Source organism: Pituophis catenifer, unplaced genomic scaffold (assembly GCF_029215685.1).
Source record: "Pituophis catenifer annectens isolate HBS135680 unplaced genomic scaffold, rPitCat1.0.hap2 SCAF_3, whole genome shotgun sequence".
In the NCBI taxonomy this organism is placed as follows: Eukaryota; Metazoa; Chordata; class Lepidosauria; order Squamata; family Colubridae; genus Pituophis; species Pituophis catenifer.
In genome coordinates, this window is record NW_027256883.1 from 180,007,420 (window position 1) to 180,250,050 (window position 242,631).

The 242,631-nt window shown below is 38.5% G+C and overlaps 3 protein-coding genes across 4 annotated transcripts; 2 read left to right on the forward strand and 1 right to left on the reverse strand.

Moving 5' to 3' along the window:
• The first annotated feature begins 18,853 nt into the window (after window positions 1-18,853).
• Window positions 18,854-73,710, forward strand: LOC139314307 (receptor-type tyrosine-protein phosphatase V-like). Its single transcript, XM_070939893.1, has 37 exons — window positions 18,854-19,033; window positions 23,259-23,322; window positions 26,601-26,867; window positions 28,257-28,523; window positions 29,246-29,515; window positions 32,357-32,626; window positions 33,410-33,676; window positions 35,074-35,343; window positions 36,341-36,610; window positions 37,315-37,584; window positions 38,062-38,331; window positions 38,580-38,852; window positions 40,357-40,629; window positions 42,570-42,842; window positions 44,430-44,702; window positions 45,283-45,564; window positions 45,659-45,793; window positions 46,035-46,245; window positions 46,521-46,588; window positions 48,009-48,135; window positions 48,495-48,542; window positions 49,138-49,231; window positions 50,416-50,506; window positions 51,938-52,014; window positions 58,062-58,196; window positions 58,911-59,033; window positions 59,353-59,513; window positions 59,922-60,057; window positions 60,707-60,780; window positions 62,198-62,285; window positions 62,853-62,946; window positions 64,144-64,220; window positions 65,811-65,945; window positions 67,568-67,690; window positions 70,120-70,277; window positions 70,429-70,567; window positions 73,651-73,710. The coding sequence occupies exons 1-37, from the start codon at window positions 18,854-18,856 to the stop codon at window positions 73,708-73,710; spliced, it is 6,393 nt and encodes a 2,130-aa protein (XP_070795994.1).
• Window positions 73,711-89,200: 15,490 nt separating this feature from the next.
• On the forward strand, window positions 89,201-223,432 carry LGR6 (leucine rich repeat containing G protein-coupled receptor 6). Its single transcript, XM_070939894.1, has 16 exons — window positions 89,201-89,427; window positions 141,920-141,991; window positions 146,389-146,460; window positions 158,475-158,546; window positions 176,550-176,765; window positions 189,782-189,853; window positions 204,980-205,048; window positions 206,187-206,258; window positions 207,432-207,503; window positions 208,733-208,798; window positions 210,288-210,359; window positions 212,484-212,555; window positions 213,948-214,073; window positions 215,436-215,578; window positions 221,339-221,419; window positions 222,183-223,432. The coding sequence occupies exons 1-16, from the start codon at window positions 89,201-89,203 to the stop codon at window positions 223,430-223,432; spliced, it is 2,754 nt and encodes a 917-aa protein (XP_070795995.1).
• A 6,410-nt stretch (window positions 223,433-229,842) lies between these two features.
• Window positions 229,843-239,485, reverse strand: UBE2T (ubiquitin conjugating enzyme E2 T). Of its 2 annotated transcripts, none has more exons than XM_070939895.1 (7): window positions 239,344-239,485; window positions 237,851-237,963; window positions 234,413-234,482; window positions 233,824-233,929; window positions 232,709-232,807; window positions 232,254-232,337; window positions 229,843-229,971 (listed from the first exon to the last, which is right to left on the reverse strand). In XM_070939895.1, exons 2-7 carry the CDS (start codon window positions 237,957-237,959, stop codon window positions 229,843-229,845), a joined length of 597 nt encoding a protein of 198 aa, XP_070795996.1. In that variant the 5' UTR covers window positions 237,960-237,963; window positions 239,344-239,485. The 2 variants fall into 2 exon arrangements, with proteins under 2 accessions (XP_070795996.1, XP_070795997.1); XM_070939896.1 differs by lacking the exon at window positions 239,344-239,485 and adding an exon at window positions 238,933-238,976.
• Between the last annotated feature and the right edge of the window lie 3,146 nt (window positions 239,486-242,631).

Consider the following 242,631-nt stretch of genomic DNA (forward strand, 5'->3'; position numbering starts at 1 on the left):
TGTTTTATACTCATACCAGAGCTATTAGCAACTAAAGCCAGAAAGCTATTAAGATTAAGAATATAATTTCTTCCATGCTAAACAATGAGGAGGATGAAAAAGGAGAGCTTTCTACCACTGCTGCTGCTTGTTTTTTGTTTTCTTGCAGTTTAATTAATGATTTCCTGCTGAGTCAACAAATACAATATTTAATATATTTGGAAATGCTAATAAGTTTGCTTTAAATTCATCGGATGATATGCCACAAACTCACTGCTTGAAAGGGTTTAATAACAGTCCATTTGAAAAAGCATATACAAATTATGTTTACATCGCTACTTAAAATATTGGCTGAATACTGGATATTCTTGCATAAATATGTTGCAAACTCTCAGGCTATGGTGGCAATTCTTTATTATATATTTATCAACAAACAAATATAATATACTCCAATGTAATTTGTTGTCACATAGGATGAATTTATGTTTGGGACTTTTAAACATAAATGCTTTGCCTTCTTGTCTACAGTTTGGTTGTATAGTTTTTTTAAAAAAAAATCTATTTTTTTAAAAAAACTACAAACTACAGTGAGTGTTTTTGAAAACTTAGAACTGAACTTTTCCTGCAACAATGATTGGGATGTCAAAAAAAGTCAAAATGGCAGTTGCAACCAAATCACTAAGCTCCATCTCCTTCTTTATATATCTCACATATGACACATATTAAAATGGGTAAGGCATTGATTACATAGTTGCCATCTTGACTTTTTTGACACCCCCTGAAGAAAATCTCACAATAATCCTGGATTGTTTGTTCTTATTTATATACCTCCCAGAATCTGAATGATTGGGGTGGTCTAAATTGATCCCAATATATTTTCTATGCAGAATAAAACTGCTTCTCCTAACCTTACATTCTCGAAGCATATTGCACTACAACTCCCATTATCCCCTATCAGTATATACCTAAGGAAATTGCTGTGCAGTGATGAACCATCATACCCTGGACTAAGCGCAATTTTGCACTGCAGTCTAAGCTGCATGGACACTGATTTAAAAATGGGGTTTTTTTTCTGCAAATGAAATTGTATTGTTTGGATTAAAGTGTGAGAAGAATAAGGAGCATTATTTTTCACCAAAGTGATGATTCATGAAAAATTAAAAAACAAAGTGATGATTCATGAAAACTAAAAATAAGCTCTTGAAGAACCTCTTTTTTCTTTTGGGAATGCTGCATGGAGCATAAACCAGCACTTTAACATTGTGGGAATCTGCTCTCTAATCTCTTAGAATTTTTACTTTTAAGAAATAGCTGAGCATTTCTAATATTACTTAATGCATGAAACTTTGACTTCCTAATTATCTTAGTATTAAACAAATGAGTCACATTTAAACTGCCTGCTGGTTTGATTTGAAAAGAGCTTTATTCTAAAATTCAAATGCTGCAAGATAGAAACTGATTAGTTCACAATGTTCGTATACCATTAACCAACAGCACAATAATCAAATACAATGTGCACATACACTTATAGACTCAGATTCTTTCTAAGGGATGGAGGAAAAGAGAAACATAACCCCTCTTTGAGTTTGGATTATAATTACCAGTAACAGGAAGTGAAATTTGCATTATGGTTGAAAAAGATAGAAAGAGCAGAGGAGACGGAAAAGGAAGAGGCTGAAAAATGTTTGTTTTGTCTGCTGCTAGCCTTTGCACGCTCTTTGAGAAATAAACCTTTGCAAGACCTGTCTTGGGTCTTTTATTGTTCCTGGGATCATTTCTGAGTTTGGTCGATCAGAACAGAAGCTCCTTATTTCAGCTTGCTTTAAAGAGAAAAATCAAGGGAATGAATTTCAGGGTAGGAACTGCACAAATGTGGATTGCTTAGTGTGAATGTGTGGAATCAAACCAGAAGATTGAAGTCAAATGCAGTATTGGATCACTTGTACTTACTTGCATGGAAGCCAACCGCACAAAAGAGAAAATATATCTATGTATCTGGACCAGAAAAGAGACATTTAGAGATGAAGAGGGGAGATCAATGTAGAAGAAGTCTGCCAAACCACGAAAGTAATTTATACCTCAATATTTTCCTAGATTAGCAGAAAAGGGGCTCCCTTGGAAGGGCTATTAAAAACTTCTCCTCACAAGATGTTTAAGTTCTAACTGAACAGCAAATTCCCAGATGCCAAGTCTTGAAGAGCTTTATAGGTTAACACCAGCATTTTAAAGTATACCCAGAAACTAACTATCAACCAATGCAGAACACAGAATCCATTATGTATTACATATTCCCAGCACCAAGAGCCAGTAAATATACAGGTTGTCATATTCTGGACCTGTCATAGTTTCCAAGTAGTCTTTAAAGCAAACCCCATGGAAAGTGCACTGCAATAGACCAACCAGGAGGTAATGAGGGTGAGAGTTACATGAGACATGTCCTCATACTCCAGAAAATGTTGTAATTGGAGCATCAGCTAGAGCCAGGCAAATATTCTCCTTCTATACATGGCCTCCACTTGCAGTTCAAGTAGGAGCCATTATTTCTAGAAGGATTCTCAAATCAGGCGCCTCCTGCTTCATGGATGGCTTGCCCATTCAGAGGTATTAGCAAAGACACCCAATATACAAATAACATTTTTATCTTATTCAGCTTCATTTTTTTCTCTCCCATCAAAACTGCTTTGGGAGCTCTTCTAGAGGTAGTTGATTAGTTAAGAATTAACCCCACCTCCCATCCCCCACCTCCCCGGGCATTGACTCCCTCCTTCTCCATCTTATGACAATGATTTTATTTTGTTTGTATTGTCATTTTATTGGGTTGGAATATTTATACTTGACTAATCTAATATTTTTTATGCTGTAAGTCACCTAGAGTCACTCTGACATGAGATGGGTGGCAAATAAATTTAATAAATAAATAATCAAGATTGCTATAAGTTCCAAAACCCAAAATAGGATATTGATAACATCTCTCCTCCAGCTGGAAGTGATTATATGAAGTGGGTATCATCACCATACCAATGATACTTTCCCCCAAAGTATTAGATGAGCTCTCCTAAGAATTTCATACAAATGTTAAAGAACAGAGACAAGCCCCTATAGCAGGGGTCCACAATTCCCAGGCCACGGGCCACTACCGGGTTCAGAACTAGATAGTGGAAGTGGAGGACAAGTGCACATCCCCACTTGTGTGAACAGCGAGTGAGCACGTGGGCGCACACTCTCTTTCCGTGAGTAGTGTGTGTGTGTGTCTAATACTTGCGCAAATGGAGCTCCATGTGTCCGCTTGTCTGCTGCAAGGTGGAAAGGAGTTAACCTTGCATTCTCCACCATCACAAGCAAAAACTGTCCCGTGATGGAGGTAGCCCACTGCCAACAATGCCTCCAATCACCAGTAGATGGTCCTGTAAGATACCATGTTGATAATACTAAAAAAATATTTGTTTACTAATTTTACCTATTTCCCTTTATTATTTTTATAAACATCGTAAGGCAACAAACACATCTAATACTCCTTCCTCCTTTTATTTTCCCCACAACAGCCCTGTGAGGTGAGTTGGGCTGAGAAAGAGAGCACCTGGCTCAAAATCACATAGCCAGCTTTTGTGTCTGAGGCAGGACCAGAACTCACAGTCTCCTGGCTTTTAGCCTGATGCCTAAACCAGATCAGCCAAACTGTATAGATTGGCGTCCTCCCTAAAAATTTCGTGACCAACCTGAAGCAACTTTATCTCAATTTTTCCTTCTATTTTCACAGTGCATTTATAATGCTTTAAATATCTTGAAAATCAGTTATATTCTACCCTATTTATATTCTTCTATATCTGTACTGACATGCTAATATATGATGAACAGATTCTTAGAAAGTAGATCTGCTTGCCAGTGTTTCAGAAAGAAGGAATAAAAATAAAGGGTGAAAATATGCAGAAAAGTATATTTTGTCTAAACTTTAGAAGAAATGTCTTAAGGGGTAAAATCTTTCAACAGCAAAAGAGCTTAAAAGTGTGCTTTCAAACCAGAGACTACTTGTAAATGTGGTGGTTATATTTCAGCAATCAGTAATGGTGAGGGAAGAAGTGGGACTTCTTCCAAGTCTTGATATTTCCAAGTCTTCTAAAACCTCTCTGCAAAATCTTTACAAAACTAAATTTGCCTGTAAAACAAAGTCTGTTTTTACATCAACTTTTTGTAATCCCATCTTTGATTTTAGGCATGTATTCGAAGACCTTTCTGATCATCACAGGAACTATATGTCCACATGACCAAAGCACATATGCAGTGTCTTCCATGCTATTGTTCTCCAGTCACTCAGGCATTCTTAAATACTATATTATATCTTGTAGGAATACTTCACTTGCAAGTATTTTATTCTGGGTTTTCCAGGACTTCTTCCAGTTTTTCTTCATACCCATATCCATACAGACAGACACACACACACAAACACACGGAGGGAGGGAGGGAGGCAGAGAGAGAGAGAGACTAGAATAATTGCAATCTATTTTAATCAGTAATTTCAGGACTCTCCATTTAGAAGCACCCCAATTTGTGAATTGTTGATTAACCTAACCAAAGAACATTCAGACTGTTCACCTTTGGTTTTGAATGGCTGTAATAACCTTTGAACACTTATCACTAGAGGGCATCATTTCCCCAGATCTAACAGACCTATTTCTCTTTCTTGAGGACTACATTTTTTTTCCTACGCATTGTAGGGGGGAAAAACATAATCTTTCTATAATCTGACAGTATTGATTATGTTATATTTTCTGGTATTCTTTCACCACATTTTGGGCTATAAGTAAAACGTGTCTTGAATTGCTCATCAAATCTGGCTTATCTCAATGGCAGCTCCGACTGATCTCTTGGCAATCTCTCTTAGCTTTCATGTTCCGGAGCAATTCTTCAGCCTGTCTTGCAGATGCAAGAAAAATTCCTGATACCTATTTTATCTGTCAGACTCATTTTTAAATTTCAGTTCTGAGCAGAATCCAAAGCATGTTTCTGTATCAGCTTGTAACTTCTGCCATCCAAAAATTGCTATCCAATAGTAACTGAAGATTGGTGACTCTTAAATCTTGTGATCATTGTTATAGATTTACTTTGTCTTGGCTGATGATGCTTTCTGCTGTCTTTTGTCACCAAATAGTTTGCAACCTGAAATCCTCAGGGAAGGAGAGAGTTGAATAGGATACTGTTCTTTTTTAGTTGCTGGGCATCTGTATATTTTTGTGAATGCTATAGTTGTATACTTCTCTTGGCAGCCTTGACTCTCCCACTAGTCTGCTTCTTTGGATGGCACCTATTTATTTATTTATTTATTTATTTATTTATTTATATTTATATATTTATTTATATCTATCTATCTATCATCTATAGTTATCAGATTTATTGACCACCCATCTTATTAATCACAGGGTAACTCTGGGTGGCCAACAACACTTCTAGTATTACATTAGAATAGATAGATAGATAGATAGATAGATAGATAGATAGATAGATAGATAGATAGATATTTAGATGATAGACAGACAGACAGAAGATGGACAGACAGAGATAGGACATCAGTCACTTTTTAATCTGAACTAAAAAGTTGTGTACATTGTATACCTTATTATACAAAGATATAAATATTTCACATAAATATTCCACATATTTTTTTTTTTGCTGAGTTGAAAAATGGATTTGCATAATATTGCTTATCCCTAACTAATAGTATGGTAAGTATGTGTTTGTAATGTTTTGTTTAAAATCTGATCATTTATTCAGCAGACTCAATGTTGTTTACACTAGTGTTTCTCAACTTCAGGAACTTTAAGAAGCATGAACTTCAACTCCCAACATGCTGGCTGGGGGATTCTGGAAACTGAAGTCTACACATCTTGAAATCGCCAAGGCTGAGACAATATTAATCTACACTAATAGGCAGCAATTTTCTGTGGCCCCAACTATTCCCAACTCTAATCTGAAAAAGCTGGATAATGAATTTGGGATGCTCTGGTTGTAACAGATCTTGCTCTGACAGCTATTGGCAGAATGTAGTAAAATTACTCACTAAGTACCTATGGTGTTTCTTTTCTACTTAAGAGGGCCTCTGTTACATACTGTATAGGGCTGGGTTACCAGCTGCAACAGTACAATCTCAAATTCCAGGGACTCTGCTGCCCAAACTGCTTCCCTTGTCCAGTTAAAGAGATGATTGTTCCATGTTTATTTGCGAAACATATCTCCTCTGAAGGACAGCAAAGAGAAAAAGAGATATGAGGAGAGATCATCACACAATGATGGAGAAAAGGAAGAGACAGAGAAACAATTCTTAATAAAAATTATCAAGGAAGAGACAGGAAAATAGATCTTAATAAAAATGATTAAGGAAGAGACAGGGAAGGAGTTCTTAAATAAAATTATCAAAGTTTTTTTGACATTGAATTCTGGGGAAGACATGGCAAACTGAAGATGGTTTTGTAAAAAGCACAGCTGAAGAACTGTAGTGAAATGTACAGGCAGCAAAAAAGACAGCACTTTATAATTTCTTCCGCCTACAAGTGCTCCAGATAGTTGCTCCTTTGTAAGACAGCAGTCTCTGGGGGATTTAGAGCTTTGGAGAGACGAGGGAATAGTTCAACCCATGGTTGGTGCTTTTAAAAGGATATAGGGTTCATATACTGTACTTCTTTTTCTAATCAGTTTTGGAAATTACTTGTTACTTTTCAACTATTAGGAACCTTTGGATTGACAAGTTTTACAGCACTTGGTGTTTCCTGCAATCCATAGAAGTTTTAAGTACAAGTTTAAGAACTTATTTTTTTTTTTCCTGGAATAAACAGGAAAAGGGTGATTAAAACTTTGATTTTAGAAACTTACAGACTAAGGGTTCAGATAAATTTAAAATAAGATTTTGGAACTAATTATAAAGAATCCTTCCCATTGGAAAATACTTTGTTTTTGAATTTTTTTTTAAAGAATAAGACTTTAAAAACTGGACACAAGAGAGAATTAGAAGGTAGTAGGTTATGGTCTACTTTGTCAAATGCCTTACTGAAGTCCAAGTAAATTTTATTGACAGAATTCCTCTGGTCCATTAGTTTTATCACTTTGTCAAAGAATGCAATAAGATTATTCTGGCATGATCTGTTTTTGACAAACCCATGTTGGCTTTTGGTTATTACTTTGTTTGCTTTTAGGTGTTCACCAATTCATTGCTTGATTATCTTTTCCAGAATCTTCCTTGGTATTGAGGTCAGGCTGATGGGTCTGTAGTTTCCTGGATCTATTTTTTCCCTTTTTTGAATATGAGAACTACATCAGCTCTTTTCCAGTCCTCCCAGTGCTCCAGGACCTTTGAAAGATATAGTTCAGTGGTTCTGAGATTACATCTGCCAGTTCCTTCAGAACCTTGGGGTATAATCCATCTGGTCCTGGTGATTGAACTCCCTATTTTAACTTGTGTTCCTAATCTGTTTTTTGTGGTGCTGTTTTGATAGGCTGGACTGTTTTTTCCCTTTGTGTAAAGACAGATGCAAAAAAATGAGTTAAGTAGTTTTGCTTTCTCCCTGTTGCTTGTCATCTTCTTGCCACTTTCTCCCAATTGTTTCCTTGACTTTTTTCTTGTTTTTAACATATTGGAAGAAGCTTTTTTTGTTATTTTTTACTTTTGTCACAAGCCTTTGTTCGTTATGAGCCTTAACTTTCCTCACTTCATCTTTGCAGGCTCGGACTATTTGCTGATATTCTGCCTTAGTTATGTGCCCCTCTTTCCACTTTTATACTTGTCCTTTTTGTCATTCAATTTGTCAGAAAATTCTTTATGCAGCCATGCTGATTTCTTTTGAGAGCTGTTATTTTTCTTCTTCATTGGTATTGTACTAGACTGGGCTTTTATAATCTCACTTTTCAAAATTTCCCAAGCTTCTCAAGTTTGACTTTGTTCTTTTGCTTGTGCCTGCATAATGTTGAATTCCAATATTGCATGATCATTCCCCACCCCAAGGTTCCTGTAGATTCAACACCTTCTATCATTTCATCTCTGTTAGTGAGAGTAAATCCAATATGGCTGATCCCCTTGTTCCTTTCTCTACTTTTTGAGAAACAAAGTTATCTGCTAGGTTTGTCAGGAACCTGTTTGATCTTCCACTTGGTACAGAGTTTGTCTTCCAGTTGATGTCAGGATAGTTAAAATCCCCTATTACTATTGTGGCGTGCTTCCTACATACCTTAGTTAACTGACTAGCAAAAAGTTCATTTATTTCCTCTGTTTGGTTGGGTGGCCTATAATATACACCTATGACTAGTAGTGGGATTCAAATCTCGTCGCTATCAGTTTGCTTGTGGGTGTGCGCGTGAGCACTTGGGCACAATGCTTCTGTGCATGCAGAGAGATGTCTGGGCAGGTGGGTGGGGCCTCCCGCCACCACCGCTACCGGTTTGCCTGATCCAGGGTGAACCAGTAGCAACCCACCGCTGCCTATGACAATGTCATTTTCCCTCCTTTTACATTGGCCCAAATGCATTCCAGGCAGTTTTCATCATTGTTGAGTGCTATTTCTGTAGAGATGTAGTTATTTCTTATATATAATGCAACCTCACCTCCTCTTTTATTTGGTCTATTTCTTTTAAATAATTTAAATCCCTCTAGCTGTACATTCCATTTGTGGGTTTCATCCCACCAAGTATTATGATTGATTAAACTTGTAATGAACAAGAAAGTCATTTCTTTATAGAGAGCTTTTCTATTCTTTCTTTCTTTTGTGTTTTCTGTTTCTTCTTTTTTCCGGCACCTTTTATTTTTTATTTTTATAGTTTGCATTAGTTTTGATTGTTGTAAATTGTAATCATTATTAAAAATTACAGTTTAAAAAATTATAATCCGTGAAAACTGTGTCAGTTTTATGGCAGATCCAAAGCCAAGTGATATAATGGGAAAATTGAATAACCTCAAGGAACAAGAGAAACAGATGCTACCAAGACAACAGTCAGATAAAAGAAATTGGAGTTAAGGGCAGAATCGTAATCTAAGTAAGTGCCTTAGATAAAATCATCCCTAGTTCTCAAAAAGCCAAAGGGAGGGAGAAGGGAAAATATTTAAACATGCAAGATTCTGTTACTGTAATCTTATTGTAAATGTAGTATTATTTTGCTTGACTTTGGTTTGGCAAAGTCTAGTCTAAGGTTTGGCAAGAGACAAGACTGGCATGAATAGAAAGCAGCCTAGAATGGGAATTGAGGTGTTGAGACAAAGGCAGAATGAAGCCAGAAGGTGAAAGAAAATGCTTTCCACTCCATAGACATGTGGCTGGGAAGCAAAGCAGAAATACATGCCAGCAGGAGATGGTATAGAGCAGATCATTTTAGAGCAGGCTTTTGATTCCCCCGGTGCTTCCTCTCTTTTGGAGAGAAGTTTGGGACAAGCCCAAGCAAGCTATCCAAATGGCCAGCTGGGACTTGTTAGCTATGTTGTGCAACTGTAGAAGAGAGATGGGAGGCCAACAACACTCTTTGTACACTGTACGGCCAAAAAAGATTTTGCCGAGTGGATATTGGAATAAAGAGCAAAACAAGGTAGGTGCTCCCAAAATAGAAATTTCCAGGAAGAAATTTGTTCCAGTTTGGGGCTGAGTGGTGAGGAAAGAGAAAAATATAAATGGTGAATTAATGTTTGTCATAGGTGTAGCTCTTTAACCTCTGCCTATAGGTGTAGGGAGTGACATTATACCTGCATTCCTCCCTACTGTACTGGAAAATTACTTCTCCTTCTAGGATAGCTCATTTGGAAGTTATCTTGCAACGCTGCTGGAAAAAACATTTGGCATTTGGAATTCTTTTGATGCCTCCTTGGTTTGTGCATGTATTATAATGCATATGAGATTTTTTTGAATAAATATAGCCAATGTGGTTTCTAAATTTAAGGCTTAACATGTCTGAATAAACAACAATAGTTAAATGTTGTAGGGTGTATAGAGGAGGGCCTCGAAGGACGGCGGAAAGATCCATTACCAAGGCAACATCAGATAAACATGGCTTGAGCTCAGGCCAATAAAGTGGTTTTAGAAAAATGTCTCAGTCAGGCCCCTTTTAATTCAGACTTGCTTGCAAGATTTTGTTTCTGTAGCTGTTTTAATAAAAGTAGCTTTAGACCCACATGGTCTCCATGTCTTGTCTACCCTAAAGGGTTGATACAGGTGAACCCAAACCCTGAAAACTGTGATCTGTGAGGACTGGCATGAGGTAAGTTTACTTATCCTGCAGAGCTTCAGACGGGGAGATACTTGTCAGGAAAATGATTTTAAAAATGGAAACATAGTTTTCAGGTTCCAGCTTTCAAAAATGGAAACAAATGTGAAGGAAAACTACAGATTCCTGTTCTGTAGAGAAAGAGGGACAAAGTGCAAGTTTCTGCTGAGATAATTTAATATTCCTAGAATAGAAAACACAGAAGGAAAAAATGTATATACTTCTTCAACATGGCAACTTTCTGATGAATTTCCATCATTTCCAGCCAGCATAATTGGGGGGTGAGGAAAGAGAGAGAGATTGTGAGAAGAATGACTTGCTAGTTTTAGAACATTTCACCATTGGTGGGTTTTACAATCCTGTGGGCTTTGGCAGGAAATGGACTAAAGACTTTCTATAGGCTAACAGAATCCAAACTCTAATTGCAATGGCTGAACTTGGGCATGTGGTTCTGCACATTATCTGCCATTTGGCTTGGATAGAAACTTGATTCCAATGGAGCTGAGAACACAGGTCACAGCCAATAAGAGATTGATCTGGTATTCTCCAACCTCCTGAAAACTGGTATAACCTGTTCCACATATATAGAGCAGGTGCTGGCACTGAGAATCAAAAAAGATTGAGAAAAGCTAAATAGACTTGCTAACTTTTCTGTACTGATATAATGCTGGCTATTGCCTTGGGACAGGAATTAGGAGCGGTCAGTCTGACAAATGGTTTTTAAAAGTGGCGACTAATGCAAAATGCACAAGGTCACTGCATCTCTGATGTTAAAGAGGAAGAATCTCAGCAAATTTTCTTTTCTGAGTCATCATTAATTTTCTTGGCATTTGATCACCAGTCATTCTGGAGAATTTCAAAATGTAGAACTAATTTCCCCTTTTCTCTATTACATGCTGCTCTTCCCTTACTCTCTCTTGATAATTCTGACCAGGAAACATGAATCCAGCACATTTAGAGGTGACAAAATTTGGGAACATATCATGAATAACACCCTCCATATGTTCTCCAGTTCTAGCAAATATGCACTGTGCTCTTCTCCACATTCCTCCCCATCAAACAACTCACAACAGTTTCTGCAATGAAAATTTGCAGGTCCCTAAAAAAGATTGCAGGGTTCCAATTTCTCTGCCAATCTGCCTTCTGGCTGTTCTGTTTTTAATTACAGTATGTCTTCATACTATGTCTTCACCTCCCATTTCCAATCCACCCCTGTGCACATAGCCTAATCCCAGCAGTGGCTCCCACTGCTTGATGGAAAATGTGATGACTCAACAACCTTGTTGCAGCCAGCCTCTTGTTTGAGTCCAGCTCTATCTGATGTCAAAGGTTAAGGGTGCTAGTATTCTCATATTTTCTAATGAGTGGCTGAAGTGAAGGGATTTGGATGTGTTATGAATTAAACTTATTAACATGAGTTAGCAGGTGTAGTAATTCAACAAAGGTCAAGAGTTCAAGTATAGAGCAAGCATTTTGACAGTGTCTCCTTCCAAACGTAAAGACGGCAATATGTGGGTGAAATGAGAGCACATAGGCAAAATAATACAAAAAAGGAGGGAAGAGAGGGAAAAAATTGATGTGATACTGAAGTTTACATGGTCAGAGTTTTAAGATGGAAAGTGAGAGAAGACAGATGGAGAAATCAGCAGATTTTAAACACTTGCACATAGTATGGATTTTAGTATTTTTATGTTTTTCCCTGGAGTATATTGAAATACTACAGTATATTAATATATATGTATACTTCATGGTCTCCTTTGTTGCAGTTCAGATGTATTAATGTTCTTCTGCAAGGTGCTTTTTCCTCTTTTTTTTGTGGCACTAGATATTGCAATTAATCTTTCTGTCATTTTGATATTTGCTCAGATTGCAAGTCACTGACAATATTTCTCTCAAGACCTTCCTTTCCTCAATTAGAAAGCTTAATGACCAGTTCTTTATAATTTAAAATTATTCTTCTGACAATCCTCAGAAGCCTCACTCTTTATTTTTTAAGCTTTCTGCTAAACAGAGGCCATTTCATGAAATTCCATCATATCTGGATAAGCTACTTTAGATGATGAGTATTAAAATGGAAGAAGTCCAAGTTTTAGTGCTCAGTTGGCACACCAAACTGTTTCATTCAAATAATTCTGTAATACTCTGTAAGAAGCTTTGGTTATTTTAAAATTATTTGTAATTTGTTTGACATGATATGAATATTTCTTTTAGATATTTATATATAACAATTGACTTTTCAAAAATAAGTTGCTGCATTGGACAATATTTATTGCTGCAAAAATCTTGCACTGTACAGCTCAGCTTTTTCCAGTGCAACGTCCTCCTGTTATGTTGTCATCCTCCTGGCAGTTATGGAAATTGAAATTCCAACACATTATACTCATAGTTAAAATTAAAAAAATTGACATCATCTGCACAGAATCCAATTTTGCTTTGTGTTCGTGGAACTAGGCTGGAGCATCTTGGAGTCCAACAGGTTCCCCTCTTTTTTCATAAGCACATGAAACCCTAAGAATAATTCTTATTCTGACTACACACTAGTTAATACTTCCTCCATTTTCCTCTACTCTTTTGCTAACAATGTCTTTTAAAAACCACCTTTGGTTCCTTCTACTTAGCTCTGCTGCAGTAAATATCTTATTATATACTATGCTGACTGAGATCTGCCTAGTTGAGGGATTAAAGCTGGCAGGAATTCCAGTTCCAAGAGAAATGCAAAGCCTGAGCTGGGTTCTTTGCAACCACAGACTCTTGGAAATCAGCCTTTCCAAACAGCTTCCCATCCGGAAGCCAGCTGGCTCCTCTTCTGCTTTGGCAAGAAGCTCCACCCCCTCCCCTTCCCTCACTTTTTCCCATTATCCAGCAGAAAAAGCCACCTAAACCCAATGCAAAGCCAGTCACAGCCTCCAGGTCCTTTGTCAATTGCCAGAGCTTCTTCTCACAAAGAGCATCCTTTTGAGATGTAGCCAAATAAATATAACCATGTGTGTGTGTGAAAGCCTAATAGAGATGAAATGGCTGTGTACTATTGATGCATAATATCTACCCAAATAATGGGAGCCCTTTCAAGATATATTCAGATATGGATTTATGTATGGTAGTTTTGCTATTATTAAGACCCAAGAACAGCATATGATTCATACAGTTTCTTTCTAAGCTGCTTGGCACCTGTCATCAACATGGAATCTTTCATATAGGTTTAAGTAAAAAATCTATAATATGAATTATTTATTTAAATATTTAATTTCTAGGCTATCAAAGTTCAAATTATTCTGAGAGTTTTCATGAAATTAAAAGAACAATTTCATAAAAGTAAGAATATCCATAGAACAAAGCCATCCTTTAAAAATGACAACACATGTAATTACACCTAGGACGCTGTTAATCAATGCTCATCCAAGAGGTGCTATAGTATATGGGCTTAATGAGCCCAACACTGCTTGTACTGCTGCATCTTGGACCATTTGTAGCTTCCAAGTGGGTCTTCAAGAAATCATGTAGAGCACATTGCAACAGTTTACGTTGCAAGGACTACAATACCCATTAAACATACCGGTATATAACATAATTATGGGAGATGCCCAACACCTTATAGGGTACCATTTTAGAAAAATTGCTTTTAGGTGTTATAAACCTTCCCCTTCTCTTGTGAGACTAATCCTTTTGTTTTCCAGAGAAGCTGTTTTGCTGTAGGCTTGTGCCCAGATAAAAGTAAATACTTGGAGCAAATATTTGAAGTTATTTTATTATCAAGTATGCCATTAGTCCATATAATTGAATACCTCTCTGAATCTAGAAAGTTCTTTCCCAACCCTTGACATCTGTTTTGCATCTGACAATTAATTTATGGAATTTATAATCCCATATTAGAAGTAATTCAGGCTTTGATAGCTTTGACTATTGAAAATATTTATATGCTATCAACCGTACTGCCTTTTGGCTCTGGTGGCTTTTATATTTAACTACTGGTAGTAAGTCTCTTCTCAATCATTCTAGAATGACATCAGAGATTCTGTTTCAGGTTCCCCCTTCCACCCAACAGTAGTGCATTATTATGGGCTGCATTTCCTGAGGAAATTTTAGTGACATGATTATAAAGTTATAGCCAGTCAAATTAAATTGTGGGAAAGTTGGGAAAGCAAATGAGGTTGTATAATGCTTTTATTTTGTAGTAATTAGTGTGAAAGAGTACAGCTGTTCTGCAATTGTTCCTCAATTGCAATGGATTTAAAAAGTATGTATAGAAGTACGATTATGTAATTGTTGCTGGCTCTATAGTAGTTTGCTGGCTTTAAAAAAAGTTTGATATTCAACCATCATCATCACCAAGTAAATGACGTTTTAAAAACTCTAACAGAGTTAATCATAATTTTTTGCCTTCAAATATAACATAGATGATCAATTTTGCTAGGTCAGACCAAAGTTCTACATCACTTCACATTCAGTGGTAAAAAATATGCCCTCAAACAAGACAGAATGCAATAGAACAATTCCACTCGTATTCTCCAGTAACTGACATTCAGAAGCATACTTCCTCTCATCCTGGAAGTGAGTTACAGCCATCATTTCTAGAAGCTATTTTATCCTCTCATCTTTTAAGGCCATCCTGATTAATAACTGTAATTATATCTTTTGTATGTGAACTCCATAATTTAACAAAATACCACGTGGGAAATCTGTTTATTTTTATTGGATCTGAAATTTCTACCTATGAGCTTGTAGATATTATTACCCTTAGGTTCTTCTAGTTTCCAGAAGATTCCTATGGACCATAGTTAGAAACAGAACACAGATTTAATAGAATATTAGCCTCTTCCAATAGAGCTCTCTATGGTTTTAAGGAAATTTCTACAATTCCATCAGGAACATTTGCATTTCTAAATAAGGTAGGCAATTCAGTTCCTCCTTTATTAAATAACCAAAATAATGGAAAGCAGACCAGTAATTCACAAAGGGACTGCTGCTGCTTCCTACTCAGTGCGGAATGTTTCTAAAAGCCATTACTGATTTAAAATAGCTCACTAAACCTGTAATTATTGCTCAGGCAAGTTGTCAGCCTATGGAACAAGCATAACATCAGAAGAGCAACTATGTGCAAGAAGCTGGTTGTCTTTTTTAACCAAGAGAATTACATTTTAACCAAGAAAATTACAAAGAATATGAATCTGCTTTGTTATGAGTTCAACCATTGTTCTGTTTATATTCTTTATAGATTGGATTTATACAAATGACTGATAAGAACTATAACTGTTGGGTTGCAGTCTGTAACTTGAAGGAAATTCCTGAAAATATGGGCACAGAAAGATCAGCTAGTGATTTCTGATTGTCAATTAGGATTTTAAAAAATTCACCTGGAAATTAACCTAAATTCCATCATTGGGAGGGGGGGAAAGCTGATTCCGTGGTGATTTGGAACAAACTCTTCATAACTTGAGCATAAACATTTAATAACCACCTCAGAATTTGCATGTTAAGCAGGTAATTATGTCTTGTAAGTAGAAGTAAGAGAGAAGTATGGTTTTAGGTCATATAATCTTAGCCTCATCAACCTTTAATGCCCTATTCCAACATAAGGACATTGTGAATCATCCATGATCACATTTGGGCATGCAGGTCTGAGTAGTTCCTTTAGCAAGGTAAACCCTAGGTCCTCCATTGCATTTCAAAGATTTCATCAATAAAACGACTTTTTATTTTGTTTATGACCGCAAACATAGCACCACTCAAATTGGGTAAATTTAATTCTCTTTGTTAAGCACACAACAGAGAGCAAGGGAGTCATCTAGAACATGTTCTATGCAGCCAACATTTTTGCCCATTGAAAGTTTCTTTTCCCTAGGGCAGAGGTCTTCAAACTGGGCAGCTTTAAGACTTGTGGACTTCAACTTCCAGAATTCTCCAGCCAGATATGCTGGCTGGAGAATTCTGGGAGTTGAAGTCCACAAGTCTTAAAGCTGCCCAATTTGAAGACCTCTGCCCTAGGTTGTTCTTATCTACAAGGGGATGACACAAGATATGTCAAGCCTACCGAGATGTAGTAAAATTTAAAGAAAACAATTCCAAACTATAGAGGGCAGATCCCATATCTTATTTCCAAATAAGATATTATTTTCCAAAAATATTCTTATTAGTCCTACTTGTTTTCAAAGCAGGATAGTTTCTTGCAAAATAGGTAATTCACTTCTGAGGGACCATCACCTCCTAAATCGTATTAATGTGTCTATTAATAATACTTATTATTGTGCTTCTGTCTCTTCATGTTGAGGCATATTAACGTATTTCTTCATCTCAGATTCTTTCCTGTCACAGAAGCTTTCTTTCCCATAAAATCTAATGCATAATGCATGCCTGGTAATCTCTCATTGTCCCAGGAAACTTTAAGGAATTAGATTTCAGTCAGGCATGAATGGAGAAACACACAGGTTCCTTGCAGGCATGTTCTCCACCTCTGGCAAGCAGACCTTCCCTTCCTCTGAACCAGAAGTATAACAGAGAGGTTTAAAACACTCCAGAAATACCTTGCAAAGACGAAATCAATGGAAAATGCTGGCATCAGTTGTCTGAGATCTGGAATCAGGCCTAGGACTGGAAAGATTATATATTCCTTTTTCTTGTCTGATTTCTGGCAATATTTCTGGGAGAAAATAACTACAGGTATTCCTCAATGTACAACCACAATTGAGCCCAAAATGTATGTTGCTAAGTGAGAGATTTGTTAAGTGAGTTTTGCCTCATTTTATGACTTTTCTTGCCACATTGGTTAATTGACTCACTGCAGTTGTTAAATGAGAAACACGGTTGTTAAGTGAATCTGGCTTCCCCACTGACTTTGCTTGTTAGAAGATCGCAAAAGGGAATTACAAGACTGTGGGACACTGCAACCGTCATAAATGGGAGTCAGTTGTCAAACATCTGAATGTAAATCATGTGACCATGGGGATGCTGCAACAGTCATAAGTGTGAAAAATGGTCATAAGTCACTTTTTTCAGTACCATTGTAATTTCGGTCACTAAGCGAACTGTTGTAAGCCAAGGATTACCTATAGTTGCCTCTTTTCCTGCTCTGTTTCTTCCTCTTAACTTGTATGTTTCTCTAGTTCCCACCCTTTATTTGGCCAGCCAAGATGGCACATCTACTTGAGGTGAGCAGCCTTTATCTGCAATCTTTCCCTGTCAGAAGGATTAGCTTCTCCAAGCTCTAACTGGTCCACTTACCTTTCCTCTACTGGGGAATGGCAGAGTGGAGTGGGTAGGCAATATCAGATCGTTGACACAATTTCCTATAATAGCAACTTCTTTCTGGGGTTCCCCAATTGCTTTCCAGGGATTAACAGGGCAGTTTGAACTACTATGAATTTAATGAATGCAGTTTATAACCATAGTGAGAGAAGAGATGGATATTACAGCTGGCTGACTGGGATGTTGAAACCCAGATTAGGAAAATCTCCTTTTATATAGAGTAAGAGTTTGTGGTGTACGCGTGTGTGCTTTCAGGCATTCTCTCAAGCAAACAAGTTGTGAAAGCTGATTATTAGTGTGCATGATTCAAAGCTTAGAACAACACATCTATACTAGGTGGATGCAATGTTGATTCATAAATTTCAAATTTTAGCAATGCTTACACTTTCCCAAAGCGTCTACCATAATTTGTTCATCTTTAAGATGTTGTATTTTTTTTAAAAAAAATTCTCAGCTTATCAAATTAAACATAAGCAAAAGCTTGTTCGAAGGGCAAAACTTGCCAGCAGGTTAACCTGACAGTGAAAACAGACTGGAAAGCCTTCAGTGACCTAATAATTCAGGTCCAGAAAATTACCCGTGGCTGCAAGTCGTCCAATGAAATTCTCCATTGGGTGGGGTGGGAAAAAAAACAACAAAACTACACGCACTGCAATTTACTTCCCACTTAGGTTTTGAGATATGAGCAGCTTTTTCTATTACAGGTTGCAGCTTAGGTTTGGCTATCCTCGAAACTCGGCTCAAAACGTGCTTTCCTTTCCACTTCGGCGTTTCCGGGAGAAGAGTCGAAGGCCTGGTGGCGGGTCAGGCTTCGTCCCTGAGGAGGGAGCGAGAGGAAGAGAAAAGGCGAGGAAGGAGCACATTTTACTCGGGCGCCACACCGGCAAGTCCCTCAGGAAGTGTTAGTTAAACGCACCACTCGGCCCTTGGGATTGCTCCGGCATTCGGCGTAAAAGAAGAACCGAGCCATCCATTCCACTCCCCCGCCTCCCCTCCCCAGAAATTCTCCTCCGCTTTCACCGCCTCGTTCTTTTACACCGGCTCCGAGCGACCAGGAGCCAAAGGCAGCCTCCCCGAGAGACTCACACCCAAAGACGACGCAGGCACGCCCACACCGAGGAACGCCGCCGCTGGCTAGGCTCACAGCCCTTCTTTCTCTCTCATTGACGGGAGCGCGCCGGCGCGCACGCAGAGAGAGGCGTATATAAGACCCAGGGAACAGCCGATCCTTCCCCCCCCCCCTCCACCCAAACCACCACCCGGAGAGAGAGAAGCGTTTCCGTGTCGGCTCAGACACGGATACTCGCCACTCGCGAGGAAGCCTTGCCCAAAACCCGCCGGTCTCAGGCAGCGGCTGTGCTGGCGGTCGCTGGCATCCTGCATGCCAAGGCTTTGAGGTCACCCTCGTATGCGCGAAGCCTGTTGCCGCAGAGGCAGCTACAGCTGGAGAACCTCCGGGGAAAGGGACCTGAGGGGTCCCGCGGTGCCTCTTCCTCTCGGGAGCTTGTCCGGGCACTCAATGCTGCTGCTGCTGCTGATAGTGGTCCTGCCCTTCCTTTGGGCCCCCGCACTGGCCCACGTCTGGGAGGTAAGCACATCCCTCATCGGGGGCTTTCTTCGCGGGAGCGGGTGGGCTTGGCGGGGCGGGGTGAGTAGCGGCAAGGAATTAATTTGTGACAAAACAAAACGAGACCAAACGAGAGATGCGTGCAGCATTAAGACGGTATTGACCTGGTTAAATGCGCGTGCAAATGCAACCGTTCGGTGTTAACGCAAGGCTGCGAAAAGAGACCGGGAGGCAGGCTGTAGTCAAGTTCCTGAACAAGCCTTCCCCAACGTGGTGCCCGCCAAAGAACTGAATGGCAGTATTAATCCAGTTGGTCCAGCTGCTGGACATTCTGTTGGGGGAGGGGCAGTGAGAACTGCAAACTGCAACCCACCATCCTCTAGAAATATCTAAGTTGCTGAAGGGAGCTGGTATAAAGTTCTGCGTTATCCTTGCTCACAATTTTCCTCAGAAAACTTGCTTTTCTTATTCAAAGATTCACAGGGCTGCTTTGGTATGGTTTGAATTGAAAACCAGGGTTTATAATTTCGCAGTGTGTGAACTCAGATATTTTGGTCAAAACTACGGTGAGCTGTCTGCTGAATTTTAGGAAGATACTACCAAGAGTTATATTATATTAACCCTTCTTACCTTCATCTGAGAATTTTCTTGCCACCTTGTGTGGCTTCCTTAATGTTTCTATCCAAAGTTGATAAACTGTAAACCATAGAGGCACAACTCTGTGACTTTGTTGCAAGAGAGGACTTCTCATGCTGTTTTCTTTTGGGGTAAACACCTTATGCAGAGTCCAAAAAAAGAGTAAGAAAAGAGAATACACTAATGAGATTAGAAAATAAAAGCAAGCATAAAAAACTAGGCTAGCACTATTTTCTTCCTGGGTACTTTTTTCTGTTTTTAGAAATTATCCTTGTTTCTACCACATCATATTTTATACAATGCTGTTTTTCTTTAAGCTGCTCTCCTTTCTGTTTCTGAAAATCTCAATACTTCATCCAATTGTCTCAATTTACTTACTTTATCTTCATATATTTGTTTTGCGATTCAGTCATAATTCCCACTCTATATTTATTTATTTATTTATTTATTTGTTTAAATTTCTATACCGCCCTTCTCCAAATAGGACTCAGGGCGGTGCACAGCCTAAGTAAAAACAAAGCATACAAAATTTAAAAAACAGTATTAAAATAATTAAATATTATTTAATTAAATATTAAATATGACTAAACCACTTCAATACTTTGTATTCAATCCATATTTACTTAGCATTCATCCTTGGTACTATTTCTTTTTATAATCTCCCATTCCTGCTCCATTTAACTATGTAGCTTTTAACACACCCAGTTCTCACTTCCATATATCAAAATAGGCAGAAGCACATGTTTAAACACAATTTTCACTTCTTTCAACAGATTCCTCATAACAAACCATTACTGCCTTTGTACCATTATTTGGGCATGTTAAAGTGTCTGCATTCATGTTCCTATGTTAAATGTCCTACCAAAGTACACAAATTCATCTGCTTGCTCTAGTTCACGGGTGTCAAACTCACAGCGTCAGGTTGCCATCATGTGACGTTTCATGACATTTTTTCCCTTTGCGGAGCTGAGGTGGGCATGGCCTGCATGTGACGCATTTGGCCCGTGGGCCGCCAATTTGACATCCCTGTTCTACTTTATACAATTAATATAGGACTTGCAATCATTTACTCCATTTTCCTTGTGACGTATGACTACTGTAAGTCTTTGATGCATTATTGTTCAAACCCATAATCCCTGGTGCATCATTCAATTTATCTAAACATTCTGTGCAAAATATTTACATTCTCAGTCAACAACATGCATTATCTACAGAAAAGTATCTATGCATTTACATCCTTAGCCAACATATTTCTATAGTCAACGTATGGATTTCTATTTTCTTATGCACTCACATGAGAACTTCATTCTTTAATATTTATTGAATATATTTATTTATAAATGTATTATTAATGTATTTATTATTTATAAATGTATTATTAATAATACATTTTATCCTTTTCATTCATAAATACTTTCACTTCCCTGCATGTATTTGTCATATCTTGTTCATACAATCAGGCCATCTTTATTAGGCTCCATGATATCCTTCCCTTTCTCTTACTTTAAGAAACATACAACTTTCCTTTCTCATACTTTTTATCATACATACCTCTTATATTCTAAGGAGCAATCTCCTATATGCAGTGGTCCTAATAATATGGCTCATAGATACTGACTTCTATCCCAATTGTGTTTTGGTCAATTAAGTTTTACCATAATTTTTAGTAAGATAGCATAAACTAGACCACCCATTTTATTCTGCCTATGCATCATGCAATATTCCTTGTTGGTAATGGTTAGGGCATAGTTGGCACAATTTGACCAGTAGGATATTATTGGAGCCAAGAATTAAATATATGTCTGTGGTGATTCTCAAACATCCGGATCATAGTTGTTCCAAAGACGCTTTTCAAGAGGCAACTGGACTTTCTTGTTTTTTTTTTTTCCTTGAAGACTTCTTGGATGAGAAGTGAAATGTCTTCAAGGGAAAACCCAAGGAAGTCCAGTTACCTTTTGAAAAGCACCTTTGGAATGACTAAATACAGAAATTGGTTATACATACCGGTATGGATAGTATCTGGGCTTCCTTATCATAGTTTAAAAGGAAAAGCAAATGCAGAAGGTTACAGATATTACTGGAAAAATGGGGAATGGGATGAGGGGTTGATTCTTTCTTTGCCATCCATTTTTTATTTAGAATTATGGTCTTTTCTCTTTTCCTTCCATTGGTAGCTTTCCCCCCAGATGATAGAAATAAAGAACAAGTGTAACAAGCCTTCCTACCATTATTTTCATACTTAAATTTCCACCATAAAAACTTAAAGGGGGTTGCATTTAATATCTGGCTTTGACCCTATGTTCTCTTACTCTCAGACAAAGCCTTTTCCTGGGCACCAAACAAATTTTATGTAAGGGGATCCCCACAGCTGTAGTGTAATAACTTGACCTTTGAAGCAAAGGAGTTCAAGTGAACAAACCTGAAGCACACTACAGAATAAAGCAAATTCAGTTCCTTTGATCAAGAAACAGTATCTACTGATGAGTTTGGTTTCCAGAAAACACAACTTGGATGCAGGTGATGAGACCTTGGCATTGTGTGCTCAGCTTAGCTATAGTCAAAACAATGATAACAGCTTTCTACTAAGAAGGAAGCAATATCTGTTTTTTAAATAGTTCTGTGATTATGGAGATGTTCAATAGAATTCTTTCTGATCAGCAAAGGGTAGGCTTTGAGAAGTTTCTGTTCAACCCAAAATATGAGGCAGGCATAATTCTGATAACTGCAAGCTGTGCTATAGTAATCTATGTGGTTTGAAAACCAAACCAGAATTTCACAGGCAAGTACAGACAAAAAGAAAAGAGTAGCTCTCATGCATAAATCTTGTGCAGTTTGGTATCACACATTTTTCCTCTTTGTTACATTTGTATTTATTTATGTTATTGTTTAGTCACTAAGTCATGTCTGACTCTATGTAAGCCCATGGGCCATAGTACACCAGGCCTTCCATCCTCCATTGTCTCCATTGAATTTGCCTAAATTCATGTTCCTTGATGACACCATCTAATCATCTTATCCTCTGCTGAGCCCCTTTTCCTTTTGCCTTCAATCTTTCCCAACATCAGGGTCTTTTCCAATGAGTCCTCTCTTCTCATTTGGTGGCCAAAGCATTTGAGCGTCAGCTTCAGTATCTATCCTCCCAAATAACAGTCAGGGTTGATTTCCTTTAGGATTGACTGATCCTTGATCTTCTTGCAGTCCAAGGGACTCTCAAGGGTCTTCTCCTACACCACAATTTGAAAGCATTATTTATTTATATCCCATCTTTATTATTTTTAGGCAGCAAACATATCCAGCACACCTTCCTCCTCCTATTTTCTGCAGTGCAAGTGGGACTTCAGAGTTCCATGGAGTTCTTCATAAGATATCCAGCCAGGAATTGGCAACATCTTACATTAGATACAGAAAAAAAATAATGATAGGGAAAAGATTTCATTAAGTTAGAAATTTCTCACTGCAATACAGATGCAATTTTGATAGTGTGGGGCTTCCTTCATCAAGAAGCCTTTGAAAATTGCTTATTGTTTGTACTTTATTCACTTTTGCCACTCTGAATCATGAAATTAAGTTAAAAAGTGAGAAAATAATCATATGTGTTCTAATCATACAGGATGACAGATGCAATCAAACAGAATGGCAAAAACCTTTAGATGGAGGAGCATCAAATGAGAAAGGTAAGGCCTTTTTACCCATTTCACTGTCAAGTGACTCAGAGCAGCTTTTTACCCATTATCACTGGGAATTGCCAGATAGAACATTTCAGGAATAATCACATTGTACCCTGGGCCATCAAAATTATAATGTGTCCACACGTTTTTAAAGCCACAGTAATTTCCCTGGAGACCGCTCCAAGGAAGAATGGGATAGAGATTGAAGGGAGTCAGCAAGGTATTTCTCGTCTTTCTTGCCTTAATTTCCCAGGGAGATGCGGAGAAAGGGCTTGACTTGGGGAATGTAAGATTTCCTCTCCTTCCACTCAGTTCAGCATCTGTGGAAACCTAAATTTGAAAAAAAAAATCCTTTTAAGTCAAAGATTCACAAACATTGTGGTTGAGAAATACACTAGACCATGGTTAACTGAACTATGGTTTACTGAATTAATCTGATTAGGCTTCAGTTTACACAACAAACTGAAGCCTAAAATAAATACAGAGGCTGGATTCACACAACATGCCAAAGTAAGCTATAGCTGTCTAATTTGAAATGTACTGTGTCATTCAGTAATAGTTAAAATGATTGTGGCATTAAATTACATCAAATTTCAAGTTTGTGCTTGTGGAATATATTTATGCCTGTTGGCCTATTCTTCATGTAAAAAAAATAATGTTCTGTTTTGCTTTGATTCATATAAAGTATTATGTCAACCTTTTTTATTGGATTCTTCAGAATTTGAGAGCATGTTATCAATAATCACAATAAATGTTTTCCACTATGGGTATGTCCGTTCAAAAAACTACAGTTGAGAAGGCTAGTCTGGGGATGTTCTGTATTATTTTAGGTTATTTTTATTTATTTTTCTGAGCAGGCTTCAAAAGCATTGGGCCTCAGTCACTCACAATTATATTCTAGAAATGCCTCTGGGGTCTTGGGGTGGAAGGGGGCAAAGGCTTTGTTGGAAATACAGGTTATGCTTAGAAGTTTGTGCTTTCCTTTGTAGTACTTTGTACTAATTAAGTTTTTTTAAAAAAATATTAGGTGAGGCATAAAAGATGGTGTCCATGCACATTGACATCATGTTGTACACCCATTGAGTCATTAAGTTCAGGAAGGGTTACAGATCTCAATGTCTGTTTTTTCAAAATACATTAAGCTAAAATTAAGTATATCATAATAGGATTTAGGGCAATCAACGGCTGTAACCAGTTTTCAGAGAATCTTCCAATCCTCAGGTTCAGCTTTTCTAGAAGCACTCTGTGCTGCCATGGATACTGCACTCAGCAAACTCTGGGTACCCTTTTCTCAACAAGCAAAAATGTATTTTGCTAGCACTAAGATGCCATGTTGCATATGTGTTCAAGAGGAGCAATAGCAGGCCATTAGTTTTAAAACTTGAGTTCATTCTTTTCCAATAGCAATGAAATCAAATACAGATTGTAGAGAGCTGACATTTTCTTGAGGTTTTTTTTGTCAGTGTTAATTAAATCAGGCCACATGCTTGCTCAACCATTAATTGTAGCATGCAGGAATCTCAAATAGGTCAGTTCAGCACATGCCACATACATAGCAATTACCAGAGGATAAGACTAGCATAGACTGTAAAACAGGTTTTGCAAGCAAACAGATTTGTACTTTTTTTATAATGTTAGGAACCAAATACAGTATTTCTGCTACAAAATAAACACTAAACTTTCTAATTATAAACTCTTAAAAGTATTTCTTACCATGGATTAGTAACAAAGTTCTTCCTTGAACTGTTAATAAAGCCACTCTATATGCTGGATTTTAATTACCTAAGATGCCCCCATATCTTTTTTTGCCCCCAGATTTAGTATAGCATAAACTGTCATTGATTAGAGCTCGCTAGTTCAGAGGTGTGAAATATTAATTTCAGTTATGAGATATATGTAGATATAAAAGTAGAAAATGCTGAACAGTAATAGTACGAGTGATGTTATAAGGCAGCAGTGTCGAACTCAAGGTCCGGGGGCCGGACCCATGCATGCAGGGGAGCTCCAGAAACCAGAAGAGCAGTTTCCCGGCATGCATATGCATGCTGGGAAGCTGAGCTTCCGGTTTCCGGCATTCACGCACGCATGAAGACCAGTATGCACACTGGAACGCAGAAGCTCAGCTTCCCAGCGTGCACATGCACACCAGGGAGCTGCTCTTCTGGTTTCTGGCACTCCCACATGCACGAAGACCAGCATGCATACTGGAAAGAAAAGCAACAAGCAACGGCTGGTGTGCCCAGAGAGATGGCTCTGCGTGCCATTTCTGGCACGCGTTCCATAGGTTCGCCATCACGGGTCTAGTATATTGCAGCAAGTGTGCTGACATGAGGATAAAGCCGGTATCCAGATTTGTTGAACATTTTAATTTTTGTGATTTTGTCTGTAAATGCACACGTTTTATCTGAGAGCTGTAGATGACAGGAAGTTACTTTTTCACTTTTTAAAATCTGTAGGAGGCCACACCTGGAAATGTGGAAACCTGTTTTACATTTCCTAATTTAAGAATGTGAATTTAAATGTATGTGCAGCATGAAAAGCCAGAATAAATGTGGCTCAGTTATGATGTTCATCTTTAGTCTTTTAATTATAGGCTAAGCTTTGCATCTATATTCAGATAGATATAGTGATCAGTCCATTTCTTGTATAAGAGGTCTGTCAATTACATGAACCTAGTATATGAACTACAGTTCAGACCTTGAACTGTAGTACATCATAACTGAGTTAGGAATTACGGTTGTATGTCATGATGGTTGTTAAACAGGTCACCATATGACTGGAGTATTTTTATAATCTTATTTGCAGTGATTGTTAAGTGATCATGGCAGTCATAAAGGGAACAGGATGGTTATTAAGTGAACATGGTGATCATGAAGCAAATTCATGGTCTGCAACGGGCATTTTTTTTGCCGGAAATCGGAAGTAAATACCAGTTTCCAGCAAAAACATTGTAAATTGTGAGATGCTGCAAACAGCCATATATGCAAGCTATGGTTGCCAAGCACTCAAAATGTGATCAGGGGTGGCTTCAAAACTTTGAGTCTGGGTCCTAAGTAGCTCTAAGGAGTTTCATCATAACTTTAAATTATATGTGCTGTAAATCAGGTTCATGTTGATACTGATATTGATGATGTCTTTGTGAAATTTCTCAAGTTCCTCAGTTCAACTGATTAAGTACCACTGGTATATGTCAGGTAGACAAGAAGCATTGGGAATAAAATTAAAAGCACCAAATGCTGGAAAGCAATACATTTGCTAACCACCATATGTTCTATCTTCTGCAGGATACCCATTGAATGTGACCATCAACAATTGGGGTTATTCAAATGCTCTCTTTCTAACCTGGGAATATCTCTTGGGAGGTGCCCAGAGCTTCTCATTAGCACTTTATGACTTGGACACAAATACTCTACTGCAAAATGGATCATCTACACTCAATACCACCAGCTTCAGCTTCCAAGGTTTGCTTCCTGGGACACAATATATGATTGAAATCACTGCATTGCTTGCATGTGCACAGAATTCCAGTAGAAGAATCACTGGGCAGACAGGTAAGAGAGAAGTTTATAGCTTGGAATCATTTTCAGCAAATTTGCATTTTGATCTATGGTGCTTGTCCTCTTCCACTTTGATTCATACATTCAATGTTTTGTCATGTTTTCAAGCCACAATGTCCAAAACTAATCTCACAAAATAAAACCATACAAGTTCTGGGCACATCCTTGCATGAATAGTAGTATCTAAGTCAACTGATAACAATATACTTTCTAGCAGATGGCCTAGAAAATTCATCACAGCTACTTAAACAGTAGTTCAAAACATCAAGATATACAGTATGTGAAAGGAAAGGTCATTATTCCATAATCCATTATCAGCTGTTACGTTTCATTAAAAAAATCTGAATTTGGAAGACAAAAATGATAGGTTGTTTTTGGGTTATAACACTGTTTTCATTAAGACCTCATTCTGTTTTTTAAATACTGCATTTCAAAACAGTTATATACATTGGAATAAATGTCACATTCAAGTTCATTTGTTTCTTTTTACTGCCTGTTACATGATTTTTCATGTAGGTAATAATGAACACATTCCTCCAAATCTGAATAGACTGGCATCTTATACAACAAAATACTAGTTGTTTTCTCTTTCTAGCCTGTAATTTGTATTTTCATGTGCATATGGAAATAAACAAAGGCACTCTGATATGTAGTCTATCCATGTGACTTGCACAGAAGACAGATGTAATTGTGTGATGATAATGCCAGAATCTGCAGTATGTTGGCAGCAATGTCAGCTCAGCATTATTTTGCAACAGGCTGTTCTTACTATGGCAGTGCCATAAGCACTGCAACATTCTGACATTGTCTTTGTGGACATAGGAACCTCAGTAGCCACTCATTGCAGAGGTAGTTTATAATTTTCTGTTGGCCCATCTGAAGTGGGTGATTATGTTCAACTATATACAACATTTTTTTTGCATAGAAAGGCTTTTCAGGTTTATTATAATCTTAGAAAGGTGGATGTGCTCATCAGCAGAAACCTGCTCGGTGGGTTTTTTTGGGGGGGGGGAATAAATCCTATTTTAGTACAATTCAGAACTTTCGTTGTCAAGAAAGTTTCAAGGAAGTGGCAACAAAATGGAGAATAAGCTGCCTATTTGCATATAGATTCCGTGCACGTGACTATTTGCATATAGGTTGAGAATTCCCTTGCCTAATAACGAATGCACCAAAAGAATCACCTTTCTCAATAATTATGCTTAAACTTTCATTGTCCACCTTTTTTATTTATTACCAAACTGCCAAGTCAACACTGCAGCAACATTTGGGAGTATGTTAACATGAGGGCTTCAGGTATGATCAGTGAAAATGTAACATCTTGGTATGGATGCCTTTTCTCATTGACAACTTTTTTTTTTTGAACTTGTGTTTTATTTTAAGAACCATTACCTGTGCGGGATGTTATCTTGAGTCATGAAAGTCCTTCAGTATTATTGGTCTCCTGGAGTGAACCCCCAGGTGGGAAAGATGTCTACCAGTTGGATCTCTACCACATAGATTCACAGGCTCTTGTCAAGAATGCAACCATTGCTAGAGGAACCACCACTTTCCGCTTTGAGAAGCTTTTACCGGGCAGTGAATACGCCCTCCGTATCACCACATGGGCTGGATATTACAAAGCAAGCACCAATTCACGAGGATGGACAGGTATTGGGAAATGGGTAGATTAACCAGTGGGCTAGAGAATAAAATCAATTATGTGCAAGTGAAAGTATTAGCAGAATCCATCCAGCTGTACCAATAGGCCCATGTCCCCTGATTGTTTATGTATGTTTCATAAATAGTTTGTGAGGTACAGATATAGAAAGTAAGTCAGCATTATTGAGCCAGACTTGATAAAACCATAAGAAGCTCCTGTAATAGACAAATATATATATCATCTTCAGGACAAAAGATGATATATCATCAAGACAGAATTTCTTTTCTTTTGAAGCAAAGCAGCACAGTTTGAAGTATATCTGAAAGATTTGAGTGCAGAACCCCTCCAAAAGTTATTTCAAATTATAATATTAAATGGTACAAGAGAGAAACAATTCCCTCTAATAAAATATAAGTGAAATATATTTCATTTCATTAATTTTAACAGTTTAGATGTTAACTTAATTAAGCCAACTTTCATATTTGTTCAAGTCAAACAAACCAGTCAAAGGCCATTTTGGCCTAGAAAAGGTATATGTCAGTAGGCTGAATTTTTTTAAATAAAAACCTTCCAGATTCAGGTAGTTTATGAACGTATTTATAAGGTAGTTGCAATTCCATGTTCCTAAGACTAATTTATCAGTGCAGGCTACTTGTTTCCGTAGATTTGTGAGAAAGATGGATTCCTCCTTAGAGTGATGACTCTCTCTGACTCTCTTTTGTGCCAACAGCTCCCAGTCCTCCCAAGGCTCTGACATTCCAGAACAACAATTCCAGCTCCAGTTTGACTGCCTCATGGACTTACTCAGAGGGAGCAGAATGGCTGTATTTCACTCTGCAGAACCTGCACACCCCTGCTGACAGCAGGACAGTGTCACTTAAGAGAGGCCTAACTAACTACACCTTCCAGCACTTGGAGCCTGGAACATCCTATTACCTGGAGGTTAAAGCTTTGTCTGGGCCTTACCTGGTTAAGGGTCCCAATATCACTGTTTATACATGTAAGTATGCAGCAATCCATTTGCTTACAATACTTGGAAGTGGGCAGACCCTATGAATCAGATGAATTTCAGAAGAGTTTCACAATTACCTGTGTGAGAATAGAGAGTTTCTGTTCTAAGAGGCCAAAAGCTTTATTTATTATTGCTTTATAAGGATAGCAAATACTCTCCGTATGAATAGATGGAATTTTTAAGGCTGGTTATAAAGAGAGACCTATGATGTTTGTTCTCTACCTATGTTTCCCTAGTGTAGGAGTTCCTCCAAAATTGTCCTTTTGAATAGGTAAACTATATATATTTTATTTATGTAGTCACAAGTTTAGAATTTTAAAAAGCTAACTGGATGTACTTTCACTCAACTTACCTACTGCAACTGATGCTTAATTTTTAAAGCAGGTGGTTCCTTCGGATCCCTTTGCCTAGCATTAAGCTGTCTCTGTGTTCTAATACTAATATTTTCTTCCAGAATTTGCAAACCCTGATATTTTGTTACTTTTTCTATTCATTTTTCATCAGTATGACTATCTCCTGGTGTTGCTAGATCTATGAACCACACTTTTCCCCCTTTTCAATAATTATTGTCTGGTATGTTGTGTTTCAGGTACTGTATCTGTATTTTTTCAATTAGTCTGTACTTTTTCACTTATTATTTGAAATTATTTGTGAATTCTTTCATAATTTTTTGTTTGCATTACTATTAATGGACATTGGAGCTGTCATCTTCTCAGCTGACATCTGGCAGTTTGTTTGAAGCTTCTGATAGCAAGGCAGTTGTCCTTATAGCTCTCAGCCTCACTGAAGAGAGAGAATTTGCTCCAAGGGGAAATTATTATTGTTACTGTTGTGACAGTTATTATTTGTTTTACTTTCTAGAATTCAGTTCTTTCTGGAAATCAACATGATACAAATTGAGTCTTTTATCCTCCTTTCACTCTTTATATTCAAAAGGACTGTGTTCTGTTCCTTCTTTGAAGTCTGTGTTTCCCCTACAGCCATTATATTTTTAATTAAAACTATATCACATTTTCCTGCATATTGGATTCATGTTCTAAATATATCCTTATCTATTTGAGCAATCCAGAGCAGTAAAGATCCATTCTGATTGAGTATTCAGTTGGATGTGGTCTGGAAAAATATGCCTGTTTTGATACTTCTATTTCCCATTATAGAGTCTATCATGCTAAGTAGATCTTAGTCTATTTTCAAGGATGAAACATAGAACCAGGAAGTATGTGAGCAGTTGAGAATTTGAAGAGTTATGATTGATTGAGTGATAGATCTTTAGAATGTTTATTTAAAAATAGTTTCTTCTTTGTGTGAAGTAGGGAGATGAATTGTGTGAAATAAAGGAGATGCATTCTACTCAAGAGTTGCCCTATTTAATGATCTCCAGATCTATTGAATTGAATGTGTTATCTAACCAAGTGTGATTGTAAACACAAGGAAATTGGTGCAGAAACTCTCGGTGTACATGCAAAGTAATAGAATAATGATAATCATAATACTAATAATGGGGAGTAAGAAAAATAATGATAAATAATTTACTACAGTCCTATTACATGGTATGTATACATAGACATTAGACAGCACTGTGAGAATTAGGTGTTCAGTAGATTGATGGCCCAAGAGAAAAAACTGTCCCTGAATCTAGTTGTTTTGGCCTGCAATGGCCTCTAGCACCATCCCAAGGGGAGGAGTTGAAACAATTTAGATCCAGGATATGAGGGATCTGAAGATACCTTCTCAGCTCTCCTTCTGACTCAGCACAATATACAGGACTTTTATAGAAGGCAGGCTAATTGTAGTTGTTCTTTTTGTAGTCTTAAGTATCAGTTGAGTCTGTACCTGGCCTGTCTGAAAACAGACAGTTATAGAAGGACAAATGACAGAATCAATAATTTCTCTGTAAAACTGTATCAACTGTTCCTCAGACATTCTTGAGTTCACGCAGGAAGAATATTCTTTGTTGTGCCTTTTTAATGATGGTTTAATGTTAAGTGTCCATTTCAAGTTCTGGGAGATTAATAGAACCCAAAAATTTGAAGGATTCTGCTGCTATTGTGCTATTGAATATGTGCTATTCAATATATGTTCAATATATTGTGCTATTGAATATGGTAAGAGGTAGTAAAATAGAAGAGCTGCTTCTAAAATCCATTCTCACCTCTACAATTTTAAGCGTGTTCAGTTCCAGATTGTTACGGCTGCACCACAGGGCCAGTTGTTCAACTTCCTATCTATATGCAGACTCTTCACTGTCTCGAATGACTGTTGTATCATCTGCAAAATTCAGAACATTAACAGAAGGTTTTCTTGAGGTACAATCATTGGTATATAGGGAAGAGAGCAATGGAGAGAGCACACAGTCCTGAAAGGCACTTGTGCTCATTGCCTGGGGTACTAGATGTAATTTTCCCTAGCATCACCTGTTACTTCCTATCTGTCATAAAACTGATTAGCTGCCTACAAGTATGAGTAGGTACAGTGAGCTGGATCAATTTAGAGTAGAGAATTTCTGGAATGATGGTATTGAACATTGAGCTGAAGTCCATGCAAGGGACCAGTGCATAAATTCAAGGTGTTGCCAAATGTGGTGTAATGACATAATGACAGCATCATCTGCCAATCTATTGGCTCAGAAGGCAAACTGCAAGGGGTCTAACATATGACTTGTGTTAAAGTACAGCATATCTTTTATCAGTACCAACCATTGATTGTTTGACGGGATTAAGTAAATTATAACCCAATACGTCTCGAGGGTATCTAGCTGGGCATGAGCAATCAGAATAATTTCTAATTTATTTATTATGAATGTTGATTCTTCCTTTCATCTTTTAATAGACCCCCTGAAACCAGACAATGTAAATTTGATCAACTACGGCAGAGGTACTTTGAAAGCTTCATGGAACTCAGCAGCTGGTGAAAGAGAATCCTATCTGGTGATTCTGCAGAAAGGAGACAGCAACATTATAGTCAGAAATGTATCCGTGGGCGGGAACAGCACATACGTCATCTTTACTGACTTGGCTCCTGGAAGCCACTATACTGCTTGGGTTACAGCTATTGCTGGGCCCCATAAAGCAACAGCAAAAAGCATCTCTGCCTGGACTTGTAAGTAAGAGCTGAATTTCAGATCTTAGAGGGAAAAAATGGAGGGAGGATTTTTTTGCAAAGTAACCTCTAAAATACCTGCCTGCAAATGTTTGATTTGAGGGTGACACCGACAGAGAGAAGTAAAGATGCATTATCTTCCTTCCAGAGATTGTCCTCCAGGATTGTTGGGGGGGGGGGTTTGTACATTTGTATTTGGCTCCTGAGGGCAGCACTTAGGACATTGTGGAATGGGAGGCAAGAGTCAGCAAAAGCAGTGACATAAAGTGGCTTACCCAAGATACATAGACAGATATAAAAAATAATAAGAAATTCTTGAATTTTAAAAAAATAATGTTTGTTTATTGTAGAGAATATTCTACAGTTTTGTTGTGTTTTCACAATCAAAATGGAAAAAATGTGATCTTGATTTTTGGCAGTTAAAAGGAAAAGAAAGCGCAAGAGAGTGCAACCAAAGGTGATCCACCCCTGCTAGATTAGATTCCAATCAGTTGCTGTGATGATGGTGGACACAATGTGCCTCATAACCTCTGTCTAGTTTGAAATTACAATTCGGTATGGGACCAAATAATCTCCCCTGGATTATAGTAAGGAGAAGGAGAATGAACATGTGATTTGAATAGCAGGATGCCAGAACAACCATTATAGGCTATGTCAGGAGGCCCTTTTTTTGTTGTACTCTGCCATTCCTCAGATCATAGTTTCCCATCTTGGATTGTTCCAGGTCTTTTATAAGAAAGCCTGCACACAATATTCTGGGTTGTTGTTTTTTCTCCCTTTCAGCTCCCATGGCTCCATCTAGTGGGAATTTATTGAATCAAGGCAGTGCCTACATGCTTCAGGCTCATTGGCAAGAGGCAGCTGGGACTGGTTATGTGACAACGTTATATACCGTGAAGCCCCTCGTAATGTTGCAAAACAGTTCATTGCCTAAGGAGTCCTCCAGCCAACTTTATGAAGGGTTAAGACCAGGCACTCAATATGCCTTGGAGATCTGCACCGTTGCAGGCCCCCACACTTCTCTACCCCTGCATCTCAGCAATTGGACATGTGAGTGTCAGGAGAGCAATGTTGTTCCGTTATGTAGACAGGTTCCCAAAAGGGGCAAAAAAAGAACAAAAAAATGGGAGGGGGATACATCAGGGATGCAAAAAAATGCAGTTATCCAGTATCCTTTTTTATTGCAAAGTTTTGTGCATTCTGAACTTGGTTGTTTGCTTGCAGACATTCCTTTATCCAAACTAAGTAGCAACATTGAGGTTACCTACCTAGGTAATGAAATGAATATAGTATTGGTAGTTTAGCTTTACAGTCTTTCTTCCAAACAACATCAGAAAAATATTTATCTGTGTATATGTATCTACACCATAAAACTGTGTAACCTTGGCTTGAATAGGAAAGTTAAAATCAGCACAACTTCTCAACCTTAACCCTTATGCAAGAGCTTGCAACCATAACAGCCTTAATGTGAAAGGGTGGAAATTCTAAAAAAGAGCAATAGGACCACCAAAGGTACTGGGCATAGCTCATGGACAACTGTCCTGCTGATTAAGAGAAGCTTATCTTGTGCCTTTGCCTTTGAGAATGGAGCCTCTCTATTTAAAGCAAGCTACCATTTTACAAAACATGAGGGAGCTTCCCCCTGCCCCCAAGTGGGAAAGGCCAAAATATTTGGTGTTTCATTTTTTAAAGTAAAGATTGTGGGTGAGGCAAAAATAATGTCTCAACTCTTGCAGACAGTTCTCCTTCATCCCTTTAAATAGTCCAGAGTAAAATGTGCCCCTTGACTTCACTTTTCCTGAGAAAATTGTACATTTTTGTTCTAGCAATTATGATCTTTTCTAATATTGCAACACAAAAGCTGATTTGGTTTTTTTTTTTGTTTTGTTTTAATGAGCATAGGAGCCCACATAAGATTTGGGTTTGGCATTCCTTGCTGTACATGATTTCATGTTATAGAGGATGAAGAAAATGCATATAATTCTATAAGCATTATGCCTGAAAGACTTTAGGCATGGATTATTTCAGAAGTTATTGGCCTTCACTGGCTTTTAAGAAGAGACTGGACAGGCACTTGTCTGGAAAGGCATAGGGTCTCCTGCTTGAATGGGGCGGGGGGTCCTTTCCAACTTTTATTTTGTTATTAATTTTTAATTAGATAAATAAAGCATCTATAGGGAGAACATGCAACCATTAGCGGGTTGTTTTTATGCACAGTCTGTTCCAATGACAAGTAGGATCCAGCTGTTCAGAGCCTTGTGATTAAGACTTGCCTGAGAATCAACTAGTCTGGGTTTAAGATTCCATGTTTCCTTCAGGACAGATGTTGCTAGGCAACTGTCTAGGAAATTTCTAGACAACTGTCTAAGAAATAACTATAGTTAATTGTAAGTATTTGCTTATAGTGTATAACCTGTCTGATATTGGTTCCTTTCTCCTACCTTCAGATCCTTTGCCTCCAGAGCACCTGAAACTCAGCAATGATGGTCATAGAATGAGGTCGCTCTATGCTTCTTGGCAGAATCCCTTCAAAAGCGGAGGCGTCTATGTAGGAGCTCTTCTGGAAACCAAGTCCCAATTAGTGATAAAAAATTTGACTCTGGCAGAAGCTAATATCACCTTTGAAATGCTAATCCCAGGACGTCAGTATACTCTGAAGCTGGCAAGAGTGGCTGGACCATTTCAGTCTCATGTTCAAATAGTTAGTGACTGGACATGTGAGTATGCCACCATTCTCAGTAGTATGTGAACCAAGCATCCTTCTCCAATGTGACACTTTTCATCTATGTTCAACTACAGTCCCATCACCCCAACCCCCCCCCCATTTACCATACTGGGAGATGCAGTCCCACACATCAAATTATTGCAGCAGAGGATTTCTCCTGTTCTTGTTTGACTTTCAGTGAGTTATATATCCACAAGTAGAAAAGGTATTAGCAAACATAAACATCTCATTGCAAATAAAGGCAGGAAGAGGAAAAGCAGAGGTAGAAATGAGAGAATATTTGTGAGTTTGAATTTTGTAAGGACCTGGCCTGATTTTTGCTGAGGTAAGAGCTCGAGATGATTTAGAAAGGTAACAGTATTTCATCCAAATTCCACAGATTGCCCAAGATTTCAGATATCATATTTGAGTTTTGTATTTGCAATTTGTTCAAAAAGTAATTGTATCACCATAATTCATTTTAATAGATTAATTGTATCTTAATTCACATCAGTAGTTTACAATTAATAGTTTACAAAGCAAGTCCCAAAGGTGCTTTTTCAGGAGGCAACTGGATTTTCTGGATGGTGGGGAATGGAAGGATTTATATCATCCAGTCAGATCTGAAGACGATTCTTGAATGAAAAGCAAAAAGTCCAGAAAAGTCCAGTTGCCTCTCAAAAAAGCACCTTTGGGACAACCATGACTTGGATGACTGAGAATCTCCAGAGACGTTTACAAGGCAAGAATAAATCTAGGGTTCCTGTATCTGGATGAGTTTTTGTATCTCTTTTCTGTTATCTAGTGGTATCTGGATGTTTATAGCCCAGAAACAATATATTGATTAAATGACCTTTGTATATGTGATCTTTACTACTTTTATTGAGTGTTCCAAGATAAGTCACTTCTTTACTTAGAAATCTTTCCTTCCAAATAAACATCTGTTCATCACCTGAATTCGCCATCCTGGAATGGTACAGCTTAGTAGTAGATAAATCTCTTTCTTTCAGATCCTTTGGTGCCATCAGGAGTGATGCTGGCCAGTAGCAGGTGGGCCAGCAGCCTTTTTGCTTCTTGGGACCAGCCTCTAGGTGATAGAGACCAGTTCTTCCTGCGATTCTACAGTCTGGAACATCCTTTGCAGAGGAACATCACAATTGGGCCAAGCATGCTAAATTTTACATTTGAAGGTCTTCAACCTGGCAGTCAGTACTTACTGGAGGTTACAGCAATGGCAGGACCTTACCGAGCTTCATCTCAGGTGGTTTCTGCATGGACATGTGAGTATTCAATCTGTTTCTGCAAATAATGAGACTTTCCTGAACACACAGTTTTATTGCAGACTAACATCTCAGTAAGGCTAAGAAGGTGTAGTGTGATGTCGAAGCTACTCATGCATAAGCTGTTGCAATATCCTTGCTCTCATTTGACAAATTACAGTAATCTTTCATTTCCATTAATCTGCAAAAGGAATTTCGCATTTATCTTGTTACCGGGGGAGCATTTTTGGCGATGGAAAAAAATCATGAAATATTGTGACCTGGCCATCAAAACTACGTGATTATGGATGAAACATGGTATAGTGATACCCATTGTCATTGGGGCACTTGGTACCATGTCCAAGAATTTTATAAAATACATCAAGAAATTGCAACTTCCTGCAATAACACCAGCGGAACTGCAAAAAACTGCGCTAGGAGACTCTAGTTAGCTCATCCCTGCTCTACTGTCTTAGTTACCTGTCACTAACTTATGACCGGTATCTTCATGTTCATATGTTATATCATTAAGATAATATTTAATTCATATTATGAAAATCTGCTGGAATATATCCAGCTTTGCAAATCCTTGAAATGAAGAATGAATCCAAGATGTCACAGAGCTGGTGAATATGTTCTGTGAATCAGCTATTGTGAGGTTAATGCATCATGCCTGCCTTTTTCTAAAATCTGACTCTGATATGCCAACCTTTTTATCACTATAGATCCTCTATCTCTGGCAAATGTCAGTGTGAAAGGCAGCCAAAATCCCCAGCAACTGATTGTGAGCTGGATTGAATCAGGAAGAGGACGAGGATATTGGGTACAGCTCTATTCAGAGGAATCCCTGTCCATTATACAGAATGTGTCTGTACCACATGGAACCACACAGGTGACTTTGGATAATCTGGTGCCAGGGACTCGGTATCGTGTTGAAATTGTCTCCAGAGCTGGACCTCACTACATTTCTTCCCAAACAGCCGTTGGCTACACAGGTATAATGTAGGGCCCCTTCTGCCCCTTTTCCCATCCTGTTTATTCTGCCTGAAATAGGTTGGCACTGCAAATATTTTAAGAGATCTATCTCCAATTGCTAGTTTTGACAGAAGGAGCACAGCTGCTATTGTTTCTTATCAGTATCATATGTTGGTGAGTGAGATATTAAGAGCTAGATAATCATTCGTTCTGTATTTTCTCTCCCCTGCCTTTTGAGTTTGCACCAGACAATACTGAAAGAGGAATTGGCCTTTAGTTCCACTAAGTCAATAAATGAGACTTTTACCTTTTCTAGTGTTAATGTTCACATTCCATATTGTATTCATTCCTATCTAATACTTCCTTTTTCTTGCCCTATAATTATATCTTATTTATTCTAATGGGACAATAAAAAAAAAACCAATGAGACTTTGCACTTGTCTAATTATTTTTGTTCAGCAAACATTTTCTGATGTCACCTGTGCTGCTTCTTCTAGTGCCCCTGTTGCCACTTTCTCTGAAGGTGATCAGTCACAGTTCTTCAGTGTTATCTGTGCAATGGAAGCCCCCAGCTGGGCAGAGAGACGGTTATATGGTTTCTGTATCGAAAGAGGGATCTACAGATACCAGTAATCACATGTTTGTGGGGAAAACCAGCACCAATGTTACAATTGTGGGACTAGCCCCTGGGACCTGCTATCTGATTGCAGTGTGGTCACTGGCTGGACCCTACAGCTCTGCTTCCCGGAACAGCTCAGCTTGCACAGGTAAGTGTAATATCTTGATTATTGATCTCTGAATTTGTTAATAAGGTGCAGTGAATGAATTCTGATGCAAAAAGATTTCTTTAGCCTTAAGATTTCTCATATTGATGGATCCTAGATTGCATGGACTTGCCTACTCTTCAGTTCAGTCTTGTTCACATTGGAAGATAATGATTAAATTTTATAGTGTCACCATATATATTACTGTACCATGAAGAGAGTTTCTGACTGAAACTTCTTTCTGACTGTAGCTCCTGCTGCTCCTGTGAACCTGACTCTGAACAATATGGGCAATTCATCTGTGCTGTACACATCTTGGACTGAGCCTCCAGGAGGACGGGACCACTACAGGATGATTCTGTATAGCCTGGATCCTCCAGGCATGAAGAGAGTTCGTGTCATTGGCCCAGGTGTCCAGGATTTCCTTTGGACAGATTTGCCATCAGGAAGCCATTTTGCTGTGCAGGTTATTTCAGTGAAAGGACATGCTGAGGCCTCCTCCACCATTGCTGCTGAGTGGACATGTGAGTCTGACAGTCTAGGCTGTACTGTTACTCATAGATATGAGACTATAACATTATTTGAACAACTCTATTCTCAAGATCATTTTCTTTATCCAACTCTTCCTCAGTGTTTTTTCCATTTTCTTTATCCAACTCTTCCACAAGCTTGACCACTGATCATTAGGTCACATTTCCTTTCCTGAAGCCTACTAAATCAAACAATTGGATATATCCCCAAGTTGACAAAGTTTTTATTCTTCTTGATTGATTTGGTCCCTCTTCTGTATGTACTTAGAGGAAAGGAAATGTAGGTCTTAATAACAGGAAGTAATCTGTAAATGTGCTTGCTCCATTAGATTAAAAAATCCTATCAACATTGATATACATTAAATCCTCATGTGTATTCTGTCAGGGACAAGATAGGCAAGTTTACGTATTAACATATTGATGTGGCCAACACCCTTTCAACTGTTTGCAGTGATGGAAATAAGATGGCGATTTATTCACATAAAAAGGATATCTACAGCAGGTTCTTACTTCTTTCAGTTGTTAGGTTAATTTCACTTTCACTTTCTCAGCTTGGTGCCTTGTATTGGATTTCAACTCCCATAACCTTCAGCCAGCATGGTTGGTAAATATAAGTGTTGATGTTTAACAGATCTGGGAGATACCAGTTTGAGAAAAGCAGGGTGGTTTTCCTTTGGGAAAAAGGAAAATGAATTCTAAGAAGAAGAATGGATAAAGCTTAATGTATTTACAGTATGCGTTCAAAATTAAGTCTACCTGATTCAGCTTAAAGCTAGAGAGCTGCTGACAATAAAATAGTGAGTAGGAAGGTTCAGTGGTTTGATTTAATGTAGATCAACTTTCTGATGATGACTTTGACCAGTCTTATTATCAATAAACTGAACAAATTAATAGAATTTGTTAGGTTTATTGATAATTGAGTACAATAAGCAGAATTTACACCTATCCTTCTCAACTTTGTAGTTCTGCCCATTGTTCAAAACTCTCCTGTGTGCTCAGGATAAGAGTGCTAGTTATATTTGTTATTTGGTAGATATAAGGTATTGCTCTTGACTGCTGGTTTAAATCTTTATAATTTTGTGTTTTTTATCTTGTTTTGTAAACTTTTCTATTTTATGTGAAGTACAACTTATACATCTAATAAATATTTTTATTTATATACATACATAGAAACATAATTAGTAGTACTCAGGGGTGAAATTCAGCAGGTTCTGACAGGTTCTGGAGAACCAGTAGCGGAAATTTTGAGTAGTTCAGAGAATTGGCAAATACCACCTCTGGCTGGCCCCAGAGTGGGGTGGGAATGGAGATTTTGCAATATCCTTCCCACAGGAGTGGGGAGGGAATGGGGGTTTTGTAGTATCCTTCCCCTGGAGTGGGGTGGGAATGGAGATTTTGCAGTATCCTTCCCCTGCCACGCCCACAAACCATACCACGCCCACAAAGCCATGCCCACAGAACCAGTAGTAAATCAGATAAATTCTTAATTACTTTACAGCTCCACTGCCAGCTTCCTCTGTGCAAATCTGGAATGGAGGGCACCCAAACAGGCTGCATATGGCTTGGGCACCAGCTTCTGGAAGACTGGATGGCTATGAATTGAAACTGTACTACACAGGATCTAGCACTTTAGCAACACAAGCATATCTTGGAAGGGATTCCACTAATTTTACCTACTCAGGTCTGACACCTGGAATCAATTACTTATTTGAGATTCTCTCAAAGGCTGGACCTCATAGGACTTCGGCAGGGAATTTCAGTGCTTGGACAAGTGAGTAAATGATGACAAGATCATGCTCCTCTATTACTGCCATATATGATTCTAAAATACTGCCCCTTGTTATAATGATTGGCTTCTCATATGTGTAACTTCAGTTGTAGACAGTAGGGTTTGCCCAAAGCAATTTATACTCTTACATGATAATAAAATGAATTTACAAGATAAAATAAATAAGTCAATTAGACAAATAGCCACAACTTGGATTACCATTGTCCTCATCCTAATGATAAAATAAGTTATCCTAATATTTTCCCTTAGTTCATTCTTGAGTGTTTGATAATCTCTATACTCTTCAGAAATACCCAACTATAAATTTTTCTTCTAAGGCTGGTCATGTAAGCTTCCACTTCAGTAAACTCCCTCCCAAAAACATATTTCTTCCTCCACCATAATAAGTTACTAGATAAATAATGTAAAAAAATTCCTTCATCAGAGAAGAAATAGTTAAATCAGAGTCATCAAACAGCGTCATATATTCCAAACAAAGTAGAATTCTTATGAATAAAAGAAACCAGCACAAGTGAGTTCCTGTTTCTTATTTATTTATTTATTTATTTATTTATTTGTCATATTTCTATGCCGCCCACTCTCCGAGGACTCTGGGCGGCTTACACCAAAGACAGTATACTAAATAGCATATTGCCCCCAACAATCTGGGTCCTCATTTTACCCACCTTGAAAGGATGGAAGGCTGAGTCAAGCTTGAGCCGGTGAGATTTGATCCGCTGATCTGCTGAACTAGCAGTCAGCTGAAGTAGCTGCAGTACTGCACTCTAACCACTGCGCCACCTCGGCTCGTTCTTCAATTGCTCTTGTAATTTTGAAAATGATAAATCCCCTTACTACTTGTGATCCAGAACAAACACAGGGTTCAGAAACTGATTTAAAACATAGACCAAAATGTGTACATATGGCCAAGAAATTTTTAATTGAATAAACAAGTTTTGTTTGCAGTTTCATTCCAAGCAACGCAGTATGCTGTCATTTTGAAGCTAAGAAATACTGGTCCTGAATTTCATTTGAAATGGCTGACACTTCCCTCACTTAGGTCAAATCAGGAATAATATTGATCTCCATAGCTTGCATAGTTTCATAGGAAATTGTTTGCATCAGTAAATATTGGAATCAAGGAGGCCAAATATATCCAAGATTTAATTAAACCCAGTAGCAATTTTAATACAAAAGATTAGCATCTGCTCCCATATTAGTTCATGGTCCATTGACTAAATTGGTCAATTTAGAAATGGAGCCTCGAAACTCTGCTTGGTTTCAACTAGCAAATATCTGATCCTGTTCTTCTGGCAATGTGGGATATGATCCCAAAATAAGGCCTCAGGGGGACACACTCACTTCAAATAATGGCTGAATTATTATCCATTTTTCTAGGCACAAGGGAAATATTTAAATCTTGTTGTTCAGTCACTAAGTTGTGTCTGACTCTTCATGGACCATAGCATGCCAGGCCCCCCTGTCCTCCACTGCCTCCCAGAGTTTGCCCAAAATCCTGTTCATTGCGTCCATGACACTATCTAACCATCTCATCCTTTGCCGTCCCATTCTTTTGCCTTCAGCCTTTCCCAATAGGGTCTTTCCCAATGAAATTTAAATCTATTCCATCAATAATCATAGAACTTTACAATACAATCAATAATTAATTGCTGCATCTAAGAACAGGTGTTTGGAATCCATTAGTTCACTGGCAAATACATTTGACTTGTCCAAAAAAAATACTGTGTCTGAGTTTGTATCTGAGATCTGAGCTGCTGCTAACGTTATACTAGAAGGAAGATCTGACACTTAAGTAATAGTGTCAGTAATTCTTTGCTGGCAATATTCATCATGTAAAAGATATAAATTCATACTGATTTGTTTGTTAAATTAGTATCTCCTATTGATACACATAACTTCCATTTGACTTCTCTTCTGCCTAGGTCCTCTACCTCCTCGCATGGTGCTTCTGTCAAATAAAGGACATACGGACAAGCTGAGTGCTACCTGGAAACCTCCTGCAGGAGATCAAAGTGGCTATGTACTTACACTCTATAATGCTGCATTGGGCATTGTGGTAGCCAAGGTATCTGTAGAAAAGGACATTACTAATTTCACCTTTGGAAGCCTCATCCCAGGAAGTAAATACTTGCTGGAAGTTGCTTCCATAGCAGGGCCATATCGGATATCTTCAGGGAACACCAGTGACTGGACATGTGAGTCTGAGTTTCTTCATTGTCCACATATGGACATTTCCAGATAGGAACTTTAAACCAATTCAAAATCTACTTCAGAGCTCCTGAATCTCCAATGTCAGTTGTATCTGAAACTCAGTCAATTTATTACTGGCTTTGCTGTGGAATATTTCAAATTTTAGCAAAGCAGGGCTCCCCGCTGCCAAGCACCATGTCTTTATAATTTACAGGCATTCTTTCACCCTCCTCCCCTCCAATTCCTTCCTCACTGTCATCTGTACTCCATTTTGAAAGTGGAAGAAAGAAGACAATCAGCCCTAAAGTGCTTTTGAAGAATGAGGAATGGAAATCCTAATATGATGGAAGTGTCTTAACTCTTCTTGGCAATTTACATGGGTTCTAAATTTGGTCTAGTTTTCCTATTGACAAAGTCATTAGTTTCCCCACAGAAAATTGGTATTTAGTAGTGAGTGATTAGGACAAAGGAGGGATTTTTTTTTACTTTCTTTACCCATTTTAATTAGAAATTCTGTTCAAAATTGCTTGAGATATCAGGATGGAATAAGACAAAAGAGATAGACATGAATATATGAATGATGGACTCACAACATACCAACATGTATGATCCTGAAAGCCAAAATGATTGTCCATCTATGCTGTAATGATGGTTGATTATCAGCTGAAGTTAAATTCAGTTCTAGTAATTTATAGCATTGATATCAATCAATGAACCCAAAATGATTTGGAAAAATCTGTGCAGGCACTGAGTATCTCAGTCGTTTTTTTCTGGCTTCTGCACAAGATGGAGAGGAGAACTTTTTGAAAGAATAGCCCTAATCATTTCTGCAAAGAGAGATTTAAACTGAATAACATTTTTAAAGAATAGATTTAGATTTGTAAAAATAGATTTAATCAAACAGATTTTTGCTGAATGTAATATTGTCTAAAACAGCACCATGTCCCATTGTTTTTCATGAAATTCTCATTAAATTAAGTCAAAAGAACTGACTTAAGTCTTTAAAGATGGTGTGAACATGTTTGTAAAAAAAAAGGCCTGATATCTTAAAAATTGTAAAACATTTGTTTTAAAAATAGCAACAGCAATAACAATAGCACTTAGATTTATATACCGCTTCATAGTGCTTTACAGACCTCTCTAAGTGGTTTATAGAGTCAGCATCTTGCCCTCCAACAACCCGGGTCCTCATTTTTCTGACCACAGAAGGATGGAAGCTGAGTCAATCTAGAGTCGGTCAGAATCAAACTCCTGACAGTAAGCAGTGAGTTAGCCTGCAGTACTGCATTCTAACCACTACACCACCATGGCTCTTCCTTTAACCTATTGGACTGAATAGTTTCTGAACAGTCTTTCATGGACAAACTATTCTTGGGCAATGTTCCCGTTATAAGTTTGGAGATCATGCAGTTCAACTGAGTTTTGTGTGTAATTATAGAATAATGACTGTGCACCATGGCAGCCAGATCAATCTCTGTTACAAGCAAGTAGGAGATTATTCATTGTTCAGGGCTTCATTGTAGAATGTTACATCAGCATTATTATTTTTGCAGCTCATTCATTCTGTATTGCTTTTTTTTTTAATAAACCAGACCCATTGGTTCCCAGGAAGCTCTCTGTAAAGGCTGAGAAGGGAAACCCTGTATTGACTGTGGCTTGGGCAAAACCTGTCAGCAAACCTGAGCGCTGCCAGCTGCAGCTGTGGCATCCAGAAAATAGCACCTTGTTACAGCATCACACCTTGACTCAGTGGCAAGTCCGGCATATTTTTCAGGGACTAGTTCCAGGGAGAAATTATTCCATATCCCTCACCTGTGTTGCTGGACCATATAAGAACAGTTCTGAAATGATAGTAATGCCAATAGGTGGGTATGTGTTCATCTTTCCGGGACATTCATATTTCCATCTTCATCCCCAGACTTATCCTTTCACTTGGATTATCCTGATTACTGCTAGGACATCATAAAATTGGTTGAAGCTCAAGAAACAGAAGAGAACATTAGGCCAAATTGTCAACCATAATATGCTAAGTAATAAAATTCAAATCCATAAGAATTCAAGAGACACTTTCTTCATTCTATGCTTTGAAATAGAATGAAGAAAGTTTATCTGGCATTCGTATGGATATAAGAAGTTTCCATCAAATTGTGCAAGTATTGTAGAATCTTTTACAGCTGATCCAGATGGATCAGCATAAGAGTTTTAAGAAGCAAGGCTGTATATGTTCCAAATTCCAATGATCAGAATCAGGATTTTCATACATTTGTGGTACAAAGCATCTGTGATTTCAGTGGCTTTTTGTTTCCACTAAAGTTGTGAACAAAATAGTGTGAATTAGGCAGAATTTGTTCTATTCCATTTTTTCCTGTATTGCAAATATTTATTAACTGTCATAGAGACAGATAAATTTGAACTTGCTCAGTCGATTGTGTCCTGTCTCTCTAGAACCCAGTCATGTGAAGAACCTGCAATGTCTACCTGACACCACCAGTATGTTTCTAAACTGGACGATCATTGAGAATGACATTAAATCTTATGAGCTGACTGTGAATACATTTCCAAAGAGAATCCTCCAACAACCTATACTAGCTTTGGTTGTTTCCCAAACTAATATTACTCTGGTAGAGCTGACTACAAATACCTCCTATCAAATCCAAATTAATGCTGTTGGTAGGAATGACATAAAGGGTCCATCTGTGACAATAGTATGCAACACATCTGTGGAAGGTATTGATTTTAATCTCACCATTGATTGTACCAAGGGTTAGACTTTGTGCTGCATCTATCAGTTCCAAGCAACATTTCTTATTTTCTGCTGCAGTTCTTCCACCTCCTGTGAGAATGGATCTCCCACAGTTTGATGCCAGTTCCAGAATAATAATTTCTCCAGATATGTTTAGTGAAGAAAATGGTCTTATAGAGTATTATGGAATTGTAGTCACCACCAATGAGTCTTGTAAGTATCTACCTCTCTATGTGCTTTGCTTGGTAGGAGAGGTTTCCTAATTTACCTATGGCCTTAATCAGTGATGGGATTCAAGTAATTTAACAACCAGTTCTCTGCCCTAATGATTTCTTCCAACAACCAGTTTGCCAAACTGCTCAGAAAGTTAACAACCGGTTCTCCCGAAGTGGTGCGAACTGGCTGAATCCCACCACTGGCCTTAATGCTGCAATGCTTGTTTCTATCTTTCCAGTACTAAGGCCTACACAAGAAATCATTTCCCACACATGGTATGACCACTATTATGGGCAGGAAGACTCATATTTGGCTATGCTGCTGCCAAACCCATTTCATCTTAATGAGAGCACCAACCTCAAGGCTTGGCCAGTGTCTGTGGGTGGAGAAGATTGCAGCCACTCCCGAGCAACTTGCAATGGAAAGCTAAAAACAAATACACAGTACAGGTAGGAATGTAAAAAAAATCATGCTGTAAAATACTAGAGATTCATTTAAGTTTCATTAGTCATCACCTAGGAACCTTGAAGGAGTTTGCAACTAGCCTCTAGTATTTCCTTATTGAAAGTATTTAACAATCATAATAGTCCCATCCATCTAGATTTTTGTGAGAATAAAAGAATGGATATGAGAGAAGCATGGGGATAATATAAATGCAATAAATTACTGGAAGCGTAAGTCAGTAAATAGAATCATCAGAAGTTTTATTTCAATGTTCCTATAGGTTCAGCATTGCTGCATTTACTAGATACAGCCAGCACACTCCAAAAGTGTCCTTCACAGCATTCTCAGGTAAATTGTATTTTTGTTTAGATTCTGGATTAAATAGAGGTCTAGTTTCTATCTAATTTCATTAGGGTTTCTCCTCCCAAATATTCAAAGGAATATATTAAATTATCTCGTTAAATTACCAATTGTCCATTCCTTTGCATGTCAATCCAGAAATAAGTTTCCATTTTACTGCCATGTAGGACATAGAGTATCAGGTGCAAGTTATCAGGGATAGGAATTAAGTTCAAAGCACTAAAAGTTTATTATATGCTACCTATACACAATCTGATCTACTAATGGTCAAACCAAATTAGTGCTAGATAAGGGTGAACAGAATTCATGGGGTTGGACTTGGGTCTCTTGTGGGAGCGTAACAGTTCCAAAATGATGATGCATTTGACGCTACCCTCAGGTTCAGCCTACTCATGTCCTACATATAGAAGGGATCAGTGGTGGGATTCAGCCAGTTCTATCTGGATCGCACGAACTGGTAGCGGCGATTGTGGGAGGCTCCACCCACCCACCTGGACATAATGTGCGACTACTGCGCATTCGCAGAAGGCCATGTGCAGAGGTGGTGCGTGCGAGGAAAGCACGCACACTCACATTTGCAAACCGGTAGGGAAGGTAAATGAATCCCACCTCTGGAAGGGATGTACATTGGAGCTGCCATTAACCAAATAAGGCTTGCTTCCATCACTTCAACAGGACTTGCCCAGTCAGAGTCCAACTCCAAGTGAATCCAGGTGACTCTGCCAGATGCCTAAAATATTCCTCACAGCAGCTGTCCAGATGATTGTGTGGATCATCCCTCCAACATGGAATAATATATTTATTCTTGCTGGAGAGCTGCTAGGTGGCTTTCTGTGGGTGTGATAAGACTGGAGAAATAACTATGTTTTGCAGACCTGATACAATCCCCAATATGGGGCTCTTACTTGTCTTGAATGTTGTTGTAGGTATCTCTTCTGAACAGGCCTTGTAGGAACAATATTGCTGGAAAATCTTTTGGCTCTGTGGGCCACACAGTTCACTCAGTGACATTCCCAGACTACATCTGTGCATGTGCCATCACTTCTTCTCTGTACCCATCCTGTACCAAGTACGCATTGTTCAGTTCTCACAGTATCTTCCAGCATCCTGTCTTCCCATCCAATCAAACTATATCAGACTACTCCCTGTTGGTCTTTGACCATAATAATGGTTGATTGATTGTTTGATATCTGAATACTACTGTTATTCTATTCTACCATATGGGGCATGAAATTGTTCTTATGTCCAATCATTTGTCTTTCCTTATAGGACAGTACTGTAATCATAATGTTATGTTAGTGCTTTCTAATCAAATTATATTACAAATTATTTTGACAGTATTTTTTTTTCTGGGCCTGAGAAAAAATTACCTTATACAAATGTAATTTTTCCTTGTTTTGATATCTAGCAGCAGCTGCTTCAGCAGATACTGCAACTCTGCCTGCCCCAGTTGTAGCTGGAATCATTATGGGATTCCTTGTGACAGTCACAGCCATTTCTGTATGGGTTTATTGGAAACATTTAAGAACAAGAAGGTAATAAAATAAAACAATAAAATAAAATATAGCATTGTCTTCTTCGGAGTTGGGCATGGGAAGTGAGTGGAATTAGTATAAAAATGGTCCTGGCTTAGATATTTTAGATACTTGATTTAGCTAAATGTGCATGTTCTGTTCCATGATATATGAGATAGTTGAATGGCACCACAAGATAATAAATATGGCTCAACAAGAGTCTACCAAAATGCAGTTATGAACTGTTGCAGAAAGAAAGAAAAGACAAAGAAAGGGAGGGGGGAGGGAGGGGGGGAGGAGGGGGGAGAGAGAGATGAAGTACATTTAGAAAGACATACCTCCTCACCAAAACAATAGCAATGTCCCTGTTTTGATTTCAGAATAGAAAAGGGTAATATAGCTCAAGAAATGACTGTCTACAGTCTCAGGTAGGTGAAGCAATGCTCATCTTTCTATTCTCTTAAGCCAGATATTAGATGTGGTAGAATAGATACTCTCAATGTTCTTATGAAAGAAACAATTGTGACATTCTCAGAGCTCAGCTCATAGGTTTGATTTGCTATGAAAAATTATCTCCAGGTCAACTTCAGGAAGTAAGAAACAGCATTTGATTTTCTTTTGGTATCTTGTCCCACAAGAAGATTCTTAAACTATATCCTTAAAACAGGGATAAGCAATCAATACCTAACCATTCTTTTCTAGCATACGCAAAGCTTTGAGAAAACAGACGTATCATAAAAAATATAACTGGATATTGAAGTCCATAGCTGTAGTAAATTCCAAGTAAAATAACTTGTGAGCATCTAAGGAACTAAAACTCTGGCATTGCAATAAAATCCAGTTGATTTTGCCTCTATTGCATAACTAGTAGTGTATATGCTACCTTAGGACTTAACTAAAATAAATATGAATTCTATCTAGCTTATTGAATATGTTGGTTATGTCAGCCTTGTGACATCTAAGATATCTGCTTAGCACATGTCCTGTTTCATTGCTCTCTGAGCATGTTTTAATTCCTTGCAGGAATACCCATCGGCCAATCCCTCTGCAAAGTTTTAGACAATATTATGAGACAAGGACAGCAAACTCAAATAATGGGTTCTTTCAGGATTTTGAGGTAATGATTCTAGGTAAAATTCTATCCAGGCTTAACTATGGCCATAATTAAACAACAGCTTTATTCTTTTTAGCTTATATAATGTTAGAATGGAGGAGTTAACCAAACTGCATCTATCCACTGCGATTCTTCAATTTGACGCTCTCTAGATTATAGAGAAATAGCCCTTCTCTGTTAGCTTTTTAAAAGTCCATTAGAAGATGCTTATTACATCAGGCCATGGGCCAGTTGGCTTTACAGGCAAGGAATTCTAGAAATTGAAGTTCTAACATGTCTAAAAAATAGTAGATTGGAGAAGGCTGGTCCATTACAGGCAAGCCAGATAATTAATACAAGCTACTGCATGTATTAATCTATGTACGCTGTCTCCTTTCTTCTTGCTACTCATGGCTGGTAATTTAATCTGTAAGGAATGTCCTTTCTTTGACAGTCACTAACTCTGACACAATCTATTAATTGCACCCCAAAGAACACTGTATTTCATGGAGCCTATAATCATCAATATATTCTCTGTTATAAACAGTATACAGGGATGAAGGATTGAAATACAGTTGACTTCAGAAGAGTAACTGTAGAGAATTTTAGCAGTTTGAGGTTTACAAGAGATGAGCTATGGAGGGTGGATGCTTGTTCGTCTCTGATGGAGTCTTCGCTTTTTATAAACCAGCTCACCAAGAATATTCCTTCACGAACAAGTTTTGTCCTAAATGAGTACTGTAAATTACTTCTCTGTAGGTGGTAAGAATTGTGAAGAAAATATTCTATGATACAGTATCAAATAGCATATTTGTCTTTAAATTTAAACTCATTTTCCAGCTCTAGAACATACATTTTTAAACATTTAGCAGAGATTGTGGAAAAGATTGAATGCAGCTACTTTTTGCATTTGATCCTTTAGCTTTATACCTGGTCAGCTTTCAGTACCATGAGAAATATTTCTTTCAAATATATCTTAACAACTGCCTTTCCAAATTCATTCTACATCTTTAGAACTCTTGGACTGCAATTCCCATCATCCCAAGAAGCATGGATATTGGTCGTGCTAGCTTATGGGAATTGTAATTGAAGATATCTAAATGATGCTTTTTCAGATTGAAGCTTGGCTCAAAACAAACTGGGAGAAGGATTGTGAGATTATGTGACTATACTACAAAGGATCCCCCCCCTTTTTTTGCATTGTATAGGAGCTGAAAGAAGTTGGAAAGGAACAGTCAAAGACAGAAGCTGAAGTTCCAGCCAATGCCATCAAGAATCGATATCCTCATGTTCTACCATGTAAGATTACAACAGAATCATATTTTTAACATTTGTTTTTGTTTTTTTACAAGTTTTAAAATTACAAGTACAAAAAAACAAAACTGTAAACAAACTCTGAATAAGGCTGACAAAAGAACATAACACACAAAACAAGGAAAATAGAAAAAAAAAAGATTATGAAATATCTGAGCATATCACCTATATAGTAAATATTAATAATATAAGAAAATTTCAAATCAAAACAGAAAAAACATTGATGGTATACTATCATGAAATCTGTGCCAAAAGCAATATATTGCATCCATTTTTGTAGAAAAAAAATGCCTTTTTGAGAATGAATACATTACACATGTCTTGAATCAAATCCTTAATGCCTATAACAATAATGCATTTACATTTTCTACAAATAATTTGCTTAGTAGTTTTCCTACATTTCTCAAAAGCAAATTCTATATTTTTAAAACATAATTTAAGGTAACATTAACATCCTTTCCCCATGAATTTACACACACACACACACACACACACACACATACACACACACATACACACACCAAAATACTATTCCAAAAGGAAGACAGTAATTCATCAGAACCCTGAAATGTTTTACATTGCTAAATGTAAGAAAGAAAATCTGTCACCCATGCTTTCAAGTTTTCTTTGAAGTGTCCACTAACCTTAAAACATAATCGTAAAAACATAAGCATCCCTGTGGTCATGTGATCAACATTCGGATGCTTGGCAACTGCTTCATATTTATGACGGTTGCAAGTCCTGCAGTCACGTGATCATCTTCTGTGACCTTCTGACAAGCAAAGTCAATGAGGAAGCCAGATTCACTTAACAACCATATTGCTAATTTAACAATTTCAGAAATTCACTTAACAATTGTGGCAAGAAAAGTCATACAAAGGGGGAAAATTCACTTAACAAATGTTTCCCTTAACAACAGTAACGTTGGGCTCAATTGTGACTATAAGTTGAGGACTACCTGTATTTTGATGCTGCTCTTCAGTAAAAATCTGATTTTTTAAAAAAGAGACACAAGATCTTACAGTAGAAAATAGACTAGTTAGTGGTTTAAGGTATTGGACTAGGATTGAAGACATCTAGGTTAAGTCCATCTTCAGCCATAGAGGCTCCCCGGATGGAGGCTCACTGTCAGTCAGTGTCTCTCAGCCAACCCACTTCAAAGGGTTGCAGCTGTGGAAATTAGATATTGAGTAGATATTGCTTTAGGATCCTAGGGGAAAGAATATAGCTTGCATACATACATACGGCATTTCCAGATTTTGAACTTGGGTTTCATTGTTTTAATAACTTTATTGTGCTGGTTTTTATATATTTTCAGTTGTGCACATAAACCTGAAAAGAGCTATATTTCTGCAGCTATCTATAGTATATTGTGTAGCTCTTCTAAAACAACTCTTAATTCTGTTTTTATTACAGATGACTATTCTCGAGTCAAGCTGAGCCTGCTGGATGAACAACCCCATTCTGATTATATCAATGCCAACTTTGTGCCAGTGAGTTCCTGTACATTTTATTTTAGGAACATTATGTTAGCGTCCCTTTAATAAGAACTTCATGTGAAATTTTATAAATGAATGTAACCATTTATTATAGTTGGCTATCTGATAGAAAGCCCCAGGGAGTAGGATATACAACTAGTAATTGCATTAGAACTGAGTAGATTATATTTACAGAAGAAAATTGAGAGAGATATGGCTGACAAACAGTAGGACAGTAGAAAATTGGGAAGCAAAATCATATACAATACATTAAGACAACTGAGGTGCCCATAATGTGGTATATATAATATACCACATTATGGTATATAATGTGGTAGTATATAATAATGGCAATAAGCAAAGCATAAAAGAAAGGATTTAACTAAAATTAGAGGGCATACTTATCACATTGTCAGGTTCCCGGTGCTATCTTGAATAAACTTCATTCTCAAACGCAAACTCTAATGAATCACTTTTATTTTAAGAATAGCCGAGTCCGACATTCCTGATTTCATTTTGCAGCCAAACTGGCCCCTCCTTCCAACCCCCTCCTTTTCCGCTCTCCAACCCCAATGTCCCATTGGCCATCATGCAGATCCATCTCTACCTCCCGGCACGTTCTTTTCACAGGAATGTAGCCCCCATCTTCGTCTCCCAGGAAACACTATCTGTACATACAAAACTAGGTAAAAGTTCATCTTGTTATGTCAGCGCTGGAAGAGAGCCTAATTTGGAACGCTGACATACATACTGTATTTTTCGGACTATAAAATGCACTTTCCCCCCCCCCCCCCCGCCCAAAAGTGGGTGGAAATATCGGTGTGTCTTATAGAGCGAATATTGCAGCGGGGGGAGGGGGATTGGTGCAACATCGATCAGCTGTTCTAGGCTGTGGGGATTGGCGCCCCCCTTTCACAATGGTCTATGGGCCCCGGTGAACGGGCCATGGTGGCAGCAAATAGCTGCTGCGATCCCCGCCGCTTAGAACAACTGATTGGTGGTATTCCGGGAGGCTGATCCAACCACCAATCAGCTGCTTCGCAGTGAAGGCTCCAGCGTTCCCTGGCGGCGGCAGCAGCTCAGCTCAGTTGACCAGTGGTGGGCACAATGGTGCGGAGCCCTGATGAGCCACGTGCTGGGGCTGTGATAATGTGCTGAAGCTGATCAGACTGTTTGCTGCAAGGATGCTAGCCAGATGAATACCGGATGGATGCTGGGAGGCAGAGGCAGATTTTTTCCCCCTTGTTTTCCTCCTCTAAAGCTAATGTGCGTCTTATAGTCTGGAGCGTCTTATAGTCCAAAAAATATGGTAGTTCAAAACTAGTTAGTTTTATTCTAATTCTTATTACATCCCTGTTGTTGAATACCTCTATCCTTTATAGTTATAGAACATCCAGCATTTCGCTTCAGTAAGATAAATAGAAAGATTATACCAAGCCTAACAAGGCAAAATAAAAGAAAGGGAGGCTAGAAAAGGAAGATAAAGTTTTGGGTGCCAGATATTCTGTTCATAATTTGCTGAGAAGGCAGCTCCAGATATAAACATTCTTTCCTGGATAGATTTTTCTCCTTAATTTGACCTTAAGTTAAAAAAAAAAAGTTTGAAGATTAAATACAATCTTAAATATGACATCTACTGGCTTTCTAACAAAGAAAGATTCTCATGTTTGAGCTTTTAAGTAACAAATGAATGCTTACATTTTTCTTATCTTTTTTTTTTATTTAAAAGTGTAAAGCTTCTGTTGTAAGAGGGATGGGGGTGATGTGACATCACAGCACCCAGGCAATAAGAATCATGTAAAATCAACTTTTTCTTAAACATGCGGAAATTGGATTTTTCCACCAAAGGTTGATCCCGGAGAAGAATAGGTGTGTTTGGATTTAATGCAGCAAGGGCTCTCCTGGAGCAGCCCTGTTGCTCTAAACATGTTACTTCTCTCTTCTTTTTCTTGCTAATTACAGCTGTATGTTAAAAAGCTTGGATGTATCCTCATGCCTCTCTGGTGATCTATCCAGGTAAAGGCTACCCTCCCCCCCGCCCCCCCGCCCCACATTTATGTGTGTGCATGCAGTAATTTATATTTGCATGCACATGCCTGTCTAGTTATACATGGACAGTGTGTTTATTTGCACAGCAGTCATGTTTGCATGCCTGTGTTAGAATAACTGTGCTTAACTTGCACATTACCTTTTTCATGTAGGATCAAATTTCCTTAGCAGAAGTAAAGCTGTATCTCCTTTACATTCTGCTTTGGCTTAAAGCAATCGGCTAGGAGATGAAAATGACCCTGTCATCTCCTACAGATCCTTGGTCTTCCCTGTCCACCCAAGCAATTCTTATGCTTCACTATTCTAGGCAGTGGGAGGCATGGTAGAAATAACAAAAAAAAAAAAACAAAAAACCAAAACCCCATATTATTGTCCATGCAATTTTACATTCCTGGCCATCAGACTTTAGACCAGCGTTTCTTCACCTCAGCAACTTTAAGATATATGAGCTTCAATTCCTTCTGGGGAATTCTGGGAGTTGAAGTCCATTCATCTTAAAGTTGTTAAAATTAAACAAAAAATTATCCAGCATAACTAGAGGTGAGATGAGATGGAAAGGAATGGAAGACTAACAAATCAGATTATGCAATTGTATGGTACTTCTATTTGAATGTGTGGTTGAATCATCTTAGTTTTAATGTAAGGTATAAAGCAGATAGAATAATGAGACCTGGGACTGCAGAGGGATGAATTAATGGCATGATGGTTTTTCATTCCCTGAAAACAGCCGTGGAACAAAGGGGAGTTTGGTTAGGAGTGAGAGAGGAACAATACATTGACTTAACAATTTTCTACATTGGACATAGAGCATCGCGTAGTGATGCTTCATAGTGCTTTATAGCCCTCTCTAAGCAGTTTACAGAGTCAGCATATTGCCCCCAACAATCTAGGTCCTCATTTTACTGACCTCGGAAGGATGGAAGGCTGAGTCAATCTTGAGCCGCTCAGAATTGAACTCCTGGAATGAGCAGTGAGTTAGCCTGCAGTACTGCATTCTAACCACTACGCCACCACAGCTCTTACTTCCCTTTGCTGGACTAAGATTAGATCTGATGCTCATTCTGTGGGAGGGTTTGGCTTGATCTCCTACCCTTTGAGAAGGTAGGGAATATGAAGAGAAATGACAACTATAGACAGTGAGCTGAAATGGATGATCTGAATGTCCAGTCTCTGCTACAGAAAATGAACTTTCATTGTAAGTCTACAGTGGTGGTAGGACATGTTAAGTATCCCTACAGGTGGGATCATACATCTAGAGAGTAACTATATATCTTCTACTTGCTAGAGACTATTTTCTGCAGAACTTTCCAGCCATTTGGGCAGGAAGATTCTGCCTTCTGATACTTCCTAAGTGGCATAGATGTCCAGAACTTTATGCCAATGTATTTCATCACTTCTAGAACTTGAAGCACCACTTGACAGCTTTTCATTGAGATCTACCAGCATTTCTGGGATCTTTGAACTTTGTCAATGTCTCTTAGTAGATCTGTTAGTCATACAGTAATCACTCTGGGTAAGAATGGGACATTATTCAGATTAGCAACTACCATAAAAATGAAGGTGTGCCTAGATTATTTGACCCTGCCTGACCTATCTTTGCTCTGGAGGATGAGTTGACACAGCTGTTTGGCCCCTAGCAAAGATGGATGCAACAAAGGAGGCTCTTATGGCTGAGGCCAAAGTCTTGTGCATTGTCACTAAAACAAAATCCCTTGAGCGGTTCCCCAGGGGTTTGGAGATGTGCTCCATATCTTTACTGTCTGTCCCAAAACCAGACTGTCATAGAAATTACTGGAGGGGTCTTGAGAAGGTCTAGAGTGCCTATGGAGAATGCCACCCTAGAATCTCTATCCTCTCAAGGATTTTATTAAAGATCATGAGAAATAGAAAACGTGATGTTAGCTACTGAGAATGAAACTGCCAAAGCGGGAATTCATAGTTTTAATGTTAGGGAGAACCTTTAGTCAAGATAGGCAATCCATTGATTTGCAAAAAGGGGAAATTAAACTTAGACCATAGTCTGGAACATATGGGTTGATTTCTTTGTACTTTCATATGTGGCTTCATACATAAATAAACTAATAAAATTTGTGAGCTTTCTGCCACAAGTTAGTTATACTAGTTCCTATATAATGTAATATTTGGAGAGTTGAGATTTTCAACTTTATCTCTGGCAGTTCCATGAGGAAGGAGTTGGGAAGGAGGGTATTGCATAGTTTTCAAAATAGTAAGGATGGTTTGCTTTTTGGAGGAAAAAAACTGTAGGATTTAGCAAAAGGTTGGTTTCCTTCCCACTCAGGGACAACTCCCTTCCTCCTCATCCAGTGTCCTGGAGGAAGGTAACTGATTAACATGCAATATAAAATAGTTAGAGTGTTTCTCCTTTATTTTGATGGCCTGGGTTCAAAACTTTGAGGCGAAGGTCTCCAGATGAAAGGGGGGTATAGAACAGGGGAAGACAGTGTTTAATAAATAAGCTATGGCTTTGGGTGAAGTATCCTGGGGTCAGCAACCAAAGTCATTTGAGAGGTCCTCCAGTATAATCCCAGTGAACAGCCCATGAAACTGTTGACATTTTGCACTTGATCTTGATCTTCAGGGAATAACAGCAAAATAAGAAGGGAAGAAAGGAAATGTTTAGATCAGGGGTGTCAGACTCTATTTTGTTGAGGGCCACATCAGGGTTGTGTTTGATCTCGGGGAGCCAGGGTACGGATGGCCAGGATGGGCATGGCCAGCTCAACGTCACTCATGTCAGGAGCCTGTGGTAGCCCGAGCGCTCTGCCAGAGAAAGTGGGCTCCCAAGCTCTGTTTTCGGCTGCGACGGCCTCCTGCAACTCTCTGCCAGCCAGTGAAAACGGAGCTCAAGAGGGCTGCACGTGGCCCCCATGAGCTCTGTTTTTGGCTGTGACGGCCTCCTGCAACCCTCTGCCAGCAAAAATGGAGCTCCATTTTTGGCTGCGACAGCCTCCAGAGGCATCGTGGGCCAGTCCTTTCGCTGTTTCTAGGGCAGCCCTGCGGGCCAGATCTAAGCACCCCCCAGGCCAGATCTAGCCCCCAGGCCTTGAGTTTAACACCCCTGGTCTAGATTAAGTCTGTTCTGAAACTGACATGTTGTGGAGGAAGGACTGTGCTGTCCCCTCTTTCAGGAAGCAATGTGAAATCTAGTCCAAGTCTGCCTCCTGCCTTAGGATGACCCAGTTCCATGCACTTATGCATACATAACTAGGGACATATGTAGATTCCTGTCATGGTTGGATAGAAAAAAAATCCTTTAGCAGAATTTTAATAGATAGGTTGTACTAAAGGTTGAACCTGCTCTACTCTGTTCTACTATAGGTTCAGAGTTCCTTCAGCTAAAGCATCCTGTAGTTCTGGGAAACTCCAGTGATAGAAGTTACAAAGAAATTGATTAATAAATGTGGAGCACCTTCTTCTCCAAATAACATTGAATTAGTTCCATTCAGTTTATCTTGCCAGTCAATCATTCTTTCATCATGGGAACTAATATTAGAAAGGATCATTTTCCCTTTCTTCAGTATCTCTCTACTTGCCATACTGTACATTAAATCATTTTTATAGAATATGGCATATGAAGGAATGATGGATTTTGAGCTTTTTAGTTGTGTTGCTCCTCGATTGTTAAATATTTTAAAAGAATGTTCAGTAATTGTCGATTAATTGGAAAGTTGATTCTTTAGGACTAGGATTTTAAAGAATTAGGAAGTCAATTATAAAACCTCAGTTAGAAGATCATTTGAATGGGGCTGATTACATCAACATTCTACTTAAGAATTTAAAAGACTTCCTATGCATAATGCACAAAAATTTAATAGAGAGTGAGATATATCAAATATTCGCTAGTTCATATCCATATTTACATTAAGATTTAAAGTTACAATGGGAGAGAAAGAGAGTCTTCTTCAAAATGAGAAGGAAGATTGATTTCTAATGTTTCTGCCTCCGATAAAAATACTCAGTTTTATTATTGAAATCTCTTTCTGTTGTTGCAGGGTTATAGCTCCCCACAGGAATTCATTGCTACCCAGGGGCCTTTGAAAAAAACTCTGGATGATTTTTGGAGATTGGTATGGGAGCAGAACATCTGTACTATTGTGATGTTGACAGTGGGCATGGAGAATGGACGGGTAGGTCTACAGAGGAAATTATTATTCCTCACTTTGACACATCAATTCTTCTAAATAATGAGTGGTCCTGAATAAATATGAGGGCGAGAGACTTATTTTCATGAATATTGTCAGAACCCTGTTTTTCTAGAGCTAGCGGAAGGTTAGACTAGAAATTGTATGCAGATACTTAACATATTCCTAAGATTTCTGTTGGATTGTAACTTTGTGAAATTATGATATTAAGTTAGTTGGGTGAGCAAATTATTTCAACAGACATGTGTTGTAGAAAAAGCATTTGTTTGAATTACTGTATATTGGTATTATATACTGCAGCCTGTCACAAAGTATTTTGGGATTTACAGGTAGATTTCTCAGCAATATGTGGTAGATGAGCAAGAGTTTTCATTGCCAAGTTATTTACTTTTGTGGTCTTATATTTCATTTTCTGTCTCTGTAATTCTGACCAGTAAAATATGCATATAATTGATCTATTAATGTCTCAGATGAAGATTTGTGTTAATTGCAGTGTGTTTCATGAGGTGCAACAGGTTGCTGACTCTGATCTCTCATACCCTATTTTCCATCTGTTTTTAATTGGTGGAATAATCTGCCTCCTACTTTGTGGTATATACATTACACAAAGCATCTTGAGCCAATATGCTTTAGTGTTGGCATGACTATTTTTTACTAACATTGTTTAAACCATTCTTTCTTCTAAACTTTTGAAAATAGGTATTATGTGAATACTACTGGCCAACAGACATCTCTCCTGTCTCTTCTGGAGAAATTAGCATTCATCTGCTTGCTCAGAATTTTGCTGATGAGTGGACAACACGGGAATTTAAACTGCAGCATGTAAGTGGGAGCCCTGCAAAGTACTCCCAAATCTTCCCAAATCAAAACAGCAAATAGGTTCCGTTAATCATTGTGCTGTGATATTGATACTTAGTAGTAGGGCCTCTTCCTGGATCAGCTTTCTTCATTGCAATAGTTGAAATCCACCAAAATTATCTCACATAGTACCAGGGCAAGGCTCTATCACCTGCAATTTTAACAGTAGGACTTAGTCTGTGATACAACATGTGAATTCTGCCAGACTGTTATTCTCTTTGTTGGCCCAGACCATTACCTGATCTCTTGTCATAGACATTGACATAGTCCTTTCCTATTACAGAAAGCACTAAATATGGAACGAAGATTGAGTCACTTACACTATACAGCATGGCCTAATCATGGTATCCCTGAGTCTACCATCTCCATGATTGCTTTCATAGAGCTGGTACGAGCACATATGCAGAGTGTAAATGAATGTGGACCTATCCTGGTACATGGTAGGTAAGTTGCAATCAACCCACATGAATGTTCATTTTTTAAAAAGAATATTTCAGTTAAAAACAAGAACTAAATTTCCAAAATCTCCCTCAAAGTCATTCTTGTTCAATAAAGAGATGTGTCTCTTTACTTATTGATCCTCAGCTCCCAGAAATGTTAAGTATAGCTCTTGGCTATGAAAATACTGCCCATGCTTTAAAAAAAAAGGAATGCTTTTTAACTATGGTGACAAGAAAGTCTCAATTATAAGAACTGTGTTACATCTTCCTCGTCTTCTGAAGGAACAGGAGTTACTTCTTGTCCAATTCCCTTGTATGTTGGATTTTGAAAGAATGGAGGTGAGAATGGGTAAAATGAACAAAAACGTGAAACTTTTCACTGAGAGAATCCCTGCTTTCCCTTCTATTGCAGTGCAGGAGTGGGCCGCACAGGCACCTTCATTGCCCTTGATCGGCTCCTACAGCAGTTAAAGCATGAGAAGCTGGTTGATATCTTCAATACCGTTTACAGTCTTCGAATGAATCGGCATTGTATGATAGAGACGCTGGTGAGAAAACCTGGACCTCTCTCTTAGATCTGCAACTATCCAATTATTTAAGGATACGAGAAAGTTTTTCCCTTCCCATGAAATATTTGTCACCAGTGGAGACAGTGAAATTATAGTGGAAAGGAATCCTTCATTATGAAGAGGAACTTAAAATCTCTGTAATGAGAACTGATGGTTACCAAGCTAAAATAGATGAAATAATTATTACACTGGAATGAATAGACTATGACCCACATAGATGGGGCTAAAGATCAATTGCAAAACTGTGTCCCATCAATTTTCAGCAGGAATCTAATGGAAATATTGTTAGAGATCAGAGACATGTTCCAGATGTTATAAGAAGCAGGTATTTCAAAGTGAAGGCTCAGTAGGAAATTGTGCTACATAGAAAATGTGAGAAGATATAGTTTGGGAGATCCTATTAAATCTAGAGATCATTCACAGTATCACCAACTGGATTACAGTATTTCAAACTTGTCCTGCTTATCCTTGTCTCCTAATTAAATCCCCAGGGTTAAACGTTTCTGTAGTTTTGATAATCCACACAGGGGATAAAAAAACCTCTCAGTTTTGCACCTCAGTAGCATTAGATGTAGCATTTCTATTTCAAAATGTGCTGTGTAGATAAACCATATGTTCTGCTTCCCAGGGGCAATACATTTTCCTGCATAGCTGCATCCTAGAGAAGATCTCTGAAGATCCGCTCATTGGCCTGTCAGAGATGTAAGTTTCTATCCACACCTGCAATCCTTGTTAGGTTCCCCATCATATCTAGCATTCTTAGCCTAATAGTGCTTGCCCTACAAAAATTATCAATAAACTTTTCTGTGTCTTATCTTGAAGTAGATTGAAGCACTCTATTGTGCCCGATCAGAGCTTGTACAAACATAAGGCTAAGGGGAACAAATCTAGGGACTTTTATTTCACATTGAGAAGGACCTTTGGAAATCAGATGTCCATGCAACATACTTACAGCAACCATTTTTTTCTTGCCCTGCATTACACTAACATCAGCTTCCTTTCAGTACAATTATAGAATTATCCACTTTTGGGATATTTTGGGACTATTGGGGGTGAATCTTTGCCCCCCACAGAGAGGGCTCGCAATCTGGGTGTCCTCCTGGACGCACGGCTGTCTTTAGAAGAGCATATGACAGCCGTGGCCAGGGGGGCCTTTTATCAGGTTCACCTGATTCGCCAGTTGCAGCACTTTCTGGACCGGGATGCCCTGCGCACAGTCACTCACGCCCTTGTTACCTCCCGGTTGGACTATTGTAATGCTCTCTACATGGGGCTCCCCTTGAAGAGCATTTGGAGGCTCCAACTGGTCCAGAATGCGGCCACGCGGGTGGTTATGGGTGCAACCCGTTGCGCCCACGTGACACCCCTCCTGTGCGAGCTGCACTGGCTCCCAGTGGCCTTCCGGGTGCGATTCAAGGTGTTGGTCACCACCTTTAAAGCGCTCCATGGCACAGGACCCGGGTACCTTCGAGACCGTCTTCTGCCACCAATAGCCACCCACCGGCCAGTCTGCTCCCACAGAGAGGGTCTCCTCAGGGTGCCATTGGCCAAGTCATGTCGGGTGGCGACACCCAGGGAGAGGGCCTTCTCTGTGGGAGCCCCAGCCCTGTGGAATGAACTGCCCCCAGAAATTCGTAAGATTTCTGACCTCCGGGTATTTCGCTGCGCACTCAAGACCCTGTTGTTCCGCCAGGCTGGGTTAGCAACAAAATTTTAAATTGGATGTTTTAAATTTTTGGGGTTTTAAATTAAGCCAAATTTATTTAATATTTTTAAATTATTTTAAATTGATGTTTATTCTGTTTTTAAATAGGCTGTACACTGCCCTGAGTCCTTTGGGAGAAGGGCGGTATAGAAATAAAATTATTATTATTATTATTATTATTATTATTATTATTATTATTATTATTATTATTATTATTATTATTATTATTATTTTATTCTTAATCTTCATTCGTACTTTGCCCAGCATACTAATGTCTGCTCTTCTTACCTATACGGTAATATCAACCAACAGTAACGGGTCTTTATAGGTGCTGATTTTTCTGTGTAAAATTGTCAGCTGATGTTAAATTACTGCAATCAGCAGCTAAATAAATTCATTTATTGTCTTTTCAAGCTCCCATCCAGTCTCTCTCAAAAGTTTTGTTCAGCACCATGCAAAAAACTCTTCTCAGTCCAATGCTGGCTTCCTAAAGGAATATGAGGTAAGATTTTGGCATAAGAATGTTGACATTAGGAAAATTCTTCCTGTGTATAAATCCATAGCAGAGGCCCAAGTTCAGTAACAACATGACTAGATAGGGCTGAGAAGTATCCTTTCTTAAGTCCTTAGAACTCCAGTTAATCAGTTTCAAAAGTACTGGGTTAAATAAAACCTCAGCATATAATGCAGTTTTCTATATTTACTTTCCTATGTTGTTCCATGTATTCAAGTAGAGTTTCAAGTAGAGTTTTTTTCCCTCAACAGCTTTCGTTTAAAACCTAAGGTGTGGAATGAATGTAAGCTGCACATTCCAATCAATATGGCCTTTATTATTGATGTTGTTCTTCATTATAAATTATAGGCTGCCCAATTCTCAGTGACTTACAGACCTTATCCATTTGGCTGTATGTTTGGAAAGACTGTGGAGCATAGTTATTGTATTGATCCTTCCCACACCCACAGGGACAAGATTTTGCCAAGCTCTTTGTGAATGAAAAGTATGTCAATTAAGACAGAACTAACAATTTTCCAGTCTTAAGTTTTCCTTTTCTACTGTATTTGTCTTCAGCAGATGCTCTTGGAAGTTGCAAAAGAGGAAATAAATTCTGCCATACCACCCTCTGTCAATCAGCAAATCAACCTCAGCTCCAGCAAGATTCCATGTGAGTGATAAGAGTCTTGTAGCCAATAAAAACATGTCTTAGATTTGTACTTAAGGAGGACAAAGGACTCATCCACATAGCCACTTTGTTGTGATTTCTTATGGAGTCAGAGTCTCAGGTAATCATATCAGCATAAATTGTGCTGTTCCCACAACATGCCTTTCATATGCATCCAAATTGGGATCATGCTGAGCTGCCCTGTAACCTTTCCATGTGACACTATAAGGGCAATAATGTAAAGTTTTCTCTGATTGAAGTTTGCCATTAATTTCATAAGCGTGTTGATGGGATGCTTATAAGAACTGGACTTTCCAATCACTATTTTTGTTCTATTATTTGTTCCTCAAAGAACTTTTGCTTCTATCAACCTAGCAACTATTAAATGGTGGGACAGATTGTCTTTCTTAATTACAGTATACCATTGTTTGGATTTATGCAGCTGAGATTGGTTATTTGATAAAGCAGATTGGAAAGTTTGAAAAATTAATTTACCGATCCCTGTGTCAAAGTATTCATCTGAAATATCCCCAGATCAGGGTAGCCCAAATACCCAAGCTATTCAGTTTTGGTAGGATTGAGTCAGAGACAGTTTCTCCCCATCCAGAGTTGCCCAGCCTCCAAGTACTGGAACTCTTGGCCATTGAAAAATATAATTGAGTATCATCATTATACTAGTAACGCCAAATCCCAAACCTGTTGATAACCTTGGCCAGTGGTCCTATAAATATTGAAAAAGAGTGGGGGGGGAGTAGAACTGTGTGGCAGCCCAGAGAGCCTAGGGAACAATCCATCTCCAAATAATATGGATTATAGAACCAAGGGAAGAAAGAAGGAGACCCATTGTAAAAGATGCCCCCATTCCCCAACCCACAGAGCTATCTCAGAAGGATACCATGGTCAATAGTATGTTAGTCCAGCAATTTGTAAGAAGTCATTGCTTTAATTGTGGGTCTCCCAGAGGTCAGACTTCCTCAGAAAAAAGTTACAGCCTAAGATGGGCGCAGCAAAATCCTTGACATAAAAAGGCTAATTGCTCTGAGACTTGTAGAGTCCATAGCAAGAACTGTAACAAAAGAGCTAAATTAACTAGGCTGAGATAAAAGAGATGTGATGATAGGTGTGGTGCTGTACGTACTCAATGGAACATGATACATACGTCTTCCAACCATTGTCCTTCACACTAAGTCTCTTTTACAGATGATCGCTCTAAAGTGAAGTTTTTACCACTGGATCGAGATCCATTCTCAGATCTTGCACATGTCTGGTTTATCCCTGTGAGTCCACCATACTTTATATTCCCTTCTTTCTGCTTTCTGTTATTGCAAAAGTATTTCTTTGCTCCTTGTTTTATTTATAAAAGGAATAATTCACATGCAGGTAGATATCTTTTTTCTATATTGCTTCTATTAATCTAAAAGGCATATATTAATATATACTTTAAAAATCCCATTCTCACCCCTATGAATGGAATGTGTCTTCACCAATCTTGGGTCCTCTACCTGGGGTCTGGGAGTTTGAAGGTTCTGCGCAATACCTTACTTGTTCCTCTTCTGGACAGACATCTCTGATGTTGTAAGTGGGATCCATTGGAGCCGCTCTCCCATTTTAGGAGTCACAGTCACAAGTGCTCTTACCACCACTAGGACCACTTAGGCCTTTGCTGTCTGTCTGTGTGTGAACACACAGACAGACAGACACACACACACACAAACTGTATAAAGGTATTGTCACAGGATGTAAGGTGTTCCAAGTAAAGCTGCCTTTTGCAATTATTATTATGGCACAATATAGTTCTTGTCAAGATGGGAATAGATAACGAATTATGCAGAAAATCTTAGCTCAATATGTCTATTAATAACAAAGATATTGATGAAGAAAATTCAATATCAAACCATGCAAATTAACATAAATCAGGAATCATTTGCAAATTCTTTTGAGGGCATATTTAGAAATCCGAAGTGTCTTGATAACCTAGAGTAAGGGTGTCAGGTTGGATCTAGAGACGTGAGCCAAAACAGTGTAAAAATATATTAATGTATAAGCTGTAAAAGGTAAGGATATCTTATGTCCAGCAAGATACTATTTTTGCACAAATTGTTAAATGTCACTTTAGTTGCATTGGTAGAAATGTACTCAAAGCAAAAGAATGTTCAGCATTCCAGAAAGGCTACCAAAAGAATCCATAATTGAATCAACTTCTCTGTGAGGACAGTTACTATGTATACTTTAGGTAAAAGCAAGCAAAGCTGATATGATAAAAGTTTATAAAATTATACTTGGTGTGGAAAAAGCTTTCCCCCCCCCTCATTTTCCATGATACAAAGGATAAAATGATGCCCTTCTCCCTTACAATTTCTATTTCAGTGTGGAAACTAAATCTTATGTCATCACTGACATAACTTCTTTCATTTGTCTGCAGAGTAGTACTGTACAATAATTTATGGATTAAGTGGGGAAAACTGAATGCCGCATACATACAACCTTATCCTTCTGTATTCCCGTTGCTGACACATCCTGCCCAACCATAAGGCTACTTATATTGGAGGCAGAAGATTTTGGTTCTAGTACTAGTTTCAGCAACTCCTGGCACTCCATCCCTGAGCATCTGTCTTGTTGCATGGGAAAAGAGGCAGGTGCAGATGTTATATATTTACAACGCAATTGTGTAACTCACCTGTAGTTTTATAATAGCATGTTAAAACTTAGATCAGACTTAGATGAGGTTTACCTTGTTATTCCAATATTAGACCAAACCTACCTAGTGTCCTTTGCTTCCATAATTTTCTGCACTTTTTCTACAAGCAAATTATATATAAATAAAACTCTTGTGTTGTTAATTAGTTAATGTCTTTTTAATACGATAGGGCTGCAATTCAGCCAAGGACTACATTGCTATAGAAGGACCTGACAAGCTGGCTCTGGAGGAGTTCTGGGGACTAATCTGGGAACGTGGTGTCCACACTATCATCACTTTGCTACCTAGGCAGATGAATAGTCCGGTAAGATAGTCATCATATAAGTTCACAGAATCCTAAAGAGAGGCCATTCTGGGATAATGGTATCAAATGATTCAGCAATGCAGAATAATATGAGGAGTTTATACTTAAGATTGATGGAAATGCCACTAAGATACTGTCCTAGCTACATAAGAATTGTTCTTCCATGAAAGTGGGAATTGTGATGCTCCTTCATGAAGAGAGCCAAAAGCTTGAGACATTCCTGTATAGGTAATACCATCCTTCTTAGTGATGACTCATGAGAAAAATTCCTGCTCACAGTCACTCATGACTTAGTCATCTCCTGCCTAAGTAACGTCAAAGCTGCCCTTGAAAAGCACTTGGAAGCTACAGCTGTTTCAGAATGCAGTGAACTATGATCAGAAGTGGTATTCAGCAGGTTCTGATCAGTTCTGGAGAACCGGTAGTAGAAATTTTGAGTAGTTCAGAGAACCAATAAATACCACCTCTGATTGGCCCTGCCCCCATCTATTTAATTTAATTTAATTAATTCAATTTATATGCCGCCTTTCTCCGAAGACTCAGGGCAGTTTACAATGCATTTTAAAAAAAAATGCCCGATCAACTGCCTCCCGAGTCCCAGCTGATTGGGAGGAAATGGGGATTTTGCAGTAACCTTCCCCTGGAGTGGGGAGGGAATGGAGATTTTACAGTATCCTTCCCCTGCCATGCCCACCAAGCCACGCCCACAGAACTGGTAGTAAAAAATTTTGAATCCCACCACTGATTGTGATGGTATATCCCACTGCTCTTGGAATTGCAATGGCTGTCAGACAACTTTGGATGCAATTCAGTTGTCACCTTCAAGGCCATATATGGTTTGGGTTATTTGTGCAAGCATCTCCATTATTTATCTGCCCATATGAGCCAATTGATAGCGCCATCTCCCTCTATAAGTCCTTTCTATATGAGAATACCACCAGATCTTACTTCAGAAGTAGGCATTTTTAATTGCACTCCCACATTGGAATTCCTTCTCTACAGAGCTCTAGTCTGTTCCGTCCCTTCTGGGTTCCAGAGAGCATTTAAGTCCTGACTGTTCCAAACTGTGATTCAAGACTTGAACTGGGCAAATCCATGACTTCGTATATTTCCTCTTTTTTGTATTATCTTGATGTTGTATTTATTTTATGAGAGGGTTCATTTATTTTTCTTTAAGGACAAAGAAATTTTTTTTTCCTTTTTTTTTTTTTAATATTAACTGCCTCAAATTGGCAACATGCAAATTATGTAATTAAATAACTATCCCTGCTGCCATGTTTATGAATCCTTCTGTAGGACTCCAGTATGGCGAAGGCTGCCTTGTTTATTAGCATCACTGTAATAACAAAAGGACAGCTGCTTTTTTAAAATGAATGGGAATGGGTTTTGAATGAGCATTGCCAGAATATTCATGTAAGAAGCATTGCTTCAGTAACAACCAACTGCAATAATTTGGCTGTGTACTCTAGTGTTAGGAATTTTATGTGGGGAATAGGAAGTTGATTGTATGGATCTTTTCTTGGCTCAAAGACTTTGAATAACCAGCAATAACTATGCTATTAGTCCTACTGGTAACACAGATTTGTAACTGCAGTGCCTTTTTTTTTTTTTTTTTTGCATAGGCTCCAGATAAATCATGCTGGCCATCGGAGGGTGAACCTGTCTGCACAGAGATGCTCACCATACAGCAAGGGCCTGAAAAGATTATTTCAGGATGGCCTTGTGTTCAGCTCAGATTAAAATATGTACGTGAGTTGGTCAGGGAACTGTCATGGAAACATGAACAGTAATGCACATACATGACTTGCTGGCACAGCGTATGGATGTTTAAATGAGCTTGTCTAGAGATGCTTGTGAACGAAGTAAATTTCAGAGACTGAAGATGTCAACTTCCTTCTTTTCAGTTTGTGGCTCATGGTGGTAGATGGACCTCTTTTTTTTTTTTATTCTTCAGACAGCACTTTATTGTATCTGGAATTGCCAGTCAATGCAAAGCTAGGAAGATAATGTGGGAGATGTTATATTTTCTTTGGAGGAACTCAAGTGTAGTTGGTTTTATTGTATGTGATTTTTATATATTTATCTTGTGAATATACAGTGGGCCAAAAAAGTATTTAGTCAGGCACCAATTGTGCAAGCTCTCCCACTTAAAAAGATGAGAGAGGCCTGTAATTGTCATCATAGGTAGACCTCAACTATGAGAGACAAAATGAAAAAAAAATCCAGACAATCATATTGTCTGATTTGGAAAGAATTTATTTGCAAATTATGGTGGAAAATAAGTATTTGGTCACCTACAAACAAGCAAGATTCCTGGCTCTCACAGACCTGTAACTTCTTCTTTAAGAGGCTCCTCTGTCCTCCACTCATTACCTGTATTAATGGCACCTGTTTGAACTTGTTATCAGTATAAAAGACACCTGTCCACAACCTCAAACAGTCACACTCCAAACTCCACTATGGTGAAGACCAAAGAGCTGTCGAAGGACACCAGAAACAAAATTGTAGACCTTCACCAGGCTGGGAAGACTGAATCTGCAATAGGCAAGCAGTTTGGTGTGAAGAAAGCAAATGTGGGAGCAATAATTAGAAAATGGAAGACATACAAGACCACTGATAATCTCCCTCGATCTGGGGCTCCACGCAAGATCTCACCCCATGGGGTCAAAATGATCACAAGAACGGTGAGCAAAAATCCCAGAACCACACGGGGGGACCTAGTGAATGATCTGCAGAGAGCTGAGACCAACATAACAAAGGCTACCATCAGTAACACACTACGCCGCCAGGGACTCGGATCCTGCAGTGCCAGATGTGTCCCACTGCTTAAGCCAGTACATGTCCGGGCCCGTCTGAAGTTTGCTAGAGAGCATTTGGATGATCCAGAAGAGGATTGGGAGAATGTCATAAGGTCAGATGAAACCAAAGTAGAACTGTTTGGTAGAAACACAACTCATCGTGTTTGGAGGAGAGAGAATGCTGCGTTGCATCCAAAGAACACCATACCTACTGTGAAGCATGTGGGTGGCAACATCATGCTTTGGGGCTGTTTCTCTGCAAAGGGACCAGGATGACTGATCCGTGTACAGGAAAGAATGAATGGGGCCATGTATCGTGAGATTTTGAGTGCAAACCTCCTTCCATCAGCAAGGGCATTGAAGATGAAACGTGGCTGGGTCTTTCAGCATGACAATGATCCAAACACACCGCCCGGGCAATGAAGGAGTGGCTTCATAAGAAGCATTTCAAGGTCCTGGAGTGGCCTAGCCAGTCTCCAGATCTCAACCCCATAGAAAACCTTTGGAGGGAGTTGAAAGTCCATGTTGCTCAGCGACAGCCCCAAAACATCACTGCTCTAGAGGAGATCTGCATGGAGGAATGGGCCAACATACCAGCAACAGTGTGTGCCAACCTTGTGAAGACTTACAGAAAACGTTTGACCTCTGTTATTGCCAACAAAGGATATATAACAAAGTATTGAGATGAACTTTTGATATTAACCAAATACTTATTTTCCACCATAATTTGCAAATAAATTCTTTCCAAATCAGACAATGTGATTGTCTGGATTTGTTTTCTCATTTTGTCTCTCATAGTTGAGGTCTACCTATGATGTCAATTACAGGCCTCTCTCATCTTTTTAAGTGGGAGAACTTGCACAATTGGTGGCTGACTAAATACTTTTTTGCCCCACTGTATATGCATACGCATGCACACATAAACATATATACACAACAGACAGAACTACAAGTTCTGATTATGTTTAATGCTGGTTGGAGATAGGGAGGTAGAAGTCCCAGTAGCAGCTGTTTCCATGTGAAGTGAAAGTGAAAGTAAATGGAATCCTGTAGAGCAGGGGTCTCCAATCTTGGCAACTTTAAGACTTGTGGACTTCAACTCCCAGAATTCCTCAGCCAGCTTTGCTGGGAGTTGAAGTCCACAAGTTTTAAAGTTGTCAAGATTGGAGACCCCTGCTGTAGAGTTAGTCAAACTCCCTGTTTGCTGTTCCTGATTATGGTAGAGGATGAACATGCACTTTCTTGATTTCTTTGCTTTTGAACCCGCAATGTGCTTATAGCTTACTCCTTCTCAATGTACCTAAACTTCTGAGTTACACTGAATTTTTAATTTGTGTACTGTGCTTACACTGATGATGTCTTCATTGCTTTGTCAGGAGAAAAAGGCAAAGGAAAGAGTGTTGCAACAGTTCCGATTTCCTTTGGGGGAAGGAGAAGAGTTGCCAGATCCTGAGGTTCTGGTGGGCTTTCTCACTGTTGTCAGGCAGCTAGTGCCATACCGGAAGAGGACCAGCCCTTTAGTTCTGCATTGCAGGTAAGAGCCCAAATCCCATCCTGGGTCAAGGGTATCTTTCTTGGGTATCAGTCTTGGATTGGTAAATACTAAATATTTCCTGTTGTCTAGATTGGATGTCAGTATACAACAATTATATGGCCACCCCTACTAATTCTTACTTTTTTCCCAGTTCGGGAGGTGTAGGCCAGATGGGGATACTCATTGCCTTAGATACTCTGCTACAGCAGCTGAAAGGAGAGAAAAATGTGGATGTGTATGGTGTTGTTTTGAGGCTGGTGAGGAGCTGTTGTCTTATGACTCCATCATTGGTAAGTAGTAAAGCAGACAGCTGGATCAGCAAAAGAAGGTTCCAACCTCTAGACCAGGGGTGTCAAACTCAAGGCCTGGAGGCCAGATCCAGCCCACAGGGTGCTTAGATCTAGCCCATGGGGCCACCCTGGAAACAGCGAAGGACTGGCCCACAGCACCTCTACCAGTGAAAACAGAGCTTGGGAGGGCTGCATGTAGCCCTCCTAAGCTCTGTTTTCATTGGCAGAGGGTTGCAGGAAGCCGTCGCAGCCAAAAACGGAGCTCAGGAGCCCATTTTTGCTGACAGAGTGCTCAGGCCTCCACAGGTACCCCCGATAATGAGTGACATTGAGCTGGCCATGCCCACCCTGGCCATGTCCACCCTGGCCCCAAGGTCAAACACAACCCTGATGTGGCCCTCAATGAAATCAAGTTTGACACCCCTGCTCTAGACTCATCATGACTGCTATGTTCTTAAAGCCTGTTCCTGCACAGGCCATTGTCACCTTAACTGTGTGGATACCTTTTCTGATGACCAAATATGCTTGTTTTTAAATAAAGCTAAAAGAAGCAAAAATGTATTAGATATGCTCCAGAACATTCTTATCAGAAACATTTGAGATGCATTTTTGGCTTGTTCATCACCGTGGCAAGAACAGGTCATTGTTCTAGGCCAGCCTTATCCAATTGATCCCTTCCATATATATTGGACTATACTCCAGCAATTGATGGTTCATGTCCAGTCCACATTCAGTGCAGAAGGAAATGTACAATCTGGAGAAGAATTGCAGCTTCTCAAATCAAAATGTTGCAGTTAGAACTAGGAAAATATATGGACCATACTGTGAATAAAACGCAGGCTTTTTATTTTGAAGACAAGACAAATGCATATGTATTTTATTGGATATGTTATAAACACTTTCAGTCATGTATTTTCAAATGTCAGTTCATTATATGAATTGGTACATTATTTATTTATTATTTATTTATTATTTATTAATCAAATTTCTATACCGCCCTACTCCCGAAGGACTCAGGGCGGTGAACAGCCAAGATAAAATACAGATAATCCAAATATTAAAAAAGTCCCTTAAAATTATTAAATATTTCGGCCGAAACACAGATTAAAACACCCAATTTATAAAATCACAAATTAAAAAATTTAAAAAATTTAAAAGATGGGAGTTAGGCCAGGCCAGCTTGCTGAAATAGAAAAGTTTTGAGAGCACGGCGAAACGGTGCGCAGGTCCGGGATCTTCCGTATCTCTGGGGGGAGCTCGTTCCAGATGGTAGGTGCCCCCACAGAGAAGGCTCTCCCCCTGGGGGCCGCCAGTCAACACTGTTTGGCCGACGGCACCCTGAGGAGCCCTTCTCTATGGGAGCGTACTGGTCGGTGAGAGGCTATTGGTAGCAGAAGGCGGTCTCGTAGATACCCCGGTCCGATGCCATGGAGCGCTCTAAAGGTGGTAACCAAAACCTTGAAGCGCACCCGGAAGACCACCGGGAGCCAGTGCAGCTCGCGCAGGAGGGGAGTCACATGGGAGCGCCACGTCGCTCCCATAACCACCCGCGCGGCCGCATTCTGGACCAGCTGGAGCCTCCGGGTGCTCCTCAAGGGGAGCCCCATGTAGAGAGCATTGCAGTAGTCCAAGCGGGAAGTAACGAGAGCATGAGTGACCGTATTTAACGAGTCCCGATCCAGAAAGGGACGCAACTGGCGAATCAGGCGGACCTGATAAAAAGTGCCCCTGGCCACGGCCGTCATGTGCTCTTCTAAAGACAGCTGTGAGTCCAGGAGGACACCCAAGTTGCGAACCCTCTCCGTGGGGGCCAGTGACTCGCCCCCAATAGTCAGTGATGGCACCAACTGACTATATCGGGATGTCGGAAACCACAGCCACTCGGTCTTGGATGGGTTGAGCCTGAGTCTGTTTCTCCCCATCCAGATCCGCACGGCCTCCAGGCACCGGGACATCACTTCAAGGGCATCATTGGGGTGGTCCGGGGTGGAGATGTACAGCTGAGTATCATCAGCGTACTGGTGGTACTTCACCCCAAAACCACGGATGATCTCACCCAGCGGCTTCACATAAATGTTGAACAGAAGGGGCGAGAGGACCGACCCTTGTGGCACCCCACATACAAGGGGCCTCGGGGTCGACCTCTGCCCCCCTGTCAACACAGACTGCGACCGGTCAGAGAGAAAGGAGGAGAACCACCGTAGAACGGTGCCCCCCACCCCTAACTCCTCTAGCCGGTGCAGCATGATACCATGGTCGATGGTATCAAAAGCCACTGAGAGGTCTAATAGGACCAGGACAGAGGAACAGCCCCTGTCCCGAGCCCTCCAGAGATCATCAACCAACGCCACCAATGCCGTTTCCGTGCTGTACCCAGGCCTGAAGCCCGACTGGAACGGATCCAGATACGACGATTCATCCAGGTACTGGGGGAGCTGGCGCGCTACCACACTCTCAACAACCTTCGCAACGAAGCGAAGGTTGGAGACTGGACGATAATTTGCCAACACTGCCGGGTCCAGGGAAGGTTTCTTGAGGAGAGGAGCTTCTACAAGAGTAAATTTTTCAGGGAGTTGAAAGACAATATTGTGCCACCAGAGGGCATTGCATACAACCTGTTCCCAGAGTGAAAATTAAAATACTGATGTAAAGTATGTACGATTTTATACTTGGCTCTGTGACACTTATACAAGTTTAATCAAAGAACTCCCTGGTTCTGTCTTGTGGAATTCAACATGGAGGAGATAAGGGCAGAAATGACCATGATGTTTAGTCTTTGAAACTTTCACATATGTAGCAAAGTGGTCAGTCTGTGGTTTATTTTTTTTCTCTTGCAACCATAAAACAGTAGCAGATGCTAGGGCTCATGCTGACAATATTTGAAGCTCTTCATGCTACATTAGTAGTTCTAATGAACCTGTACTTCCTAATGTGGTGTTGATGGCCTTCAGTAATATGCTTCTCCCTCCCTCTCTCTATCTTTATAGTATCAATATATTTTTTTTTAATTTTTTGCTTATCTGCATCATCTCATGTATTATGTGTCTCTTTCTCTCTCTCCCCCCCCACCTTCATTCCTCTAGGATAAATATATTTATCTATATGAATGCATTCGTGATGTCATCACCCAGAAACAAGTTTAGGCTCTGGTCTCTGCTCCTGGTTAGATGATGGATAGAACTTCAATGTGCAGCAGGATTGTGGACATAGACTGAATTGGTGCTTTCCTGTGCTAAGCTACCCCAGGGCTCTGACTGTGATCTGTGCAGAAAGTGAAATAATGAATCTGTAAAAATGCTGGCTGTGATGTTCCACTCTTCCAGTTGCAGGAAGATAATTTCTGCTGACAGCAGACTTCTGTTCCTCAAGGCAGGGTTGTGCATGCCATAACAACTCATTCTTCATTCTGGATACATCGTTTGCTGAGGGGGTAGGTAGAAAAACCACCTCCTGAGCCTTCCCAGGTTTTGTTCAGTCCTTAAAATACAATGAACCATGTTTTTGGATATGGATAGAGTTGGTAGGTTCAAGATGTCTCCTGACGTCATTGTACAAATTTACAGTAAGTAAATTTCAGATAATAATGGCTTTGTGACAAAAACAAAGCTGGAGAAAGGATAATGGAATAAAGATCCAGTGATTCTCCTTCTCTCTCTCTCTTACATTTCTGATGTTGTGTGTTGGACCCTTATAGCAACAGAGTTATGCAGTTAAGTCCATCATACGGAATGGCATGGTCTGGATACCAGCATTTCCCCCCCTTATGTTGACATTTTCCAATACAAATAGGCTGAGTAAAATACTTTATTTTTAACTGGCATGTTAACAGTAGGATAAATTTTCCATATATAAAATTATTCATATTTTTAAAAACCAGCCTAAATCTGGCTTTCTTACGAAGAGAAAGAGATAAAAGTATTCTAAAGAGATGTATTATATAATGTAACACTAGAGGTAAATAAAAGAATGGATTAAAAGTTTACCAGATAGATTTTGGTAAAGAAGTTTCAAAAAGGATATCCTTACACTGAACATGAATAACTTACTGAATTTGGTATGAAAGAGATTTTCCTCAGTTGCATAAATTGCATAAGTTCTTATTTAATACAGAATAGATTCCTTGAGAGATTAAAATTACAGAATGGTCTGGAAAAGATGATACCATCTACACAAACACCATCTTGCCTTATTTTGAATTTTCCCAAAACTTGTGCCTAACTATTGTTGCAGATTCCATATGCAGAACCAGCTAGAAAATATACAGTCCCAAAAAAACAGCTCATATTGCAAATTTATAGCTTTCTCTGTTTCTCTTGAGTTCCATTCTTCACCTTAACTCTGGATTTCTGAATCTCACTTGGTTCCACCTCGAAGTGCGTAATAAAGACAAGGTGAAAACAACAAGAGTAATAAGTTTTGGAGAGACAGCTTGAAAGTTGGGTTTTTCCTCTCGTAAATTCTGATCTGTGATCCTACGCTCATTTACATGAAAGTAACTCATTGTACTCAACTTAATTTAATTATTGAAATTAATATTCACAGGATTCCATGACAGGCTTTTCTTATCCTAAAGCATTGCTTGAGAAATTTATTTTGAGTTTCATGAAATCCAGTTTTGCTTTTCCTTGACTTACCCCTAATTCCATTTCTTAAAGTTGTAATTTTAATTTTGAAATGGGATTGAACTATCCATTGGGAGAAGTGCATTTTTACAGATAGATATGAGTTACCCCAATTTCCTGGGGAAAATTGTTTTATAATAATAAATTATTCTATGAAAAATGAAATATTTTGCATTCAGTTTTGTCTACTTTCTTCATTGACATTTATGCTAAGAAAAAGAAATTATACTTTGCAATGTGCATGGTGTTTCACTAGGAGACAAAGTTATGGTCAAATTTATCAGTAGTAGTCTTCTTCCAAAGGGCAAAGGAAAGGCAGTCAATGAGTTTTAGAAACAATGAATTCATAAATCTAGGAAATATAGGCTAGTACAAATCATTATGTATGTGGCTTGAATGGTTCAGCAGATAGTTAAATTGACAGTGTATTGTAGATCATAGCTTTGGTGGGCCATACTTTCTAGAGCAACTTTTTCCCATGCAAGCTGTGGGTTTTTGAATACTCAAACACTTCTGGGACTGTCAATTTGGAAAAGGATGCCTGGAGTTTACAATCTTAAAAATAGACATAGTAAAACAATAGGAGAGAGATAGGAGGAGGTAGGGTTGAACAGCAGTATTCTTTCAGCTATATGTAATTCAGCTTAGATCAAATACAGGTAGTCTTTGATTTATAACTCAGTGACCATTTGAAATCATGGATCTCCCATAGAACCCAGTTCCAAAGTTCTGACAACAAACCCCCATCTCTATGGTCACACGACAGCATTTTATGACAGTTTTCTCCCTGCCCCCCGCCCCCCAGCATTTACTTCTGGTTTTTGGCAAAACTGACCTATAGTGAACAATTGGTTTACTTAATAACCAGTGCAAAAAAAGATAGTAAAATTAGTTAGTCATGGTGACCTGTATTTAGGCAAGAAAAAACAATGCACAGGTATAGAATAGGTGGTACCTGGCTCAATAGTAGTGCCTGTGAGAGGGATCTCTGAGTCCTGGTGGATAATCACTTCAAAATGAGCCACCCATGTGCTACAGCTGCCAAAAAAGCACTTGAAGTATTAATACCACCTTATAATGCTTTGGTAAGACCACACTTGAAACATTGCATCCAGTTTTGTTCGCACCAATATAAAAAAAAGATGTTGAGACTCTAGAACAGAGGTGTCAAATTAGTGGCCAGATGTGTCATGTGCAGATGTGTCATGCCCATCCCAGCTCTGCAAAAGGAAAAAAAACACTGCAAAACGTCATGTGATGGCAACATGACATGGCAAGTTAGACACCCGTGCTCTAGAAAGAGTGCAGAGAAGAAGATTAGGGGACTGGAGGCTAAAACTTGAACAGTTGTTGAATTGGGTATGTCTAGTTTAATGAAAACGATGACTGGGGATGACATGATATATAAGGAGTTGCCACAAAGAAGAGGGAGAACCTATTCTCCAAAGCACCTGAATTCAGGACAAGAAGCAATGGATGGAAAACTCATCAAGGAGAGAACCAACCTAGAACTAAGGAGAATTTTCCCGACAGAACATTTAATCAGTGGAACAATTTGCCTCCAGAACTTGTGAATGTTCCGATACTGGAAGTTTTTAAAAAAAGATTGGACAACTATTTGTCTGAAATGGTACAGGATTTCCTGCCTGAGCAAGGGGTTGGACTAGAAGACCTCCAAGGTCCCTTCCAACTTTGTTTTTCTGTCATGACTTGCAACCATAATAGGCAGGCTTTATTACTGTTATAAATCAAGTATTGTAAGTAGTCTTTCCAAACCTGTTGCACTTGAGATATTGATTAACTGATTGATTATGGCATGTGCCATCCAGTCAATGTTGACTGTTAGCAACCACATAGATAAACCTCCAGAATGAGCATTCAAGACAAATTGGATTATAATTTATTGTCTCAAGAGGTGGAAGCAGTGGTGAAATTCAGCCGGATCTATCCGGCTTGCATGATTTGGTAGGGCCAGTGGCGGGAGGTTCCACCCACCCACCCGGACATCATCACATCCTGTTTTTGGGTCTGCACATGCGTGGAGGAGGCATGCGCGCTCACATTTGCAATCCCGGAGCAAAGGTAAGTGCAGTTTACCCCTGGGTGGAAGCATGTAACTGATACAGGCTGTGCTCAAAAGGTAAACAGTAATATCTGTATATCAATTAATGGGAAATCAAGAAAATATCTCAGATAAAAGGAACAGCAAATTACTTCTTACTGTTGCCAAGAAAACAACATGGAAGTTAAGCCTGAATAAAAAAAACAACAGTCTAATTTTTTTCTCCTCACGATAGTATCATAATCAGCAAATATTGAGGGAACACATTACAGAAGAGTAGAAGGTGGTATTTTGACTAGAGGGGAAATTTTTGTTGACTGCCTGGAAAAAGTTTTGAGAGAAATTTGGAGGAAGGTCGCATTAGCATTCTGAGAAGCATAAGAGATTTAAGAGTAGGCAAAAGGTAGAATCGGATGGGAAGTAGGAAAAGTATAAAAACCAAAAGATTTGAAGATTGACTCTGATACAATTCTGAGAAATTCTAAATATCCTAATCCAGTCGTGTAAATTGATTTTGAAAATGAAACTGAAAATAGCAAAAAAAAAAATCTGTAAATTTATGTAACCTGTAAATTTCTTCTAAATCAGTCTGCTATCTGATTACACATCACATTTATGTACATATTGTCTAGCTAGCATATTTTCAAAACGTCGTACAATGTAGTCATCAGAATGAAAATATTGAAAAACCTGAACAACTGAAATGCAAGACAGATGAGCAAGCTGATGGAAAAAATTAATGATCTAGCATTTATTTATGTGGTTTATTTTTAAACATTATTTTATATAATTCTTTTATTGTCCAACTTCCCATAACTGAAATCTTAGTGCTCCATTTGACTATGAGAGAATATTGGGATGTATATATTGAGCTATGCCATAATTTTTTTTTTTAAGATTTACAATTTGTTTCTGTTAATTAAATCACAATTAAGCCCAATTATCACAATTAAGCCCAAACAAGCAAAGTATATTAAGGCTTTTATGCAGTGTGAGAACCCAGTTAGTCAACCAACTCCTTGGAAAGTTCCTATGGAAAGCCCAATTTGTCTTAGTGACACCTTCAGGCCACAAACTCATTTTGGAGAAGGCACCTTGCAATCTATCACAAATATATGCCATGCTTCCCTGCTACAGCCACCAGACACACACCTTAGCTTCTGGGGAAGCTTTGCAGACAGAGCAGGTGGGCGGAAGACTCACTGCTCAGAGTGAGTCTTAGATTTCTGGCTTTGCTGGGTTTCATTCCTGGAGAATGGCCTTAAGAAAAGGAGGCCCTGAAATGGAGATCAAAGCTAGGGAGTTTGCTCTAAGCAAGTAACAAAGGCCCCAGATAGTGTCTGGCTCCCAGGAGCATCACAATTAAAGAGAAGAGAAGAAAAGACAAGAAGCAATTGAAGTCTACAATGGGAAAGGCACAAGCAACCTGAGCTGGGGGGTGTTGCCAGGAAATGGGAGATAGAATTGCTCCTAAAGGAGTTGGGCAATGTTCAGCCTTTCCCTCTCTCTCCAGCCTATATTTGCAGCTCCCGTCCTGGCCTTGCATGGCAACTGGGAACTGTTGCTGGCATTTTCAATGGCTTGGCTGTTGTGCTCTTTGCCAAGAGTCTGGCATAGCCGATGGAGTTAAAAAAAATTGGGAATCCCTGACCTGTTTGTTTCTTAAGGCAAACCATAGATACGCAGGTAAATGATTTGTAATAAATTTGCCAATCTAGTGAATACACTGCCCCATGTTTCCCCCGTTCCTTTTCATTATAAAGGGAAATTGTCAGATCAGGATATAGACATTTTGTGACCCTTCCAAAATTCATCATTCTTATACTAGAATAAAGAAAATTTATTATTTGCTAGTTATATTTATTGATGAGACAAATTTATATGACTGCCCAATTCTCACACAGGTGTTACAACTTTAAAAATCCACAACATAAAAACCATCCCCCTTTCAGGACAGCAACAATATTTTTTTTTAAATCATATGGCACAACAAATTTATATAGTTTTAATCTATGGTGTTCTGTAGGAACTCAAGGCAAATTATAGACTCACAGGGCTGAAAGGGACCTTAGAGGTCTTCTAATCTAACCCCCTGCTCAAGGCAGGAGCCTTATCCCAGCCAAATGGTTGCCCAGTCTATTTGTGAAAACCTCCAGTGATGAAGCACCCACGACCACAGAAAACAAGCTATTCCACTGAGAACAATTAATGAAATAGGGAATTATTTTCAGTTTATTCTCACAATATATATATATATATACAATGAGGTAGGTTTATGCTGACAAAGTGTGTGGCTCATGTCTGTAGGTGGACCTTAATTTGGGTCTCCCCAGTCTTAATTCAACACTTGTACCAGTACACCCCATTGAATCTAAGCTACACAATGGCACATGGTCTTGGTACTAGCCTTAATACCTGTCCAAATGTATTTTTATTTAAAATAATTTAAAATTTGATATTAATATTGGAGTGTATACATTTAAAACATCTGCCAACTGAAATGAAAGTCAGAAAGTAAAGAAATGAATTTTAACCTGAAAATGAAGAGTTGGAATTGGGCAAAGAAATGGACAAAGGTATCTTTACTTGCTTATGGAAGGTGCTAAGCCAAAACCAGTCTCATGATATCTTACTATCTTGAGTTAACGTTGCAAAAGTGGTTTTAAACTATGGTTCAGGGCTTAGCATATTGGACAACTTTAGCATAGCAAAGTATTAACTTAGCAAAATGCATGGCTTCATCACATGCTTAGATTTTTTTTTCTTACCTACAAACTTTAAAATCATGCAGTCTCTCATTCTAATATGTTTTTATATATTTGCATCATGCATATAGTTGCACACACATGTACATACATAAATAGGATGATTTATGATTGTGTCATAAGGTGGCCATCTTCAGTTGGCCGAAAAAGATAGAGAAGAGGACAAAGCCAGACTAATTATAGGTTGCTGCCACAATTGAAAACAAACAAAGTACAGGAGCAATGGGTTGTTGAGTGTAGTCTAGAGTTAGATCACAGGACCAGCTACTGCCTAAATTAATAGCTAGAATTTCCTCTTAAGGAAACACGAATTAGTACTGAAAGCAGTTATACAGTAATACTTCATGGGCTTTATGCAACTAGGTCTCCAATAGAGCACTGAAAGCTGCTATTATGCTTAGAAATAACTTGGCAATTCTTGTTATCTGCCCCAAAGTTGCGACTCCCATGATTCTGTGTCCATGTAGAGTTTTTTTTTTTTTCCATGTAGCATGGAAGTGGGTTATCATTGTCTTCTGGGTTGTTGCTTCTTCTGGGACATTGTTTCTTCTTTCCGGTCTAGCCTAATTGAAGTAGGCTGACCTTGGAAAGTTAAAGGGGGGTCAGACTCAGACCTTGTAATAACTTGAATTGATTTTGTATTATCAATTTGTATTTTTATTTTGCTCTTATTTCTACTGCTTTATGGTTGCAAACTGCCAGTAGCCGTTGGAATGAGAGAGAATGAAAGAAGAGTGATAGATTGCCATGAAGGTCCAGAGGCTGCAGGTTATACTGGGTATGTAAACTCATAAATAGTAAAGACTCTCTTGAGTAAATATCATTTTCATTTCTGATAGTGCCTTTTGACTCCCATGGACTCCTGTAAACATTCTCAGAAAATAAAAATGATGTGTGGTTGCATTCCTCCCTCCAGTCTCAAATTAGATTAAAAGAAAGATCTGGTAGGAAATAGCCTGCAATGATGCAGAAGCAGAAGAGTGTCTGGTAGTCTTTTAACTATGAGCCACGGTGGTGCAGTGATTAGAGTGCAGTACTGCAGGCTACTTCTACTGACTGCTGGCTGCCTGCCTGCAATTTGGCAGTTGAAATCTCACCAGGCTCAAGGCTGACTCAGCCTTCCATCCTTCTGAGGTGGGTAAAATGAGGACCCAGATTGTTGGGGGCAATATGGTTTACTCTGTAAACCACTTAAGAGAGAGCTGTAAAGCACTGTAAGTAGTATATAAATCTAAGTGCTATTGCTATTTGCAACCTTTATGACAATCACTTCGTGAAAGCATCCACAATACAGGTAGTCCTTGATTTATGACCACAACTGAGCCCAAAATTTCTGTTGTTGGGTGAAACATTTGTTAAGTGAGTTTTGCTCCATTTTACGATCTTTCTTGTCACGGTTGTTAAATGAATCACTGCAATTGCTAAGCTAGTAACATGATTGTTAAGTGAACCTGGTTTCCCCATTGACTTTGTCACAAGGTCACAAGGTCACATGACCCCAGAACACTGCAACCGTCATAAATATGAGTCAGTTGCCAAGCATCTGAATTTTCCTCACATGATCCTGGGAATGCTGCAACAACCATAAGTGTGAAAAACAGTCATAAGTCACTTTGTGCAGTGCTGTTGTTACTTCAAACGGTCACTAAATGAACTGTGGTAAGTGAAAGACTACTTTTACGTTCTCAAAATGCCCATCAGTTCAAAATGTCAGGGGAAACAACACACCATTTATGAGGTTAAAAAGGTACCTTTGAAAGCATTTTGCAGAAATCAGCAAATGAAATGCTTCACTTCACATAATACTATCATCTCCCAATGCTTACGCATCAAGCTGTTGGTTAATTAAATACTAATTACACCACTGCATCATGGGCTATGAAGAAAGACAGGCTTGCTGGGGCTACTGTTACAATCAAGCCCATTTCTACTGAGCAGCATGTGAAGTAAGTGTGTATGTATATACACACACACAATTTATATCCATGTTCTTTGATGAGCAGTAATGACTAAATATGAGAATCAGAGGGAACTGATTAAAGATTGGGAAGCCCAATACCAAATTCCACTCTAGTCAGTAAGACACAAATCTTTAGAAGGATATCATTACCAGAAAAAGTATGGAAGGATTCATGCAGTATGCTAAGCCATAATGTGATTTTTATTTGTATGTCCTGTCAACCCAGCCATTGTGGTTAGTAAATTATGAATATATCTTCATGCATCCAGCCAACTGTGATTTGTTCAATAAATCTGGGATAAGCATATTCTGTGCCTTCCTAGCATTCTAGGCTTGTTGAGATACATGATTTCTTGCACAGCTTTTTTTATTTGCTCTACTTATCAGCAGAGTAACTAAAGATTTATTTCCCCCCTCTCCTATTCCCTCTTATCCCTCTTTTAGCCTTTTTCCACAGTTTGTTGCACTTCTTCTACTTTATGAAGAGGCATTTATGAAACATTTCTTTAATTTTAATACAATTGAGGGTGGGAGAGGAAAATGTGTGGTCTAGGCCACCACTCACTCATGATCTTTCAAACCATCTTGGACTGTGTATGTGCCTGCTGTGTTCTCACATTGACATGGCCTTGTGTTTATATCTTGGAACACCTCCAAGAAACATGGTCTGAGATTGCCTGTGGCATTTCAAACCCTGGATGGCCCTGCTAGGAGCAGTGAGTGGGTCAGGGATGCTTTTCATCCCACTTTGGTCCTGCAAATGACTCCCTCGTGGTTTCCTCCAAGCCACCAACAGTGCAACCACACAAAAATCAAAACCTTTGGCTCCCATCCTCCATTACTGCTGCCTATCTAAGAATTGCCATGGAACCTGAGGGCAGGATTCATAAAATAGGAAGGAAAAGTCACTAGTGCTTTCTCCCTGTGGTGTCTGAGACGCAGAGAATTCACAGCATCCAGCCAAACCACAAGAATGCCTAAGCATTTATGACAAGTACCCACAGAAAAAAAGGAGGAGGCAGAAATATCTAGAGGAGGAGGAGGAGGAGGAGGAGGAGGAGGAGGAGGAGGAGGAGGAGGAGGAGGAGGAGGCAGCATAGTTTATGGTTAGGAGGAACATCCAAAATGTTTGTGACTTGGGCATAATCAAAGAAGGTAGCTGAGGATAATGTTCTTCTCAAAAAGATCATTACCAATACTCAAAATCCTGAGTGGGATCACAACTCAAACATATTGGCAAGTATTTGTACAATCTATCAAGGTATTTCTTTTCACCTGAGAGAGTTGTGCATGAGGAAAAAAGATAGAACTTTGATTGCACTCTCATGGCGACCATCTTGACTTGTTTGACTGTACTCTGTGGAGACCCCTCCTAACCTCACTGGCAGCCTTTCTTTTCAGCATGGAATCAAACCAATGGTGTGAAGGAAAGACAGAATAGTCCCAAGTGTGCTAAGATGAACAAGGGAAGAGGAAAACAAGAAGTTATGCTTATAACCTCACTGTGTACTGGCTAGTTAACTGAAGCCTCGGGAGAAAAGATCACGGAAGTGCCCAGGAAGAAGATTAAATGTTTCAGCAACAAAGAGGTTAATCCTTTGAAATCAGTAAAAGGTCAGAACATAGTCAATGAACTGCAGCTGGCTATAGTGAGTATCTCACTACGAATACATTGTTAATGAGTTGTAACAAGGAAGATGGGATGAGCTTTTTTTCTCCGCACTGAAGAGAGAACGGGTTCAGACTTCAGAGCTGAATGTTGCAGGTCTGAAGTAAGCACCAGATGGGTGGAGCCTAAGTGGATGGAGATATCTATTCCCCTTTCTCTTGTCTTTCTGACACCCTCTTCCTTTCTTAAGCTGGAAGAAAAAGCTGAGAGCTTTTATTGTATGCAGCATTTAAATTTCTCTGCCCTCGGTTCTAGAGTTGCAAGTTGCCCACATATGTTCTCTCTTGTGAATTGGGTTTACAATCTAGGGGTGCTATTAGATGCAGCTTGAGCAATGTACTTTTGTGGTACAAAGCACCAACTGAATTCTCTAAGCAAGTTTTAGCCCTCCTGGGTAGTGCACAGGTATAAGCACTCAGGTAACATCCTACCACAGGGGTGTCAAACTGGCCGCCCGTGGCTGCGTCACACACAGGCCATGCCCATCCCAGCTCCGCAAAGGGGAAAAATGTCGTGATATGTCACATGACAGCAATGTGACACCGCGAGTTTGACACCCGTGCCCTACCACATTCTATATGTAGTTGCCATTAAAGGCCACTTGGAAAGCATGGTTTAAAATGTAATGGTTAGATTGCTTAGCCCAAGAATATAGACACAGGGGTGTCAAACCCGGATGGGTCACATCCAGGCCACGCCCACCCTAGTTCCCCAAATGGGAAAAATGTCATGAAATGTCACGCGACGGCAACGTGATGCTGTGAGTTTGACACCTGTGATATAGAGCATTTCTTGCCATTTTCACAGCAGGCACATGAAATTCTATAGTCTTCATTTTTATAAAGAAAATGGGGCAGTTTTCAATGTAGAGCCTTTAAATATTTTTCTGTCAGGCTTGACATAGTCACCATTTGTATTCCAATGATCAACTTTCAGCCATATTCACTGTAATCTTAATTGCCCAATGAATGCTTCCTTCCCAAATAGCTTTGTTAACTTCTCCATCTGATTTCCTTTATTTAAGCCGGTTGCAAATTTTCCTACTTTGAGCCCATGCAAAGTTAATCAGTGCATTTCTAAAGTTTTCATGGTACTTTGATTTTCTTTTTCCATCCCATTAAATTAAGAAAGGATTTAGCCCATTCCATATTTTGTAATGTAAAGTAAGAAATATTACTTGCTTTCAATAATTATATCTATGGCAAACTTAAAGGAGATTTGAAATGCTACTTCCTAGTTCTGTTTGTTTTAGCATTCATCCATGTCTGTGCATGCTTTATTGCCTATTGTGATTTGGTATATTCTTTTTGAAAGCCATTATGAGAAACATATTGGCTGGAAACAAAGGTAGCCTAGGTACATTGTATGAATGGCTAATTCTTCTACAGACTATGATTAGCCAATCTTCCAAAGTTGAATAAATATAATTTTTAATGATTGTCCAACAATGTAGGGGACATCTTCTATACTTTATCCTTTTTTATTTCACTGTTAAAAATTTGTGAGAAATTAGGATAATTATTTTGGTGTCAAACTGATATAATGTATTGTGGACAATGTCTACCACCATCTGAAACAAATTCCTTGGACTGTGCAGTCCAGAAAATACCAAGAAACATATAGACTGACTTGATATATTGCACTAACTCAAGATTTGCTTAATGATGGTTTATACTATCAATCACAATTGTCAGGGTCCAAATTCATGTTAACCTATAAAGTATTCATTACACACTGCAATGATTGCCCCCCCCCAAAAAGGCCACATTATGCCTTAGCACAAGGGTTGAATCCAGTTACAGATAGGTCTTCCACATTTTTTATTATGGTTCCCTGTATATCACCAATCACATTATATTCATATTAGCCTTTACACATCTCAAGGAACAATTAACTATGGTATCTTGATATAGTCATGAAAATCCTAGTAGCAGAATTTTTATAAAAGCTACTAAATATGCTTGACTATGGCAACACAGCTCAACCAAAAGCCTAACTCAAAGGAACAGAAGGATTCTACTAATGTAGCTTTCTTCAACATGGTACCTCCAGGCTATAGGAAGGTTGCAAGGCTGGGGGAAGTTATTCCAGAGCAAGGGTGTCAAACTTGTGTCGTCACGACGGCATTACGTGATGTATCAGGACTGTTTTCTCCTTCGCTAAACCGGGTGTGGGGGTGGCCAGCACGTGATGCATCTGGCCCGCAGGGCGTGAGTTTGACAGTCCTGTTCTACAGCTAAAAACTACTACTGTCAAATGGTAAACTTATTATTTTCTTGAGAGATGCATTAATGTACTAACTCAGTTTCTAATTGGTAGAAATAAGTTTTTCACTGAGCTTGTGTTACAACGATCAATTTTATCGTAATTTTGTTTTATCAGAATTTTAATTTTATTAATGCTATTTTTATTTTAATGGATAAATTTTACTTTGTTAGGTTAGAAAGCAGGGTCTAAGAACTACAGGATTTGACCCACTACAAGTAGAATAAATGAATAAATAAATCCAATGAAAAATGATACCCTAGGTGTGCTTTCTTCTGTTTTGTCTGCTGCCATTATCTTTATGCTCACGCATGAGAATAAAACCAATTTAACTGGGGAATCTGGTAATCTCTAACTGATTCTATGTCTAAAACTATGAGAGTTGTATCTAAATAATAGCTGGCTAAGTAAATAAGTTTGATTATGTTGGAATCTGCTTTGGAGAATTTGTCCAAAAGTTCAGATAATTTCCTAGTCAAATTCCTTTATTTCACATTTCCTTAATCTGACATTTATTCTGGAGAAACCCAGTCTATGTGGTTGCTAACTGACTTGATGGCATAATCTTCATGATCTGCATCCTTCAGACATCAACCAGAAGGAGCTTGTGGTAGTAGATATGCAGTGGATCAGATGTTACTCATGCCCAGAATTATGTCTTGAGTGAGAGGAATTACAGTTTTGCAAAAACAATGCAAATGGGACTTCCCAATAACAGGTACACAAAACCATATTGTCTGCAAAAAAAAAAAAAAAAAAAAGACCAGTGACTATAAGAATAAGACTCTTTGTTGGTCTTATTTGAGCAGACTAAAGCTGCCTGTCTGGAAAACAACAAGCAAGTGTGAGCTACTTCTGATTCACTCCAGCAAATCCTTCAGTCTTGCAAAATCCAGCCATTACAATAGCCCTACATCAGGGATAAACTCCAGCAGGTTCTGACAGGTTCTGGAGAACTGGTAGCAGAAATTTTGAGTAGTTTGGAGAACCGGTAGCGGAAATTTTGAGTAGTTCGGAGAACTGGCAAATGACACCTCTGGCTGGTCCCAGAGCGGGGTGGGAATTGAGATTTTGCAATATCCTTCCCCCAGGAGTGGGGTGGGAATGGGGATTTGCAGTATCCTTCCCCGCCATACCCACCAAGCCACGCCCACCAAGCCATGCCCACCAAGCTACACCACGCCCATCAAGTCACACCCACAGAACTGTCAGTAAAAAAAATTGGATTTCACCACTGCCCTACATACCGTAAGCCCTAGTAACTTGCACATGTGAGGGCACATAGGCAAAACAAATTTGAATATCTCTGGGGACCTATATAATGCACTGCACATTTGTGGTAGGGTTCAGCATGTACATTGAACCTGTTTACATGCTTTACTACTAGTCAGAAAGAAATAGTACTGGTGAGAACAGGCTGCACAGGCTCCAATGCTCCTTCCAGTTCAATGATTTTACAATTCAGTGATACTAAATAGGTACAACTCAATACAACTCAATGTATGAAGAAAAAAGAATATCAAGGATAAAAAGGTGAAGCATTGGAAGTAGCTTCTGTGAAATGCACGCAGATAAATCTCTTGGCTGGGTGCCTTTGTTACTTTGCTGACTGAACTTTTCCAGCCATTATGTATTTATGTTTTTCTTTCTATTTAGAGAGGCTATATTACTTTTTGTCACCTAATTTGAATCTCTGCTTAATATGTCTCTTTAAGTCTCAGTATGCTTTTAAATTAAATTTTCCAGGCACACCTCTCACTGGATTGTCTCTTCCCTGGAGGAAGAGCCTAAATGGACTAATTCGACTGTCTAGGAATCTTTACATTAAATTGCACCAGTAAAATTAGGATTGATTCAATGGGCCAATGTAACAATCTAAGGCTCAACATAGGGCGCCTTTTGACAATTTCCACCAAAAATCTGGGTGGAAAAATCTTCTAACAATCATTTAAGAATATAAGTCACCCTTAATGCTAACAAAAACATAGTTACTGCAGCAGTCCAGTGGAAAGAGTTATCTAGGGATTTAATGGAAGTCTAGGGAGCCAGGAATGCTGCAAACATTAAACAGAGGTTTGCACATAAAAATAGGACATTCACCTCTAACCCATGGCAACCTTATTAAAGAAATGCACGAATACCCCCATTTTAGCGAGGAAATATTGTTCTCCACAGTTTCATTTTTTGAATGAAAATAGATAGGAAGAAAAAGAGTAGTAAGAGAAATTCTGGGCCTATAGACTGTAGCAGTCTATATTTACTTGACCTTAACAGAGAGAGTCCTGGATGTGCAAAGGAAAACTCCTTCTGGAATAACACATGCTTTTTACAAACTAGAGTTCTCTTTGAGGTAACAAGCACACACCTCTGTAGAATAGTGGGCAGGAGGAAAAGGACACCAGGCCAAAAGTCCTTGTAACAGAATGGGCCTAGGGCAGACAATGTTAGACAGGGATAGGCATCTACAACTCTCTTTAAATCCCTTTTAATTGGCCCTGGTAGCCGGGGCTGGCAAGAACGGATGTCCAAAACGTCTTGAGGTGCTTAGAAGGGATGCTATACTTTCCTCAGAAAGAGTTTGTTCATTCATTCATTCATTCATTCATTCATTCATTCATTCACTCCCCCCCTCTCTCTCCCTCCCTCCCTCCCTCTCTCTCTCCCTCCCTCCCTCCCTTCCTCCCTCCCTCTCTATCTCTCTCTCTCCCTCCTTCCCTCCCTCCCTTCCTCCCTCTCTATCTCTCTCTCTCCCTCCCTCCCTCCCTTCCTCCCTCCCTCCCTCTCTCTCTCTCTCTCTCTCTCCCTCCCTCCCTCCTCCCTCCCTCCCTCTCTCTCTCTCCCTCCCTCCCTCCCTTCCTCCCTCCCTCTCTATCTCTCTCTCTCTCCCTCCCTCCCTCCCTTCCTCCCTCCCTCTCTCTCTCTCTCCCTCCCTCCCTCCCTCTCTCTCTCTCAAGCGTTTTGTGAGCCTGGGTGCAAAGCAATGTTTGCTGGGCTCCTGGCAGGTCTCTTCTCCGCGCCTTCTCTTTGAATGAAATGCCTGCGCGAGGGAGGCAGAGGGATCGAGGCGCCCGGTCTCTAACTCCTCCCCGCGAGTCTTTACCTCCCAGCCCAGCCCAGCCCAGCCCGTGTGAAACCCAATAACCGCGACCATCCAGCCATGCCTCCCCTTCCCGGCGGCGCCGAGGAAGACGAGCACAGGAGCTTCGGAAGGTGCAGCCGGCCGCGGTAGCAGTTTTGGCGTCTTCCCGCGCACCGCTCGGGCAGAGGGAGACGGCCAAGCGGCGCCCAGCATGCTGGCTGCGGGAGGTCCGCTCGCCGCCCGGCTGGGCAGCCTCTTGCCTTGCTGGCTCGTCCTGGCGCTCTCCGGCACGCTGGCAGCGGCGCAGCCGCCCGGGGTCGCCGTCCTCTGCCCGCCGCTCTGCCACTGCGAGGAGGACGGCATCGCGCTCTCCGCCGACTGCTCCGAACTAGCGCTCGCCTCCGTGCCCGCCGGCCTCAGCCCCTTCACCGCCTACCTGTAAGCACAGACCTGTCAGGCGCTTTGCTTTGCTTTGCTTTGCTTCTCCCGGGGAGGGGAAGGGAGGGGGGAGGGGGGGCAGAACTGCCAAGGGCGCCTCTAGCCGTATCCCTCCCCACCCCCGTCTCTCCCCCCCTCTCCCCCCCTCTCTCTCTTCCTCCCCCTCTCTCCCTCCCTCCTTCTCTCTCTCTCTCTCCCCTCTCCATCCCTCTCTTCCTCTCCCTTCCTCCCTCCCTCCTTCTCTCTCTCTTTCTCTTCCCACTCTCCCTCCCTCTCTTCCTCTTCCTCTCCCTCTCTCCCTCCTGCTCTCTCTCTCTCTCTCTCTCTCCCTCTCTCTCTCTCTCTCTCTCTCTCTCTCTCTCTCTGCCTGTTTATACTGCGATGTTCTGCTTGCGTTACTTCTTGATTGCTACGGATCAGCGGAAACAGAGCTTGTTTGCGGGGCAGATTCTGGCTGTTTAAGACTCTATTTATCTTGAGTAATTAGGGCAAACTGCGACGGGGATCCCATCTCTCTCTTCCGTAGTTCTCAAGTCAAGGGGCCGGGATCGTTTGGGGATTTGGAGGCTCGGGGAGGGTCAACATCCAGTTTGTCCCCCGCGGCTTGGAAACTGAAGGGGTCGGCGTGGGGGAGGGGGGAGAGGAGAGGAGCAAGCTATTCTGGTCCGGTGAACCCAAACCATGGTAGAGAAGAAACGTTTGAAGTTTCGCTTCCACCGGTCCCAGCCACGTCCAATCTGTTCTTGGGAAAGTTGTTTGCTCGTCTATCTGCAGCGTAGATGAATGAGTGGGTAGCAAAACTGGGCAATCCTTGCCTCCCTGCGTGCTTCGTGGCTGTTTTCTCCAAGCGGCGCTTTCGCTTTGAAATCAGACAGTCGCCCGCTTATGAAAGAGATTTTGCATATTTAGGCAGAGAAAGTTTAGCTAAACTTCCCTGCGCTGACGAAGGGAGTGAAAGAATTTGGCTTTGCTTTAAGAAATCATACAAAGAGACAATGCAAAAAAGTTTGGGAAAGGCTGTCCGGAAATCTGTGGAAAAGGTTTTGTGGGATACCTGACAAAGAGAGTTCCTGTCTGTTTCTTGACACTATATCGATGTTTTTTCAAATTTGGCAATTTTAAGATGTCCAGATTTCAACTTCCCAGAATTTCCCAGTCAGCATTCTGAGAGCTGAAGTCCATACACGTCAAAAGTTGCCAAATGTGAAAAACGCTGCACTAAATAATCTGTACTGTAAACAGCATTGCCTAGAGGTCAGGGCAAAGAGTTGGTGGGAGCTTTGCCTTTGGGTCTTGCTGCATTTCTGACTTCTTTGCAGGAGAATACTCACACCTGGTATCTCCTGCCAAGCCAGTTTTTCTCCTTTAAGAGAAATATAGTTATAGCCATTTCAAGAAGAAAACTGGATTAAACTCAGGAGGTAATGCAATTGTCTTATCTTCCAGACTTTGGCTTTCTGATTGCTATTTGAACGTGTTTCTCCTTTACACCAAGCTGGGGGCGGCGGGAGCGGGGGGAGAGATATTTAAGAGGGAAAGTTTTCTAGATAATTGAAGATTTATTTATTTATTTATTTTGCTTTAATTTATATGCCGCCCTTCTCCGGAGACTCAGGGCGGCTTAAGCAATAGCCTTCATACTTTTGTATATTTTTATACAAAGTCAGCTTATTGCCCCCACAATCTGGGTCCTCATTTTACCTACCTTTGAAAGGATGGAAGGCTGAGTCAACCTTGAGCCTGGTGAGATTTGAACTTGCAGTAATTGCAAGCAGCAGATATTAATAACAGTGCTTTAGTCCACTGTATTACAGGCTCCGATCTACAGTGCAAATATCTAACATGGTAAGCTATATATATAAAACCAAGATATTGCCTCGGGTGCCCAAAGTTCTATATCCAGAGTCCTTCTGCAAAAAAAAAAAAAGGGGGGGGGGGGACATGAATTAGTGAAAATCTTTGGCTTCAGCAATGAAGCCTCAGTGGGGAGACTGAAAAAAACAGAATTGAGCAAGTCAAAGTAGGTTCTCATACTAGTCAACCTAGTGGCTCCATAAGCAATCTTATTAAATAACAGAAATCAGCTCTGCACCCCAAAATATTATTTCCCTATATATAATACTTTTCATGGCTGGGAGACTCTCCCCTTTAAAATGCAACTTTTCCAGTCCGTGGCATGATTTTTGCACAATACATGTGAATAACTGATTTCTATAGAACACACTTAGGAATCTAACAAAGTGAAATAAGGATGGCCTAATTTGTAGCTCACAGTGCAGCATTATATGGTGCTAATGTTAAAATGCTCATAAGGCAGGGGTGAAATCCAAATTTTTTTACTACCGGTTCTGTGGGCATGGCTTGTTGGGCGTGGTGTGGCTTGGTGGGCATGGCTTGGTGGACATGGCAGGGGAAGGATACTGCAAAATCTCCATTCCTTCCCCACTCCAGGGGAAGGATACTGCAAAATCTCCATTCCCACCCCGCTCTGGAGCCAGCCAGAGGTGGTATTTGCTGGTTCTCTGAACTACTTAAAATTTCCGCTACCGGTTCTCCAGAACCTGTCAGAACCTGCTGGATTTCACGGTTTTAAGGGACCCTGTCCACCTCTGAATTCATCCAAATCTGCTTTGTCTTCAAGGCCTTGGGGGGAAAACTTTCCCTTCAGTTTGCCCTAGAGACACCCTGATCAAGTCACCTGATTACTTACAGAAGTAATTTACTTACAGAAAGCCCTGCTTGCACCTTTGTGCAATTACTTTACAAGTCTTTGAGTTACAGCAGCGGCAGCAACAACTGTTGATATTGCTTCCCCTCTCCCTGTACAGCCTGCTTTGACTTCCTATGGCTGAAAGTGCTAGCAGGACTGAGAGCTATGCTGCAAATCAGCACCCCTTTTAAGGCCAGCGACAAATGTTCTATTTGTTTGGTGCTGAACTAGCCCTGCGTTTGACACAAGCGATCTTAGCCACAAGGTCAACACAACCAGTCTCTCATCTCAAAGCTGGAATGCGTACTGTACATATGAACTCTGTGAGGAAGACTCTTCATCTTTCAGGCATGAGAACGAGAATATAAAAAGGGGCACCAAAGGTCCTTTTCGGCTGTAGCTATGAATTTAGAATTATGCTATGTTAGGAAGAAAGGTGAACGTGTATTTAATATCGTTGAAGGAAAAAGTCTTTGAGAAACTTTGGAGTAGAGAAATGGTGAAGAGAAAGCTTCAGTACCTCCCTTTCTTTCAAATTCTGTCTTAACACATCTTTGCTTTTGTGGTTTGTTAACATGTGCATTCTTGCACTTATTAATATATCCTGGATAATTTGATCCTTAGTAGTCATAGTTCTATTGAGATTGCCAGAGCACATGTGATAAACTTCTGCAATCAGGAGCTTTTCAGGGATTTTTGACTACAACTCCCATCTTTGGCATAGTTGACTGAAAATCGAGTTCTACTCCAACACAAGCAGCAGATTCGAGGAATCTACTAAAAAGCTTATTCTGGCTATGGAAGCTCAAAGATCATGTCTGGGTGTTAAAACTACAATGTCTTGGGCAGGAGACATTTTTTGCTCCAACTAGAAAGCTCTGAATTTAGGGCATCTGCAAATATTAATTGCTTTCAATTGATCTATCATTTTTATGAGCAAACTTAGTGTAAATCTAAAGGACTGATATTAATACATACAAGAATTGTAAGCTAGATCTGGGAGTTTAAAAAATATCTGGACAAACCACTTCTAAATGTTTGCCAAGAAAATGACATTGACTTCTCTCTATAGTTACCTAGAAGTCTAGCTAAGCTCAAAGGAATCTTTAATCACATTGTAACTCTTCTAGGAACATCCTTCTAGGAGACAATAATTTAGTTTCAGCGTATGGTGGCGCCATTGACAGTTCTTTAAGGGAATCAACCTTACACTGTAAAATATAGTTTCCAAATGCATCCTTAAATAGAGTTCCTCCAACTTTTTAATTTCTGAATAACAATTCCTTTAAAACTTTTCCTTTGCATTTCACAGAAGCATCAGGTCTCCTGCAAATTCCCTAAAAGACAAATGGAATCTATTCTGTAAATGAATTGTATTCAGAAAATATTTAATATAGAATAGTAAAAATAACTAGATCTCCCACATCACAGCTTAGAAATCTTTTGATCATGGTTGCATTCACACAAATTTAATTTAATCAGAGTTTATTCAGATCAATTTTCTGGCTTGCAAAACACATTAAACCATACATTAGCAATATGAATTGGATTCACACAACATACCAGGCAAAATCTGGTTTTGCAACCTACACCTGAAAATATATTTTTGTGGAAAGTAGATAGGGTATTTCTATACAAAAGTAAATGAAGTGAGTTTAATTACATTAGTTTTATTGCCAGGACTAAAATACTTCCAGTGTGACATAATAAAGCAGTAAAGAAGCCATTCTCTATTGAATACAGTAACTCAAGAGAAAAGGAATCTTTCAGAACTTAATTAAATAGTTATTTTTTAAATAGATTTATCTACAGCCACTGAGTGTTTTATTCTGCCATGGCTGATTTCAGCCCAGTTCAGCTACCTACACACTTTAGATTCTTTTTCAATAGTCACATGGCCATGAGACAAAGGTGCTAATATAAGATTAAATCAACATATTCATCTAAGGACAGGTTCATAGCATCATTCATTTCTTCAGCTCTTTTTTTTTTTTTGGTATAGTATTAATCTTTAACCCAGGTAGGCCTCCTTGAATGAAAGACTATTAGATTTAGGATATCTTAGGATTCTAGATATTACTTGGGAAGTGAAAAAAACCCCATTATCATTGGAAGGAGGCAGTAACAAACTACTCCTGAAGAGTAAGCTTGTCTTAGTGACCCTATGTTGCTCTTTTTCCATCCCAGTTTATCGTGTGTTGTGTTGTAATATTGATTGTAGCAATAAATAGCAATCTCTCTAGTTATCTCAGCTTTGTTCTCTCTTCTCCGCTGCTGAACTTGTGCAAGCTGAATTAGTAGATGTTCACCGAGTTTCCAATTCTCTTCAACATTCTTCACCCATCTTTGGAATTTCTCACCCCATGTAAGAATTTGAAATTCAAGTGCCATCTTTCTCCTGTCTCTTCTAAATTTCTTGCTGAATGCAAACAGGATAGCCAGTGAAAAGTTGTACAATCTGGACTTTATCCCAGGCAAAAAGCTGTCCCCGGTTAACTTGAGCTTAGTCTATCTTTTCATCCTTCTGGGTACTGAGGAAAAGGTGTTAGAATTTAGTATTTGAAATTACCAAAAAGCTTCTATCTACAGTGCTAGCATTAGAATGTGGGCGAGCACTGGATAATAACTGTATTCATTCAAAAGAAGATGTAGAAATGTTATTGCTACATTCAAAAAATTGCTTACTGGTTGGATTAAGGCAGAAGTGGAAAATCTGGGACATTGTAGATATTTGTTGAAATACAACTCCCAACAGGCATGGCTAATGATTATTTATTTATTATTTATTTATTTATTATATTTCTATACCGCCTTTCTCCCGTAGGACTCAAGGCGGAGTACAGTCAAGAAAAATATAGACACACACACATCATAAAATTGCTAATTAAAATTATTACTTAGTTTGGTCAATTAAATAAAACCCAGAATTAGATCACATTTAAAAAATCATTCACATGTTCATATGTTTAGCCCCGCCTGTTGGAACATCAGGGTCTTGAGGGCACGGCGGAAAGCACGGAGATCAGGGATATTCCGTATCTCCGGGGGCAGTTCATTCCAGACGGCAGGTGCCCCCACAAAGAAGGCTCTCCCCCTGGGGGTTGCCAGTCGACATTGTTTGACCGACGGCACCCTGAGGAGTCCCTCTCTGTGGGAGCGAATTGGCCGGTGGGAGGCTATCGGTGGCAGAAGGTGATCTCGTAAATACCCAGGTCCTAAGCCATGGAGCGCTTTAAAGATGGTAACCAGCACCTTGAATTGCACCCGGAAGACTACCGGAAGCCAGTGCAGCTCACGGAGGAGCGGTGTTACATGGGTGCGCTGTGTCGCTCCCATAATCACCCGCGTGGCCGCATTCTGGACCAGTTGGAGCCTCTGAGTGCTCTTCAAGGGGAACCCCATGTAGAGAGCATTACAGTAGTCCAGACGGGAAGTGATGAGGGATGAGTGACCGTGCGCAAGGCATCCCAGTCCAAAAAGGGACGCAACTGGTGAATCAGGCGAACCTGATAAAAAGCCCCCCTGGCCACAGCCATCACATGATCTTCTAAAGACAGCCATGCATCCAGGAGGACGCCCAAGTTGCGAACCCTCTCTGAGGGGGCCAAGATCTCACCCCCAATAGTCAGCAATGGAACCAGCTGGCTATACCGGGACGCTGGAAACCACAGCCACTCGGTCTTGGAGGGGTTGAATCTGAGCTTGTTTCTCCCCATCCAGATCCGCACAGCCTCCAGGCACCGGGACATTATTTTGAATGTCTCTTTAGTAAAATGCTTCTTACTACTACAACTTGAAGTTTCTGCATATACTTAAGAAGGAGCCAACTCTGTATGTCATGGAAAACACAGAATGTATAATATTGGTGTTATTCCCACACAGAGGTTTCTAAATAAAGTATCAAACTGAAATAAGACATCCCCTGATAATAAGCCCAATCGGGCTTTTGAGCACATGGCAATAAGGCCAAGCGCTTATTTCAGGATTCAAAAAAATATAAGACAGGGTCTTATTTTCGGGGAAACACGGTAACAAAGTTGGTGGCAAAATACACTGCCCTAATGAGTACACTAAGGAATACACAAAAATACACAAAGCCCTAAGAAGCTTCAATTTTATGATTTTTGTCTGTTCAACTTCATCTTCCAAAGATCTTGTGTCTTCAAGTTATTTATTTTGTAGCATAACAGTCCAGGAAGCTGTTTTCATTTGCAAGGTGGTGGACAGTGGATGTAATTATGCCTTCTGCTGAAACAGGTTGTACTGGGGTATTTTTATTGGCCAGAAAGCAAATGCTGCAAAAGAGAATGATATTTCTAGAGAGAACAAGTTTACCTATATTAGTTATGTACTAATCATGGCAGATTTTACATTCTGAAATTCTCCAGCAAGGGAGATTCCTATTTCCAATTTAAAAATCTCAAAATAACAAAGGTTCTATTCTCAGTCACATTCTGCTTCAAACCAGATAGCAGAATATATAGACAGAGGCTGTATTTGTGGCATCCGGTCCTAAACTATTTATTAAAACCAGCACCATGAATCCACAAATGGATCAGAACCAGTGAAGCTGCTGTAAAGCTATTAGTATATGTGACATACGCTAGTTCCCATACAATAGATACACATCTTTATATTGTCTATGGCTTTTGGACTCTCTTCAAACAACCCCTTGGAGTGTATCATGCAGGAATCTTGGAAGAATAAGCAAAATATAAATCTTTGCTTTATTTTTGTTTGTTGAATTGTTTATCAAACTTATATGGTGGTCTATCGCATAAAAAGCATTTCTGAGTCTCATACAATAATACATTAAGTCAATATATAAGGACAATCATTATTAAAATTATAAAACAATCATAGAGGGACTCTGGACAGTATACAATTAAATACTAACAAATACAATATTAACCACAGACATTGACCCATCTCAGAATTTCACCAGTCCCTGGGGATCCCCGGATCTAATGGCATAGTCAGATCTTGAGGACTTCCTGAACATTAACACGGATGGAACTAACCTCACTTCAGGAGGCTGGGGGAGAAGAACATTTCATAAAACAGGCACCATAGAATAGAAGACACATCTTCTGGGACCCACCAGTTAGGATCCTGTGCTAGGACTTCTCTACCATATCTTATGGGACAGGCAGCTACATTTGGGGAGAAGCAGTCTCTCGGATAACCCATGCCATGAGGGGGTCTAAAGCACTTTGAATTGGACCTGGAAGCAAAATGGCAATCAATGCAGTTTATGGAGCAGGGATATATAATCTGTGCCACTTCAGTGCCACATATAGCTAACTGCCAGATTGCTACATCCTGCATCAGTTGAAGCTTTCAGGTACCTTTCAAGAGCAGCCTAGGACTCCTAATGAAAAAAATGAAGAAATTCCATTTTCTATTCATGCCTTGAAGAATGACGATCAAGTAGGATTGCTAAAATTATTGGATTGTTTAAGTGTAATACTTGTATAGGCAGGAACAGGATTATATGAATGAAGTAACCTGGTCCTACAACACCATGATTAATATTTAGAAATATTTAAGACAACACTAGACCTCCAAGCCATCCTATGAAGGCAAATCACATGCACCGTGATGATACAATAGAAGTAAGCCCAATAAAGTTAAACCTGGCAATTAAATGTCTTATGGAAATATGGAAAAAGTAAAACATGAGATAAATCATTCCAAATGCCATATTGCATTTTGTCTCTGGCAACTGAGGAAGTTGAAAAGCCAATTGATTGGTTTGTTTATAGCAAAATATTGCTGTAATTATACAGCAGTGCAATGTTACATGCACATGTTTGTAAGGAAATGGAAATGTCCTTATGGTCATGTGTGTACATTCATGCACTCAAACTTTTTCAACCTTGGTGCCCTCCAAATGAATGGATTTCAGTTTCCACAATTGTTAGCCCTGGCCATGCTGATCAGAAGAGGCTGAGAATTGATATGTCTGGATTAGAGAAGAGGGAATGAGCTACATATAATCAGAAGCAGCAGAATCTAATTATGAGCACAAGATCATGTTGTTTGAATGCACTTTAGTTTGGTATTCTTTTGTATTTCTATAGTATAGGCTTACAGCCAGATTCACACATTGTTCTAAACCATAATGGGGATATCTTGTTATGGCTTAGCCGCGTGTTCTACAAATGTTATCATCAATCCAGTCAAACTGTTTAGTCAACAAATCAGGTCTATGAGCAGAGCCCCATTTTTGCACAAATAGTCACTGCTAACCATTTTTCTCCCCAAAACACTTGGTTCCATTTTCGTTCTTTCTCAGTTTTCAGCTATGCTTTCCCACCTCTTCTTAATTGTCTGCAGTATTGTATAATCAGATCTCTGATTATATAATAACTACCTACTAACCACATTTTTGGAGTTTTCATCCTAAGGATTATCTGTATGCCAGGGAACTTCAGTTCTCTTTCAGCCTCCTACTTTTGGACAGTTAATGCCATCTAAACTATATAAGAACTGTCTCTCCTGCCTAAACATCAAAAAGTAGAAATAATATATTATTAATTATATGGCATAATTATGGTATAATATAATTAACACTTAATTCTATTCCAAAAGAATCATTGTAGGGATTATAACAAGATAAGCAAAGCAATTTAAGCATTCAGAACTGCTATTGAAGTGCCAACTAATATTATAAATCAAAATTAATTAAGCAGCTAAATTTACTGCAGAGACGAGTCTTTTCATGGATCTTAACCACTTATGATGCTATTGATAAAAGCCATAATGTCAGCAAGATGGAACAGTTTTTAATTTTTCTCAGCAGGAAGTTTCCAATTTAGGGAAATTCCTCTGATCCCTGCAAATGAAGCACTGGGCTATCCTTATGATACAAAGGTAAGGAAACTGTATATCTTCAGCTGTCACTGAATACCAATTCCAGCTGTCCTTGTTAGCATGATCAATAATGAGGCATTCTGGGAGCTGTAGTCTTGCAATATCTGGAAGGCTTCTGAGGCATGTCTACAAGACCAGCACATTATAATGGTGTTGATGAAAAACGCTAAGATGGATAAGCTTACCCAAACATTAAACAACACAAAAAGACTCTGCCGCTCTCTTTGGGAGCTCATGGCCTGTTGTCATTGCACCCAAGCAATATTTCTAGGGAATTCAAGAGAAAATAGTGGAATAGCAAAAGAGAAATAAGTCATGCCTCCCTGACTCCCTCCTGTCTCATCCCTCCTCCTCCTCCTGGAAAAGCAATTTATAAATCTGCCAGGACAGTGCAAGAATTGAGCTCATACCTTTAAATCTGTATGTTAGGAGATCTAACGAGTGATTATGGGAATTTAGGACTTGCTTTGAACAGCCTTTTTTTAAAAAAAGAAATCTGGCAGGGCTGGGATTGCTAAAGGGTGAATGAGGGGAGCGTAGGGCAGCCATGTCACATACTTCAATTCCTTTTTTTTTTTTTTTTGCTGCACCTGCTAAGGTTCAGGAACCAAGAAAAGAGAATGATGAGAGCTTCATATTTCCAAACACGTTTAAGATTAGAAATGTTTCTTGCTAGCTTCTCTTTCAGCTCATTTTATTCCTTTTCTGATGACTGGCAAGCAATAATGAACACTCAAACAAAAACAAATTATTAAGGGTAGACAGTAGTTTGTAAGCAGATATCTAGGACAGTACTCAGCAGCTTCCCCCACCCAACTTGGCAATGTACTTTGAGGATACTTTCTCTTCTTCAAACTTTGTTGGGTTACCATTTCCAATAGCTCCAGACAGTATGATCCATACCGGCTAGGAACTGCAAAGAATTGCAGTTCAACCCTCTAGTCCACATTTTAGGAAGGATGTTATCTTAGGAAAAGATGCAAGTAGTAGGAACCAGTGAATAAATACTATCTACAAGTTGTAGCTAAGAGTAAAAATGTCACTATGATGGCAGCATGATCCATGTAGCACACAGATGGTGCCAAACAAAAGGAAGGGACAAGGGAACAATTGAGAAACAATGGGTGGGACGGGAGTCTCAAATTCTTCTTTGCCTTTAGTTTCCTTCCTGAAATGCCTCTTCATATTTGTTTTTCTTCCAATATGATTTACTTCCAATCTTGGAGTCTGGCCAAGGATTGGGTGGTACATACCAAAATAGTTTCAGCTTCATATGCCATGCAGCTTAAAAACAGCTGGTGACTAACATGGGCAGGCGGACAATAAATACAACAAAGGCATATAGAGGGAGCAAGAACAGTCCTAGAAACTATCTAGCATAAGATGCCAATGCCTCAAGTAGTTGCCCCTGTTTTGGGAGGATGACAACTGAAGTAGAAGGGTATGGAAAAAGTAAGGAAAACTTTATAAGAATGTTGCCATCCTTGATATTGAATGAGCACCATCAGGGTTGCAAAATCCTCTAAGTCTCAGCCTTAGCATCTTTAAGTTTCATGGACTTCATCTCCCAGAATTCTCCAGACAGCACTGAAACACTGATCTAGATTGCAAATATTCTAAGGATATTTTGAATGGCATGATTTTGATTCAATGGCAGAAGAAGAATCAGCAGAAAAATAAAATGGGGTCATCAGGGTTTTTCTTTTTAATTTTTCTTTAATTGAACAAACTAAACTTCAAAGCAAAAGAGTCCACATTTTTTTTAAAAAAGTAAACAAAGTCATAAAAGCAAACAAGCATGCTTTCAGTTTTTAGATCCCCCTCCCGTCGCCATTTGAGGAAAATGAAAATGTATTCATTTAAATTTGGAAAAGATTCCCCACAGTTGGTGTAGCCTCTTTTCAAAGCACTCACTTGCATAATCCAAATACCATTCCCAAACAACCATCCTGAAGAGTAATTTAGTAATCTGGATCTATTCATAAAATTAACTATTACAAATAAAGTGAAACTCAGACTCAAAGACAAATTCATAAAGCTCTTAAAGTCATTTCTGTAATTCTAGGGGTACTGCAAACTGCAAACTATGAATTATTAGCCTGTTTGCCATGGAACAGGAGCTGTTTCAGAATGGCATTATAAGCTTTTTCTGCAGAGCATTTCAAGAAAGATTTAAAACTACACGCAAAACTTGCTTGCTTGCCTTTCCTCCCACCTCCTTCCAAGGACTGTGTGGAGGGTAGCAGTCTAGCACAGGTTTGAAGGGAGAAGTTTCCCCTCATAAAAGGACCCCTTTTTTCAGGGGGAGTGAGTCAGCCACACCTGTATTTGTAGGAGCCATTCCTGGAACCTCTTGGCTCCCGGCAGCCGGAGGTCCCACTACAAAGGCACCTCAGGGAGACAAAATAGTTTCCAACCGAAAACGTCCCCCCAGGGCAGCAATTAATAACATTCCCTGTGTTCAAAGGGAAGGCGAGGCCCAGGCAAGGCAGCATCTTGTCGGGACCCGGCCTGCTGCAAACAAGAGAACCACAACTGAGAGGAAATGCTTTCTCTTGAGGGGGATGGGCGTGGGACCGGGAGATGGTAGCTGCAGAGAATATGCCACAATATCTGCCCCGGGGCACTGCAAGGTCATCTGCCCAAGGGGATATGCTCATGCTAAAGAGGAAAGCTCTTTAGGCCTTGGGACCTACGATATACAGTGGCCTTCACTGGTCCTTTCTTTAAAATGTCTGTACAAAGACAGTAAAGTTATATCTTTATTTTGGGGGGTCAACCAGTAAACATATACCTCTATTAGGCTAAGTGCATGGATCTGGGTTGATCAGAACTCTTCTTCAGGCTAGAAGATAAAAAAGAAGGAAGGATGGGGAGAGAAAAATGAAGAAGCCAGGATATCCTTGGCAAAATCCTTAATTTTGCAGGCTTATTTTACTGATTAAGGCTGCCGTCTCATATCTAGTTCCCAAATAAACTGCACTGGAACCCAGAAGAATTTAGTTCACACCTGACAGAAATGTAATTCAAAAGTTCATGTCTCTCAATTAAATATTACTTATTACCAACTGGAGCTTCATGATAAGTTGGTTTCCCCTCTGTATGTAGTTGAGTAGGGTGGGGTGGGAATTTCCCCCCCCCCTGTAACATAAAACCTTAGGGAGCATTTTGGTTCTATTCAAAGCTTCCTTGTGATTTTTGGTTGATTCTCTATCTCTCTGTATGTTGTTATGAAGGAAACATTTAGTATTTGCCCAAAGAATCAAGCCTTCTGTTTCCATGCCTTGTATTTGTGAAGGGACTTTAGGGAGGGAATTAAAACTAGTAAGAAATATGTGTTGAAGAATAATAATGAAGAGTTCTGTGCAGATTGACAAGGAAATAATCCCTTGCCAAATTCAAAGAGGCTTAATTTCCACTAAGGCTGCTTTTGCTGGCCATTCCCATTCTGAAAATTAAACAATACTGATGCTTATGACAGAAGGGGATATAGGAAAGCAGATACAGAAACAATAGACAGAGTACTGCAGTCAGAACTACCCACTTCTACAGGATGGCTGGCAGATAGTTAGTGATATGCTAAACAGGGAAACAAGAAATCTAGAGCAATCAATCAAGCGCTTTTGATTGACAACAGCATTCAGGGTTACTCAGAAAAACAGAGGCAGGGTAGGGATCAGGCCAATAATTGCAGGCCAATACAGTTTTCTGTTGCTTCAGGATGGGGGAATGACACTTCAACTTTGTAGAGAAGAAAAATCTGTAATAACACACTATGCAAAACCACTACTGGGGAAACGGGTCTTTGTTTAATACATTTGTTACTCTGTTCAGTCATATCCAATGGTGATTATTTATTTTTTGGCCAATTACATTAAAATAACTGAAACAGTGCCATGCTCTTTGAATATAAGTGTCTTTCGAGAAATATTTCATGTCTGTAAGCATTGTACAAAAAAATAGATTTGGCCATGTTAATCTTCTGGCGGTCTGGCCATCATGGATGATCTTTGACCAAGCTAAAAACCAGTTTTTTTCACCCTTGTTTCCTCCCAATTTTGAGTTTAGGCCTCTCTGGTTTTCCCACTGGCAAGAACACTTGTCTCACCCACTTCCTGGCTTCTGAAATTAAGGCAACTATTACTATTTCTATCTACTTGTCTTTAGATATGGTTGGCTTAGAACATATTTCCTTTTCAAGGCTATTCGATGGAGACAATTCACACAACAGTCTGAATCTTCCTCACAGAAGAGAAATAAATAAATAATGAGAGCTAATAAACTTTTGTCAGTTTCATCTAGTATTTGAGGGGCTGCCACAAAGAAAAGGGGGTCAAATTATTCTCCAAAGGACCAGAGGGCAGGACAAAAAACAATGGTTGGAAACTAATCAAAAAGAGAAGCAACCTGGAATTAAGGAGAAACTTCCTAACAGTGAGAACAATTAACCAGTGGAACAGCTTGCCATCGGAAGTTGTGGGTGCTTCATCACTGGGGTTTTTTAAGAAGAGACTGGACAGTCACTTGTCTGAAATGTTATAGGTTCTCTGCTTGAGCAAGGGACTGGACTAGAAGACCTCCAAGGTCCTTTCCATTCTATTCTCCTCTGATTTTGATCCCTTCTCCCTCTGTCTGGGTTACTGTATATCCAGAAGGCGTTTCAAGGACTGGCAAATAGTCAGAATAGTTTGGATCCACCCCAGCTTTGTTCCCTAGCTTCAAATGCTACAACAATAAACCATGACTAAAGCTATTGTGAAAAGTTCCTTGTTGCAAAAAAGCTGAACATGCTCCCACCATATTATCTGCTATTGGAAGATAAATTAAATCTAATGACAACTCCCCACCCCCCACCCCCCATTCACACTATTTACATGGATACCAGGTACTTCAAATCTAAAACAAAGGGTGCTTTGGAATGGGTGTGACATGCACTGCATACTCCAAACTCTGGATACCTCCTTAAAGTAGCTGTGCCTTTTTCTAGGCTCACATAGCAGTTATGCAATCCCAGGAAAATAGACTTTTGAATTGTGTTATTACTGCTCCAAAACACTTCTTGCACCATGTTGAAACTTAAACACACATTTTCCTAGGATCATGTAGTTATTGAGCAAACTCAGGAAAAGATGCCAATTATTAAAGGGGGCACTGTGCACATTCATGCTCATCCAAGGCAATTCCGGAGAGTTGGATCTGAAGTACCCCACATCTTAAAGTGAAGCCAAAAATGTCAATTTTAATTGGGTCTCCAATGCTAAATGAGAGGGGGTTTTTAAAACAAAACTTTGTAGACTTCTATCTCCAAAATTGTTTATTTTAAATAGTGAAATGGAGAGATATTGTATGAACAAGTACAAAAACAAATAAATAATAGTAGTATTGTAAATAAATTATTAAATTAGGTGTTATAATGTAAGTTACAGGAAAGAAGAGAAGAGGATTCAAGGTTCGAATATATTTTTCCCATCCACTAATCAATTATTCTGTTCAGCTGTAAAATGTTGAAGGTTAACACTGACCTCTTGGTTTTATAAAAAGAATCTAACACCAAAATGGCATGAAAATATAGAACAGGTGGTATATTAAAATTAGCTAACCTTGGCAGCCAGTGTGAACATTCCTGGACCAAAGCATTTTCAGTTGTCTAAGAATAACAAAGACGAAGTATTACAGGTAAATACATATCTGCATTGATCTATTTTTGTGTAGATCAGGGCTGCTAAACTTTTCCTGGGTCATACTTTATTTTTGAATATCATGAAAGTAATGGACAAAACTTACACTGACTTTCCATTTGATCTAATTAAAAATTGGTAATATGTTAACTTCTTTTTTAAAATCATGCTAAAAATGCAATTTGGCAAAACTTTGCAGATCTTGTGAGGCAATAACCAAGGCCTTTATAGATCCAGTGTTGTTTTGGGGCCTGGGACTGTGCAATTCTGATGTAAATGACTGAGTTCTCAAACAGTTTCAATATTCGAGACATTGATCATTGGAACAGAGTGCTATAGATCAAGCTCAGTGGAGTGGAACTAAGTATAATACCGTGTACTTGGTTCTCGGAGGAAATACGGCAGACGAAATATAGCAGACTATTCTCTGCAAGGTTTCTGTAACTTCCCAATTTCTATTTGCCAGTTCTCATTTTCCAACCTTAGGTGGATTCAGGATATTGCAGCTGACATCCCAATTTGTGTCACTGATCATATCCTTCTCTCAATCCAGAAGCCGGGCATCCTGAGAACTGAGAAGATGGTAATTAATGTTGGCTTTCTTTCCTGATAATCAACAGGGCATGTGGCACTACAAAGACCTTGCCACTCAGTCTAAATGAATTTCCCTTCATCTTATTCTGCATTCATATCCTATTAGTCCTGGAAGACTTAAGTTAAAACAGGCACCGGGCATGGCTCTCACCCAGTTATGACAGCATCAGTGTTGATTGAGTCAGACTCCATAAGCATTGCAAAGCCTTGGAGGAACCAAGCTCAGGTTTCACTCCAGTGCCCATATTGGACCGTCCTTCCTGTAATGATTTGGAATTAAGTTTTTCTTTCGTTTTCTGTGGCACAGTGTCTGAAACTTAGATGACATTTTTATGTCTCTTTACAGTAAGCTTCCAAGTCCTACGAAGGCTACATGATTTTGGGCAGTGACCTCATGGAATTCTGGGTTCCAGATCAGTGGCTTACCAGCAGAGCTGAGAATGAAAGTATAGAAAAGTCAGTTTGCCTAGTTTTGATTGTGCTGGCAAACAGATAAGGACTAGTTCAGCTCATTTTGTTCTTAAATAATTTTGCTATGCACTGTTGAGGTCTGCTATACTCCACTGTAGATGTGGTTCTCAAAATGTAGGTACAGAATTTTTCCATACAATTTTCCTATATAATTAAATTATGGTATGGAATCAAATATTTTAACTGATCTAATATTCATTGCTTCAACCGAGAGAATCCTGGAAACTATATAGTCTAGACTAAAAATCTCAGGTAAAACAAATCAGAGCATCCTTACCAGAAGTCATTTCCTATAACTGACAGTTATAGCTCATTCCAGACAGGTACTTACTCAGTTTTTTATTGCTGAATGTAGAAAAATACATGGACATTCCACAATGGGTGTTTTTTGGATCAAGTCAAATACTATAGAGCAGTGATGGCGAACCTTTTTGCCATCGCATGCCAAAAGCATGGGGAGCGGGTGGGAGGTCGCGTGCATGCCCACACCCATAATTCTATGTGCCTCGCTCCCATGCATGCGACACCCCCCCGCGCTCCCTTCGCTTTTGGCACAGTGGGCCCAGTAGGCCCGTTTTTTGCTCTCACCAGGCTTCAGAGCCTTTCTAGGAAAACGGCCTTCTCCACCCCTCCGGAGGCCAGAAAAGGCCCATTTGCCAATTTCCTGTGGGACCAGAAGTTGGCAAATGGGCCGTTTTCGCCCTCCGGAGGGCCTCCAGGGGCTGGGGAAGGCCATTTTGGTTCTCCCAAGGCTCCTAGAAAGCCTCTGTAGCCTGAGGAGAGCAAAAAATGGGCCTTCCTCATCCCCACCAGGTGCTCCGAAGGTAGGAAACACCCTATTGCAGGTGGGCCCAGAAGGCCCGAGAATCAGCTGGCTGGCACACACATGCACGCCAGAGCTGAGCTCGCGTGCCCACCAATATGGCTATGTGTGCCACCTGTGGCACCCGTGCCATAGGTTCACCATCACAGCTATACAGAAAAGGAAAGTGGGATGATAATCTGACAACAACTGGCCTAAAAAAGTAGTATCATATGCCTTCCCTGTCTGATGTTATTGCAATTATATTTTAGATTATTCCTACCTGTTAGTTTCCTTTAAGCATTTTCCCCATTACATAACTAAAATTGTATGAGAAAGTGCAATGGCATGCTGTTCCCTCTGTATGTCCCCTTTCCATGGTTTGCATGCCCTTATATGTACCTCACCTCATTTTGTGAGACTGAAAAGGAGGCAGATGACTTGCACAGTTTGGAGAAAGGCTGAAGTAAAACTGTCTATCCTCCTCAAACAGTTGAAGCGGAGAACCTGCTGTATTTATGAAGGTTGTGATTTTTCAGTTAGCAGAATGTTTCGGAGTGACACAATGGACCACTTAGTCCTTTTCGTAGATTGGGAACCTCTGAAGGAGGGAGTGTTCTATGAATGAAGATTCCTTGTTTGAATCTTCATTATGTAGGAATCAAAATTATTTTTATTCATTCATTCATTCATTCATTCATTCATTCATTCATTTAATTTTTATTTTATTATTTTTGCTTTAATTTATATGCTGCCCTTCTCCGGAGACTCAGGGCGGCTTACAATGCGTTAAGCAATAGCCTTCATACTTTTGTATATTTATACAAAGTCAACTTATTGCCCCCACAATCTGGGTCCTCATTTCACCTACCTTTGAAAGGATGGAAGGCTGAGTCAACCTTGAGCCTGGTGAGATTTGAACTTGCAGTAATTGCAGGCAGCAGATGATGCTTAGTCCACTGTACTACAAGCACTTACTTACTTACTTACTTACTTACTTACTTACTTACTTACTTACTTACTTACTATCACCTACAGGCAAGATGTTATACCTCTGCCTCTACAGGTACAACAGGTTATTCTTCAAAGTTGTCCATCCCAATTTTATGGACATTAACAAGTGCAAGAAAGGGATTGCAAGAGACAAGATTGAGACTTTCTAGTCTGCCACATGTGTTATTTTTAATCAGATGGATAAATAAAGCCCATGGTAGACCTTAGAAATAGCAGGCTTTAGACACTCTGTCCCTTTCAACAGCAATTGTCATATTAGGGCATGCATATTTTACTCTGCTCTTTGCAGTTTGTATTGGCCATTACGTTATTAGTTATGACTAGACTTTGCTGGGCAAACATGCTGAAATATTGTAGTTAGCTCCATTTTCATAACCAATTGGACAGAATAATACTTGACATCATATGACATCCAGTACTTCAGGGAATAGATGCTTGCAGTTCATTTTCTTTCACTCATTGCTTAAGCAGGAACCGGTGATGGAGCACATGCCTGAGGAGGATAGACAGTTTTACCTCAGCCTTTCTCCAAACTGTGCAGGCCATCTGCCTCCTTTTCAGTCTCACAAAATGAGGTGAATGTGAAATAGTAAAGGTTCTCAGCACACTTCAGGACTAAGTAAACATCTGAACCTGAATCATCCTTGTCAGAGTCCCAATATTTTACACTACAGTCATTCTCCTATAAATTCTGGCCTAAAGGTAAGCCTCATACTGTGTACTTGCAGACTAAATGCAATCAGCTTGTTTACTTTTACTAATGTGTTGCCAAGAACATTGCCATCTGTCTGTTGCTGCTCTTAATGGCTCCAGAGGCATCCCTGACCTAGAATGGAAACTGAAAGCTTGAAAGGTTCTATTTCAGAATCTTCTGGGGAATGTTGTCTTCCAAACATTCCACTGAAAAGAAAATTCTCCTATTTAAAGCTTTGTGTGTAAGAAACAGCAGTAAAAAATAAAACACCTACTATTTCTTTTGAAAAAACTTTGCTATGTTGCTGAAAAATGAAGTTTATGCAATAGTAGATTAAATTAGTCTTCCTTTTTCTCCTAAGATTTAATAAACAAGAAAGGGAGAGGGAGGGAATGTCAATTGAAACCACCCTAAATTCTAAACATTGTTTCTGCAAAGATAACCGCACTTTCTCAGAAATCATTTAGTCACCATTCAAAGTTACAACAGCACTGAAAAAGTGACTTAGGATTGTTTTTCACACTTACAACCAGTGGTGGGATTCAGCCAGTTCGCACCTATTCGGTAGAACCAGTTGTTAACTTTCTAAGCGGTTCGGAGAACCGGTTGTTGGAAGAAATCTTATTTTGTTTTTTCCCACTTTACAGGGCTAATCCTGTAAGGAAGGCAGGAAGGAAACATTTTGGTGTTGTTTCTAGCCTAATCTTTATTGCTCTACTTACAGAAACTGCCTCTCTGGTTAATCCTTATTAAATTGTAACAGCTAAGGTGAAGCACCCATCGACGTGAGTGATGCTGAGTTGGCCATGCCCACACAGTCACATGACCACCGAGCCATGCCTACCCAGTTGATCATTAGGTCAGAAAACCAGTTGTTAAATTATTTGAATCCCACCACTGCTTACAACCTTTGTAGCAGAACCATAATCATGTGATCAAAATTCAGATGCTTGGCAGCTGGTTTATACTTATGACCGTTGCAGTGTCTCAAGGTCATGTGATTACCTGTTGCAAACTTTTGACAGGCAAAATCAATGGACGAGCCAGATTCGTTTAACAAGTGTGTTACTAACTTATCAACTGCAGTGATTCACTTAACCCACTGTAGCAAGAAAGATCGAAAAATGGGACAAAACTCATTTAACAAATGTCTTACTTAACAACAGAAATTTTGGGCTCAGTTGTCATAAATTGAGGATTACCTGGATATGTGTTCAATGGGACTTACTCCTAGCAAGGCTTTTAAACTATGTTTAACTCCACATGTGGCTCTAGAGGTTACTACAATCAGGAAAATAAGGATTGTGATAGAGGTCAGCCTCTAGTAACTTGTTCACATTCACCAGATGTTTTAAACATCTTTCCTGCTGAGGATCATTGTTCACATAAATTACAGATTATAGGCTTCTTGTGCTTTTTTGCTTCTTTACTGTTGAGCATTTTCAAAAGTTCTTAGTATACACATATGTATATTATCTGTGGGTTAGCTACTAGTAATAGACTTATATACTATACTGCCCCACAGTGCTTTATGGGGGAACATCTTATAAATGTCAGCATATTGCCTCAATAATCTGGGTCCTCATTTTACTGACCTCAGAAGGATGGAAGGCTGAGTCAACCTTGAGCTGGTCAGGATCGAATTCCTGGCTGTGGGCAGAGTTAGCTTGCAATACTGCATTCTAATTACTGCACCACCATGGCTCCATCCCTTTTGATATTCAGAAGCCTCTCAAGACCTGGTTATATTATAAAGTCTGGGGCTTCCAGGAAATTGGAAACCTTCTGCATTGGCTCCATTGCTAAGGTGGCCAAATTTACTCTCTCTTTGCCTAGGACTGAGTATTTGTTTTAAAAATATTTATCTTTTAATGTGGATTTTTATAATTTTATATCTGTTGTTTTTATATTCACTGTTTTATTCAATTGTTATACACTGCTTAGAGTTGCTTTTTGTGAGATAGGCCGCTATACAAATTTGATAAATAAATTAACCCATTTAATTATATCTCTGAAAGTTACGGCATATACGTTTTCGCAAGTCACAGTCCACTTTATTAAATGTATATTTTTGATAGGGCTACAGGATCTGACTATAAAATTCTGGGTGACCTATAGATCAGAGGTGGGTTTCAGCAGGTTCTGACCAGTTCTGGAGAACCGGTAGCGGAAATTTTGAGTAGTTCAGAGAACCGGTAGTAAAAATTCTGACTGGCCCCGCCCCCATCTATTCTCTGCCTCCCAAGTCCCAGCTGATTGGGAGGAAATGGGGATTTTACAGTATCCTTCCCCTGCCAGTTTACCAAGCCACACCCACCAAGCCATGCCACGCCCACCAAGCCACACCCACAGAACCGGTAGTAAAAAAATTTGAAACCCACCACTGCTATAGATGGCTGCAAAGGCCAGTGTTTCACATGCATCATTATTGCCAACTAGTGGCCATCCACTTTCTTGTTGCCCTGATTGGATAGTGCTACTCTTGAGGAAAGAGCTTTTCATGTTACTGTAGTCAAGAGAGTGAACACATATGCAATGGGTTTGGGGAGGGGGGGGGAGACTGCTACCATACTCTCTGTGAACATTAACTGGAAACTCAATCCAGTCACAGTATTTAGTAATAGAGACAAATTCAGCATGGCAGGGACTAAATGAGTTGGTTTTTTTCCATTTCTCTGAACTTCAGTTCTTTGAGCTGATGATTCCCAACTGCTTATTATGCTGATTTTTTGGAAACAGCTTCAGAGTACTGCCTGGTGCATCCTATAGGCATCTAATAAACTTTAACAAGCACCACCCCATGTGATCCATCTCTTTTTGATCCTTTCCCCACCTTAGATAAACAGAACCACAACGCAGCTTTTACTTGTTACTGTAGTACATGAATAGACATTAAAAAAAAAAGACTTGGCCTCTTTTTGTTTAAGCTGCTGGAAAACAAAGGGGGGAAGAATAGCAGTTACACTGTCAAAGATACTTGTCACCAATTCCTTATCTGTATGGAATAAATTAATTAGAAATATTGTTTTTAATTGTAGATTTTGATTAAGATCTTGTGACAGGACCCCTTGTTTTCGTATGACATGAAGCATTCTAAAAACTGTCTGGTAATTGGACTGTATACATGGAGGGAACTTTTGTTTCTTCCCCTACAAGTTTCTCCTATGTAATTCCTTTCATGCAAGGCCATAACTGTTGAAAATTGGACTATTCCTTTATCATTCAAACTGGGCATTGGTATTTATGTATTTATAATAAACCTGACTAAATGTTAGAAATATGGGTTTAATCAATTAAATATGGGGTACTTCTTGATTTGCTAGCTAGAGTCGGGATATTGGAAGGGGAACAATTTTCTTGATTGGGCAAAGAAATAGTCTCTGCAAAGAAGCTGCTTTCCATAAAAAATATAAGACCATATGAACAGTCCTGATGAATCAAGCTGACGCCCATTTTTATCTAAAATTTGTTTCTCAAAATAGCCATCCATATGCCTCTGAGCTACTTCCAACTTGGAAGTAACATGAATTCTCAAGTTAATAGCTCTTGACAGGGCTATTTATCCTATGAATTTCTCCAATCTGCTTTTAAAGCCATCCAAGTTAGTGGTTATCATTCCATTTGTGGTAATGCATTGATTGTGTTTCATCAGGTGTGTGTTGGCTCATAACCACATAGACAAGCCTTCTCCTGAATCTGTCCCCAACCTGTAATCAATCCTATCCAATTTCTTTTGGGCATTCTCTTCTCTTCCCTTTTACCTTTCTAATATTATGGACTTCTCAAGGGATCTAGGTCTTCCCATAATGTGTCTAAAATATGGTAATTTGAGGATGGTAATGTGTGCCTTGAGTGAAAATTCTGGAGTAAGTTATTCTATGATCCATTTGTTTGTTTTCTTGGCAGTCCATGGTATTCTCAGGAGTTTTCTACAACATCAACATTCAAACACATCAATACTTTCTCTATCCTGCTTCTTCAATGTCCAACTTTTGTATCTATAGAATGTCACCCCCCCAAAAAAAAATTATTGCCTGAAGGATTCTAATCTTTGCTGGTATAGACAAATAATGTTGCCTTAATATCTTTCCTAAGACCTTCATTGCTACCCTCCCATGTACTAGTCTATAACATATATCTTGATTGCTCATTCTTTTACAGTTGCTAGTCAATTCTAAAAAGCAGAAGCTATCCAGAACTTCAATATCATCACTGTCATTTTAAGGCCAATTGCTATATTTGTTATTATTCGTTTGGTCTTCTTTATATTTATTTTTAATGCAACTTTTTTCACTGTGTTCCTTAATTTTCATTACTAGAGCTTGCAGGCTAACTGCATGTTCAGCTATTATAAGTAATGGCATCCGTATAATGCAGATTATTGATATTTTTTCCTCAGATTTTGAAACCATCTTCTTCCAATCCATCCTTCATCTTAATTATATGTGAATCTTGTGTGAAATGCTTGCTTTTGTTGTTTTCCTTCCAATGTGTTTCATACAGTAATTACCAGTTCCAAAGTTCTGAGACTGTTTTATGCTATGCAAGATTTTATTTGCCTTGATTAAATCTCCCCCTCAATTGTCTTTTTGCTAAACTTTGCATAGTCTGATTTCTTCAAGTCAGCCTTGAGTGACTGCCTGAACTAGTTCCTGCCATTTTCTTGGCAAGATTTTCAAAAATAGTTTGTGATTGCCTCCTTCCTAGGATTAAGAGAAAGTGACTGACCCAAGATCACACAACTATTTTATGCCAAGGGTAGGACTAGAACTCATGGACTTCAAGTTTCTAGCCTGATGCCTTAACTTCTACAGTGAAGGATGGGAGGGAGGGAGGGAGGGAGGGAGCTTGAAAAGCTGCTAACTAATATCTACAGATGAGACCCAAAGGATTTCCCTTTAACCATCCTCCAAGAATTGAATTTTAAATATATGCTGAAATCTGGGGACTCATTTAAGGAAATAATAAGTAATCAGTTTAGCCCAGTTGAGTTATATTGATTTTATTTGGAATTCTAATCATCTTCCCTAATTTTTCTTAACTTTTCTTTTTACAATAAGGTCATTTTTATGTCTAGAAATTTGAATTTATTGGTTTAATAAAGGAGTATCTCAAAAGTTGCTCCAGTTGTGAGACTGCACATTAAATAACTACCCCTTCCTTTTGTTTCCAGAACAAGACTTCTTAGGGTCTATATTTCTCAGCTTCTGGCAGGAAGACCCAAAACAGTTTTCCTTCTAGATTTCCTAGGCTGGGCTGAAGGCCTTAAGAGAGAGCTGTCCTTGAAAAGCACTCAAGTTGCACATGGTCCAGAATGAAGCAGCACTGATAGCAATGGACATGCCACAATATGCCCTTGTGACACCCACCTTCCCACTGCTTCACAAGCTGCACAGGTAGCAGTTGACTTCCAGGTGAATTCAAGATGTTGTTAGCACCATAAAGCCCTTCATGATATAGGCCCTGGTTACTTGATAGTTCATATATCTCGAATAATTTCTCCCCATCCAGTAAGATGCAGCAAAGAAGGTACATTAGGGCCTTTCAATTAAGCAATGTCACCTAGTGGTTTTCCAGATGCATGCTTTCTCTATGATGGCATTTACCCTCTGGAATAATATTCCCCCAGAGATTGGCATGGCTCCCAACCTGATGACATTTTGGAAAACATTGACAACTTGGGGTACAATTGCAATGGTGGCAAGCACCTGTAAAATTTGTTTTTGTGATGGTTTTGCTTTCCCAGGATGTATTTTTCTCTGTTCTTTTATTTTATTGTTCTAGCTTTCTATAGTGCAAAATGCCCTGTGGTTTTGGGAGTCAGACATTTTTTAAAAAAATTATGTATCAGTCATAGTGATAACTTTGGAACAAAGTGTCTCTCAGTAAGGTTTTAAATTACCCTGTCCCATATTTTTGTAACACACATCAATGCTGAAAGTGGGTAAATTACAGCACAAAGATTATTTTTATTCTTTCTGTTACAAGTTACTGATAGACTGAAGAAGTTATTGTGCGTGATGAAACTGAAGGAGGTATTGGAGGGCAAGTTATAAAATGGATGAGTGAGATCGAAGAGATTATTGGAATAAACTTGGAAGAGCTGTGTGCTATTACTAAAGGCTGATTAAAATAGCATTGAATGCGACTTGACAGCACTTCACTATCAAACTTAATCCAACCTTCCTTTCAGGAGGTTTGTATCTCATTTGTATCTCATTTCTCATTTGTATCTTCCACAGAATCCTGTTTGGCAAAGTGAGTGATTTAACGATTAAAAATCAAACAATTAACTTATAGACTTGGTGGTAATTTGAACAAGGTCCTCAACTAATTTTAAACTGTTCTTTGCACTATACTGGTTCACTTACTTTTGGCTAGTGGTTGGGAGATGTTGAATGACCCAAAAAGGACCTTCAGGCATGTGATTTGAGCCTTTTATCTTGCCCAAAGACATAATCTCAGCAGAGCCCATATTTGTAAGTACAGTGGAAAGTGCCAAATTAAATCAAGCAGAAGGATTGTGTACCAACAAAGAAATGAGTTTCATAGACCACACCAAGAAAGTTCCAACAGAAAGGATAAACAGTCTGGTAAAAATATAAACTGATTTTGACTAGACTAGAGAATGACCATATCTTGCCCACCAAGATGAAGTTACTAAGTCCTGTAACTGAAAACAAATGGTTATCCTATAATGGCTGGAAATTCTGGGAGTTGCAATCCCAGCACATGTTCGGGATGCTTCTTTATATGGTTCATTTGAACTGTGATTAATGGATGACGTGGCTGGAGAAGCATGCCAGCAATCATGAATAAGGGCCAAACTTACAAGAAGCTTTACTTTTAAAAAAAAAAACATTATTAGAATGGCATGAATATATAGTTAATATACACATATTAACAATAGATCTTAGCAAAATTCCTGGGATACGTTTTTAACTGGGAGTCATTTTGTTAGAAAAGGCAGATATGCACTTTCTGCTTGGCCCATTGCCACTATAGGTCATTAACTGCTTCCTGAGTGCAAAAATGGATGAATCGTTCTCCTCTGACTCCCAGCCCATTGCGAATGCACTTGCACCTGTGTTTTCCAGCTTCAGTTCAAAGCTGCTGTTTTTTGAGTTGAGCTGTCTTAAACCCTTCAGTGCGCTTGGTCCCCAGAGCTTCACTCCTTCTAGTGACTCCAGTTTCAATTGGCTGCTGCATCTGACAGGGCCTGTCCCTGTCTTGGGCAACCATTTTGGTTTGGGCTGTTCGGTAGCTATTTTCTGCTAGTTGGCAGCCACTGTTTCTTTGTGTCTTTGTAGGTTTTAATAAACTTGTGGTTGACCCAACAATGACCCATTAAACTCAACACACTATCCTTAACCCGAGAAGCTGCTGTTCCACTCAACCTTACGTCTCCCATTAGGCACCCTCTTGGTTTCCACCCAGGTTGGTCAAAGCCTGCCCAGTCTTGCTTCCTCCCCCACCACATACATACCTTACTGAGAAGCTCCCTTACCCTTCTCTTCATTTTTTTTTTTAATCTTTGTGTTGCGAAGTAAGAACAATCTTGCTTTGCTGCTAGGAAACTCAGTTCTTCCTCACTATAATTCCATGGATCTGCAGAACAAAAGAGCAGCTTCTTCCCCTGATGCTTTGATTGTTGTGGCATCAGAGCATCAATGTTGCAGCAACGGGGAAAGGCAGGAGTGGGATGCTGGGAGATTCGTAAGGGTTCGGGAGAACCTCTAGCTAAGATTTTGTGCAGTTCAGAGAACCCCCAAATCCCCACGCGGCCCGTTTTGGATACAGGTAAGTGGAGGGCATGTGTGGAGGCTTGGGGAGGGTGAAAAATGGGCCTACCGGAAGTTTGGGAAGGCTCATTTCTAGCCTCCAGAGGGCCTCCGGAGCCTGGGGAGGCTGTTTTTGCCCTCCCAGATGTTCAAGGAAAGCCTCTGGAGGCTCCCCTGCCATGGTGCAGGAAGCCAACTAGGCCATGCCCACTATGGCCATGCCCACCCAGCAACTGGGCAGAGAACCCCTTGCTAAAATTTTTGAAGCCCACCCCTGGGGAAAGGAAAAGTATGGGTCTGCTTTGCTGTCAACTTGGTTGCTGTGGGAAAGATATGTGTAGTCATTTATGTGCCAATATCTAGAAAGCCAAGACCAAGTCATTGGGTGAGAAACTATCCTCCAAAGGGAGAAAGCAGGCCCAGAGAATGCCAGAGGAGCAAGCCTTCTTTGCACAGGCAGAAAGAACAAGAAGCAGGGGTTCAACCAGTCAGGTCTTGTGGCAGCTGCAGTCTGGACTAAGCACCAACCTGTCTTAGTTTCCAACGTGCTGCAGTCTGGATTGGAATTTTTGAAGTTGGCTTAAGAAACAGACAGGAGGGTCTTGGGAGGCAAACAACTGAGGCTACAGTAAGGATGGCCCACAGTCTTCTTCTCCCCAGTTCCATGATCTAAAGTGAATGGAGATAGTTGTCTCCATTAATACACACACCCTCATATAAATATTCCCTTTCTTACTTGAAGATTAGCACCATACCATGGAGAAAAAAATTGAGACAATAATCATTTTAAAATAGCCTTAAAAGGCCAAGAATGCTGTCCATATCTGACCATTACTTCTGAGTAATGCTGGAGTAGGCTTACAAAATGTTGCATTAAACAGTGATAAGCCTCTGCATGTTTCTAAGTGTTAACATCAGGCTGAGCAGAACCAGAACAGGATTGAGGAAATCAGGGATGGTGTCTTATTAGTGTTGCCTATATAGACCTTAGCGATTAAAGTGAAGCTAGATGAATTATAAATAAAATTTGAAAGTTCACTATCTGGTGGGTTTTGAATGACTAGAACAGAACATAAATAAATTTATTGGCTTTTCAGACTATCACTGCTGTCTTACTAAAGAATTGTATGCTGGCTTTATTCCAAGGCCTTATCTGACTTTTATATAATTATGTTGGGATTCCTAAGATAACTATAAAAATGATAGCTAAGGTAGATACTATCTGTTCTAGTGACACCATCCATGTTGTAGACTTGATTAAATTTCCTTGCTCTAGATCTAGAACTTTAAAATATGTACCAAAGGTGCTTTTTCAAGAGGCAACTGAACTTTCTCTTTTTTCTTTGAAGACGTTTCGCTTCTTATTCAAGAAACTGGAGAGCTGAAGAAGCTTCTTGGATAAGAAGCAAAACGTCTTCAAAGAAAAAACAGAAAGTCCTGTTGCCTCTTTGAAAAAGCACCTTTGGGATAACCATGTCCTGGTTGACTGAGAATCTCCACAGACATTTAAAATATGTAAGCTACAGTTCTTCGGAACAGCTTGATCATTTTAATGAAAGTATTAAAAACCTGGTATTCTCCAAATATGTTGAGACTGAAATTACAGTATGTCTAAAGAACATGAGGATGGAGAGGACCTCATGGTAAACTATTATTTGTTTAAACAAGCCACAATTGATTCAGTTGTATAAAATTCAAAATATTAACCATGATTTCAAACTATATTCACTGACTTATCCTCCTGCAGCCCCCCCCAGCACATTATGACTTAGTGTGATGTGAATCTCTGTGAATACTCATACACTATATGCCATTATCATTTATTGTTGCCAGCCTGGTAAATCCAAAATTTTCTATATTGAAAGACTTTTGGTGACAAACATTTCATGAGACAAGAAAGACAAGTATAAAAACTTACTGAGTAAGGGTTTTTTATATATATACTTGTTTTTTTATACTTGCTCCAGACACTTAATTGGAGACAATACGTTTGGCTAGATAAGCTGTTGGTTTGGCCCATTAATTTGGACATTGTTGTCCAAATTTTGGTAGTTAAAACAGAGCAAACTGAAGAGAAATGTATAAACTTTGTCAGTAAATTCCCTTTTGGGGAAATATTTCTGGAGTTTGGGTGTCATGTGTTCAGATTTCTCCACAATGAGAACAATGTAGTTAGCATCATTTCCAATTAACACTCATAATAGAGCTTTTTGACATTAGTGATGGCTAATATGTTTATGGTTCTAGAACCTCTATGCGGCATGAAAGTTGTCATTAAGGAATAATATCTCTTCTCTATTTTTATCATTAAAATGTCTGCAAAAAATGGAGCTCTACAAAAATCTTTTTTGTGCCTATCAGGCGTACGAGATGCGCATTTTGATTATGTGCAAGCAGAATTTCCTTCCTTCCAGAGAATGATGAGAACTGGAAAGCTTCAAGTTCAGAAAAGTAGGGCAACAGGTAGAATTTTATAAAATTAAAGGTGAAGAAGAAGGTAAACAAGGAAATTTGTTATATAAAAGACTAAAATTTAGAACTAGAATTTGTTCTGTTCTTGGTTTGTTACTTTGCTCATATAATTCTCATTAGGCAGCTCAGCTGATGCATTTCTGGTTCATGTGCGTGTATATCAGGAACTGTATTGGAGTCCATTTTCCTGCATTACTTATTTTACAATTTTTATAATCGTTTATGGAGATTCTCAGTCATCCAGGTCATAGTTGTCTCAAAGGTGCTTTTTCAAAAGGCAACTAGACTGTTTTTTTTCATTGAGGAAGAAAAAGAAGATGCTTTGCTTCTCATCCAAGAAGCTTTGTCAGTTTTAACTGGATGGTGGGAGTCATAGAAGGATAGGTTATGAACAGTGGTGGGATTCAAGTAATTTAACAACCGGTTCTCTGCCCTAATGATTTCTTCCCACAACCACTTTGCCAAACTGCTCAGAAAGTTAACAACCAGTTCTCCCGAAGTGGTGCGAACTGGCTGAATCCCACCACTGGTTATGAACCTATCCTTCCATATCCCACCATCTAGTCCCAACTGATGAAGTCAGAGCCTAACCTTCCATCTCCCAATCAACTAGTCACAACTAATGAAGCTCCTTGGATAAGAAGTGAAATGCCTTCTTCTTCTTCCCCAAAGGGGGGGGGGAAACAAATAGTCCAATAGCCTTTTGAAAAAACACCTTTGAGACAATTTTTATTATCCCACGTAATCTGAATTTTCAGAGTGGTGTATGATGGATAACAAACAAGAACATAAAGGTGATTAACACCACCTCAAGTTGAATGCCCATAAGCAATTAATTAGGCTTAAAAATACCATGGAGCAGAACTAATATTGCTCTGCGGAGCTTGGTCACTGGATTGATTGTTTCATTGTTTTTGGGAACTCTTGCATCATGCTGCCTCCTGGTCCTATACCCCCAAATCAAGGCTAAGCCACAAGACTTTCATGTTAGCTTCTCACATCTGTTTTTAAACTGATCAGAAGACCAGTTTTGCTGCTCCTCCCTATTACAAATATTCAGATTTGTTTCTAGGCAAAAAAATAACATACAAAATGTTGTTGGCGGATGGAGAACTCCATGGGTTTGTTTCCCATTAATCAGTTGTATGTGCACTGATGGAAATTTTCTGCAATGTATGACCCAAGTCAGCAGAGATAAAAAAAATAACAAAGCTGACAAAAGTAACAATGCAATGAATAGCTCATTATAACATTATCATTTATAATTCCAGGATTGCTCAGCAAACCACAATGTGCAACAGATGAGCACTGTAATAAGGCAAAATTCCTAATTAGCCACTCACATTGCAAAAACCACAATTTTTTAAATCTTAGTTTGCTTACATAGGCATGGTGGCTGGGTTCATCAATAGTTTTCCATTCACAAGTGATGGATTCACAGATTGCCATAACAGGCAAACCACATATTGATTTCATTCAGTGTTTGAATACAGTGCAATACAGCTATTTTCTCAGCAAACACAAGGTTGCAACGTTGCAATTGCAATTGTTCTGTGAGAAAGGAGAAGAATTGTGAGGAAGACTAATTAATCTCCCACCAACTTGAGAAAATTCCACAGTGTTCTCTCATACTTTTCCATCCATTAGAATAATATGATAGAATTCACAAGCCTTCCTGTATTCCATTTAATTTAACATGTGAATTTTAACTGTAATTATGATGTCTAAAAAACAACTCAGACAAAGCCACTAATAATATGCCAAGGTGGCGCAGCGGTTAGAGTGCAGTACTGCAGGCTAATTCAGCTGATTGCTAGCTGCAGTTCAGCAGTTCAAATCTCACCGACTCAAGGTTGACTCAGCCTTCCATCCTTCCGAGGTGGTAAAATGAGGACCCAGATTGTTGTGGGCAATATGCTGACTCTGTAAACTGTAAACTGCTTAGAGAGGGCTGTAAAAACACTATGAAGCGGTATATAAGTCTAAGTGCTATTGCTATATATCAGTTGGATTCCCTCAGGCCAATAGGTCCTTTATTGCAGAGCCTTTTCAAAGAGCGAGTATGCCTTGCCATGATCCTCAAAGAATGAGTTTTCAACTATGCAAAAGGCTAGGACTATAAAATCACACGGGAGCAATTAGAAAGCCCAGTTGTATCATCTGAAACTGACCACAGTGTAGATTCTGCCAAATGGTAGCAAGTTTTAATAGGCTTTAGACAGTTTCAGAGGGATAGGGAATTACACGCTCAGTGCTGGCCTTGCTTTGCATTAAAACTGATGATGATGAAGGAGAAAGGACACTGTTCTCCTAATAGTTAACAACATTACTCTTAGAGCAACTCAGTGTCCAATCTCATGTTGCCCCTTTGCCAAAAGACCACTGTGCTTAGTGTTCTCTTCATGTAAAGATCCCTGCTGTATGTGTTTCATTTCTCCTGTGAGCCTCAGCACTCAGATTCAGAACTGTACCTTCCAAAATCATGGGGAAAGGGAGTATTTTAAAATCTGCCAGGAAGGGACCTCAGCAGAAGGAAATCTGTGTGTAAGAAATGATTAAGCATCCTCCCATTCACCAACTCTTGTAAGTATATCAATGAAAAACCTCATTAGTTTTACTGACATGGAATTTGCAACTATACATTTTATTTATCTATACAACTTTGCATATAGCAGTTTCTTTGTCAGCATTGATAGCTCTAGTGCAGTGTAGCAATTTTAACAAACTTGGTTGGGAAATTCTGAGAGTTGAAGCCCTCACATATTAAAGATGAGAAATTTGAGAAATACTGCTCTAGTACTTATGGGTCTTGTTATACATTATTTCTACAGATTTGGAAAGGGTTTTCTGGGTAGTTCTTTATCAGAGATTTTATTTGTTTGTTTGTTGCTTGTTTGTTTGTTTATTTAGCCACCCATCTCTCCTATAAAATGACTTGGGGCGGCATTAGATGTAAACTAATGAATTACACCAAGTCATTTTTATACCCATTTTTAAGGCAAACTGGGCATAACCTTGTTTCATTCAATGTAATGAAAGATAATTTGCTTAAAAATCTTTCCTGGAGAAGATATATTTTTGGAGAAATTGTTCATGGACAGAGTGTGGAGCTCCTGCACTTTCTAAATTAAAAGGTAATCCCAGGATATGTGTGAGTTTTTCAGTATGTAATTATTTTTTTCAGTGGACATGGGCTTCTCTACTAATCCCTTTTTAGTCTCTGGTTGGTTTTATTGCTGCTTTAGCACTTGGTTTTATTGCTGCTTTTAATAAATTCTGTAATTATTTTAATGCACATTTGTATTAAATTGAGATAATGTTACTTCACCTTATTGTATTATTACAGTTTAGGTACTTTTGCATTTTAGCAAACTGCTTTGCAACAAATGATGAAGGAAAATGAGAGATGCAGCACTGATAGCGTACATTACTGTCACTTAAATTTTGTTGCTAAACCTGGGCAGATGCTGAACCCCTGATTGTACGTTTATGAAGTAGATGAAAAGTTATGAAGAATTACCAATAGGATTGAGGGAACCTGCTGACTCATACTATCTTGGGAGTTAGACTGTATAGAAATATTTGTAAATAATAAATAAAAATAATGAGCAAAACCCATATTTGAAAATAATCTTTGAAAATAACTGTATTGGTTTAACTGGCTATCTCTAACAAGTTCATGAGCGAGAAATGGAGTCAGGAGTTGCTATGATTCTCTTGAGCAGAAAGCCTGTTTATATTTCTGCTAAATGTTTGGTGCTGGAAGATGATAGTGAATATGAACAAGAAATGTTGTATTCACTCCATCACTATCTCATGACTTCAGGAGTGTAAATTATTTCCAATCTAGTCAAACTTGTGTAGATGTTACTTTAAGTTTGTTGCAAAGAATAAGGCCATTTTACAAACTAGAAGTTTAGGGAAAATGCTATCTTGCAAAGCTAATACCGAGATAGGGAATAAGATTTAGGATGTGGTGACAATAATCACATTAGCTGAGAGAGACAGAGAGTGAGAGAGAGTGAAAAACCTATGAAGTTTTCTGAAATATTGTCAATTTTTTGAAATACTGTCAGGTTCTATTGTTGTCTTGTATATGATTTGATTTTTTCCCCAAAGCTGGCTGGGGAATTCTGGGTGTTGAAGTTCACGCATCTTCAGGTGGCCAAGGTTGAGAAACACTGATATAGATGAAGAATCTGTTGTTTTCACTCTAGTCTGTCATTCCTTGCAGACGATTTGTGGCCTATTGTGATACTTACATTCAGTATTTTGCTTGTGTGTGTGCATGTGTGTGAATGTGCGCATGTATGCATATATAAGTGTTAAAGTCATTTTTTTTGTTTCTACTTTTATTTTATTTTAAAACCTTTAAAAGAACTAAAAAAAAATATTTTTAAAAAATTAAATGGAGAAAAAAAACATAAACAAGACATTTTAAAAGTGCATTAAAAAAGAAAAAAACTAACACATTTACACATATTATTCCCCCCTTGAATACTGATTAATACAATACTACAATATTAGTTTCCCACCCCTTGCAAAACAGGCCTCAAAAATGTTTAATTTTTGCAGATTATTAATAAATAAAATAAAATATTTTATTAATAATAAAATATATTTGAAGATTATTAGCCTGTCACCTGTATACTATACTGACAAAAGAATTAACAAGAAGAACAATAATAATAAAGAAGGCAAGTTTAAAGTTTCAAACCCCTCTGTTAACAAATGGTTATTGTAATCAACTTGGAGAAAATTTACCATGTTTAAATGTTAAAAGTTGTTTTGACAAGGCAAATTAAATCATAGAGGCTATCTAGCAAGTTCAGAGGGAACCGTTTGCTGCAGAATCTTCAATTTTTCTCTGTTAAGCTTCATCTTAGACTTAGGGTTTTGCAATGCTCTTTATATCATGTTTGATGCTGGTCTTTGGCCATAATAAACTTTAAGTTTAAAAAATAAAGATTAGTTTCAGTCATTCACTGGGACTAGAGCCAGAAAACCACCTACAGATCCAAAATACCGGAGCTACCTTTTATGGAGATATGGAAACCGTGACTAGAGAATTCTTTCCTTTATTCTAGTGCTCTGCCCTATCCTTTATGGGAGAAACTATCCTCTGATTAATTTGGATACTCAGAACCCAAGTGCAGTTTCTGACATTTGTAGATTGAGAAAATCAGGTAGTATTAATCAGATACCATGTACCATGTAGCTGTCTTGCCATCATCAACTGGGATTATCAGATCTGGGCTGATAAAATCTAGTCTACTCCAGGATTGCAGTGAAAGAGTGTGTTTTTGGTATGCCTTTGTTGCTATCTACTAGTCATCTGAATAACCCTCTTCTGCTGTCATTTACATCAATTTGTATTTAATACATTTTAAAATTCAGAAATATTTTATGAGTAGCTACTAAGGTCTTTTGGCAATGATTTTTTTTAAGAAAAAATATAATTATGTGGCAAATTACATTAGATGAAAGAGCAACTTGAATAATTCTTCAATTAACGACAGTTTTCTTCAAATTGTTTGGAGGGTTACCTTTGTTAAAACAGGATTTTTTGACAGATTACCTTAATCTAAAGAAAAGCCTTTTGCAGTTGTTCTATTGAATCTGGATGCCCAACAGCCTTTTCTCCTTAAAATACATATTTTATTAGTAATCTTGGTTTCATTTTTGTTTTCCCTTTCCCCTTTATAAATTCTTATTATTAATATGGTCTTTTAATTACATCTTAAGGAGATATGTGTTTTATTTCTGAATCTCCTTGCATTTAGTTTGATCACCGACCCTAGTTCTAATATTTCAAGAAACAACATAAACCCTTTCCAATGGGAAAAGAGTGCCTGACAATGATATAGAATAAAATATACTTCTATTCTATTTTCATATATCTGAGTATGTTGTCTCAGTTCTTTGATGCAACATCCTAAAGAAATAGTTCAAATCAAACTATGTGTGCCATTAGTGAGACCACAGTGTATCTGAGATTGACACACTCTGGCAAGTTGCATCCATGGATATCTGTTTCCTTATATTTTATTGCCTTTCCTGAATATAACTCTATGATAAATTCAGAAAGATATTTGTCAAGCAAAGCAGGTTTGCAGCAGCACAGTTGAGCATGTAGAATAAGAGATCAGAGGTGTCTAATCTCCTCTCCCAGAATCTATTATTTTTGTGTTAAATACTTTTTATTCAAGGTTTTACAAAGAACATAAAACTTAACACGAACTAAAAACAGTGAGAGAAAACAAAGACAAAAATGCAGAAAGAGAACGAAAAGCAATAGAAAAAAGAAATGTGTAATTTCTTCTGCAGAAAATAGAAGTATATTTACAATGTTAACTCTTGTTTTATGATTACCAAAAAAAAGAACTCACTTTTTTTCTATTGCCCAGTTTTTTTTTTCTAGTCATCAAAACCATAAATCCAGAGTGCATTTTTTTCTGTTTCTTTCCCAGAATTCTTTGGTTTGACACAATTTGGCCCTGTCTATCTGCCTTGAAAAGTGGCTGGAAGTTATTGCTGCTATCACCCATCTTCCTAGGAATGACTTTATCTGGCGTCCTCCCTGTTAACTCTGCCCTGTGAAATACATAGAATTCCCACAGCTGTATAACTTACTAGCAAGTAAAAGAAGAAAAAGATGGAAATTATTAAATTCGTTCTATAGCGCCACCTCCTGGCCTTCTTGTTTCAAGGTGTGGTAATTAGAACAAACACCCACTCCTTTGTGGGGGGGGGGGGGGAATCAATCACCCCGAGAATTCAATTCAATTCAATTCAATTCAATCCAATTCAATTCAATTCAATTCAAACCTTTATTGTCAATGCACAACATGTGTACAATGAGATTGGATGAGCCTCCCTTAGTGCAGCTCCCCAAACACAAAATACATCTCAATAACTCATAAGTGAAGAAAGAAAAAACCCTAACCCAATTAATCACACTAACAGACACACAATCCTATATATGTTATGTCATGTGCATAACATAACATTACATAATATACATATATATGCATAACATTACATTAATGCACTATATATTACATTACATTAATGCACTATATATGTGCATAACATTACATTAATACATGCAATGCACCAGTGTAGGCATGTTGCACATTATGCTGGCCCTGCAAGTCTATCATACTAGTTATGGTGTTATGTTCGCACTCAGAAGTCTGACAGCCCATGGATAGAAGCTATTTTTCAGCCTGTTCCTTAAACTGGCTATGCTTCTATATCTCCTGTCCAATGGTAGGAGAGTAAAGAAGAGCTGACCAGGATGTGAATCATCCCTAAGAATTTTCCTCACCCTGCTAAGATATCGAGTCCTAGCAATTTCATCTAGTGAGGTCAGGGGACAGCCCATAATGCTTTGTGCTGTACTCATCACCCTTTGTGATGTCTTTCTATTCGCACCTGTCAAGCCAGCATACCATACCGTAACGCGATATGTGAGGACTCTTTCTATCATAGACCGGTAGATAGAGATCATCAGTCATTGTTCCACCTTATTTTTCCTCAAGATCCTGAGGAAATGGAGACTCTGTTGAGCCTTCCTGACCATCTGGATTGTATTATTTTTCCAGGTGAGATCTTCACTAAGATGGACTCCCAGGAATTTGAAAGAGGAGAGCGTCTCCACACAGCCCCCCTTGATGTAAAGTGGGGCAGGTTCCTCTCTCTTCTTCCAGAAGTCTAGCATCATCTCCTTAGTTGTTGGAAGAAATATTCTTCTGGGTTCAGTTCCAAGTGGGGAAAAAGACACTGGAAACATGGAGACTACTTGGAAAGATGGTTTAATGGTGGACAGGAATCACATGGCTTGAGTTCCTGAACAAGAGCACATGGCTTGAGTTCCTGAGCAGAATCACATAGCTTGAGTTCCTGAGTAGAAAAAAAAGAAGCACGAGATGCTGGAAGTGCCTTGGCTTTATGCCCTCTGTTGGGCCCCATCTCTGAGTTTCTTGTTCCTGTATAAGAAATGTATCCTGATTGGTTGTGAGACTCCCAGGAGGCGGAGACCGTAGCTAGCCTTGCTGGCTGATGTAATCTTCCCAGGTGCCATGTGAGGAGTTTCTGTTGCTGGATGGGTCCTTTGTGTTGCAGATGATGGTCCATTGACAAAGGTGGAGTGGAGGCAGGAAGCTGCTTTGTCTTTAAAACATGTTTCTCCATTTCTCACCCAGGGAAATATAGTATTCTGCCTTTTTAATATTTCCTAAAATATTTCATTCTTCTAGAAGAGAGGGGAGTGCTAACTTCCTACATAGTCTTGCTGATATTTAGGTGCAAGTTGTTTCCTGAGCACCATATGGATAACTTCTGGACCTCTTCCTTGTATGCTAGTTCATCACCTCCTATAATAAGACCCAATACGGTGGTATAATCTGAAAACTTGATAATCACATTAGATGGGTCAGAAGATACACAATCGTATGTGTACAATGAGTACAGGTAGGGACTGAGCACACAGCCCTGAGGAGAGCCAGTGCTCAACTTCAGGGAGGAGGATATGAAAGGCCCAGCCATCACTGTTTAGAATAATTAGAAGATCAAATTTATTAAAAGAAAGAAAAGAAGAAATGTAAAAAAAAATTTTTTTAACTTTAGCCACATGCAAAACAATCAGCGGTAGAGGAGATAGAAATAAAGAACCATTCAAACTGTGTGTTATCCAATATAAATAACAAGATAGAAGATTCTGATCAGATCATCAGATGATTTTAATCTGCTACTCAAAACATCTGAGTAACTATTTCAGTATATAACTTTTGTACTTTAATGAGCTATTGGTGGTGGTGGAAGGAGGGGAGAGATGCAAACAGGGCCAGATAACCTGTCTGCTACCTGTGCTGAATAAATACCTGATTGAAAGGGAGCGGATGTTGATGCAGGACTACAAAGTAACTGACTCTTGGTATCTGCCTCCACCCTCCTTGCCTCCTTTGATGCTTTCTCTCTTCTAGTTCAACAGATGCCACCCAGACCTGCTGTTTGTTTTCCCATTTGTGCCGGGGCAGGAAGCTGAGTTGCCAAACAATGGGCAGGCTTGCCGATGACTGAAAAAAAAAAAGGGAAAAAGATTTATTGCTGTGGGTGGGTTGGCCAAGGGACATGTGTTCATTGCTTTAGAAGCTGCCACCCTTGTCATGACTTTTCAACAGCCATGAAGACAAGTACAGGCAAAGTGGTGGTCAGGCTGGGGGCGGGGAAATTGCCCTCATGATAGATAGCAGCGGGGGTGGGGATGTGGACTGGAGGAAGAGAACAAAACAAAGATGTTCAGACTCTCATACTGTTCTGTCACTAAGATTTCCCATCACTAAAATAATGCCCATTAACAGAAGAACCTTAATTGGGTCTGAAGCCCCATGTTGACATAATTGGTGTATTTTGGGAAGTTCTTCAGGCCACTCTGTATGAACAAAGAACATGACCCTAAAACAGCATTTTAACTGGCAGCACTTTTCTTTAAGGCAACTGAAGAAATGGAGGGGTTACGTTTTCTCGCTCAGTGAATAGATTTTTTTTTTAATTTAATTTGATTTATATGCCGCCCTTCTCCGGAGACTCAGGGCAGCTTACAATGTATTAAGCAATAGCCTTCATACTTTTGTATATTTTTATACAAAGTCAGCTTATTGCCCCCACAATCTGGGTCCTCATTTTACCTACCTTAGAAAGGATGGAAGGCTGAGTCGACCTTGAGCCTGGTGAGATTTGAACTTGAAGTAATTGCAGGCAGCTGATGTTAATAACTGTTAATAACAGTGCTTTAGTCTAACGCGCCACCAGGCTCTTTTTTATAAATATATAATCTTATTTCACATTCATTTATGTTCACAAAATGTTGGAGCATTCCTGGATGGAACAGAATATTGCTGCTACTAACTTGTATATTTTTACTGGCTACTTGGATAAATTAAATCATTCTTCAGTGGCCAATGTGCTCTTTTGGTTATCCCGGTTATATTTTAAAGCAAATGAAGTTTAGGCTATGCTGTGAAATAACTTTAAGTTATGGCTACAACTGGGACCATAATTTCTGCCATTAAGTGAGGTAGTTGTTAAGTGAGTTACACCTGATTTTGCAATATTTTTTATTTTTATTTTTTTTGCCATGGTTAAGCAAATTACTGCCATTGTAATGTGAAACATGCAATTGTAAAGTGAATCCAGCTTCACCAATTGGCTTTAGTCTTTGGAAGTTGGCTGGGAAGATTGCAAATAGTGATCACATGACTCTGGGAAGCTGCAACCCTCCTGCATGCATGCCGGTTGCCAAGTGCCTGAATTTTGATCTGTGACTACTGGGATACTAGTATGATGGTCGTAAATGTGAGAATAGGTTGTAAATCACTGTTTTTCACTGTTGTTCTAAGGTTGAACAGTTGCTAAACGAACGGTTGTAAGTTGAGGAGTCTGTATTTTATGAAACAAAATACCAAAATCCTATTTCAGTGAGATAGTTGCCAGACCTTTTCTCAATATAAATCATTCTGGAATGTTTTGATCTGGGCTATTTTACATCTCTGGGTGACTTCTACTCCTACTAGAATTAGAAATTGATGCTTTTTAATGCTTGAGGAAGGGAGGAAAAACCTCTTCTTATTTTAGCAGCATCTGTGGGAAAGATGATGTTTAAAAGGCCAGGCTCTGGTCCTGTCTCACTGCTGAAGCAGGTGTCAGACGATGACATGGTTTTCCCTCTTCATGTCAAGTGCTCTGCTATAATGCCTTCTTACAAGACTGAATGATCTGGAAATCATTTTCATGAACATTTCAGGCTACAGCCAGCCTTGTTCTTGAGAATGACTTCCCATTTGCCTCAGTTTTCATATGTACAGTAGTGGCCAAAATTGTGGAAACCTTTTGGGAAAAGTGTATTTTCTAAAACTAGCTAATATCATTTTTTTTTTTTGAGTACCATAAAATTATATATCAATGGAAAGATAATTTAATCAAGAATGTAATGCAATAACGTTTATGAAAGATTTGCTATTAGAATAACAGTTACATGTTAAATGGAGGAGGAAGTTGTAAAAGAAACGATGATTAGTTGGGGAAGGAATTTCGGCCACAGCATAGAATTAGAACAGTGGGACAAACTATGGGAAAGGAATTACAAACTCACAACAGCAGTTGCCTACAAAGAAAACCTTTATAAAATGTTTTATAGGTGGCATTTGCCACCAGCGAAATTGGCCAAGATGTATCCCAATTTACCACCCAATTGTTGGAAATGCAACCATAAATCTGGAACACTCTACCACATGTGGTGGATGTGCCCCATCACAAGGAAGTATTGGTGTCAAATTCAAAAATGATTGGAAGAAATTACAAAGCAAAAAATAGATTTGAAACCTGAATCGTTTTTATTAGGAATACTGGACCCAAAAATGAACAAAAACCTTCAATACATTATATTGCACATGCTTACCACAGCAAGAATCACATTCGCAAAAAATTGGAAACAAAAAAATGTACCCTCAGACGAAACAGTAATTAGGAAAATTCTAGAATGCGCAGAGATGGATAAAATGACTATGGAGTTGAAAGAGAGAGAGGATTCAGAATATTATGAAATATGGAATAAAATGTACAGTTGGCTCAAAAATAGAAATCAGAACAAGAAATATTTAACTTAATATTGATGAAACTTAAATTAAAGTAACTGAACAACATTAAATAAAGAGATGTAAATATAAACGAATATAAATGTGTAGATAAGAAGAATGAATATTATAATGTGTACATATATATGTTGGAGTAATACGATTATCCTACTATTGAGTAGTAAATAGAAATGATAGAATAGAGTACTACAAAAGCAAAATATGTAAATCGATACAAAATGCTGTAAAATTACCATTAATGTTATGTAATGTTCAATACGTTATGTCTTGACATGTTTTGTTTTTATATATGTGTGATTGTTTTTTGCATTATTTTAAAAGACAAACTGTTTAATAAAAATTATTTTTTAAAAAAAGAATAACAGTTACAGTATAAAGAAGAAAAGTGAAACACATAGAAAAAATGAGATATACAAAAATAATTACCTCAGTTAATACTTAGTTGGGTAACCTTTAGTATGAATTATGGCCTTACAACGTCTTCCCATGGAGTGAACCAAGTCTTTTAGTTCTACAGCTGTTATAATGTGAAACCAAGATTGAATGATTGCTTCTATTAACTGGGTTTTATTGCTGGCTCACTTCTGACTAACAAATTTCTTTAGTCGGCTCCATTAATTTTCAGTTGGGTTAAGAAGATTCCAGCAGTGGAATATGATTATCTTGAAACTCCGGAAAAAAAAAAGTGTTATTAGCCATCAAACCTCAAAAATACACTTTTCCCAAAAGGTTTCCACAATTTTGGCCACTACTGTACTTGGTACCCCCTTTCCACTTTGAAACTCATTACAAAGAGAAAAGCTCTGACTTCCAGCATGCAATGCTTGCGGGCAGTAGCTTCTTTCAAGATGTTGCTACTTCTTGTTGCAAGAGCTTTTGCAAAGTGCTGCGCATATAACCATAAGGCTCTGGAAGAACTTGATGGAGTTCTGTGAAAGATCAAGGAGGGAGAAAAAGTCATTTGAATGCAATCAATTTTCTGTCACTAGAGCAGCATTTCTCATCCTCAGCTGTTTTAAGATGTGTGGATTAACTCCCAGAATTCACCAATTATTATCATAGTAAAGCATATTAAAAGATAAACCTCTCCACAGGAAAGTTTACAGTTCAAATAGCATTATGAGGAAAAAATTAAATTATTTAATGATGCAAATTTGAGAGATGAGATGAACTGAAAGTACTACTGGATTTTTGCAGCTTTTAAAAAAGTATTTAGATTTTTATCTTAAAAAGTGAAGATCATTATATATAAGCAATATCAATACAGAAAATAGGAACAGTCAATGATAGTATGGTAACTATTGCATACTGTTGGAGTTTGCTTGATAGAAACTCTTAACTAACTAACCAACTAACTTTGCATATATTTTTCTGCTGATGCCGTATAGTTTTTTTTATGGGCATAACTTGCAAAAGTTCAGCATAAGAATTCTTTTTTTTTTTTTTTTTTGTGGTATAGAAATGAATGTGCAAAGTTTTCACTAATAAATTCTGCCATTGTTAAGTGTCTGGATTCCTCCATCTGGAATCTATTCATCTGTAAAACCTACTAGATGATGTTGGAAAACCTTAGCTGACAAGTTGGACATGAAACCCAAATACCATCTAGGGATACAGTACTTCTATTTTTATTTTTTTTTTTGATCCACATGAAAATCAAATACTGTAGTGTTTCCAGAAATTTTCAAGTTATCTCCTAATACTCCAAAGCCAGATCAAATTTTAGAAAGAAACACATTCCTTATACAACCACAACTCCAGAGTTTGAAATGGGTTTAAAATGAATTGGATATCCCAGCTTCCACCACTTCTGATATGTCATTGCCCTACTAAAAAAGGGGGTGGGGTAAAATTGCCCACTCCTGGCTAAGATTGAGTTCTCTATGTTCCATGAAGGAAAGCAATGAAACAAGTAGTTGGGGTGAGTGATATTTGATTGATTAATTATAAGCCACCAAGTTGTTTTTGACTCCTGGCATCCACAAAGATTGGAGTAAGTAAGACAGCATAATTGGGGCCAGAAACATCAAAAAGAGTAACTGACTCGTGCCCCTTAGAAAATAAATATTGCTCCAGGCCATACCCTGTCATGCAACCTTTACAATCATATCAAAGTTGAAAGGCAGTGTCCATAATTGCCACTGCAGGAAAAAATGTGTAAGCTTTATACCTTATACCTCTAGTTTTCAATTATATGCCTTCTGAGAATGGATTCCACATTGACTCATCTTCCACATTGACTAATCCACAGATGCCATTGCAATATACCATGAGAAGTCTTGTTATCACCTGTTAAGCATGCAGGGCTGTAAACATCTGCAAACATTTCCTGCAGCCTTCTTACTCTCTATTTTGATTATGTATTAAAGGCATGAAACATGAAGGCAGTTATAACTGTTTGAAAGCTACCCTCCCCATCGCTGTGGGCTCTGCCAATAAGTACTGGGATTATTGCTGTTTTCACCAGACCGCTCTTTGCCAATCTACCTCAAGGGTTGGCAAGGGATTAAAGGTATAGCCCTGCCAAATTCTGGGGAATGGACAATTTGCTTCTGTACTGTACATTTCTGTGAAGTTCCAGAAACTATGTTGGGAGTCTCATATCTCAGGTTTTTAGAAATAGTTGCAGAAAGTTGTCCTATTCTCTTCAAGAGCCAATTAAAACCTGCTTTTTCTGCAATTGTTAAAATGCCCTCATATAACTTTTCTTGATGTCCCTTAGTTATTTTGCAATTGGAGCTTCATGGAAAAGCTAGTATTCCAGATCTGCTGAGTTCTGCATGACCATAACAACCTGTAATTCTTCGTAATAATCACAAACTGAGCCAACTGTGATATATTGAATTCATCTTGGGCTGAAAGAACTGAATTGTCAGGTGTATGCAATAAGTATGCAAACAGGATCACAAGATAAAACATTTAATGAACACCACAAGTCATCATGGCATCAGGCAGAGAGGCAGAGAGAGGACCTTGGGCCAATTAACACCATGAGGGGGTGGCAATGTATTCCAGATTAATGATTCTGTTTTATAATCTTCAGTCTGCTTAGCTGTCAACCCTTTGAAGTAGTCTAAACAGAAAGCACCATCTGACAACTAAGCAAAGTTCCAAACCAAAGCGGAAATAACTATATGAGCTAATTCTACTTTATTATAAGGTTATGTTAACATAATCTTGTAAATTGTAATGTTTGAATCTCCTGCCCCTACTAGAGCCTTGGTTGTGGAATTTTAACTTTGTGGAATAATTTGGGCAAAATAAAGCTTCATTATAGATTTACAACACATTTTTGCATTTCAGAACAAGTCAATATAACTAGATTCAGTTGATTATATCTACATGGGAAATTTAGTCAAATAATTCAAATGCTAAGAACAGAGGTGTCCAACTTTGACAACTTTAAGATTTGTGGTCTTCAAATCCCAAAATTTCCCAGGCAACCATTGAAGTCTGTAAGTGTTAAAGTTCCCAAGGTTGGATATCCCTGGTTTAGGATTTCTTTTTTTAAAAAAATAAATCATTAAAAAACTGATACTGAAGGCAAGTTATAATCCTGCTAAATCTACTGTAGATGGCACATCATAGAGTATTTGAAAACAGATTAGATGGAGAATTCAGGTCATAACATTTATAGACATAGTGGAAAGTTATCATATCTTAATTCCCAATTTATGTACATACAGAATTTTGTACTCATTGGTTCTTTGCCTTATACATATTATTACAAACATAGCTGCTAAATTTGTGATGGCCCATATTTTGGAAATGTGTTGTTTACTTTGTAAAATGTTTTTATTGATATGATAGATTTTGAGGTTGGATTTGCAGTAGTGAAAAAAAAATCAAGGGAAAAATAGGAGTCACTTTGGGACCCACAATTTTTTTTGAAAAATTTTAGGAAAAAAAAACCTCTAGTGATATGATGCAGGACTTGTATATACCCAGTAAGGAACTTAGATATTTGTCTAGGGCATTTGCCTGGTGGGTGGAGGCAGAAAAGCAGGTAGAAAAAGACTGTATGGTAGGCAGCTTCAGTGTCTACTGAGAAGTGATGACTAGATAGCAGAAGTGCGATATAGAAAATGTTTACTCTTTGTTGCCATCTAATGGTAGATTATGTCTGTATACGTAATCTGCAACCCAGATTGGGTGGCTACCACTTCTAATGCAACCTACTGGTGCTATCCAGATACCCTGAGCCACCATCGCTGCCATTCTCTCCTGAATGCACCAAAACATGTCTGTTCCCATAAAGCTAGCTACTATTTCTTCAAATGATGACTGATATTAAGATGGGGAGCTCAGTTTGAAAATTTTGCCTTGGAACCCCTGAATCAGATAAAGGTTATATTACATCATCGCCCTGCCTAATTAATGGAATTTATACTGGGTTCAGATGATTCTCCATTTGGATACTTCCTTCTTTTTACCACTTTCTTATCATTTGTGTTTTCAAAGAATGTCCATAGGAAGAAGAAAAAATAATAATTGCCCCATACCTTTTAAGTGATGTTGCTTGAAACTTTTCATTTGGAAGCACCTAGCAGCCATTCTCCAAAACCAACATACTTACTTCCTTCATTCACTTTTCCAGGAAATGCAGATAATATTGGCCTGCTATATTGCAGAGAGTTTTACATCATCATTTTCTTTTCTCAGCCTAATTTGTAAGGTCTGTTTGTGATTTTTGCATATCCAGCAAGAAAGTCCCAACCTTACTTTACAAGGAAAGCTGAGGTGTCTGTTCCTTGGATTGGGACAGGAATATATTCCTTCCATTATAAGGAAGGATGTCTGAATGGAGACCAAAAAAAGTAAGTGAGAAACATCCCCAAAATCTTCTCAGCTGAAGATTTCTCTAGGAGCAGCAGGAGCAGAAGTAGAAAGAATTTTAGATTTTATTTCATGTGTTTTAAAATAATATTATAGTACTTTTGCTTGCAGTGGCTTATATTGCTTGTAAACCACTCCAAATCACACAGTGTGACAGATCTGTCATCAGCTTTCTGATTTGTTTCTTTGTTTCAAACCAATTATTTATTTATTTTTACCACACCATGCTTCCAACGTATGGTCAATATTCCAAGAGAAAGGTTAGAGAGATTTCTGATACGTAGGACTCATAGAGCATAACTTTTTCATTTTTGCCTCAGTTATAATGGGATTGAGAAACCTGTTGATTTCCAGACACTACTCAAACATATTTTTTTATCAGTTCCAGCCAATATCCTAGTTTTGGATTCATTATCAGAAGAACATAGAATTCTCATTCTTGTTTTAGGAAAGTTTAGATAGAAGCACCATCAGTTGTTACAAGGCCTCTTATTTTAGATCTTTCTTATGATGGAAAAAATCAGGTTTAAATTTATCCCCTAAGAAGAAAAATTCTGAAGGCATTATCACATGTGAAACTTAAATCAGTCAGAAATAAAAAAACAATTTAACTAATATTGACTGGAATACTTGTTGTTTTCTTTTCATTGCCACACTAATAACATTAGGCATGTGGGTGTGCTGAAGTGCTATGAGTGCACATGACTGTAGTTGTTATTTTGAATGTTATATTTGTTTATGAGTGTCTACAAAAAAACCAACCCATGGCTTTTGATGCAGGAAATGAACATTGAGAGGTAACCGTAGCATAGCTCCTGCTAACCTAAGAAAAACATATTTCTTAATATGAAGTAGAAAATTGTCAGAGGACTTTACAAACCAGTGAGAGAATGCACTTTTGGCAAAGAAGAAAAAAAGTAATTATAACTAAAAGCAGAGATAAAACAGTGTGTTTATGAGAGGCGGATGACTTCAAAGCCCTTGAATTAAGGAGCCCCTTGAGGGACAAGTGGATTATGAGGTCTAACTCTGAATCACACGATTCAGATTTCCAAGATCTTTGTCTTACTTTCCAGTGTATACAAGTTGGGAATTTGTGCTTTTTCTGTGGCCACCCATGCCCTCCTGGAAGTCCATGGAGACCTGAACCTGCTGCCCTCCTGCTTGACTTGGCTTTTTCAGGAGGCCACAGGGCAGAGGGATTTGTAACTCCATTTAATATTTTTTTAATGGAATTGTTCCCCAAGGAAGCCTGATATATCTGTTTTTATGCTATAGTATTTCTCTTTTAATCCACATTTTGATCCTACAGTTACTTGGTCCCAAGAATGACTAACAAACTGATTAAATAAATTAATCATTAAAGCAGGTAGATGGATGATTTCACTGATCTTCAGATGTGTCCCATTTTCTTCTTACTGATGCACCAGTAATGGATGAAGGTCAAAGAAGTAAAGATTCCATATCACTTTCTAGGTTCCGAAATTGTAATGGAACATGGATTAGGAGCATTTCAGAGATTGGTTTCAAAAGGTTCTGACCAGTTCTGGAGAACCGGTAGTGGAAATTTTGAGTAGTTCAGAGAACCAGTAGTAAAAATTCTGACTGGCTCCGCCCCCATCTATTTTCTGCCTCCCAAGTCCCAGCTGATCGGGAGGAAGTGGGGATTTTGCAGTAACCTTTCCCTGGATTGGGGAGGGAATGGAGATTTTACAGTATCCTTCCCCTGCCACACCCACCAAGCCACGCCACCAAACTACACCCACAAACCCATGCCATGCCCACCAAGCCACCCCCAGTAGTAAAAAATTTTGAAACCCACCACTGGAGCATTTGTAGGCCAAATTTAAACCATGGAACCAAGTTTTCCCACCTTTGACTAAGACTGACTGAAGGGTGTGATACAGTTGATCTGGATCCGTCAGCCCACTAATTCTCTGTTTTTATTACTGTACATTACTGTGATGGTGAAATCAATGGAATGATTTTGCTACAGTGAAGAATCGTAACATTCAATCACAATATGTTCAAATCCAGATTGCATTATTTGTTCTGTAATTGGTTTCACTGATTTTAAGGGTTATGTGTTATTGGCTGTTTTAGCATTGTTGTTCATCATTCTGGATTATATCTATGAAAGAAACAATATGGACAAAACAGTTTATTACTTTCTTCTTCATCATGTATATAGATTGGGCCTCTCTATGTTGGAGATTATAATCTCAGCATCCTCATTGCATTCTATCCTAATTTAGCCCAACAGAATATATTTAAGAGACTTTGGAGGCTCATTACTATATTTGGAAGACCTTTGGATAAAAACATTTGTATCTCCTGCAACATTGAGGCCATAGATTCTAGTATCTATTTTATGTACATAGAATGTCCTATGGAAGGATTTTCACACTTTACTATGTAGTAGATACCATATTTTTCTGAGTATAAAACACACCTTTCCCCCCCCTAAAAGGGGGTGAAAATTTAGGTGCGTCTTATACACCGAATGTAGCCCCGCCCACCCACTGGCTCCCACCCTTTGGCCTCTGCCTCCCAGCAATTTACCTCCTTGCAACAAGCAGCAAGAAGAAACAGCTCACTTCAGCTTCAGCACAGCCTAATTAGCACAAATTGATTGTCCGTTTGATCGGCCTCCTGGCTCTCAGCTGTTTTGCTCTTGCTTGCTGCAAGGAGGTAAATTGTTGGGAGCAGATTTTTTTTCCCCTTGTGCTAATCAAGCTATGCTGAAAACGAAAATGAAAGTAAAGTTGGTCATTTGCTGTTTGCTGCAATGAGGCAAAATTGCTGGGAGGCAGAGGCAGATTTCTTTTTCTTGTTTTCCTCACCAAAAAAGGTAGGTGGTAGGCACATTTTATACTCCAAAAAAATACGGTAATGTCTTTTGAGGAGTACAACCTATCATATATGTGCATCTATCTAAAACTGCTGATGAATATCATGCAGAAGGAAGAGTATTCTCTTCTACTCTTGACTGCTTTCTACAAGAGGACAATTAATGCTTTCTACAAGAAGGGCACCTTAAAACAATGTCTACAAAAAAGAAGTATTCCTCAAATTGTAATCTACTGAATAAAATATCTCTTGTTTAAGTGAAATGCTGAAGTAAACCAGCAATTTTAGGCATTCATAGACTAATTAGCCAGAATTAACCATAGGGAATTGCCTTGGGTTCTGATAGGTAAATAACACCAGGAGAAAGATGGAAAGTGTAATTTTATTATTAATAGCATCCAGTACATTGCCTATGATATCTTTCTGAATGAACCATGAGTTAATAGGCATGATGCTTTAATCATAGCTCCTCTATTTGACTGGCTACTTATAAAAGTCCCAGGTCCTATGACTACAAAGCAGTTGGGTCTTGCAGGCTCTCTTTTGTCCTTAGTAATCTTTTTTGTCTAAGCCAAACAGTTGGGGGAGGTTTTATAGGTTTGAGGTTGCTGTTATCAGTCTATGCATGGCCCCACTATATATTCACCAGTACATAAATACTACTTATCGTCATTTAAGATAGATGACTTGGTGGAAGTTCAGGGGCTGGTAGTGATAATATGAGTACTCTTAATTGTGACAAGGGAGAGGCCCTGTGAGTAGAAAATCTATCTGCTCAGAAAGATAGTGGTCAGGTTGTTACAGGTGTTATGCCTACCTTATAGTATATGCAGTTCTATCATTCCTCTCTATTGTAGTTTTTTCCTGTATCACATTGCCACTGTAGGATTCATCTCTTTTGTTCCTGTGATGCATTCCAAAGCTTTCATCCGTTTGTCAGTAAGTTCTGTGGTACGACATTTTTTAGTTGCTGCTTGTAAACTTAAATTGTGTTCCCTCAAAAGGCGCTGGCATGTGCTTTCACTAGTGATACCCAGAACTATTTTATCACAAATAAGTTCATCTCTCAGAGAGCCATACTCACAGCTTTTTATCTTAGCCGTGTAACGAAACTGTGTATTGCTTCACCTTCTTCTTGCTTACAGCTGCCAAATATATATCTTTCATATATGACATTTTAGAGGGTCTGAAAAAGACTTCTAGGGCATCTAGGATGGCTTTAGTATCACATGTTTGCTCCTCTGCTTACACATGGTTGTAAGAGTTAAATTGTGCTTGTAAACATGGAGGCATTCACTGCCCATCAGCCTCCTCAGTGTCGCTGCTTGCACTGCTGCTGGCATGTCATTTTGAGGGAATAATCCTCAAACTCTGCTCTGAAGTTGTCCCAGTTACTGCTGCAATCTCCACCCACCCTCATGGCCTCTGGTGGTGGTATGCTGTTAGCGGCTGCTATGATGCTGCTTTTCTTCCTTAAAATGCTTGGCTTCCTGGACAGGACTGCAAGTGTTAGACTGGTATGCATCAAATGTGTAGAGACAGCAAAGATTCAGTTGCTTCTGACACCATATTTCATGTAGAGTAAGTAAACACACTACAAGCCATCACTGTGCAGAAACCATTTTACTAGAGAGTGAGTAATATAACAGGAACAGGAAATGCATCACAGGAACAATAGAGATGAATCCTAGAGTAGCAATGTGAAAAAGGAAACAATTACCATAGAGAGGAATGGTAAAGCTGCATATAAGGTAGACATAATACCTGTAACACAGGTTTACTTGAATGAGATGAAAAAACTGGATGGTCTGACCATTTTTACAATGGTGTGTTCTGACTTAGGCTTCCTTAGAAATTAAACAGCACAAACTTAGTCCCGGCAAACCTCTTTAATTCATAGGGCTGTAAATTACTTTCATTTACAGTCCACAAGGCTTGATAAACAGTCTTTCAAAAGAAGGTTATCAACACCAACCTATCTCACGTGGAACGCTGCCAAAGAGCTAATTTCTAGACACAGGGCAAGGCCAAACTTGGCACAGAGTCACAAACAGAAGTTTCAAATTTTGAATCAGCCAGATGAACTAATTGCTTCCTGCAAAAGCTCATGTCCCGTTCGCTTCTCTTTTTTTATGTCTTATGGGAGGGGCCAATCATCTCCAAGCCTTACTCCCAAGTCGACCCTGTTTCCTTAATTGTTCCTGTCTCCTGGCAGCTCTGTGCATGTGCACACTGGGAACAGGCTCACACTGTTCTTTTGCCTCACTGATGTCAGACTCCGGAGGCAGCAAAGAACTACCAGATGGCCTTGGCCCACTCTCTGCCTCCGACTCAGAGCCATCATCCGAGTCTTCCCCAGACTCCAGGACTGGCCCACATTCTTCCCCGATCTCCTCATTGTCCAAATCTGCTGCCAGCTCTGCTGGCCGCTGGCGGGCCACAACACGGTGCCTGGAAGAAGTTGGTTTCCTGGACCCATTTCAGTTGGGTTTCAAATTGTGGTTTTGTATTGATCATGCTCTTCAGTGACCTGGGATATAGCTGGGGTGGGTTTGGTGGGCCCATTTTGTGCTCCTTGATCTGTCAGAAGTTTCTGATTCTGTTGATTGGGGTATTCTTTTGGCTCAGCTCCAAAGATTAGGAGTGGTAGTCATCATTTTGTGGTGGTTCTCCTTCCTTTCTCTGTGGCCAATTTCAATCAGGCAGAAGAAATTGAGCCCATGTCCCCTCATTTGTGCTTTCTATTTAATTTCCATATGAAACTGCTGAGTCAGATTATCTGTTGGCTTGAGGTCAGCTGTCACCATTATACCGTTAATATCCAGTGGTACATCTGGACTTCAGGGTGTTTTCTACCTATTATAAGTACAGTATTATTTTATTGCAAGATTTACTGTGATGGATTTGTCTTGCAGCCCTTTTTGTTTTAAATTGATGTATTTAGCTATGACTTGTTGTTTGGCTGAAGGGTATTATATAAATATATTAAATGAGTAATATGTTTTGTCTGGCCTGTTCCAATATTCATAACTTTTATACATGATAGAAACAGAACTGGAGATCAATTTTTATGCTTCATTATTTAATATACTGTTCATGTAATCTCATCTTGAAGCTACTTCGTGGTTTCTTTAAAGTTTCCCTCCTTTTTTTGCCTCACACACATAAGTCAAATGTTTTTGTGAACAGTGTAACATAGACTGTTTATAATAGTTAAATAACTTATGAAACAAAACAAGCATTTGATGTAGTGTTTATTTAGAAACCCAGATTAAAATGTGTAGTTCCGGAAGAGGCTGAATCTATGTACAGAAAATGTAGGGAAATTATTTCAAGGTTAAATGGTTAATGGGGATTTCCTGAAGATAACAGATATTTTGGTTTTATTTATCTACATGCTTTCATATCCCATCTTACTGCTCAAAACCTTCAGGTTGATTTTATAATAACATTTTTAAAATGATAAAACAGAATTCCTTCAGTTTAAGAGCTTGTAAAGCATGAAAAAGCCAAAAATAACAATGTACAATGGCTCTAGAAATTTAGGCTTCCATTTAGGCATGTATCAGGCTACTGTAGTTTATTCCAGTTGGTAGGATTTCTCTTATTTAACAAGCTCTGGATTGCAAAATTTTGGCTTTACATGGTATATGAATCCAGCTTGTATTCAGATTAATAAGTACAGCCCACAAACTAGGAATGATTTTTTAATACTGTGAGACTCCTATATAAGGTCTAAGAGTTTAAATTTTTTTCTTTTCCTTTTTTGTGTGTCTTCAAGTCAGTGTTAATTTCTGGTGACTACCTGCAATTTTCTTGGCAAGGTTTTTTAAAAAGTGGTTTGCCATTGTCTCCTTCACAGGACTGACAGAGAGAGACACAGGGAGGGAGGGAGGGAGGGAGAGGGGATGTAACCCTCTGGCTTTGTGCCCAAAGCAAAACTAGAATTTACAATCTCCCAGTTTTTAGCCAGGTGTTTTAACCATCACCCCAAACTGGTTGTCAAAGGTTTACACTACAACTGCTCCAAATTCTTTTTTTATTTTATATTTTTCAGTGATCTAAGTATGAACAACATCAGTGAACTGCTGCCTGGAGATTTCCATCACTTACATTTTCTGGAAGAATTGTAAGTATTACTAAACATATATTGCCATGACCTCTTTTAAAAGATTCTCTAAATAATACCCAAGACTGAGTAAGTTATATTTGAATGTGAGGCAGAAAAATCTTGAGACCACTCATACTGTTACCAGCAGTAAACACACACACACACACACACACACACTCAACTCAGTAAATTATTGTATTATTATTTAGGTGGTAAAAACTGTTTCCCTTCCTGACACTCAAACTTGTTTCTGTTGCAAATGATAATATACTGCTTCATGTAATCTTATCTTGAAGCTACTTCATGGTTTCTTTAAAGTTTCCCTCCTTTTTTTTTTTTACTTATCTGCATAAGGGTAGAACTTTTCCACATGTTTACAGCAGGGGTGTCCAATCCTAGCAATTTTAAGATTTCTGGACTTCAACTCCCAGAATTCCCCAATCACTTTGGGAATATTGTGTGTACATTCTGATTGCCACATCTCATATATGATTTTCCAAAACAGGGAAAATACAAACATAAAACAAAACATAAAGCATGATGTTGGCTTTTATTTAGACAATGTGAACAAGGGGGTATATATAATATGATTTTGTGAAAAGTCATTAAATGCAATTTGCTCTTTGGCTGAAGCAGGCATGGTAATTCATAAATCATAGGTTATAAGCCATGAAAACATTTTGACAGAAATATTAATTAATTTAATATTAATTCCAGAAATTCCAGAAATTTTACAGAAATACATGTAGATGTAATTTCTTGTCACTTCTAATCAAAAGTTTCAAAATGTCATTATTTGTAACACAAGTAACAATTGAGTTTGTTGAAAGACCGTGTTTGAAATTAAGGATCTCAATCGTACCATTAACTTTTTTTGTGGTAAATTCAGGCAGATCATCACGACGTTATGTTTATTAGATAACAAAGAACCATTTGACCATTCCTAACTCTTTCAAAAGAATCAAAAGAAGTTGTGATGAAACTGATCTTGAATTGATTCATCTAACTGGTCACAATATTTAGCTCAAGTCTGGTTGAATACATACATTAAAAACTGGCATGTTTAATGCTAATTCATAATGGAGTCACCATTCATTTCTATATAGGGTAAATAGCAATCTTAGTATATGCAATTACAAAAATGAACATCTACTATTTTATCCTAGTAATATGTTGAGATCCCTGATCACTAGGTCTTCCAGAGCTTGCAAAATCTAAGGCTACCATCAGATGGTAGCAAAGAAATACTTATAACCCTAATTCTTTGTTGCCATCTAGTGGATGTCTCGTGTTTTGCAGCTTATATATGGTAAGTCTGATCTTCAGCTACAAGAGTTGTCTTTAACAGCAGTAAGAGAAGATAGCGTTCACAGTAAAAATTGTTTTTCTAATCTCTAAATTAGGATACTGAAAAAAGCTACTATTTATAGCTTGTAGTGAAAATGTATAAATTACTTGAATGATTATGTAGCTTGCACAGGAGTTTGCACAGGACTATTGCAAGCAGGTGTGCTAGTTGTATGCTACACAAATGCATCTTGACATGGAGTGGCACCAAGTGATGGGAAGAGTAGTGGCCCAATGTGGCACTGCAGGGTGCCAGTTTGGAAGGAGAAGCCAGTCCAATTACTACTCTGATGTTGTTTGGACTCACATTTAACAATTAATCCATAAAGTTATTTGTTTTTGACTTGGAGTGGTGTGCGAACCTATCCATTATGATTTGTCATTATGGGCAATTCAAAAATTGATGATTAATATTATGTATATTTTTTACCATCCAGCTGGCTGTAATTTATTTTTATTTTATTTTATTGAATTTAAGCATAGTAGGATAATTTCTTCTTAATATTCTCATGTGGAAAACCCATATTGTGTCCATTGTTCTTAGGAGATTTTGTGATGCTGTATGTCACAGATACTTTATGCAGATTCTTTGGAAAGCTGATCATAGAAAAGGTCGCACAATATGCCGCGCCCTAAAAACTTTTCTTTTCCATCAAACAGGGCTGGCGTGACCCCCCCCCCCCCTTCTCTAGCTTTTTTAGTTTTTTTAAATTGTCAATGGGTTTTAGTTTGAATGTTTTAAATTTTGGGGCCAAAGTCATGAAATTCTTTTTAAAATTTAAAATTTTGTATTGGTATGTGTTTTAGTTTTGGCTGTGTACTGCCCTGAATCCACTAGGAGAAGGGCGGTATACAAATTGAATAAAATAAATAAATAAAATATTCAGGGCATGCCTACTCCTGACTAAGCCTCATTGAGGTCTATGAGACTTCATGCCTAATGAGGCAAACGCTTAAAGAAAAGTTGAGACCCTGAAAGCCAACAGTAGTCCTGAACTGTAGAAATCCATTTGTTTCTTATATCAAAAGAAAAATAATTTTATCAGTATGATTTTGTTTTTCCCCTAATTAGAAACATCAGCCCAAAGGAAGTTTGTTAGAATATTGAAGGTAGCAAAGAGACTTAAGAATTAGGCAGATGAAGGTTTTGCTGACTGACAAGAAGAACTGGGAATGCAATTGGGGGTGTGGGGGGGAGAAGGAAAGAACACTGCTGTGCCAAAATACACAAGGCTAAACAGTCAGTGATTCATGATAGGGAACGGAAACCAGTGTTTGACAGCTTCATCTGCTCCATTTTGTTGGCTTGGGTTTCAAGCATATACATAAAGCACACATCTCAAGCTCCATGCCACAAAATAGCTAACTGGAGTTCTGGGAGTTGAAGTCCACACATCTAAAAGTTGCTAAGATTGAGAATTGCTATACTAGAGGCTAAAGGAGCAATAACCATTCCTTGTAGAATTCATTATATATGAAATTATTCCCTCTTGTGTCAAATGGTGTTCTCTTCCTATTAAGGGAAACTTTCTTGAAAACTAAACTTGTTCCCTGTTTTCTCTTTAGGTACATAATATACATTTAAATATTGCTTCCTGGGATGTTTCTGCTTATAGTTGCTCTTGTAAATAACATGCATTTTTGTGAAACATTGTCTCTCCTGTTTTCCAAGTATCTTCATACATATAGGTAAACATATGCCTGTGTTCTGCTACAAATGCTATTTACAGGTGTCACATTTCATTTCCTAATTGGTAATTTCCTTTACAGAATAGCAAATGTTCCATTCTTCCAATATCTATACCAGAATGATAGAATTTCCTGCACTGCTATTTGGCTTCCCATGAGGCATGGGGTGGGGAGCGTTCAAATATTTCTTTTCAGCTATTATCCTAGTTCTTCCCCATAGGAGCTCTCACTGGCTTGTTTAAAATGTACAGTTTCTACCACTGCATCCATACATTGTATCCACACAGCTCATTTATTTTCAATGCCTGTTGAAGAAATTAAATGTAAAGTACCTTGTAATCCTAAAACTTAAATTCACTGTAACCAATTTTAAACAATCTCTCCTTCATTCAGCTTATTTGTCCACTGAATGAAATTGATAAAACATATACAACTTTATCATTAAAAAAATATATTTCCAAATTTGGGAAGAAGAGGCATATATACATGTATGTACAAGAATAAATACAAATATAGGTAAACCACAAAAATGAAGTGCAATAAGCACCAATTTGGACACAGCTTCTGTGTTATCAATATTTTATTGACGCTCCAGATAGAGAAATTAAATAAAATGCAGTGATATCAATGAGTTGCCCTCTTAAAAATCCATCAAATTCTAATTGATAATTTTCTACAAAATTCATGTGTCGTAGTCTGCTTTTTTGTGTTAAAAAGACAATCTTATGCTGTTTACACTATTATAGACACAATTTCTCTAAAATTCAGAGTAGAATAGAAATCTACATAACAAATAGGATTTATATTTTTGTATGCAGGAATAGAGTGACCAGCGTAACACATTTGTAATTGTCTTTGGGGGAATCCAGAAAGTATATAAATATCAATGAATGCAAAAGAAATGCAAAAGACTCACCTGACCCAAAAATAAGTTCTAAGGGACCTCTTAAAAGAGAATAAGAGATCAACGCTGTCCTTATGTTGGTCCTGGACATTGAGTCTGAAGATGGATGATCTCCTTAATAAACCATTTATAATAATATCCTTTCTGTCATTTTGGAAAAAAATGGTTTGTGATAATGAATTTCTTCCTAATCTTATCATATAGATTTATCGCAATAAGATCTGGAATATAAATTCAAGAATTTTCTCTCATTAGTATGAGGAAAGGAAGGAAGGAAGGAAGGAAGGAAAGCAACTTTTATTGTAAAGAAAACCCTTTCTCTTATAATGACCTCTGGTTCCCCTCATAATGGCTCTATCTTGCTGAAAAGTATAGGAAGGCACTTCACTCCAAGCTATCATTATATTTCCTAACAAAAGACACTGTTAAACATTTGGCTGTATTATCTTGACCTTGTTTGTTCTGTTTATTACAGGCGCCTATCTGGAAACCAACTCTCTAAAATTCCAGAAGGAGCATTTTCTGGCCTCTACAATTTAAAAATTTTGTAAGTCACAATTTCTTCTAACTGCTACTGCTTTACTGGTCTTTAGATTTTATTTGGACCCCTAGTTTTACTTCCCAAAAGCTTTTTATGTATATGTGAGTCATGTGATTGTGCTTTCTCTAACTATATACTGTATGTCTGAACTTCTGAGAAATTCAGGCACTTATAACACAGTTGTGTTACTTGTTAAATATTCTTGATATGAGGAACAGGGTTTGAACTTTCATCGAACTTTTTCAGGTCGTGCTCATGAGAGAATCCCATGTGAACAGGATGGTCAGAGCTTATAAGTGTGCCTCCCTCTGCATAAAAATTCTTAAACAGATCTGGAATTCTATGATTGTCACTATCACAAGCTTCATCACCTCCCTGTACTTACAACAATATATTGATTTTCTTTGACTGGATGGGTTATGTTATGTGGAGAGTAAATAATTATCTGTAGGCCCTTAGGGCAATGGTCCCCAACCTTTGCGGTTCAGTGGCCCGGCGAGGGGGGAAAGAAGGGAACCGGGTCGCAGAAGTGAGCCAGTGTGCTCATGCATGCACGCACAGTTCAACTTTCGCAAATTGAGCTGCGCATGCGTGTGCATGCATGCTGGCCTGCCACTCATGCAAGTTGAACTGTGTGCGCATTGGCCCGCCATTCGTCCGGCCCAGGTCCGAATAGGCCACGGCCCAGTACTGGACTGTGGCCCAGAGGTTGGGGACCCCTGCCTTAGGGTTTACCTTACTCTAGAATCAAAATAGTAGCACTATCTTATAATTGCATTGCTGCCACTCTCTCATTTTACACCTTCCCTAGTACTGGGAATATTGGGATTGGTCTTAAGGGGTTTAAGTAGCAATTGGTCCAATCTCCTTATTGGAACTGGAGGACTTTTTCCTCTGATTACTTTTAGATTCTTTTGTAACCAATCTATTATCAAACAGTAAGACAGGTGGCTGTTTTTCTTCATAGTAGTGCCCCAGCAGTCTGGTTCTAGTGAATGATTTATGCTCTCAGTGGTTCAACTTCTATTTTTCCAAATATATTTTTTTTACAATCTCTTCTTTTGCAATAAACATTTTAGTTCATGGGCATGTTTGGAACCCGACCACAATTCAAAATCACCATAGCTGACAATGTTTACATGAAACGTACAGGTATCAACCTGCTCCTCGGATTAAAGAGTGCAGGGCTGTTCATGAGGCCTTCTAAAAATCCTACTCTAAATCCCTGGGTTTAGAGATGAGTTGCTTCTTTATCCATAGCCTGCATTAGGCACCAAATCAAAGAAACCAAGAAAACCACAGAAAACCCACCCTGTTTCAACAAGGGCAACACTACACGCAGGAAAGTTGCTTTTCATCAGTGTACATTGGAGCACTTCCCAGCAAAATGGTTAAACGTGTTAGTCTCTCTGAAACTAAAACAGTTTTAGCAGTAGCAAAGTTGCCCATGGGCTTCAGGAGAAAAAAAAAAATATTGTGTGGTTCTCCTGAGGCTGAAAGGGTATTAGTCAGGGAGCACTGGCAGTTTGAGACAAATGGCAATGCTTGCCCAAATATCCTGCAGTGCATCGAAAGCAATCTTGTGATGGAGTCATAAATAACCTTCATCCTTCCTTGACAGCAGACAAATTGGGCACCCATTCTAACAAAAGGATTATCATCTTAGCTTTCATTTTGAAGTGAGAGACTTACTATCTGAAGAAATATGAGCAAAAATATCTCCAGGTGGCCCTCATACTGAGATTAGTATAGGTTAAGACTCCTATCTCAGGCCAAATGTGCTTTGTCTTGCTTTAATCTTCTAGCAATCTATGTGGCTGATCAGAAGGAATGTTTCCCATAATGACTGTTAAAGGGTCTACTAGGTGTCCAGCTGTGAGAATAAGCTTTGTATAAGCCACCACCCAAGATCTACACAACATGAAGAACTGCAAGACTGCAGTTGCCCTGTTTGTTTATAATTATTGATACTTCTATACTGCCCAATAATATAAGTTCTTGTTGGTGTACGGTCAATTAATATTCATTCTAAACAAGTAGAATTACATCAAAATAAAAATTCTAAAAAGAATATCGAACAAATAAAAAGATAAGCACAAAGGACTAGATAAAAAGTTGAGGACAATTGTAATGGCAATAGATAAAGCATAAATTATCTTCAGGTGAAAGTTGTTTAACCTTTTTAAAAGTATTTTTCTTACTTTTATTATTATATTTGAAATTACTCAGCCCAAAGTCTCCTATATAAACCATCTAAAATAAATGCCCTAAAACACTGAATGCTTAAAAAAAGCCATTGTCCATTGTCCCACATTAGGTTAGCTATTTTGCTTTCATCTATTTTGATTGCATTTCTTGTATTTTTGTTGTTGTTGTTCTCGGATTTTGGATTTTATTATGTGTTTTATTCCCCTCTATGAAATCAATCTGAAAACATTTATTTATTACATTTATTTATTTATAAAATTGTATAAACTATATAAACTATAAACTATCTTGGGTGTCCTCCTGGATTCCCGGCTATCTCTAGAAGACCATTTGACGGCCGTGACCAGGGGGGCTTTCTCACAGGTTCGCCTGGTGTGCCAGTTGCGCCCTTTCCTAGACCGAGATGCCCTTCGCACGGTCACTCATGCCCTAGTTACTTCTGGGTTGGATTACTGCAACTACCTCTACATGGGGCTGCCCTTGAGGTGCACCCAGAGGCTCCAGCTGGTCCAGAATGCGGCCGCGCGGGTTGTTACGGGAGCTCCCCATTACTCCATGTTACATCCCTCCTGTGCGAGCTTCACTGTTACCGGTGGTCCTCTGGATCCACTTCAAGGTGCTGGTACTTACTATAAAGCCCTACATGGCTTAGGTCCGGGGTACTTGAGGACCACCTCCAGCCTGCCTCCCACCGTCCTGTCCGCTCACATAGAGCTGCCCTCCTCAGAGTGCCATCGACCAGACAATGTCGACTGGCGGCGCCCAGGGGTAGGATGTTCTCTGTGGGCACACCTATCCTCTGGAATGAGCTACCTACCGAGCTCTGGACAGCGCCCAATCTCCACTGGCCTAAAGACTTGGCTATTCCGTCAAATGGGCTGATTCTGATTCTGGGGTTTTTACTATTTAATTATTTTAGATTTCTAATTGGTCTGTTGTCGTTTGTTTTTCAATCTTCTGTTCGCCTCCCTGAGTCCTTCGGGAGAAGGGCGACATATAAATATATGTAAATAAATAAAAATAAATAAATAAATAAAACCTAATATAAATACAATACTAAAAAAAAAAGTCAACCTAGCTAAAACGATGGGGATGGAGGGAATATGATGAGAAGGGGAGGAGGGGATACCTGTTAATCTACTAAGCACCCCCAATGTGAAACCCATCCATTGGAGCCCCAGTCTAACTGTACAATGGAAGGTAAGAGTGGTTGAAATTGACCTCACTCGGGGGGGAGGGATAAGATAAGGGATAAGGAGCTCTGGTGGCTCAGCAGACTAATTAACATCCACTTACATCTGCTGCCTGCAATTACTGCAAGTTCGAATCTCACCAGGCTCAAGGTTGACTCAACCTTCCATCCTTTCAAAGGTAGGTGAAATGAGGACCCAGATTATGGGGGCAATAAGATGACTTTGTATAAATATACAAAAGTATGAAGGCTATTGCTTAACGCATTGTAAGCCACCCTGAGTCTCTGGAGAAGGGCGGCATACAAATCAAATTAAAAAAAAAAAAGATGTTCCAAAGGGCAGGCCCAACAGCTCTTCTTCTGGATCCCACTGGTTATTAAATGAATTAAATCTATAATAAATAATTAAGCTATATTTTAAAACAATAAATGCCCAAATGAAAGTTCATCTTTAACGGGATTTCTTTCACTTTTTTTTATGAGCCTTTGCTGTTTGCATGGTAGGAATCTTGGACATTTTTTCCATTTGAAGCACAAAATGAAAACAGTAATAAAAAATGATGCAGTGTTCTAGAAGCCTGGGACATGTTTCTGCAATGAAATGGAAACTGAGAAATTAGTGCCCCTTTTGAACAAGCTGCCTGAAGCAAAGTTCTTCTATATTGCTTCATAGTGAGACTGGCCTTGTTGAAGGCGTATGTTATGCTTGCAGCCATGCGTGTTAATTTAGTGTCTCTGGTTCCCGCTGTGAATCTGGTGAGAGGCTTTCCTGTAATGGCCCACTGGTGCTCTGTGAGTCAGCTTGTTACCAGGCAAGTGGGTGTTGTACAATTTCTAGACTGTACAACCTTTCTCAGTTTCTACAAGGACCCATGCATCCATCTATGCTCAATTCATTCTTTCCTGAAATGACACAATAGCAAATGGAGGAGGCTGTAGGGCACAGAGGCAAAGCTCTCAGGGTACTTCTTGGGATGGGGCTTAGGAAAAAAACCACCAATTAAATCTTTTTGGAAAACTTTTGCTTTCATCAGAACCAAGATGCTCCAGGCAAGGAATGCAGATTAAGCACCCAGTTCCAGCATGCCATAATTTCTGAGAGAAGTTTTTTTAGAGGGCTGTCCTGAGTTTTGGTGTCCTACTATCACCTGCCACACCAATCATCCACCGTGCAGTACAAAGAAGGATCCCAAGGGCTCAAATATGGAAAATATTTTATAGTGCTAGAGCTCAGCTCTGAAAAACAGGCTTTGAATCAGGATGCAATCTTTACTTTAGTCAGGATGCAATCTTGCCTAAGAGTCAGCCATGGTATCAACTCTGAAAGTCCACTCCCTTATTTTCTGATCTCTGTTATTTAATGTTGAAAGAAAGGCACATTGCCTATGCTTAAAGGTATTTATCTGGCATAATTCATTTATTACTGTAACAAAGCTGAAAGCTGTACTATATTTAAGATGCAAGAGCCATAAGTCATATTTTTTTAAAAATATATAAAATCATACACACACACACACACACACACACACACAACCACACACACACACAACCACACCCCTCTGGGTTAAGCCTCAAAGAATTTTTAGTCAGCTAATTTATCCTAGGACTTGAAATAGATTCTGATATTTATTATTTGTTTTTTTTTATGACAAGATTTATCTCCTGCTTCTATCACAAGATTTTAACGGGCTCTGAAATGGATTAATCAATGTCAAGTCTTTGTGGTATAAAATTCTCACTAAACTATTTCAGAATGTTTAGCACCATCTTAAAATGGTCCGGTTGTTTCAACATCCCAATATCTAATGCATAAAACCAATGATGGCCAGTATTTGTCTCACTTAGTAATGATAAGAGTGGCAATATTAGTTCCAATTCACTTGATCAGATGGAGAATTTGGAATGAACAGGTTAATACAAAGTTTAATTCATGGGAAATATGTTAATATGTTTGCTTTAAGACCAATATATAACCCATCTCTTGGCCTACTTATGGATAGCCTGCCCTGTATGTTCAGATTTTCAGCGAGCACCTTTGCTGATTGAACCACATAGCTCTCTTTTTCCATGCCAATGGCTGCATTAAGAAATGGGTCCTTGTTGAAATTGAGGCTGGTCCCCTCCTCCTTAAAATTTAAAATGTAGGGCCTTGATTTACTTTACAATTGTTCATAATGTCTTCTTTATTTCAATTTTAATTTTTAAATTGCCTTCTAGATAAATCATTTAGAATCACAACGTGGGTGTGGGCAGCATAGATTTTTTTTAAAAATAAATAAATTCTATTTACATGGTGTCATGTCAACAGCACATTACACAGATCTAGTCTCTAAGCCAATTTGATGAAGAAACCAAGTGTTCAGTGGAGCTTATTCCTGTTGCAAATTGACCTGTGAACATGCCAGTTTGAAGAAGCCACAGTGGGAATGTGATTTGAACCAAAGGAAAATAACCACAAGAATTGTGAGCTCGCTTCCTTAAGTATTCAACAATGACATATAAAATCCATCTCATAAAGAGCATTATAGCAGTGGGGTGGGAGATGCCGTTGCTTCCTTCTAACTTCAGAGAAGCAGCACAGAGGAGCAGTTCTGGCAAACAGAAGGCTGATTTGATGTATGGCAAGTTAGAGAAGCATGGCAGTTCTCGTCATGCCGAGAGAATGTTTTTATTGCAGAAAACATGCATGGAGCCATCAAGATTGGATTCACAAAGTGTCAGTCAATTAGGCAGGAGACTAGAGGCTGCTTCAGATGAGAGGGCTGACTGTGTGGGAAAACATTCCTATGACTAAATGAATAGCTTTCCCCAGAAGGCATGGAGAAGCACATGAATCAGTGTTGTCTCTTGAAATCCTTCCCTGGAGTGGTAGATGAACAGCCCTTGATCTATAGTTCTTTCCCTTTCATCTTCTCCAATCATTAAAACTAAAGAGAGTGAATAAAGACGCAGAAGAAGGGGAACAGCCTCAGAGTTCTGCACTGCATTTGTTACAGTGCAAGTGTACATGTAAGCCAGGGGTGGGTTCTACTTACCTTTACTACTGGTTTGCAATGGGATCGCGCACTTGCGCTCGCTTTGCTCGTGTGCACATGCAGATCGCTTCTGATGATGTCAGGGTCAGTGGGCGGAGCTTCCCGCCGGTTTTACTACCGATTACTACCAGAAACATACAATACCTAAACACAATGGTCTGTGCTAATAATTGAAGAAGGTAAACGCAAGCAGTCCATTCATTCTGATTAATTCATATCCTACAACCCTATTCTAATGGAGAGAAAACAGCATAAATCCGAGCCATGGTTTGCATTGGCAGTCTCTAATTTCTAAATGTTTATCAGCCCTTATAAACAGAGTCTACATACATATGGCTTGGAACAACATCTTAATCCATATGGGAGGACTAAAAGCAAGAGCAGCAGGCTCCTACATTCTCCAAGGTTCATTTTGTGTTATGTGCCATCTGAAATAGATTGTATAGAATCCAAATTCGCATAGATTTTATTGTTTATCTTGTTTGGATATACCATCAGAACAGAGGTGTAGTCTTTTCATTATATACAGCAACCCAGAGAAAAGGAACTTAATTTATAGATGACTTTTTAAAATATATATATCTTTGCCCTCTCCAAATCATAGGAAATGAAGAACAAGGGTGATGCCAATAGGTGCTGGTTTTTTTGCCTTCACGTGAACTGGCAAACATGGGTAACCAACAGGGGACAATTGAATTCAGCATTGGGAAACTTGCTTCTTGCCACCAAAACCACTGAGTCGTTTAATAATAGCATTGGAGCTAACAGCATACTCATACTGAAAACCTGTAAGGGAATCATATTTTGTCTTTGTCTGGGGTGGGTTTTAGATTTTTGGACCCTACCACTATATCTAACAGATCTTCAGGTTCTCCTGGATTAGGAAGAGTTAAAAAAATATTTCATTATGGAGTCTCCTAATCCAAAACAAACTTTTGAATGGTGCTTCCATAGTGCCAACATTTCCATTTCCCAATCCCTCAAATGTACTTCAAGTGTGATCCATGACCATCATCTCTTCTGCTGAGCTCTCAATGCTAAGAAAAATCACCAATTTGCCCAATTACAATCCTAGTAAAATTTAAAAAACTGTTTTGACACAGAAAATATAATAATTGTTTGCTCACACAGCACTCCTATACAAGACCGTACTTTTAATAAAAGTCCAGCTGGTGTTATCTTGGAATCAATAATTGGAAGATTTAACACCATCTTTTCAAGCAATTTATGACTTTATAAGTAGCAACTTTAAACTTCTGAAGTCTCTTTCCGCAATAAGGTAGGCTCAATTCCTATACTTTCATTTTCAAGTTATTATAGCTTGATTTAGCAAAAGGTACTTTTGATCACAGAATTCCAATTCTAATTCTCCAGTATTCAATTGGCTGATATAAAACTGTCCTGACTCTCTCTGACATCAGAGCAATAAAAGCCAATGGCAGCTAAAAAGACCATCCTGCTTCTGCTTTCAAAAATCTGCTGTGATAATAGGGCAGATCAAGTGAAGGCTGTGGTTTCACTGTAATAACCTGTGGTTTCATTATAATAATTAGCAGCATTTATAATGCTCATCACCTGTAGCTCACAGTACTTCTTTATAAAGCAATGATCTCCGGATGTGAGATTAATGGGATCCAGTTGGGTTACCATACCACATAGTAGTTTTTTAATCCCACCAGAATGTGGGCTTTTGTTATTGTCAATAAAGTTGCTGCTGAAATCCCTGTTTCCTAGCATGGAAATGCAAATTTAGTAACATTCAATAATTACTGAAAACATGGTGCAAGCATGATGAATCCAAAAATTACTATCTCACTGGTGTCAAACTTGTGGCGTCATGTGACATATCGTGATTTTTTTTTGCCTTCGTGGAGCTGGGGTGGGCGTGGCCTGCCGACCCCTGTGGGCTACCAGTTTAACACTCCTGCTCTACCTCTTCCCACTCACATTAGCATAAACTCCCCTCTTCCAATAACAGATGTGGTGGTGGTGAAAGAAGCCTTCCTTCTCCCTCCCAGCTTCTATTCCTTATATCATGCTCCTACAAAGATAAATGTCTCAATGTTTTTGTGGATTGACATGCTGCCATATCAGATGAGAAGATGCCTTTTCTTTTTCATTTCCATTGTTACAGCCAGAGTTGCAGTAGTGGGTTTCAAATCCCATCGCTACTGGTTCGCTTGTGGACATGCATGTGCAACACTTCTGTGCATGCACAGAGATGTCCGGGCGGGTGGGCAGAGCCTCCCGCTGCCACTACCGGTTCGCCCGATCGGGGCCAACCGGTAGCAACCCACCACTGCAGAGCTGTATACAAAGTAAGGAGGTTGCTAGGTGGACATTTATAATGAAAATACAGAGAAATAGAAGCTGTTATCTTCACAGTTATCTTCACTGATGAGCAGAGGTGGTGCAGTGGTTAGAGTGCAGTACTGCAGGCTACTTCAGCTGACTGCTAACTGCAGTTCCGCAGTTCAAATCTCACTGGCTCAAGGTTGACTCAGCCTTCCATCCTTTTGAGGTGGGTAAAATGAGAACCCAGATTGTTGGGGGCAATATGCTGACTCTGTAAACTGCTTAGAGAGGGATTTAAAAGCATTATGAAGCAGTATATAAGTCTAAGTGCTATTGCTATAGCTATTCACAATGATATTAGCAAGTCCTTGCTCCAAGTAGATGTGAACTTCATGGAGCTCTGCTTGGGTTGAACTGAGCTGTATGTTTTTTTACATTTGGAAGCAGTCTGAAGGAAGAACTCACCCTATTTCCATTTTTCTCAGGTTCACTTGCAAATTAGCTACTTAACTGCACTAGCGGTTACGAGAAGTGTTTATTGCAAGATGATTGAGCAGGCAGGAGCTTATGTTTTCCATGTGAGACTTACTTGAATGGCTCCGTCCCCCTTCAAAACAAATTTGATCTTTAACCAAGAGGGTTATCGTATTGTTCCAAACCACCATTTTGTCTCCTTTTGATTTTTGTACCAAAGACATAAAATGATGCAGCCAAGAGATGAGCATAGTCCACGTTGTGCTTCTGTTGTTTATTTGAGTAAATGCAAATGTCTATCATTAGCTGGAGATGTTTACTAAAAACTGTGCGGCTGGTAGGCCACTCCCAGTAGAAATGACACAGTGTCCATGAAACCCTGTGATTAAAGTCATTGTTCCATAGACAGAAACAAGCTACATGGCCCCCCACAGCGTAGCTCCTTTCCCCTTTTATCTACAACATTTGTCATTTACCTCTGGTGGTTCATCAGAGGCTCAGCCATTGTACTCTAATGATGAAACAAGGAAAACAGAGGAGAAAGTGAAAGATTGTAGCTTCCTCCTTCCCTCTTCAGTTACTAAACTAAGCCTTTGTTACAATAACCCAAGTTCTATAAACTTTCAAAATTTCTTGGCTTAAGTGATAACAGAATATGTGGGGTTCCATTCCTTCTCTTTGTCCATTTCTCATATTTTCTCCATGCAGCTATGGGCAGATGACTGGGAATACCTATATGATATCAGGTGGAATTATAGTTTGTTTACAGGTAATACATAGAGCTTCAAAAAGACCTATATCAGAAACACAAGGATTACTTTCATCACTTTAACTTACATACCAGCTCTAAATATCTGAAAGGTATATTTTCTGATAGAAAATAAATGCAACATAGTCAGATAATTTCAACATAATTTTATTATTAATTTTACAGTGCCTAATTTGCAGGTGCCAAATTGCATGCATCTTTGAACCTGGAATAGTGGCTGATGCAATCCTACAGTGAGAGCCAAACTGATGTAGTGGTTAAGATACTAGGCTAGAAACTGGGAAATGAGGAGTTTAGTTCAGCCCTGGGAAAGAAAACCATTTGGGTCATTTTGGTCCAGTCATTCTCAATCCTAGGAAGAAGGCAACAACAAACCACTTCCCAAAACATTACTAAGAAAACTGTAGGGACTTGTCCAGAAAATTGACAAGTGTCAAATTAAATTTTACAGGATAAAGGGAATGCAAAACTTCAAAGAAGCAATCACAGAAGAACAATATAAAAAAAAAATCAATAAAATGTACTCTAAGCTATAATTTCAGGGGAAATTGATGTTAAATGTTTTGCAGATGGCATATATCATTGTCAGTTATCACCAAAGTAGACAAATCATATAACAACAAATGTGGGAAATGCTATATAAAAAAGTAACATTTTACATGCAGTAGTCATGCAAAAAAAATTTCAAAAGTATTGGAAAGAAATACATCAAAATATCATCATCAGAATTCTTAAACATAAAAGTTGAACTGAAACCACAAATATTTTTATTAAGAATAGCGCTAGAAAACATATATATGAAAAGCATCACAATTTACTAAGAAATTTATTGTTGGTTGCAAGAACAATTTTGTTAAAATATTGGAAAAGTGAGATTTTGCTGATAATACAAGATTGGAAGCCCAAAATTGGAGAATGGTAAAATTGGCAATGACTGTCCATATATATTCATAATAAAATTCTAAATAAATTCAAATAAGACTGACTCACTTATACATGATATATTACATATAGCAAAATAAATATTGAAACACAGTTTTTAAGAAAAAAGGTAAGAGACCAATCCAAAATAATAGATGAAATTATTTAAATAAATCCTAGCAATAACTTCAAATGTTTAATGTTCAAAGTACAGTATTTGAGGAATGGTTAGCAGCTAGGGAAATAAATGGAAAGGAAGGAGAGAATGCACTTCCAAAAGTGTTTTGGTTTTTTGCACAATGTATTTATTTCTGTTTTACTAGTAATTGGTGGCTTCTGCTTTTCTTTTTGTATCTTTATTCTTGTGCAACTCCTGTTTAAATAATCTGTCAAAGTTTATGCAATTTAAAAAAAAATCAGTGAAAGATTCAACTAAAACATTCAAAAAATTATATCAAAATCCAATTTTCTAGCCACTGTATTACCATGTACCCACAAAATAAACATATAACTTCTCTTTCAACACCAGCTTGCCTTTATCACTTTAGTTCCCTGAAATCTTTCCTCAAGACCCGCTTTTCACTTGGAACTGCTGTTTCAATCTCCTAATCCTCTTTATAACTTATTACATGGTCTATCGCAGAACAATGTTAGCTGGAGATATCCAGTTCACCCTTGCCTTATTAGTCTTCTCATTTGTCATTTCCTTCATGCTAAATTTTATACTGTAAACTCTTTGGGGGTTGGGACTAAGGACCTCTCTTTCAAGTCCATGTCCAATGATGGAACAAATGAATAAATACCAACAATAAAAGCTTCATTTGGTAAATTGTAGATAGCTAAAGTAAAAACATGCATCAAATGGTGCTGGATTGTAAAACTGTAAAAACATTAGTCCTGGACTAAACATTACAATACTTATCCTATTAATTTGTATAAACCCTGGGCTTTTTCCCCAAATATTCTTCAATCTTCTGCTTATTTCGTAAGAGGTTTTGTTCCTCAGATGGTGACTTTTGTCTAAAATCTTGCTTAGAAAAAGAAATGGGTATATTTCCTTATATGGAAGTTATCCATTTTAAAAGTTATATGTTTAAAAGTTATCTTTCTATTTCTGTAATTATAGGATGTTACAGAATAATCAGATCACTCGAATTCCAGCAGAGGCTCTATGGGATCTTCCTAATCTTCAGTCACTGTAAGTCTTTGTGGATTGTCATTCTGAACTATGGAAACTTTTAAGTAAGGGTGTTTTTTTCCCCTGTTGGCTTGAAAGAAATAGAAATCCAATCAGTGTTTGCTCTGATACCTGAGTAGGAAATAAACAGGGAAGCAATATTATATGATCTATCAGAAAAGTTTGAAATTGATTTTGATACAAACAATTTTAAAAGTTTTTGTTTTGCACAATTCTGCAGCCTGAGCTCCATATTAATCTTTATGCAACATGTCAGGATATCATATTCTCAAAATGAATGGAGCCAAGAGCAAATAAATAATACAAACAAGGGACAATATTTTTGATTTAGCACAAGCTGAGAAGCTCTACTAATGCAGATTGGATGCTACTCTCAGAGGATGTATGACAATTTGCCATGGCCAACTTTCCAAAGCCAACTCACCACGGCTAACTCACCACAGCCAATTTGCCATGGCCAACTTGCTGTGGGGCAAGAGTTATACTAATAGCAAAGAAATGGTGGAATAGAATCAATAAAGAAAGGATGCAAAAGGAAGGACAGAATGAAATGTGAATGGTAAAAATTAAAATAATTTATATTTATTTTAAATAATTAAATAGAATTGTTAAAATGTTCCACAGCAAGTTGTCCCACAGTGAGTTGGCTGTGACAAATTGTCCCATAATGAATTGGCCATGATGAATTGCCTGTGGCAAGTTGGCCATGGTCAGTTGGCCATGGTGAGTTGTCCGCAGCAAATTAGCTGTGGCAAGTTGTCCCATTCCCACTCTCAGACCACATTCTCCCATTTTGTGTTCTAGCAATTCCCTGCATTGTCACTTCTGAGTGTCTCATTATGTCCTAACTCTCTGTCCAAGTTTGCCTCCTTTGAAGACAATATCAACTGCTGATTTGGAATTGAAAGGAATTGAAAAATGTTGACAGCATATAAGCCAAATGACTTTGGTTAGCAAAATTCCTCTCACATTTCTATGCATGGAAGTAAGAAAATATGATCCCATTCATAGCAGTTGTAATATATTTTATTGGGTCCTTTCCCTATAGGGTAATCATATTTTAATGAATTCCTTGGCTTGATTTTTAAATGCCCTAGTTAATTCTTTAATATCCTGTTCCTGTTTTGACTTTACTGTAGGCCACCCAGTGTCTGTTTGGATTGGGGAATGGCTGTAAATATTTACAATAAATAACAAAGTCTAATAATAATTGTAGCAGAATAATTAGCACTATCCAGTTGCTCTTGCTGTCAGGAAGGTGCTTCTTTTTAACATTCAGCTGTCTGGTGCCTCATAGCATGCTTCTTCCTGATACCTGTACAGACTTAAGCATGCTCATCATCCCAGTTAGTAGAAAATGCCAGCCCTATCTGCTTTCTCTTCCTGTCCTCCATTTGTTAAGGACGGCCAAAGTGAGCCCAAATGTTTTTTTCTCATGCCTGATTTAAATCAGGCTCAGTTGTCTTCTTAGAAGATCTAGAAATATACTAGCCCTGCAACTGATATGCCTTTTTATTTCTGGAGTCTCTGAATGGCTTATAGTATTACTGAAAAGATTAAAAACGAAAATCATTTGATGCAATTCTGATCAATAATTTGATGTGCCACCATTTGGGTAGCATGATTTTGTAGCAAGGAGCAAGTCTACTGTCCTCCTAGCCTTTGTGATTCTTAATTTTTTAAAACAATAATTATATTATTTATAAATTATTTTTATAAATAATATATTTATAAGAGTCCTTTTTGATGAGATGGACAGGGATCTAAATTTGATAAATAATGTTTTTCTATAAGCATGGTTTTTTATAAGCATATTTTTCTATAAGCATGGTTAAAATGCTTATTCTATCAGAGGCTTTTATTTAATATTGGCAAGTTTAAGTTGAAATGCCTCTGGCTGTGAATTGGCGATAAAAACCTCTCAAAATATGTTGAAATACTTACTATTATTAGATACTAACTCTGTCCATTTCAGATCAAGCTGATAATTCTGCTTAATCCTTTTATGATTTTACTATCTGTCTAGAAATAACCTGTAACAACCATAACAAGCATAAAATACTCTTTAAAATATTCCTCTTCATTTTTATTTTTATTTTTTTGGTCTTCAGTAGAGGTTAATTAAGCATCATATAGACATTCATCTTTGGGGTGAATAAGCAATCTTTAGAGAGTTGAAAATGATTTTTCTCATGACAGATGCCTTACATTGTTAAGTCATTATGCAGTGCCACTCATTGTACAATCCCTCCATGATCCTATTTCAAAATAGGTCACTTTATAATTTTTTTGTATACCTTACATGATTAAAATCACCAATCCAGTTTTTGTAATTTTATTTTTAATCCTCTGTAAATTTTCAGCTCTAAGGAAGGCTAGGTTATGAGGAAATGGAGAGGATTACTTTCTCAAGCACTTTGATTCTGAAAGAAAAATAGAATGGGATTTCTTTGCAGGCACTGTCTTCTCAAAGCAAAACAAGGGATATCCCTACAGTTGAAATCTCATTCAGATTTATGTACAATTACTTTCAAAACAACCATGTTTTCATACAAAAGAGATGATTTGAGCTTACTTCCACAAACATGGGTTCTGGATAGCATCCAAGTAAATGAAGCATTTACTTTCTCTCTCAACAATGAGCTACAATGTGTTGGCTGAATTTGAATCTTTAATATTTGTAGTGAGAGAAGATGGCTTAATTTTATCTGTCAATGTGAATCCGTATATGGAAAGGAAAATGACTCAGAGCCAATACCCAAACAAACTATGGGTGGCATTCATCTCTGCTTCCACTTCAACTGCCATTCTAGGAGAAAATACTGAAAATACCAGCGTAGCTTTGGAAAGACAAAAATAAAGATAAAACCACATACTATATGTATTGAAATTACTTGCAGTAAGAGAAAAAAGAGGGGTTTAATTTTTCTTTACAAAGAATTGGATTATCCTGATTTTCTCTTGTACTGCACTAGAAAGCAGCAATATTGTCCCTTTAAGTAAAAACAGTGCACCCTTATCTAGATTGGGAATCTCTTGACAAGCCTCTTTTCTGATTTCTTCAGTAGAAGAATCAGGTGTCAAATACAATTAGTCCTTGACTTACAAGAATTATTTAGTGACCATTCAAAACAGTGATGGGTTGCTCCCGGTTCTGTCCAGTTCTTGAGAACTGGTAGTAAAAGCGGCGGGAGGCTCCGCCCACCCGCCCTGACATCATATTTGGCAATTTGCGCATGCCGTTGCGAACCGGTAGTAAAGGTAAGTAGAACCCACCCCTGGTTCAAAGTTACAACGGCACTGAAAAAAGTGATTTAGGACCATTTTTCACACTTATGACTATTGCAGCATCGCAGTGGTCATGTGATCAAAATTCAGCCCCTTGGCAACTGACTCATATTTATGACGGTTGCAGTGTCCCAGGGTCATGTGATCAGCTTTTGTGACCTCCTGACAGGCAAAGTCAGTGGGGAAGCCAGATTCACTTAACAATCATTTCATCAACTTAACAATTTCATTTAAAACTATGGCAAGACAGGTTGTAAAATGGGGCAAAATTTACTAAGCAAACAGAAATTTTGGGCTCAATCATGGTCGTAAGTCGAGGGCTGCCTGTACCAAGTCTGGCTGAAGCTAATCTATCGACTGCAAATGGCACTGGAACTCCATGCCCCTTTTTGTGAGATCGGTGCACTCTTTGAATAACAAATGGGTTTTATTTTGAATTTTCTCTTGTATGTTATGTCAGAAATGGGGAAGAAAACGTATCAATAAACATAATTTTTATAATCCTTCTTTGTAACATCTGGAGACAAAAACATGCAACACCTAGGGTCACAATTAGCTTCAAATGGTATATCTGGCCTATCTGGCCTGATCTGTGAACTCATGGGGACCTACTTTGGGGTATCTCTAGACAACTACAGTTCTCTCTGCCATCACTCAAATGATTCAAGCCACTATGCTAAGGAGCACCATTGCCAAAGTTACAGTGGCTGCAGCTACTAATGGCCTATATTACATACTCTTCCACTTTCATCCCTAGTAGACATTTGGAGGCAAAGTGGAGGCAATTTTAATACAAACCAGCCTCAGATCTATTTCATTTTATAAAAATGAATCAGATACTCCTCTTTCCTTTTGTACTCTGACATAAAGTAAGAATTACTGCCTTCTTGAGCTTCCCTCAACAGTGACAATTTTCTTCCTAAAGCCAGATTTAATAAGGGGGGAAAAAACCTCTCTTTAGAGTGTTCCTGGCCCTTATTAAGTCCCATTAGACCAGTGCTTATTAGGATAAATTAGGTTTGATGTGAAAGAGATGAAAAGTTGTTGAGTAAATGGTTTTCCTCTTAGCAGACTGCTTTGTGAATTAAGGCATATCTCAAGCCAAGCTGATTTCCTCAGATTTCATGGGGGCTGCCAAATAGCTTTTTATTCAGAATTGTCTTATGCCAAATATCTGTCTGTTATTTCTATCTCTTCCTCTTGAGGATGGTCATTCATTGGGAAAAAAATCAGATCTGAATTAAAGACTTTTCTTCTTTTAGTATTTATGAGTTCCACAAGTCTCACACACACATACAGCGTCTCTATCTCCAACATGGAACTTTCATATATCATATATCACTGTAAAGCAGCTTTCAAATATTATATGTCCAATCCCATTTACCAGGGTTGTGGCTTTTTTACTTTCCTGAAGTTAGGACCCTGGCATGTAATTTCATAGAATACTATCCAAAAACCAGAAAATACACCAGAAAGCATTCCACACTAAATGCTGGAATGGAAGCTTTACAGATTGAGTGCAGGCAGGCTGAACATGTTGTCCTTATAGCATGTTTCCATGATATTTGTATGTCTATAATTTGGAGGAAAAAAACATCTTCTGAAAAACGTATTATGATGCCATTATTACGCTCAGTGTCAGAACTCTCAAACACTAAAACTTTTTATGACCCTGTTATCCCTGTTATCCTGTTAATTTGCGGTAGACTTGGGGCTGAGCTGAGTGTTCAGACAATCAAGACTGAAAATAAAGGAGGAGCCGTCTTTCTGGGTTCTGGATTAATAAGATTTATTAAGACAAAGGTCAAGATGATCCCACAAGAATTCCAATGGGTACATGCAGTATGCTTTTAAGTATTTAAAAATAGGCAATTCAAAACTGTTCCCTTTTTTTGCTTACTTTCTTCCACCCCTTTTTGAGAAGAGCTTGTCTTTTCAAAGAATGTCGGTTAGCCTGGTCTGCACCTGGGCATTGTTTACACACCTGCTACTGGCCTTCTTATCGGGGTAAGGATCTACACTAACATCTAGAAGACCAGCAATAAAGCAATAAAATCTGCTACAGATTTGAGGCATGACAATTGCACACAACTTGTCCACAATCCAAGGTTACAGTTTACATATTTTAGCTTGGACGTACAATGTATAACAAATTAGATTGTCTAGATTCAAAATAGAGCAACTGTTCTGGGTTTGTGATAAGGAATATAATGTAAAAGAAGCACTTTGTACATAGCAAAGTACATTTAAATGCAATAACTTTTAAAAGTACAGTATTATAGTATGTGTTGAAGAATTTTGGTTTTTTAGAATGCCATGTTAATGTTTGACATCACAAAGAATCCTGTAACATGTTAAATATATTATAATTTTTGTGCCTTCCAGAAATTTTATGCCTTAATACATTTGCTAGTGACTCACAAAATCAACTGTAATCATCTAACTGCCATTGTGTCAATATAAAATTAATGAAGACAGGTTCTATTTTGTTTCAATAATGGCTTGTGACACTAGAAATACTACAAATCAATGAGGAAAGGGCCAGTGAGGTGCCACAAATGTTTTTCACTGCAAGAAACCAAGAGGTCACATATCTGAAAAATTACCGGTTGTTAGCTATATACAGATTCCCTTAATATTTCTTTGGCTCTATGTCAGAACAGTTCACCAGCTTCAGGACTGTTTTAAGACAATCATTTCTTACTCCATTGTTGTAAACACATCTCCATATGGGCTGGTTTCAGTTGTTTTGTGAGAGTACTGATGGTCATGGACATTTCTTCATCAAATATGAAGAAAAACAGAAAATGCTGGCAGTTGTGTCTTAATGAAAACAAAATTCTAAAAATCCTGTAGGGCACCTAGTATTAATATACTTCAGGCAGTTCTGTCACTAATAATATACCAATCTCAATAACAGAAGGAGTAAGTAAGGAGTAAGGAGAAGGTGAGAAATGTGAGAAAGATTGAGAAAGGTGAGAAAGATTGGAAATCGCTCAAAGTCAATAAAATGGGATGGAGGGCTTTTAATGTTAATGTTTTAATGTTAAAAATTGATTGGCGACCAGAGACATGCCTGCTCGGTTCTAAACCGGAAAATATAAAAAGGGACTTATGGTATTTGGCACTACATATCATTACAGCGGCGAGATTGACATACGCTCAACTCTGGAAAAATCAAAATATAACAGAGGAGGCTATTATAAAAAAATTTTTAGAATGTGCGGAAGCAGATATGCTAACTAAAAAATTAAAGGATAGAGAGCAAACACAAGTAGGATTAGCTTGGGAAAAATTTTATAAATGGTTAGAAAAGAGGAAACTATAACCCATATTAGATGAGGAATGGTATCTATTGAGAAACTTATACTATATAAGATAAGTGAGGTCGGATAGACCTAATTGATGTATTAAGGTATATAAGCTGTTCTGTCTTCTCCGGATTATAATATAGGGTTATAGTACCGAATATTTGTTTATTAAGGTACTACATAGAAATATGCTTGTTTATTGTTGTATTGTTCTTTGTGTGTCATTTTACATTGTGTTGTCTCTTCTTTTTAACCGAAAATGTAAATAAAGATTATTTTTTAAAAAAAAAAAATTGGTCTCATTCACAAGTTTCTGGGCCTTTTTTCTGCTGACAAACTGCAACTCTGTGTTGCTCTCTGGGAGAGCAACACAGAGTTGCAGTTTGTCAGCAGAAAAAAGGCCCAGAAACTTGTGAATGTTTGTACTGAATGGAAGGAACTGAAAAAGCATATCAAAAATTACCATCCAATGGTAATTTTTAAGTTACATGTTCAATAAGATCCTTTATTTACTGCAGGATCAACTTGTGATTCCCTGGTAGAGCATCTGTCTATCAGCAGTTTTCTAGGTGTGGTAACAACACACTATGAATACCCTGTGAGAGTCGTGTGTCAGGCTAATTAACAACTTTGTGGTTACAAGTTCTTACTTAAAGCAGATGTGTACATTGCCTGTTTTTCTGCCAGCTTAACATCAAGCAAAAGATTTTCAAAGCAAACAGGTGCTATAAGTTATAATTACGGTATTTTCAGTAAGAATGAGAAAAATAAGAGAGCTGATTGGATTAAAAGATCAGACAAACTCCTGGGGGTTATCTTTCAAATGAAAATAAAAGAAAGTAACTTGAATTTTCTGAAGCATCTCCTAGAATGGCAATTTTCTTGAAACAACACTATTATTTTACACAGCAAAAAAAATTAGCATTTAAAATACGTAATCTGAAAATACACTGAGGATACACCGATGTAAGCCCCTTTATTATACATGTCTGTAATGTAAGCTCTGTTTTAAAACAATAACACACACACTACTATTTATTCATATTTCTTAATGGCACACAGCACACCTATTTTCAGATCCTTTTTTTTTCCATAGAATTTTTAGTAGAGAAGGGCAAATGCTAGCTGGACTTCGATGTTAGGCTAGAAAAAAGTCAATGGGAGCAGAGCACAATGCCCAAATCTTTTCCCAGGGAATTTTGTGGCAAAATTATTTTACATCCCTTCTTGTAGTGGAAGATTCCTTAGTAGCAAAAATTATAAGGTCAAGGAAGGAAACTGGTATCAAAGGACAACTGTGTCAAGGGGAAATCCAAGTGGGGATCCAGTCTTAATTTGAAGACTTTTATTACTTTATAGTCTGAGAATTATCTGACCACCTAAATTAAGAGCTGAATAAGGTACTTTTGCCTAGATTGCTTCACCCTATAGTCATGGTTAAGAATTTTTTTCAGTAGTTAGAAAGAAATTCGTTTTATCCAAATGGGAGCAAAGTAACCTGTTCTGACCTAGCCTTCGCAAGTAAGTGAGTAAAACAAACCCTTTTCAAAACAGGGCAGGAACAGTCTTTTATTCACATGGATAAACAAAAACCAAACTTAATTAGTCCCAACAAACCTGGTTTTGGCCAAGGAATGTGAATTGCTTGCTGCATACTAGAAAATGAACAGTTGTCTGTGACAACCAGCCACTCCCAAACCCCTACTACTTATTTCCCAGCCAGGGAGGGGCTGGCTAGCGTCTACGTCTGCTTTTCCCTGAGAGCTGGCTTATTGCTTTCCTTTGCTCTTGTCTCTTTTCCTCTCTACGCATACGTGCATCTGCATCTGCAATGGGTCCCATCTGTTCTCTCCCCTCACTCAGCTCAGGCCCCGAAGACAGCTGCCTCTCCAACTGGGGAGGACGGAAGGCCCTGCCTCTGCCTCTGCCTCTGATGCTGCTTCCTTATCACAGCCTTCCAAAGGCTCAGAAGCTGGCCCAGGCTCTCCCTCAGTCTCCTCCTTGTCTGACTCTGTTGCTAGCTCTGCTGGCAGCCGACGGGCCACAACACTGCCATCCTGAAGATTAATTGTGGCAAAAGGTTTCTCACAGGGCTATCTATCTATTTCTTAAACTAGCAACAGAAACTAAATACATAATCATCATACCAACTTGCATACTATGATTTGATACACACTATATTTGCAATGTGTATGCATGCTTTCTGAAATAAAGCTCCATATTTTACTGACAAACATTTTAAATAGACTGACATATAACTTGTTCTTCTTGACTAAACTTTTGGATTACACATCTGCAAAAAATATACTACAATGTTTAGCTATTGTAAAGAAGATCTATCTGGATGATGTATTTGAAATATTGTCTTACTGTTGAAAACAATGGTTTACAGACACTTTCAGCCACAGTTTTCTACACAGCAAGCACATATTTTTGCCATCTGTTAGTCTAAGGCTTTTTCCCATCTCTTTGCATGCAGGTAGTCTTACAAAGGTTATAAATCCTGTATTTTCTTTCATTGCAATATTTCTAAATACTATTCTGGCACAATCTATGGAAACTTTATTAACCTCACATTATCATAATTTGTGGCTAAAGCAGCATCTTTAACATTTAAATATATTTTTATAATTTATAATAAGATTCAGCATGGTGTAGAGATAAAAATATTGGACTACAACAGGAAAGATCCAGCTTCTAGTCTACCCTCCGCAAGAGAAGCTTACTAGGTGACCAAAGTTGTCATTTTCTTTCAGAACAACTTAACACACAGTGTTCCTGTTGCTCAGTGCTGTGTATCTTATTTTAAACTCCTGAATGCAAAACAGGCTATAAATAAAAATAAATAATTATGTAGCTTTTATTTTGCTTTGTGGGGCAGAGATGGCCCATTACAAGTGTAACTTTTAATATGATGTATTCATTGCTGTGATTATTTGCTTTGCATAGCTGGTCATAGGGAAAGATTGAAGGCAAATGAGGTCCAGGCAGAAGAAGAACATCATGGCTTCAAAACCTAAGGGATTGGTTTGGACAAAACTCAGCAGCACTTTTTCATGCGGCTGTTGACAAAAATAGGATTGCAACATGATCGCCAACATCCAATGGCACAAGAAGAAGAAGAATAGCTGATCTTACTATTTTTTTCTAATGCTTTTTTTAATACTTAGGTCATGCTATTCCATACCTTTGGTATCTTATACAGAGTGCTTTATAGTGTTGTTAAAATAAAACTAACTATGCATAATCCCTTTTAAACTAAAGTTCTAATACACCATAAGCTTTCACAAAAATGTGTCTATTCTGATGGAACATGAGATACACTATAGGTGTCAAATTCGATTGCGTCACATGATGTTTTTTGCCTTTGCGGAGCCAGGGTGGGCGTGGCCTGCACATGATGCATCCAGCCCGCAGGCTGCCAGTTTGACAGGCCTGCGTACACCATCATTGTCACAAACTGATTAACAGAACACTTCACCATTTTATTACCAGTGTATACACTGATGGAACAACCAAAGCAGAGTGAAGTCCTAAGTGGGATATGGATGGTATGATGGAGATAAGCCTTACCCTGTTTTCCGTCAATCCACAGACAGGCCCACTTTGATGTTGCATCTTTACCCCAGCTCCATATCTGATGTCAGAACTTTCTAATCACTGATGTCAGCATTGAATCACAGCACAACCACTGCAACTCTGTATAGCACTTACCTTCATGCATGTATAAAGAAACAGATTTCTCAGATTAATTCAAACCAGGGACTGACAAAATGTAAAATATACATTGTTCATTCTGCCTAGATCTTTTCCACCTCTTGAGATGAATTGGGGAGGAGGAAAAGCCTCATTTTGTGCCTGCTATGCTGAATGATTATAGAACTTTTTCTAGTGTTTGCAATGGAGATTTAGATTCCAGGAGCTCTTTTTCTTTTGTCTGAACATGGTTCTGTGTTTTTCCTTTTTCACCCCTTTTGTGTAAATCAAGCTCCACTGTTTCCCAACCAGTTTAGTGAGCTGCTGTTTCTTCAAATGTTCTGCACTTATATATGTTGGCCAAATTGGTTGGAATTTCTGAAAATAGTCCAAATATTAATTATTAGTCCAAATGCATCTTGAAGACACCAGTTTTGGAGAAAGCTAGTTTGCTTAATCATTTTGTTGTTTTAACCATTCAGTCATGTCTAACTCTTAGTGGTTTTATAGGCAAGTGCTCTCCATGCTACCCTGTCAAGGAAAGTTTCTTTCAGATATTGGATATTCATTTTTGTACAGTTTTGATGTTATCAAGCCAGCATGTTCTTTGCTTGCCCTTCTTCTTGTTCCACTAACCATTCCTAGCATCATTGACTTCTCCAATGAATTTGCACCCATGACATGGCCAAAGTAAATCAGACATAGTTTTATGATTTTGGCTTCTAGTGATGCGTCTAGTTTTATATGATCTGAATCGTATAAACCAGACATGTCACTAAGTGCTTCATCATAGTTTGTTGAATAACCCACAAATTATTTCGTTAACACATGCTGCACATGATTTCCAGATTAACAAGTCTGGGTCATGCTACATACTAAGCCAAAACTGAACAAACCATATTACTATGTTGGATAATGTATGAATAAGTCTTCCATTCTCACGCACATGGAAACATTGCTGAATATATGTTTTCTGTGAAATATTCCTTTTGATTTAAAACTATAGTGCTGTAGTAGTCCCATGTTTTTCTAAGATGTTTTGTATTATTGAACTGGAAAGCAGAAAATATTAAAGAGCTGCAGAATATAACAAAATAAGAAAATAAAATTGCTTCTCTCCTTTTTCTCATTGCTCTCATGCTTTCTAACAAGACTTAATTAAGTAGCAAGCAAGTGTAATTGGAAGATATCATGAAAAAGATGATGAGGGAATTGCTCAGAAGAAGATCAGTTGATCAATGTATCCTTATATTGCAAAACATTAATTTAAAAGTATGAAAGACTAATTAATGGTTCAGGTAAATATTCTTCACCTCTGTTTCTGCAGCATATGTAAAAAAGTATTGACACTTTTCTCTGCATTATCCACCTCCTCCTTCATGTCTCTAGGAGAAATACTTTGGAAACAGATGGAAATAGTGTAATGGCCTCTTAAGTTATTTTTAAATCCATGAATAGGATAATTATCATTATTATTATTTTTGAAGATTAAAATACAAGAAGTGACTCCTTGGAAGTTGCAGGACAAGGGCTTTGATGTTGACAAAGGAGGAACTTTCCCCACCAGACAGGGCTGCTATAAGTATGTATATTCTGATGAGTGATGGAAGGAAGGAAAAGAATCACTTTGGAATTAACATAGCCTGAGAGCATGTTCCTGCTTTCATAGACCACCTTTGATCTGCTTGAAATGTGACAGCTCATTGTAAGGGCAATATTGCTTCATATAAATCATGTTTGATAGAATGTGTTTTTGGCCTTTAAAAGAAACCTTCCATTGAGCATAAAAAAAAGAAGCAGAAGAAAAGATTGGGGTAATTTAAGATGAAGCTATAATTTATTGCATGGGCCGGATTTTGTGCAAAGTTATGTTAAAGTTTGTTAATGTAATTTATGAAGTATAAGCCTTTCCTGGAGCATAAGAAAAGCATGTTTTCTTGTTCAGAATTGCCAGTTGCCAAAAACAAATATATCAGCCATAAGCCCAAAGGTCATGTGATAAGTAAGGAACTGGCCTTGACTGAAAGGTTTTCGCAAAAACTGACCCATGATTCCAAATGTTTAGGGTGGGGCCATTATTTATTTTGGTTTCTAAGAGAAAGCATTACTACATCCTCTCCATTTTTTTCTCTTGGTTAAACTTTGACCTAATGGAGATATGCAGTATATATACAATCTGAATATGTATAGCAGAAAGCAGCCTTTTATCTTGATCAGGTCCTAACTGATCCATGTTTGAGTAAATAAATCAAATTCTATAACTATTAACCAGCTAAATTGGCTGGGTTTGTACAACACAGAGACACAAATTACCTTGCATGTTTGACAACCCTAACCTGATATTTTAGGTGTTGAATATTTACCACTGTCCAGAGTCACTGGCAGTTGGGCAGCATATAAATTTAATAAATAAATAAAACCTGACTTCCACAGGTGATATAGTATTTTTCTGATATTATGTTGTGTATTACATAATTTGTTGCTCCAAAAATTGCAGTAACAATGAGCTCTTAACTCCAAAATGAATTTATGTAATTATTATTTATGTAAGTAAAGATCCATAATACACAGTGGTGGATTGCTACCAGTTTACCCCGGATCGGGCGAACCAGTAGCAGCAGCGGTGGGAGGCTCCGCCCACCCACCCTGATGTCACTGCGCATGCACAGAAGCACATGCGCAGAAGCATTGTGCGTGTGCACGAGTACACAAGTGCCCATGAGCGAACCGGTAGCAATGGGATTTGAATCCCACTACTGATAATACAGCATGTATCACCTCTATCCCATTAAATTATGCCCGTGTGATCTAATGACATTTTGGAATAATAGGTGTCTCTTAAAAGAGAAAAAAAAACTACTCTCGTAATCAATCATAAATTAAATCTTCTAAAAATTACATTACCTGTTAAAATAGAGCAGAATTAATATTATGGAAAATTGTTTCTTCAAAACATCATATTCCCCAACTGTTAACATAAACTGCTATAGCCTCTGCTGTAGTAGAAAAAAGGATCCAAATTAAGAATGATTTTATTTATAAAATATATTTGTGTTTGGGACACATTTGAGACAGTACCACTTGAAGGTGAGGACAAATCAGATATGTAGGCTATCATACTAAATACCCGCCTTTTTATTTATTGTTAAATCTTTGTCGTAGTATATTTGCAACAGAATCAGCACATTTTCTCCCTTAGGGCAAATAACTTCACAACACAGGGGACCCGGGAGAGAAAAATACAGTAACTGGTTTCCTTGAGTTAGTTGCAGACAGAAAATATGAGTATCTGGGCTTTAGAGGTAAAATCAACATTTTCCCCATTGCAAAATATATTTAATAGGTCTTTGCATCATTTCATAAATATGAAACACATAACACTGATACATAATATTATAATGTTGGGAATAATGACTAATTTATTCAGTTTTTTGAACTATATTGACAATTCAGATAATCAGGGATTTGGCTCATATTTTTTCTGTCTTCTTTAGCAGAATAATTTTTTTGACAAGCAGGACAGAGAAGCCACTACTTCCTCAAATATCCCAGATGGAGGACAAATGACAACTATTGACAGCTATCCTTTTCTCTTATAATTTGTTAGAACAATGCTTTGTCTAGAATATTTCATGAATATAAAATAGCGGCTATCATAAAAATTGGCAGTTAGAATGGCCAGAACAAAAACAACGTAGATCCCTTTAACGTGGGACCTTCCAATTTCACTGAATGCATAAATTGATTCAAAGTAATCAGATGGTAAGGCAAAAGAATTCTCCAACAATTTATTTTACTGTACTCTACATTGTGGTCTTCTCTGTTGTAATCATCCTATGGCAACCATTGTCAGTCTTCTTGCTGCACTGATACATCTACTGTATTTAACATCTGGGACCTATCAGTCTGCTGCAAAGGCACATCTACTATATGGAACATCTGGTACCAATCACCCATCTTCACTGTTCTTTGGTTTCTTATTAAGGGAAATTTAACAAGTCATGTACTTAAGTGATGGGGTTCAGGGTCATATATCTCCCTAATCGAGGTCAATAAGAAGCACATTTGAGACTTTATCATGCTGTTCGTATTTATCAGCATATACCCTCATATTGTTATGTACTTGAGGACCTACAGGTCTTCCTTCCATAACTTGGTGCCCTTTGAACATTGAACCGTAGCTCCTAAAATTCACCCACCAGTAGGCCCTACTAAATAACAAAATTAAATTGATGGCAACCTGGAAGCTCTGAAGATAGAGAACAAATTAAATGTGGTTGAGTTCTGCTGGTTTTGTATGAAGAAGGTATTGTTTAAATTTTGTAGTGTGGTAATTTGTTTTTTCCTTATTTACTTATCTTGCTTTTCAAGCTAAAAAGCACGTATACCATGAAAGAGACCAGGAATAAACTACTTATTAGAAGCAAAAAATTATAACATTTCAATTTATACTCAGTAGTACTGATGTCTAAACATGTAAACCCTTAGCCATAACATTAAACCATAGATTAACACAAAGGTTTTAGCAGGTTATGCCCCCTTTCTCTTTCCTTCACTACTTGGGCTAGAAACTTTAAACTGCAATGAATGTCAGTAATAGTTCAACAGGTCAGATTCATATGTTTCGTTTAAGTTGGCTTGTGTCAACAAGCCATAGTAAGTGCATTGCCTAGCCACAGTGAGCTCAAGACTTGCCATGACTTCTGTACATAAATCCCAGAGTCTTATCTCAGTTCCTTTATGTGGCCTTAAACCTCCCACCACAGGGTTAATGCTTTTCATACAAACCAACCCATTAACTGTGGCATGATCTGAGGAACTCGGTAGCAGCAAAAATGTAAACTTCTATGTGGAAATGGAGCAAGCTGGCACTGGCCTATTCTGTCTCCTAATCTGTCCAATTATCCTAGGTAGAAACCAGAATAGAAAGTACTTAAGAAGCCATAATCACACCGTGCAGAAAGAGGAGAGCGTATGGTTGCTTTTTTGTTTTGTTTAATGATATAATTAGTAGCTTCTTGGTGCCAAGGAAGTAAAGTTTTTATATTCCGTAAGAGAAGCTGCATTCGCAAGACATCATAATTTGGGAGTTTAGACTCTCCTACATATTTTTAGGACAGTGGGCAAGCAGCAAGGACATCAAGCTGTTTTTGGTTCTGGAAACAAGGTTGCAGGTTATTTAAGTCTGACGGTATTATTGTTTACACTCTTTATTTCCTTTGTGGTAAAGGCTTCGGGGAAACTTTTCAGGATCAGTTTCCTGAAAAAACAGAAGACTGAAAAACTGTGCTGAGTCCTGCAATAACTATTTCATTACAAATATTAAGTCTAAATAGGTAGTAAGATAATAGAAACATTCAGGTGTAAAGATTGTTTTTAAAAAGTATTATTTTAAAATTATTTTAAAATTTCAGGCTTAATTTTCCATCCAATCACTAAAACACTGGATTATTTTTTCTAGTTGGCAAACTTCATATAACAGTAATCCTTGGTTTGCTTAATGAATTCTTACAATTGGCTAAGGTTACACATATTAAATCAAAATCAAACAAACCACATTATTACTTACTACAGGCTTCTCTAATTTTCTTACTTCACAGATTTGTGGACCAACTTCCAGAATTCTCATAAATACCATACAAACTGAAATTTTGGGAAATAAAGATTCCATATGGCTGATTTATTGTGACTGTAAACCTGGTCTCAGATGAAGCAAAGTAGTTTTAGTCTTTTTTCCTCCTCTTCAAGTTGATCATCCAAACATTTTAATTTTCTGCTTTGGTTTGTTCAGTTGTTATTAGTTGCCAAAGTCATACCACAATAAAAATATTTTGAAGACTAAAAGGCAGCAGATGTATTACTATTAGCTCCTAAATGTGCTGTGTATATCAAATCAAAATTTGAGTTGATGGTGTGTAATATAGATCTTGTGTCATCAAGTCAGGGTTGACTCTTAGCAACCACATAGATAGATTTTCTCTCTGACAATCTGTCCCTAACCTGGGCTTTCAGGTCTTCCAATGAGGTACTGATTACTACTGTAACTGAATCCATCCACCTTACTGCTGGTCGTCGTCTCCTTCTTTTCACCATTCCCACTACTAGCTCCTTCTCAAGAGAACTAGATCCTCACATAATGTATTCAAAATTGGTTTGGACTCCTTCCTAAATGGCTAGAAATCTTCTCAATTTAAAAATTCCAGATTTGATGCCAAAGTAGTCTAACTGTGCCATTGCTATATTTATTTATTTATTTATTTATTTATTAAATTTCTATACCGCCCTTCTCCAAATAGGACTCAGGGCGGTGCACAGCCAAGATAAAAACAGAGCATACAAAATTTAAGAACAATATTAAAATAATTAAATGTTTTGGCCGAAATTAAGATAACCCAATTTAAAATCAATTTAAAATTTAACTCAGGCCAGCCCAGCTTGTTGAAATAAATAGGTTTTCAGGGCCCGACGAAAAATCCGGAGGTCTGTTATTATACGTAACTCTGGGGGAAGGTTGTTCCAGAGGGTGGGCGCCGCCACAGAGAAGGCTCTCCCCCTGGGGGTCGCCAGCCGACATTGTCTGGCGGACGGCACCCTGAGGAGGCCCACTCTGTGCGAGCGTACTGGCCGGTGGGAGGCTATTGGTGGCAGAAGGCGGTCTCGTAAGTACCCTGGCCCTAAGCCTATATAAAGTTGCCCTGAATTAAATCTTAGACACTTTGGCAAGCCAGTTGGATATTTGAATGTGGGTTCTACACAGGAGAAAATAGATTCTCCTTAGGTACTAAAAGTGAATTACAATCCTTTCAGTGCAAACATGTCATCTTAGTCTGGACTGGCTTTGGACTATTGCAGAATTGTTCTACTTAATTTGTCAATTGGAATTAAGTCAACCATGTAATGTGATTTTTATGGGTTATTGCACCAAACCGGGTTTCTTTGGTTAGAAAAAGCAAAATTTCTTCTAAGTTTGTTTTGTTAATAAATAAATATAGTATAAAATTTCACTGCCACCATCCCTAAATGAAAATTTAGAATTCTTATACTGATGTATTGTCTCCTTTATGAGTTCTTTTTCTGGGATCTTAGGCAGGAGATGGGGTTTGTTATTCTATGACTCTCATTTTATTTATTCGGAGGACTAGTTGTTTACAAACAATTATAACTTTAGCAACAACATTATTTGAACAGTTAATACAGTATATAAATTGTTCATGTTTCCTCCTTTCTTATTTTTAACATAATTGCTTTTTCACAAGAACTACCAATGTGTCTCACTATATATATTGATCATCTTCATTTCCCCTCTCCTCTCCATCAATTGCCTCTTTATTTTATTACCATCTTCAACCTCTTTTTAATCTTTTTGTCCTATTATTATTACAAGAAAATGCCCAGACCAGCTTTATTTATTGTAGTAGAATGTACATAAGAGATAATATAATCGTGGTTATCACCATTAGAAGATTTTAAAAGTAATCAAAAGAAATTATATGCCATCCTATTTCTGAGGCCTAACCCCACAGTCCTATTTCCTATCAAAGCAAATGATGGAGGAAAAATTAGAACTATCCAATGTTTAGTACATGGCCTCTTGAATTTCTGAGCAAAATATTCCTTCTGAGGTGATTTTTTTTCAAGTTTTTAACTAACAGAACATAAAAACATATCTGTCTTTGTATCTGATTTGCTATCCACTTTACTCTTGTAGACGCCTAGATGCCAATCTGATCTCTGTTGTACCTGAAAAGAGCTTTGAAGGGTTGCCTGCCTTACGTCATCTCTGGTTGGATGATAATGCCCTGACAGAGATCCCTATCAAAGCACTCAATAATCTTCCAGCTCTACAAGCAATGACATTGGCGCTCAACCGAATCTGGCACATTCCTGACTATGCCTTCCAGAACCTGACTAGCCTTGTGGTATTGTAAGTATTTCCTTTTTCTTCCATTTATTATTTGTAGTTTTTTGTTTGTTTATTTATCAGTTGGTATGCCACATCAGCTACTAAAATAACTCTAGTCTAGACAGTTTACTTAACAATGACCTAAGAAGGCCACAGAAGCTAGTAAATTCTCCTCGCCATCATGTTTTCCCACCTTTTCTGCCAGCAGAAATGATGAATTTGCAACGTAGGCATCTTAGAACGGAATTTCAGAAAAGCTATTACTTTGTTTCTATGGATCTCCAAAATCACTATTTCCAACAAAGTCTATAGAGCTCCATAGTGAATCACTAGAATGAAGACACAATATGTTCCTTTTGTTTTCATCACTGTAATGGCGCTAACTACTGTATATGGAGAAAAAAAAGAAAGAACAGCTCTCAGAACATGCATCTAGAAATGCGAAGAACCTGCTGTCCACCTCAGGTTTCTGTAAATCCCCTCAACCTCAAGCCATAGAAAAGAGAAGAAAATCAATAAACTCAATCGACTTGACATTTTGAATGAGGATCATCCTCCATCAAAAAGAAAACAGCAAGTGGCAGAATACTATAAATTCTGTATGTAGAACACTATAAAATACTATATTAAATACTATAAAACTTAAAATACTATATTAAATACTATAAAACTTAAAATACTATATTAAAATACTATAAAACTTGAAATTTCAAATTCAGTTGAAAGGAAGAGGCAACACCATCAAGCTAACATTCCCTTTATGGTGCCTAGGGTTCTATAACTTACTGCAGGGACTTGTCCAAGCAGGATCTAAGAATTGGACATGATTAGCAGAAAGGGAAAAGAAGGGTGCTGAGGCCCAGAAGGTGAGAGAAAAAGTGAAGAAAGAATTCCTGAAGGCTTTGCAGAGTGCTGGCATTTCCAGCTGAAAACCAATTTCAGGGCAGGTTTTCTTATATGGTAGAAATAAATGGATACAGCGGTTACAAAAGGATGATATCATGGGAATGACAGGCATGAGAGTTGATCGGAGAAAAATGCATATGCTTTGGGTAGAAATGCTTTCTGTGATCCCAGTAGAAATCTGTCAACCTAGCAAAGTAATATCTATCTTCTCCTACCCATGCATGTATGTACAGATAGAATGAGCTAAGGAAAAAAGTTTGTGATGAGTTTCTTATCACTGTAAATGTAAGTACTATCCTCACCAGAAAGTTACTGAAATAGCCATTTCTGAAAAGAGACCAAAGAACAGCTGCAGAGATGTTGTAGGAAATATGTCGTTTACAGCTTGATTAATCCTTCTGGATGTCCCTCATCTGCATTTCATTGCTGAGGATATGATCTTTCCAGGTGCAGTAACATGTTTTCCTGCTCTGCACACCTTGGTCCAAAGGGAGCTACATGCCTGTTCATCCTCCGATACTGGAAAGAGACAACTTCAAAATATACACTTTCCAATCTGGAACAAAACTGTACTAATAAATTATATTCCCATTAAGGGATTGTATACCAGTTCCATCTGCTGCTTCCGTAGGACTGTAACAGCAACACAGGATATTTTCTAAACCAGGTAACTCTCATATAGGCCAGCTTGTAAGAGGAGGCAGCGGAATCAACTTTCATTATTCCATGTATGGCATGTGCAGCTTTATGCAGAGTGAAATTTTGTACATCGTCACTTTAAAGGAAGATTGTATTTAACTGCATTGTTTGGAAAACATATTGAGACCCATTAAAGCATTTAAAACCTGTCTGAAGATGGAAAGGACAGAAAATATCTCAGAATTGTCATAGAAAACTTTATGAATTCTGAGAAATTTTTGAAAAGAACAAAATGTTTAATGTCCCAGCAGAAGTAAGCTTAAAAAAATTAATGAGAAAGTCTTGTCTAATGAGCAAGTAATGGGACAGTTAATTCTCCGCATAGTAGGGGAACGGCTGTCACCTTGGGGGTCCGACATAGCCATGCAGCATGTGACCGAGTCTACAAAATTAGCTTAGCTCCGCCCTCCTATCCAGTGTTTCGACTCGGTCTATGCTGGCCGGTCGTGTCTCCCTGTGAAGCAACCGAACATCTACTTTTCTTCTGCTTCAGCTTAGTTTGTTTGTTTGTTTTTTTGTTAAATTTGAATTTTTTTATTGCCTTTTATTATTTTTTGGCTGTTTTTTGTCGTCAGCGCTGCGTTCCGCCGCTTCGCGCTCCCCTCAGCCATCGGGTTGAGCGCGGCGGCGCTTTTGCGCGCGCTATTTCTAGCTTGCAGCTTCACCATCGGGTAAGACTCTCAATTTGAAATTGGCGCTGCTGTTTATTAGTGCGGAGAGCGCTCCGGGATCGCTACTCGGCCTTTTTTTGGTCTGCGATCGAATTTTTTTCTCTCTCTCCCAGCCTCGGCTCTCCCGATCTCTGCCGCCAGCCGCATTAACAGCCCTTTGGCTGGCGGCGTGTTTGAATTGATTGACAGCCCGGACTGCTTTGCCTTGGCCGCAAAAATAGATCGCAGTAATAGCCTTGAGCTAGCGATCTTTGTATGGCTGTCTGATCGCTGTGTTAGCGATCGTTTTCTACTGCTTATTATTCGGATCTGAGGCTTGCCCCTGTAATCGCTCAGGACAGCGTCGGCGTCCCGTTATCAGTGTCGGCGGCCATTTTGACCATATTTTATCCAGACGGGGCCCTTTCTAAGATGGCGGCTAAACATCAATCGGTTCCTAACCAAACCAGCAAAGCTTCAAAAAGACCTGCCCATGATGATCCATTAGAGGGCCCCTCTCCTAAGCAGTCCAGATCACATCGAGGCAAAAGTAGCAAGTCTGGCTCTTCATCTGCTAGGGATGAGCAGAGGCGCCACAAGGCCATTGAGAAGGCCTTTAACAAAGCCTTATCTTCCGTGGCCCAGACCACCCCTAGCGACCCAGTGGCCTCCTCGAGAGCTCGGTCTCCTGCCCCTTCACTGGCTTCCTCTGCCGCCCGGGAGCTTTCTCCGGATGGCTCTTTTTCAGCTGAACCGCCTCATGTGCCTGGCGCTGAGCCTCTTTTTCAGACAGTTCCTGCTCCTGAGGCTCCACAAGGGATGGTCAGAGACGCTCCAGTTCCAGCGGCTTCCTCAGTGGTCTCGGCTCCGCCCGTTCCAGATGGCTTTGAACTCATGCTAGCCAGGGTCATTAAACAAGGATTGGCCCAATGTATGCAACAGGGCGGCATAAATCCTGCCCCTCAGCCTTTACAGCATCAACCGTTGGATCCGGCTGGGGATTCCATGTCCGAGCAAGACCTGGCAGAGTCTATGGTATCCCCGGATCACGCATCTCTGTCTGAGGTGGATGAGGCTCCTGATTCGGCTCTGTCCGATGACGAGGGACTGGGCCCTGATCAAACTCCGTTTATTGGTCTTTTCAAACCACAACTATTTCGCTCCTTATTACGCAAAGCCATAGTGACTACCCGTTTGGGCACTGTTCCTTCCGTACCACCAGATTCTGTTGTTCCTGACCCAGCTTCAGCGGTCTTCGCGGAGCCTACAGTGGACCCGGAAACCATCCCGGCTCCCAAACTTTTCTTAGACGTGCTCCAACGCCAGTGGAACTTACCTGGGGCTGGGCCTAGTCCTAACGGCCTTGACAAGAGGCTGTACAATTCTGCTCCCGCCCTTGCGGATTTACTGCAACCTCCTACAGTGGATGCCCCAATAGTGGCTCTTTGCAATTCTTCCCGTCCCGCTGGGCCTCCAGAGGATTCTTTGCGCCCGGAAGATCGCAGAGCGGAGAAAATCCTGCTCAAAGGTCACCAGGCGGCTGCCTGGGCCGTCAAGGCCTCGTCCTCGGCTTCATTCTTCAACAGAGCTGCTTTGTTATGGATCAAACAACTTCAGGACCGCATTCAGCCTGCCGACTCTCGTTCCCGTCAGGACTTGAACAAAATTTCAGCTGCATTGGAATATTCAGCAGACGCCACTCTCAATGCGACCAGATTTGCAGCCAAGGCCTTAAGTTCCAACGTTACATCACGTCGTCTTCTGTGGCTACGCAACTGGAACGCCGATATGCGAAGCAAGTGGCAGTTGGCTTCCGCGGCCTATACGGCAGGCTCTTTGTTCGGCCCCCCATTGGAACCCCTCCTGGTTGAAACTAGAGACCGACGTAAGATTCTTCCCTCGGTTTCCAGGCGTGCGGATTCTCGATTTTCAGCTCTTCCTCGGAACCAGTCCTTTCGTGCTCCCGATCCCGGTCCTTTCCAACACCGTTTTCAACGTTCCTTTCCGGCGAGGACCCATTCCCAGGATGCCCAGGTTAGACAGGGAAATAGGTTCTTCCCTAAGCGTTCATTCAGGGGCGGCAGGGGTCGTTTCCAGCGTAGATCCCGCTAATTTTGCGCCCATAGGGGGACGCTTGTCTCTTTTTCTCCATCAGTGGGAGGTTTCTACCTCTGATGCCTGGGTCCTGTCTACTATTAAGTCGGGGCTTTATCTAGAGTTCCTTTCTACCCCCCCTTCGGTTTTCCTACCCTGCCCCATTCCACGGGATGTTACTAAGAGGGCCTTGGTGTCTTCAGCTATTTCCCGTCTCTTGGACCTGAGGGCCGTCCAGAGGGTTCCTCGAGAGCAGTGGGGCCAGGGTTTCTACTCCCGCTTGTTTCTGGTTAAGAAGTCCTCGGGGGGGTGGCGTCCCATCCTAGATTTGAAGGCTTTGAACCGGTACGTTACTTACCGCCGGTTCAAAATGCATTCCTTATCCACCATTTTGGAATGCATTCACCCAGGGGATTTGCTCTCCTCCATAGATTTAACCGAGGCATACCTCCATATCCGTATCGCTCCTTCCCACCGTCAGTATCTCCGTTTTTGTTTTTTGGGACAGCATTACCAGTATAGGGCCCTACCCTTCGGGTTGTCGTCCGCTCCGAGGGTCTTCACTAAGATTATGGCCGCCCTCATCGGGCATATTCGGACCCTTTCTATTCGCATACAATTTTATTTGGACGACATTTTGGTTCAGTCCTCGTCCTTCCCTTCAGCTCAACGTGATTTAGATTTGGTTTTATCCACCTTGCAGGCTCATGGTTTCTCGATTAACTGGTCCAAGAGCCAGCTCGCACCTAGTTCCCGTATTCTCCACTTAGGGGCTACTATAGATTCCGTTTCATCGTTAGTCTTCCTTTCCCCAGAACGCCAAGTTAGTCTTTCCTCTTTGGCTTCTCAGTGTTTAGCAGAGGGTTCCTGTTCTGTTCTTAAACTGTCCCGTTTGTTGGGGAAAATGGTCTCCACTTTTGGAATAGTTCCCTGGTCTCAATTGCACAGCAGGCAGCTCCAGTGGTTCCTGCTTCCTCACCAACGGGCCGGCCACAGCTCCTCGCTCATCCTCCTGCGGTTGTCCCCTCAAGTGGCCTCCTCCCTTCGGTGGTGGACTTCCGACGCCATTGCTCGGGGCAGTTGCTTTCGCGAACCCCATCGTCTTTCTCTGGTGACCGATGCCAGCCTTCGGGGCTGGGGGGCACATCTGCTTCAGCATCAAGCTCAGGGCCTCTGGACTGTACAAGAACGTCGGAACAACATCAACTTCTTGGAGCTGCGGGCCGTCCGCCTGGCCCTTCTTCGTTTCCAGCACCTCGTGGAGGGCAGGGACATTCTGGTCCTAACGGACAACATTTCTACGAAAGCCCATCTGAACAGACAGGGGGGGACTCATTCCAGGTTACTTCTAACAGAATCTCTACGCCTCGGTCTCTGGGCCGAACGTCATCTTCGGTCTCTCAAGGCGGACTACATCACAGGAGCTTCAAACGTTCAGGCGGACGCCCTCAGTCGCCACGTTCTAGATCCGGGAGAATGGAGCATTCCTCAGCCTCTTTTTCGGGAAATCACGGGCAGGTTTGGGACTCCTATTGTCGATTTATTCGCCACCTCTTCGAACCGCCGAGTTCCCCGGTTCTTCTCCCGGTATCCGGACCCTCGTGCAGAGGCCACAAACGCCCTCCGCTCTCCTTGGCCGTCCGGCCTACTCTATGCGTTTCCCCCTCTGCCTCTTCTGGCGCGGGTGGTTCAGAAGCTCCTGGACGAGAGGGCAGAACTGATTCTCATTGCCCCGCACTGGCCTCGTCAACCGTGGTATGCGGACCTTTGCGCCCTGTCTGTAGCGACTCCATGGCACATTCCTCGACGCAGTCTATCTCTCTCCCAAGGGGTTCTTCAGCATCCGGACCCGGCGAGCCTCCAGTTGACCGTTTGGAGGCTGAGCGGCGTCTGTTAGCCAATGCTGCTGTTCCTCCACGGGTCATTTCCATTATGCAGGCTGCTCGCCGTGGTTCTACTACGCAAATATATGAGGCAACCTGGAACGCTTTCTCCTCCTGGTGTGGTCGCTCGGGGATAAACCCGATGACGGCCTCAATCATTGTGGTCCTTTCCTTTCTTTTGGAGGGGTTTGACGCTGGGTTGGCTCCTTCCACTCTGCGCCGCCAGGTGGCGGCGCTTTCGACGGTGTTGACTTGTGGATCCAAAGAATCTCTCGCCCACCATCCTCTCATCAGGACCTTCTTACGAGGAGCGTCCAATTTACGGCCTCCGGTGGTCCATCGGTTTCCGACGTGGAATTTGAATTCAGTCCTCAGAGCTCTTACTGACTCTCCCTTTGAGCCCCTTCGGGAGGTCTCTCTGCGTTTTCTGTCTTTCAAAGTTTTGTTTTTAGTGGCGATCACCTCGGCTCGTCGTATATCTGAGTTGGGAGCTCTTTCAATACGCCAGGATCTTTGTATTTTCCATAAGGACAGAGTGGTACTCCGCCTTGACCCGGCCTTCCTACCCAAAGTCAACTCCCTTTTTCATCGGTCTCAAGAACTGGTCCTTCCTAACTTTTGCCCTCGTCCTTCTCATCCCCTCGAACGATCCTGGCATACTCTGGATGTACGTCGAGCCCTCCGCATCTACCTTTCTCGGACAAGTTCATTCCGTAAAACGGAGGCGCTGTTCGTGTCCTTCCAGTCGGATTCCATTGGATCCCGGGTCTCTGGCTCAACCTTAGGTCGTTGGATTCGGGCCGCTATTGCAACCGCTTACCAACGGCTTCATCTGCCTGTACCTCCTCGAATTACAGCTCACTCGACTCGGAGTGCGGCGACCTCGGCAGCCTGGGCCACCCGCGCTTCGGTGGATGAGGTGTGCCGAGCGGCCACCTGGACGTCTATCACGCCCTTTATCCGGCATTACAGAGTTGATGCGTTTGCCTCTTCGGATGCTGCCTTCGGCCGTCGAGTCTTACAGGCGGTTCATCGTTCCTGACTCCTCCCTCGGCCGGCGCGACTCTTTTCCCGCCCTGGAGGACATTCAGCTCTGGTATGTCCCCAAGGTGACAGCCGTTCCCCTACTATGCGGAGAATGGACGTTGGGCTTACCTGATACGTCCGTTCTCGTTGTAGGGGAACGGCTGTCACGCCCTCCCTTCTGGTCCCACGGGGTGGGAGGTGTACTAACTCTTTCTCGTTCCAGGGAGACACGTCAGTCTACATCTACGCCCTCGCCGAAACACTGGATAGGAGGGCGGAGCTAAGCTAATTTTGTAGACTCGGTCACATGCTGCATGGCTATGTCGGACCCCCAAGGTGACAGCCGTTCCCCTACAACGAGAACGGACGTATCAGGTAAGCCCAACGTCCATTCTGAACAGTTAATATACTCTATCCCTTGTTTATTGTTTAAGTTTTGGACTGGTACACATTATTATAATAAAAGGCTGGCTATTTTCATTCCAAATGAAATAGGATCTCAAATAAGAATTTGTGCTCTTTCTGTCTGTAATTGGGCTCTGATCCATGAAAAACAGTACTAAATATTCATTTCTTTTGCTGCAGCAGATGATAGGCAGCAGAAAAGATCTCTGGTGTTGAAATGATATTGCCACAGGGAGCTTTTTGGTGCGAGCAATTCCAGTTCAATGGTTTCCTTAATTCAATGATTTCCTTACTTATTTGGAAACTCTAAATGGAGAAAGGAGCAAATGGTACTTTCCCAAACTGCACAGTGATGCCCACAGCCAGATGCTTTGCTCCTGGGAACAACCACTACAACAACTGGTCATTGGAGGGAAGGTGACAGAAGCTGGGAATTGCATTCTACAACATTTGGAGGGCCTTGGGGTAGAATTATGTGATAAAAGGGGAATAGGTGTATGATTATCTAATATCTGTTGCTCTAAAAACAAAGGAGAAGGGGATGAAATAGGTTTGTATGAAGCCAGAGTCTAATACCAGGATTGAATTGGAAGCAGCAAATTTAATCAGAAACAGAGGATTTGCTGTTTAGGAAATCATCTGATTCCAGGTCTCCTGGGAAACCCAGTGAAGAATACAAATTGATTGAACTGTGACTAAAGTGAACCTCTTATTTTATGATCTGTATGTACAGTATGTGTGAGTTTAAACCCCATATCATAAAAATGCATTAAGTCTTCAGTATCCTCCTCCAAAGGAAACAGAGCTCTAGGTAAATACTGGCATCCCTAAAATTTCTTATAACTTGAAAGAGAAATTGTAGTGGAAATACCAGTGAAGACATCTTTTAAATACCTTCCAGATATCCTTTAAATATTCATATACATGCTATCATGGGGCATCTGGCTTGACAACTGCTCCCTTAACCCGGGCCTGTCTGTATTCATGTCAGAAGCACCTAAAAAGCTAACCGAAGGGTGCTTCTGGGTTGAAAGAATTTGCCAGTGACAACACTGTTGCCCAGGTGTGTGAGAAAGATATAAGTGTCATACCCTATACTGCTTTTCTGGTGGTTAAAAAGTAAAAAAGACAAAACTCCAATAGCATCACCTGTTGTTCATCTAGCATTTTAAAATGTGGTTAGATATTTCAGCCCTTTTACGGGAGAGAGACCAATCTCACAAGAAATAAATACAATCAAACTTTTATAAAAAGAAAAGACAAGAAGAACTGTAATAGCTCATTTTAACTTTAGATGTTCAATGCCAACATTTCCTATTGAAGAAGGTAAATTCAGTACCACAAGCAAATGACAAGATAGAACTACCTATAAATAGAATGGGATTTAAAATTATAAAGGGAAATTATTTACTCATGAGCAAAATACATGCATAAAAGGCTGAAATACTATATAGACAACAACTGAGTGTCCACACAGAATTAAAAGATAGGACCATTTAGTAACGCACGTTAACATTCTAATACAAATTCTTTCCTAGACGTATAAACTATTCCTTCAGAATTAGGACCTGAAGCATCTGTTACTCTGCTTCAATTTTCTTGGACTTCCTTTTTTCTGGATGTTCTAAAACTTAATTTGGGGAAACCTTGTTAATTTCTGCTTTTCTTGGCCTCAATCTAGCAACTTCAGTTTTGGCGTTAAAGTGCTTCAAGTTTTATATTCTAGAGTTGGGGTATCTTTCTGTGTACATAACAAGAGAGCCATATCTTGTAAAAATGTGCATTGGGAATGGTAAATTTGTATTGTGAATAATTGTCTGCACCTTGTAGGCTTGCCAAGAAGCTGGCATTCACTATCAAGATATGCCTATATAATAAAAGATTACAATGCTGTGTAACATTTTTCATGTCCCTAGAATGTTTATGTACATTCAAAACATGGCAAGATGTTAGCAGATAGTTTTACTTTCTGATTGTATTGGATAAGATAGATGAAATAAAAACATTTGCAAGATATATAAGATTTTATGTTCCACTAAACAAATAAGAAATTGCTGTTCTGAAAGTGGTTTCCGTTTAGAATAATCCTAAATGTTTTCTTTTCTGCTATTCTAATATGATATACTTATTACAGTATATACTCTATCCCGTTTGCCACTGATTTAATGTAGGAAATATGGATGTGAAGAATGATAGAAGTCCATGCATCCAAGGACTACTTCTGAAATGGTCAAACCATCTGTAACATAACCAACAAATTTGGCGAGGATTACTACAACAGTTATTTTATTTGTTAAGATTATTTAATATGGAGAAGAAGATGGAAGGATGGAAGAAAAGTCCCTCTTCTCAAATATTTACTGTCTCAACTTAATTATGAGTCAAACTTCTTTTGTTTGTGTTGTTACAGAGCTGGTGGCAAAGATGGGTGTTCCGTTTTCCATGAAAGTTCCAGTCTTTTAGTTGCTTGTAAGATTATAAAATGTTTCTTGGGGGACTGGAATGTTCATGGTTTGCTTCATTTCAAAACAGAACAAAACATTCCAAGCCAAATTTAAGCCAGAAACAGCTCAACCTTTGTATCTTTCTGTTTCTCTTATACAGTCATGATTATGTTTGTGTGATAGAGCAATGCTGACATTCTCGTCTCAATGTAACACTAATTAATTCTGATATCAAGAAGAGTTGTCTGAATATTTTCTCCCAAACTTAGGATAAAGTGAATAGCAAATGCTAGTGAAAGATCTCTTGTATAATGGAACAGAGCAGTGTTCAGAGTTTAAATATTAACTACAGAATAGATATGTTATGCAGATTAAAACTATTCCATTCAGGGTACATCTGCTGTATGTACTGAAGCCTCTAAGCCTCTTAGAGTTATCTTACAGCTGCAAATCAAAGCTAGTTGAGTTGCCTGTGTGCAAGTCTTATCATATTCTTCTCATATGTCTACATGAGAACATTGTGAATAGTGTTACTATTATTATATATCCAAACTCTGGATTTTCAACAAGGGGTCCAACTTTCCGTGAAATTTAAATACAGATATGATCTTTATGTAAAAGTTCACAGTAATGTCAGGGCACTCTGATCTAACTATGTCCCATAAAATTCGATAGAGGAAAACATCTGGGTTTGGTGTGTATTGTTTTTCTATTGTCAGTGAAGACTCATTACTTTATATTCAAATGTTCTGATTTAGCTTTTGAATGAAATTAATCTCCTATATTACAAGTTAGAGTGATCCAAATTTTTTCTCTTGGGCAAATCCTTTTTCTGCCTATGCTAACCTTAAAGGACAAGAAAAACTTGTGGCCAGGAATATTTATGGATGTCACAGGCTTCTATTTCTCAACCACATACTTACTCTCATCCTCATACATTGAGGCTGCCTGAAATTCCCACTTAGCCAAACCTCTGGACTTTCAGACCAAGTGAGTTTGGATTTATGTTTTTTTCTCATAATGCCAATTTAGACTAAACACAAGTAATTATAATTCCATTGACTCACCTGCTGATGGTTAGAATCTTCCTTGAGGCATGGCAAATCCAATTGCACTAGGAATCTGTACTTCCATTCTATCACTGTCCTGATTATGAGCTGATACATGTATTCTTTGAGCACATTGTGAAGCACTGTTTTTCTCACTTCTGGACTTTGCATTGCAGAACCAGTGGTAATATCAGGGTTACCAAGGGCACTGCCTAGAAGCCACAAAAGATTGGAATGACTCGCTTTCTCTCCTACAAAATAGTGCCATGATTCTCCCCAAGACTAGAGACCACTTTGATGACCAGCTTAATTGTTCATATACTATATTTCATTTTAGAAGATTTATTTTTGTCAGATTCTTGATATAAACCATAATATTTGCAAAGGAAGCATTATTTTTCTTTGCTCTAATCCAGTGATTTCAAACTTGGCAACTTGTGGATATGTGGATTTCTGGCATGTGGACTGGGGAATTCTGGGAATTGATGTCCAAAGGTCTTAAAGTTGCCAAGTTTGAAAAACACTGTTCTAACCCATCAAATCAAGCTTTGTAAGCCCCAATCAAAGTAAGAGAGCATTGACCTGGTTGTCTCAGCAATAGGAATGCTTCCCTTTTTCTCTCAATGTTCATTACTTCAGCAAAGCGTCCAATTCTCTCTTTCCAATCATGGCCAAACAAAGGGGTATTTTTTAGTAAACAGAAATAAACAAGACAGGGCATTGCATGCCACAACAACTAGACACAAACAAAAACAGTTTCCTCCCATGCCATCACTCTGCTAAATATCTAATTCCCACAGCACTGTCTTATGCCTAAGGATATCTAACCATGTGGTAAGGCTATATTGCTATTGTCCTTCTCATCTTCTCATCTTTCTCATCTTCTCATCTTTCCTACTACCTTCTTCTATTAGTATCTTATGATTTATCACTTGATGTTTGTATCTTATGATTTATGTTTGTATCTTATGATTTATGATCTATGACTTCCCACTTTGTTGTTTGTATGTACACAGACAGCTTATGCACCGGAGACAAATTCATTGTGTGTCCAATCACACTTGGCCAATACAGAATATTCCTATTACTGCAATTACTACCTATTACTACCTCATCATTCCAGCTTTGCACTAATAAAGCCAGTCAGGACATGAAATGTGATCTGAAGGCATAATGAGGCATATTAAAGAACACGTTGACCCAGCTGTGTTTCTCCCTCTTCTTGGTGATGTCTGCATGATGTCACTGCTAAACTTTCTCCCTTCCCTGCCATTGTCTTTGGATTTTGAAGATTAAAAAAAATACATCATGTAGACTTGATAAAGCAGACAGAGAAAAACGTGTGGTGTCTGTGGTTTCATTTCTTTGAAAAAGTTCTGTGTGAGGTCAGTAAGAGAATAGTTTAATTGATAAATATGTGTTTTGTGACTCTTGTAGCCATTTTTGTCAGACAATTTCTGATCTGCTCAAAATGGTACATATACCTAGGAAACTCAAACTGGTATCTTTGGCTATTTTAGGCCATAGTGAAGGTTTTCAGTGCTAGTAGTATTTTTGATTCTATCAACAGGAATACAATAAATCCTGGAGTTTTAAATTGAATGAGCTTGAAAATTGGTTAATTCACGTCTGGTTTTGTGTTCCCTTTAGTTGTTTGAGCAGTGTATAAACTACTGTATGTAAAGAACAAAGTATTTAATAAGGCTATTTTATTCATTCAGATCTCGGATGTCTTCTGCTTGTGTTCCCTTTATTTTTTTGAGCAGTGTATATATATGAGCATTCTTGACCTTTAGTGTTCAGTTTACAGTTTCTCTTCAAACAAAAAAGAAAGAAAACTGTTTGATGTTCAGAATTTAAGCCTCTCCTTTCTCTCTGCAGACACCTGCATAATAATCAGATCCAGCACTTGGGAATACATGGTTTTGAAGGACTCCATAATCTGGAAACTCTGTGAGTTGCTGAATTTTCTTTGTGCTTTTACTATTTTTGTACAGGATTTTGTGTTTCCTATGCTATTTATTTATTTTTGAGTGATTGTTTGATTATGTGCCATTAAGTGAGTATTGATTCTTGGAGATCACAAATGTTTTCTCCAGGACAATCTGAGCCCAGCCTGGTCCTTCAGATATTCCATAAGGATACCCATCATTACAGTAACTGAGTCTATTAATTTTGCTTGTTGTTGTGCTCTTTATTCTTCTTTTCATCTTTCCCGGTGTTGCAGATTTCTCAGGGAAGATAATGTGTCTAAACTTTGATAATTTGTGCCTTGAGTGAGAACCCTGGATTAATTTGTTCTATGATATATATTTGTGTTTGTTTCCTGATATTCTTAGCAATCCTTTCCAACAAAGTATAAACATGTCAATACAGTTCCTATCCTGCTTCTTCAAAGTCCAATTTTAACTTCCATAGAGTCACATGGAAAATCATTGCTTGAATGATTCTGATCCTTGTAGGAATAAATACATCACAGCATCTGAATACCTATTCCAAGACTTTGGTGGCTCTCTATCAAATGTTAGTCTGCAGCATATTTCTTGACTGGTTCCTTTATTTATGCAAAATCTTTATACAAAACAGGAAGCCATAATCTAATCAACGAGAGCAAAACAGACTGATCCTAGGTTGGCAAATGAGTTAAACATAACTATACACTCTCTCCTTATGTTGTTCAATATAAATGTTGAATATATGTCAAGGGAGGCTGAACTGAAAGAAACTGAGCATAGTTTTAAACTGCAAGCCTAACAGAAAACTGGGGGGAAAAGATACGTCAAGGGGCTTGGAAATCTTATGACTGTCATCTGTCTGTTAACATAATAACACTTCAAAAACAGAACAGAATAGGATGCATCTGGAGTGGCAGGAGAAGCTGGCAAAAGAAAGATGGAATTTTTAAAAAGAGTCAAATCTCTGCAGAGAAAAACCATCCAGAAAAAAATTCCCCCGTGGATCCCTATAGAATAAGCAGTTGGGCACCCATCCACAATGTTGCCAGCTGTTCCAGTCTAAGCCCATTCCCTCTTCTTGTTGCATGACCCAGGGTGGAGCTGCAATTAAGAGGTTGGAAAGAATTCCAGAAATGTTCTGCAGGCTTTGTATATCTTCTTTACTATTGCTACCTAACAATTCTATCATCAGGAGGTTAATAAAGCTGGTTGCTCTTATTAAATCTCATATAATAAAACAATCACTCATTTTGAGTACTTCCAGAAACACCTCCCCAAATTTTGTACCCTATCTGGTTATGAACTCCTGTGGAGCAAATTACTCTGCAACCGTATAGAACTTTGAGGGGCATCTCAGGAGCCATAGAATCTTATTTCCCTCATCAAGGATGGAAAAGGAAGTCTCTGTTTGTAGGGGGAGAGATGCCCCATTTTAAATATTCTCAGCCTGCAGAAGAGTCTATCCTATCTCCCTCAATATCAGAATGTCAATTTCCTGGAGGTGTTGGGAAAGCCCATGAATCTACAGGATCTCATAGACTTCCAAAAATACCTGGAATTAGCTCCTGATCCACTCCGGGTCTAGAGTTGCTTTAAACATTTCAAAGAGAGGGAATGCATCACAACAAAAGCCCAAGGAGTGGAAAGGGGGGAATGTGGAAATGCCACACTTTTCCTTCTTCCTTCCTGCTAGATTTGTCCTGCCAGGACTTTAATCCATCAGAAGCTCTAGCTTTGGAATTCTTTCTTCAGGGATTATATTTATATTGTACTAATCCCTGCAGTAAAGACACTCGGTTTTAGGCATGCTTGTTACACTCAACCTGAAAGTATATACTTTGGCTTTGTTTCTTTTTAAAAAATGGGGTTGTGTCCTAATAAGTTACAGAAGGAAGCAGATGCTGGAAGGTAAAGCAGTAGTACCAGATTGCAATGAGGTCCCTCTCCCACCAGGCATTGCTATTGTGCAATTAAATAGCAAGGTATTTCCCCTGTTGCAATCCTTGCCACCAAATCATACTTCTTTCATAGGAGACAACAGGAAGAAAGAAGGGAACCTCCATACCTTTTCTCTTTCATGTGGTTTGGCACCTTTTCTCTGGAAGTCATTAGGGAGCCTAGCCAGTTCATCTAGGGAAAGAAGACAATACATGCAAAGAAGAAAGTGCATTGCCCAAGGGTATAATGGTCACAGAGCTAAGCTTTATTCTGGGAAGTTGATTGATTTAAACATGTTTTTGAAATTGCCTGCCACAATTTCTACCAAAATTGACATTAAATCACAGAGTTGAAGCTATCAGGTGAAATGGTGCGGAAACAACAAAGCAGAGGAAGAGAGAAACCAAATCTACGGGTATAGTAATGATGATCGTGTGGCAGGCAGAAAATGAGAAATAGGTGTTCCAGGAACAGAAGAGCATCTGTTAAAAGAAATGGAAGAGAGAACTGTAAAAATACCAAGAAGAGAAAATTTGAGGAAAAGAGGGAGAAAAAAGCATTAAAAATTAAAACAGCAAATAAGAAACAACAGATGGGGAAACTGCCCTTCAACTAATTATAAATTGGTGCACAAATATATTGAAACAGCTGTACTTCTAAATACGCAATTCTCTAAGGAAAGAAAACAACATAGGAGGCTGCTCCCTTTTACGGAGTCAGAATATTAATCCATTAGACAAGGGTTACTGATAAAATTGGTAAACTGCAGAGATTTACCAGCCGGTATCTGGAAACTACAGAGATTGAATCTGGAATCTTCTACATATCAGACATTGTTCTGTCTGCTCTATCAAAAAACTATAGTTCCTCACAATAACATCTACTATTTTTTTGCATATGAATATCCTAAAGTAACTGGTTTAAAAAAACCTGAAAAATATTGCATAGTTGTTTTTTCAAATTGCCTGCTCGCATTTTATAGCTATGGGTATGTAAATTCTAATCCACTATTTTAAATTAATCCATTATTTTAAATTAAATTTTAAAAGCACTATGAAGCGGTATATAAATCTAAGTGCTATTGCTATTGCTATTAAATTGCAGTTCAGGCAGTGTGTTAGCTTCTTCTCCTTCTCAAAGTTCTCAGTGAGGAGGCAGAGAAATAAGACAAAATGAATTATGAATTATGAATAAATTACCAATTCCTAATTTACAGAAGTTTTAGTTCAGACTGTTCCAACTTGGTACCCTGCCAGCTATCTAGTGCATCATAATACTTGGAGTTTAATACAGCCGAAGAAAAGGAAAATAGGAAAGCCTATTTTAATCAATTCTTCTAAAATCAAGCATGTGATAAAAAGTTGCAGTCCCCATTAAGTCAGATACACACTGAAAAGCAATAATAATAATAATAATGTGGGTGCTGCCTTTCTCACTCAAAGCTAATAAAATTTCAGAATGATATGACAAAGCAAAAGCCTTATGTATTCTGACAAACCCATTAAACTGATAATTTGATTTTAATTTTATTGCATGCCACAGGCAATAAAGGAAAGTTTTCTTCTCTCTTTTATTACACTGGAATCTGAGATCATCCAATTAAGTGAACAACTGAAAGTCATGACAGACTCAAAGGAAATATTTTTTCATATCGCATATAATTACTATGATATTATGTTGCTACCACAACATAATGTTACATTCACCAATATGAATGGCTTTTTAAAAAACACTTTAAAACTTTAAAAGCTCATGTCAATCAATAAGCAATAATCATATTGACTATATTTACCCCAGGGTCAGAAGCAAACTGTCTCCAAATGCTAAATGATGAAAAACAAGAATGGAAGTCTATATTGCTGTCCTCTTGGACACTTCCCATAAGTGTCAGTTTGAAAGCATTTGGCCTCATCAAAAGAGGCATTTAAATTAATTAATTTATTTTCTACCCAGGAAAGAGCAAGGGCCTTTCTTGGATAATTAGAATACTTTAAACATGTGTATATATATGTATCTTAATGCAACTACATTCCTATACATATTTATTTGAGAATAAGTCTCACTGAATATGGTACAGTTTGTTTCTTATTTAAAATGTATAGAGCGATGTGGTTAGCATATAACATTACATGTATTGCTAAAGAAAATATGTTAATAATAAGAGACGAACATACAATATAAATGTAAATTGGAGCTATTGGATTATGAGGATCAGAAATAAGTAATGAACAAATATAGTAAGTTTAACTCAGTTTAGAGACAATGGTGATTTCAAGATTTTTGTGTAGAAACAAGAGAAATATTTTAGCAGAGAAAAAAACAAAGTAAAAATTCTTGTAAGTAATTAAGAAGTAGTAATATTGGGATAAGCAAACGTGGACAGTGAAAAAGCCAACTGAATCCAAGCATAAATTTATATCCCCCCTTTGCCCCAGTCAATAATACAATTTAGAAAATTGTTTCTGTAATCAGCAAACATATTTATTTTTTTCCCTTTATTTATTAAACATGTTTCTGTCCTGCTGCAATCAAACAAGACTCTCAGTGGTTTACATAGAATAAATACTACAGTTAAAACATCCATGGTGCCGTCTAAAAACTTGACAATCATAAATAAGAAAAGTAACAATAAGCAATGTTAAGCAAAAGCCACAGAAATTACACAAAAGTAGACAACAGAGAATAAACAGGGGCAATAGGGGAAGGCCCTCCACAGCAGCTTGCTTTTCAAGTTTTCAATGAATTAACAAAAAAGGACACTTCCAGACGGAGCCTTTGCACAGTGCCCACTCTGACTCAGAGAAGCAACCCTCCTTACTTCAGCATATACACACACCCACCCTACACACACACACACTGCAGAAGTGAAAGAATTATAGCAGTCTCTGCCAAACGGTTCTAACCAGACAGGCTGATACTGGCTAGAATAAGCGATCCTGCAAGATATCCAGGTGCCAAGCTATAAAGGGCTTTATAGGTCCAAACCATCACCAAATTCTCTACAGTACATATTTGCAGAATCTTTAACTTGTTATTCTAACTATACTTTTTGAGGCTTGTTCCACATAATCTTAATCTTTTTCTTGATTCTGAGTGTGCAATTTCAAACTTTTTTTTAACGTGATGAAGATATTAAAAAGATGAGAAAGAGTACCACGAAATATTGTGACTGTCACTCACAAAATGCAAGTACAGTTTCCCAATATTTAGATGTGTATATTTATTTTGAGTAAATCTTACATTGTAGGATTATCTGCACTGTAATCTGAATATTGTGTTATTTGCATTGTGGACTTCATTTGCAACTTCTTGTAATAAAAACACACTACTATATGTTACCAAAATATCCTCAAGTAATTGCTACTGGTGTTTCTCTCACTTGAATCCAACCACAACACAAATATGGTCAGGCAACATGTTTCTCCTTTCGCCTTAAATCATCCTTTAAATTTGCTCGAGTTAAGTAGTATTTTCCTCCTTATACTGACACTTTCCCAAATAGGTTAAATCTAAATAAAATCTGTTAGGCTTTCTCAGCCATTATGCTGGGAAAAAGTTAGTCGACTGCCTATTTTGAAGCAGACACATGTAATGAAAGTAGGATCAGTACTGGCAATGGGGATAGGCCAAATGTGATGAATGGGGATAGGCCAAAAGTGGGAATGAGGTGGAAATTGTAACAATACGGGGGAATGACCTTGAGGAACGGGGCGAAAAGATGCTGCCTAAGGAAAGATTAGATAAGAGACAGCACAACCCTCAGCTAGATAATGGGCAGGAAAAGATGGCCAGAAGTTTCTCCGTAGTTTCTCAGAATGTAAAGGAGATGGCAATTGTACTTTCAGATTTTCAAAATTTTGTTAATAAAGATAAAGCTTTATTAACAAAAAGTAGAATTAGCTTATCTGCTTGTGTTTTCTGTCTCGCCTACCTGGTAAGACTGATAGAAATGTCCCTATGCCAGCATGTTTCTACAGAAGCCCATGAGATTCTCCTATAATACTCATAAATTCTAAACATCATTAACCATTGCAGAGCATAGCTTAGCCATCAGGATAAGTACTTTGGATTCTCTGCTTTTAAAACTCTTTCATTTCTCTTTGAGCTCATAGAACCAAAGCTCTTGCCTATGATATGCAATGAAAAGAACATTTAAAAATTCTAGCAAAATGAAGAAAAGGTTCATCTGTCCCATGCAGCATATAAAACCAGTCTTGAGAAATGGCAGATCCTCTACCACTTCCACCCCATCCCACCAAGGATTGCTGTTCAAATGAGACACACACCAACATATCTGAGAATAAATTACATAATAGGTTTGTCATGGGTTGGTTATGTCTTCTATTACAATTATGGTGTTAGCACTATGTGATTTGGCGCTATTACACAAATAAGCTGTGGGGAGAGCTGGCTGTGAAGACAAAAAGAACATTTTGTTTTTGAACAATTAATCTATTTCTAAAAAGTTGCATACTTGAGGTATTTTATGCCTGGAGCCCTGGCAATCTTCATGTGTGCAGTTTGAAGACCCATTTACGTAAGCAGTCCTAAAGCAAATAATGAAATATAAAAGTGGGTGGTATGGCAGGATTCCCTACTGATTTCTTGATCAGGGTTTTTATTGCTTAAGAATTGACTTTTGGTTGGAGCCAGAGGTATCATATATGCAAGGCTCTTGCCAGGAAGCCTCCAGCAAGATGCTTTCTTGGAGGAGCCATAGAGATGTCTTGATTCTTCTTCTCCCAATTATTTCTCTCCCCATTTTCAGCATTTTTGTATTTGCCCCTTCTTCCTTTCATTTTTCCACATTTACAGTAACATGCCACATTTTACTTTTCTTTCCTTTAACTTTCAAAAGTAATCTATTGGAAGCAGAGGAGAGAAAAAGAAAGGGGAAGAACAATACCTCTTCTGATTTTGTTCAGAGAGAAAATAATTGTGATAATATAGATTTGTGGGGGCTTTGAATTTTAGTGCCCAAGCCTGACCAGGTTATCCAGTCTTAGCAGCACTATAGGTGATCTCCTGATCTCTGCTTACCTTTAACTGGAACAGAAAATATATGACCCTGCCTGTATCAGGGGTGGGTTCTTCTTACCTTTACTACCGGTTCGCAATGGGGCAGTGCGCGCACGCTTCTGCACATGCGGAAAAGTCCTGATGATGTCGGGAGTGGGGGACGTAGCCTCCCGCTGGTTTTACTACCAGTTCTATAGAACCATTCTGAACGGGGGCAACTCACCACTGGCTTGTATTCATAAATGATGTTTGTCTACAAATGAAGAGTGGGTTCTAGTCCACCTGTATCTTAAAGATCCTGTCTGCTTGTCTTTTAATGAGATGGGTACAATATAATGGTTTAACATTAGGGGGAAATTCTGGAAGCAGGGCCGGATTTTCCTATAGGCTAACTAGGCTTCAGCCTAGGGCCTCAAGATCAAGAGGGGCCTACATTCCCTACATTCAAATTGTTAGCAAAATTAAAATTACACTTTCACTATAGGTGAAAGGGCCTCATAAGTGGAATAGCCTAGGGCCTCTTTTCATCTAAATCCGGCCCTGTCTGGAAGTCATTGATAAAGTGGGCATGGATTTGGGTGAACTCCGAGAGTTCATCCATGGAGTTGCAAAGAGTTGAACATGACTTAGCAACTGAACAAAAACAACATTATTGGAGATGACCAGGCTGAGCCTAAGGGAGAGGTCAAGCATGTCATCAGTCTAAGTCCCTTCACACCAGTGGTGGATTGCTCCCGGTTTGCACCGGTTCTATAGAACCAGTAGTAAAACCGGTGGGAGGCTCCACCCACTGACCCGGATGTCATTAAAATGCTTCTTTGCATGTGCATGCGCATGCGTGGCCCCGTTGCAAACCAGTAGTAAAGGTAAGTAGAACCCACCCCTGCTTCACACCCAAAAGAGATCTAAGTCCAGCCCACCTTGAATTCCATTGGTTCTCATCTACCACCAATTTGTTTTGACCATTAGAAGTTCAGATTCTTGTAGAGAGTGTTAGCATGCAATAAATTTGTATTCATTTGAACCGCCTTGACTCCTGATTTCCTGAGGTTGACATATTAATAGCTATGAACTCTCACCAGCAATAAATGAACTTAAAATTGCCTTCACTATTCACATGAAATGTTCAAGATTTCATACAATTATTCTGGGCTTTTCTGTCCCAACCCCCCCCCCCCAAAATCTAATTAATATATCATCAAAGAGCAACAAGAAGTCAACTTGATAGCATGGTTTCATTAAGGATTTGACCAACAATGACCTCTTGGACACACACACACAAAAAAAGACAACAAAATAATATAAAATGAAATAAGTTCTATGATTCATGCAAAACCATTCCGCATATATAATTCTGTCACCTCATCCCATATAATTTCCTAGTTGTTTTCTGAATAACTATAACTCTGCTTGTTTTTTCTTGCATTCAGAGCCTTCTTTTAGAGTCTTGCATCTATATAGTGAAGGACCCCCCCAAGAGAGTCCGGCTCCCTGAGGTTTACTTTCAACTTGTTAAATAAATTCAACCAAAATTGAAAACACGTGGAATTCAGAAGCTTCCTTAGTTGAGAACAAACACTCCAAGGAAGTATTACAGAACAGAGCTTAGTGTGAGGGAATGCCTGGAGAAACAGACAGAAGAGACAGCTTTGATCCTGTGAAATGATACTAACACCTTTTTGGGAGCAGTGTAGGTTTGTTCAAGATCTGAGTCAAATGTGAAGAGATAGAACAAACCCTACTTAGTCAAAGCTGCAGAAGTTGCCTTGTAGAGAAATGGTTGACATCTACAGGACGTAGTCAACCATCAATGGTTGACATCTACAAGATGCCATCAGTCTTTTTGGGGCTAAATATTAGTACTGTAGAAAACCTATATCTCTTCTTCTAATGCAACAGCCAAAATCATATATATGCCTCTCAAATAGTTTGATTTTATGGCCTATTTCACAGGTAAATCCTTCTGAATTGTGGTCAGTAAAATACAGATTGCTTATCTTCCACTTGGCTTCTTGGACTAGCAGACAACATTAAGAAAAACAGGAGGATTTGCCATGATTTTTTGAACATAACAGATTAAGATAGGGATCTCTGCCTGCCTGGATTCTCTCATAACAGTCCAATATGATATGTTGTGCCTGGGTTACAGTTATGACTTATTAGTAGAAAATACATCACTAAATTAAAATATGAACAGAGAATATTTCCACCCAATAATTCTTTGCCACTTTGAAACCAGTTCTAGACTTTTGTATTCCTATAACACTGGAGCTTTCTTTGAAACTCCATGGCTCTCTGGTTCTTGCACATTATTATCCTGAAATTTTATAAGATCTCTGGCCCCTCCAAGGCTTCAGTCATTTAGCAGCTCTTTCAAGGAAAAAAAAAACCTTTATAATTCTCTTTCACAGCAGCTGCTTGATGTGTTTCATTTCATTTTTCTTGTGTACAGCTTGATAAATGCGCACAACATGTTGCAAAGAAGTCATGGGATACATGATATTCATTTTATTTTTACTGTTGGTGGAATGGAGGTGTGGTAAACAGTGATTCTTTCTTCCTTGTTCTCAGCACTGCAATCTTAATAAAAAAAGATGATAAAGCATCATCTTTAGACTATTTTTAAGGAACTGGGGAATGGAAATTGTGGTAGTGTGAAGTCTTGATTAATATTCCTGTTAAGATAGAAGTAGGCACTTGTTTAATCACAATGACAAAATTCTGACTTACTGTGATGTGCAAATTTGTCATCCCTACTATCCCTACCATAGTTTACAAAATCCAAAAAATTGAGTTTGCTTTTGTCTATAGTATTTCCCTACATAAAGCTGATGTTCTATTCTCAATTTTGTTGTTTATTGTTTACTTTAGGTATACAGTATTGTACTCTCCCTTATTGTTTGCAATATTTGGAAGTTGACCATTTTATCACTTCACAAAAAGCATACTTAATATTTCCAGCAAAACTCAGGAAAGCAGTCAAAATATTTAGTAGCTTTAGGGGGAAAATAGTCAACAGAACTAAAATAATGTTGTGTGAAAAAGTCTGGAAGTACTAGGGGACCCCTTTTTTTTGGTTTGGAACAGTCACAGAGTGACAATGACAGCTTAAATTCCTGGAAGGAACTTAGAACAGGATTTTAAAGATCCCAGACTGGTTTCAGGCCTAGTGTCTGATCTCGTGTCATCAGCAATAGGTTTATTAGCTGCAAATGTGTGGTGTTCTATGGAAGAAGTGATGATTCCATTCCATGCAGTTTCATCTTGGCTTCCTATGCAGAACCACTAGCTTCTGATAGGCCAAACACTAAGCTGAAGCTTTCACCATCTCTTGCTCCCTTTCTGATTTCTTATTTTATTTTCCCTTTTTCTGCCCCCTCACAAGTTATTATTAGACTCAAGCTGTGTGTTGTTGGTTCAAGGTAATAACTCTAGTAGCCTAAACCAGCAATCATAATTTTGCTACTGCCAATTTACTTTTACTCTTAAATAAACACAGATTCATGTTCTAAATATGAGTCTATGGAGGTTTTCCAGAGCAATAACAACTTCAGTTGGCATATTACTTTTCCAGGAGAAAGAGAGAAATGTTAAAAGATTCCAACTTTAAAAGATATACTAGGTGCGAAACCTAACTGGACAGCTGTAAATTTGCATAGTAGTTTATGATCTTTCCTCTCACACCCATTCCTCATTATTTTTGGCAGTATCACTGAGCTCCGGAAGGCTGTTAGTATGGATGGTAATAATCTCTTTTCATATTATTTTTTTTTTATTTCTAGTTTGTGTTGTCCGGATAAGGGGAAACTTTTCTTTTGGTGGCTTGGGGCGGAATTCCAAATTCTTCCGTTTTCTCTTCTTGTTTTATTTTATTCAATGCTTTTGTTAATAAAAGCGGCCTGTGTATTCAATACAAGAAACAGGGAGACTGTGACTTGATGAAGAGAATATTTGTAGCTCAGGGTTGAAATGTGGGGTCTTTGGTGTTCTCTGAGTTTGGCTGTATTTTTGCAGATGTTTCATTATCCAGACTAGGTAACATTATCAGTTACCTAGTGTGGGTAATGAAACTTTTGCAAGAAAATAACCAAGCTCAGAGAATACCAAGGATGCCTCAAGCTATGAATTCTACTCCTGCATTAGGCATGAAAGCCAGCTGGGTGACTTTGTCCTATTCAGTCCAAGTCTCAGTCTCGGGAAGTAGTATCAGGTAAGATGGCCACCTTGAGTTATTTATTTTTTAAAAATATTTTTAAAAAGATGTCAGGTGACAATTATTGAACAAAACTCAGAATTTGATAATTTGATATCCTATTTGCATAAATTGGATCTTAATTCCTATAATTCCTAGATAACTAACATAAATAATATTCCAGATATTGTCTAGTTGATACCTATGATAATCAATCAGTCACCTTCCAAACTGAAGAGAGATCCGGCCAGCGACCAAATTGTATTTTCCTAGGAGAAACAGTATCTGCAGAGTAGAAATGTTAGTCTGAAATGTAGAGCTGCTAGCATTTTAAACAATGCAGGGGAGTTAATAATGAGCCTATTTTGATATAAATGAAATTTTGAAATGATGGTGTGGCTAAGTTCCCAACCCTATCTAGAAATCTCCCATAGTGGATTTCTTAATTGCTTATTTACGTATCAGTTTTGGATGTTCATGGGTCAGCAAAAGGCTAATCAGTTCAGGGATTATTGGAATATCTCTTAATAATTTGTTGTAGAAAGTGAGAATTTTTTTATTCCCAATTATTCAATAATATCAACAGCAAGATAGCTTTTTCTCTACCCTTACTTCCACTATTGAACAACTGAAACAAAGAAAATGTCATTAGAAAAACTGGACTTGATTTTTCTAGAAAAAAATATATAAATTTAACTATGCATTCTTGGCTGGGTTTCAGCTTAGACTTGCTCTCTTCTTTTGCTTGAATTATCTGTGTTTTACCTGTGAACTCTGGGTTTTAATTTGCTGCCATTGAATGGACCTAGGGGTTGTAATAAAAAAGGAAATGAGATCTCATAGTTTGAAATAGTCTACTTGCACAGCCTGAAGGAATTAACAAACCTAGAACAGTGTCTCTTTCAGAAATATTATGAAATATGGGGAATAACCTGCCAAAGTTAACATCCTGAATGTTACATGGTATTACATTGCTGCCATCGGTAATATATTTCAGTTTAAATACTTATTTAATAGCCTACGGTATCTTTATTTCAGTCCATAAATAATTCAATATTGTTGCTGTTGTTATTGCACACAATGCCCTTGTGAAGTCATCAGTTCCACAGTAGTACTACAGAGAAATGTCCCTGGCACAGTTTTCAGTGGCAAGGTTTACTGTGAGTAACCTCCCATAAAATTATCTTCTCCAGATGTTTCTTGAGTATTGTCAGATTGGTAATCCAATACAGCTGGAAGACAAAAATTTGGGGATGGCTGACCTAGAGAGAATCCTAAAGACTTGAGGATAGTCAAAGTATTGTAAAACTGAGGAAGTTGTTTCATTCAGATTTGCGCTATAATAATTCTTTTTTTTCTAGAAATTATCTTGACAAAAGTTCTTAAATGTAGCCATCTACTATCTATAACAACAAATAATATCACCACCCCCAGAAAGTGAATATGGGAGAAATGCAGGCTTTGGTTCCTCATTAGTGAAAGAAACACTATCTATGGTAGTTATTTTTCAAATTCTGTTTTTCATATATTGAAATACATTCTGTACCTAAGTCTTGGCAAGTACTCAAATTAAGTGGTTTTTTCTGTCTAAATGTATTCTCTCTCCTGGTCTCTCCTTGTACCTATGTGATTTTTCTTTCATATTTTTAATGGCATATGTTGATCTTCTCTGTCAATATTCCTCCAGCACTAACATTTATTTCCTTCCATTCTGCAGTTGTATCCATTCAATTTTCTCCAAATGCACATGCTTAAACTACAAAGGCTTCATAAATAGCATTCTTCTTTTGCACTTGCTAAAATTAATATTTGTAAGAATAACCTGTGAGAAAGTTTCTTCACTGTACGAACAGATTGTTTGTGTCTGATATAATTTATTTTTTTCAAGAAATGCATTTGCAGACTAAATTCAGTGACGGCTCCTCTTTTTACACAGACCTGCTTAAAATGCCATGTATACTATCTCAGCCAAGCAGACGCTTTATACATATTTGCTCTCAACATCACAAAGAATGCCAGTATTCATGGAGGAAGAACTATTCCTGTAGGTACATGTAGTTGGCTAGAAAGGCAAGCCAAAAATTCTTGCCTTTCTAGTCAACTACATTTTTAAAAATGGTGTTGGATCAGAGCACTTTAAAAGGAAGTATAAAAACACACAAAAAGGGGCGTTGTTGCTAATTGTATTCATTGTCAAGTAATGTGTTGTTTTGTCTACCATTTCTACAATAGATCATAGGGCTGCCAGTTTCCTTGGATTCACAGAAGACTCTGCTTAGCATTATTTTCATTATAGAGCTAGACATATGGATAGCTTATTTGCTATATATCAACACTCAATGCTATTGAATGTGGGGTTTATATACAATAATTTACCTTGCCAGTATTGATGGTGATATGATTCTAAGGGGGAATACTGAAGAAAAAATCCATATTTCTACCAACAGTGGCAAGCTACTGTATATAAACAGAGAACAAACTGGTTATGAATCAACTTACTTATTTCACATCTGTCTGCCTGTCTGTCTATCTGTCTATTTGTCCATCATCTTGTGATCTTTTAACGTGGCATCAGGTATATTGTCTCTAACAAAACAATTTTTTTCATGCTTTGATTCCTTACAAGTAATTATAAAAACTTTATCTGAAATGGTGCTAATCTAACAATGTCAAGAACCTTTGGGATTTGCTAACTTTGTACCAACTTTTCATTCTCATGTAAAACTTATATCATAGGAAAGAAATACTTGGAACTGAAATGGTAGATGTCAAGGAAATTGTAATTATGTGATTTTTATGGATACATTCATTTCCATCTATCCATCAAAGCCCAACGATAAAAATATTATTATGACTGATAAGTTTTTATACTACTGAAAACAATATTTTCATTAAACCACTATTTTAACAATAGAATTCTGGGGAATCCTCTCTACAAAAATCTGGATTAATTCAAATCCACAAATGAAAGTACGAATGACACATTTTGACCACAGAAAAGAAGTGTTAATATTGAGGACCTTATCACACAAAGAGCATGTATAATCTCACTTTCTCCTTAAATATTTAATGATGCTCATTCATGTGATAATATACGATATTCCAGCATCACCATCCTTAGAACATCATTTGGGCAATTTTACAAGCTCATGTATTAAAGGTTGGACTGTATGAAAAAATATTTATCAGAGTTTGGGTATTCTGCCATTTTTCTAAGATCCAGGAACTAGTCTATATGTGACATGTCCAATGAGGGAACAATACATTTTTAGACTTTTATCTCTTTTGGAAAATGTGTCAAATACCTGTCTGTCAACCAGGTAAGTAAATGATGGGTTATTAGAATGGCAGGTGCATTCTTTACATGTATTTAAAGTTGTCATACATCATTTATCCTGGCAGCAAATACTGAGGCTGCTGTATTAGCTTCAAGGGTGCTCTTGCTGCTGTCAGAGTGAGTTTCAAAGAAAGTGTAACATTTAAACATACACTAAAGTAGCCTTTACTGGCCTGGGATCCTCCAAATGTATTGAACTACTGTTCCAAGAATCCTCAGCCAGATGTGTTTTCAACAAATATGGAGACTGTCAGACAGAGAAAAAATATTTTCTTATATTCCCATTATTTTAGGATAATAAAGGGAATAGAGCAGGACACTAAAATATTAGGTTAAACTAAAATGGCAGTCTGCACATATATAAGAGAAGACACCAGGAACAATTGTTATAGAGCCAAAAAAAAAAAAAAAAAACAACAACCCACAATTTCCCTTTGAGATTCTAGGCTACTTGGGCCCAGACCAAATGATTCTTATAACATCTCTTTGAAATATCATGTTTTTTTAAAGTCATGTGACAGAATGATTCTGGAAAACTCATCTCCTAGTAACTGTTCCTAATCCTTTGCAATATGTTACACTCTGGTGAGTGTTTCCAAAATTCTTAATGTTGATTTTGACTTTTGTTTTTCTCCCAGGGACCTAAATTATAATGAGCTGGTGGAATTCCCAGTGGCGATTAAGTCACTCAATAGACTTCAAGAGCTGTAAGACTTTTATTTTCTTTCTGTAAGAATAATGTTCAAACAGATCATTTGGGCTCAACTCTAATGTGGGCAAACTACCATCCCAAACCCTAATGGGCATTCTTTCACCATTTCTCCATAATTCTGCTTGATCATATCCTGCATGACAGTAAATGTTTCACAGACATCATTAATGTATTGAAAAACTTTCATACTGTTAATTACCAGCATGGAATCTGCTGTGAGCTTTATTAACAATGGCTTTGACCCCAGTGATGACATATGTATACACTTATAGGTCTGGATAGAGCCATTAAAAGCACACAGAACTGACAGGATATACTTTTCTTTTTCCTTTTTCCTTGACTAATTTTTGCTGCTCCTGCTGTTTCTCGGCTCCCAGAAAAAGCTTTGGGCTTTTAATTATTACTTTCGGTAGAATTCTCTTTTCCACCTCACTGAAGTCCATTCATTCTTTTATGACATAGACAATTTGTGACATCTCAAGCAAGGTTCATGCATTATGAGTAGATTTCCCAGGCATTAAGGTACTGTATATCCGCATGCTCCTAATTGTGTGGATGATGCTTCCAGTTTCTGCATTCACCTCAACTGAATACTTTAGTTGCCTTGATGACATGAAATTACACTGCTCCCAGGATACAGATGTAGACTTTCAAGTTTACATTGTTGACTTCTTTGAACAAAGAGGATGTCTCTTGTGCTTGATAATCCATACTCTAATGATAGAACTCCTGATTGCCATATGATACTAGACAATTGCTCTAATTCAGATTTACTAAAAAGTTAATTATGGTATTTGGTTTACAATTTTCATTCCATATTTATGTCCCATAAAACTATACACACAAACATACTTATATGATGGAGTAGCTGGAGGATTCAAATACAATTTTTGTTTTCATGCAGGATACATGAATTGCTCATTTGGCAAATAAAATAAAATTATTAATATGTTTGCATGTTCGTGCAGCTGGGAAGCATGATTTATGTCAGCTTCCAGCCACGTGGATTCAGCAAAAGAAAAATCTGTCCATTTGTCCCATTCAATCAATATTCATACAGCTGTGCAGTAAATTTTACTTTTCTTGCTCTGTTTCTTTTAACCATCCTAGCATTTTTGTTTGTTTGTTTAAAGGGGCTTCCATAACAACAACCTCCAGGCTATTCCAGAGAAAGCATTTGCTGGAAATCCTGTACTTCAAATTATGTAAGAACCAGCACCATAAAATTCAGGGCCATTTATTGATCCCCCATCTTCCAATTATATTTACAAGTAATATCATAAGCATTCATTCTAATCCTGATGATGACGGAATGACGAAATAGTATTGTGATATAAATAACCTAAGGTCTGTTCTTTCATATTTATGCATAGTGTGCATAAAGGTGGCATTTGTGTCATGACATTGCAGTACCTTCATCATTTGCTTTCCCGTTCTGTGAACATCTCTGTGCGTGAGAGCCCCAGAGAGAGGAAGTAAGGAGGGAAAAGATAAAACCTGTGTGACTATACCCTCATGCAATTGCCGCCAGTTGTGAGATTCGCATTAGACATCAGGATGCAACTATTTATTTGTATTATGATGTCATCAAATTCATATTGTCATTTTGGCATCATTGTGCTTTGCTGTGGATGCTGTTATATGTGTGAATGTGTTGTGTCACTGATTTCTAAGGCAGAAAGATACTGCCAATGTCCTCATTTCTGACCCAAAATGCATATTTTGCCTACTCAAATTTCTGTCATGCTCAAGAAGCAGCCTAATTGCTCCCATTTGGTATCAGATGCTAACTCAGCACACATTGTTGCTGTATTGCATCTCCCAGCATTCCTTACCTCAGTGATGCAGACTGGGACAGCTGTGAGTTTTAGTTGAACAACATCTGGAGAACCATCATTTTCCCATCCCTGTTCCCAAAAACATAATCTTTCAGGAAAGTGAAAAACTGAGAAAGCATGTTTGCACATCATTTTTAGCAATGCCACCTCACATAAATCTTTGTATCTTCCTATATCTGGAAAAGTACCATTATTCTGCATTGTTTTACCGAAGCACAGCTGTAGAACCAATTATATATCCATTTCCCTGTTTCATTTTTCTACTGGATAACAGAGGATTATGTGAGTTTAGAAACTCGGGGGTGGGGGGAATCTCTGTGTTGTTTTCTTAATTTCCTTCAAATAATTGAGTACATTATAGTCTTGGAAATTATGCCACAATGCCAAGGAGATATTCACATGCTATGTGGTAAATATCTTTTCATGTAACACCAATCATTCATTGAACAATCTATCCACTGACTATCCTGGTTTGGGCTATCCTGAGCCCTTGAAGAAGTAAAGGATGGTGTGAAGTATGCTTTTCCCCTTCTCCTGCAGGACTTTAACCCAGGCTGGAATCCATTTGCTTCCTGGAGGAATGTGTCAGCAGTTGGCCAGCCTACGAGTTCTGTGAGTTATACGTGCATTTTGCTTTCTTCAGGCTTTGGGGAATTGCCTTTATTACCAATACACCATTTACAGGTCTTTTGCTGATCAGATATAAGAGCCACAGTGGCGCAGTGTTAGAATGCAGTACTGCAGGCTATTTCTGCTGACTGCCGGCTGCTTGCAATTTGCCAGGCTGAATCTCACCAGGCTCAAAGTTGACTCAGCCTTCCATCCTTCCGAAGTGGGTAAAATGAGGACCCAGATTGTTGGGGGCAACATGCTGAGCCTGTAAACTGCTTAGAGAGGACTGAAAAACACTATGAAGCGGTGTATAAGTGTAAGTGCTATTGCTATAAGGGTTTTTTTGTACAGTCCTGACAAGTGTTTCATTTGCCTCCTTTCTCCATTCCAGGAACTGATAATAAGGGAATTGTATGATTATATCTGTGTCCTTTTTCAGATTTCTTGCATAAATTGAGAGTCCTGATTGCAAAAAAGCAAAGGTGGGGGTGGAGAGAAAAAAAATTCATATCTGAAATCAAAAATACTTTAGTGCAAGTTGATGGAAACCCTGCTGCAATTGAGACATGGGGGGGGGTGTAGAATAAGAATCGAGCATTTGAATATTCCCAGCACACAAACAAAGCTGTTTAAAGTGATGTAATGGCATTACATTTATTAATATTTGGGATGTGTCCCTGCTGAACATTTTTTATTTATTCTATTCTTTTTAAGTTATGTTATTTTGAACATCGCTCAAAAATACCTTACATAAATAGAAGCAGCATGAAAGCATATGTTATGTTGCTCTTACATGTGGGGACAATGTGTGTTTGTCATCTTCTAAAGCAGTGATGGAGAACTCGTAGCAGCTTTCCACTTGTTGCTGGACTGTCCCTTAATATTTGGGCTGTTATTGAAGGGCTTCAAAGCCCTTCTGTTGTCTTGGAAAAACACTAGATAAGAGTTGTTTATAGCACTGGGTTTTTTTATTATTAAATTGGGTGTAGTAGACAAGTTAATAAGAAATGGATTGGGGTAATCAAAGAATAATACCAGATAATGAAATGAATAAAAGGAACAGTGCCAAACATCAGTTGGGTACAAGAAGATTTACCTGTCTGTGGGGTTTCCTGCTTCCCCAGCTGCATAGCCTGAGGTCATGCACTCCCTTCCTGTGTACCAGATGCATGCCAAGAGGGCCTTTAAGAAGACTGACTTTGTTCTAACCTTTGTTATTTTCCACACAGTGAGCTTGCGCACAATCACATTGAGAAACTGCCCAGTTTTCACCAGTGCCAGAAGCTGGAAGAAATGTAAGTGTAAGCTTTGCTGTGAAATCCCCAAATCCAAGTAACCAAGTAGGTATGTGTGAACAACTGAGAGGTTAAACCTGGTATACAGTGACCTAGTCTGGACTCCTCTGAAAATTTTATATCTCAGAGATTTGTGGGGTGGGGGGGGTGATGTTCTTTCTCTCTTTCTATCACTTTCTGCCCTCCCACCTTCGAGATGAGGTGGACCGCTTGCTTTCATGGTGTGGAACTTGGTCCTTAACACCAGTAAGACCAAGGAGCTTATAGTGGACTATAGAAGGAATAGATCAGACATCCAGCTCTTGCTTATCAATGGAGACTGAGTGGAGCAAGTGGCCAGCTTTAATTTTCTGTGGGTTATCGTAAAAGAGGACCCCACCTGGGGCGCTCACATTGCAGCACTGGCCAAAAGCGCCCAGCAGAGATTATACTACCAGAGACTTCTCAGGAAACAGCAACTGAATGAAAAACTGCTGGTGGCCTTCTACCCCTGCACCATAGAGAGTATTTTAACTTACTGCACCTGTGTATGGTTTGCCAATTGCACAATGGCAGATAGGACAGTGCTCCAGAGGGTTAACATCATTGCCCAGAGGATCATTGGTTGCCCTCTCCCCTCTTTGGAAGAGCTTTATAGCTCCCTTAAGAAAGTTCAAAACATTCTGAAAGATCCATCTCATCCTGGGCACCCTTTTTTTTTGAACGATTACCATGTGGCAGACGATATAGGATAATAAAAACAAGGACAAATAGTCTGAAAAACAGCTTCTATCCCAGAGCAGTAACTATATTGAATTCTACTGTATAGTGCAATATTAATGCAATATCAGGGGTTTTCAGTTCAATTGCATAGAATGTGAAGGATGTGTGTTTGTGTTTTATTTTTATAATAACGTACACTGAAGATGGCATTTAATTTCTTTGTATGAGATACACTGACAATAAAGTAAAGTAAAGTAAACTAAACCTTCCTTTCTTATTGTGCCCAGTAGATAACATAAAAGCTTGAATTAATCTTTGTATTGTTCTGGTGCTGAGAATAATGGGACCCTCCAAAATATTTTGTAACTGAGTTTGAGTTACAAAGGTTACAGTGAAAGCAAGACATGAAAGCACAGAGTCCCCAGTGTTTTCTGCCTGTTCCCTTTAGATATGGTATTCTTGTGGCTGAGAATATCATCTGGTGTCATGGAGCTCTCCAAGCTCCATAGCAGGAGCAGATGTTGAAGAGGCCTGGGAACTCTTGGTAAAAAGAAACGTTGTTACTTGCACGCTTTTGATTTGAATGGTGCACTGCCCCAAGCCTGAGGCTCTTCAGGGGGGAAAGGGTGGGAGAGAATTGGGTGGGTATGTTCCTTGACCCACTTTCCCCTTGAAATTTGAATCCCATGCAATCCTTAATGGATGTAACCTTCTTCGCAGAAGTGCTTTCTTCTGTTGCCAGTGAAGCAAGTTTTTCTCTCTCATTGCAGCCTTTCTGTCTTTGCAGTGGCCTTCAGCACAACTGTATCCACGAAATTGGAGCAGACACCTTTGGGCAGCTCACAGCCCTCCGCTCCCTGTAAGTACAGCCAGCAGGGGATTCTCAGGGCCTTCTGTGATAGAAGAAAAGAGTCAGGAGATTGTGAACTGAGTAAGGCTTTGTGCTCTTGGCAAGATTACAGGCTCAATTATATAAAGAATTCTTCAAACGAATTGGCCTGTTAGCCCATGGTCACCCAACATTTGATCCCAATATAGTTAAGCATAGACTCAGGCCTACAAAAGCACTCCACAAAATGAGTTTAAAATATGAACGCAAAATAAGTCTTTCCCACCTGGTACTCTCCAGAAATGTTGGGTTATAATATATGTCCTCTGACTCTACAATCACTAGCCAGCATGGCTAATGATTGTGCTAGGTAAGGATTTGGGGAGTGAAAGTTCTACTCATCTGGAAGACATCATATTGGGGAAAGCTGCCTTTGTAGTGTCATCTCTCTCTCACACACACTTGAAAAAACTACGATATGTTACCTTCTTCAAAATCACAAACAGGAGGAGAAACTGATGCACATTCCAAAATATTTCCATTTTTTTATCTACAAAATATTTAATAAACAAGATTCACCATTAATTTGCCTTGCTAGCCTGTCAACTGTTTTAACTGCTCTGCAAAAAGTAATTATATGCCAATTCTTTTAACCTCAAAGCCCCGAGTGTTGATTTCTGTCCCTTTCTCTATACCAGTTTCCTGACTAAAGGTTTTGGAATATGGGTTTGAAGATATTTTAATAGCACTACATAACTTATTCAAATGTGCACAGAGGCACACAATCTCTCTCTCACACAAACACTAGAAGTTTAAAGTTTGGAAAAAGACAAACCAGGAAAAATGCTCCAGTTTCTAAGAGCTTTTTCCAAATGGATAATAGTAGAAACAAAAGTGCCGAGAGCAAACAACTTGTATAAGCTGCCATATGGAGAATTACTTCCATGTTCATTGCTCCTTATGCTTCCGTATTGTTGTATTTGGGCTGAAAATGTTTGGATGCCGACTAGATGACAGTAAATAATCTATCAGTCATCAAATTTTTGAAGACTATTTGTGGTAGCCCTAGTTAAGTACTATACATGAAAGGCAATGGCACATGGAAAGCAATAACTATAGCAATAACTAAATAAATAAACTATAGAGATGGCATCAAATAATTAGGTCACTTCGACAGTTCCTGAGTGCCCCTGAGTGTGGGGCACTTCCAGGTATAATGAGAGATGGGAATGGAAAAGAAAATCTGTTTTATCTCCTCACTGAGAGAGAGGTCTATCATTAATTATCCAATAATTTGTTTTGATCTGGAAATCATTTTGCATGCAAAGGGCACAATTGAGAATAAGAAGTCTTTGGAATTTCTGAAAGCAGCTTTGTTATAGAAATTTTTTTTTCCCCCAGAAATTATTTGGCCACCTCAAATAGCTTGTTATGTTACCAGATACTTTATATTTTTAAATTTATTATTTTTAAAGAATTCCCTAGTACATCTAAAACCCAGTGCCAGGCAATTTTGCCATTGCTCATACCAGCACACGCTGGTAGGAATTGTCATCTAAGGTTTAGATGGTACTGTGTTGCCTTCTTCTAATCAATGTCCTTCACAGCAGATTGCAAGTATTATGTATACCAACTGTATAAACTGTATAACACTTGTTTATGTATAAAAAGTGGAATGTAGACCAAGTCAGATAAGAAAATATGGCTGCTAAAAATGGATTTCCAATACAGTTGCAATAAAGACATGTGTGGTTAATAAAAACAGATATTCTGCAAAAGAGAAGTTATCCATAAGTCTTCATGCAAACACGAATTTCTCTGAGCACAATTCAGGAATTCTCAGAAATTCTCTTTGACTTTCAAAAAGTTGGCATCCCAATAATTAAATTGAACATATGAATTTAATGGGTAACATATGGTTATAATGGGTAACTGTGCAAAGCAACAGGATCAGCATCTATAGTCTGACATTTGACTTCTCTAATGCCTTCTAAATATGTTAGATTATAATTCTGATAATTCCCAGACAACAAAATTGATTAAATATATATATAAATCAATTATTGTAAGTAAAATTGCTACCTAGAGTGTAGCAAGTTGGGAAAAACTAATATAAAGCATATTTTCCATCACAATATCTATTTTGCTTTGCAGAGACCTGAGTTGGAATTACATTCAGTTTATCCACTCTGAAGCTTTTCTGACTCTTCATTCCCTCATCAAGCTGTAAGTTACATTGCATAGGACAGATATATGCTCTCCATAGACATTTAAGCCTTAGGGTGATTGGGAAATTTCCCAGAAGGCGGCCATGGCAAACCACTTTGGTTTTATTGCTGAGTAAATTATATGGACATATCAACTATTGTAGTGACCTGGCGATTAACTTGGCTTAAGGGTGCCTTCCCCTTTTTTCATTGCTTAAACATAAATGGATGATATATGGCAAAGATATAAAATGCATGAACAGAAGGAGAAAAAAGAAAAATCTGTTTGGTTTCTTTAAAGATGATGGCTGAAGATAGAAGATCAGGTACACAAACTGAGTTCCCTAGCTTCAAGGAATCATGACAAATTTAGGTAGCCTGCATAGAAATAGCAAACTATTAAGCTTCATCATCTAAGCTGGAAATATTTGGATATAATATTGATATCTTATTGATTGAAATAAGGTATTCAAAACTGGTGACACTGCAACCGTAAGCAGAAGTATCAGAGTCTGTAATAGGGAAGAAGCAAGGCAGAACTGTCAAAATGATGGACTAAGCATAATACTACATTTTCCTATATCGAACATAATTCATAAATATAAGAATATATGCTTCTTTCCCCCCAGAAAATGTCTATGTTCTTTCCTGGAGTTCATTGTTGTTGTTGTGTCTTAATTATGTTTTGTTTTATGAGTCTTTGTGTTTTAGCCATCTTAGTTATTGCGTTTTGTAGAAAACTGAAATATAAAGACACTAATGTAATGTAATGTAATGGTGCCCCTAGTTCTATAAAAGCTGTGGTTGTAAGGTGAGTGGCTAGCAGGGACTAATAAAAATGGTCTGCAGAGTATAACGGATCGTTATACTGATGTTTACCATGTTCTGCAATGTTAATGTGCTACAACCATGTATGAGACTAAAAGGAACACAGTAAATCTGTTTATAGAGCCAAGCATTCATATTGCATTTCTAAGATATCAAAACTATGTCACATGAGAGAAGCTGTTTTAATCTCTTCTCTTACAGGTTGGCAATCATAACTGCTTCTTTCCAGGGCCAAACCACTGATCAAACTTTTCCTGCCTGTCCCCATACAGTACAAACACAGCATAGTCCCAACTCATCACTGCTATTAATTTATTACCTGGTGTAGGCCTGGTTCTAAAAGGCATACAAAAGTATAGGTATCAATTTACTCTTAATCCTGATAGAGACACGTGCTTCTTTCTTGGTTTATTCACAGCAATAGCCCATCAACTCATCCCCAAAATACTTATTAGCTTTAAAATAATCAAGAACCGAACGCAAAACTTAATTGAAGCAGCAATGTTCTGAGATGCTGCTGCACTGAGTCCCCCACGCCACTTTCTATCTATTCCAATGGGTCCTGTGCTTTTGTTTTTCACAGGGATTTGACTGACAATCAACTGGTGATGCTTCCATTGGCTGGCTTGGGTGGACTGACTCATCTGAAGCTCAAAGGCAATCCTGCACTGTCTGAAGCATTCCCTAAAGAAAGTTTCCCCAAGATACGGTGAACTTCATTTCTAATTTCTGGCTTCCCAAGGCTAAAACTTAATTTACTTTGATCTGCCTTTTACTGTCTATGTCTTTACTAGGCAGTACCATATAATTCAGTTCAGCTAAAGGTTTGAGCAGCTCCTGCTTGCACTCTGTGTTCATCATTGACTTGAGATATTGATGAGCCATTGAATGGCTTGTCATGGGCATCATCCAAACTCACATTCACAAAGCAATCAGCATGGTAACCTATCAGTCTGATACAAAGAAAGCACCCATTTGGTTATAATACAGGCAGCTAATACAAGATTAGTTCTGTTTGTATAAAGAGATTAAACGATCTCTGTATTTGCAGGAATATAAAGCAATAAACTATGCAAATAGGGTGCAGAATTTCCATATTTTACATTCCTGTAAACACAGAGAATACTAGGAAGGCACAAACATATGATACAAGCATATACTTATTTATGCCCATTTAATTGTTTTATCTTTCCCAAACAATTTTGGGAAATACAGTTCTATGAAAATGGCGCTAGAAATTATCTATCAGGAATTCTTAATCATATTTACAAAATTAGTTTCCAGAGAGAGGGAGTGATGGTTAAATTAATCAAGATTTATATATTTATTTATATATACATACATATATATCCAGAATCAAAAGAAGCAGTTTGGACATCATAAAAATTTCTTACCTTTACCAATTTAAATTTCTAACCCTGAAAGGTTTAAGTTTTGGATCGTCCGTTTACAATATACGCAAACTCATAACAAAGCAAAACCAAAAAAATAAACCTGACGGTGTAAGTCATTTGAGTGGCTATGCAGAAATGTTCATTCTTCACTAACTTCCGAAAGGCTGTCATTTTTTATACTTTTGGCAAAGGTATCCTAAACAAGTTTATTTCTGCACTTCCTGCTTCTTGTTCATTGCCCTCTTTCTGTGTGCTAGTTGGACTGACATGCACAGCATAATCTTAGTCTTCAATATTACTATACTATGTGCAATAAACATGACTATTGTGCTGGGTGTCGATTACATGCAAAGTAATCGACATTGGTCTCTTGCTATGTTTAGAATGATGATCTTCTGTACCTTTAGGAGTTGTGTGAAAGGAGGGTTATTGATTGTTTACTAGTCTGCTTGAAAAATACCCATGCAAAATGCCCTTCTATTGTGAGAGTGTTAAAGGGTCAAGATCTTTGATCTGGGAATTCTGCAGCTTAACTTTATCCCTTCCCATGTACAATTTGCAAATAAAACAAAAAAATCACTTTAGTTCCAACATCTGTTTCTATGCCCATATGGGTGTAGAAAGGCATATTCTACACCCATATACCATAACTGATAATCCTATGTTCTTTTTCATAGAGTTTTGGAGGTTCCCTATGCCTACCAGTGCTGTGCTTACGGAGCATGTGGCAACTTCTTCAAAATCTCCAGTCAGTGGGACTCAGAGGACATGAGTCCTGAGGATGATGATGGCTACAAGAGGACCCTGGGACTTGATCATTGTAAGATCAAGTTTTGATTTTAGGCTGCTTCTGCCTTTTAGGTTTTCAAAATTTAAATTTCCAAAATCTGAGGTATAGCTTATAATAACAAATGCAGGAATACTATTGGAAAGGAAAGTCTACCCAAGCTCTTTTTACATGTAGTCCTCGACTTATGACTGGTCACTTAGTGACCATTTGAATTTATAATGCCCTCTCCCCAAAGCTACTTATGATCAAATCTTGAAACTATGACAGCTGCACATGCATACCCTTGAAGTCACATGATCACATTTTGGGACCAGCTCACTTTTACGGCTATTTGCAGCATCCCTCAGTTATGCGATTGCAATTTTTTAAATGTTTTTTGCCAGTTTCCAGCAAAAAACCCCAAACAAAACCCATAGACTTGTTTAATGACCATAACATTTGCTTAATGACTGCCACAAAAAATATCATTAAAGTGGGTCCAGTCACATAGGGACCGCTTACTGAGTGCAACAGCTTACAACTATAATTTTGGGATCAACTACTGTCATAGGTTGAGGACTATCTGTATTTGGGGTATTTATTTATTATAAGAAAGCCAGATTGCTTAAAGTACCAGGCTAGACACCAGGAGAGCATGAGTTGAATGAAGCCAGTTGGGTGACTTTGGGCTTGTCATTCTCTCTCAGGATTAGCAAGAAAGCAGTGACAAACTACTTCCAAAACTCTTGCCAAGAAAACTGCAGGGACTTGTCCAGGTAATTACCAGGAGTCAGTGAAGACTGTGCACGTGCACACACATGCACGTGCACGCACACATGCAGACACACACGTGCACAGACACACAGGAATCGAATGGGCAAGTGCTTAGAGGTAAAGGTAGTCTTTCAGATAGGGAGGCCCTAAGGTGCTTAAAGCTTCAGAGGTCAGCCCTAGCACCTTAGGTAGTGGACAATTGGTAGCCAGCACACCTTGTCCCTATACCTGGTTCCTATTAGAAATCTGGCTTTTAGACCACATTTTAGACCACTTGTGTTTTTTAGATGCTTTTTAAAAATAGTCCCATTGCATTCATCAATATGAGTTGTAACCAGGGTGATGATGATTGTTGCTAAACCAGGTCCGTTCAAGAAGGGTTATAGTTGGCACTAGAGCCATATGTGTGCCAATTCTCTCCTAATAATATCTATTACCTGCGAATCCAGTGGCAGCAGAGTTCAAAGTGCTCTCTCCAATTGCCAGTCTGTTTGTAGAGAACCACAACCCCATCCAGAATAAGCTTTCTCCTTAACAACAATACCTCCGCCTTATTTAGATGTCTTTTCAGTACAACCTTCTAGGCAGACTTCCTGGCAAACAGGACCAGAACTACTGCAATACAGTATTATTTATTTATTTAATGAGATTTATATGCCGCCCTAACTCCAGCCGGACTCAGGGCGGCTCACAACAGTAAAAAACATCTAATGAAAAAGTTAAAAAGAAATTAAATCCAAAGTATACAAGTATACTTTGGATACTTGTATACAAAGTATACAAGTAGTCCTCGACTTACGATCACAATAGAGATAAAAATTTCTGTTGTTAAGCAAGGTGGTTGTTAAGTGAGTTGTGCTCAGTTTTAGGAGCAGTTGTTTTTTTGGCACAATTGTTAAGAGACTCACCACAGTTCTTAAATGAGTCCTACAGTCAGGGGTGAAATGTTCCCGGTTCGGATCGGATCGCCCAATCTGGTAGCAATGGAGGCGGGTGGTTCAGAGAACCAGTAGCAAAAATCCTTGCCTACCCCCATGCCCAGCTGAGCTGCACAATCATCAGAGGCTTTTTTTTTACTTTTAAAAGCATTTTTTCTACAACCTCTTTGGCCAAAAAATGCTTTTAAAAGTAAAAAAAAAAAAAAAGCCTCTGATGATCACGCAGCTCAGCTGGGATCATCAAAGGCTTTTAAAAGAAAAAAAACCCTTTTTTTCTTTTAAATGCCACTGACGATCCCAGCTGAGTTGCCTGATCACAGAGGCTTTTCAGGCAACTCAGCTGGGATCGTCACAGCCTTTTGAAAACATTTTTTTTTTACAACCTCTTCACCGAAGAGGTTGTAGAAAAAATGCTTTTAAAAATAAAATAAAAAAAAAATTGGTTACGCCCACCCAGTCACATTACCCCCCACCCCCCAAGCCTCGCCCACAGAACCGGTAGTAACAAATATTAGATTTCACCACTGCCTACAGTCATTAAGTGAATCTGGCTTTTGCAAAGATTGCGAGTGGTAATCCTATGACCCCAGGAAGTTGCAACTGTTGTAAATACATTTTGGTTGCCAAGCCCCTAGATTTTGATCACATGACCATGGGATGCTGTGTGTATGTTATAAGTGCAAGGACTGGTTATAACTCACTTTTTTCCATTATAGAAATAGCACTAGCACTAGCTATAGCACTTAGACTTATATATATATATCACTTCACAGTGCTTTACATTACTCTCTAAGCAGTTTACAGAGTCAACATATTGCCCCCAACAATCTGGGTCCTCATTTTACCAACCTCGGAAGGATAGAAGGCTGAGTCAGCCTTGAGCCTCATGAGATTCAAACTGGCAAATTGCAGGCAGCCGGCAGGCAGGCAGCAGAAGTATCCTGCAGTACTGCACTCTAACCACTGCGCCACTGCGGCTCCTATAACTTTGAATGGTCACTAAAAGAATGGTTGTAAACCAAGGATTACCTGTAAATGATGATCACTCCATCTGTATACTTCCACTGCTTCTGTAATGTTTATGACTAGTCTCAAGTCTTTTATCACAGCCTCTGTACATGTACTTCAAAAGAAAGACGTAGATTCACTTCAGAAAAAAAGTCTATATAACTAGATGCCTTGTGGCTACTAGGTAGAAGATTTATCTAGTCCGCAAATCTGTGGTGGTGGGGGATTTCTGTGGATTTGCAAGAGACATGCAAAAACATTGATGGAAGTATATGAATTCTCAAACCACCACACTGATTGTTTGTTTGCTGCATGACATGATTGCATAAACACGCAGCCCACACACACACCCAGTAACTAGACTGAGGGTGGACTTGAAATGGAAAACTTATTTGATGCAGGCTACTGGAGAGAGAGGACTTGCTAACCCTCGCTCCTTTTAGATCCTGTTTTTAAATTGTGGCCTAAAGTATAACAGTCTTATCATACTATATTAATATATTATATTATAGCTATGGAAACAGTTCCTCAAATTTGATCAGATATGGTTCCAAGATTGAAGGGATACATCGCTGCTTGCAATCTAGTTAATGGTTTCTGAGTTTTATTAGAATTTATATTTAATTGGTCGTCTTGTGTTATCATAAATTTCCCCCATCTAGCCCCTTACTCTACATTTTTGGAGATAAAGGAATAATAATAGGAGCTCTGGTGGCGTAGTAGTTAGAATGCAGTATTCTAGGCTGACTCTGCCCACTGTCAGGAGTTTGATCCTGAGTGGCTCAAGGTTGACTCAGCCTTTCATCCTTCTGAGTTCAGTAAAACGAGGACCCAGATTGTTAGGGGCAATATGCTGACTCTGTAAACCACTTAGAGAGTGCTATAAAGCACCATGAAGCAGTAAATAGCCATTGCTATTTTTAAAAATAGGATATCTAGATATCTGCTCCAATTATCATTTTTCCCTACTGTAGGTTGATTTACTATATAGGAATGCCTTATAGCCTTTCCTCACTCAATTCCTATGTCACCTCCTGCTTTCAGGTACAAAGAACATAGTGCTTACAGATAGTTAGTTACCTGATGGTTTGTGTAGTCATGAACATGTTAATGTAGGAATTAATTTCCACTCTTTGGGAAGCAAAACACCCACTTTGACTATTCCAACACGAGTATAATCACATTTTCTTGTGTCACCTTCCAGCATTACCAGTAACTTTGTGGTATCAAGGAGCACATTAGTTTATCATCTACAGTGGAGTCTTGTGATTCTGCGTCTGCTTGCCAATGACTGGGAAGAAGGGTTTGCTCACTTCTCTTCCTGGAAAATCTTTAGTTCAGCCATAGTCAGAACTAGAAAACAGAGTCGATTCAAGGCAGTAAAAGAGGGGGTCTTACATATAGTGTGCATCAGACCATTGAGTCTTGCTATGCATTCAATAGCATACAAGGTCATTTTTTGCTTACAAGTTCAATGGAAGCTCTGTATGGCTCCCTTTGTATAACTAGGCTGCTTTTCTGGCAGGATGTTTGTGGGAAAAGAATATGCACCTTTTCTAAAACTGCCCCAAATCATGTTCTCAACACCTTCAAGAAAATAAACAGCAAAGTCTAGACTACTGGGCAACAGGTCCTTCTCTGGGTGCCAGCATCTTCTTAGTTCAGCTGAGGTGGATCTGGGTTTACCTTTGTAAGCAAGTAGCAGTGACTTGAAATTCTCTCTCTCTCTCTCTCTCTCTCTCTCTCTCTCTCTCTCTCTCTCTCTCTCTCTCTCTCTCTCTGTGTGTGTGTGTGTGTGTGTGTGTGTGTGTAAGTTCCTTGGAAATATTCATCATATTATGTGTTGTGTGAGTTTTCTCTTGAAGATAGAAAACTAACTTCACTGGAGAGAAAAATACTTAATGGTAGGATTTACATCATTTTATTGACAAAAGTAGAAAATCTACAGACAGCTTTTCATTCATTCCAGAATAAGGAAAGAAAGTTGCATCTGATGAAAGTCTGTACCTGGACTAGCACTGATGATGTAACTTAGTTTGGGTAATGAAATGTCTGCAGGAAAACAACCAAGTTCAGAGAGCACCAAGGATATCTCATTTCAACCCCGAACTATAAATATTCTCTTTATTGGAGTCTGTACCTGTGAAATACACAGTTCATTTGCTAGCCTATGTCACAGGAGTCACCTCTAGAATTGGACCTAAATTGTTGATGATTCAGGACTAGTGGTTAAAACCAGTGGTGGGATTCAAGTAATTTAACAACTGGTTCTCTGCCCTAATGATTTCTTCCAACAATCAGTTCACCAAACTGCTCAGAAAGTTAACAACCGGTTCTCCCGAAGTGGTGTGAACTGGCTGAATCCCACCTATGGTTAAAACCCTACATTAAGAAAACTTTCCAGAAGTTTTCTATATGCTACTATAGAACTGCCCAATGCCCTTATCATAAAATCTAAAATTAAAGATTAGAAAATGTTCACAAGGCAAGCTAGAAAATTAAATACGACATGCACAAAAATACTTCTTTTAATTAAAGAGCAAAATATGGTTCTAGATTTCCTGGGATTTATTTAAAGAATTCTGAAAATACTTTCTCTTCTCTTGACTTGGAATTCTTCTAACATGCCCCTTTAGAACTAAGCAACAATATTTCAGGGGGGGAAACACAGAAATAGCCTTTGATTCCTGCCAATTTGGTATTAAGGGACATACTGTAGCTATATCTCCTTTGAGACTGCAACCTTTTAATGCTCTACAGAGTAGTTATTTTATGGATGTAACTCGATAGAACTAATTTTTCAGTCAAAGACAATTTCCTAGTCTAGAAATGTGTTTTTGTCCTTTTGTTTTTAACAATTATTATATATATTCGGTTTATTTTCAGTTTCCTAGCATGTTAAGTCACAAACATTTTTTTTTCAGGATGAGCTGTATGAGATCCAGTAAAGTAGTATAATACAGCAGGGTTAATATTTATGTCACTTCAACAGCCATGCTTTTAAGAAAATAAGAAAAAGGTTTCATTTTCAGTATAAAACAAGTTAAGTATTAATGTGCTTTTAATTCTTCCTTTCTTTAATACTGTTTAGATGACTTAGACATGGATGACTTCCAGGCAGACCCTGATGATTCAAAACTACTTACCAACATCCAATGTACACCCAGCCCCGGTAAGAACATTACCAAAATACATACAATATAATTTACAACAATGACTTGACGACGCATGTTTGATACCCCTGATCTAAACACATAAGCCCACAATAACCTGGAAATAAAAGTGGCATGAAAAAGTGCTATTGAGAAGAATAAGAAATGTATTTGTCACTGCGTTAGGAATAATGCAATGGTAATGAATGCAACAATTTGATTACATTTTTTTATATACAGCAAAATTTTAACTTCTAATATGGGGGGGGGGGGGAAATCATGTCACAATAAGCCCTAAAACATACTTTAGAAATCACACATGATACACTAATCCAAAACGAAACCACACTTTGACATAGCACAAAGTGTAAACACAGCATCTGTTGAAATCACAGATGAAAATAAGCAGATTTTTCAGTAATCTAGAAGAGTTTTTATTCTTCTATTTATTTGTTTCTTCCTACAATTAGTGGAAGCCAAATATAATATCCCAAATGAACCGTTTTTCTCTGAAAGGTCAGCTGCAAAACTTTGATTGCAGCAATGACCTTAAAATGGTGAATTAAGATAATTTACCATGGCTCTGCTTTGTGCCTTTGGCCTCGGAACAGCTGCTCTCTATTTTGGTAACCTTCTGTTGGCATCATCATCATCATCTGTAAAAGCAAGTGAGGCGATATGGATAAGACATTTTTGAATGGGTGCTCAGCAGTTTTTCTGCCACTTATTGTTGCAGTGAACTTTCCTTTCTTTTAGTAATTTGGCTCCTTTCTTTCTTTCCAGGTCCTTTCAAGCCCTGCGATTATCTGTTTGAAAGCTGGGTCATTCGCCTCGGTGTCTGGTTGATCATGCTGGTTTCTGTGCTGTGCAATGGACTGGTTGCAGTGGTTGTCTTTGTCTCGCCAGGCTATCTGTCCCCGATCAAGTTTATCATTGGATCCATTGCTGGAGCCAATATGTTGACGGGAATATACTGTGCTATTCTAGCGTTTGTGGATGCAGTCACCTTTGGTCATTTTGCAAAATACGGGGCCAGGTGGGAGATGGGTGCAGGGTGCCAAGTGACTGGATTCCTATCTGTTTTCGCTTCAGAAGCTTCCATTCTTCTCTTAACCCTTGCTGCAGTCCAGTGCAGCTTTTCAGTATCATGCATGCGGATGTACGGAAAGGCTCCTTCCTTTGGCACTATCAAGGCAGGTGCCCTAAGTTGTCTGCTCCTCTCTTCAGCGGCTGCAATGTTGCCCCTCTTCTCCATTGGGGAGTATGGGGCGTCCCCTCTCTGTCTGCCCCACCTGCTTCCTGATGGGAAACCTTCCATGTTGGGTTTCATGGTAGCTTTGGTGCTGGTGAATACGCTTTGCTTTCTCATTATCACTGGGACATATATCCGCCTCTATTGCAACCTGCTGAAAGGTGAATTTGACTCTGTCTGGGACTGTGCTATGATCAAACATGTTGCTTGGCTCATTTTCACCAACTGCCTTCTATACTGCCCCGTGGCTTTTCTCACCTTCTCTTCCATGCTTAGCCTCATTCTCATCACCCCCGAAGTCATCAAGTCTGTGCTCTTGGTGGTGCTACCCCTGCCAGCCTGCGTGAATCCCTTGCTTTATTTACTCTTTAACCCCCATTTTAGAGATGATTTGCGCCTTTTGAAGCAGAAGAATCAGGTCCAGGAAAGCTGCGCCGTTTCCTGTATTTCTGAGGATACAGAGAAGAGCTCATGTGACTCTACCCAAGCTCTTGTTCCTTTCTCCGATATGGATCATATATTTGAAGCACCAGATCTCTTTAGAGTGCCTCCTAGGTGTTCCTCAGTTCTAGATGCCTACAGCTTCTCCTCAGTGACTTTGATCCCTTGCCAGCAAAAAGCAAGTGCCAGAGGACATGTCAGTGGCTTCTCCACCCAACCTTCCTATCTTGCCGAAGATGAGCTGCTAATTGCATCAGAAGCCAGAGAACAGGCAAAGACCAACATTTGGATTGCCTTGTTCCCTAAACCACCTTCACCAGCCTTCACATCTCATTTATAAGAGCCAATCCACATTCTCTCAGTAAATAAATGAATCATACAAGATCCTCTCCTGGAGCCACCAACGGCTTGAGCAAGTGGCTCTTCTGGGAGGAAAGGTGTCTCATTGCATTTCTTCTTCTCAAAACAAGGTCAGCAAAAATGACAGCAATTCCTTTGCACCCTAGCCTGCTGGGGTCTGCCTCCTCCTCTCTTGATGCAGCAATGCGAAACCTGACAAGGATATACCTAGCTGGCTAAGAAATTAAGGCACCCCAAATAAAAATTCATAATTATTGTGTATCTTTCTGCAGGTCCAAGAAAAATAGCAAGCCCAGGATAACAAGAACTCTGGCAATTCTGCCCTTTTAGGAATTATACCATTCTATAGCTCTTAGTTTTTATGATAGATGGATCACTTTAGTCGATGAATAACAACTAAAAAGGACTGACTTGAGAAGAAACATCAAGAAAACAATGTGATTTCAGCTCCGTTGCCATGTTTTTTAACTAAAAAGCAATCTTTACATAGCAATGTCTCTGTCTCGTAACAATCTTGTCATCTTTTAGAACTGTTGTCAAAAAAGCACATGAATCATAAACAGATTATCCATTCATGTTTATACAATGCAATGTGTGACTGCACATGTATCCACATGTAGAGACAGGAAAAAATTCCACATGATAATAATCATACAAGGAGACATAGCCACATTTATCAGTCAAAAACAATGTTTCCTACATGCTCCTACATATAACTAAGCATGTATTTAAAAGTGTTTATTCAGAACCACTAGGAATCAAATTGCAGTGATAAAATCAAATAAATAAATGATTCAACAAATAAAGCAATGATGGTGCAGTGGTTAGAATGCAGTATTGCAGGCTAACTCTGCCCGCTGCCAGGAGTTCGATACTGATCGGTTGACTCAGCCTTCCATCCTTTTGAGGTCAATAAAATGAGGATCCAGATTGTTAGGGGCAATATGCTGATTCTGTAAACTGCTGTAGAGTGTGCTATAAAGCACTATGAAGTGGTATATAAATCTAAAAGTTTGGTACTTCCGGTATTGCTAGTGCAGTGACCATTCATAACAAACTCAACCAGCCTATGGTTTAAGCTTGAACATAGTGCTATGAAAATTTGGTTTAGAAAATTTAATTTTTAATTGCTTTTTTTTCAATGTAAGATTAGAAAAGTCATACATTGAGAAATGACTGAGAAGTCATTCATTATGAGAGCAACGTAGGATAATCTAAAGCTAGATCCCATTATATTTAATTGAAGCCTCTAGACTAGAAGGTTTATATACAAGTATTTTTTTAAAAAAATTGATTTATATGCCACCCTTCTCCGGAGACTCAGGGTGGCTTACAATGCGCTAAGCAATAGCCTTCATTCTTTTGTATATTTATACAAAGTCACCTTATTGCCCGCACAACAGGATCCTCAATTTTGGTTAGCACTGTTGCTAAATTCATTCTTAGAAGGTACTTTAAATGTTCTCAGGCATTTAAAAGCTACAGGTTGGTGGTATATCCCCAGATTAACTACTCACTCTTTTGTGTTAAGAAAGATAGATATAAATACTAATTAATAATGCATGTAGAATATAGGATGTGAGGTTTTTTCATTGAATTCTTATTAACATTTTAGAGTTCTGAAGGGCTACGGAATATAAACAGACTATAGTGGTAGGTCTGCTTTCATAAAGGAGAGAAAACTGAAAATATGGAAGGTAAAGTGGGGAATGTTACATGCAGTCCTGGTGATTTTACTAAAATAATAATCCTGGTTACTGCAGTTGTGATGATTTGTGAAGAATCCTGGTTTCTATCAAAGGATAAAAATGAAAACAGGGTGTTTGTCTCGGAATTATATAGTACAATCCCAAATATGATTATTTAGAAAAATGTCCCACTGAATTCAGTGAAATCCCTTTCTAGAGAAAAATTATTAACTGTTGGTTAATAATTACTGATCTTCAAAAATAGGCAATAACACAATTGTTATTGTATTATATAGCATTCTCAGCACACTAAACCCAGTTCAAAATTTTGAAGTTTGGCTGAATTACCATCACAATAGAAAATGGTTATATTTAATAAAGAACATTTAGGCTACAATCATATAAACATATTAATCAAATGCATTTCTGTGTAGACAGAATCCACATCCTAATTATTTTGGAAATTTATATGCATGTGTAGCAGTGGTAGGATTCAAATAATTTAACAACTGGTTCTCTGCCCTAATGACCAGCTGGGTAGGCGTAGCTTGGTGGTCATGTGACCGTGTGGTCGTTGCCAAGTCAACATCACTCACGTCGATGGGCGCTTCGCCTTAGCTATTACAATGTAATAAGAGTTAACCAGAGAAGCAGTTTCTGTAAGAAGGGCAATAAATATTAGTCTAGAAACAACACCAGAATGTTTCTTTCCTGCCCTCCCTACAGGATTAGCTCTGTAAAGTGGAAAAAAACAAAATAAGATTTCTTCCAACAAATGGTTCTCCGAACTGCTTAGAAAGCTAACAACCGGTTCTCCCGAATAGGTGCGAACTGGCTGAATCCCACCACTGATGTGTAGTCAACTTATGACCACAATTGAGCCTGAAAGTTTGGTTCTAAGTTGCAATCATTAGGTGGGTCTCCATGTCACCTGGCTCAATTTTATGATCATTTTCACAACAGACTTTATATGAATTACCATGATTGAACAACCATCACATGGTTGTTAAATGTCGTTAAGCAAATCTAGCGTATCCAAAGGGTTTTTTTTGCCATTTTCTACTATAACATCAGGTTCAGCCGGCAACCAATGAATCAATGTTTGGTTCATCTGAAAAACCAGACCCTGCATTGATGGGAAAACACTAGAGAGTATTTACACACACACATGCGCGCGCACACAGGTACACACTCTTCTTGAGTCATTTGTTAACTGTTCAATATCTTGATCTCTGCTGTCTTCCTGACAAATAAATGCACTTATTAAAAATACGAAACATGTAGCCAAATTGTTCCAGGTTCTTTGGGTCTGGATAGCACTTGAATTATTTTGATTTTGTATCCCATGACAGAACATTGATTTTCATCTTCTCTCAAATAAGATTAAACCAGACAATATTTAGAAGAAATAATTATCCTTAGTTACTGCTTAAATCAGGGTCAAATAACTCAACAGAAAAAAATTCTACAGCCTTAATAAAGTTCAAAATCATGACAAGATTCCACCTATATGACAAAAGTATCAGATGAAATGATTTTAAATATTGTGTTTTTATCTGTACATATATTGTGCCATAAATATCCAGCATGTTTGTATATAATGTGTATATTTATATATAGATATATATATAGCTACCTTCTCTTTTATGACCCTTATATAAACTCCTAATTTTCTTTTTTGTATATTAATTTGTAAAACATTCTTTATTGAAGACCACATAGAAAAATAAAAAAAAAACAAATTTTATACTATTTTAAACTTTGATTACAAAACTGCAAGACTTATCAATTATACAATGTTAATATATGAACTAACATTGCATATGTCCCCCATAAGACATGTATTTGCTGTTCTTATAGAAGAAAAAGAAAAGCATGTATATTGTTTTTATATAAGGGGTTAATCTCTAGTATTACCTGTATCTGTCTCCCTGCTTATGGTTTATGTAATCTTTCTAAAAAGGATGTTGTTTTTGGCTGCATTAACCCATGTTGCAAGTCTTACCGTGTTCTCCTCCCCCTGGATCCCCAAAAACCAGTCTGATACAACGTATTTAGCTGGTTTCAGATGATGGGTTATTCCAAAAAAGAAATTACATTCTAGGAACTGTCCTTTTGGGGATTATTAAATAAGAGGTGGAATTTGAAGACAGTGAAATAAATCTGGACGGTATAGTGAGATTGATGGTAACAAATAAGATTGACCAAAGGATGTCCATGCATTTATGATCTGGTCATCTGTGTGTGCGTCCACATGTATGTATATGCTGAGAACTACTGAATGGCCAGATATATTGAAGTATAAGCAAGGAGAAAATGAAAATTCCTCAAGTAAAATGTCATATAGAAAGATAAAAAATAGACTACACCTCAAACAAAAATAGCAAATTTTTGCTATTCCTTATTTTAATAAGGAACTTTATCTTGGCAGCAGCTAGATAAACTATCTAGCTAAACTAAACTTGAGGCATCACACATATCCTTCGAAAACTCTCTCTCCCCTCTCCCCCCCAAAAATTATCTCAGCTCTTACCATTCATGTATATAGTTCAATGAAGATGAATAAATGAGCACTCTTCCTTTAATGTCAGTTGGGTTTAAAGAGGCTTAAGTCCAGTATTAATAGTCTGTGATTTCAGATAACTGAAAAAATAGACATGTAGATCAAAGAGTGTTGCTTTTAATCAATATAATTAAATCTATAAGGAACTGGAATGTTAAGCTCATCTTTTTTTTTCAACACTTCTCTTTTTAAAATATTTAAATAATACTGCAATCAAGAACATGAAATACTGAAAACTACAAATGTACATAAAATAATTGGAAATATCAAAGCAAGTACTTAGAACATGGTGGGAAATAATAAAATTACAAATCTACAATTAGAAGCATAAAAATATTTAGAATATGGTAGGGGATAATAAATCCACAGATTACTCGGGCTTTGTCAAGGAAACATCTAAAAATCAGAGTAAGAAACTGAAGACATGTATAATGGTCTGTGGAAATACTTTTGAGACAGAAGGAGGAAGAGCCCAGCCAAAGCAAGTCAGGTAAGACACATATCAGTCCACTGAAGAAATGGTGGTATGGAAAGCACCTCAGAAGGGACCCTTCCTAGTTCCCTGGATGGTAAAGGCAAAGGGGAGGGGAGAGAAATGTGCTTTCAGATTTGCAGGATTTTATTACTGTACTCTTACAATAAATGTAGTGTTAATACTCGTGGTTGGGTTCTTGTTTGGACTAGCTCACAGGGCTGACTGCACAAGCCAAAAAGTGGATTAATAAGCAGACTTAAGAAATTGGGGAAAGACAAAGTTTAATGTTTGCTAAAAAAAAGTCTTTGTTCTCTGCAAGGGAAATGATACAGACACATGGCATACCACTGGGACTTTAGCAGAAACTGGGATTTCCCCCCCCCAAACAAAATCATAGGGAAAAGGGAGAAAAATTCTCAGAGCTGTAAAGCTGTTCATTCATTCAATTTACATAGCTGCCCAACTCACATGACTCTGGGCATCTTAAACAGTTAAAACACAAAAAAACAATACACAAATACAGGTAGTCTTAAACTTACAACCATTCATTTGGTTACCAAAGTTACAATGGCACTGAAAAAGTGACTTATGACTAGTTGTGACACTGACAACCATTGCAGCATTTCCATGGTCATATGATCAAAATTTGGGTGCTTGGCAAATGGCATGTATCCTGTCCCAGGGTCATGTAAGCACCAATTATAACCTTCCTACTGGCTCCCGACAAGCAAAGTCAATGGGGGAAAGCCAGATTCACTTAACTACAGTGATTTTTTTAAAGGAAGCATATAATAAGAAACATCCCTCAAGATTAAGTAGCTGCAAAGATACTTAAGATAAAATTCTTCTAGTGCCTTATCTATATCTTCACATCTGAAGATTCTAAAAGAGGTATGTAGCTGAAATTAAACATTTAGATTCCCAAACTATATAAAATGAGAAATGATAGGAATTTCTCTAATGTAGTCTGTATAACAGAAGCTTTTTTGCAGTGTAATTTCATATCACATAAAAATATACTGTAGATCTGCTAGAAAGAAAACAAAGTCAGGTGGGAAAAATCCCCAAGTCCAAATGAGGTAAATGTCAAGCATTCATATGGTTCTGACAGTTCCTCTCTCCATCTAATCAACTATTCTACAACAATTTTTCCTACTAATGAAAATATGCTTATAGATTAAATACTGTATGTGTATGTATGGATTCACCTTGAAAGTTTGAAATGTTCAGTTTAATATACAGCTTGCCAAAAATAGAATATGACTTACAAAACAGCTGAAGAACAGCAAAATATATACATTTTTACATTTATTCATACTGTAGCAAGTGAAGATGAAGAAACCACACAGCCTTTTAACTATCAAAAGAAACTGTTTACAATCCATTCATAACATCAGTCATAACAAATTCAAGTAATAATGTATTCTTGCTTTCATTCTACTCTTTATAGAAAGATTTAAAGTATGTTACAGAAATAATGTAAGATTTAATTTTTTTTAAAAAAGCAGACATATGCCACACTGAACATCATGTCACTGATACAGTAAGACTACCATTACATAATGAGTAAACAGTACATCAATTGCATTAAGCCTATTTAAAAGATGGACAATTAGACTAAGAATGAACAGTGACAGCCACTGAAATACTATAGCAGGAAATCATTATGTTCCTAAGCGACATTTTTTGGACAATCCACTGATATTGCTTCCTTTCCTCTTCTGGGAAATACTGGAATCTTTTGGGAACCCAGCCTGGCTTTTGTGATTCTCTTCATTGGTGATTTCTAAAGGCTGAAAGAGTATCAAAGAAAAACAATGAGATGGGAAAAGAGTGTTTCATTCTCTATTCCCAGTTGTTCAAAGGATGAATAACTTTATTCATATCTTGCAAGAATGTAAGCTTCCCAGCTTAGAATTTCAGAATCAGTTTTCTGCTCTTTAAATATACAGACACTATATTTTTGCAATACATTACAGATTCTTTAGGCAATCTATTTTACAATTTATCTATTTTAGTAGCACAAACAGGAGAAAAAAGCTTTTCCTTCATTGTTTCCTATCACAGAACTATATTTCTGTCCTGAATTAATAAATTATTTTCTGACACTCCTGCAGTATGTAATCCATAATGTTTTGCAAGTCATAAAAGTTTTTATATGCTTTCTGTACATCTTTATTACAATGACTGAAATTTTCAAAGGCCAGTCAGGGAGAAATTCTGGAAAGAAATATCACTATAAAAGAAATACAAACAGAAAGTTCTTTCTACACATTACAAACATATTTTATCTATGTCAGTTTGAAATACAAAAAATAAAAGTTTAATTTCTGAGTTTTCTTTACTTACAAGAAAAAAGCACAGCTACTGCAGTATTATATTTTTTAAGGACCAGGTGCCTCCTGGTGTTTCAACTGTGTAACTAAAATACTTTTTTCTCCCTAGTAATATTGTGTAAGTTTGTACACAAATAAAACATATTATTGTTATTTACTAAAAGCTACTTTATATTCTTTGCAAAACAGGCATTCTCTTAAATTAAAGGCCACACTGGCTATCATATCCAAATATGAATATACATATTTAGATATTCAAACATATGTGTCCCAGTGTATTATTTCCACACTGTTGCCTTACTCTCAGGTCCATGTACTCTAATTCACATTTTTCTCAAACAAACACAGATACACACTTTCAATGTTTCTCCCATTATGACTGCTGGAAGAATAGTAGGAAGCCTAGTCTATCAACTCTCCAACTCTCACTCCTGAATCCTTCCTTTGTTGGGAAAAGTAAAAGAAGTCAATATACAGCATGTTGCTGTTACTTCCTTGGAAGAAAAGTGAAACTACTAAAACTGGTCCCTTCTGCCCACTGACCTGGATCATGCAGAACCAACATGTAGCTGAGGGGCTGCATACCCTTGTTTATTGGAACAGAGAAAATATTTTTGCTACAGATGTTCACAGTTTTTGTTCATTATATGTACTATACAGGTAAAAGTTTTAATAACAATAGTAATTCAGCTCCAGTCTTCTCTAAAGTATCATTCAAAAGTTTCCTGTTATCCAAATCCTACTATATTGCCTCAAGTGAGGAAATGTACTGGGAAAGATGAATGAAGAATATCAGGATTTTATGCCAAGACATGACAATCATTTAGTGTAAAAAGCAGACACCTATATCAGGAAGCAGAGTTCATCGATCCATCGATCCAATTAAAATTAATATTAAAATATTAAAAGTTAAAACCAAGATGATGGCAGCTTCAGGATGAGAATCTTCCTGTCAGTCATCCCCAATGTAGCAAGCTTCTGTCGGGGCCGTAGGCCAAGCAGCGCAGCAGGTTTTAGGTCTTCTAGAAGGCCAGGAGGGTATTAATTACTGCTCAGATCCACCTACAAGTCATCCTCCTGGTGGTGTTTACTACCAGGAAAGGCAAGTATCTAATAAACAACTAGCTGCCCTAATAGTCCCAAGGACTCTGTCCACTTCCTCAGGTCCAACTGAATCAAACTGTTCTTGGATAAATATACTCCATAAATAATTTCAGAAAACCGTTAAGAGATAAGAAGCAACTTTAAAGTTACATTTATAAACAGTAATTCCTAACAGTTGCTGAACCAATGGTCATAAGACAAGAACTACCTATATTTTCCTCATATATTAAGCAAGTATGTTACTGAGTCACATACCTAATAGAATTCCAAATAAAATATGGTTGTAATAGAATAAATTGCAAATTCTTTTTACCCAAGGCATGTTTTACAAGATCAGGCACTAATACAATAAGCTGTCAGTTGAAAAAACTCTGGATTTTTCCTTGACATTTTGAGTTATGCTAACCTGGCCAGGAACCCAAACTCCTCTTATACTACTATCCCAGTAAATACTTTGTTTTCCTGGCAAAGATAAAGGATATGCACCATGGCACATTCAGGACACTACAACTACACAAACTCATTTACAGGAAGATAGGCAATTATGCAATTGAGATTTCACTCAAAGCAAGACTGCACATGTGAAAATTAACCAACACCCCATTCCTTTGTAACAGAAGTAATGTATTTCTTACCATTGTTGTCTGGTTTGCATATTTTTCTGTCCATTGTCTGGCATTTTTGAGAAATGCTTGCTTGTTGTATTTATACTCTGAAGACTAGACATAATAAAAAAGGGCGAGAAAAGGATAATTATGGCCTCTCATCTTAACATATAGTTATATTTAATGGCAGATTCATCTGACAACATGGAAGACTTCATCTTATAGAAATATACATAAAGGCTAAACTTTGAAAGAGGCCTTAATGGTTTATATATTGCATGTAACCTGTGTGAATTTTGTAGCATGAACATTGAAAAATTCTATTAGCATGTTTTACTACGCCATAAATTATATTCACTGACTTTCTATCTGAAGAATATTGTGCAAATAAATATGAAAAAATCACAAAGTATCTCCTTGTAAACCAGACAATTTAAATTTCTAAAGTACAGTATATTTCAATTAAATAAAAGAATGAAACCTACTATATCAGCCATGAGAGGGTCGTCAGGATTAGGTTCATTCATGAGAATCTGGATGGAAGTTAGCAAAGTAGCAATGTTCAGGGATGGCCTCCAAGCACCCTTACATGCAAGAATAGAAGAAAAAATATATTGAAGAAAATAAGTTACCCTCTAAGATTTTTCAAATATTATTGCAGACTGAGTGTTTTAATTGCCTCTCAAGTTATAGAAGTGTAGTTCACAGTAAAAAGGCTGCAGAGTAATCTCACCTCTTAATGAACATGCACTTCTTTACCTTCTAACCAGATAGGCATATACTTCTTCCAAGGCAGCCCTAAGTTACTCAGTTAAGTTTATGAACACACTAGTTTTCTTTTCCAATATTCAATGGCTCCTAGAATTCATGTAATATGCTTAATATAGATTGAGCTTAATAAGTGGATGGAAGTAAGCAAGTTCTGTACACCTTAATGTACATTTTTAAAAAAACATAGCATTGGTAACTTTCTAGTTTTTAGGTTTATAGTTCCGGCTGTAGTTCATAGCTTTATGGATGCTATATCCATGAATAGTAGTTCATGTGTACGGTGAAATAAACATAATATCACTTCACACATAAGGCTCCTATGTTTTGCAACAAAATTACTTCAACAGGACAAACCCAGCAAGTGATCTCTTTGTAGCAATATGCATGCCAGGGACTGCATCCTGCACAGATAAAGCCATTTATATCAGTAACTATAGCAGCTGTCATAGATCTCCATGTTAGTGTAATTTTATCTAAAATGATACAGCATCAGCCCTCCCAGATAAGAGTAGGCTTGGAACCCAGAGGAGCTAATGCTAGTTTTATTAGGTTATAGTAGCAGAATCTCAAAAGTGTGGATGTGATTTCCTTTCTTCAAAGTTATTTCTTCTGCCTATTTCAGAAAATGGACCTACAGATAAAATTAAAATCCTGTTGTCACATGACTTTAGAAGAGTGCAATCCCTACTATTCATTATTCCAGAGTGTTATAAATTTCATCCCAGTATAAACATCCTTGGAGAATGAGATTTTTAAACTAATGTTTCTGGGCCATTCTCTTAAGGATAATAGAACTGCAATTTATAATAGAAGCAATGCAGTGCATTACCTTGGGTGGTAATCTAAGAACATCCAGGCAAATTCTTCCAACTGAATCAATGTTGGGATGGTAAATGGGAGTAAGAAAGCGCATTTTTGGAGGTTCAAACGGATACCTATTTCAGAAATAGTTCTCATTATTAGAAAAGGAAGACTTTTTAACGGGTTACAATCTGTTCTTTATTCCCAAGTCATTTTTCAATTTATAAATCCCAATTACTTGTTACTGAATTTACTACAGAGAAGTTCATTGACAACTTTCTGGTTCCTATTCCAATCTTTTGAAGATTCATAGATAATATGCCCATTTTATATGGCACAAGCACTAGTACTTAGACTTATATACTGCTTCACAGTGCTTTACAGCCCGCTCTAAGCAATTCACAGAGTCAGCATATTGCTCCCAACAACCTGTGTCCTCATTTTACCCACCTAGGAAGGATGGAAGGTTGAGTCAACCTTGAGCCTGGTGAGATTCAATCTGCTGGCAGCCGGTGATCAGTAGAAGTAGCCTGCAGTAATGCACTCTAACCACTGTGTCACCGCGGCTCTTCATGGCCATTTGTTTTAAATTTCAAAAACTCAGAATCAACATTTACCTTTCAGGAACAATTACTTCCAAGGCAAAAACTCCTTTTTCATATGGGGTATTTGTACATCCTAGTATTTCTAAAAGAAAGATATAAATTGTGTCAACACTGACCTCTTTAAGTAACTGTTGTGCTTACTGTAAAAAAGGAGTTAAATCTAAGAAGTGACAATAGTATAATAATCTCTTTAACATCTGTTCTGTTCAAGAAATTCAGCTGCCTAGGAACAAAGAAGAGCATGAAAGAGTCTGATAATTACTGATTATTCAAAATTGGAAAGTAATTAGGATACATTCAACAGTGGATTTCCACAATTTCAAGTTCAAGGTTTCTGGCTAAGAGAAAAAAAAAACAATAGGAACTACAACAATTACTTGAAAAGGGAACAACTTTTCTATTTTCTATTATAAAATGATCAATTATTTTCTATTTTTTGCATATACATACAGAAATACACAGACACATATCTTTCTTCTACATTAGCAAAGTAGGTTTCTTTATTCTGAAGATAAATGTGTGGGCAGGGGGTGGGGGGAGGGAGAGCCAGAATAGGAAAAAATCATATGAGCTCAAATTATCCATATCAATAGATCCAGGATAAACAGATTCATAAGAATATTTTTATCTAAAAAGGATTGAAACCTATGGAAAATGAAATCTCAGAAAAGAGACATGTTTGACTCTTTTAATTATTACTGTTTAACTACTTTCTGAAATTATAAATAAATTATGACAGTTGCTTGCTTTTTCAGTTTTAAAGATTATTGAGTTAATTCTTAAATATGTTTTAAGTTGTCTATACACTCTGTAAATATACTATTGTTATAGTATATTATTAGATATTGCTAAATAGGGAAATCTGATATATAAAGTTTAAAGATATGTAAGTATAAGCTTTAAGATTGTGCCTTAGATTCAGTTGCAAAAAGATTCTTCATAGTACATAGTGGCACACACAACAGATGCAACGGCTTTACAAAACAATCAGGCTCTGTATTTGTGCCATGTTTTATAGTACCCTTTTGGAGTCAAAGCCAAAGACCTAACAAGCTTTCCAGCAAAGCAGGCCCTGAAAGTTATTCAAGGGAAGAGAAGAATAAATTATGCCAAATAAGCAAATATATAAAAATATAATTAACTGCATAATTCAAGATCATACAATTAATTTGTTAAATTCATTAGTCACATTTATAAATCCTCTAAATGATTGATACCAAGCAATAGTCAATGTCAATGGATAATCATCATCATTCAAAACAAAATATTCAATCATCAGAACACAGAATGACAGCTTTTTTACCCTCATCTATTAGAACTTTATGATGTGCTCACTTTCAAATTACAGATATGTATTATTTTACCAAAGTACAAATTCTTTCATTTCAAGCAAAAAATTATTTTGCCCAATAATTATTCTCATTTGGTCCTGCAATCGCTAGATATTTCCATCCTATGACGCTGAAATATATTCAATGGAATACTCTCAAAGAAATTTAGGTTTAATTTGAAATAAGACTTGTATATATGGAGAATTGATTTCAAATTTTAATTTAATAACACAAAATATAGAGATGGTATGTCTTAACAATTGTAATGTAACCTCAAATAGGTTATATGAGGCCCTATAGCACACATCTTATAGGACAGGATTGCAGTTCAAAAGGATTTTGACAGCTGAAACAGAAACTATTAAGATGAATTTCAGTAGGGATAATGCAAACTTCTACATTTAGATTAAAAAAATCGAAGGCATAGGTCAGTGATGGCTAACCTTTTTGCCATCGCGTGCCAGGAAGGGGGGGGGCAGGGGAGGTTTGCCTGTGCGTGTGCCACACCCATAATTCTATGTGCCTCGCCACACACATGCGAGTGCGACTCCCCCTTCCCCCCCCACTCCTGGCACGCGATGGCGCGGTAGGCCCGTTTTTCTTTCTCACCTGGCTCCAGATCCTTTCTATGCATCTGGGGAGAGCGAAAACAGCCTTCCCCACCCCCTCGGAGGACGGAAGTTGAGAAATGGGCCGTTTCGGGCCTCCGAAGGGGTGGGGAAGACTGTTTTCGCCCTCCTCAGATGCATAGAGAGGATCTGGAGCCAGGGAGAAAGAAAAACGGGCTTTCCCCCCCCCCCAGGCCCTCTTCTGGTGGGCCCAAAAGGGCCGAAAATCAGCTGACAGAGCTGAGCTGGCGTGCCAGGCAACATGACTCCAGGTGCCACCTGTGGCACGCGTGCCATAGGTTCGCCATCACGGGCATAGGTTATACTGAGCAGCATTATATGAAAAAAAGAATTTGAATGTCTTAGTGCAGTGTTGGCGAACCTTTTCGGCACTGAGTGCCGAAACGCGAGCACGTGTGCGCATACAGGGGAGCACCAGAAACCGGAAAAGTAGCTCCCCGGAAGGGCACGCACCGGAAACCTGGTCTTCTGGTTTCTGGTGCACGTGTGCGCGCAAAGACCAACTGGCCGGTGTATATGCATGTGGCGGAAACCGGAAGCTCAGCTTCCTGGCGCGCCAGGTACCTGCTCTTACGGTTTCCGGCACTCCCATGTGCACGAAGACCAGCTGGCCAGCGCGCCAGAGCACGGAAGGAGCAACAGGCGATGGCTGGCGTGCCCGGAGAGGTGGCTTTGCATGCCACTTCCGGCACACATGCCATAGGTTTGCCCTCACGGTCTTTGTGCATCATTGAATCTCAGTGAACAATGTGATGCACTGCAAAAAAGCGAAAGCATTCATAGACCACAGCAACATAAAGGTAAGATCAACAGAAGTTATGGTTCCACATCTACAATATTGCATCCAGTTATGGCACTGGATATTAGGCAGATCACTGACAAAGTACATTGAGTGAGAGGACAGAAGACAGTCACCAAGATGATAAGAATTTAGGAAGAAAACACTTATTGGAAAAATTGGCAGGTTTTAGGTATCTTTGGCCTGGAGAAGATTATGAAGAAACATAACAGCTGTTTTCAAATGTCTGAAGGGCTGTCATTTAGAAGGTAGGACAGAATTATCCAGAGTTGTTGCAAAAGACATGACCTGAAACAGTAAGTTTAAATTACATAGGCTTCATTTGAACATTAAAAAAGTCCTAATGGTAAAAGCTATTTAACAATGGAACAGGCTGCTATAAAAAGTGATGGACTCTCTTGCTGAAGATTAGATGGTCATACATCCATTGGGGATGCCCATTGTAATAGATTCTGCACTGGACAGGGTGTTTGACCAGATTATCTCCAAGATCCCTTTCAATCCTTGCATTCTATGCTGTATGAGTCTAAAATGCCAGAAAGGAAATATATTTTCACACAGTAAGTTAGAACTGTAAAAAAATAAGATTTGTAAGCAACATACATTAAAAAGATAATTGCAACTGTAACCTAAAAATAAATAGAATCTAATATTTTGTGTATATATATTTGCATTTGCAGTATATACATACGGGCTCGAAGATCATTTATGTGATTTTCATTCTGCCAGCAGGTAATTCCTGGAGGTGGCTCTGTGGCCAATAACTGCAGCTCTCTCTTCAGCCGTGAAGCCCTTTGCATTGCACTGCAATGACATAAGCAAAAACTCTACATCATTTAGTTCCTTTCTTTTCAGTTCCCATAAATCTTCCTCAAATCATAAATTTTAGTATAAGGAATAAACTTTCATGAGCGGCAGTTCACTTATTCAGTAGTTGCATCTCACAAAAGCTTAAACACCTTACCAAAAAATGCATTATATATATTATATATATATATAATTTATTTATTTATTTATTTATTTATTTTTACAGAATTTATATGCCACCCTTCTCCCGAAGGAGTCCTTCTCCTGAAGGACTCAGGGCGGCGAACACAGATTAAAAACATACAATAATAAAAACTCACTAAAACCAGATTAAAATAATAAATAATAAAAACCCAAGGATCAGAATCATAATTATAGTTATAATAATAACTATATTCATGGATAAATTATCAAAATAATTTCTACTGATTAGCAGCAACCATACTAAATTAACCCTCTTAACTGGCCTTGGATAGGACACAGAAAAGTGGATGTTTCAGATGTGAAACTGTGGCATCTTTCCTCCTGCCCAGAGTCTCTTCTGTTAGGTGAATTATTAAAATCGGTAAAGCAAAAAAAATGTAAATGAAGTAACCAGAAGAGGCCTACTCTGTGGCTTTGAAGTTTGGAAATGATGGAGCCTGTAATCCTATGCTTATCAACAGCATCATATTAGGGAAGTCCTTTCATTGATCAAATATTCAAGGTTGGGGCTGGTGCCCTCCCTTTCCCTATTTCCCCAGTGTGTCTGCCCAAGGAAATGAGGGACCAGGAGAGTTTAACAGTTGCCCCAAGGAGTAACCCCGGTTTAATGAGTGAGATTACCATCCTCCTCCCACACACTTAGACTTAGAATAACTTTATTGTCACTTTAAATGTACACTAGTTAGCCAAGGTGGCGCAGTGGTTAGGGTGCAGTACTGCAGCTACTTCAGCTGACTGCTAGATCAGCGGATCAAATCTCACCGGCTCAAGGTTGACTCAGCCTTCCATCCTTCCGAGGTGGGTAAAATGAGGACCTAGATTGTTAGGGGGCAATATGCTATTTAGTATATTGTCTTTGGTGTAAGCCGCCCAGAGTCCTCGGAAGGTGGGCGGCATAGAAATATTACTAATAAAAATAAAATAATAAAGAAAAACATTAAAATGAAATTTCGTTGCATACAGCTGTCAAAAGGGCACCACCTCCAATATACACTACATAAACAGTACAAAATAAATACCAAATTATGCATATACTCACATATATTATATTAATATTATATTTATGATATAATATGATATTATATTACACACACAAAGGGCTCACGAAGGCATTCTGTCAAGCGAAGGGGGAGCAGCAATTTAATAATAACGTGAAGGTTTTAAGATACACACCTTAAACTATGGTCGTTCTCCTTCCCACCTCCCTCCGCCAGGAACCCTCTCAGGACCCGCGCACTCAAGCGCCGGAGCCCCGGGACTACGGTGACTACGATCCTGGAGAGCAAAGCTGCCTCCTACGAAGGGAAGGAGACGGCCTCGCTCGTTTTTCGCCTCTAGAAGACGGCAGGAGTCCGAGAACCGAAGACAGGAGTCTGAACGCCTTCCCCTCTAGCAGCCCGGAAAAGGCCCCCACTGAGCTCGGAAGCCAAGCTGAGGGGAAACTTCGGAAAAGCGCGCCACAAATTCTCAACCAGCAAGAGCCAAGATGTCTAACGGCCTGCAATGTGAGCGGGTGAAAGAAATGCCCTTCAAGATCGGACTCTATGCCGATTGGCTATTACAAAAAATGGTTCCCGCCTCAGGAATTTAAATTAGCGGACCAGCTCTAGGAGGATCTCTAAAAGGATCTTGTCGGTTGGTTATAAGGCTTCCTGGTCGGGTCTGTAGGGAGGGCATAACGAATAAATTCACATATCTTTGCCTAATGCTTTACAGTTACAGCTATCCTCACACAACCATAACTCTGCGAATTTAAATGCCTGTCTTAATTGCTATTATATTAGCACAACGATGGTTGAATGACAATCGGCATTCTACTGTAAATCGCTAGGAAGAAAAAAATGGTTTTGTGGGCTTACGTTTGTGGTTAACATCATAAAGGTGGAGCAACAAGTACTGGCAACTTTTAATTCAAGAATTCATCTTAATAGTAGTAATTCAATTCATTCAGTAGGGATCATGAGCCCAACCAAATAAGATCTATTCTCCAAACTAGACACTTGGACCTTGTGAAAGCACTGCCAGATATTCTATGCACACCCACACCCGTTACTAAAATTCTATTTTTGCAATGAGAGACTGCATAAGTAAATAGGATTTAGTTGATTAGATTTTTATCTGTCTTTTCTTATACAGGATATAAATCTTTATACAGGTAGGTTGTAATGAATAGAGTTTGAATTGTATATTATTCTGTTTAGAGTGAATTATAAATTGTACTAGATGGTGTTTAATGCGAGTCAAAATTCAGTTAATGTGACACTAGTGCAGTTGAGCCTAGTGCATGTGCAGTTGCCATTGGGGTTTTAAATGCCATCTGTGTGTGCAAATTGGAGAAAAGGAAGATTCTGTTCAAAGAAAGCTCAAAAAGATTTCATTTTGTAATTTAATTGGCACTATTGGGCAGAATTTTAGTGATTAGGATGAACGTTTTATCAAGGATATTAAAATTGACTCCTAAAATTTCGCTTCGGCTTTCACCCTATTAAGCCTTTTTAGGAGAGAAATGATAGCTACACAAACTTGATTAACATATATTGACTTGCTGACATTTTTCTGAAGGAGACCCTACATTAAAAACCTGAGAACAATTTTAGAAGGGTTATATTTGCCAAAGGTTTGCTTATGCTCAGTTTTTGGTTTTAAACTGAATAAGAATTTTGCTGTTACAAATGAAAAATCTGACTTTGAAATGGATTAATGTACTAACAATGACCATGCTATTGGTAAGATATATAAACTATTATTGAAAATAAAAGTGGAAGACGGATATGTCAAAGAATGCATAATTAAGTGGGCAAAAAGAATTAACTATAATGTAATACTTTGTCAATTGGAGTATATGTGGAGTAAAGGATTGAAATTTACACTGAATTATAACTTGAATTTTTATAAGACAATGTATCATTAGTATTTAACACCTGATAAATTGTCAAATATATATAAGAATGTGCAAAATATAGGCTGGAAATATAATAAATTTGAAGGTACTTTTTATCATATTTGATGGATAGCTAAGAAATATTGGGATCAGATAAGAGTATTTTCAAACTAAATGTACAACTGAAACCAGATGTTCTCTAAGATTTGATGGATAAACAGATGCAAAAAAGCATGGAACTCTGTTTTTATATATAACAGTAGCGAGACTTCTTTATGTGCAGAAATGAAAAGATTGACAGATTCTTACAATGCAAGAATAGATGATGAAGCTAAGCAGAGCTAGGAAAGATGGTGAAATTGATTGTTTTGATTAAAGAAATACTTTGTCTAACTTCATTTATATAAATCAAATATGTATTGATTTATAAAATATTTTGAAATGCAATAATGTTTTTGTTAGGCTAAGCTTATCTTTAGTAATTATATTTGTAATGTTAGGCTAAGCTTATCTTTAGTAATTATATTTGTAATGTTTTGTTTTCTATAACTACTCAGTGACTATTAAAATACATTGAAGTTGTATTTATTTTATACTATTACATTTCATTAATAAACATTCATTATTATGTTTAAATTTTTGTCTGTTTCCATCAAGCTGCAGCCAATTGCCTTAATTTTCACAGAAATATCACTTCAAATAGTGTGACTTTGAATAATGTGACTATTTCATGAGATTCATTATCAGCACTAAATGAAACCTACCTGTATGTTCATATCTTTCCTCTTATTCTGACAACAACCTTGGGTGGCCCTAAATTAGTAAGAGCCCATCCAAATATTTCCTTATTCTTGCATGAGAAGTCCCTGCTTCACTATTAGCTAAGGACAAGTTCTCATGACATTGCCTTTGTTTCATCAGTCTGCTGCTAAAGTAGTCCAAAATATTAGATAATTCAATGTGAAAGTGGTGAGAAATGTTCTACAAGGACAAGATAAAGTTGATGGAGGAGGTGACTTGAGATGTAGTTGAGATTAGCAGTCTGCTTGGTTTCAGTTGGTATGACAAAATTATTGTCTGACTGCCACCTTCAGTTACTGGGTTGAACATCTCTACTGCAGTGCTGTTTTGGTTGAAAAGAAGACCAGAACTCCATAGCTAATGTATCCACCATATTTGTGGTTTGTTTTTCTAAGGGGTAGGCCAACCAATCAACCCAGAACATCAAATAATAAAGTTGAAAGGGACCTCAGAGGTCTTCTAGTCCAACCCCTTGCTTGGCAGGAAACCCTATATCATTTCAGACAAATGATTATCCAGTCCCTTTGAAAGCCTTCAGTGATGGAGCACCCACAACTTCTGAAGGCAAGCTATTTCATTGGTTAATTGCTCTCACTGTTAAGAAGTTTCTCCTTAGTTCTAGATTACTTCTCTCGGTTAGTTTCCAAACATTGTTTCTTGTCTTGGCTTTTGGTGCTTTGGAAAATAGTTTGACACACACACCCATCTTTGTAGGATCCCCTCAAATATTGGAACAGTGCTATCATGGAAACCCCCCCACCCCAGTACTTATCATAATA

Coding starts and splice junctions, on each gene's coding strand:
- LOC139314307 (XM_070939893.1), top strand. CDS start 18,854: ATGCGCGAAGCCTGTTGCCGCAGAGGCAGCTACAGCTGGAGAACCTCC. Junction 33,677..35,073: donor GCATCTCAGCAATTGGACAT/GTGAGTGTCAGG, acceptor TCCTACCTTCAG/ATCCTTTGCCTCCAGAGCAC. Junction 36,611..37,314: donor GGTGGTTTCTGCATGGACAT/GTGAGTATTCAA, acceptor TTATCACTATAG/ATCCTCTATCTCTGGCAAAT.
- UBE2T (XM_070939895.1), bottom strand. CDS start 237,959: ATGCAAAGGGCTTCACGGCTGAAGAGAGAGCTGCAGTTATTGGCCACA. Junction 234,483..237,850: donor CATAAATGATCTTCGAGCCC/GTATGTATATAC, acceptor TCTTTCTTTTAG/AAATACTAGGATGTACAAAT. Junction 232,338..232,708: donor ACCCTCTCATGGCTGATATA/GTAGGTTTCATT, acceptor TATTATGTCTAG/TCTTCAGAGTATAAATACAA.
- LGR6 (XM_070939894.1), top strand. CDS start 89,201: ATGCTGGCTGCGGGAGGTCCGCTCGCCGCCCGGCTGGGCAGCCTCTTG. Junction 89,428..141,919: donor AGCCCCTTCACCGCCTACCT/GTAAGCACAGAC, acceptor TATATTTTTCAG/TGATCTAAGTATGAACAACA. Junction 208,799..210,287: donor TGCCAGAAGCTGGAAGAAAT/GTAAGTGTAAGC, acceptor CTGTCTTTGCAG/TGGCCTTCAGCACAACTGTA.